Source organism: Halichoeres trimaculatus, unplaced genomic scaffold (assembly GCF_033239565.1).
Source record: "Halichoeres trimaculatus isolate MK-OKI-2021-1 unplaced genomic scaffold, fHalTri1.1 fHalTri1_scaffold_19, whole genome shotgun sequence".
Classification (NCBI taxonomy): domain Eukaryota; kingdom Metazoa; phylum Chordata; class Actinopteri; order Labriformes; family Labridae; genus Halichoeres; species Halichoeres trimaculatus.
Window position 1 is genome coordinate 16,446,218 of NW_027437197.1, and position 236,414 is coordinate 16,682,631.

General features: G+C 41.4%; 11 protein-coding genes and 1 long non-coding RNA gene across 25 annotated transcripts; 4 read left to right on the forward strand and 8 right to left on the reverse strand.

Moving 5' to 3' along the window:
• Window positions 1-4,776: 4,776 nt before the first annotated feature.
• Window positions 4,777-33,812, forward strand: LOC141808186 (guanine nucleotide exchange factor DBS-like). Of its 2 annotated transcripts, XM_074694612.1 has the most exons (32): window positions 4,779-5,262; window positions 16,682-16,765; window positions 18,557-18,671; window positions 20,913-21,003; window positions 23,753-23,872; window positions 23,982-24,098; window positions 24,307-24,456; window positions 24,543-24,667; window positions 25,299-25,413; window positions 25,498-25,617; window positions 25,715-25,906; window positions 25,997-26,188; window positions 26,395-26,554; window positions 26,712-26,773; window positions 26,866-26,951; window positions 27,054-27,120; window positions 27,204-27,319; window positions 27,412-27,481; window positions 27,565-27,657; window positions 27,746-27,838; window positions 27,930-28,055; window positions 28,301-28,522; window positions 28,612-28,704; window positions 29,491-29,569; window positions 29,697-29,766; window positions 29,882-29,988; window positions 30,155-30,247; window positions 31,088-31,153; window positions 31,954-32,063; window positions 32,406-32,518; window positions 32,618-32,721; window positions 32,839-33,810. In XM_074694612.1, the coding sequence occupies exons 1-32, from the start codon at window positions 5,106-5,108 to the stop codon at window positions 32,916-32,918; spliced, it is 3,588 nt and encodes a 1,195-aa protein (XP_074550713.1). In that variant the 5' UTR covers window positions 4,779-5,105; the 3' UTR covers window positions 32,919-33,810. The 2 variants fall into 2 exon arrangements, with proteins under 2 accessions (XP_074550714.1, XP_074550713.1); XM_074694613.1 differs by lacking the exon at window positions 30,155-30,247 and having other exon boundaries at window positions 4,777-5,262; window positions 32,839-33,812.
• Window positions 33,813-54,590: 20,778 nt separating this feature from the next.
• LOC141808867 (target of Nesh-SH3-like) lies at window positions 54,591-85,448 on the forward strand. Of its 7 annotated transcripts, XM_074695617.1 has the most exons (20): window positions 54,591-54,856; window positions 64,601-64,780; window positions 65,354-65,422; window positions 65,510-65,642; window positions 66,132-66,322; window positions 66,942-66,982; window positions 67,715-67,757; window positions 68,275-68,340; window positions 72,165-72,353; window positions 73,071-73,139; window positions 77,452-77,514; window positions 80,092-80,214; window positions 80,566-80,655; window positions 80,751-80,960; window positions 81,044-81,149; window positions 82,321-82,400; window positions 82,925-82,954; window positions 83,077-83,235; window positions 84,382-84,504; window positions 84,587-85,448. In XM_074695617.1, the coding sequence occupies exons 1-20, from the start codon at window positions 54,754-54,756 to the stop codon at window positions 84,700-84,702; spliced, it is 2,184 nt and encodes a 727-aa protein (XP_074551718.1). In that variant the 5' UTR covers window positions 54,591-54,753; the 3' UTR covers window positions 84,703-85,448. The 7 variants fall into 7 exon arrangements, with proteins under 7 accessions (XP_074551718.1, XP_074551719.1, XP_074551720.1 ...); XM_074695618.1 differs by lacking the exon at window positions 68,275-68,340; XM_074695619.1 differs by lacking the exons at window positions 68,275-68,340; window positions 72,165-72,353.
• A 2,518-nt stretch (window positions 85,449-87,966) lies between these two features.
• tfg (trafficking from ER to golgi regulator) lies at window positions 87,967-98,760 on the reverse strand. The gene is made up of 8 exons (XM_074694134.1): window positions 98,598-98,760; window positions 96,665-96,878; window positions 96,481-96,564; window positions 94,190-94,336; window positions 93,727-93,894; window positions 93,447-93,593; window positions 89,280-89,372; window positions 87,967-89,201 (listed from the first exon to the last, which is right to left on the reverse strand). The coding sequence occupies exons 2-8, from the start codon at window positions 96,846-96,848 to the stop codon at window positions 88,786-88,788; spliced, it is 1,239 nt and encodes a 412-aa protein (XP_074550235.1). The 5' UTR covers window positions 96,849-96,878; window positions 98,598-98,760; the 3' UTR covers window positions 87,967-88,785.
• Window positions 98,761-100,534: 1,774 nt separating this feature from the next.
• Window positions 100,535-131,284, reverse strand: gsk3ba (glycogen synthase kinase 3 beta, genome duplicate a). 4 transcript variants are annotated; one of them, XM_074694812.1, is made up of 11 exons: window positions 130,426-131,284; window positions 119,720-119,913; window positions 114,033-114,116; window positions 108,032-108,142; window positions 107,384-107,514; window positions 105,651-105,757; window positions 105,447-105,544; window positions 105,239-105,346; window positions 104,152-104,338; window positions 103,793-103,891; window positions 100,535-103,534 (listed from the first exon to the last, which is right to left on the reverse strand). In XM_074694812.1, exons 1-11 carry the CDS (start codon window positions 130,511-130,513, stop codon window positions 103,464-103,466), a joined length of 1,278 nt encoding a protein of 425 aa, XP_074550913.1. In that variant the 5' UTR covers window positions 130,514-131,284; the 3' UTR covers window positions 100,535-103,463. The 4 variants fall into 4 exon arrangements, with proteins under 4 accessions (XP_074550913.1, XP_074550914.1, XP_074550916.1 ...); XM_074694813.1 differs by having other exon boundaries at window positions 105,251-105,346; window positions 130,426-131,283; XM_074694815.1 differs by lacking the exon at window positions 103,793-103,891 and having other exon boundaries at window positions 105,251-105,346.
• A 2,179-nt stretch (window positions 131,285-133,463) lies between these two features.
• On the reverse strand, window positions 133,464-147,050 carry gpr156 (G protein-coupled receptor 156). Its single transcript, XM_074695085.1, has 10 exons — window positions 146,831-147,050; window positions 144,472-144,624; window positions 138,566-138,693; window positions 138,254-138,374; window positions 138,059-138,169; window positions 137,617-137,742; window positions 137,412-137,507; window positions 136,841-137,077; window positions 135,160-135,318; window positions 133,464-135,070 (listed from the first exon to the last, which is right to left on the reverse strand). The coding sequence occupies exons 2-10, from the start codon at window positions 144,613-144,615 to the stop codon at window positions 133,748-133,750; spliced, it is 2,445 nt and encodes an 814-aa protein (XP_074551186.1). The 5' UTR covers window positions 144,616-144,624; window positions 146,831-147,050; the 3' UTR covers window positions 133,464-133,747.
• LOC141808591 (zinc-binding protein A33-like) lies at window positions 139,990-141,615 on the reverse strand. The gene has a single exon (XM_074695259.1). The coding sequence runs from the start codon at window positions 141,613-141,615 to the stop codon at window positions 139,990-139,992; it is 1,626 nt and encodes a 541-aa protein (XP_074551360.1).
• Window positions 147,051-153,756: 6,706 nt separating the features above from the next.
• LOC141808912 (leucine-rich repeat-containing protein 58-like) lies at window positions 153,757-159,091 on the reverse strand. The gene is made up of 4 exons (XM_074695690.1): window positions 158,340-159,091; window positions 155,777-155,905; window positions 155,368-155,645; window positions 153,757-155,251 (listed from the first exon to the last, which is right to left on the reverse strand). Exons 1-4 carry the CDS (start codon window positions 158,798-158,800, stop codon window positions 155,058-155,060), a joined length of 1,062 nt encoding a protein of 353 aa, XP_074551791.1. The 5' UTR covers window positions 158,801-159,091; the 3' UTR covers window positions 153,757-155,057.
• Window positions 159,092-160,102: 1,011 nt separating this feature from the next.
• On the reverse strand, window positions 160,103-183,083 carry LOC141807907 (follistatin-related protein 1-like). Its single transcript, XM_074694096.1, has 11 exons — window positions 182,858-183,083; window positions 182,668-182,724; window positions 166,035-166,136; window positions 165,766-165,895; window positions 164,875-164,907; window positions 164,586-164,716; window positions 164,049-164,167; window positions 163,554-163,666; window positions 162,948-163,058; window positions 162,708-162,802; window positions 160,103-161,403 (listed from the first exon to the last, which is right to left on the reverse strand). Exons 1-11 carry the CDS (start codon window positions 182,858-182,860, stop codon window positions 161,362-161,364), a joined length of 936 nt encoding a protein of 311 aa, XP_074550197.1. The 5' UTR covers window positions 182,861-183,083; the 3' UTR covers window positions 160,103-161,361.
• A 9,969-nt stretch (window positions 183,084-193,052) lies between these two features.
• LOC141807986 (uncharacterized) lies at window positions 193,053-193,917 on the forward strand. The gene is made up of 3 exons (XR_012599882.1): window positions 193,053-193,154; window positions 193,244-193,337; window positions 193,685-193,917. It is a non-coding gene; the product is annotated as an uncharacterized LOC141807986 (long non-coding RNA).
• Window positions 193,918-197,667: 3,750 nt separating this feature from the next.
• On the forward strand, window positions 197,668-222,600 carry LOC141807996 (nectin-1-like). 4 transcript variants are annotated; one of them, XM_074694263.1, is made up of 8 exons: window positions 197,668-197,989; window positions 199,150-199,488; window positions 199,578-199,880; window positions 202,273-202,366; window positions 205,936-206,090; window positions 207,201-207,303; window positions 207,407-207,526; window positions 222,109-222,600. In XM_074694263.1, the coding sequence occupies exons 1-7, from the start codon at window positions 197,899-197,901 to the stop codon at window positions 207,507-207,509; spliced, it is 1,188 nt and encodes a 395-aa protein (XP_074550364.1). In that variant the 5' UTR covers window positions 197,668-197,898; the 3' UTR covers window positions 207,510-207,526; window positions 222,109-222,600. The 4 variants fall into 4 exon arrangements, with proteins under 4 accessions (XP_074550364.1, XP_074550363.1, XP_074550365.1 ...); XM_074694262.1 differs by lacking the exon at window positions 222,109-222,600 and adding an exon at window positions 207,787-207,921; XM_074694264.1 differs by lacking the exon at window positions 207,201-207,303.
• Window positions 211,860-215,433, reverse strand: LOC141807998 (uncharacterized). Its single transcript, XM_074694267.1, has 6 exons — window positions 215,271-215,433; window positions 214,798-214,884; window positions 214,068-214,373; window positions 212,368-212,494; window positions 212,243-212,273; window positions 211,860-212,151 (listed from the first exon to the last, which is right to left on the reverse strand). Exons 2-6 carry the CDS (start codon window positions 214,877-214,879, stop codon window positions 212,065-212,067), a joined length of 633 nt encoding a protein of 210 aa, XP_074550368.1. The 5' UTR covers window positions 214,880-214,884; window positions 215,271-215,433; the 3' UTR covers window positions 211,860-212,064.
• Window positions 222,111-223,394, reverse strand: LOC141807997 (gap junction alpha-8 protein-like). The gene has a single exon (XM_074694265.1). It carries the CDS (start codon window positions 223,386-223,388, stop codon window positions 222,111-222,113), a length of 1,278 nt encoding a protein of 425 aa, XP_074550366.1. The 5' UTR covers window positions 223,389-223,394.
• Window positions 223,395-236,414: the final 13,020 nt, after the last annotated feature.

The window sequence follows — 236,414 nt, forward strand, 5'->3', positions numbered from 1 at the left end:
GAATCTGTGGATTTTTATAAACTGCACTACTGACCTTCACGTCCCCTCCCCCTCTGTGTCTGACAGGTCTGCATAGGTTTGCACCATCATGTGTGATGCTGATGCTGAAGCATGCATGTGTGAATGAGTCTGCATCCTCCTCCTCCTCCTCCTCCTCTTCATCTCATCTGCCAGCATCCTGCGCGCTGCATCCCTCCGAGACTGGAGGACTCGTCACTGCAGCCCGAGCAGCTTCAGCATCCCTCCATCATCCATCCCTCACAAGCTCCGAGCTGCACACACCCCCTTTCTCTCCCTCATTCCTCTCCTCCAGCATCCGTGTGTGTGACAGAGAGCCGCGGCCAAACAGCCTCATCCAGGGTTAGCTCACCATCCTGCATCCTTCTTCCCTCCCGCTCTGCTCGGCTGATCCTCTCTCATCATCACCTCTCCGAAGCTCTGGTTGTGAAAAATCAGGCAAGCTGTCTCTTCTTCCCGCTGAAGCGTCTCTTTGCTGGACAGCTGGTCTCCCACTGTCCCTGTGGAAGATGATCCTGTGGATGAAGACGGAGGAGATGGCGCTGGGGGAGCTGCTGGAGAGGCTGAGGACAGTCACCAGAAGCATAGGTGGGAGACATCGACACACTCTGACATTTATTATAAGAATCAGGAATATAGGAAAGGGTTAAAGAAAGATAAAAGAAGCTAGATTAAAAAAATGATCATCAAAGCGATAAGAAGGGCTGGTTTATTATTATTATCATCTTTTGTTTTGGCCCTGAGCGAGGCAGACGTTTACCAGTAATGACTGTTTTTATTACAGCTCCACCTTCTTACAGTTACCACTATATGATCCTGTGGGGAAGGCAGATTATAATTTTGTGACAAGAGGTTGAAAACACAACATTTTATGTGACTGTATGTTATTTTGCATGAATCTTTCGTGTGTGCAGACACAGACGTTTGCAGACATTTTGATTTGAGGTACAGTATTTGTATCTCATTGGCCTATTTCCTCAGTGCTCCACCCTTGAATGCTTACAGTATTTGCAAAGTGTTTGTTCTGAGACACTGACCTACATTTCAATCATATAGTTACAGGATTCTGATTTGACACATCACCTTTAACCCGAGCTTTTTGAGGTTTTTTGCACATCCCAAAATCTGCTGCAGGGAAGAATTTCAGACTTTGACTAATGATGCAGAATAAAATCCAAGTCATGCAACAGAAAGCTGTTGTGGAGCTGCTTTCAGCTCAGATATGAACCTTTCTCTGTCATGATGTCCATGCAGACACAATATATCAACAGCAAGCACAAGGATGATGTTTTTTTTTCTCTTTGAGTGATATTTTTGATGCTTTCTCTTGGGATCTGTTTATAGAGATCACCACTGAGCTAGTCTCTGCTATCTCAGAGCCAATTTCTCAAGCATGAATGCAGACACAGCACACACCTTTCATTTCATGCTGTGTTAATAACATTTCTTGAAGGTCAGTGATTCTGGCATCATTTAGAGATGCTCATTCAGCAGTAGAATATATGCAGAAAAAAGAGGGAGTGCTTTTATTTCCATGCTTTTATTTCTGGCCTGATTTATCTGATGCTGAGGCGTTTGCTGCAGTCGTTATTAACACAGCACACCGGGCTCTGCTTGCTTCCTCTTCTCCTCAGCACCAGAGCTGCTAAAGTAGTGAGTGGGTGGACTTCAGTGAGGAGTGGGGCTTAGCAACAACCAAGCCAGGGGAGTAAAACTGAACAGGTCAGGTGATGTTTTTCCAGATCAAACAGAGAATATCTCAGCAGAACTGGGTCATATTATTTTTATGGCTGTGAGTTTGTGACATTACACCAAAAACTTGGGACTGTCGGCAGCGCTATTTGACGGAAATGTGCTGCGGCAGGAGGATGAGAGCAGTAATCGGCTCAGAGAGAGACTCTAACGCTGATCGCTGAAGACAGCAGAGACGAGGAGAGAGTGAGGAAGAGAGGTTCAAGGAAACAAAGTCAACTGAGGATGAAAAAGGATTTAGCATTGTCTAATCTCGCTGCTCACTTCTCCTGTGATGAGAGGAAGGTGTGCTTAATGGTTTCCTCAGAAAACAACACACAGTCACACTATTAGTGTCTTTATTAGCTCCTTACTGTCCTGTTTCACACGCAACATCCTGAGAGACGATCAGGAACATCAATCTGCACCACACAGTCCAAGATCCAGTCCAGCCTCATATCAGTGAGGTCATTGGGTCAGTGTGTGGGCTGAGCTTTGTGCACAGTGGATACGTTTCTTTCTTGCGTCAGAACAAATGATGTTGATTTTTTGTGCACTGTATCTTATATTCAGAGGAAGAAGAGGTTAGATAATTATTCAGTTTTTCAGAGAGGAACTGAATAGTCTTATATATATCTTTATATATCTGCCTGTTTATAACCCAAGTTTTCAAATGAGATTATCAGCGCCAAAATTGGTTATTTCTGCATGTTGTTTCTCAGTGTCTGGTCAGGTTGGGTTTTCCAGGAAACACAAATCCACGTAGACTGAAAGTCACTTACCGTAAATGTAACTGCACCAGCCTGCAAAGGTTAGCAGTGAGTAGCCAGATCTTTCCGTTTTCTTAAAGAAAAGGATTTCTGTGATTTATTTTGTGGTAATGGTCGTCACTGGAGCTGGACTGTGAGACAGAAAAAGGAGGTCAGAGCAGAAGAAGAAAGCTAAACAGGAGAGTGACAGATACGTTACCTTATCGTTGTCATGCAAAACAAATACACGCCTTGGCTATTAAGTAGAAGGTGCTCATGGGAAATAGAGTCCTTATCCTGGAAAAGCACTACCAATTCTGGCCAAAGGTGTCACTTCAATCAGTGCCTCTTTTACGTTAGCATTGCTTCTAGCATACTGTATAAATCATGGACATAGTTTCCCTGACGTCACCCATCTATTTCTGAAACGTAAAAAAAAATGAAGCAAATCAGGAATCGCGGCCGTATTGGTGGTAGCAAGGGCTTTGCGTACAGCTATGTGGCGCCCATCTGTCATGTAACCAGAGCTGTGCCTCTGATTGGGCGAGCTCACAAACGTAATTTCTTTTGAACCGCTGAGTTAGAAAAAAATTCAGCCCATGTACAGTGTGTGCTGATCATAAAATTAGCTCTTCAAATGGGAGATGTTTTTTGAATCAGCCTGTAAATAGGTTAATTTCTGTTTGAAAAAAACAGCTGTTTTTTTGGCTTGGTGTCTATGTGACCTCTGGCACTTCCAGAGCCAGCCTCAAGCGGACACTCGAGAAACAGCAGATTTTAGCACTTCTGCATTGTCTCATATTCTTAGACCGGAGGTTGGCTAACAGCAACACTGCCCCCATGGTTTACCTTGGTACTACTCCGTTTGGCCCATGTCTGTAAGCTTTATGGAAACGCACAGAAATGCAGATGAAATGAGCACAGGGCACAGGCTGAAGGCTCGGTCCGTATCCATATCTGTAGTTAACGCTGAGTACAGATGAGTCTTGAGAGCTTTATCTCAACAAATTCCTGACCTTATATTCTGTGAGAATCAGGATAATCTTGACATTATTAACAGTCAATGAGTGACTGAGGCATTGTTTGACTCTCTACTTGTGCTTAGTGACGGGTATTGATAATCTGTTCCTGTTATCCAATCTATTGACATCATTAGCCTTTATGCTTAACGATTCCCTTATCGATTCTTTACTGTACACCAGAGCTGGACTCCCCCCCAAAAATACTTTTTTCTGCCTTAAAAGGAAAACAGTTATTAAAGCTCTGATTACCTGAGAGAAACCTGCAGAGCAGATGATAAACACTGACTTGCAGACAGTATCACAGGCAGCTTGTCCAGTCTCTAACTGGATGTTTGACCTACTTCTGGTTGATTTGAAGGGACACTTCCAGTTCAGAGAGTCACAAGTCTCAGATTCTCTTGCAGGAATGGTTTATCTGCTGCCCATACGGCTCTGGGGGATGTTTATCTGGCAGTGGAGATGACACATTACACATCTTTCTTTCTCTCTGCCTGTGTGAACATGAGTGAGACTGTCTTTTACAGTAGCGTGAAGCATTTGCCGTTGATCTTAAAATGGTCTCTTGAAGGTCACTGCAGCAGGAAGATAGTTCAGTGGTTAATGTTGATGCAGGGTTCTGATGCTGGCGGGGGTCACAGGGGGCCACAAAGGAGGGATCAGACCTGATTAACCAAAGAGGGGGGAGAAGAAGAGTCGGAGTTAGGAGTGGATCTGTGATTTTGTGTTTTTCTGCTTTCCTGCCTCATCAGTATGTGTGAGAGAGCGCGTCCCTCTCTCATCTTTATTCTGAGCTCATAAACTCAAAGCTGTTTTGGGCTTGCCAGCTTTAGCTGCACAAACAAAACCACACATACACACACACACACACACAGTCAAAAGACAGTCATTAACATGCTTCTTCTCTTTAAAGTGCACGCTTTGTGTTTGCTCTTCTTCCTCACTTACTGACCACTACGTCCACTCTGAAGTTTGAGAGTTATTAGGTGTTTGCGTTCTTTCCCAGGTCACCCAATGATTCATGCATGAGGGAATCCTGGGAGATAGAAAGAAGGGAAAGAAAAGGCAGATTAGTTAAGGAGTGGAGGAATATAATTAGCCCAAGCAGCAGAAGGGGATTTGTGCTCGACCGGCTGCCCTCCACTTCTCCCCCTGTTCACCCTTCCCCTCTCTCACCCTTCGCTGAGCTAGGACGAGGTTTGCATGACCATCAGTATGAGTTTGTGTTTGTGCAGGGCAGAGTTGGACTCATTCTCACCTCCAGCGTGAACACTTTTTGTCACAGAGGTTGTGCAGACAGTGACTCAGCTCTTTCTGCTCCTGTCGGCTTTGCACCAGAGCTGTTTCCTCGAGTTCCCAATGTGGCTCTGCAGAGGTGCGGACACCAGGCTGGACTGTTTTGCAGCCCGGGCAGACGTCTCCATGTGAAAGGCTTGATTCTGAGTGACCCAGAACATTTTAACAAAGAAGCTGCTTCCCATGCCTGCTTCTGGCTCCTGTGGTTTGGAGTCTATCAGAGCCTGCAGTGGGGCTTTGCAGGTGCAGCGAGGGGGGTCTTTGAGTGTGTGAAACCAGCAGCCAGCTCCTCATGTCTCTTCATGAGTTTCTACGTGAGGGTGGGGAGGCATCGTGCCGGATCATGAACCGGTTAAGTCATCTGATGCAGAACCTGGACATCTCTGGACTGGGTTCTACTTTTCCCTTCAGCCCTGCAAGCCGCAAGAGCTCCTGGAGAGACTGGGACGGTAAGAGAGAGGAAAGGAAGGAGACACTGAGCATGCCTGCAACTTTGCAGTGCTTGTAAAAACCACATACCTCTGAGAATATGTGCGTGTGTGTGTGTTTCATAAATTTCCAGTTGGATCTCTGGCCAGAGTTCTGCAGGGCATCATGCCCAGAGCCTCACAAGCTTCCATAGCTCCCTACTGAGCTGTTCCTGTGTATGTGTATAACAGTTTGTGTTTGTTTCTGTGTGTGTGTGTGTGTGTGTAGCTTCAGTTTCCAGCACACAGATCTCTGCAGCTGCACTGTTTTTTTCTTTTTTCCGTAGCAGTAAGAGATTCTTCAGCAGATGCAGAAACTGCAGCACACAGCGTCTCTCCAGCAGAGCAGCTGCTTTAAAGGAGAGAAGTGCTGATTAAAGCTGCTGAGTTTTCACGTTAGTGACACGTTGAGACCTCTGTTCCTGACTCTGCGTAGAAAAGGACTTTCCCCGGTGCCGCAGACACACAGAGGGGGAAAGGATGGTGAGGAAAGCCAGGAGAGGTGCTTCTCAGTGTGATAGTGGGATGCCGATGGTTCAGCTGAAGCCACGTGAGTCAGGAGGTGTGTTTGATGTTTCTGTGCGTCTGTGTCAGGGTTGGCTGCTCAGATTTGTCGAGTTGTATGTTAAAATATATGATCTGTGTTGCAGAGGTGACCTTGTCTCTGTGAGGCAGCCTCATTTCTCAGCTCGTCCCATGATATTTATGTTTGCTCTGCTCCTGCACCAATGTCACTGCATGCTATGGCTGTGTAGTATCTGTCTGCTTACATGAACGGGAGAAAAGCTACCTGCATTTTGCTCTTGTTTGCTTTATTCCTCCTGCTGTGAGGTTTCATGGAAAGTTTTCTGCTCAGTTAAAGTCGTTCTTTGAACAGAAAATTCATGCGGCAGAAACAGTTGTTGGTTTCTCTTGCTGAGCTCTGGGTTGGTGTAAAAGTCAGAAGAGATATCTTTGAAGTTTTTTTGGAGAAACAGAAGTGAAACATGCATTTATCATAAAGTTTTACAGAGAATCTAACCCTTTGCAGCCTATTAAACTCATGATTTATTAAAAGAAATGTCTGAAACAGATGGAAGTGAAACTAGAAGTGGTAACATTTTCCATCTAATGGACTGTTAATGGTTCTAAAATTAATGGAGCAAAACCAAAATATCATCAGCGTATTAATGGAATGAATTCTATTTCCTTTTTAAAACTCAGCACTTAAAACTGCCCATAACTCATATAAAGACTAATGACTGTCAGCTCTTACAGCTGATGTGTTTAAATGAATGTTTTTAGCCTGATGTGAATAAATGCCTCAGAAAAAAAGAATAATTTTGATGATAAAAATGTTTGTAGCTTAAAATACTCTCAATGTGAAAAACAACGCAGATCCTGAACCTGCGATAAATTCATCCTGATATATTTCCCCCACATCGCCCAGAGTGGAAAACATTTTTCTCGGACAGAATTAGAGTTTGCTGCAGAAAACTAACCACTTGTTTATTATTAAGGGACTATTGAGGAACAGGTGAGGTTTGATTTCATGAGTCTGTAATGATGGAACAAGGATGTCTGAGCTAGGGATAGACCGATTATCGGTCCGGGCCAATTATCGGGGCCGATATTTGGCATTTTAGGGCATATCGGCCTCTGCCATTTTCTTTAATCTGACAGCCGATATGAAACCCATTCAAAACTGTTTTGTTTTGGCTCTGCTGCTTCTCTGGACAGAATTCCTCCCTGTCTCCACTATGGAAGCCCTAGATGGTCATTAAAAATCAGTCATGTAAAACCAAACAAAAAATTAATTTAACTGCATTACACCTGTGTAAAAAGCAGCACAAACTCAATTTTGTCCAGTTTTATGGCAGTTACATTGAAATTTTGGAAAACTTTATTTACTGTAGAAAACTATTTATTTATTTATTTTTTTTTCATTTAACTTTATAAAACATGCTGCTGAGCCTGGGAGCTGTTTAATAAACAAATGCTTGAAGGCATTTGATTGCAGTTAAGTGTTGGAGTTTGTATTGTTCAAATTATTTTACGCCAATATTTTCACTTTGACTGCAAATTAATATCGGCTTTAAGTATCGGTTATTGGCCTCTTGCCTACTAATAATCAGTATCGGTATCGGCCCCAAAAAATCCATATCGGTCTATCTCTAGTCTGAGCACATGCAGTGACTGATTTTTACTGACATTGTTGAAAGAAATGGTTTCTACACGCCTTTTTTCTTTCATGGTTAATGAATGTAACAGAAAGAGCCTTGTTAGAGCCCAATATGTAACAACAACCTACAATGCAACAAACAAAAAAAAACAACCCAAAAATGTACAGAAAAAAAGTAATAAAACCAAAATGTGACTAGATGCTGAGCTGAAAATTAAAATAACGTTAAGCCCCAGCAACAGCTTGTTTCATTTTGATTCAGTTATTACATTTCAGGTTTTCTTGCTCACTTCCTCTCTGACGTTATGTTTGAACACAATAAATCAGCGTCTCCAAACAGGACTGTGACTTTGAAGCTCAGCAGTCCGTCCCTTTTGTTTGACCCTCTGACTCACTTTGAACTGTCCACATTTCCAACCCAACGACTCTTCTGTTAATCTCTCAAGGTTTATGACACTGATAACCCTGTCAGTGCCCTCAGTCATGGAGCAAACATGTTATATACAACCCCCATGTCCCTGAACATACAGGTTCACACACACACGCACGCCACTTCTTACCAAATCTGTTGCTTCAGCTCTTTTCGCGCTCTAAGCGAACAGGAGGGTGTCTGTGAAATGTAATCTAAATATCCATTCATTTCAGAAACAGGGTCGTTCTTTGAGAGGTCTTATTAGAATTAAGTCTTTCACTAACATTCAGAGAGAATGGGCTCTTTTGAGTGCTGTAAACAAGAACTTTGAATGCTTACAGTCTGTGAACAGTTAAATGGAGACGTAGGCCGTGTTTGGTAAGAATGGAGGCTTTGTGTTTTTGGTCCACATGTCATAAGATAAGGGCAAAGAAGAGCCAGAGATGTGTTAGTCTATGGAAATGAGAGCTGCTGGTGCTAGAGAACCGCTGTGACACAACACATGACATAACTAAACATGTTACAGAGAGAGAAAGACAGTCAAATCAGATGTGTTTCAGAGGTCAGACATACATTAGTGAAGCTGGAGGTATTGTTATTCAGGAGGGAGGGGTAACAGGCAGGTAATTGTCCTTTCAGGGGAGGGTTGCGGGAGCTACACTGTAGCTTTTGTCCACAGGGAAGGTAACCTGAGGTTGCAATAGGAAGTCCTCACAGTTACTGAGTGATAGGCTGTGGAGCACCTGCAGCCGGACAAGAGGAGAATGAGAGGCTGAGTGAAAGGTGGAGTCAGAATGAGAGCCGGGCTTTTAGACTGACACCTGCATGGAGGAAGAGCTGGAAAAGAGAAGGAGTGAAGAAGACTGGCAGAGGAGGATGGGAGGAGAGGAGACAGAAGACTCAGGCTTCATGTTTGAGGAGGATGAGATGGACTGGTTTGAGATTAAAGAACAGACTGAGTTTAGGTTGAGTGAGCAGAATAAAGGAGGAATAAGTCCAGAAGGGAGTCAAGCTGGAGAGGACGACGACTCTGAGCCTGATTCAGGGTCAACAGAGGATGAGGAATCAGAAAGAGGAGCAGAGATGAATGTGTGTTTGTGGCCTGTGGAGGAGAGTGGGGGTCATGTTCGGATCCCTCTGGATGAGGTGGAGAGATACTACAGATTCTCTCGCTGCTGCCACTGGCTGTGTGGTACGTAGAGGTTCTCCTGCAACTCTTTCTGCCTTTGGTCTTTCCTTCTTTGCCAATTGTTTCAACAATTTCATGGATCTATTGAAACTATTTGATTAGGCTGATTTACATGATTGTTGTTCCTTTAAAAAAATAATGTGGTAATTAGTACCTTGATGTGAATGGGAGGTTTAGTGATAACTGGAGAACTTGTGAAATATATCCTTTGATTTTGAGAGGACATCCAAGTTCTCAAACTTAATCCTAGATTTGGCAGTTTCCATGTTCATGAAAAAGATGCTTGTTTTGATTAATGGAAAGGACACATTTCAGCCTTCAAACAACTTTTACTTCAAGTATTTTTAAATACCGCCTCTAAACGGAGTGGTATACAGCGAAAAATAGGAAACTGAGCAAGAATTTTTTTTGTCCTTTAATATCTTTAAATGTAACATTTTTATGGACTTGTCAGGGGTGAATTTTGCTAAAATTAAGTCAAGCTGTTTTAGCTTGAAATAAAACAAGCATTTGCTTAGATTTCAGTTCTGACGTGTAGAAAACAGTCCCAGGATGCTTTGTTATGTGGGAAGTGCAGCATGGACAGAAAAAGCTCATACAGATGCAAATAAGCATGCAAACAGAAAAACTGTTTATGTTCACTGCAATGATGCATGAAGGAATGATTATCAATGTCAACAGAACTTTATGCATTTGATTATTTTTGCAAGATGGTCCAAACATTTGTTCTTATGATGCATATATAACACTGAGAAATGTAACCTCACAGTTGTCTGCAAAGATTCTAACATGGTTCAGCTCAGAAGGGCCACAAACATCGAGCACTGCTCTTTCTAACCCTTGTCTGAACCCTTCGACCCCTCGTCCCCTCCTGTATGATGTTGCATCCACTCATCTGTTAATGCCTGGCCTCATTAGTGCTTTGTTTTGTTTCTGTCACTCCTCCTCCTCCTCCTGCGGCTTTAAGCCCCTTACTCCCACTTGTTGCCCTCCCCCATGACTCAGTTTGTGGGTCTGTTTCCTTCTCATTTTTCCCTCATTTCCTTAAAATTCTGACCCAAAAACATAAGGAGGGAAATTTTCTCAGAAGCATTTCATATGAAAATGCAGGGTGAAGGTGTGGCAATTCAAACTGTTTAGATTAACAATAATCTTAAATCTTGCTTCTAGACGAGTCCAAACTTAGTTTTCCCCTTGCGTTGTTCTTGCCCTTAAGGAGCCTTCTTTGCGTGTCCTGCTCTGGTCCAGTGTAATCTGTGTCAGTAGTGGCAGGCTGGCACTCCAGGTGTGTGACTGTGACCCACTAACGTTTGACTTGTCACCCATAAACGTGAGCGTGAGTGGATGGTAATCTCCGTCGTTAAGCCTTTTAAAGAACATTAGCTCGTGAGCCTGTACACACCAGCTGTAGTGTGTGTGAGTGTGTGTGTGCGTGTGTTTACATTGAAACAGTATTTGTTCATGGTTTGAAAACAGGGTAAGATCAAATCTGTTTTTTATGACAGAGTTAGACCCACAAATGCTTTGCTATCTTTTAATTATCAGCTTTGTCGTGTAATCTAATCAAATGTTGGTAAAATAATCACTGAAACTCACTCAAAATACACAACTGAGCTCTTGTCTCCCTGCTGAGAGGTTCTGGCCCTGCTGTGACAATATACAATCTTTTGTATTCATTTTTTTGGCCATCTCTCCCAGCTGCTTGTGAAATGATCAACAGTTTCTGGCGTTTGAAATCACAAAGAAGATCTGTGCAGTTTCGCTGTTTGTCCATCCTCTCCTGTAAGAAATACAGCACTACCTGAAACTGGTTCATTCTCCTTTAAATGTCCAGGGGGGATTTCTAATATTGGATAACACGACATGAACCTACAGTGGACATTTTGAAGTAACACTAGTGAAAGAGGTGAGGAAAAAGGACCGGAAGAGGAAATAGTGAGGGAAAAAGGGAGTGAAACTCAAATCTGCCATCCTGGAGGAGGGGGTTTCTGTAATAGAATAGCTTCTTTTTTGGTGGTGGTGGCAGGGTTTGATCTGATATGTGTGGGAGCCACTGGGGGCAAGGTGTGGCAGGGTCACAAAGAGGAAACTGGTGCAGGTCTCTGTGTGAACTTGAAGCTTTGTGCAGATGACTGGACAGCTGCTGCGCTGCGTCCTCAGGGCTGTGAGCGTCCAGCTCAGCTTCCCAAACATCACAGTGAGGTGATTTATTAGGTCTCATTTCTACTGGACTGACTCCTAACAGGGAGACATTTGGTGTGTACACCTTTGCTTGAGGTTAATTGAAAAGAACAGAAGAAAAGGAAGCTGCATCTCAAATAACATGAAGCAGCTGGAGACTCTGATTAATATAGGTCAAGTGAAAGTTGACGCAACAGCCCTTTAATGTACTGTCGATATAAAAAGTTTGGCCGATATTATTATTGCTGTTGTGGCCAACAACCAATATTTCCCAATACCAATATTGGTGAAAAAAGAATCAATAAATCAATCTTGACACAAATGATGTATCGAAGTAGTCCAGAGAGAAAAAGTGGCGCAATCATGAGAAAAGACGATTGTAGAAAGGACCATAGGATGTAACGCCCAAGATAAACGCGATCAAAAAAGTATGTTTTGTCTGTTTTTCAGATCAAAAGCAGGAAGAGAGACATGAAAAAAGAGAGTCCACTCTTCTTAGGTAGTTTTGGTGTTTACATAGTCATAGAAAACAATATTATTTGCGTCTTGAAAGATCCTTCAAGATGCTCTGAAAATGGCAGCTAATGAGTAAATATCGACCCACTTTTACGTATTGGCCGATACCTTCATGTAAAAAAATAGGGATGCACGATATTGGATTTTTGCCGATATCCGATATGCCAATATATCGAAACCCCTTTTGGCCGATACCGATGATCACAAGTTTGTTTGTTTTTTTCACTGTAAAGAAAGTTAAGTCTATCCTGTACTGGAATTTATATGTTACTCTTATTGTGATGGTCTTATTTGTTTAAGAAACACACATAAAACAAGACAAAAAAACATTTGATTTTACCATAAATAAAAAATGTATTATTTTTTCAAACTCAACACATTCAGTATTGAAATACAGAAAAATAATTTCTTTAGATCACATGAACTTTAAATGTACAATGCATTTTTAAACATAACCAAGTCGCATTTGATTATTTTAGAGCTACTGTAACAACCTGGTGACAGACACAGAGCTCTGCAGTGCAAATAAATGAAGTGCTACATTTTATTTAAGGAGCTTATTTTTCAGATGGAAAATAATAATAATCCTAATTTAACAGCACCTTATCGGCTGTGCCTATCAGCAGAAATTTTCATATCTGCTGATATAGATAAACGTGTTTTTGAGCTTTTATCAGCCGATACAAATATTGTGCCGATAATATCGTGCATCCCTAGTAAAAAAAAAAACAACCAACATGGGCCAATACTATACCGATACTAATACCGATACTGATACCGATATATTGTGCATCCCTATTATAAAGCTATGTTTGCAGCCTCAGTAAACAGAGCAGTAACAATAACAAAGGGTTTGGCTGTCCACTTAATCAGCAGCTTGTATTTATCGTGTCCACTTTGTAAAGCAGCGTACGTGTGTGTCTATCTCTGTGCGTCCCTGTAGAGTTGTAGTCTGATCTTTGTCCTGCTGTCGTCTGAGATTTAAAACTACCTGTTTCAGCGAGCAGAAGCTCAACAGAAGCACCTGTGATGTTTGAAATGTGGTTAAGATGTGGTGATGTCACTGAGCTGCTTTGTATCAGGGTCGTCTGTTCTTCACAGATTTGTTTAACTAAAGTTAAAGGATCAGTAAACCTCTTGTAGGTCAGCTGGGGTGTATATCTGAGGTTTTAGGTGGTTTTGATTGTCTCAAAGCACATGACAAGTGTTAAAAGCCTACAGTAGGAAAAATACTTGTAATTTGATTGACCTATTTAAAGACTTATGTCATTTAATCTTTTACTTAACTAAATGAACTTATCCCTTGTTGATAATGGTTGATAGTTTCCACCTACATTCAGTTTCTTTGTTCATGTGGAAAAAAAGTTTTATGGAGTCACGAGGCTGAAAACAGCAGACAGAGAAGACACACTCAGTGGGTGAATCTTGTCCTCTCACAGTTTGTGTCTGAGCGAGAGAGAAAGAGCAGTGAAGGTCTGTGTGCTGATATCCTCGGGCTAAGTCACCTGATAGGCCTCATTGTCAAACAAAGAGTTACAGCAGGACTCTGTGGTTTGTTTAAACTGTAGTCAGAGGAGGAGGGCTGAGCCTGTAAAGAGATCAGCAGTCGGGATAAAGAAGAAAGCCAACATCCTCGTAAATGTGAGGTATTTTGTGATACTGTGAGAGAGACAGAGCCCCGCTGATGGTGCTGCTTTTCCAGATGTGAAAGCACAGGTAGGGTGGTGTGCTCTTCTCTGTAATCTCTGTTCTGGATATCTTCTTGTCTTTGGAGTGGTTTGTGTTTTTTTAAAGGTTGAGGAGGCAAATTCAAACCTTGTTCTGTATGTTTTCAATCCAGGAAGTGAAGTTTGCTGCTGAGTTATTAAGTAACCGCAAACCTCTCTGTGATTGGTGTTAACTTCATGGGAGGCTAAGATGCTAACTAGCTCTGCAACCAGCAGCCAATTCCCCACTGAGCAGTCTTTATTTATGCTTCTTTATGACCTACTTATCAAACCAGACCATCAGCAAGAAAATGCAGGTGATGATCTCGACATGTTCATGTACAACCTGTAGATTCTTTCACTTGTTTCAATGTGAAATGAGGAAAATTACACTGGAAGGAATGAGTATTCATAGTCTTAATATGAATGTGTGAAAAGAAACGATTCTGTTGCTCTATGGAGAAAAACTGGACAAAGTTCAATTTGAAAACTGAGAGCATCCACAAAAGACAAAACAGATCAATATGATTCTGTGCCACAGGGTGATAACGTTCCTGTTCGTTTCAGTCTGGTGCACACTGTCAACTCTTACATAGATTAAATGTTTCGTAGCATCAAAGTAGAATTTTGATTTAAAGCTGTAGTTGAAGTGATAAAGAAATCTGTAGATTAATTCAATTTTTGGATTCAAATGGGCAAATATAATAACCACTTGTTTATCGCCCACTTGATCTTATGAACTTAGCACAAAGACAGTTGTGATTTGTTCAGCATCATCAGAGAAAATTTGGCAAATTTTTCACAGACACTAATGTAACCATGATCTGTTGCCCTTCACAAGTGTTTGGTTTGATAAACCTCTCGACTGTGTGTTGTGTTTTTATAAAGATGAGCAGAAAGCCAGTGTCTGTATCTACTGCAGTTTACTTTCTGAGCAGGGACAGAGATAAGCTCTGGTCAGCCATGCAGTTGGCTTGAACAGAAACGCGCCCAGGCACCACGCTACAGAGGGTAGAGGCTAGTTGGCTAGCTCGTTCATTTTAAAGTGTTGTAATGTGTTGAAATGTTAGCTAATATAAATGACACACAAAATCATATATGAGTCAACATACATATCACAGTGTATTCATGAGACCAGAGGTGTAAATACCAACATTGGTACATCGTTATTGTACACAGTGTTGAGCACATCAACACTGCAAAAAAACTGAAATCTTATCCAGTGTTTGTGTCTTATTTTCAGTAAAAATGTCTTTTTAGATGAAATATGAGCCACATTAACCTGACCAGTCCAGAAAATGTCTCATTTCAAGATATTTAAAGACAAGAAGAGGTCTAAACTGCCTGTAACAAGTAAAAAGAATCTGCCAGTGGGGTTTAAAGAAATGTGCTTGTATTAGAGACATTTTTCTAATCTTGACAAGCACATTTCTCTTACCCCACTGGCAGATTTTTTTACTTGTTACAGGCAGTTTTGACCTTATTTTGTCTTTAAATAACTTGAAATAAGACATTTTTTGGACTGGTCAGGTGAAAGGAGCTCATATCAAGTCTAAAAGAACATTTTTTACTAAAAACGAGGGTAAAACACTTGATAAGATTTTAGATTTCTGCAGTGAACTCACCACAGGCACATCTCTCGTAGAGTGGTAAAGTAATTGAACATTCTACCTGGAGAGTGTGGGGCATTGAGCTGACAATACATAAACAAATCCTACATCATGCAAGTGGAACAACAGACCATATAAACCCTGTTACACTAACATACAAACTCCGCTTTGCTGCTCATTCCACACACAAAAAAACATCTTCCTTACACAAGTGACTCCATTTAAAAGTGTAATAATAAACAGGCTTTACAGAGGGACAAGATTTATAACCAAGACAACAAAGAAATGATCCACCCAACACAAACACGGTTATTTAATCAGCATCTTGTGTTTTCACTTTGAAAAAAGCATCATGGAAAGAATCCTGAAGGAAAACAGTTTTATTTGCCTCATCACGGTTGGATTATTTAGGTTAAGTAAATTTTAGTACCAGTCCTTGGAGCAAACATTAATGTTAAGTTGCATCAATGAGGGGAAGTTAGCAGCAGTGGTTTAACATCAGGACATGAGAAATAAAGAGCTGTAATTGGATTCATTTGCCAGGAGGATAGTCATAAGACCATCCGTATTATAAAGGGCTTTGTTAGCATTAATGTCATAATAGCTGAGAGATCATATCTCAAGACAAAATGAATAAAGTGAAGTCAGGAGCTTCTGCTTCTTTTGCCTTGTGAAGATGCCCAGAGCTGTGTGGTACTCTTTTTTTTAATTATTTAAAAATACATGAGAGCCTCTGCAGCTTCCATAAAACTGAATAATGAAAGTGAACTTAAAATAAGCTTATGGGAACAGAGCATGCAGGGGATTATGGGAAAGGAGTGTCTGGCAGTAACAGAAAGTCTCCTGTAAACATAGTTTCTACTCTGACAGAGTCGTAACTGTAAGGAGAAATGTTGACTTTTCATTTCAGTCTGACGTTGTTTGCTCTGTTTCCCTAAAGCAAATCAAGCCTGGGAAGTGTGTTCAGCAGCTCATACAGAGTCGCTCGCGGTTGGAGCATTTGACTGTGTAATGTGATATTTGGAAACCTAAAGCTAATGATACCTCTCAACAAATATAAAGTCTGTAAAAGCTGCTGGCTTCTTATCCTTTTTAACTCCATCAGAAATAGACAGAGAAATCATCAGAGAAGCACTTGAACACATTTTCATCTGTGCTATAGCAAACAAGATGTTATCCTTCATTCATAAATTGTCCAAACATCCAGAATTGTTTATATTTCAATACCGCTGTTCATGTCAAATCTTTCCTTCCCTATTGGATTATTGAAAGAAGAATAATGTCTTAATTTAAGAAACTTTTGTGTGTCACATGTATCCTGTAGCCCTGATGTAACTGGAATCTCTGTCTCTACTTGGGTTATCAGCCTTAAATCTGATTATTCTAATCCTTATGTAGGAGTCTACAGGGTTAGAGAACTGGTTAAGCTGGACGCCTGTTTATTTGTCAATGGACAAAACAGCAAGTCTGTACTAAAAATGTTACTGCTACAGACATAAGATGCTTCTACATACGTTGCATTATTCAGCTGCTCCTCTAGTCCCAAAAAGGAAACACAAGGCTCTCTTTGTGCTTTAGTATGAGGTCGTGATGTGGCTGATGTTTTTCTTTTCTTCTCTTCTCCAGATGAAATCATGCAGTTGGACAGCAGTCCCCTCCGTGCGGCTGACATCACACCTGACCTTAAGAAGCAGTTTGCCTTCCTGTCAGGTGAGATTTCTCAATCTTTCTACATACGCTGCTGTGGTGTACAGGATTTTAAACCACTAAACAATCATAAACTGTGGAAATCCCTGAATCTGTCTGTAATCTGCTCAGAACAGACCTCTCTAGAAATAGATCCTCACGAGGTCTTCATGAGACTTACTGAAATGATGATGTCATCTCATAAGGTCCTAACTGGTGAATGACATGTTTAAGGTGCAGGCTTCAAACACCAAGGTTCGCCCACAGATCTGCCCTTGAGGGCCTGCCAATCAGAGTGAAGGGGGCAGCCTTAAAGAGACAGTAGCCAAAACTAGACAAATAGACAGGGGCTGGAAAAAGAATTTTCTAAAACACACACACACAAAAAGAACAAAATGGATTTTTTTTTCTAGAGCTACTGAGGGCTCAGGTTGCCACTTTTCAGGGCCTGACCACATCATATCAAAGATTTTAACAAGAAAAACCCTTTTTGATGAAGTTAAAGATTATTTAGTTCAACCAGACAAAAAATGATGTAGCACAAATATTGCAGAATGAAGATGTTGGGAATGTGAACCAGAGCATTCCAGTTACTAAAAATCTCAACTTGAGACTGACGGTCACAAAAGAAAGTCTAGAGCTGAAAACCCTGAATTTAAAGTCTTACACTTCTGTGCCCACTTCAACCTTAAAAATAATAAAAATGGGATTTTAAAATGTTAGAAATATCTTTTTAATGATGAGTTGTAGACTGATTCCCCTTCTCATCACATCACATGTTCACACTAACTTTAATTTGCATAGCAAATGTGAACAGTTTCTTCTGTTAGACACAATTTGATACTCAAATATCAGCCACCTTTTCCTCTTCCCTGTTTCCTCTTCACTGTTTGCTCTCCGTCTCGTTGTTTAACCGTCTGTTATTAAACATCCTCTCTCAGTCTGTATTATATCAACCCTCTTCTTCCTGAAAGCTCCTTTAAATCATATCTGAGGCCTTCTCCTCTGAGCTTTTTATATGTTTTGTTATGTTTGGCTGTTAGGCCGTCTGCTTCTTTGTGTGGTGACCTCGTGTCTGGAAACCATTTTGCAGACGTTGAAACCATGACCATGCACTTTTTGTTGCCATGGCAACATGAGATGAATAAAAGGGAGAAAGATTGATATTCAGGTCACATGTGCTGACAGAGCAGCTGTTCCACACACACAGGGAGAGTGTGTGTGTTTGTGTCAACAACTCATGGTGTCATACATACACACAACAGACAGTGTGTTGTTTCACTGTTTCTTGTATTGAGACATTATTCTTATCTCATGAACATTTTTCTTACCCAACTGGCATTTGTAAAACTTTTTACAAGCAATTCAGGCAAAAATTATATCTTAATATAAAAAATAAAATGTTTTTTGGACTTATCAGCTGAATGTGGCTCATACTCGGTCTAATAAGAAATTTGTTATCAAAATAAAACTTTGAAATTTGCTTGGATCGCAGCTTTTCTGTGCAGATTAGTTACAAATAATTTGAACAGAAAAATATTTTTAAGTCTTCTTTTTTTTTGTTTGTTTATTTTTTAAGATTTGGGAACATTTGTCTGAGGTTTGATTCAACAGCAGACAAGGTGATCACCACCACATCAGCGCCCCCATGTGGCTTAAGTTTCCCTCTTCAGCCCTGTCTTATTCAACCAGTTTATTTTTATCCTTTTCTTTAAATATTGATGGCAGGACTGTCAAACATTTTCAGGGAGGTGCACTCAAAGCATTCTTATGTAATTTTTCTATATTTGGCTCTAACAGTAACTTCTTTTTTAGGAGGCAGAGGGGATAACGGCAGCCCCATCATCGTGTTCCCAGAGTTCCCTGCGTTTGGAGAGATCACGGACCGGGAGTTTCACAATGTGCTGACGTACCTGACCAGTGTTCCCAGGTAAAGATTGTTGCTGACAGTCAGCTTGGAAACTTTTCGTGTTGAACTATCCCAGACTCGAGATGAGAAGCTGATTTCTATCCTGACTTGCTCCTCTGTGTAGAGATGCTTTCTGCACAGAAAGAGATGCGTAAGGGAGGAAATGCTGCTGAAGATTTTTAGTTGTGGAAAAAGTCTGCCAGCAGGAGGCAGTGAATTCTTTTCTTGGCAGCTTACAGAGGATTTATTCAGACAGTGTTGTTTCCATATCTGTCCAGTTGATCTGTGGTTCTGCTTTAATTAATAAGATGACTGAGTAATGATGCAGGCCTTATCAGTCCTCTGCAGACCCTCTTTATGTAAACAAATGAACTGGATCAAACAAGGAAAATGTACAAAATCATCCCTTTCTCCTTCTATCCCCATGAGAATCATCCTCAGACACATTCAGTTGTACGCATTTTTTATTTTTGCTCTACTCTGCACGTGTTTCTCTCTCCCTCTGTCCCTCTCTCTTGCGTCACAGTGTCTGGACGGGCATAAAAATAGAAACTGTCGAGGATCTGGATGTCTGGATCTGAATAATGCAGACAAACATGAGCAGAGCAGTGTTTTATGAAATCCTTGTCAAATAGACATCTGAGCTGTCTAAAGACATGCCTTTATGGTGAACTGCAGAAATGTGAACACTTAAATGAGGGTCAGCAACAGAGGCGTGATGGTGTTGAGCCTCAAGCTGTTGTGATCAGAGAGACAGATGGTTGAAGCTACCTGAGGGACTGACCCCCACCTCTCCCCTCACAGGGCAAACAGTCCACAGCCAGGAGCCGATGTCCAACGGCTGTATTATGACCTTCAGCAGCTGCTGCTGCAGTCAAACACACAGCTTTGGATCAGTATTAATGACAGAACCAATTAAGTTTAGTCTTTAAGGTAGGATTTGCTTCATAAACAGATCGTAGTGACGATGTTTTAGTCTCTACATCCCCTCTTTGATCTCTTTCTGGCTTTGCAATAAATGCGCTTTGATTGTTCTTATGGTGAAGCAACACATCAACCACCGACATCTTCTTAATCTCTTTTTAATTTGATATCCTGAAATTCAGCCACTCCCACTACAGTGTGACAGAGGATGTGTGTGGGATGTGAAGTCTGTCTACTCATGCATCAAATTCCCCTCATTTCTGCAACCCCATTAGGATGAGATTTTCACAGCTTACACTTTGTCCTGAAAAATCCAATTATCGTTGAGACACTCATGCATGTGCAGCAGCACCAGGATTCTGTTTGCATCTAATGCTCACATTAAACACATCCAGAATAGTGGGTTTCTTAGTTTTTCATATAGATATATGTATATATTATCAAAAAGGTGATATTTATTTATTTTTTTTGCCTCAGGGATGAGACAAAAGACGCTCTTGTACCTCTCTCCTCCTTCTCCTGCTGTGAGGATGTAAAGCAGTTAGTACACTAAAAGCCTAACTAGCAGTGCAGATGATTAGAGGTAATAAAAGAGGGACATGCTGAAAGATGACAGAGTGCAGATAAAAGGTCAAAAAGAGACGTAACAGATGCAAATGTGGGGAGTTAAAGTAGAGAAGCAGACCTCACAAATGAAACCCTCATGCTCAAGTGGCCTCCTGATAAAGCGCCTCTTATTGGCTAATGGAGCTGCTCGTCACCCTGCACACAGCCTCTGATTGGCTCTTTTCTCAGCTGCTTCTCATATATCATTGGATGGCTGAAGGATGCTGTGAATGTGGGTGTGCTGTGATGCTCTGAAGCATTTTGGCAGTCTCCCATTCAAGCACTCTGGGATCTACCTCTGAGGCACATCCTCAATTGCTCGGTTTTTATTCGTATTGTCCTCGAAGCTCCTTTCTTTCTTTTCACCTGCTTACACCCTGTTTGTGCTGCTGCAGAGTGAGACACACGAGGATCACCTGGATATTTCTGCATGAAAGCTTCTCTCGGAGGGAGATGCTCATGTGCACCTTAACTGCAGGTGCGTCATGTTTGCAAACTGTTGTGTGGAGATGCAGAGGAGAGGGGGAGAAACCTGTCCAAAAAATCCGAAAGTGCTCCCCAGATTTGGGAACAATCCAGTGATGTGGATTCTGCACTGAAAGGAAACTTTGTGCATGTTGAATTGTTGCTCTTTTAGGGTTTACAGGCTTTGCTGCAGTGTTTTACATCACTCCAGACTCCAACCACAAAGCTTTGTGTATCTGATGTGCTTTTTATGTTTTTGTGTTCCAGTCTGTCTTCAACCGGCGTGGGTTTCATCCTGGTTATTGACCGCAGGCAAGACCGATGGGCTGCTGTCAAGGGGACCCTGCTTCGAATCGCAGTAAGTTCATCTTTCCTTTTTTTCTGCCCTCGTTGTTTTTGCTTTGGTGTCTTGTGTGGGAGAAAATACCTTTCATCCTTTCAAAAATGTAACCTAGATTTGACAAACCCAGGCCTTTGCACCTTCATCTAGAGAAAAAGAGGAGAGTGTGGGGCCCTGTTCTCACTCTCTTTCAGCTCCCCCTCTCATGTCACAGCAACCTGGGGGAGGGCATCTCTAAACTCATCCCCAGCCCATCATAGCCTGCCATTTGTTTCCATGGTTACAAGAGAAAATAAACAGACACGTGCCAAAAAAAAAAAGGATGAGGAGATTAGGTTTCCTTTCTGTATTCACTCTTCCTTTTATCATTTCAGCATCACAACATTTAGAGCTTGAAAACCTGCTGTTTGAGTCAGTTGCTGCATGCTCCTGCAGCAAAGAAGCTGTTATATAAACTGCCCACCTGCGTTTTTGCACATCATTTATCTTTTTTTTATCACTTGCTAAAAATATTGAGAACAGAGCATCAAGAGAATTTAAGGCACTGCTGTTTTTCCACTCACTGTTTCCTCATTTTCATGTGCTTCCTGTAGGGATCTGGTGGTTCAAATGTGTAGGAGAGAATCACTTCCATCAGATCATTTTTTAATGGGTGTAGAAAAGTTATAAAAGGGAAATTTATAATGGTTCAGATGAGAAAGTGCAAGATCTATATCATCATCCATGACCTCAGGAGACACGTGAAACCACATCCCTCATTTCAAATTAAATCAACCTTTATTAATCCCACAAGGGGGAACGTTTACGGATGGACAGCTTGGTAATAGGAGGCAGTTACTCATCCAATCATCAGCTCGGAGTGATTCAGAGAGGCTGTTTAACACATGCTGGTGAAAGCTGCTGCTGTGTGTTTGCAGATTATATGACTGTGAAGTGATGCCGTTACGCAGCAAACCAGTGTTCACGTTCTGAAGACGTGTGAAGGAAAGAAGAAATGAGGCTGTTGAATGTTTACGCTGTGAAGTGGCTCCTTTGTCTGTCTGTTTGTATATGCATATGAGCTCACGTGTGTGTGTGTAAATGAGCCTCTGTGAATGTGGGTCAGTGTGTTTCAGGAGGAAGATCCCCGTCGTCTCACACGGCTGAATTCGATCCGATGACAGAAAGTGTGTTTATGGACTGAGGATAATTAAGTCTGCTGAGTTACTGTCAGTCCCTGAAGCGTCCCTTCCTCTTTGTCATTTATCAGCCTTCTCTTTGAGGCTTTATCTGTGTGAATGTGTGTGTGCGTGTGTGTGAGTGTGTGTGCCATTGACAGAGAACAAAGAACATGTAGACCATGACCATGACTGCCAGAAACCCCAGATCCAGGATGTATGGCTGGATGGTTAGAAGCTGTGTTTAAAGGTTAAATCTGGAAATGTTTTCTTAAAATCTTTAGCAGTCAGAGCTTTTTTAAATTCAAATCCAACAATTTCCACATGACATATTTTGCAGCCTCTGAATTTAGAGCAAGTGTTTATTTTAATAATTTAATTTTAGAAAAAAGAAGTCTTTTAAAGGTTAATATGATTAAGATATATTTTATATTTTTCTTACCCCATTGGAAGATTTTTTTTCCTTCTTTAAAGCAACTCATACATTATTTTGGTCTTCTTATATCTTGAGAAAAGAGATTTTTCTAGACTCGTCAGGTGAATTTTGCTCATATTGAATCAATGATCTAAAAATGAGACAAACATTTGCTTAGACTTTACTTTTCCAGTAAATGGTATTTCATTCTATCTTATCCTGTTGAAACACATGTTATGGTATTACATAGTATCACATACATCATATGGTTTGTACACAACAGTTTTCAGTCCTGCACACGCTGCAGGCGGCCATGTTTCCCAGTGCAACAAGACCAAACAATGAGTTGATTTATTAATCCCATTAACAGCTCCTGTCCCTGGAGGCTTTTATTAACGTCATATTCATCATCATTTCTGCTTAGACCAACATTCCTCAACTCACCTGGGGATGAGCGACCAATCAGGCGCAGGAGCTGTTAAGGTCATTAGCTAACTAAAGATGAATTATCAATCCCATTCGTCTGACGAGAGGGAGCTTGGTGTCCGACCACGGGCATCCTCCAAATGCTTTCCCCGGCTGTACTTATCCTGTCAGATGATGTCAGTCAGGATGTTTTGATTGATTCTTTATGAGACTGTCAGATGATGAGGATGCATGGAGGATACTGAGAGTGAGGCAAGTTTATCTAGACGAGGAAATATAAAGTGCTTCACATTAGTATTGATATCCTGAAGAGAAGAGGGAAGGTGCTTCAGCGTTTTATCAATATAGAACCATAAATATTAGTCTTAATATCAGGATTATGACATTTGTTTATCTGTGATATGCCTTATTAAGTTTCAGCCATACCAATTCCATCTAACGCATGCGGGATATATTGAGCCACACACATGTATGAGTCAGGGGAATCCTCTCTGTCCTCATTACTCATGTACAGACATCTCCAGACGTGAAGATAAATGTCCCTGCCACAGCCACTGATCCGCATCCCCCACATCTCCCCCAGCTCCAGAGCTCCACACACTCAAATGAGCCTGAATGTGTTTGAGTTTTTACATGAAAACAGACAAAGAGAAGGAGAAACATGTAGGCTGTCAGCACAGAGCTGTGTTGTATAATTGGCTCAGGGTGGAGGAGGTTTCTGTCTGCTCTGCTCTGTTGTGTAAGACTCCACCTACTCTCTCTGTGTCAGGGCTCCTTCCCAGGAAACCTCCAGCTGGTTCTGGTTCTGAGGCCCACCACGCTCCTCCAACGCACACTCTCTGACATACTCTTCAAGTTTAACAAGGATGAGTTCAAGATGAAAGTGCCGGTGAGTGAAGTCCCACTCAACAATCCAAGGAGGACTCTGTGCTTAAAATGAGAGGTTGGGGGACATCAGAGTGATGAGTGTGTGACATTTTGGGATGTTTTTGTTCCAGGTGATCATGCTGAGCTCTGTAACCGAGCTGCACACCTACATCGACCGCACTCAGCTGACCAATGAGCTCGGGGGGACTCAGGAGTACTGTCATGAGAAGTGGATCTCTCACCGTACCGTATGTACACTCTTTACTCACCCTCATGTTGCACCAGGAACTTTTATAATGACACAAAACAATGCACTTTACATAAGAAAAGAACAATTGCAATAAAGTTTGCAGCACATCTAAGAAATTAAGCCTTTCTGCAGGAGATAAATGTTCCTGTTCATGCTCCTCCTGAGGATGCACGATGACAGTCTATGTTTTGTCTTGCATGCATCAGGCAATTGAAGGCTTTGCGTTGATGGTGAAGAAAACAGCACAGACTCTGCAGTGTTTTGGGACTGAACTGGCTGAAACCGAACTCCCAAATGAAATCCAGGCCACAACCGTCCTGCTAAGCACTCACAAGAGCAAGAAAGACAAAATGAAGGTAACACCATCGACTTAAAAGCACAGTATAAGATGGATTAAATCATTTTACAACTTATGTGTATGAAATGTGGCTGTCTCTCTCAGGAGGATATGCTGGTGGCTCTGGGTCAGGGGAGCAGATTGTTAGAGAGCATCAACGAGCCTGTAGTCAGAGACCCAGACCATAATATGAACCAGGACGAGCTGGAGAACCTGGCAACAGTGCAAAGGTAAAAAAAAAAAAAAAAAGTAAAGAAGAAAACTAGAAAATCACTCCGAGAGCGCAGACCTCTGCCAAACATATTGTGATTGTCACCAACACTTTAGTCCTACTTTAATGTTATACTCCCTTTCAGCAGACTGTCTGCTACAATTTGGTGTTAGTTGCAGGTTTGTATAATAATTTTTTTTAGCTGACAGTGTTGAAAATGATGATGACCCAGTACATATTTCATATTCCAGATCTTAGTATCCAGAATATTGCCAAAATCTAGATCATACTTTTACATCAGTCAGAAATTATGGTGACCTTGTCTTTTTTTTTTTTGCAAAGCAATCCGACCATTTATGGTCGAGTTATATACACATATGGTGAAAATGGCCCTATCTCACAATGATAGAGAATCCTTCAAAAAAATCCTGGATCCAGACGGTGATCCAGATCACCTCCAAAATTATATCACTTCTTCCTTATCTCATTTTGAACATTTCCTGACAATTTCATCAAGATTCATTTGTTACTTTTTGAGTTACGTTGTTCACAGACAAATAGACAAACTCCCAAAACCGTAACCTCCTTGATGGAGGTAAAGAAGCTCAGGGGTGAGGTCTGTCTTTGACAATCTGGTCTCTGTTTCTCAGGCTGCTCTCTCAGCTGGACGAGACAGAACGAGCCTTCGATGAGTTCTGGGTGAGACATCAGACCAAGCTGGAGCAGTGTCTCCAGCTGCGCCACTTCGAGCACAACTACAGAGAGGTGAGTGTGTCAGAAAACGGGTTTGAATCATGATCCCTCCTTGAAGACTAAAAAGCAACTGATGGAGGTTTTCTGCTGTTGCAGGTACGAGCTCTGCTGGATCAGGTGTCTGAGAAACTCAAGACCTTCTCTGAGGTGGGAATCAGCCCGGCTCACGCTGACCACATCTTTAGTGAACTCACCGGCTACGAGGAGAGAGTATGTGTAAGTAATACTCAGCCCTTCACGATAAATGAAACAGATAACAGTCAGAGGGGAGACATGTGAAGGAACTTACAGTGTGTTCATGCTCCTCCTCCAGGAGGTGCTGGACAGAGCCATGTCTTTAGCCAACGAGGGGGAAGAACTGATCCAGAACTCACATTACGCTGAAGACTCCATCCAGCCCAAATGCAGCGAGCTCAGAGCTGTCAGTGAGACCGTGAGCTGCAGCCTCAAGGCCAAAAAGGAGCACCTCCTCAAAGCCATGGAGCTGCATCATCGTCTGGAGAGGGTAAGGAGAGGACTGCAGATGTACGCTCCTCCAATTTGATTTCTTGTTTGAGTCTTTTACTGAATCCCCTTCCTCCTTTTTCCTCCTTAGGCCTCTAAATGGGTGGATGATGGTATTTACCTGCTGGCGTCTCAGCCTGTTGACAAGTGTCAGTCACATGAGGGGGCGGAGCTAGCTCTGCAGGAGCTGGAGCGGTATCTGGACAACGCGGGTCAGAACCAACTGACGGAACTCAGCTGCATCTGGAGTGAATATGAGGCGGTCATCAACCAGCAGTTCAAGGTGAAAACAATATTTTTACAAATAGTTTACTATTTAGTTTATACAAAATTTACAAAACGGTCTTTGCTCTCAACCTTGGCGTTATTTACATTGAATTCAAAGCAACACATGTATTTTTGTAGCCTCCCATGCAGCTAGACAACAATCTGAAAACCTGTCAGGTGTAGGAGCTGCAGATGTAAAACATTTATGTTCATATGCTTCAGGATCAAGTGGAGAAGGTGTTTCAGAAGCAGACGTCCATGCAGGAGATGTTTGACAAAAGGAGAATCAGCCTAAAGAAACTCGCCGCCAAACAGACCAGGCCGGTTCAGCCTGTAGCCCCCAGACCTGAAGCCTTCATCAAATCCCCGCTCAGCTCACCTGGTCAGTCTCCACACACCTGAACTAGAAACATATCTCACATACTACACAACACTGACAATTTAACTGAAGGAATACTTCCAATTTAAAGACCCACATGATGGAAACTTGCCTAGAGAGTTTTTGATGCTCATATCGTCTCTCCTCGTTTGTCCCTCAGCACACAGAGCTCAGCAGGAGAAAAACAGCTCAGAGATAAACTCAGTAGACAACTGTGAAAAAGTGAGTAAAGTCTTGTCACCACCTTTTATTTTTCTACAAGTGTCCTGTCCTGTTTTTCTTTAATAACCTGATATTTGATCTTTTATCCTCAGGGAAATGGTCCTCTGCAGAACGGAGACAGTAACAGCCGACACGCCTCTCTGTCAGAGGAGGAGGAGAACCTGGCCGTGCTCAGGAGGTGAGCTTTGGATCTTTCATCTGTAATCAGATTACACAGCAGATGGACTCAGAGTCGATTTATCTCTTTGATTTGACGTCTCTTTTCATCCTTTGTCTGCAGACACGTAATGAACGAGCTGCTGGAAACAGAGCGGGCCTACGTGGAGGAGCTGCTTTGTGTTTTACAGGTGCTTACTCTTATAAAAAAGACTCTTCATTCATATTGTTAGTTTTGCACACATCTGATGTTTCCTCCTATGTTTTTTTGAAGGGATATGCCTCTGAGATGGACAACCCAGCGATGGTTAATCTCATCCCTGCTCCTCTGCAGAACAAAAAGGAGGTCCTGTTTGGAAACATGCCAGAAATCTACCACTTCCACAAGAGGTACATGAGCGCCCTCTGGCTTTCACTCATGATATCAATGCACAGGGCTTATTTCCTCTCATCTCATCTCATCTTGATCTTTCATGTTGTAGGACTTTCCTGAGAGAGCTGGAGCAGTACACAGACTGCCCCGAGCTGGTTGGACAGTGTTTCCTTGCAAGGGTGAGCGATTAGTAAGATTTCCAACACAGAAATGTCAACTCAGATGTTTTTCTCTTTGATAACTTTTCACCTCCTCCTTGTAGATGACAGACCTGCAGATCTACGAGAAGTACTGCCACAACAAGCCTCGCTCTGAAAGCCTCTGGAGGCAGTGCTCGGACTGCGCCTTCTTCCAGGTAAACACACAAACATCACCTTCAAGTGTCTCAGAAAATTTTAACCCTGCTTTTATCTGACTCTACGTTTTCTTTTGATGTGCATCAGGAGTGTCAGAAAAAGCTGGAGCATAAACTTGGCTTGGACTCCTATTTGCTGAAGCCTGTGCAGAGGATTACCAAATATCAGCTGCTGTTGAAGGTGGGATGTTTATGGAAGCTCAAGTGTTTTCCAGATAGCAAGCTCTAAAAACGTCAGGTGCATAAATCTGTTGTGTTTTGCATGATTTCAGGAGATGCTGAAGTACAGTAAGGGCTGCGAAGGGACTGATGACCTGCAGGAGGCACTCACCTCCATCCTCGGCATCCTGAAGGCTGTGAATGATTCCATGCATCTTATCGCCATCACAGGATACGAGGTGAGACTCCAAACATAGTGCTTAATGTTGACCTTTGATGCAAGCAGGAGAGTGTAGACAGGCTTAACAAGAGACTCGCTTTCATAAGGAGCAGATGTTCCTCCAAACAAACCAACCAGACAGAAAACAGACACATTAAATTGAACAGATATTAAGTTAAACATAAATCCATTTGTGCTCTCTCTGCAGCTTTATTCAATCATGTCTAATACGTTCTTGTTTGGCTCCTCTCTTTCCTTCCTCAGGGGAATCTGAGCGAGCTGGGAAAGCTGCTCATGCAGGGGTCGTTCAGCGTGTGGACGGAGCACAAGAAAGGTCACGCCAAAGTGAAGGATCTGGCCCGTTTCAAGCCCATGCAGAGACACATCTTCCTGCACGAGAAAGCTCTGCTCTTCTGCAAGAGGAGGGAGGAGAACGGGGAGGGATACGAGAAAGCTCCATCGTACAGTTTCAAGCAATCTCTGAGTGTGAGCATCCTCACGTTCTTCATGTCTGTGTCTCATGCTACATTTGGAAACCTTTGACACTGAATCTTTGCTGTGGGGTTTTCTCACAGATGAGTGCTGTTGGCATCACTGAGAACGCAAAGGGAGACAACAAGAAGTTTGAAATCTGGTGCAACTCCAGAGAGGAGGTTTACATTGTTCAGGTAAGAGAAACAGTCAACACAAGAAAAACAAACACAAAATGATTCAGATTGAAGGATTCTGTTGATGTCTATCTATCTATCTATCTATCTATCTATCTATCTATCTATCTATCTATCTATCTATCTATCTATCTATATATCTATCTATATATCTATCTATCTATCTATCTATCTATCTATCTATCTATCTATCTATCTATCTATCTATCTATCTATCTATCTATCTATCTATCTATCTACATATATACATAAAAGTGCACACACTTTTCAACAGGCTTTATATATTTTAATACAGATTTTTCAATTTACAAAAATCAACATCCTGGAAATAGAATACCCAAGAACCCATTTTGCTCAAATACACAAATATACAGTACAAAAGTACAAATAAAAATATATATCAACTTGGCTGCCAGTTCATAGTTTTGTACATAGAGTTTCAAAGTTGTTTACACAAGAGTTACCATTCAGGAATGATGTAAGGGACATGAAAATAGAGTAAAAGAGATACAACTCTGGGATCACCAAAACCATCTCACGAAAGCAAGCTGATATCACAATATGCCAAGAAGGGTCTCCAAACTCTCTGATCATTTTCCTGTGTTGGGTTTTAGCAGATGTAATTTTTCTATTTGAATAACACAAAGCATGTCCTTAAACCAAAGCAAGAAGCAGGGTGGTGAGGTGGATTTCCAAGTGAGAATATGACATTTTTTAGCAACCACCATTCCTAAAAGTAACCTTGTACTTAAGGATTCTGTTTTTCATTTTGCTGTCTTCTTTCAGGCGCCATCAGCTGATGTGAAAACCACCTGGGTGAATGAAATCAGGAAGGTTTTGACAACGCAGTTAGAAGCGTGCAGAGGTACAAAAAGATGTACTCTTCCTCCCATTTACAGAAGCCATCTTCATGCTCAGTCTCTCTTTATTGGGGGGGAGAAATACAAAACAACATGTTTTCATGGTTTTTCTCCTTCTCTGTGCTACATAAGCCAACCAGCAGAGGGTGCCAGACCAAGTTTTCCAGTTCCCCCCTGTGCCCAGTGGAACCGTCAGCCTCAGGTGAGACTGTGCTCCCCTCCTGCTCCACTTCATCTCTCACTTTACATCCACAGTTTTTTTTTCAGTGCACACAGGACTCTTCTTATGTTCCACTTTTACACATTTACATTTACAGCCCCTTTAAGTCCGGTCAGAGGAGCTTTAAAAGAGGAGAGGAGAAGAAGGCTGAGCCCTGCAGCCCTGACGCTAACTCCTCTTCATCACCAAAGCCCGCAGGAAAAGGTGAGAGGGTTTCTGACCTGTATCGCTGACCCTCCTCTTGTGGTCGTAGCGCATGCTCAGCATCGAGTACTCGTGTCGTATCATACCTTCCTGTCCCTCCTGTATATTTCTTAAACTTACCTCCTCTGTTCCTTCCTCTTGTGTTTCCCTTCTTCTTTGGGGTCAGACGAGGCTGTGACAAGCCCTACCTCAGACAGAGCTGCTGCGGCTAAAAAGCGCTTTACTTTACAGGGCTTCAGTAACCTCAAAGCTCAGAAAGGTAACAGCGTGCTGCCATCAGTTTCTGTAAAATTTCTCCATCCCATCGATTCATCCTTTATTTTTCTGTGATCCATCTAAGCCGGAGAATTGTTGGTTATTATTTTTTATACACTTTGGCAGTAAGCTGTAGTTTTGAGATTGTTTTTAGCAGCTGTTTCCCTTTTAAACCTCAAACTAACTTGTTGATTGCAGCAGCTTCTCCTTAACTCTCTAAACATCATATTCACCTTCACATCAAAAAGAGGGCCCAAAGGTTTATCTATATTAAGTAGACAATTCATACATTTTAAAGCTGAACGATCAGCTGATCAAATGCTGTGTGCTTCCCTCAAAGAGCCTGAAGCTACTGAGGAAAAAAAACATTTGCTACCTTGAATAAATAACTGTTGCAACCTTGTGTCAAATGTTTTCTTCCCCCATTCTGATCCAGCTGTCTGTCATTTAGTCCACAGCAAAAACTGAAATCTAAGCATGTGATTAAGTCTTAATTTGAGTGAAATTGTCTATTAGGCTGAATACAAGCCACACTCACCCAAAAAATGTCTCAATTCAGAATATTTAAAGACAAAATGCCGCCTCAGTGCTGCCAGTTCAGATGTCATTTTTGTCTTATAATATCTTGAATTGAGACATTTTTCTGATAGAAATACTCAGACTAAGTCAAATCAGACAGTTTTTACTAAAATGAGACACAAACACTCGCTTCGATTTCAGTTTTTGTGTTTTAAAAAACCCCTTGTTTTCCATCTAAGCCCTGTCCTCGTTCATCAGATTTGACGTTTTCATTACTTATATGTTGCTAAAACCAGCACAAACAACTTTTTCTCTCCTTTTCCAGGATCTCCAACAAGCCCTGATCACAAGACAAAACGCCAGAGTGACCCCACGCCATTCGGCTTCAAAGGTATGCCGCATTTGTGAATATTTCCTGCACAAGCTCTCTATCTGCTCGGTTGTTTGATCTGGATGTGGGAGCGCAGCTTCTCTCTCTGATTGTGATGAGTTTCATTGGCTGCTGCAGGGAAAGTGACTAGCTGTGTTTTTATCGCCTCCTCCTGTCCCTCAGATCCAGGTCCTACCCCGCTCCCCCTGAGCAGGGCCAGGTGGTTCAGCACCTCTAGTCTCTTACAGACAAAGTGGAGAGGTACACTGACACAGAGCTGACTCACGCTGATGTGTGTCAGGCCCACTCTTTCACTTCTACCAGCTCTTCTCTGTTTAGATTTTGCTTTGCAGTCCCACATCTCCCTCCTAGCTCCTCACAGGTATAGAAAGCTAGAAACACTCACTGATCTGAACACCGGGAGGAACTTTTGCCTGCCACTTTTCCTTTATTTGGGTCAGGGTTCTGAAAACACAGAGATGCATGCCTGTCTCCTTTTCCTGGATATAAAGATGGATGATGAACCCTCACCTCTTCCTGTTGTACAAAAGTACACCCAAAAGTCCAGGAGAGCTCTAAATATTTTGGCTCTCCTTTTTGTCATCCATCTTATATACAGACTCTGCTGTCTCCTTGGTCTCTGTGGTAGTTGTTTCACGCTGGGATTATTTCTTCTCTGGTCCAATCACCTTTCTGGGATCCTTCGCCTCACTCTTCACCTCATATTCTCTCTCACAGCAGGTCACGCACATTAGACAGGAGCAGAAGCTAAACGATGCCTTAAACTCAACACCCTGATGTGTTTATCTTTTTCCCTTTAGGCTGGAACAAAACCTCCTTGTCTCTGGATGCTTCTGAGGAGCACGACGGCTACTCCAGTGCTGAGGATCCCCTGAACTCTGACCCTGAGGAAGACACTGGAAAGAAGCTGGTGAGTATTTCTGTTTTTTTGTTTTTGTTTGTTTTTGTTTGTTTTTGTTTTATGTCTTGCATGAATAATGTTACCCCTGTTGGGTATTGTTCTATATCTGTATTCTCAGGTTTCTATACAGTCAGGTCCTTTTTTACTGTTACAAAACATTTGAAAACAGTAAAAAAATGTTAGTCATGAATTAAGAAGGAAAATCTACAGAATACCCCTAAGGGTTGACTCTTAGTTTTTTTTTTTTTTCTAAAATGTGCGTGTAAGAAGCTGCATGCTTTCCTGCACCACTGGGCCCCTTTGATGGAACAGCTGTTGACGATCTCTGTTGTTTTCTCCGACTTCTTGCAGGCTGCTGGCAAATACACAGTGATGGCTGACTACGAGAAGGACGGCGCTCAGGATTTATCAGTGAAGAGTGGAGACGTGGTCCAGCTGGTGAAAGAGGGAGAAGACCAACAGTGGTGAGAATACATCATTTCTAATTATTATCAGAATAAAGATGAATGCTACATGAGCAACAGTTCTAAAATAAAATTGTGTGTGTGTATGTATTCCTGTAGGCTTGTACGTAACCTGAGCACGTCGAAGGAGGGCTGGATCGCAGCTGCTAATCTTATCACTCTTATTGGAAAGTCAAAGTCTTGCCAGTCTCTCACCAGCTCAGGTATGAAAAAAACAAACGTCTTGACAAACACACTCTCTTTGTTCCCTGGTACCGTGTGGACTGACTGACTCTTTCTGATGAAGTGTGTTGAAATCTGTATGTGTGTATTTCCAACAGAAGGCAGCGGCTCGGGAAACCTTAGCACATCATCCAGCTGCAGCGAGACGTACACCAGCTTCTCTGACATCAAACCCTGAACTCCACAGCACTTTATCCATCACCTAACTGTTCATACAGGAGCTAGCATCACGTGGCTATCTGTGCTGAGCTGCCAACATGGTCTTATAGGAATTTCACCAGGACGTCACAGAAAAGCTGTTTTTATTTGTTTTTTAGAATTAAACACATGCACCAGTTACAGAAGGAATGCATTGAATCTGTGCTCGCTGGATAGAAAAATAGAAACCACAGATAACAACTGAACAGTATAGTACAGTGTTTTTCTTTAGTCACACACTTGTCTGTATATTTTTTTATTAAAATCAGAGAATCCCTGTAACTATATTGGAATAGATGTATGAATGGGCCAGCAGGACTGATCTTAATGCATCTGTTTGTGGTAACTTTTAGAATTGGAAAAACTGTGGTGACCATTTTTTTTCTGCACTATACCCGGAGTTTATAATTCCACTGTTACTGTACTCAATTAAAAAAAGGGACATGACAAATACGCACAGCTCAATTAGCTTAAACGAATGTTTTGAAGAGTCTGTTCACCTCCTGTATTCTGTCCTTTCACATGTGTTTATTTATTTATAAGGAACTTTTTCATTCATTTGTCCATGTTGTTCTGTTTCTGTCTGTTTTCTCTTTCCTGGTCTGGCATTCATCCATCTGTTGTCATCCAGACTTTGCAACCTGTTCTGTAACCAGCTGCTCAGATCTGTGGGCATGCTTCTGTGAGTCTCTATGTTCAGATGTTTCTTCATGTGAATACTCACTGTATAGCTCTAACTTATTCCCCATTTAGGGATCATGTTCTGAATGTAGATATTGTTCAGTACCTGTCATTAAATGTTTGTTGATTGAGATGCTATATTGTACATCAGGTATTGTAATGTCACTAATTTGTGACTTGTCTAATTTTTTTTACATAAAGGACTTGTGATAAATCAGTCACTGACTCTTCTTTCTTCTAGTGTGTCATCAAATAAAAGTGGAACATGTTTAGGAATATTTGTTGCTCATTATAGTAAAAAACAAAGTTTTTTTTTTCACATGTTTTTTTTTTCTTTTTTAAATAATTGGGAAAAAAGGGTTCACTCTTTGTTTTTTTGCACAATTTGGGTTAAAAACGATGTACCCTGAGGTTTCATTTACTCCTAGAGTACACTAAAGCGTCCCTTTGAGTGTCTCCATTGTGAAAGGTGTTTTTCATACTTTCAGAAATATGTTAATAGACATGGGCTATCTACACTGGGGACACTCTATAAAAGCACCCTATGGGTATATAAGCCCTTAGTGTAAAAGATCTGATGTGGTCTTACTTATGAAAAAAAAACAAGGGCTAACCCCTTACTTATTTTTCCCCAAAATTTTGACTAAAAATAAATTGCTGAAAAAACACACAGGGGATACTCTTAGGGCTCTTATAAAGGCACCCTAGGTCTTTTTAAAATTCCAGTAATTTATTAAAAAAAGAAAGAAAGAAAGAAAGAATCTAGCAGAACATAAAGCAGTGTCAGGACTGTCATTAACAGCATCCTCATGGATATCAAAGACACCTACACAGCTCCTAAAACAATGTGTCTACTCGTACTGTAGAAAGAAATTGGACCCAGCTGTTTTGGTGTGAGCATTGTTCCAGGGAACTGGATTGTATTTGGTGTGGTTTGGTGAGCTCAGTGGGTGTACTGGTTGGCCAGTGATGGCGTCATTTAGTCAAATGTAATGTTAGGACAGCAGAATGACATGTGACAGAGCTGCAGGGCGTGTCATGTCAAAGTTCAGTGACCAGTGAACAGAAACAGCTGCAGCATCAGGTCTTTCTGTCATTGCTCAGTCTGGGTCCTGCATCTGCATGCAAAAGTTGGCACAAAATGCATCTTGGGAGGAAGTCATTACTGTATTGCTCACAGACTGACGTGTAATGTTTTTCATGAGGAGCACATTTAATGTCCCAGGGGAGAGAGATTGACCTCACTAGTTGAGAAATGAGAAAAGCTTACTGCATCGGATTCCCACTCAAGTTGCAGGGTGTGTCACTCATGACTCCATAATTATGTGCTAGCGGTCTGTTTAACAAAGTGAAAACTAATTTATCTCTCGTGTGTACTGACTGCTATTGTTTGGTGCCTGACTTTTATTACTGAAGAAAGGACACATACTGCTAAACATGAATAATCACTTTATTTTTTATATTCAAGCTCAGGTCACACAGAGAAAACAGAAACCTAAACTGGAGTTTATGTCTTATTTGTAGAAAAATGGTCACATTTGACTCAATATGAGACATTTTTTCTTTTTTTTGACACTGACTTTATTTTTTTTACCTGCACTTCAAAAATTCCAGTGATCTTTATGTTGTTGTAGCAAATTCTGGTTTATGGTGATGTTAATGTTTCAGCCACAAGAGGGCGACAAGGTTTGTTTCTTCCACTTTGGAATAAAGTTGACTGTGGATTATTTATAAAACATAAGGCCACTGAGTGTTTGCATATTTTTGTAGAACTCAGTTTAAAACGGTAGGGTAAGACACTAAACAAAATATGATGGACACATAAAGTCCTCCCCAGCCCCTTCGTTGGTTTTACATCAGTCTGTCACATCTTTTTCCTTTCCTTGTCTCTTCCTCGACAACAGCAGGTAATTAATCTGATAAACCTGCTCGAGTGTAATCTGATCTCTCAATCTGGCTGCAGCTCATTCCCTCACGTCCGAGCCGGCTCTTGTTAAGTGTCTTATAAATGTCTGCTGATTTATGGCAGATAAATGTGTCAGCGGAAAGAGCAACCCTGGACTCCCTCCGGTTGGCTGTGAAATACTGCAGTAACTCCTGGCCTTATCACCTCTACCCGTGCATGAAAAAGAGTCCTCAATGAGTGCAGTTTGTTTGCTGGACATGATCCTGTTTTGAAATAACTTTGACGATGACTAAATTCGTTTTCCATTAGCTGTCATCTCTTCCTGTGATCAGTAACAGCACCCTCTTTAATCTGTACCACAGTGTCTCCTGCACCGGTCTGTCGGATCAACACTTCTTTTTATATCTACAACTATGTGTTTTCCTTCTCATCCCAATGTGAGCCCATTAATGCCTTCAGTATGTTTTCTGTGGGAGAAGGAAGAATCTGAAGAGGCACGTGCCTGGATTTTTGCCCTCTTTTCGACCCACGTGTCTCACCCAGCAGTGAGGTGCATGTTATGGGTGACCAAGAGTTCAGAAAAGGATGGAAGTGTGCGAGACATCATTGGCTTTTTACAAGTCCTACTGGCCTGGCCGTTTCACAGGTCCAATCTGCACTCAATTAAACACCCAGACTTGGCCACTTATCAGTCTGCTGTTTGTGAATTAGCATTTATTTAGGCTGAGCAGATGTGTGGGATTGGCTGGAGTTGTCCCAAATTGTCCAGGCCTGGGTTCAAATAGGTGACCTGAGTCCTGAAAAATACCCGTAACTCTTCTTTCTTACATTCACTCTGGAGGGTTTTTATGGAAGTGTTGTTCACATTAATCCCTTACAGCACCTGAGGAAAGTAAGTCTTATCATTGCAGCAACAAGTGTGTCTTCGTACGCTGTGTTACACCAAAAAAGCTGCTTTAGTGGCTTGTATTGTGTGCAAAATGTGCTCAAGAAGTGTTCTATGGCTGAAATAGTTCCCAATACCGTCAAAAACACTCTAAAGTTACTAACGCTACAATCATTTGCACAATTTTCTGGTTTACAGTTAAAACTTTTTGCCTTGGTTTCTACCATCATGCACATTATTTGGCAAATATTCTTAGTCTTAAGATTATGTCAGTGATTCTGTTTCTGCAACTTATAACATTACATATGATGTTCCTCAAGGTAGTAGTCTGGGCCCTTTTCTTTTTTTCTGCACATGCTGCCTTTAAGTGGATGAAATAACTGCCTTTATATTATCATGTCATCACAGATCCACTTTGATATTTAAAGTCACAGTGTACTGAAGTGCTTGAGAAAAACAAAGTGTTTATCATTTAATTCTCTGTAGTCAAGAAGCATTTGCACAGCCGTGCAGACCCCTGGTGACAGATGTGACATAACGAGGTGTCGATTTCAGTTTGCAGTCTCACCACCCAAGTGTTTAGCCTGCCTCTTGTTCTCATCCCCAAATCTCATATTTTCAGCTTTTTGGCAATTAAAAAATGATGTATTGCTGTTTGTGGACACTATATTCCTTTCCCTTGCTTGGCAGTTGCTGCGAAGGCTTCTTGTGGTTTGTGAAGTAACCTCGCCAGGGGTGATTTATTCTACACAGATGTTCTGGGACAAGCAGTTATCCTGTTGGGAAGTAGGCTAGTATGTGCGTGTCTTTGTGATGAGTGTAATGCAACTGGCTGTGATACAAAGCAGTCAAATAGAGTCTGAAGGGAAACTCTCAGAGTCCGGCTTTACCGCTGCGGTTCAGGGACTTCACTTCCTTTTTACTGATTATCTCAGATTGATTATGCAATATTAGAGTGGTCTCCCATCTCGATAGATAAATATATATTTTTTATGGGTGTGTATGTGGTTTCTGGTGAGCTGCAGCCATTCTCTAGTGGACACTCCGTGAACTGCAGTTTTTATCACTTCTGCATAGGCTTGATATTTAAAGACCAGAGGTTGCAGGTTGACTGCCACATGTTGCATTCATGCTAACAGCCCCAGAGTTTGAAGTTATTTAAAATACACTATCAGTGCATTATCTCTCCAGCACATATGCCAACTCCAGGTTTGGAATCACTGGTAAATTAAACTGATACTCCTCGACTTAATGATTATTTATCAGCTAAATTTGTTCCTCCTGCATTGGTTTGATGATATTAAGCATCCTTCCATCCTCTTAGGAGGACATAACATTGAGATTAGACCTGATGAGCTTTAATACTTGAATAAAGCTTAGAGTCAAGAACAGCTCCTTCCATCATTTATCTTTAATCAGGGACAGATTCAGACCAGGTTCTCTGGCAGCTAACGCACCTGCTGGCTATTCATCAGCAAGTATCAGTTGTAAGTTTGGCAGTGGATGTTACTCCGTTTAGGTGACTGTTGTTGTGTTTTGCAAACACTCACAGCACAGTAATAGGCTGGGTCAGAAAACCCTCTGGAGCAATGAGGCTTTTTCCCAACTGACATGAAAAAATGGAAATTGAATATTAGCTTTCTTCTTTTTCCCCTCACTGTTATGTAACAGGGCATTCACTCCGTGACATTATTTATATCTGCCTGCACTAGAACCGTTAAATCAAGAGTGTGAAAAACATGATCAGAGCTGGTTCGTTCCAAACCCACATCAGCAGGGACTTTGGGTTGGGTCGGTATGAGAGGTTCCTCTGAGGGGAAAAGATGGGAAACCTCTCCTGGCCCATCAATATTTCAGTTTATGGTGACATGTTTACTTCTTCTGGAACGAGAAGAAGAGCCTCACTTATCCAGAAAGCTCAAAGCTGATGTCATTCACATTCATTTCAGCAGCCAGAGTGATAAATGTTCAAAAATAATGATAGAGTAATGTTCTCTGTTTATGAGATTAAGATTTTACTGTATTAGTTTTGAAGACCTAATGAATATTTTTGCTGTTTTGGTTGCATAACTGCTTCGTGGCGTTTAAAAGGGAAAACCTGATGTGTCAGGGCGAGCTTCAGCAAAAAAAAAAAAGGGGGAAAAAAGGAAAAGATCATGGATAGAAGCATTCCTTCTTTTTTATTCCCCTCAGCGAGCTTTTTGTGTTCGATACCAGGTTTCAATCATCTCAAGGTGTTCTTTTGCAGTGATGCAACAGGGTCATAAAAAAGTCTGGGCTAGCTTTTGTTCAAGTAGCTTCTGCAAATCGAAGCAATCCTTTACTCACGTAGGCTCCTCAGCAAAAGATACTCTGTAAAAAAACACAAAACTGTAAGCTCTGTGAAGTCATGATTTCTACCTGGCAGCGTGCAAATGGCGCTTCTCCAAATTTTATTCAAGTCAACTCAAACCCACTCAAAGAACAGGTTTTAAAGACCATAAGATACAAACTAGCTCTTTATTGAGCCAGTTGCATTGTAGTAAGTAAAGTGATATGAAATGTGAGTAAATTTTATTTCCCACAAGCTAAATGTTACGGGTCCCAGAAACAGGACCTCAAATAACAAAATGAATCCTGCGAAACACAGGTAAAACTCAGGTAGGAGGAAGACACAGGAAGCTCCATTGGTTGTCAAGATGAGTCTCTTATTAAAACTTTGTTACACCACATATAAAACAACAAAATTGTGATTTGGTTCATCTTTAAAAGTGTATAAACTTGGTTTCCCACAGTGGACATTTTCTATTCTCTAAACTAAGGACTACTTATGTGTAACAAAAACACTGTACATCCAACTTTAACACTCCACAACATTACCTGTGGGCAAAATCCACAAACAACCTGCACATCTGAAGCCATTCTCACAATTACAACACTTTCAAAATAGACAGCATTTACATTTATGTCAACATTAACATTCTTTTGCAAATAAACAGTTTAAACATAGACATTACAACATAGCTTACAATATTTTCTTCAACTTGTAAAGCGTGTATGGGAGCCTTATCTAACAACACTAAGGGATTTAGCGACATGCCTGACAGACAACACTCGGGGGTACAAAACTCTTTTTTTTTTTTTTACCATGCGAGGCAGACAGGCAGCCAAGCTAGCATAGCCTGAGGCGGGGAAATACCGTTACTTTGTGACTTTCAAAAACTCCGTAAATATTCGAAACAACTTCCGAAATTGGACAGACAACAATTTAAATTTCATCTCAGTGTTCCAAGGATTAACATTTGTGAAGTTTAAACAACATACAAACCTGCAAAACACAGGTAAATCCCAGGTAGGAGGAAGACACAGAAAGCTCCGTTGGTTGTCAAGATGAGTCGGACCTGTGGCCAGAAGCGCTCCCCACAAACGACCCCCCGGCACAACCGTTCCAGTGCCAAAAGTTCCACCTGAGGTTACACTCTAATTAACAGTCTTTTACAAAATCAAAACTGCACAATTACATCAATACTGTCTTCAGCATAGGCGTTTCTTCAGTCGCTAAAAAAAATGTTATATACATAAAAAGTTGGATTCAAACACAGAAGTGGTGACATTTTTGAGTTTACCACATAAAGCATAAAATTAGCAGCAATTCATCGGCCTCCAGTGAAAACTTAAGAAAGGAAAAAAAGAGAATCGCTCATGACTGGATGAAAAAAAGATTTGTCAAACAATTTTGTCCAACATTTTCAGCTTTGCTGTGTTTTAAACCCGTGGTTTGTTTTGCTTGGCGCTTCCATTGAGGTTTTTCTACATCAAATCTGTGGTCAAAAGTGATAATGTTTTAGAAACACAATGTCACAAAAAAGGAAACCATGGTTAACCATCCAGTCTGAGCAGAAATAACAATCCAGTCTCAACCAAGGGAAACTGTAGTAATCATCTTGGATAGTGATATTTCTTATTAAAGACTCTCTGGATTTCTTTTAACTGTCAACTTCTTCTTCAAACTTTTATTTTTGTCTCAACCTCTCCTTCAACTTGAAGCCCAAATGGCTTTGTGACATATCTCCAATCTTGTGGGCTGTGTGACAACTCTGAGGACAGATCTGGCTTCACCTCAAGGGATCGGGGGAACCCCTTGTATCATCTAAAACATGTGCCTGAACTTAGAGTAACCTCTGTCAGATTTCTGAGTAGATATTGCTTGAGTTTGATCTATCTGTGTCTAAGAGTCATGTAAAAACAAAAACAACTAACAACGTACTAATAACCCTTAAAAATAGGAATATATTCCCATAACAAAGCACAGATTTTAAATATTTAAGACAAAAAAAAGTAGAATTCTTGGATCTATTTCAGGGGGAACAAGGTCATGAACTCCACATATGGAGGAGAAGAAATCAAACAATGTGAGATTTACTAGGAATTATGTGTCAGACTTTCTTGGCGGGGTGAAGTTACTTCCTGGTTTGCCAGGAAAGTAGCTGAGACTCCAGAACAGAACACATGACCACACACAATCCCCAATAAAACCCGTTTGGCTTTTGACACTTGGGTTTATGTCAAGAATAAACAAACAGTATATTCTGTTTACGGCCTGGTTACAAACGTGCTGTTTCTCCACACTCTGAGTCCATATGCTAAGCTACGCTAAGTTGCTGTTTGTGTAGCCATACTAAGCAAAGACAAGAGCTTAAACCTTCCTCATATCCCCGCCTTAGTGTCAATAAAGAATAACCTCATGTATGTAAGATGTGCTTTGGGACTCAGCGGTATGAAAGACATAATTTAGTCGTGCTCAGCTGCAGTTGTTGTGAATTAAAAGTTGGGCGTGAAATGGTCCTCATGAAGCATCCATCTACGTGTTTGGTTTTTTTAATAGATCAGGGAGCCTTCTGTTCCCTTCAGGAAGCTGTGAGCGCCTCAGCCAACTGCTGATCTGAGCGTTGCTGATATTTTTTGGTTTCCAGCCAATAGTAAGAGTTGTTCCTGAAAGACATATGGAAACCAGATGGTGCTTTACCCAAACAAATCTTCAGAAACTTTAACTAGTGTGTGTAATCAAGGGATGGTGGCTTACACACCAACCTGTCAAACTGAAGATAAACAACCCAGTCTTGTATGTATTATAATACTGAGTGTAACACAATGCATCTATGTGTGTGTGAGAGGAACCTGGGGCCTCTTACGTCCAGGTTGTCCTTCACGCTCTAATTGTTGTCCATCATGTCCATTGTTTGTTGACACTTGCTGAGGTTTGTTTGTGTCATGCTTCAGTGAAAGCTGCCCACACACATCCAGCTGGTGGTATAATGAAGGACTGAGGCTAAATGTGAAACTATGTGTGAGTGTATGTTTGCATGCGTCTGAGCACGGTGTGTGCGGAGTTGTCCAGGTGGATTACGGAATGTTATGGAAAATTAAAAAGGCCTGTGAGGAAGCACGGCCAGTCAGGGTGACTATGGCATTTGGAAGCAGGGGCAGTTTTTCCAGTCAGTCTGTTACTCGCCTGAAAGTCACCTGCTCACAATTAGACCTGGATATCTTTCCTCCTCTCTCCTTCTGTGTCCTCAGCAATCATTGTCCAGACAGGGCCTCCATAACACAGGTCACAGACTGGATTCAAAACAGTAAATCACAGCCAAGAAATACACTTTCATGTCAATGAATTGGGCTTTATGGTTTCAGTGTCCAACATGTAGCTTTCAGAGGTTTTGGGAGCTTGTGCTGCTTTGACAGGTAAATGAAGAACAAGATTAGTCAAAGCCCCAGGTGCAAAGAGGATTAAACCAAAAGCAGAACTTTCTTTGACTAAATATTTCACAACGCTAAAGGGATAAACATCATTCTTTTTACCAAATAAGAACAAACACACACAGTCTTTAATTCATGTAATTTATTTATAAAGCAATGCCAACTTTACTCTCCATGCTGTTTTTGCTTTGATCTTTGATTGTACAAATCAAACTCGTATTAGTTTACGCTCTATAAAGTTTAAACCAAATGAGAGGGAAGCAAAATGAACCCAACTATTTATATTAAAGCTGGCCATTCAGATTTTGTATTCTCTGATGATCTCTTCAATAAGAGGATGTAAGGATAAGGGTTGGTTTGGAGGGTACCCTAAGGGTAAGACTTAGGGTACAGATAAGGGCTAATAAAGTGCTAAGGTTAAAGGGGGGCAGGGTGAAAGTTAAGGTTAAAGGGTTGGAAGATCGGATGGTGGAGGTTAGAGGGTTACAGGGTTGAGGTGAGAGGCTAAGATGGTTAAGGTTAGAGGGTAAGGACTAAAGGCAATTGCACACCAACAGCGACGCAAATAAACGGCATGAAATTGCGACAAATCTTGAGGCGTCATATTCAATCTCCACTGCTATTTTCCTCCAAACGATGTCTTTGTAATCGTTGCCTTTGTAGTTTTTATGTCTTTTGTCATAAAAACTGGGTGCTGGGGCGCAAACACAATCAATGTTGAATGTTTTGGTATGTGACTTGTCAACAACAAGCGTTTTGATTGGTCGGATGAGTACTTGTCGCAAGCAAAATTTTGGAAAAATCAGCCTCAGTCTGAAAAATTAAAAGCAGCAATTTCACTCAGGAAAAGAACATTGCTGGTGTGAAAGCTTGCATTAAAAACAGTAGGTTTGAAAAAAATTGAGTGCAAAATATTCGCGTGAAAAATACACGTCTGGTGTGCAAAGGGTTTAAGGTTGGGGGTTAGAGGGTTGAGGTAAGAGGGTTTGGGCTAAGGCTGGATGGTTTGAGGGTTAAGGTTGCACGGTTAGAGTAAGAACTGGGGTAGGTGTTAGGTCTTATTAAAGGGTTAAGGCTGGAGTATTAGGAATAAGGTTGAGGTTAGAATTAGGATTAGAGTTAAATTACGTTAGGGTTAAAACTAGAAAAGAGGGTGTGGTCAGACGTGGTGAAGGGCTGTAGGTTAGAACTGATTCTTAGTTGTTTTCTGCAATTTTACCCAAAGCTCAAACTGTTACCTTTGCTACAACATGTTTCTTCAGAAAATCATCTTGAATTAGTATAAATACTATTTGCACATGTTTGATTCTTCCTGAGTGGTTTTGGTGAGACCTTTGCCAAAGCTTTTTGGACTTGATGATGACGGTCCTCTGGGATGAAGGTTTAACTCTGTAATCAGACACTGAACCTTAAACTACTGTGCAAATAAATATGAGTGAGATTTTATAATACTAATGGTTCCAAACTATGAAATCCTCTGCTGTGTCCTTGAAGCGGGCAGCATGGGTTGAAGTCTGGCCCCTGGTCCTTTACCACATGTCAGTCCCCACCCCCTCCTCCCACTCTATCCTCTGTCCTATCCGCTCAATAAAAGCAAGAAAAAAAGCCAAAAATAATCTTAAAAAAGACTGAATATGGTCCTTTAAGAATAGCTCTGCTCAGTCAGACAGAAGTTTTCCAGCTGGATAGAAATCATGTGCCCCTACAGATGGAACCATTTTGGTGTACATTTCTTCCTCTGTCAAATGTCTCATTTAACACACACCACATTGTCCATATGGCTATTTGAAACAGTAATACCTCAGTCAGAAATAGGTTTGTTTGAGTCTGTAAATGTTATATCAGAGCAAACAAACAACTCCCACCTAACACTGCAGTAGATTAATGTTATTCAAATGTTTTCGTTCTGATTTAGACAGAAATCAAACGTACTCTAAAACGTTGTGCTGTAGAGGGATAAAGTATTATAAATATTATGGCCTCAGTTTAAGAGTTAAAGAGCAACAACTGGAGATGGTCCAGCACCAAATTCAGGGTCTAGAGTTCATCTCGACAGTCTGGCAATCGCGTCAGCAGGTATTACCTGAGGCTGGCTGTTTCAAATCCTCTACCCGGGGGCTGGAAACTATTTTAATGGGAAACACAGGGATGGATTATAAAAAAAAAGAGGCAAGAGTTAGAACTTCCCCCTGCTCCAGGCTCAATTAGATGTTGGCCTGTTTTTGTCGGGAAACTTTCAGCAGTTTTTCGGGGAATCACAGTTCATAACACCAGCAGCACATCTCTGAGGATTTTAAACAACCACAGCTCAGCGCTGACACCTGTGTGAGATGTGATGTGAGACAAATGTCATGATACCAAGTTTACTTATACAGTGTGAGGCATTATGTAGTAGTTGCTCCCTTGATTTGCTGGATGATATGGTCGTATATTGTCAGAGATTGCCTCTGACTTCTGCCGGGGAGAATATTTCCTACATGCTGCGTTATGATATCAGGTTATCTCTGAGTTTTTGGTGCATAACTTCTCTTCACTCAGTCTCAGTGAGGGTCTCAGCACAGGGATTTTTTTAGCAAATCAAAACAAATAATTCTGAAATTAAAAACCCCTCACAGTGAGCTGGATAATGAGAAGTAAAAGAGAAGTTAACAGGCTTAGACGTGCAAAAACATCAGCATGTAGCTGGTATTTATGGACCAAGGATCAATCATAGCTTCAGTAACATTGACAGCTCTGCATTTACCCGGGATGGCTTCTGTATTTCCACTTGAATGGTAAACTTTTCACCCTGAATGTCTGCTGTGACACCCTCTCATCACACACTTTCAGTCTTAATCAGTCAAAGCATTTGTTGCTGCTCTCACCACTGCAGGATGGATAAATTTTCATTACATGTTAAATATTTTCCAAATTAACGAAGTCACAGTCTCCGTGCCTTCGTGTGTGAAACGACTCGAGAGTAATCGTCCCCCGCAGAGCAGAAAATCTGCTCTCCATGTGGGCGAGAATGGAGTGTTTTTGTCACTAGGGGAGATTTAGAAGAAACAAAGTTAACGACCACAAACCGATTACAAACATATTTTTTCCTTAAATCATCTAAAAGAGGAATCTTCTCTGAACTGTTTGAAAACATTGTGTCCTGTTTTCACCTCAGATACTCTGTCAGGTTCCCCAGCCTGACCTCAAACAGCTTTTCCTCACAGTGTGGTGTCGGCTTTACTTCTCTGCTCTGTTTGCTTCTCTTTCTGATTGCTGTATTGTAAGTTGATGCCACAATTACAAGTTAAAAACCTCAGACTTCAGACCCAATTTTTAATGACCCGTGTGCGGTGAAGTTTTACAAAGCCTTATTAGCTCTGCCACATGAAGACTTTTACTAATCTGAATGAGGAGTTTTCTTTTTTAGAAGCAGGACATCTGGAGTTCTTTGGGCAACATCCACGGCTTTTCATAACTCATTCTTTGATGCTGCGTATTACCAAACCTTTCTTCACTTGTTCTTGTTCTCACTGGGCACAGACTCTTTTTTTTTTTTTTTTTTACAACTATTTTCTGTGGCTGAAACCATCCCACCCTGACGGCCTCTTCTTCTTCTTTCGCTCCTTCAATCAATCATTTCAGGAACATCGTGCCAGCGCAGGATGCTCTGAAGAGTTCTGCCTCAGCACAAACCCTGCACTATGTCAAATGAAGACGAATAGATGAAACCCTGCACACACACACACACACCTGTGGAGAGTTAGATGTAACTGCGGTGAGGTTAAACAAGGACTGTACTGTATCTATACCCTCACTTCATCACCTGTCACATGTTGGTTTTCCAGAGACAGTCTCCAGACACTTTGTAGGATAAATGACGGGATAGAAAAATGGAAAGACAGAACAGTTATTTTCTTTACAGAAGTGTCTTATGGGGGATTTTTAGACCTTTGCATCATTAACGGTAAAGCGTGGAGACTGAACTCAGTCTGGTAGTTGTGAAACGACGTGTCGAGGTGATGTGAAGTGGGTGATTATTTCCAGCGGTTTAACACTCTGCTGCTTTCACCAGATCTCTCCTGTACTGAAGGAGGAGTTAACACAATCAAACCACCAAGCCAGGAAACCAACGCACTTCCATCAGAGGTTGTTTCTGCTTCTTTTCTCTAAGCCTGTCCATCCACCTCTTGACGAGTCTCTCTGATAATTAATCAAACCATCGAGAAAACAAAGAAATTTTCATCACTGACTCAGAACTGACGAAGAGCAGCTTTGGGATGAAGTGTGCTGTGATCAAAGAGTTTATCTGTGGGCTCCTGAGGGCCTCCTCCTGTGTTTGCGCTCTGAGTTGTTCTGCAGAGACTCGTGTACAGTACAAGCCTGCCTTCTCATAGCCGGCCAATGTTCCACCATAAAATATTATTACTGAAATGTGTCCTAACCTTAAAACTCAGTGTGATGCTGGAGTTTTGCTTGATAGGAGGCAGGAGTAAAGTGATTCTCAGCGTGTCAGGCCCTGGAAACGACTCGAACAGAGAGTCCATCTGCAAAGTGATTTGAATCGTAAATGTGTTCGTGTTTTAAATATTGTCGAGGATGCAGCCTCTTCCCTGTTTGACTGGTCTGTTTTTTGCATTTGGATGCTTTAATGGACTAGTGGAATCTTCTGAACCTCAGTCCATATTGTAATATTTTAAGGTTGGGTGGTTAATAACACACCTCATTTGATTCGCTGAGCAGAAATATGGCTCCCTCTGAAGCCTGGGTGTGCTGTAGGTCCTGTAAAAAGTGGATGATGCACTTATATTCTTCCTTTCCAATTTCATATGTGCATCTTACCAAGATAAAAGTAGCTCTACTATGAAGCCAAAAAACAACCTCAATGTTTGGTATTAAAAAATAAATTTTGGCATTAAAAAACATATCCTGAATCTAAGAAAACTGGCATAAAAAAACACGTATTTTGAAAAAATATATAAAGCAACAGGTAATAGCATCGATGATGTTTTACTGATGGTTAAAATACGGACATTAAATCATGCATTATTTCATTTTTATAAATTTTTGCATTGTAATGTTTTTGAATTATTTGATGTCACTGTTTTATCAATGACAGTTTAAAAATTCAATGCTGTTTTTTTTTTTGATCACACTTTTTTTTGCTTTGTCTTTAAGTTTCAACTTTTTGCCACTCTTTTTGCGTGCAGCGGAGGGTTTAGAAGGGAGGGCTAGGCACCAACTGCCTCTGACACCTACTACATGAACACACTCACTGGCTTAGCAACTAAAGGCAGGCAATAGTGGGAATTTTGGTATCGATCCAATACCAAGTAAATACTGGGCCAGTATCGCTGATACCAATACTGATACCAATACTGATACTTTTTAATTTCTAAGGTTGATGTATCATCAAACTGCTGACCTAAAGGTATTTTGTGATATATTTTTTTTTATTATGTTGTGAAAACATAGGACAGAATTTGGGCAAAGTTTAAAGGTGACTGCAAAATACTTTAGTGTCATAATAATTGTGTTCAGAAACAATACAACAGTAACAAAACAAATTTTCCCCATAACTAAGTTGTATAGAATTCTTTTCTTCAGAAAATAAAGTGCAAAAATTATCACCTTGAGGAAAAATTTAAACAAAATCTTTTTTGAGGTGCAGAGTTGAAGACTACAATAAAAAAACTTCATTAATAAAAGTTCTCCCATTATTGGACTCATTTTTTGAAATAGTAAAGTATGAAGAATTATCACACCAGAAAAAATGTTACACAAAGTTTTAAACCAACTTTTTTTTTGGTGTCTGCTTGCTTGTTTTCCAGGTGCTGCTGAACCATGTGACAGTGCATCATCAAAACTCAGGAGGGGGAGGTCTATGACACAGCAGCACGTACACATACAAAGAAACAGTCAGGTCGCCACTTTTGTACAACCACAGCAGTCAGTGCATGCAGGAGAAAAAAATAAACTGAAGTATCGAACTTTTTACACTGGTATCATTTGATATCAATACCAATGTTGGTATTGATGTTATTGATATTTGGATCGATCCGCCCACCTCTATCGTCACCACCTGCACCATTGTCTTTCTGTGTGGGAGAGACCCAGGAACCGGACACCTGACTTGGCACGTCCACACAAGCAAATTACAGGTATTTGATGCATACCTAGTTCATAGAAAGTCCTCCAGGTGCCAGAAAGTGAGTAAGAGTCTAGCCAAGCTTCACCCTCATTGAGGAAAAAGCTTTATCTATTTAGCGTTTAGTTTCACTTTGGTCATGTTTTTCTTGCTCCATGCTACATATGGAGCTGCTCTGAATAGCTTCTTCAACTGGCTATCAACACTTAAGCTGCGTTTCCACCAAGCAGTCCGGGTCGATTCAGTACGGTTTGGTACAGTTCAGCCTGATCCCGTTTGCGTTTCCACAGCAAACTGTGCCCTCTTGTGGTGGGCGGTGTGTAAGCCGGATGCCGGAAGCCGCAGCTGTTAAACAATAGCGTGACGCCATAGCAGCTTGCCCCGCTAATAAATCCAACAAAGAAGAAAAACGCGACACAGTAAACAAAGAGCATAGATGGAAGACATGCAGCATTTCGTCCTCTCTGTGATTGGCATGTAGCTCTTTGATACAAAGTGCAATCAAGCTTTGTTTCAGAGAAGTCTGTGTGCCACCAGAAGAAATGCAGCCGCTGTCGGGGTAAGTGGTGATTCTTTTGACCAATCAACAGTCTGCAGTGTGTTGCTCCACCTTCCGAGAGCGGATCGGTTCAGTCTGGCACCCATACAAAAAGTAGGTCGGCTCGTCTCGGTTTTTAGGGATCTGTCCCGGGATGAGTCAGTAGAAACGCCGCAAAAAGCGCGCCGCACCGAGACAAACCGAACTGGTCTGCTTGGTGGAAACGTGGCTTTAAAGTCTCTTGCACACTGGAAGCACTGTAATTGGCCGATGTAACTATGTCTACTCCCTGCCCCGAAACAAAACAATACAACTAAAACATCAACATACAGGCAGAGGAGGGGGTTGAGGCAGACACAGACACTGACACATACATATGGAGGCCCAGAAGTGACGATCAGGCGGAATTATTTAAGTTGACATTTTATTTTTTAGGAAAATCCTGCAGACTCTACCTTTAGCAGGTCACTTCTTTTAAAAGGATTTTTTTAAGGATTTTATACCTTTAATTAGAGAGGATAGGACAGTGGATAGAGTAGGAAACCAGGTGAGAATGGGAAATGACGTGCGGGAAACAGGCCACAGGATCAAAGATAAACCACATAACCACCAGGACATCTGGGGCCCCAAAGAAGTCACATTAAAATAGAAACACACAGGTCAAAGATGAATTTGCAGAACATGTCCTTAGTGATTGAGGCTGAGTGCTCTCAAGAGCTGAAAATACACAGATGCCATTAGAAAGAAAGGAGTGTTGCAAGTTTTCTGCCCACCTCAGAGACAACTTTCCAATGATAAGTTGTCAGAGCTTCCTTTTTAACCATAACACAGCGCATGTAGTCTTGACTGTGTTTTTAAGAGTTGTTGAAACTGGTTAAGTTGACAGAGTGGTGCAGTAGCAGATGAAACGTTTCTTAAAGAAGTCAGACTTCATCGTGTGTTTTTCTGCCACCGTATCAGAACCGGATTCTGACTTAAAGCCTCTGGATTTGTCCGGTATCCTATCTGCTGTCAGCTCTAAGCTGCGGGCCTGATCCTCCCTTGTAATGTGGTTATTTATCTTGGAGGATCCATTCTGACATGCACGCTCACATACTTAGAGCATGCACAGCCAGTGTGTGCACAAAGGCACACCAAATTAGAACCACATTGAGCTTTTGGTCGCCGTCTTCTGCGCTCTGAGACAAATTTAGAGTGGATGAATTATCTCTTTTTTTTCTGTCCTCTAGTCTCCTTAAATCCGCCTGCTTCATCATGCAGAACCCGACTGTCCCTTATGACTTTCCAGAAAGAGAGATTTGCTGATTGCCACATGGCAGCTGGCAGCCAGCAGTGGCCTGTCGCGGTGCTGTGGTCGTGGGTCTTGAATGCACAGAGAAAATGTGATATTTGGAGCATCCAAACAAAGGATGATCTGTTTTGTCGATTTTTAACTTTTAAAATCTTTCAGCAGATGCTGGAGGATGCACACGTGTTATTCACCTGTTCTGTGAAAGTGTACGTGTGGGAGGATGTGCAACAACCCAAACAGTTGTTATAGTATTTAGCTTTGAAACCTCGATGGATCCAGGAGTTGCTGCAGCGTTGCCATTCATGTTTAATTGAATAATGAGTGGCCCGATAGCGTTGATCTGGTATTATCTAAGCTGTGTGTTCACATGGTGGATGCATAAAACTGAGAGAGGCTGTGACCTCTGAGGAGCTGTGAATATCTGAAGCAATATTCCATACATCATATTTTCCACTTTCTGCAGAATGTAGAGCAGAGCCCGGTTGTCTGGCAAGAAAAGCAGACTTTCTGCAGTACCACAGATCCTGACAGGCACGTAATAAATCTCCAAAGATGGAGCCGGGTCAGAAGTCATGGGCTTTGTAATATAGAGGTAATAATAAAGAAACGTGAGCGTGTATTGATGACAGAGCAGCCTGACTTCTGAAAGATGGCAGAGGTCACGAGTGGTATGTACGAGTCTTTTTCTGTCTTTCTTAAACTGCTCTGACCTGGTATGGAAGCTGCTGTAACTTAATAAGCCATTTATGGCATCGTCAGATTGGAAAAAGAGGGTGGAAAAAAATCTAAATTATTGTCTTTTTCCATTCTCAAAATCACAACCAGTCCAAGTGAGGAAACTTGCACACACTCGGCTGGGCTGTGAAAGACCTTCTGCTCTTGGCTGTGGCAGCAAACGTTTTCCGATTGTATGCACCTCGAAGAAAATAAAGGAAAACCTCCCGATCCTTAAACTTTGACATTTATTCAGAAAAGAGTTTTTTTCCACCTGGCTGAAGGTGATCATACTGCAGTGAGTAGAAGAGTAAAAAGCAGCTCACATCCTGTTCGTCTATCAGGTGTGTAAACTCACTTATCTACATGGTGGTATCTAAGGTCAGTCCATTCTTTTTGGCGCCATTCTTTGACACAGTTTCTCTCCGTGTGCGTGTTGGCAGGTAGCTCTGATGAGGTGAAGAAAAGCTACAAAATGAAGCAGAGGAAGGACAAAAGTTTGATGACAAAAGCAGAGCAAGTGTCCCTGACCTATACTCCTTTAGCAGATCGAGGGAAACAAAGGAACCAGAGCAGAAAGTGAAAGCAAACTGATTTCAGACTAGAAAAGACGCGTTTGATTCCATGTGTATTTTGGGGATTCAGTCTTTAAATCATAGTACAAATTAGTAAAAACCTAAAAATGAGACGTTCTTAGAAAGTGTTGGAGCATTTTGGAGTGTTTCATAAATGTCAATGTGCTCGTTTTATACAGTGTGTGTGACACACGCCTGGTGCAAAGTGGTATTTTGAGGATTCTAGTGAGTTGGAATAAAGAAGACACACATTCCTTCACATCTGTATTTGGTTCAACCTCTCAGCCTCCCACTCACTACTTTATTTCTTATAAAATTTTAGATTATTTTACAGTTTTAGACTTTAAACAAAAAACATGTGAGAAGTTTGAAAGGACACTTTGATCTGACTGAACTTTTATAGACATCTGGAGGTGTCACAAACCAAAAAGTGGTGTATTTTTAAACCTTGTGTTGACTTTTGTGAGAGTACATGCAAATATTAATCCAAAAGAAGTGCAGAGCAAAGCTGCAACATAATCCTGTAAAATGATGGGTATGAAAATGTTTCCTCCGGAGTTGTATCGGAGTGTTGAAATTAGGATGTAGGAATATTCAAAAAGTACTTCTTTCGTTTTCACCAGAGGGCAGTTCTGTCTCATCTGTGTTTTATGGATTCTGGCGCGATCGAAGCCGGGGTTCCACAGAAAAACTCTGTTGAGGGACTTCCTCAGGAGACACACCTCCTCTGGCATCATTTCCTGTCTCGTGTAATGACATGTGCGATATAATCAACTGCAAAGGTGGGTGTGGATATTGGAGTACACACACGCACGTGAAAGCAGACATGTGTGCGCCTTGCACAAATACACACACGCTCCTTGTCCTTGAGGCCCAGTTCTGGCTGAGAGTTTTGGCTGACCGGGACCGAAACTGACATGAGCGAACACACTTACACTCAGGTTTTCACCCAAACAGATGCAGAAAATGGAACCAATTTGCTGTAAACAATGATATATTTCACTTCAAAGACAGCCCGTCAACATGTGTTTGTGATGCAGCAGAAAGTCGAGTCAGAAAGCGCGACACATGCTGCAAAGTGCACGTTCCTGTCAGCTGGTCTGGGACGCACGTGATGTGTTTTTTGTCACTGGCAGAGAGATTATTTATAGCTGGGATAATGAGGGACATGGTTTCCTTGGAGTAAAATGACAGACATTCACTTCACACTCACTCAACCTGTTGGAAACACACAACTTTATGACTCTTTCAATTACCCATCAAATCCTGTTCAGTGTGTTCCTGTTTATGGAGCAGTGTGGGGACCTGAAGTTGGAGACACACCTTCACTCTGGGTACTACACATTTGTTCCTCCTGAGTTTATGTTGTAGCTCAGACTTTATAGTTGGATAAAAAAATAAAAAGCCAGATATAAATGTTCTTAACAACTATTTCTGTTTTGATAAAAAAGTGAGTTTAAGTTTGCACATGGATTACAAAGCCTTAGAAAACGTGTTCAACCATTCATCAAGTCTTTAAAACATTATCTAAACTGACTGGTTTTACAAATAGAAACTGTTTGTCTATTGTATATTTAATTTTTCACTCTCCATTTTCAAGAAATTATCCTTTCAACACCAGAGCTGTTTGGGAATTTTTTTCTGTCGACACATCTCAGAAACAATCAAAAACGCCTGCATAAGCACGCCAAGCCAGCAGGTGGTGAGAACTTGTTTTCAGTCCATCACATCGAACTCCATATGAGTATATTTTGCACATGTGTGATGAGGGTCTTCTTGTGCAGGAAGTGATTTTAAACAGCCTCTCGCTGTGCACAGATCAGCAAATTAAAAAGCACTAAGTGTATGACATTTATTTAGATTCATTTGCCCTTACACTGTGGTATCATGATAAAGACCAGCAAGGTTTCTTTCTGATCTTGGGCATAAACAAACAGGTAGCTCGCTATCCGCACATGCAAAACATATGAACGACAACTGCAATGCACAAAAATTTTCAAAGTTACTGCTGCCCACATGACAACAAAAAGACAGTTTGGAAAGGTCTCTGCAAGGGACGCTGATATGACAGTGGGCTAGATCCCGCCTGTCACGAGGTTGGCTGGAGCACCAACCCCTGGCTTGTGACTCTGGCTCACTTGATCTGCCTTGAAAGGTGATAAAGTTTTTTAGGAGGTTTTAACCCTTTGCGCAAGATTGGGTGATGTCTATATGTCTTTTTGGCTTATTTGCACAAGTTCTGCAGGCGCAAAAGACATGCAACCCTGAATTTTTCCAGCCAGCTGCAGCTGAAACTTTCGCTTCCTTCTGCTCTCATACTCCTGGTCCCTCCCCCCTTAAACTCTCCTGCGGCCTTTGACTGTTAACTTTTGCACAATGGCGGTGAAGCTATGGATGGCAGCTCCTTCCAACCATGATGAGCACGTATGTGCTTTGAAAAAAATTAATAGTATCTTTAATGAAAAGAAATGAGACCCCTTGAAAAGAGATGCTACATCTCAAAGGGATATAGTAAATAAAATAAAATTAAATGGCAAAAACCACTGACAAAACCCCAGCTGCAGTGAAACAATGACAAGATCCTTTAATTCAGTATCATAACAGGCTTGAGTGGGTCAGTCAGACGTGCAATTAGCAGGCCTGCAGTCTGTCAATCAAACCTCTAGGGTAGCAGGTCAGTTATTACGTCCTGCAGGGTATAAAGTGAGAAACCCTGCAGGGAAGGTCAAAGTTATGCACACACATGCTTATGCATTAGCAAAATGACACTACTGTTAGTGCACACTCAGTTATAAACATGAATAGTGTTAGATGCATGCCTGTGGAGAACCAGATTTGCAAACGTTCACGTGAGTGTCACATCTAGAATAATAAAACTGAGATCCCTGGAGAGCATGAAATCATTCTCAGTGTGAGACTAGCAAAGGGAGAACAATGAAAAGTGTCAAAAGGCTCCTGCAGATGGAAAATAGGATCACTTGGACCTCTTGGAGAAAAAATGAAGTGAAAAAAATGAGGGAGATGGGGTGGAGGTTGCAGAAAACTGACTACTTGAGAGAGCCAGAGTGAGGTGGAGAGAAAGAGAAATGGGAGAACAGGGAGGGTACTGGGAGTGGGTGTGTCCAGCTGTGCCTGTCCCCTCCCTCCATAATAGAGGTATAGATGGTGCAGGAGCATCCAGAAGTCCAGTCCAGTGAGCTGCACTAGTCCTGAGAGCCAACAGCTCAGAGAAGTAGTCCAGCCACTCCAGAAACAGATCCTCAATCCTGCAGCTGCAAACCAAACAGAGCTCCATCATTCCTGAGAGACAGCTTCGTTCATCTGCACTAGAGCACCACTACACCTACGACTCAGCACAGGCTTCATGATGGGGAGGCAGCAACACCCTCACTGCTTTCTGGTGCTTCTCCTGGTTGTCTTCAGTGGGATGGCTCTTACCGGGTCCCCTGCTCCACGCAGGAGCAGAGGTGAGTGATGCTGTATCTTTGCATGATGTGATGTTTGGTCATGTGGTGTCCTCTGCAGTCTGAGACTCGTGCAAGTGAAAATAGAAATATATGAGGTTACTTTTCTTTTTTAGCTTTTAGATGCAGTTTTGGCAAACTGATGCTAGGGTATTGCTGAGAGGATGGTATGTGAAAGCTACAGGGGTGGATGTTTGTACCAAAGTTTGAAGACAATATGCAATTTTTTTTTTTTTTAGCTTTTTTAAAAACAATTACTGGTAGTATGTCCACTGATGGATGGGATTTAATAAGCTCTAATATGGGAGGAAAACTGTCTTATGGGAGCTTCAGATGTGAAATCATTAAAAGAGCATATATATAAAGGAAAAATTTCACTTCCTTGGCATTTGCCTTGCACCAACTGTTTCTCTGAGGTGTTTTCTGTTTCAAACAAGCCAAACATTCTGTGCTGCTTTGCTGTAGTCCTCCTGAGGACTGCAACTGTCCCATGTTTGCATCACATGTTGCACACTAACTATCACTTTTCAGCACTTAAAATGTCAAAGCTTAAGTTGTCGCAATAAAAACTACACATTGTTTGTATCAATGCTTTCCAAGAGACCCTTAAGTGTATTGAAAATAATGATAGGGAAATTAATCCACCAATTCTGAAAATTGTGATGAACCCAGAGAGGATGGTTCTTGAGTTACTTGACGGAGCTCAAGTGACGAAGAAACGTTTAATAAGCTGGAACGAGATGAGCAGACTCAAAGACGGGGTCAGTTACCGCTCGCAGGTTTTACTCAAAGTGTTCCCAGGTCTGGGGTCAGAGGTCACACTTGTAGACATCATGATGTTCCTGGAAGTGTTCCCACCAAGCTGACGATCTGATGAGGTTACAAATTAGATCAGTGTTTTCATTCCTTCAGGTGAAGGATTGTTTTTATGGTGTCTTTAATTCCAAGCAGATTTCAGCCCTCATTAAAGGATTTTACTGATCTGTCCAAACAGCATTTTTAAAATCCAACACAGGATTCGAATGTTGTTGCAGTTTTTAAACTTTAACAAACCACATCACCTCTTAGAGGCTGGTGTCACTTGTTTGAAGATAACCAGTGTCACAGCTCCCTCTCCTCTCATCCCCTACATGGACTGTTTTCTTTTCCAACACGCCTTCAAGGAAAGTCATCATGAAACTTTCCACAAACTCTTTCCACTTATTATCTCACTGCCGGTCAGTGCACGCTCTCACACACCCGCACTCACACACACTGACCTCATGTTAAACCCCAGTGCCCTTTGCAGACTTGAAGAAGTGGCGGTAGACTAACAGACTGAGGTTGTTATGAAGAGATTAGCTGTGTCTCGACGGCGTAGGGTTCTGGTGAGCTTGGCTTGCAGACAGTTTTTAATGTGAAGTTTTGGAAGCTGGATGAAAGGAGCTGTGTGTGTTCCTGCTTTGGGTGGAGAGTGTGTATCTGTGTTCGTCTTGGACCAAGTCTTTGGTTTGGGGATAAAAGATGTAACACAATACAAGCGAGGTGTTTTTGTTTTTCTGTTTTTGACGTATTGTAGAAGAAGTTTCACTGTAAAATGGTCCATGTTTGTGAAGCTTTGCCTTCTTTTTAGATTCAGTCATACCCATTTTCCAAGGTTTGGCAGCGTTTTTAGATTTAGCCTCAAGATGAAAGTGCTAATCATGCAACACTTTCAGTGGATGGCAACACATTTTAGTAAAGTTTAAACTAACTCTTATTAGAAAATGGTCTCAAGGTTGCACCAAGTGTTTTAATCTACAAAGTGCTCTTTTTTTTTTTTTGCATGTAATTTCTGAATTCACTTCCTTGGTTGGTGATTCTGGTCAAGACTCTCCCACCAATGCAAAGCTGTCTCTGTAGATCTGAGGTGAAGAAAGTATGCAACAAATAGATAGAAATGGTAATACAGAGGCGTGTTTCTTACTAGAGTTGAACAAACAAAGTTTTGTGGTACTTGACCTGTTTTATCAGACTCTAAATAAAAGTGTGATGTCCAAATCAGAGCAGTGAATGATGGATACCAAAGAATGATACTTGAGTTGACCCTGGTCGGCTGTTGCAAGAGTAAGAAGAACTATATTGCACTGTTGAGTTTCCCAACTGTGTCTGAGGTCATCGTGCGTCATGATCTTTGATGATTCAGAGTCAACATGAACTGCAAGAAGTTCACAGTGGTTAGTGATGAAGCCTCAAAGCAACATGGGTCTTGGTACAGGCAGGTTTTTTGTGTGCTCTCTCCAGTACCCCAGCTTCCTCCCACAGTCTAAAGCATGCTCATCGAGTTGATTGGTCACCCTAAATTTGCACATGGGTTGTTTGTCTAAACATGCTAACGCTGTGATTGGCTGGTGACCTCAGAACGTACCTCCCTTGCAACCAGCGACAGCAACAACAAATGTCAAATGCCAAAAATCGAACTAACACCCATGAGCTGATTGTGCATCAACATACATCAAGAGCTGAAGGCATCAGGAGTCAACTAGTTTAAAGGATGCATTGCTTGAGCTCGACAGATGGATGCACAGTTGGTGAAAATACAATAGATTTCAATCTCTGATAGCCAAGTGCTAACATTTCAGTCTTCTATTGTCTATTCACCAGAAAGAAGACACAAATCTTGTTAAAGATAGGGATGGGTACCAAATTAGGTACTTTTATTGGTACCAACCGAATTCTGTCAGAAGTACCGGGTACCGATTCACATGAAATCAAAAGGTACCATGTTTAGGTACCTAAATGCATCCTTGTGACTGTAAGAAGGTGAAAGGGCAGGTGATCAACTGTGCTGGACATGAACACAACATTACAAGTTTATATATTGAAGAATAAATATGTTAAATGGAAAATAATTTACATTTTATTACTAAATATACTGATATTTTTTACCACATCAACACACAAAAGTACCGAAAATTGGTACCGTCAAGTACCAATACCGATTGCCAGGTACCGGGAATTGGTACTGTATCGTTTCAAATGTGAAAAGGTACCCATCCCTAGTTAAAGATGTTATCAGAAATGTATTCTTAGCCTAGTAATTTTGTCATTAACAATGACGATTCACCAATATTTGTCATTATCTTCATCGAGCAAGTCAACACAGCTCATTGGATAGGCAGAGTCAGTGAAATTAAGAGCTTGGGAATGACTGTTGGAAAACTATACGGCTGCAAAACTTCTGAACAAACGTGAACACATCGTACATACAGATGCTCATGGAGACTCCCCTGATGTTGAGAGAGTCTCAGGTTGATGCTGACACATATAGGACAACAGTGATGGAGTAAAGGAGGAGAAGGATGGGATGGAGCAGCGCCACAGGGGAAGAGGAAACAGCTGTTGCTCTGTTAAACCTGACAAGGGAGATATATAGTTCGAGAGCAGAGGGACCAGCAAGGCCAGAAGTATGATCCCAGGCCCAGCTTGGCCATGCTGGACCAAAAGAACCTAAAAGATATTCAGAGGGCTGACTTTCAACAATCTGCAGGGTTGAAATATTCCCATTAGAGCTAATATAGGTCAGTTTAGTCCTTTCCTTGCCAGCTAAATTATTTCAAACCCTCAGTGCTGAAGCTGGCGCGAGGCTTGGAGACTTTTTCACACTTCATTGCCTTAAATGAAGGTGACTGTTTCACAAAGGAGCCATAAAACATCTGTCTGTGTCTCCAGTGTGCAGGGAGCCAAATCTCCTCCGCCTCTCCTCTTCCAGAGCAGAAACCTGAGAGGCTGAAGACAGTGAGCCAGAGCCGCATGAAATCACACACCATGCACGCGCAGGGGGGTATTAGATGCGTGTGTGTGTGTGGTATGACGGGTGTCATCTACAGTCAGTTTGACTGATGGTGCAGGCATGACATAGCAAGAGTTTATACCCACATTTAGTCAGGGGGATTTACAGTCAGCAGAGCTCAGCTGTGACGTCCAGCTAGTCAAGAAAAGACAAACAGTCACGGCTTCTTTACTCTCCTCTCCTGTGAGGAGTGTTAGAGCTGGTTTTCACTTAATTCGGACACAAAATCAACCCTGGGATCCTGCTCTTTGAGGGTTTATCATCAGATATTTATAGTTTAGAAGTCGACACATAAGAATGAGGCTGATTCAGTCCTCGTCTGATCTGAGAACATTTGAGCTCAAAGCAGCTGCCAAAGCTGGGAACGTGTGGTTTTGATCACATCAGGCTCTAAATCACCATGTCCTCATGCCAGCACGACTCATACTGTACAGATGCACATTTTATTGTTTGTTTTAAAACACATAAACATATCATGTTGCTCGGCAGCTGAAAGTAAAAAGAGTTTGTCAAACTGACAAATCCATTAACCCACTCCCACACCCAGTGGATCATCTGATTCTGGAGATTTCTGGAGATTGAGCTTCCATCTGATGTTGTTTGTACTTGTCAGGCCTGTGGGTTTACATCTCCCTCTTACAAGTACCAGGAAAGATTTGTAAACCTGGTAAAATGTTTATTGAATGATGTGGCATTGTTTATTGCATAATCTATTCTGTTTATTGGCTGACGTCGAGCGCTGTGATGGATTCGCCCGCTCGGTAATTGTTCCTAAATTCTCTGCAGGAGGGAGAGCGCTCACTTATGTCATGATGTTTTAATTGAAGGGATTAGTCTCTGCTCTAAAATCAGCTGTCACCATTTCCTCGACGAACACTCGCAACAAGAGCGGGAATGATACTTATGAAACTATCTCTGATGTGTAACCAGCTTTGCTTAACATACAGCAGATGTTTGTTCAAACCACGGCTCTGTTGTTGGTTAATTTGAGGCATCATAACACGTCTTTGTCTTAAAAGTGATGCTTTGATTTAAACCAAGGCCCCCTGGGTAAAGACATATGAAGGGCTTTTAAAGTATTTCTGGGCTGGAGCAGGAAAACGTGACAACGAATAGTGCCACAGTTGTCTTTTCTGTCTCCCTGCGATGCATCACTCTTGAGGCTTTTTCTGATAATGACTTTTTAGCATCTTTTTGCATCAAGTCAGCACTTTGGGTACCAATACAGACACCTTTGCACACAGCTTAAAGGTCCCATATTCTCCTTTCTCCTTTTCTGCAGTATAATATGGATCATTGATGTCTTCATGAAATGGTAGTTACATGTTTTGGTCCAAAAAGCCAATAAATCAAGCACAGCAGCATTGTTTCCAGGCTCTCATAGCCCCTCTGTTCAGAACGGTCCGATTTAGTGGGCGCGGCCATCATATGTAAATGAGCCACCGCTGATACCATCCCGCTCTTCTGCGTCACTGAGAGCGGCGCCATGTAACCATGACTACCGAGCTCCGAATGCACAATGTTTAGAAAACAACAAAGCTCGTTTACCGTAACATTACAGGCTAAAACAACAGGCTAACCGCAGCTACAGTTAGTATCCTGAAGCTAACACAGAGACAGGAGAGACACTGAGGAAAAGCTCTTACGTCTGCTCCACAGCACACAGCCTTTAAAATACTCACATTTCCAGGGTCCGAGGTTTGTTAGCAGATGGTTGGTAATGCGCCTGGATTCAGGACCAGTCTATTCGCTAGCCCTCTGTTGTACTGTCCAAAGTTGAAAAAGCAGTCGGCCGTGACACACATGCACAGTTGTACTGAGTGTAGCTGGCACATTTACTTGATAAATGAACTCTAGCCACTTAGTCTTGTCTTCTTCCGAGGTGGAAAGCTGTGCATGGAGCTATGTGGCTGTTTACAGCCAAAAACAAAGCAGTGATGGCTCTTCAACTCCAGCATTCCCCTCCCCACTGCTGGAGAGATTTCTCTCCAGTAGCGGGGAGGTGAGTGGGCAGGGAGGAGGTTGGGAGGTATCTGCTCCAGCGGACCAATCAGGTCAGAGTCAGACTTGCTCCTGATTGGTCAAAAAAGGGAATCGCTGACATCGGCAAATTCCCAAAATCCAAACAGCTCGTTTCAGGTCAGGATTTTACATTTACAAGAACTACTAAGTGCAGGTTTTGTCATTAAATATCACATTTTGTGGGCTGGGAGGAAAGCCAAAGACCCACAAATTTCACTAAAAGACTTAATAAAAGTGATTTTTGCATAATATAGGACCTTTAATGAGCAACACCTTGAACATGTAATTATCAGTTCTCACCAGAGCCATCGATCTGATGGCTAAGCTACAGCTTAATTTGTTTGGAAAATACAGTTTAAAGTCCTCAAGTTTCCTGTGCACAAACAAAGACAGAATGTAGTGGGATCAGTAACACAAGCACACTAGCCTTTATGCAAAGTACAATATGTAGTACTCACAACGGCATTAACCACCATGGCATGGAGTCAGAGCAGACGGATAAACCAAGCTTTAGGTTTGACTCAGATCTGAGGTTTTTCTACAGATTAACACCAGAGTCACCTGAACAGGCTGCTAGAAAAGAGCTGTAGTTCAGGCCCAAAGCTGAAGTCACAAAAATGTCTAAAAGTTCAGCTCAGACCGAATGGAAAAGTGAAGATTTTTTTATATCTATAGACAAGAGATGCCTCCTTTGGCATGTGGTCATATGGATAATGTCTGACAGTGAGTAAAGCACTATTAACTTGATTTCTTCTATGTTTATTATCATTATTTGGCCAATACTAGGGGTGTCAAACTTGTGGTTTTGGTCCTAATGTGCTTAAGTTTTAAGCTAGTTGAGATTTTCAGTTTAACTTCTACTGTCTGAAACATACTCAGTGGTTATTTCGAAATTATTTTTTGAGCAAATGTTAAATGACTGCTCTCAAATAGAGCTTTTATACCTCCAATTTTATGTAGAATGGCAATGAACCAGTAAACAGCTCCATTACAGAGATATAGAAGCTTTACATCAAGTATGGTGTCCCAAAATCACCTCAAAATATGAGCCACAGTTAGTGTCTTCATGGTTGTTTGAGTTCAATCAGAATGTATCTAAATGCAAACTGAAAAATGTATCTTTCTGCTTGGTCTGAGCATCAATCCATCAATGATTACCAAAGACAGGATTATGGGTTTCATTATCCTTTAGCTTCATGTCTTTTAGTGAGGTTGTACATCTTCAGTGCTCCCATGTGTTCCGATAATAACTCACTATTTTTCTCTCTGTGTACCAAAACAACCCCACACAACATGACTGCATGGCTCAGTGGTTTTCTTTCTACCACAGTTGATTAATCCTGTGACTGGATCCATTCCTGTAGTTTATTCATTCTTCTCTGGAAACACTGATAAGTCTTTTACAGTCCCACTAAGGGCCAAATGGCTGGGCTCACGTCGAGGTGTCACGGAGCCGAGCCAATGTTTGCTTGTACTGGAGTTGCCATAAGTTTCCTAATGTTTCATCCTCCCAGTCTGCGCCAATTCACTTGTGTTTTATCAGAAATATTGATGAGAGAATCAAAACAAATGCCGTTTTGATAGAAAACACATCGCTGGAAGAGCAGGAGGGTATTTTTCTAATCCAGGGCTTCCCCCTCTTGCTCTCTGTGTCTGTTTTGGCGTCTCACAGCTGTTGGCTTTTTTCCTCGAGCAAAGTTCCATTAAATCATTTAATGCTGAAATATTAACCAAGGACATGTGCTGCTCAGAGTATGGAGCAGGACAAAGAGAAATCCAGGCAGCCTTGTGACAGTGAGGGGTGGAAGTTAACGAAGATTTAGTTGATTTTCTTTATGCTTTAAAAACTCAATGAACCATTAAAATTGCAGTGTGCTGTAATTAATTGCATTTAGCTGAACAGACAGAGTAGAAGTGGACTCACATATATTTCTCTCTGTTACCACTGCTCACCATGTATCATCCAAGCCTGCGCTGGTGTGGTTATTTATCGTTCCAACAGCGGCCAACTGTCAGTCATAAGTCAGGCTCCTGGCCGAACAACACTCGACTTCATATCCCAATGTTTATTAGCAAAACGGCTTATTGTTAGCGTGCACATTTTTTGGCCACATGGAAGAGCCACATGTTCAAAGCGAGTGACTGACTGATAAATAAGCAAAATCAATTCTTTGTTTGCACATGTAGAGTTGATTAGTTTCCTGTCTGATTATTATCTGACATACTCCATTCACAAGCTAATGTAGCAAGGTTCAAACCTGTGATTTATTTTGAAGTGTTTGTTTGAGGATGACAACTAAAGTGCAACAACTGGCACTGACATACGGGGTGCTAAAAAGGTTATACAGTTTATAAAAAAGAGTGCTACATGTTCAACAATTTGGATTTTGATGTTACTGTCTTTTATTTAATGTAAAACCCTTTAGTCCACCTTAATATGACTCCAGTTTTCTATTTTTAAGGTATGTTTTATGTTTCAGATTGTCCATTCTGTTTATGCTGAAGATGTTTGGTTAAGTAAATGGCTAAATATCGTCCTCCTCTCTTGTCAGCACCAGAGCTATTAGTCTGTTAATCAAATGATTAATATTTCTGTCACTGTAAGCCTGAAATGATGTTTAAATGTTGTTAAAGTGCAGCCGACTACCACTGAAGGGGGCTGTAGCTTCGGTTTAAGGCCACACTATAATGCTCAACTACCTGGATGGAAACAATCACAGATCACAAATGATATAAAGCATGGCATGGTATGACAGGATTGTAATCTACACATGAAAGATAAAGTTATTTAGGCTGGTTAAACTATTGAAGAAGAGAAGAGAAATGATGGATGGGGGTGCTAGCTCTGCTAACTCTAGCTATACTCTGGTGAACCAATATGCCATTATTTACCTGACTGATCTGTGTTGGATAAATTTTGCTCAATTCTGTTTTCTAAGAGTTTTCTTACTTTGGAGCTAGTTGGACCTTAGATTTCAGTGACTGGGAAACTAGTTGTTTTGGATCATCCCTTGTTGATTATCGTAGTATTTTCCAAAGAGGCCTTCTCTGTGCAATCTCAGCCCTCCAGGCCAAGTCATGGCTGCTTTGACTAGCAATAAACAAGCTGTCTTGGCTTCGCGTTTACCCTGACCCACCCTCTGCTGCCTGCTCTTTCTGGTGCCTGTCCCACAGCTCTGCTGATTAGGACTGTTTTCTGTAGAAGTCAGCCCTGGCAGGGAATGTGAGGTTTCTTGTAAAGTGATGTCAATGTGATGAAATATAATCTCTGAGTGCCAGCATGATTTCATACCCTTTTCTAGTCTGCTCAACAAAAGCTGGAGGCTGGAGTTTTAATAAACTATGTTAACAGGTTTTATTTTACAGGACGAGTGTTTACATTTCAGGAGCTCCTTCTGAACCAAGACCACATATAAAACCTTCAATCAGTGATATTTATTAACTCTGTTAATGTCTGGATGCTTTATAAAACTTGTGTCCAGTGCCTCTCTTTGTATTGAGCTCCTTTACAACTCAGCAGGTTTTGAAAGACCAGAAACAGGTTTTCTTGAACTACATGAACCCTGTGTGCCTGTTAAGTGTCCATTAGCAGGACTCTAAAAGTGGGGTAACAAGGCTTGTAAAAAGAAGTACATTTATGCAACTTTATGATATTTACCTAACAAGTTTGCAATGCTTTTTACAATAACACTAAAACTGAAGTCAAGAAAGTCAAAAAGTTTTAGGAATATAAAATTTATTTTTTCAGGTTTCCTTCTGTAAGGCATGAATTGTATCTCCTGGATGCATTTGAATGAATAGCACATCATTAAAAGCCAGGAGCCTCTGTTATTCCAACAAAGTAGATCTCTAAAAAACTGAAGACTAGTTTTCCTTTCCTTACAAACCACCTTTGTCCTCTCCTTCCTCCCTAGTGAGACGTCAGAACATGAAAGTCCGCATCAACGCCACCGGAGACACCATCATCATGAAGTTCCTACGACCTAACTCTGACACCAAGCTCGAGGGCTACATCCTGGGCTACGGCAGCAGCATGTTCTCCAAACAGTTCATCCAGCTGCCTGAGAACGGACAGCCATATGAGACGGAGTTTGGTAAGGCTGTTGACATGAGAAGAGATGTTAAACATCTGCTATAACTCTCATAATGCACATGTGAGATGGATTTCAACCGTTTTAGTCACGGCTTAAAGGAAAGATGTATAAGCTCTCGGGATCTATAAATTCTGTTTGGTCTTCCCAAGCAGCAACCCCCAGGGCTGGAAGTGGAGCCAGTATTCAGATACTTAAGTTTTAGTCCACATTCATGACAGCTGTTTAAAAGGAGACCATTTGGGTTTTTTTGTGCACCGCTTTTAAAAGCTTTTATGGCTTGGGCTTATGGATTATTAAATGACTGGTCCATGTGATTCCAAGTGTCTTGAGGCACTCCGATCATGGCTCATGTCAAGACCAGCCAATTGTAGCCACTGGATTCTTTGCTGCTGGCAGGTGGTGAACATTGCTGAACTTTACCTTCTTGGTTTCAACCATCTAATCCAAATATGGACGACTACGGTGCCAAAATAAACAAGAAGAAAATGAATAAAAATCAAAAGCTGGCTTTTAATAGGATGCTAAACAAGAGGTGTTGCCCTTATACCCTGTCTGTTTCCTCTTTGATTCCAGATGCTGAGCCCAAGTATCTTATAGCTGTTCAGCCCATCCCTGTCAACGATGTGAAAAAGCAATGCAAAGGTTGGGCATTACATGAAAAAATGAAAATAAGGCATGAAACAAGCGAATAAGGTTCAAAGTTAAGTCAACACATTGATTTGTTTTCAGGTAAAGTGCAGCTGGAGAAGCCTCTGCACTTAGTGATTGGTTCAGTTACGCCCACCTCAGTCCTCCTGTCCTGGGGCACCCTACTGAAAACGCCTTATGAGAGCAACGTCATGAATGACTGTCTCGAGGATGGGTGAGTTTCTGTACCACTACACTGCTGCACTGAGATCTCATTTTCAGCCTCATTTCATGAGCGCTGGTTGTATTGTAGTTGTGCTGAGCGTAAAACAGATGGTAGAAGAGCACAGTGTTTGCACGTACTCTGGTCTAACTACCTTACCAGTAAATGCTTCCCCGAAGTCTCTCAGGTTACAGAGCAGAGAATCCAGAAAGGCCAAACAGGTGTTATGAGAAACGTCCACCCACACAACATCTGCAGCAGAATTTCCCTTCAGCAGAGAAGTCTGAAAAGTCATTTTGGATATTTTAGACGAGAAATCTGATCCTTATGCTCTGCAACAAACGTAGTTCTGTTTTTATCTAGAGTCAGCATCAGAAGGTTGATGCAGAAATAAAAAGTGCATAGAAGCGGGCGGACACTCTTGCAAATACTGACACAGGAGACACTAGCACTGACTTTCAGAATAGAGCTAACTTTTCTGTTTTCCTGTCTTTGAATCAGACACTACACAGTGCGCTATCGTGAAAGGAACAGGAAGTGGAATTACCAAACCTGCCCTACCAGTGACACCGTCATTGACCACCTGAAGCCCAACACCGTCTATGAATTTGGTGTTCAACCCAGCTCCAAGGATGGCACCGGAGTGTGGAGCAAACCAGTCGTCCACAACATAAGCTCAGGGGGCATAGAGGGTATGTGTGATGGTTTCCATCTCACTTTAGTCTTTTTACCTTAACTAAGATTTAGCTCCTGCTGTGAGTGTTGAAAGAAATCATGGAGACCTTTTCCTACAGATGTAAAATCATGTTTATAAGACTCACCTTTAAAACCGTTTTAGTAATCTAGAAAGAGGCATTGCATTGTGTTATTAAATTCTACCAAAAAGCAGGTGACCACAGCAAGGTGGATAAAAATGTGCCAGACAAGGCTCCCAGTGCTGGAATGCTGGATGATTCTTCTAAATTTGAGTGACACAAGGATGTGGACTGTATGAGTCTCTACAAACTGGTCACATGCAGTGGATTTGTGTGTAATGCACAGTCAGCTAGCCGGAAGGTGAAAAGATATGATACTAGAAAGAGCAACACAGCTGCATAGAAACTGCACATTACTGAATACAAAGTGCCCTTTTTTACCCCCAAAATAAACATTGTCCTTCATTAAGGTATTTCTTATGTTACAGATTTTACAGTACAGATTTGCCTGATCCAAACCCTGGAAGCTTGAGCCTCTGAACTTTTCATATATGTAATGGAGTTTGTTATTCCACACTGATTAATTTCTGTTTTTCACCTTGTGTCACGTTTACAGAAAAGGTGGTCAGGAAAATCTTTAAACCCGTCTCCTCTGGGGTATGTACTGGACACACTTTGAAATTCCTATCAAAGCATACACAGCTCATTATAACTGTTATACTGGTTTTTCCCTTGAAGGGTCTATATTTGACACCAGTTGAAATGCTAAATGAGATGACTGTCATAAATGAGTAAGACTGGAAGTACAGGTACACCCTCACCCCTTTAAATAAATACTTTAGGGAACAGGGTGTGTGTGTTTGGAAGAGGCAGTAAGCTTTGGAGGCCATCTTGTGTACTTTGTGAGCTTATGCTTTTCCTAGGCTTGTTTGCCTCATTAATTTTCCATCCAACTGCAGAATGGAAACAGCACCAGAGCAGCCAGGACCAGCTGAGCCAAGAGATCAGTCTGTAGCTAACTTAGCTCTAACTTTTGGAGTGGAACAAAGTTGGGGGACAAAAAAGGAGATGAGAAGAATGGCTACAGAGGCAAAAATGATGATGAGTTTAGAGGAGCAAGGTGGCACTGATTTACCGACAGTGCAGGGGTCACGTTTTACGCATTTCCAGCTCTGTTCTCGTAAAACATCACAGCTGCTGAGAATCTGCCACAGCACAAGGATTTGTTGAATAACAAGCTTCTCACCAGGGATTTGAACAATTAGACATGGAGCTTTATGAAACGAAGAGAGCAGCAGAGAGATGGGGTTGAGTTTAATTCAAACTTACTGTCAAGGCCCATCACAAACACTTCTTTTTGATTGTTTTTTTTCTTTCTCTGGTCCTCAGAAACCTGCAGGTCCACTCTCCTTCCCCTATGGTCCTCGTCATGGTAAGAGACTTGCTGCACTTGGTCAAACCCATTGAACTTTTTTAATACAGTAGAGGAATTTTTATAACATACTCTGATTTATGCTGCACTGAAATGTCTGTTGGAGCTTTACTCAGTGACCCCCGCTTTAAGACTCAAAACTGGAAGATTTTCAACTGGAACTCTGATTTATTCTTTTGCAGACAGGACGCAATAATAACAGCTCATTGTTTTAATCTTTGATGGTTTATTGCAGGAGCTGAGCAGTTCAACAGTCTCCAAACTTAATATCATAATCTGAACTTTTTTTATATTGACAATATCTCAAATTACATGAATGTGAAACTTTGAATGCCAGTTTTTAGAGCTCAACTCACCTCCAGCTTTCGACCCCCTCAGTTACCGCTCTGGTTTTAGGATCCTTATGTAATTGATAAAGGAACAGCATATCCCAGAATCTCTTCTCTTTTTTTGCAGTTCTTTTAAAATGTCTTATTTCTGACGTTGACTCAAATCTTTCCTCTGATGTTCTTGTCAGATCCCCATCACAGGACCCAGGGCAGACTGCCCCTCCCCAGGAACATATCCCCAAATACGACTCTTGGTAATTCATTTTCTGACCTAAAACTGGGAGTCCATTCAATCTGACTTATCCGTTACTATCCTGATAGTCTTAGCTCCATATTACTGTGGATAAGGCAGTTTTTAAGCTTCGTCTCCCACAACTGCTAATGTGAACTGTATTTCTCAGCTCCAACCACAACTACTACACAGGCCTCTCGGTCAACCACTGGACCTTCTCTACCTGTGGTCACCAAACAGCCAATTGGTAAAGAAACAGGTGTGATAAGATGCTTCATGGCTCTCAGTGTGGCTGAATGCAGTCATAATTTGCAGCTAAGATGCTGTTGCTACTTCAGAGCTGCATGAGCGAGAGCGGCATGCTCTGAGTCATTACAGAAAACAGAGCCTTCATGAGAAAACCTTTGGTGTCAGCTGATTGTAATGACAGTCAGGTAGGTGGCCTAAGCTGCATGGCATTCCAGCAAAGACACAAATCTAGGAGGGATTCGATATGGACACTGTCTTCCTGTGTCATTTATGAGCCATTTATTACGCCTCAATGGGGAAACAGTCTATAACACTGTCTGTAAACATACTGTAACGTTTATTGAAATGTTTACAGTATGGTTTATCATCTCCATTTCAGCTTAGAGCCAAGCTGAGGCTTTTGCTTTGATTGCAAGCAAAGGTGTAAAGTCTGCATGACAAAACAGCATGAACCATAAACATGTTTCTCTCCAGCAGGAACCAACTGACCTCTGTTGAGCATTTACAATTCATTTGATTTGCAGGTAGCCCTAAGTCCTAAAAGTCTACCCTTCTTTTTCACTCTCTGTTGCTGGCTTTGATTTCCCTTTCTCTCTTCTTCTCTTTCATGAAGGAAAACTTTCAATCATATTAAGGAACCAGTTTAGCACGGTACATCAAACTGCCACAGTAAGGATCAGTCAGGGGCACAGCCAATGGATTTCAATGGCCTTTACTCACAGGCATCCAAGACCTGGTATCTGTGTCTGTCTGTAGTAACACGGCTGTTACTGTGAAAATAGCTCCATATAGTCTGTCTGCCTTTGAAATTGGAGATAAGCGCCAGGTAGAAGTGATTGTGTAACATTTGCTTTGGTCCAAGTTTAGCTCTGTGAGATCTGGAGCCAAAAGCTGCTGGCACTTCATTTGATCTCAATTTCAGCTGTTCCCTGGCTGCCTTTACGTCTTATTTTCATCATTTTCTAGACGATGAAGGATTAATTTTGTTTAATTTCTTGTGAAAAATATTCTTTCCTCCTCAAAAAGTCAAACTACAATTATTTTCAGGGCACAGGTTGAAGCTTCAACTGCCATATTTTCTCTCTCCCACACAACCCAGGAGGAGGAGGCCAACCCAGATCTATCCTACCACCCTCCCTGGACATCCCGTTAGTTCCCATACTGCCTTCTCCTTTACATGTTACCCCCACCAGGAGGCCTGTCCCAGTCCCCCATAGAAATGTGGAAAAGCATGGGTATCCCCCAAATCAACAACAAGCACTACCCCGGTCCCAACAGAATCCAGAACCTCCACCAAACCCCCAAAGTCAGCCAGAGTATCCACATTCACCACAGTCAAAGCCCAGAACTCCAAAACCTCATCAAAAAGAGTTGGTCAAGGTTCAGCCTCAGCCAACATCCCAGGCAATACCCCATTCCTATCTACACATACAACCTAAACCAGGGCCCCAGTCTGGACGTCCAACTAAACCTGAGCCACCAACCAAGAGGGTATCAGACACCCAACCCAGAGCACAAGTCCAACCAAAGTCCAAACCAACATCAGAGATGCAACCTCAAGAACATTCAACACCCAAGCCCGTTTCCCGGATCCAACCTAAACGAAAACCAGATTCAGAGCCCATACCTAAGGCCAAACCCCAACAAGAATCAGAGCTTACACCCAAGATCAAACCCCAACAAGAATCTCAGCCAATACCTACAACCAAAACCCATCCAAAATCTGAGCCCATACACAAGACCAAACCCCAACAAGAATCAGAGCTTACACCCAAGATCAAACCCCAACAAGAATCTGAGCCCATACCCAAGACCAAACCCCAACCAGAATCTGAGCCCAAACTCAATATCAAACCCCAACCAGAATCTGAGCCCAAAACCAAACCTCAACCCAAAGCAACATCCCAACCAACTTCTAAAATCCAACCACGCCCACAACCCAAACCAGCACCCAAACCCATACTCCAGACTGAACTTAAGCCCAAGCCAACATCCCAATCCATTTCACAGATCTTACCACAAACACAACCAACAACCCAGCTTTGGTCCCAGACCCAACCAGAACCACGAGAAGGACCAGCTTACCATCCTATACTGCAGAAAAAAACAAAACCCCTTCCAACACCACAAACCAATCTCCAGACACTTTCTCAGACAAAACCAGGTCTCCAACCAAAGCCCCAAACCACAACCCAGCTCCCAGCTGAACCCAAACTTCAACCAACACAACAGCTCAACATTCAGGCCCATCCTCAAACACAATCACATCCTAAGACCCAGACACAGCCTAAGGTTCAAACAACTCAGCCCACAATTATGGCACACCCCCGAAGAACTGAACCAATACCTCAAACTAGACCTAAAGCCCCCAAAAAGGTTAACACCAAACCTCAGCCTCAACCAGTATCAAAATCAACAACTAAGACACAAATCCAAACAGAGCCACAACCAAAGAATGACTCACTGTCTCGACCAAAAACTAACCCAAAGACTAAACTAACAAACCGACAGAGGCCTAAGATCCCATTGACACCAAAACCAAAGATTAATACCTCACATCCCAAACCCAAAAAAGATACCGAGATCAAGGGCCAACCCAAGCCTCAACCACAAACCCCACTCAAAAAGCCTCAAACAAAAGCCCAACAACCCCAGACCAAGAATCAGCAGAAGCCCCAACCCTCATATCCATTAAAAACCCAAACCCAGCCTGCTCCTCATTTTCAACCTATGCTTCAACCACAACGTCCAACAAAAGCCCAGTCTGAGTCCAAACCTGATCCTCTACCAAAGCCACACCCTGCATCTAGACCCCTACAACAGCCTCAGCCTGGGCATCATTCTGAGTCTGAGTCCAGGAGCTACTCTGATACCACCGAGGTCACCCCAAGGAAAGCTGTTACAACGGGTAAAGACCCATCAGCAACCCACATGTCAAGTATCAAGACCTTGTTGAGAATATATTTTAAAAGGGGCATTAGACAGATGTGTTGGTTGTTCCCTGTTTGGTATTCTCAAGAAAACCTAACAGGTTGATCCTTAAGTTAGACAACATCTCTATCAAATATATGCCCCCTTTAAAAGTCTAAAGTATAATCATACACATACATTTATACCTGATCATCACAACAAATAGATAAATAGTGAGTTTTCTTTCAAACAGCTTCTAGTCCACCAGAAGAGGGCAAGCCTCTACCAAGACCTGCCCTGGCCACAGAGGAGTCTGGTAGTTACACTCCGGGTAAACACCATGACAAGTTTGTCCCATCACCATCTCTGTTTCTGTAACCTCACATGAAACCCAGTGTTTCCAGTCGTCCCGCAAACCATCAGACGATTCACTGCTTCCCCATCACCATCTCCATCTCACCACCCCACACAACCCACCTCATTGTTACCCTCTCCTCCACGTGTGCCTCCATTTTCAGCCCAGCACACTCACACCGCAGAGCACCTGCTGTCTCTCTGTCATCTCATTCATCGTCCTAATCTTTTTCATCCTTTTGTGTTTTGTCATTTATTCCACTCAGGTAAAGCTGTCATGCCTCGAAAAATCGACCACCCCTTAACTCCTCAACTGCCTTTCTTCTGATCTAGGTTCTGGTGCCATGAAATCATCCGTTGCTGAAGTTCCTAAATCTCCTGTTAGCTCATCAGTTTCTCAAGCAGGAGGGAACAACTCTGTGCCTCGCAGCCGGGCTCCTCTGAATTCCAATCGCAAAATGTCTCGACCACTTTCTCCATCCAAGACACTCACCTCTTCTCAAAGCTCCAGCTCAACTGGTGGTAAAAGATTACTCATTCCCCTTTCTCTAAGTCTCTCTTCTCAGGTAGCTACCCTCTTTCATGTGTTCCTGCTGCAGCTGTGCAAACACTGAAGAAGACAAACAGTCTTCATTTCAATGCATACAGTAGATGTTTGGACACTTCATAATTTCACTGAGTCTTACTTAATCTTTTGCTTCTCAGCATCCATATGTTCTCCACGTTCTGCCACATGTGCTCGGTGTGTATTTCACAGTTTTACCACAAGCAGCAGTGGTGTCTCTGGGGTCGGGATCGTTAACATGATTTACAGGCCCTCTTGCTGGCCGTGTGGGAAGTCTGGCCGCAGCATCGGCCAGAACACACCACATTTTACACCATCTATGCCAAGCCAAGCACTGTGCAGACAGAATGGCCACCACAGCCTGCCTCTCTCTTTCTTTCTTGCTCTGTATCTCCATCTCACGTAGTACAGACTCTCCAAAGAGCATCAAAAGTGCAGAGAATTGAAAGGGCAAATAATATAATTTGTGAACTAAAACTGTAGAAATTTCTTTTGTAATGTCCAGAACGTCCATTGAACAAAGACAAACAAATTCAAACATCTGTAGCCCAATTGACAGTAACAAAAGACAAGAAGGCAAAGAAAGAAAGACAAGGAGTTCTCCTTTCTGGCTGTCTTCAAGTGTTGGTCAGATGGTGCAGAACATTTCATAACAGACCTTTTTCTCCCCCCAGCACTCGGAGGAGCACATCATAGAGGAAATGCTCTTTCTAAACCTCCGTCGTGGCCAAGAGAGAAACCTGGTAATGACAAACCGAGCCTTTCAGTGTTCCTCACTCACTAACCAAAGAGGCACTGTTTGTCCCGTCCCACGTGGCCCCACTCGTCTCTCCATCTGCTGCAGTCCTGTAACGCTTTGTGATTGTTTAGTTGTCGGTGTAATGTTTTGTGTCTGGTCTGTGTTGTGGAATGCATCGCAGCAACTTCTACCTGACTGAGACTGAAGCTGTACATAATTGTAAATCTGGCTGATAGCTGTCTTTTCCATGTTGTGTAGTCTACTGCACATATGGAGCCGTAATCAGGAGCTGCTCTGAATTAGTTTGAGAACTCTTTTAGCCTCTTGGATAAGCTAAATATGTCCTCCCCGATTATTTGGTTGGTCACATTTTTTCCATACCGTCAAGCAGGCTCAGTTAATTAGAGTGATTAAAGCCATCTTTAATAGTTATGCAAACCACGTCTGGACCACATGTATTAATGTTGATGCTCTGCTTGCTCTTTGTTGCTTGGAGTTGTAAAGAGAGGGTTGTGCTTCAGTCCCATGTCACAGCTGGTGTGTGTTATTTCTGGAAACTTGGACAGTTTCAGAGGTCTTCAAGGAGTCACAAGGCTCTCTGGAAGCAACTCTAAGGCAAAGAATAGCTGTTTTTGTCTGCCGCTCTGAACGTGCATCCAAGCACAAAGCTGTTAATGATTGTTTGTGCCTCAGGTACTTTACCGTCATGCCTTCCTGCATCAAAATATTGCATCTCATACTGCATAATACACCACATTTTTATGCCTTTAGTGTTAGTCCACCAGGTTTAAGGCTCCTTGTAATGGTCTTTGGTTCATTTTAGGCTCTTAAGAGTTTTTAACCAATTTTGAAGTAGCATCACTCTCAAAGCTGGCACACATTACAGGATTCTTCAGATCTTCACAGATCTTCACAGATTTAGAGCACACACCCTCGATGATAACTAAAGACAGATTACACAAGATCTCTCCTCTTCTGCACTACAGAGCACACTACACACTGGCCAATTCTTGAGTATCAGGCTCTTCACGCTCACCCCGCACAGTAAAGCGAGACTTCAGTGTAAACAAACATGGCGGACAAACAGGAAGAAGCTTTATGGTTGTTTACAGTTATTTTACTTTAAAAAAAAAACAAAGAAAAACCTCAAAAAAGAAAAACAGTTACGGAAAAACTCATGGAGACACTGGGAATGTGGGCTGTTTGCATTTAAGTGCAAGTTGGAGGCAACAAGTAACAAGTACTATAGATGGCTTGGAGAGCAGGGCTTCCTTCCTTTCTTTCTTCCTCTTTCGTTGGTCAGCTCGAGTCATCTCGCATCTTGAACGGCTTTGTTACGGTACACATGACATTACACATTGTGTGTGCTCGGCTTTTCTCAAAAAGATGGACACTACAGGAATTGTAGTTGCAAAAATCAAACAAGTTTATTATTAACGATCTCTCGATCTCAGGCCTTCTGAGTGGATCGGACCAGACAAAACCACTCTTAACACATTCCACACCACAGGAAATCAGACACAATGTTCTTTGCAAACTTCAAACAATCTGGCCATTGCTGGCTTTGATAAAACAGGAGAGGTCGGGACAAAAATCAGTCGATTATCCCAAAGAGCAGGGGTACGACAAAGAGCCACATCACACACGTGGTCTCACAAATACACCTCCTCTCACACGTAAACAAAATGATATAAAATGAAAATTAATACATTTCCAATTTCAAAACTAGATTTATTGTGTTTGTGTGTTTAAATTCATACTTTGAGCTGTGTCAAAGACAAAATTCTGTTTTGACTGCAGAAGACACAAAGTTCCATCTTTATCTGTCTCTCTATCTATCTATTTATCTATCTAGATAGAAAGCTATGAGCACATGACGATTGAGAGGGACACATGTAGAGAAGAGAAACTGAAACTGAAGTATCAATCTGATCACCCAAGTATTTGTCAATACTGATCCTTACGTTGCATCAATATATCAATATATTAATATTTTAGACTGATTGGCACACCTCTACTCATAACAGGATATATATATATATATATATATATGTATGTATGTATGTATGAATTATTATTAATTAATTATTATTAATACTCATTCATTTATATGTATATATTTATGAATGGATCAAAGAGCCACCCACCAAAAGGCAAAGAGCCACATGCGGCTCGTGAGCTGCAGGTTGGCCACTCCTGCCGTAGTGTGTACCTGTCATTTTATCTTCCAGAATAATCCATGCAAGTACTGAGCACTTATCCGGCAGCGGCAATGTGTAGGAGTCTGCTGGTCAAGTTTGGCGGAGAGGCACAAGATTGCAAGCACAAGGAGTTTGTTTCGATGATGGTTTTCTTTAACACGTTTTGCACTCATATTGATACTGGGGCAAGATCAGCAAATTATTGTTTTGCACAGAGAAATTCCAAAACCAAAGCTTTGCCCGGTCAAAGAGCATTCAGCAGGACACCAGGGATGTGGTGAGTAAAAGATCAAGTTTTGTTGTTGATTCATTTCAACATTCTGATGTAACTACATCACCTCATCCCTCAGCATCCAACAAAAAGTTGTCTTGAATTTCAGAAAAGTTGAACACTGAGTGATAGTGCTCATGGGAAATGCAGTAGTCGTTGTGAAACCAAAAGCCAGCACTGCATAAAAGCTTCTTATTGTGCCTTTAGTGACAAAGTTTACCCCTGAAATCTGAGCATGCGTTGCAAAACAAGAACCTCAGTGAGGTTAGCCTTTGTTTTGTGTTTCAGTGGGGATATTTTCCCCGAAAGAAAAGTAAATCTTTCTCTTTCTTTTGCATCTGTTTTCACGTTTTCATCCCCAAGAGGACGTTTTCGATAGAAACCAGCGCTCACATCCCTGCTGCTGTTTTACATCACAGATGAGCGTCTGGAGCCTTTCGCACTTCAGAGACCCGACCTGGTGTTTGAAGGGTTTATAGCACGACAGTAAACCAAAAACACCCGTAGCTGAAAGAAAGGAACCCCAGAGCAGTTCATATCAAAAACACATCATGGAGACGTAGCTGACGTGTATACTGCTGACATCAGATTTTATCACAGAACAACACAACAGCTGCACATTAAGCATGAGGTAACCCTGCAGGCTGTCAGCTCACACACCCCAGGCTGTGCTGTTTGTGTGTGTCACAGCACACATTCTTCATATAGTGTGACTTAATATGAGAGCACGTGTTTGCCATTAGCTGTCACTCAAACCACGTGTGAGTCCAGAAGGCGTTTTCGGAGTTCATCAGCGACTTGTTGGTAGATTGTTTTACTTTGTCTTAAAAGCCTGCACTCCTCTCTCCTGGGAGCTGATGCCAGACGTCCCTGATTTATGCTGACCGGCGAGAGGAATCAAAGCCAAGAGAAATGTTTCTGGTGTGTTTTGGCCCTAACAAATTAACAATCTCAGAATCTTGTCAACGAAAGGAGATTTGATGGATCTCTGCGATAAGAAATGACAGATGGTGAAAGGAGTGGATGCTCTAGAAGTGAATCACGACAGTTAAACGGATGATCTCAAAGCAATGTGAAATGTGCAACGGAAACTGCCCGTGTCAAGCTTCCCCAACAGTATCACAACAAAGATTTGGTGTGTTGCCTCCCAACAAAGTGAAACGAAACGCTCAAGTTAAGAAATCATTTTCACAGCATGAGCTGAATCCATCATCACTCCTCCAGTTCGCTAAATCCACTTAACTCCTCGAGTTTATTAAAGAGGTCCACACTGAAACTGATCAGGTTTCTTCTGATGATTTGACTTGTTCTTCATTTTATCTGTAAGGAAAGAATTCTGTGAAACATTTGGTGTTTGGACTCAGAGCTGCGTTGTTGGTTTTAAATCTGCTTTCTTCCTGTTTGAGATTCAAAAAGGATTCCTGAATTCCAGAGTTGTTGTTGTATGGGGAATTCTGGACGAGTGGTTAAAAACCACTTTATGGTTTCTGGGGAAGAAAACACCGACATGTTTTTCATTACTCATAGATGCGGTGGTGCTCTGTGGCAGCACTTCACAAAAAACTTAATCTGCTTGGCTTTTATGTGCTTATTGTTGTTTGTTTTGAGTCTTTGTTTGTATTTTTCCTTTTTTCAGCACACAGCGTAACTGCAGTCCTCTCCCTGCTTCATGTCTCCTGATCTCTGAGTCTATGAACCTGACATTCCTTCATTATTATTGCATTATTGAATAACCAGAAACATTTGTTTTCAGTTTTGATCCCCTCTTCCCTGCAGACCACCTGCTCTGTTTTAATGTGGTTTTTCATCTACTAATAACTCTCTCTTCCCACAATCTCCTGCAGTGTTGCTCCCCTCTACTCCCGTCAACAAGAGACCCAATCTGGTGGGGAAACCCAGTGATCATGGTGAGAAACAGTGAGCAGCGATGGCTGTGCTGACCACTGAGCACAGCTGCACTTTATCCTCTAAGAAGGCTGCACATGCTTCTCTTTTCCCTCGTCCTTTCTCCTGAAACTTAATGCACTTTACGGGAATAGATGCACTCCAACAAAAATCTTAGTTTGGAGTTTTGCTGAAGGTTAGATGAGAAGATTAGCTTCACGCCGGCTCTGTCCCGAGGAAACCAGAGCTGCCAAACAAAAGTGAAGATCTGAGGAATTCACTGTCAGGCCAAGAAACAGCTCTGCTGTCCTCTCACTGTTTTCTTGTTCTGATGAAATAAACCAGAGGTGTTCTGATAGTGTTTTGGTGCCGGTAGGAAGGTTTGGTTACCTTGTGATAGAGCCATGCTAATCGTCTCCCTGTTTGTCGAGTCACCTGGCATAGCTTGTGGAAGCTGCTAGGTCACTTTCTGTTTTCTTTATCTAGTAGTTGTTGATATTCCATCCTTTTCATACAGAGAGAACAGTAGCACATACCTGTCTTATTTGTAGCTTGGCACAAAGAAGTTAAAGTCATTTAGTTTGGTTTGGTTGGTTGAGGATGTCCCAGACTTTGAGCATCAGCTTAAAAACTGAGAAAACTCACTGTTTTCATCTCTGAAGCCACACCGTTTTGCCTACTGTGTATCTGGAAAATGTTTTACACTGTTATGGTGCGCTCGCTTGCTGTATGTTAAGAAGAGAAGGAACAAAAACAAATGCTTGAGGGTTCTATGACACACACTAATGCAAGTGTTGTGAAATGCCTTCCAAAGTCAGAAACTGTTTACAATTGCATTTTTTCTTTTCTTGTTTTTTTTTTTTTACTTTTTGTTTTCATTGAAAGTCAACATAAAAAAAAAAAAAACATTTTATCAAAGACAGATGTTTGTTTCTCCTTTAGACCACAAATAAGGTTCTTACAATTGTAATTAAAAAAGTAGAAAAGGTGAAAAAAATAGATGTGTGTACAGAGAACTAGGGATGGGAATTGATAAGATTTTATCAATGCCAATGCTGTAAACAATCCTGCTAATCCATTCAATTCTTTAACTATTCCCATATCCATTCCAGCAAATTTTGCATGTGGGCAAATGGTCTGATTAACATTCATCCCAGTCTAAATAACTGCTTCTGCAAGTTGCTGGTGTTTCCACTCACTTAAGGTTGTGCAGTAGGTGTAATTAAAATTTAGCCACAATTCTGATGCTTCTGAACCCTGTCAGTTGAATAGAATTGATAAGGGAATTGATTCGCAAAAATACTAATGATATCGATTCTTTGATGGAACTGTTAACGATTCTCAACTGGAATTGGTTTTCGAATCCAATCCCTGCAGAGAACCAGGGGTGCTACAACCTAGGAGCAACTAATCTCTTAGGTCTAGACTTGTTAGAATTATATTTTGTTAACAGAGACCAAACATCAAGACAAGATAAGAAGTCTTATCTAATCTCATCCCCCATGAGTACAGCACTGAGCAGCATTTGGCAGGTTTGGCAACCCCAAAATGTATAGTAGTGGATTGTCTCACATTTTCTCCAGCACAGCAGACTGTGTCTCTACCCCTGAAGTGTGTAAGTGGCTTATATTATAAATACTGCATATTTCATCTTTCATCTATCTATTAAATCTTTGGCCTATTTTGTGTTTGTTTTGTCTGTCGACAGGCTGAGGAGTTTGGGAACCTGTAGATCAGTGAGTGCCTTTAAACAGACCTGAGTGATACACCAAAGAGGGTGCTGGATAGTTATTTCATGCTGTGGGATGCTACAGCCAGCAATGAGATAAAATTTGCACAATAAGTGTGTTTTTTTGACATGTTCTCAAAAGTGCCAGTGATTGATAACTCTGACTACACATGGATTATTTACAATGTTGGACGCTTGTTTTCATTTTCTTCTCTGTGATGAAATCGTCCATCTGGTAGCTCACAGTTGTTGTGTTGCCTGAATGAAGCTCACTCAGCCTTTTGCAAGAAGTCCTGTTTGTTTATTTGTTAATTAGTCCCATTTGAAGCTTTTCAACTTGGCTCTACACATGTTCTCACATCTTCCAGTCTGTGCTGCAGTCAAACCAGAACTGCAGCTCAAGAAGCGCTTCCTTCAGCTATCTTTTCAACTTACAACTGTAAAATTACTTTCAAATTATTAATCCTGAACTCATTAACAAGTCTGCTTTACAGCTCAGCCCTGGTCCTTCCAGCCTTCTATCTCTTTGTTCACTCTGTCACCTGTTTCTAACATTCTCCTTCCTCTTCATCGCAAAAATAATGAACTTATGCACAAACACTGGCTTCAGGAACATGTGTTAATTCAAGATCCTGATCATCTGGGCACCTTAGTCCCAGAACAAGTATTCAGGCAGATTTTTTCCTCTTTATAGACCAAAAGAGATTACTCAAAAAGCAAATTCTGATCCTTCAGCAGCGAGGAAAAGGCCACTGAGTTGCTCCGTGAGGATGGCCAGAGCAGATGGATCACAACTGTGTATGACTGTGAGTCAGATGATGAGGGTGAGGAGCTGATCTCTCATTCTCCTCCTCCTCTGCTCTGTCCTTAGATAAACCCATGGACCTCAAACAAGGGGAGAAGGAGTCCATCTTGAAGCCATTCGCTGTGGTCACAGCCAAACCGAAGCAAGAGCGCAGACAACAGACAACCACCTCCGCCCCGGCACTAAACAGTACAAGCACACAGCAACTTTAATGCATCTTTAGAGGAAACTTAGTGTGCATCATCCGGAACATTCAAACTCTATGATTTAAAGAGACGGCACCTGACTAATGCATGCACACACTAATGATCTGTAGATATCAGTGACGCAGCTTGCAGGTGTGTCTCGTTGTCAGAGGAATGAAGGAAATATGAAATATGAAGAGGCAGACAAAGAGCCGAGTCAAAGCCAGAGCAGGTGCTGGGTGCTGGCTGGCTGTTGACCTCGGCCAGAGCTGTAAAAAATGAGGACAGGGAGAGCTTCCAGAGACTGTTGGCGCATAAACCGAAACCCATCTACTCACTTCTGCTTCCTTTTCAGACAGCCGCTTTGACATCAATGAGAATTCTTCCATATTCAGGCCTCTGCCTGCGTCTGAAGTAGACATCATGGGCAAGAAGCGCTATGTAGGTAAGGTGTCACAGCTCAGGTGCAGAACTACCCACAAGTGCTAAACCCAGGAAACCCAAAGTGATGTAAAATAACTGCTGTCTTTTCATTTCCAGCTCCTCATGTGATCTACAAGACGGATAAGAAACCAGACGAGCCGTGCTCCATCACTTCCTCTCTTGCTTACTTCCCTGATGAAGAGGGAGGTGATCAGAACGTGACCGGTCCTCCTCGTGTCCCCCCCTCCAACCTCACCGTGGTGACCGTGGAGGGCTGCCCGTCTTTTGTCATCCTGGACTGGCAGAAATCTGACAATGAGACCAGAGGTACAGTAAACATGAACCTAAAGCTGATAGTAGTCAAATCTTCAATTTCAAGCCTTTGAGTCCAACTTTTGCTCCTTCACCAGAGTATGAAGTTGTATCAACGACTAAAGGTCCAAACGGGGAAGAGGTGTCCATACTGACGACCAATCAGACGCACACAGCTGTGGAGAACCTAAAACCAGAGAGCAGGTGTGTGTCACAAAAAAATAATACACTAACACTTCTTTCCTCCTCCTCTTTTCCAACCTGTCAGTTCCTCTTTTAATGTTTAGTTTGGGACCAATTAAGTCACTGAGATTGTACAGATTAAAAAACACTCAAAGGTCCCTGTTGAAGGGTTGGTATTTCTAGGAGTAGTCAGAGGTAGAAACGTCTGGGCCTAAAAAGTGAAGCCAACGCCAGATGCCAGGAAAACAGCACTTCCTTAAATGGCTCATTCAGCCTCACTCCAATCACAAGCAATTCTTCAGACACAGTCAGAGAGTACGAGGTAAATAAACAGGCTACAGCATGGGAAAGAATAAGTTGGGATATATATATTTTTTTATATATCAACCTCATTTCGAAAGAAAGCCACTTTTGAGACCTAGCGTCAGTTAACACCAATGAGGAGTGGTCTGACATTGAGGTTATGGGCGCTGCCACCTCATAAAACAACGATATGCCCTCATCCTGTTGAGTGAAACAACCTCTGTTAACTTTTATGAAACCATTCACTGGATCATCAGGCAGTGACACTGGCAGTAAAAGACACCAATGCTCCAAAAAGATGCAGAGAAGAAGAGACATTTTAAACAAAAAAAAGGCCCTTCTGTATTTGGCTCTGCAAATGTTTTGTGAGGAAGCAATCTGTGTGTTTTAGATCTAAAAGAGTCACACACGTGTTAGACACTCTGCTTTGTTTCAGTGAAACTCTGCAGGGCGTCTCTCAGACATGCTGTCTTCCTACTACATCGGCGAGCCTCGCTGTAGGTCTCATCAGGGCCGGGAGTATAAAATGCCATCACATCCTGTTTCAGTCCTGAGTCACGTTTGGTTTTCATTTATCCTGAACAGAAAAAGCGACACAAAAAGCTGATGAAACCTGGGCGGAGCGGGTCACTGAGTTTTTAATTAGATCCCAGCATCTGGAGTCTCAGAATCCACCAGAACCCTCCTCTGGGCTCGGTTTTCTGGCCCAAATATCAGCCAAACTGTTGCCAGGACATCTGAATGCAGCACGTGGAATAACCATCAGCTCTCTGAGTGTGTGCGAGTGTGTGTGACCAACTCTCTGCTGTCAAAGGCATGAAAATATAATATGTCCCAGTTCTGGGTTTTTCAGGAATTTAGATTGAATCTGTCTTGTTTTTCATTTCAGTTATGAATTCACGGTAACACCGAAGAATGAGCTGGGGCCGGGACCCTCCAGTGATCCTGTGTCCTTTAACACAGAGTCAGGTACGAGTCAAAGCAGGTTTCTTGATGTGTTCACCGACAAAGAAACACCAATTAGTCGTGTTTTGATGCCACTGTGAACCAGCCCGCTCTGAGACTCAGAGGGTGGCCTGTTGAGCAGTTATTAGTCTAATGGCTCCAACATGGCACTGTGGTCTGACTGATTAAGACTCTGGGGACTTTTTAGCCCCCCAGATGTCCTCCGAGGATTACCTCAAACATATCATCCCCTTTCTGATCAGAGCTAACGTTGAATCAGTAATAAAGGAGATAAAGTTCAGCCTTCAGTCGATCAGATGTTGTTTCATTAAACTCAAAATGACAACACTTAGAGAAAAGTGCTTTGCTTATTTGGCCTCCTGCCCCAGTGCAATCAAAGCGCAGCCTGTTGGGACTAAACATGGTAAAAACTTTGCCAAATGGGCTTCGGGACAAGCCTGGGTTTGTCTTGCAGAATAATTCAAGATGTCTTGACTGTGTGTTAATTTTACGATGTTTGATGACGTTATTTTCTCTCGTGTTTGCAGCCGATCCTCGAGTGAGCGAGAATGTTTCAGGTAAATTTTGTTTTTCATCCTTGGGGTCCCAATGTTCTGACTTTTTAAATTTCACTTGGAGTTTAGTTTGCAGGCGTATCATTGTGTTTACGAATTCTTTGCTTGCAATGGTTTTCTTGTAGGAAAAGATGCCATCTGGACTCAGTTCCCGTTTAAATCTGATTCCTACTCCGAATGCAACGGGAAGCAGTATGTGAAGAGGACGTGGTATCGTAAATTTGTTGGTATCCAGCTCTGCAATTCTCTGAGATACAAGATCTACCTGAGCGACTCTCTTAACGGTAAATATAGCGGAAACAGCAGCTTAGTATGAGTCAAAGGACACAAGTGCTAAATGATACACAAACCTGCAGATACAAACAGACATTTGAGGGGAAATGGCAAAGACCAGGAGGGCAGTTCAGCTCATGTTTTTGCCATCACAGAGAACAATTTATCATATTTCAACCAACTAAGAGGCCGCTTAGTGTGTATTGGCACCAAAGAGTGCACTGTAGCATGGGTATTGGCTCTTAAGTGGGCACTTAAGCAGGTGTTTGGCTCCAAAGAGAGCACTTTAGGGTGCATTTTTGCTCGCGTGTGGGCACTAGAGATGCACTGATCCGATCCTGAAATCGGGTATCTACCTGATCCAGCCCCTAAAAGCTGGAGCGGGTATCAGCGGGAAAGGATCAGTCCAAACTTGACACCAAGGCTAAACTATGATTTAGTATACAGGGTATAAAAATTTACAATTAAATGGTCATTTCTGTAATTGCGAAGCACTACTTAAACCAAATTGCTGTTTAACATTTAAACACTTATAGTTTAAATAAATATCAACTTCAGTAGTTCCATACGTACATATTTTTTGTCTTTTATACATAGAGTCCCCTGTCTTTTCCCACAGTAGGGCATGCAGGCTATGATTTAACAATGGCATCGGGTTGGGATCATTATCGGTCAATACCCAAAACCCAGGTATCAGTATTGGTATCGGGATGAAAAGTTGGATCGGTGCATCACTAATGGGCATCTTAGCACACACTTTTGCCACCCAAGGAGGCAGTTTGTCATATTTTAACCAGAGAAGGGGCAGTTTAGTGTGTTTCGTCCAAAGAGGGCTTTTTAGCATGTGTTTTGGCTTCCAGGGGGCACTTAGGTGCTTGTTTTTCAATATTTCGGCCATGAAGTTAAGCTGCTCTGCTCCCCTCTGTGTACACCACTGGGTACAACCAGGATGCCCAAATACTTAGTACATAAATCACAATCTAGTTTAGATCCAGTCCAATTTAAATTGCTAAAACAGAAATAAAGCTGACTTTTTTCAGAAATTAAAAAGAGAGGTCAGTGTCCTGAAAATTTGCCATTCAGTCTCATAATTTGATATCAATGCTGCCAACAAATAAGTATCTAACATAAAACCTGTTTCCTCTGATGCTCTGCAGGAAAATTCTACAATATAGGAGACCAAACAGGGCACGGTGAGGACCACTGTCAGTTTGTGGACTCTTTCCTGGATGGACGGACAGGCACCCAGATGCTTGCCGACCAGCTCCCCAGCAGGCCAGGTAATTTTTTTAACCTTTGAATTAAATCACCATCCTGTCTGATTGTTTAAAATCTAATTTCAAATCTTCGTCTTTGCCGCAGGGTTTTACAGAGCACTGAGACAGGAGCCCGTGCACTTCGGAGAGATCGGAGGAAAGTCACATGTTACTTATGTTGGCTGGTACGAGTGCGGTACACCCATACCTGGGAAGTGGTAAGACCCACAGAGCTGAGGAGGGATTACTTTCTGCAGGAGGAGAAGACAAAGAGGAGGAAGAGGGAGAAGACAAAAAAGCCTCACCAGGCTTAAAGGGAGGATGTGCTTTCTTTAACACCACCACGGACACTGTAAAAGAGTTTGTCTGTTTGAACTCAGCCCTCTCTCCAGGTTTGACCAGGTCCAAGACAATTAGGTCTCACAAAACTCTTAATTTCTGTATTTATCAAAAAATTGTCACGGTGGACAAAAGAACGCAGACTTTGAGAGAAGCAAAATGCTGAAAATATCACAGAGAAGTTGTTGGGAAGCTGGCTCCCAAAGTGTAATAACTTGTATGATGTTATTTATCAAAGGGATTGTTACTGATCTGTCTCTGTGTGCTTTAGTAATGCATGTCAGTGAACACACATTTTACACACATTTGTATACAGAAATCATACTTCCATTGTACATTTTGGCGATGTAAAATAAAGGTCTACACAGACATGCAGAAATGACCTTCTGCTGGCCCTAAGGGATTATTAGCAGTTGCAGTTTGCACAGTATTAAACTCTTGTTCATATATGTATATGATGTGAAATAGAATTTGTATACCAGGGGTTATATAGTTTGATGTATTTCAGGTAAAAGATTAAACAGTTCAAGCCAATTTTGTGATTTATTGGAAGCCAAAGCTTGAATTTACAGTTCATGTGGTGTGACTTGAAAAGAAAGGTTGGTGTATTTTTAAATGCTGACGCAGTCTTGGCCGACAATTTGTGAAATTACATGCAAATGACTTCATTTGTGTTTGTATTCAACTTCAAATTGTGTATAAAGCTGCAGATTAGTGAGATTTTTCTTCACTTCTGTCATGACTGCGATTGATTTCAAAGCACCATGTTGTTTCCAGAAATAAATCCTGTTTTTATATTTACTGATGTTCACTTTTATTGGAGTTGAAAGCATTGTTTCATAAGGGAATAGGTTTTTCAAGAGACCTTTTTGCAGATTTGCCATCTAACCAATTCATTGCTAAGACAACTGATACACTTAAATATTTGGAATATAAAAAGCTGTCAAGAAGTTTAAAAAAAAAAAGTGATATGTCAAATCAAACTTAGGATAACACAAGGACAGAGAAGCAAGCTGCAATCTACCTGGATAAAAGTGAAACAAGGATACCTTAAGCATCACTTCTGTGCAGCCCTAAGCAAAACCATGCGTTGTGCAAAATATTGATGTGTCTCAAACAAAAGCAACACAAAAGTATTTCCATCTGCAAAACATCTGAGAAATGCATGAAACATGATAGCAGAAGGTTGCTGTAGCCCAAGCAGCGCAGCACATGTCAAAAGCAGCTTACCTATGGCTGATGCTGTCACCTGTCAGTCTGCTGTTACAGCCCTCTGCTTTGTTTTCATCATCCTTCATATAATTTCCTTCAGCTGGATTAAAAGGTGAACACAACTGCTCCAAAAACTTAAGAAAAATATTAACACCCCCCCGCCCCAACTGACTCCAAAGGTTGTGTTTGCGCGGAGGACCCGCGTCCACGTGGCCCGCGTTAACCGCAAAGGCCGAAGTGAATCGAGACGGTCTGGTCTGCGGAGCATTTCCTGTTTGTCACTCTCGACGTCACGCAGCAACGCCCTCACCTGTCAGGCTAACGTTACTTTTCAAACACACGTAAAACAAAACCTTTCGTTAAAAACAGCACCATTTTTTCTTCGAACTATTACTATTTTTAATATCTTACTTTATTGTTCATATTTTCTTCATTGAAAAGAAGTATAATCTAATCTGCAATAATAATATGATGCAAGCTGTTATACTTTCAACTGCTTTTTAGAGTACTAAATTAATTGAATGCATTGTTTAAATTCCCTGTCAATTTATGAAAAAAAAAACATATTTTTTTTCTTCAGAGAATTTACATTTATTGACATAAGATGTGTCCATAATGAGAAGATTTATGAGGAAAAACTGTTTTTTTTTCTCAGTTTATTATTTAAAAGCAGCCCATACACATTTTCCCACAGTAAAACAAACTCTTCTTTTAGAAATAAAATCGCATAGGGCCACTTGTTCAGTTGACAGTCAGTTCAGACAAGCTCTCACAGAGAGATGAGCCATTCAGACCAACACTGCATTTTGCACCAGGCTGTGAATGTGTTTGTTTATGCTGGAATTTTTAGCTTTTTGAATGTGTGTGAGTGTGTGTGTGGTTCCTGATGTTTCTGCAGCTATCCCCAAGTGAACACTAAAGAAACTGCATTTTTTTTACACCCAGTTCCTGTCCGTGCAGATCAACCTCATCACACTGATTTATATCCAAACGTTTATTATTGTTGATGAATTCAGGAGCTGAAAAGTCATGATTGGCATCCCTAGTGACTGATTCAGCTCCTGCAGACATCTTTACAGGAGGAATTGCAAAGAGGAAATTTCCCAAACCTTAACAGGAGAGTCATTGAATTTTCCATAAACATGAACGTCCTCTTCAATTGACACAAGAATCTGTTTTGCTGGTGTTTGTGCCTGAAGTCTCTTTTCAGTAATTTAATTTGGTTTGCAAAGGGGCCATTATGTCAATTCCAGATTGCTTCTGCGCATGTCCTGGCTCCAAAATGGATAATCAGAGCTGTGTGTCAGCACCATTGCCTCTGTTGTCTGGCTTATAGTTTTATTGGGGGTTGCATTTTGTACATAAGGCAGCCTTTAGTAGCAGCATTTTTATTTTCTGTGTATTTTTGCAAAATTTAGTCATCAAACTTTAAGCCTTATATTTATCAAATTGATAGAAGATTGATATCAGTTCTTTACCATATAGCTTAGAGATGGTGCGTTTGGCTTGGTTTAAAGAGGTTGTAATTGTGTGCAGACTTCTCATCCAGATTTAATCCATTAAGAAAACTGTGTCAACTTTGCACATCGTTCACAGTACACCAACCCACCGAAAGAGTAATTTCAGCTTTGCACGAGCTAGAAGAGCAACCCAACACAGTTCCCTTAATTGTCTCCATTAAATCCTGTGCACTCAGTTCTTCTCACTCGCTGAGACAGTTTGACACAAGCGTCCAACCGCACACTCTCCTGCCACATGTCCCAGCCAACCTCAACCCACAGGCAGGAAAGCGAAATAGAAATACCAGCATTACCACAGTTTTCCATATCAGGGTGGAGGAGCAGAGGACGAGAGAAGCCAAACTTAACAGAGACATGAACTCAGAAACCACAAAGAGAGCGCGAGTGTTGAGGGACAGACAAAACACAGTCCAACTGGGTCTCAATCATTTATTAGGTTCAAGAAAAAAATGTTACAGTTTGTACATAAACGACTAATCTCACTTCAAGGTGGAATTTGATTTATTAGTAAAAACCAGTGATAAGATAAAGAAAAAGAGAGAAGAGAGAGACAGAGAGAGGAATAGCAGGCTTTACTGGAGGTGATAAAACAAGCTAAACAAAAGAAGCCTTCTTCACAACAGAGGGAACTACACTTCCCATCAGCCTTCACTCAGCTAGTGTTCCCAACATGGGGCAGTTCAGTTTTATTGATGCATCATTAATACAGACATGGTGGTGAAGTTGATCAAACAATGAAAAAAAAACAACAAACAAACAAAGACGTCACACGGTAATGCTTCATTTAGTGTTTTGCATGTTTCCACAGAGCGTCTCTCATCAATGTGTGAAACTGCAGACTGGTTTCTGGTCTGACTCCTAAATGAAGTGTTACCATTAAGACACGCAAAAAAAAAAGAAAGAAAAAAAACATGGAGGACAACTTGTGCAACAGCCTGTTTTGGTCGTCCAGGTGTGTGCGTACAGACGTGTTACAGTGACAGACACGAGAGGGCAGAGCTGACAGTGGCAGAGAAAATAACACCAAGAACAAACAGTGGGGTCAGATCAGAGTGGGGTGTTGGACAGACAAACACTAACCATCAGACTGGGGGAGTTTCTTGTTTCATAATTGGATTTGATATTTTTACGAGGGGGGATACCGAGCAGTAGTTTCCTGCACTCACTCCAAACAGCTGGAGCAACATAACAGGGAAGGGGTTTAGAGTGTGTGAGGATCAGTAACATCCCTCTTTTACCGGTATCCAGGCCCTGGCTGCGTGTAGCCCTGACCATAAGGGGGGCGATTGCGGGCATATGGGTTAGCAGCTCCAGGTGGAGGGGTGCTGCCTGGAGGTGGGGTGAACCCAGGGCGGGGCTGGTACCCTGAGCCGGGTTGGGAGCTTGGCGGCATGCTGTAGTTGGCAGGCTGTGAGGCCTGGGTGGTATAGTTTTGGGGAGGGAAGGCTCCTGGTGGGTACTGCTGGGCTGCCTGAGATGGATGAGGCTGCTGCTGGCCACCCTGGAAGCCTGGAGCTGGAGCCGGAGCAGGGGCTGGAGCAGGTGCAGGAGCCTGGGAGGAGGGGGGTGGGTAGTTCTGAAACTGTTGCTGCTGTTGCTGTGGCGGCTGTGGGGGGCCGGGCTGAGGGGCTCCTGGTTGAGCACTGTATCCTGTAAAGAGAGGGGAAAAGTGACGAAAGAGCCATCTAAGATTTTATCAATCAGCTCCAAGACTGTCCCTGGTCTTACCAGAGTACTGCATGCCATACTGCTGCTGTGGTGGGGCACCTGGCTGCTGGGGCGGGTAACCACCTGGAGCCTGGTATTGCTGGTACACCTGACCTGAAGACACAGAGGTAAGACTCATCAGTGCACAAGAAACAAGAACTCAAAAACCAAAAAGAAGTTTTAGAGCAGGTTTCAGGGAAGTTTCTACCCACGAAATCAAAGAAACTGGGGCACAGCTGGGACAATGTCTGAGCTAAGTTTTGTCACTTTAGATAAAATTTTTGGTCAATTCTGAAAGGGGGATGTCTCCAATCAATAAACTAAATTTTCTGAATCATTTCTACATGTTGGAACTTTTAGACATCAGATGTCATATTCATTTAATATTCTCCTTTGTTGTATTTACACTCAGCTTTCACTGATTTCTTCTCCAACATGAGTTTGTAAATAAGCATAAATGAGCTCTCTGTACTCGCACGAGAAGCACCTGTGCATCTGCTCAGAACTGCACACAACTGCTCCACTGAAAACATCTGCAACCACTTTGATGCAACTATTTGCTGAAAAAGGTCCAGTACCCACAAATATCTCTCTCTGCTACATTACAGTGAGAATTGGCTCAGAGAGAGAGAACAGCATGCAGGTGCCTGGGTGGATATAAACACATGAGGAGACAAAAGATTTAATACTTGGATACTAAAGCTTAGAGGATAATAAGGAGACAGAAAGAACTGATTAGGGTTCAGATCTGTTCTCTGCTGTGTTTGCAGACAATTACTCTCTGTTACATGGATCCACACTGCCAACATGCAGGAAGCTGTCAGCACCATCTCTACAACTTAAATAATCTTAATGAGAAACTATAAATTGCAACTTTTACTTCCATTAAAACCTGGAGCATGAGGTTACCCGTATAAGAGCAGCTTTGTGATCAATCATCGATATAAAACTTGACAGTGATACCATTGCAAGTCTTTTTTATGTTTCCAAAACATGGAAACTTTTATCCCTTGTTATTTAAAACTCCTCAAATTTTCCAAAATTCCTCTGAATGTTCAGCAAACACGCAAACCCATGTTCTCCAGAAACCAGGCATGAGCTGTTCTCCCAAATGTCCCGCCTGGCATGAAAGTTAGGTGATGAAACTTAGAAAGCAAAGCGAGACAAAGCATAATGAGGTAAGGCGTGTGTGGGTTTGCATGTATTTAGAGTGCTGGTTAAAAACTCTGCTCTATGGGAGGACTGATACTGATATTGTGACAATTCTGAGAGGTTTTAAACAAAAAGAGGATGAGAAGTTGAAGTCTTACATCCCATTTTTAATCCAATACATTTTTTAGTTAATGAATCAGATGGTGAAAATAGATCCTCAGATTGCAGGCCCAAGTGTTAGGAGGGAGACTCTAGAATTGAAATGAAATGATATGGGGTTAAACTATGAACTAGCAAAAAGTTGAGTATGTATTTCAGAGACAGCATAAAGTTTTGTAGTTTGTCTGCATTACATCAAGTTTCACGATTCCTACTTTTTAAATTTTCTGCTCTGAAACCACAGTAATGCCAACCAACAGGAGTGTTGTCCTTATTTTACCACCCTGCCTTTGTGAACTTCATAAATCCTGGTCTGATGATTCAAACTTTCTGGATGCGTGGAGGAAGCATGCAGAGATCCAATGTATAGGTCATACGTCAAGCATTTCTTTTTGCAGTGTTCCTTTTCTGAATGTTCACATTGAAATGGCCATAAAACACAATCTACTGCACAGCTCTAAAACCTTTCATGATCTGGAACAGCTAAATATTTAGATGGGAACATCCACCCTCAATGGGTCTTTTTAAGGGCTATGAAGCGATGTGGCAACCATCTGTTAGGTCACTGACAGCACCTTCAAACTGAACACCACGGTCTTTATTGACCGAGGAGGCATGTGTGTTAAATTGGCGTCTCCACTCTGTTATCCATTATGTCTGTTGCGTAAGGCTGATGGAGTGATTCACGGCAGCTCTCTGACCTGAGGATTTTACTCCAGTGTAACGAAGAGGTCAGCTCGGGGCGCGCTGGGCGCTCACGGGACAAAGACATGACCGAGGGGGGTGGTGGAGACAGAGCTGCTTTGCTTCAGGAGGAAAAGATGTTGGAACAAAGAGACACTTGGCTGAAGCTCTGCTGACCTCTGCACATGCCTTAAGAGGGAGTCATGAGAATGAAGTTCCATTTATAAATAAATATTTCTTAACGATCACACACGTCTGCCCATCTGATAACGAGCAATGAGCTGTTGCTGCTGTATTCACGTTTCTATGTTTTCTTCGTGCACAGAAACTGACACACAGGTTGAAATCTTTAGCATCTTCTGGAAGTTGTTAGCAGCATAACTAAGTTTGCATTATGAAGGAGCTTAAGGCTTCTCTTTAAAAGGCCACACACAATGTGATGACATCAATATTAAACAATATTTCTTCTAAGTCAGACTGGAGGCTCTGAGCTGCCTTGAGACTGCTGACAAACAGGAGAGGAACATGACAACAGCTTGCATTGAGCTTCCTCCTGGACAAACAGGGCTCTTATTGAGCCCTATGGAAAGGCCCTGCAGCACTAACAAGGCCAAACCACAAACCACCAGTTAAACATAGGAAGTCATACCACATGTGAGCTAATCTTCAGGACTGCAGGTGCAGCTAGGACTTGACTATGTTACAGCTCTCACGGTGCAACAAGATGAACCTCCTCAGTTTCAACTCAGCCAAACCACAAGCTGAAAACAATCCACTCCACTTACTTCACTGTGATTAACAGTATGATAAACTTCACCTCTAAGGCTCTACCTGTCTGGATCTTTTCACAACAAAAGGAGAAATAAACCAGACACATCCATCAATAAGATACTCAGTTAAGGGCCCAGCAGACTATTTCCTCCCTCCTGAAATAGATCCCTAAGTGGTACTATGTTTAGGAAATTGAGTAAAATGAGCTTTCTTTTTTTTTGCCAACACACAACCATATCCTTTTTCCCCGTTTATCTTCATTCTTGCTTTTGGTTGGAGTCCAAAATGTCTGTGTTTGAGATCCGACAGGGGAGAGCTGTGATAATGTCTGCCAAGTGAGATAAACTCCATGGATACTCTTATTTACACTGTGTTGACTCAGATTGCAAAGCGGTAAAACTTTAGTTTCATCAGCGAGACTTGCTGCTTCTATCGAAGAGTCAAATCAGTGCACTACAGAGAATGTTAATGCTAAGCATCCGTCCTACTGTCCTGCTTGGTATCTAAAATACAGGAGGACTACACCCAGTGTGATGAAAAGAGGTCGTCATCTTGCAAAGTCACGCTTTCTCTATGAACTGTACTGTGAGTGCCTGACCACAGTTCACACAAGCCTTAACTCAAAAACAACATAGTAAAAAGCATAAAAACTACACATAAATTTCAATATGTTTTATGGTTTTTAAATATAGTCTTTTGGTTATGTGGGGGTGTTTTTTTTTCCTGGCAGCCAGGAGGAAAAAGAGGCTTTCCCTGGTTATACAGATGGAAATTAGCTTGTGGCTAAACGTGGTCACTTTTTTTTTTTTGTCTTTGTATTTTTGAAGACTCAGAACTCGTGAGACGATTGTGTTACTTTTCCTTCAATGCGTCATCTTTGTCTTTGTGATATTTTGATCTCATCTTTTGGGTTCTTAAATTCCATGTGAATTAATTTAATCCACACAGATCTTCTCATTAAAAAAGTATTATTGCAATGACTGACTTTGAAATGATGACAAAAACATGGAGTGGAGGGATATATTTCTCTCCACAACAAGAACAACTACAACAGTAACAACCAAACATTTCTGTTGACAGCTACCTGACAAAACTCAACAGGGGAAGAGTATTTAGACTGGATTTATTGGACCTGATGCTGAACTTCTCCAGACAATAAAAGGGCTTGGATTGGGTGCTTAAAACAACACATTACACTCACTCCACAGGGGGTGACAATTTTATGAGGCTCTGGTGGAGGTAATGCTGGAAAAGTATCCAATATAACAGCACCATCACCACATGAGGTGTGATTGTTTAACCACCTACAATGAATGGTCTCAAACTGGTCTTTGAGTATCATGCAGTGAGTGTGTTCACTCTCAGATTTGTGTGTATTTGTCATTTCCTTGGCATACACACTTGTATGGGGATATAACTCACCATCCATGCTTGTTGGAGGTCCCTGCTGTACTCCAGGATAGGGGGCCTGAGGTTGTGGGGGCACTCCTGGCTGAGGGGCTGCAGACGAGGAGGAGTTGATGCTGTCAGGGGTTCCTGAGCGCTCCTCTGGAGCCACAGCTGGGGGAGCTGCTCAGATAGCACAAAGGGAGACACAGGGGGAAGTTTTTTTTCTTCAGATGACAGCCAACAAACTGACGCACAATGAATAATAGACTTAATCCCTGCTGCTGTTTGGTGTGTGTTTTATGATGAGCTGTACCTGGGGCCTGGTCTTCACTCAGGCCGAAAGCAGAGATGACATTCTTGCTGACCTCATCCTGGTTTTTTAACGGGTCGAAGGCTGACATACTGGCTGCACTGACTGGAGTGACCTGTTTTGCTGCGGGGTCTGCGGCCACCACTTTGCCTTCACGTCCATCCACTGATTCTAGAAACACAGACACAGGAACAGTTTGAGAGCCAGCAGAGACAAAGACAGAATGAGGAGAGATGTTGAAGTGAAAATAACACCTGTTTAGCGATGTATGAGGTCAGTTAGCAAACTAAAGACACATGCAGCAGCTTTGATTACAGTTATGATGGGTGTTTAGTCAGACTGAAAAAAATTGTGTGGGTGTGCACATCCACATCAACCAGAAAATCCAGTGTGTTTCATAAAAGAAGTTTTTTTTTGTGAGTGCAATAATATAAATCAGAAATAAATTGTGGGTGGGATTGCTTACCACTGTCGGGTGCTGTTGCAGCCACACCAGGCTCCGTGGGGGGCTCCAGGCTGTCCAGGAGGTTGTTGACTTTATTCCTGAGCTCAATGAGCTCCCTGCGCAGGTACTTCACCTGACTGGACTCCAAAGGCCGCGGCTGACCATTAACTGTAGATAATAGAGATGAAGATAGATGACACAAGAATAATTTAGTTCGTTGATTGTTGATGTTCTTGCTTCATCTCTGCACAGCTGACTCTACTTCAGCGTTTGACCTCAAGGAGGTTGATGGATAGAGCTCGGCTCGAGATGGCTTTTACAGAAGAAAACAATCTGTACCATTATTAATGGGGTATTTTCCTGCATTACTGAATCTGGATCTCATTAGTTGCACTCATTTCCCACTTGAGGCAATGTTTTCTTGAACTTGAACTTCTTGTTCACGTAGATCTTGGACTGGATCTGGGTTATGGTCGTGAGTTTTTAGGAATATCTAGGTCAGGCGGCAAAGAAATGTGTCAGCAACGCGGCAGATAACCAAACCACAAGCAGGAAAATCTAAACAGGACGGTAGAGGAATGACAGCATGTGAGCTTTACACTGAAGCATAGAGATTTTAGTGAAAAACACACTCTGTTTTTTATACATTAGAAACACTTTACAAGTAAACTACTAACAAGCAAATTAAACAGCATATTCCAAAAGAAGAACACTGATCTGAATTTTGCACTCCATTGATCTGGAAAATCTCTTGATTCTGCAATGAGTATGTGTGTGTTATGAATAATGATCTGCCTCAATTGTTTTGGCTCCACACTGTAAATACCTGGGATTATAGGGATCATCTATCACATGGTTGCCTCCGCAGAGCTTTTCATAATAGCAGAAAAAGTGAGAGCTTCATCCTCACACCCTGCCAGCCGGGTATTGAACAAATGATAGAGCCCAGTAATGCTGGGCAGGCAGGAAACTGGTTTGTCCTTGGGCAAAGATACTTAACCCCAGAGCTGTTCCCGCTGGCTGTGCCAGCAGAGTGTGAATGGGACTGTTAATACTGATGAGCGTTCCACATAGCAGCCTCTGTGTAAGAATGTGGTGTGAGTGGGTGGATCTGACATGTAATATAACGTGTTGAGGAATGAAGTTTCTATCACGACAGAGTAGACTTGAAACCTTGGACTGCTTCATGTGTATTTATCTACAGGTTTCCTCTGTTTGAGAGGATAACACTAAACAGAGCTGCAGGGGTCATGAGGCTCTGTGCTTAGACACAAGATTCCAGCTACTCTAACTCGCTGTGGATCTTCACATGTGTTTCGAAAGTATCATTTCCACGTGAGGTCGTGGCACGTAACGATGAGCCAGGGCTCAGGTTTTTTTGGAAGGATATCCAATTTCTTTTTATTTTCAAGAAGAACAATCTTGCAGCCTTTTCAGCTAATAATAGCAGCAACAAGATGACAGCCTGACTGGAAGCAGAGCACAGGGAACAACATCATGTTGTCATTATGGACTCAAGAGTGAGCATGTGTTGCTGTTATTTTAACTTTGTGTGAGCTGTTTGGAGATTTCAGATCCTGTTTAGATTATTGAATTTGTAAGGGAGGAGGCCTTGGTGTGCGATGGTTTGAAGAATACTGTTTTTCCAGCTGATAGTTTTGATATTATTTCAGATCTGAGACTCAATATCTTCAAGTTTGATTTGACTTGACTTCAGTGCATCACAAAGCAAAACAAAATGTCATAACTGAATGCCAGAAACTTGTTAAATTAATCAAATATTTAATAATCACTGTATGACTTTCTTCTCATCTTGCCTTTCTGCTTAAAGTCCCTGAATTCTGGTACAAAAGCCTTTTTTTCAGTGTTGCAGCACATAAAAAAGGCCACCACCAAAAGTGTAAGGGTAAGGCTAACTGCTCCGGAAAATGGATAAACCTTGTGTGGCCTACACCCAAAGTCACATAGCTCCAGGACTCCTGAATGGAGGAACAGAGGACCATGCTGGACCAGAGAGTGCTTTTGTGAAAGTATCCCTGTACCAGCTGTCACTTCCTTTCTTTACTAAACCAGTGCATAGGAACACAAAAGTTTCAGCCTGAGCTAGTCCAAAGTTGGAGCAGAGAATTTTTATTTTTCCAAAGATGAGCTGTGGTAGGATGCGCTACACTTAAGCTGGGCTGCCCTCCAGTGACCATTTGCTGTAACAGCGGTGGGAATTATCTCGGACTGTGACTTATAATGATGTCATCATCACATGATTTGGGCATATTCTGCATGTCTATGTATGTGTAAGTCAGGGAAAATCTTACCAAACAAAGTGAGTTTGAGTATTCTACTGCACTGAATGGCGAAGGAGAGGTCAGAGCTATCAAAGATAGTGATGAGGTCGTCATCTACAAAAAGGGGGAGAGAAACCACAAGATTCACTATCAATAACATTCATCAAAGATAATAAAGATAATTTCTGGCAAAAGAGCCTGATTCTTGACTTGCCTTCATCCTTGTACTTAATAGTAACCTCGTCACTACTCTGCAGCTTCCCCCTGAAGACACGCTGCATCATCAGCACCAGCTCATCGTAGGTGATGTCTTCATTGTGGATAGGGATGCGTCTGATGTCATCGCCCAACTGGGCTTTAATGATCAGCTTCCCGCTCAGATCCAGCTGGCCGTTCATGGTGGCGTCCGACTTCTTCTGCTCCCACCACTGAACAGGAACAAAGAAGAAGTTTCGAAAACAACCAGTTTATTAGCAAGCCTTGTCACTAAAGGCTATTCTGAACCTATTTCAAATTTGGTCATGTAACCACTCTGTTAAATACATCCATCTTTGTGGTAGAGCACTATTGCTCATGTATGAAGAACTGCATCAATACATATTCATTACAACTGTCATATTTAGACCTCAGGAACCTACTTTCATATTAGTAGGTCAGAGGGTCAGGGAGGCATTTATGGTTAAAATAAGCTTGCTACATTAACAGGAACAACATGAAAATATTTGATTTGAAACATCACTGGTGAATCTTTTACTGCCTCCCTGCAAGACACTAAAATTTCAGCGAGTCACTTAATTCTTTATACAAATCAGGACTTTTCCTGTGGAGTCAAAAGTCAGTCAGTTTTACCTGAACCACAGAGTCTAAGGGTCAAACATAACTCAGTGAGGTGGCACAGACTGTTCCCTTGTCAGACTTTGACCCAAAATATCAATCAACTTGATAAGATGATAAAAGCTTTCAAGGTTCAGTGAATCTCTGGTGATGATGATTATTATATGCTTTTAAGTAATGATTTATGCTGCTATGTTATCCCAAATGTACAATGTGCAATCCATATGTAAACAACTTTAACAATCCAATATTTCCCATTTGTACTGTCTGCAAAATGAGTATGGGACCTTTTATGAACCTTTTAATTGTTTTATGTATTGTGTTTATATCCAACTCATGGGTGTGATTAGATACATATTTTCAAGGCATGCCACCTTCTTTATATGTTTTAAAAGTAGTAGAAACTCAAATATTTTAAATGTATTGTATGTCAAAGGATACCTAGTAGTCTGTAGCACTTTAACGTATCTCTATGATCGTGTCAGCCCACCAGCAGTTGGATTAACTATGACGTTACAGCTGATGTTTTAGGCCTGACCATCTACAACAGAGTGGATTTAATTCCAGAGATGCTCCGGCTTTGGCTCTGCCAGATGAATAATTGGCTGGATGCTAGGGATTGTGTGGTAGCTAGCCTTTAGCATGCACTTATAGTTAATGGAGACAACAACGAGCTGATTTACACCAAACTGGCCCTACTATATTAACAATTAGGGCAACTGATTTACACGAGTAATACGACATTGTGTAAAGGCGAGTGTAGTGAATAATAGTAAAACACGCTCAAACGCAGAGTCATCTGTCAGCGGCCCAAAACGAGCAAACTAATGCCTTAAAACGTTTACTGGGCAATTTAATGTACAAACAACAGTGTGCTTCCATGCTGAAGAAATCAACAAAAGTATGTGTTCTCCTGTTAAATTATACGAATCCGCCAGCTTTCATTTCACTTATCAGCATTCAGACGTCTAAAGCAGTTTTCTGCGTTACCGGTAACGTAAACATCATCTGGATCTGCACTCCTGAGTGACACATAAGTTTCTTAGGGTAAAAAACACTCTACTGTGTGTTTTTTGATCCAGAGCAGATTGGATAATTGCACATTTAATAGCTAACTTCCTTTGAAACGATAAGTACCGACTCCTGTACAGGCGAGCTAGCCTAGCGTTAGCTCACTACGTAGTGAACCCAGCATAAATGGCGAGCTAACAAGCTAAACACTTAGCAACAGATTACTAAACAAGGAGGGAGCAGACGTTAAGCATGAATCACACTGTCATTGGAGCACAAAGAAAGTTAAGGTCTATTTTTACCTAAATCAGACGACTTGACCCCGCTGTAATTCACAGTTTCTCCCAAACCGTGAGAGTAACTCTGTTAGCTAGCCTAGCTTCACCAGCATCAGGAAGTGTCTTCCAAACTGTCAACGTCAAACAGTACGTGGCACTCATTGTGCGCAGGCGCGGATTAGCCGGGACAAAGTGCGAGGTGATTGACTCACCTCAGAGTAAAGACAATTAAATCAAATGTAAAGTTTAAGAGTAGTCCTTAGACTGACCTTGTGACTATCACAAGAATGTGCTGCAGACCAAAATTGCAAGAATAAGACGTTTCAAAATAAGCACCTCATAACGGTGGAATTTCAAAATAAAAGCGCAGTCACTTGAAAAATTAAAAAGAAGAAGAAGAAAAGAAAAACCACTATTGCAAGTAAAATAAAACACAAATTAAACTTGAATTTATCGGATGTTATGTGTAGTATTATTGACCAAGTAAGCAAATATTTTGTACAAAGGCAAGACTGTTGTGTTTCATCTGACATTTTTTCAATAAAATGAATTTAAAGAAAAAACCCAAATATAAGGAAGTCTTATAACTGCAACAAACATAAAGAGTATTAATCTTACATTATTTTAACCAATCGAATTTCTGCAAAATGTATGTATTTCTTTTCTATGTCCTCGTTTCCACCTGGTGGTGAGCGAATGTAAGGTGCTTTGCCTTTAAAATTGAGTGTACATCAAAAAGTGTGTCTGCTCACGAGTCCACTTTCTGCTTCACTTTCTTCACACTTATGAGTTCGTGTTATCTACTTTTATATTTTTCAGCGGCACAAAGCCGGATACAAACCATGAGGCAAACGAAACACTGGTCAGACCTCAGGACCTAAGGTTCAAATATATCATCATCTTGCATCATAATCAAACAGCAACTTTTTTATTCATTCTTTAGATACTTTACTTTCCAGATTGTCTTTGCTGACTATGTAACTGTTACCAGCAGACCACTGAAGCATCCAGTCCTGATGTCCGTCAGCTTTAGCCCCTGTTATGCTTGAAGCAAATCTCAAGGCCAGGCTGAAACTTGAGAAGCTAAAGTGCCTTGGTGTTTCCACTGACTCCTTCTCTTGCTTACATGGTGGATTTGCTCAGAGTGCTCTTAATAGAATCAAAAGTAGACTCAACGTTGGCTTACAGACACCCTTCAAAGATCCTGCGTAATCTCTACAAAATTGATGACGACCTAGCATGAAGTATAAGGAAATTAAAATAAATATAAAGTAAAGCAGTGTGAGGAGTGAGAGATAAGCAGGGATGTGCTGATACATTAAGCAATACAACTGTAAGATTCAAATCTGTTTGTAAGGGACAGTCAGCTGTTAGGTGTGGAGGTAGCTGCTTTGACAGAGAGTAGAAAAAACAAATGTTTCCATGTTCATGTCTATGGAGGAACAAAAAGCGAAATCAACACAATGCTGTTGTTTGAGTCACAGAGATTTGCTTGCTGTTACAGGGCACATATGTTAAATTGTTTGTGACTCTCTGCTATGTAGAGAGAAGAAATATGTATTATAGGTAGTTTAATCAGTTTGTAAAACATTCAAGGCTGTCCTGCAACAGTGCAGCCATTGGAATGACTGCCAAGTAACAGAAAGGCTCCAGGACAAATAACTCCTATGTCACACAGAAACCAAAATAACTTTAACATTAACCTACAAGTGTAAGTGGATGTACTGCAGTATGTTGAATCATACCAACACTCAAATCACTTTCTGAACGAGCAAGGCCTCAGACATCACTCGCCCTAAATGAAACAGGTGTTGAGTCACGCTTCATTAACTCATCTGGGGTTTCTCCACACTCTCTCGGAAGTGTTGGCACAGTATGATCCATCACAAATATACACTTACTTCCACATCACACTTATTTAAAGAAAAGGCATCACAGACAAAGAGCATGATCATTTCCAGGCTATCCTACTCTTTATTTAATGCAAATTACAGTACCAGGGAACTATTCCTCAGAGCACGCAGAGGGATTATTTACAGAGGTGCACATTTAGCATACCTTCACAGAACAAAAGAAAAACAAAACAAAAAAAATAGAAAAGAAAAAAAAGTTCAGTCACAAACAGAGGCATTCAAGTAGTAGTACTGTTATACAGGATGTTTTTGTAGTATTTTATATGATTTTTCTTTTACTGAACCCCAGTTAGCATATATATGCTAGTACTTTAAGCCATACTAGCATACATACTTGTTTGCCTTCTTTTTTGGTAACTTTGTGGTGTCGTTATTGACCTGGAGCTGGGGGTGGGGTGAGGTGAGGTGGTCGAACTGTCTGGTGGTAACAACACGTTCATGAATGCAAAAATTACAGCAAGCAGGAGACAGGAGAGAAGCTACATGACTCGACTCCCTTAGGTGCTACTGAAGTCGCCCCCTGGATTTCCAAACAGGGAGGAGGACAAGCAAGAGGACAGAGAGGCGAGATAAAAGGAGAGGCACTGAGCTGCCTCTGAAGATGGCTCAACACAACTACATCTTGGTTTGGCTTTGGTAACACAAGCAACACGGTGAGTACTACAGGAAACGTACTGTATTGTTTATGTACAGTATGTGAGGCCTTTTTGAGCCCCCTGCTGTCATCCAGAACACCTCCTCTCCCCTTCCCTATCCCACTTCAAGCCTGGGAGTCGGTGCCTGGACTGTGGTGTTGACATGTTTGTGCGTGTATGTGTGCCCAAGATAAAACATCTTAAATAAACACTTCATTCAAGGAGAAGATCCTTAGGATTAACAACGTATCTTACATTAAGTGTGCAATGACGAAGGGAAAGAGGGACTGATGGTCAGGTGGAAGTGTGTAGCAGGACAGCAGGACATTCAACAGCACCAAAGGGAGAGTCACAATTTACATGTGGGGAGAGGTTTGATGGTGAGGGAGGGAAACAAGGCGAAGGTGTATGAAAGCAAAGGCACTCCAAACTATAGTTACACTATACATGACTAGTTCTTGTTACAATAATACAGCTGTCATCTACTGTACTGTACAGGTAAGATTGAACATATGGCTGGATAAAGCTCATCATCATCATCATCATCATCATCTACAATATCCATGAACAACATCAGTTTTGCCCTGATTCTTTTTAAAATTTTCTTCCCCTACCCTTTGTCCTCTTTGTTTTTGCTCATAAACAGTACATGGGTCTGCATATATACATACCTTGAACACAACATGGGAAAAAATAAACATAACAACATAAAAAAAACAACAACGAACGAGTCATACAAGTCAGACTTTTGGTGAGGAGCATTTATACTGTATATACAAATTCTGCTTTTTTCTTTTCTTTTCTGAAACGTAGTGAGTATTCTCTGTAAATAAGACGCTGTGACAGCCTGTACCGAGTGGCTCTATGTGCGGCAGGTGGAGAGAGAAGGATGCTAGGCTAACACTTCAGTCAGTGGTCACAAAAACATGAGCGAGTCAGCGGCCAGCGGGAGAGCACTGCCAAAACGTCTCAAGGAGGTCGAGGAAAGAATTAAGTGTAAGAAAAGTCTTCACAGAGACAGAAAGAGAGGAAAGAAAGAGAGAGAGCGAGATGGGGGGGATGTTTGTCTAGACGCTGCACTGTCACAGAAACGCTGCTACAGACAGAGTCGGTACAAAGACACGGAATAGAGCAATGCTCTAAATCCATCTACAGCCTTAACACAGACGACACAGGAGAGCAGAGAAGTGAGCGCTGGAATCTTAACACACTCCAGCGAAAAGAAACAGAACACCACCTTCTCTAAATCTATTGTCTTTAGGCAGCAGCAAATATTGCCGCTGCTCTGCCAGATATGAGCTCACCATAAATGATTTCTGAACCATTGTAGTTAATATACATATATCTATATATACTTTTTATACATAAGGAAAAGTAATATATAAACTGTGTATGAATGCATGTTTGTTTTGTATTGTATGTATATATTATACAAGCACACAGGACCAGATACATGTCACATCCATCGCAATCCAAAAAAATTAAAGAAATAAAGAACGTGATCTGCCCGGGAGTACAAAACTAAACTTTAAAACTGAGTCAAAGAGCTGCTTACCACTTAAAAACAACCCCAGGCAAAGAAAAAAAACATCTGTCAAAAGTTTACCCCCAATCACAGGTGGGACGCTTCTTCTTTCCACAAACATCAGGGTCATCATGCATCCAGAGGTGTGTGTGTGTGTGTGTTCATGAGTCTGTATGTGTGTATACCCGTGCGTGAGCCTCATGCCTTGTCTGCAGAAGTGGAGGTGAGAGAAAGGGGAGACCCCCAGGTGATCCTAACCATACTCAGGCCATGCACTACAGGAAGAACTGAAGGAGGGAGGGGAAGTGGGGGGACAGGGTTGGCCAGGGGATGCAGGGGTCAGAGGTCGATCGGTAAGGTGGCAGAAAAATGGAGGAAACAGAGGAAGAGAGGGTGGAGGGGAACAGCTTAGGACGTTTTCTACAGATTGTCCTCTTACAAACATTAGCAGGCTAGCATTGTGTACAGTGTACTTTGATCAATAGTACAGTCGACGACACCTCTGGCCCTGCGCTTTGCTTCCCCGTTGAGAAGGCGCGGAGAGATGGAGTAGAGTTCAAACAGCTGGGTGAAAGAGGGGCCAGTTGAGGGGGGTAAAAGAGACAGATCAGAGGCGCTTTGTTTGTGGTCGTGTCGTGGCGTGGGGCTGTTGGCTAGCTGTTGAACCCGTACTGTGTCAGCATCGCTCCGCTGCTGTCGGGGAGGAGAGCGGGGCAGAGCAGAGCAGCGCTGAGCGGAGCTCGACCCCTGGCCGGGGCAATGGAGAGGCCATGGGCTGGGGCTGAGACCGGGGCGGGCTTGTGGGTGTTCTGCGGGCTCAAGAGGTGGAGTTGGAGGCTGAGGCAGAGGCGGTGGTGGTGCTGGGACCTCGCTCTGTACTGCTGCCATCTACAGGACAGGAAAAAGACATTGTTCAAAAATTGCTCTCAATCCAGAGTTTTAGAAGAGATGAGTCGATAAAATCAAAAGAAAACGATGCAGAAAGAGATGCAAAGATGAACTCTGCCCACAACCCCACAAACCAACAGGGTTTGAAAACAGCAGCTTTGGTGCTTTACAGAGTGAAGTTCAAAGACTTTCAGCGTGAATTATATCCTGCAGAGCTGTGAGATGACACACATAGACCATTACAAGCATGGGTCTAACCTGTGGTGGCAGAGGCATTAGTTGGGGTGGAGGCAGCGGCCTGGCTGCGGGCGTGGGCAGGGATGAGTATGGAGGCCAGAGAGGGATTACTGGACAACTCTGAAAAAAAAAATGAAATAAAAGAATAAAAGTGTATTCTTTTTATTGTGTTAAATGAAATGAAGCTGAAATCAAATGTCAGCCACCACTGAAAATTTCCTTTGATTGTAGTGCAACAGTAAGAAATATAAGCTTGTTTCTATGCTCAGAAAGCTTCCTTAATAAATACAGAAAACAAAAGATGACAAAGGCGTGTGTTGTTTATTTAAAGGCATTAAACAAAACGGGGCATGTTGCTCTTAGAGCTAATATTTCTATACCCTGGGTGGTGAAATTGAAAAGCGAGGGCTTCTCCCTCCCGTTGGGCAGTTTGACGTTGGGGTCACGCAGCTCATCGAAGAAGGAGTGTGCGCAGGCTTCGAGAGGGGTGAGACGGGCCGTCGGTGTGTACTCCAGCAGGCGGGAGCACAGGGCAATGGCCTCCGGAGGCGTGCGCGGCCGGAACACCTGCACACAGATCAGAGAGATAAACTATTAGAGGCCATGGAAACTTCAAAGGAGGGGATATATTTATTCTTGTTAATGAACAAACACAGGATGAGTTTTTGACTTCCAAAGTATGCATATGGAATAGGTTTGAGAGTAGGGATATGAGTTAGACTGTCTTGGATTGGCTGCACATTGAAGTGCAGTTACAGAAAGTGACCACAGCAGGGCGCCTGAGAGGCTGAAAGAGGACCTGCTGCTGCCTGCCGATGAGATGATTCTGTTATCCAATCAGAGAGAGAAAGACAGAGCTGCTGAGGAGGTCAGGAAGAGAGCAAGTCCCTGCTCCTCTTTTTAAACAGTTTCAATTCAACAAACTGATAAAATAGCAGGAAGTGTTAGAGTATTTATTAAAGACAGGCTCACAGATAAGGCTTGTTTGTTCAGTTTGTAGTTCAAACTCCAACTCTTCCACAAATTAATTTCATAACAAGCTGTTTCTGCCTCTGGGGAGTCGTTTGTGTTTCTGTAATTGAAATTAAAAATTGTAAATTCAAATTGAAGAGCTGTGACTGAGATAAAACAGGTTTAACATGCTTCTTCAGATTTTTGAACAGACGCTAATGAGTGATCTTCTGAAAAGCTAGAGATTAAGGGATAATAATTGACAAATCATCAAGAAATAAAAGAGAGAGCCTCTTAGATGTGAAGGCTATAGACTGCACAGATTTTGAAGCTTCTTTGCTCATAAACTAACTTTCAAAAGGCTGATGTAAGCTAACAAGCTGCTGCTATTGCCTTTCTGGGGTATAGATTGTAGCGTTAATTTGGGGCACGTTGATGAAGTATGATACAGACACAAGCATGGAGACAAGAGATGCTGCAATGGTGGGTCTTAGAAAAGTAAAAGGGCTCTTGTACCTGTTGACTCACCTTAGTCCAAGGATGTGCCTTGATCTGGGGGAACTTGAACTCGGTATAGTTGGGGTTCATCTCCCGGATCTGCTCTCGGGTCGGGGTGCCAAGAACCTGGAGACAGACAAGAACAGAGAGGACACCATGTTAGATCATCCACCTCTGATTGTTTAAAAGTGACATCAAGACTTTTTTTTAAATCCCTGGTGATCACCTTGATTATTTCAACCAACTGATCCACGCCACTGTCGCCGGGGAAGATCGGTTGTCCGAGCAATAGCTCAGCCAGCACGCAGCCAGCTGACCACACGTCTAAAAGAGAAAAGCAGATCACCACAAGTCATCATTTAAAACACTGACCATTTTCCAACTCTTAGATACATCATAATAAACCTGGTGACAGCTGGAGTCAGCCTACCTATGCTGGAGGTGTAGTCAGTCGCACCAAAGATGAGCTCAGGAGCTCGGTAGTAGCGAGAGCAGATGTACGACACATTAGGCTCTCCGCGGACCAGCTGCTTAGCACTGCACACAAAATCAAAGCACAAAACCATCATCATTAAAAAACTCTGGCAGGTTAAGACCAAAGGAAAAAATGCAAATGTGGGAAAAGTATTTACTTTTTAAGATTTTAACCATGAACTGATGCAGCCGCTTCACTGTCTGCAGTCACTACTCAGTCCTCAGCACTGTCCCACCCATAGTTCCATCTGATTGGTTACAAGCAGAGCCATGGCTTGGGAAACAGCCAATCAGCAGTGCAGTTATTACAGTTATCGCAGTTACAATAAATTTTCAAACTTCAGCTATTTATTTTTTTATGTTTTCATTTAACTTTATAAAACATGCTGCTTAGTCTGGGAGCTCTTTAATAAACTCATGCTTGAAGGAATTTGAATGAAGTTAAGTGTTGGAGTTTGTATTGTTCAAAATTTTGACACCAAAATCTTTACTTTGACTGCAAATTAATATCGGCTTCAAATATCGGATAAGGGCCTCCTTTACTACAAAAAATCAGTATTGGCCCTGAAAAATTCATATCGGTCTATCTCTAGGAAATACTTTAGGTCTTAAACAGAAATGGGTTAAAGCATTAAATATGGAGACAAAAGATGAGATCTGGAACGAATGTCTAAAGAGTATGCATGACTGTTTAGTTAATGTACCACATAATCTTATACACTTTAAAAAACTTCACAGAGTTTATTACTCCAATGAAAAACTGCACAGTTTTTTCCCTAATGTGTCTCCTCTCTGTAATAGATGTCAATCTTAAATAGGCAGTTTAACACACTCATTCTGGTCATGTAGTGAGTTATCAGTGAAGAACATCTTTTTAGTTTTCTGTCTAAATCTTTTCTAAAATGTTGGAAACCTGACCCACTGCTCCTTTGAGCTGTCAGCTCCTTAACTAGTGTTGTTTTATTTGGAATGGTGGTCACAAAAATCTCATACTTAGAGTGTGGAAGATGGACTCTGTGTCCACCTTTGATCTGTGGCTGGGAGGAATGGTGAACATTGTGCATCTTGAGACACTGAGATTCCACAAATATGACCGGGGAAGTGTGTTCAATAAGATTTGGGACCTTTTGCTAATCATTCTTTGTAGCAAAGAATAATGTCATGTGTCTTAGTCACGCCATCTTGCTGTGAGTATGTGTTATTTTTGTTATTTCTCAAATTTTTTATTGTTGTTTTTTCCCCAATAAGAACTGCTTTACTTAAGATTTCAATGTGATTCCATGTCCATAGACATGCTTTCTTTGTTACTTTGTTTTTTCTTTCCCTTTTGGGTGGGGGTGAGGGGATAGGCTCCTTCTTTTTTTAGTTTTGCTGCATTTTTTTTAACTTAGTTTGTATTTTCTGTCTATAAAAAAATTAAATAAAAAAAGATGTCACTTCTTGAGCTTCTGAGATTTCATGTCTCCGAATCCATCAGCTCAAAAGTTTAGCATGTGGTGATCTAGTGTGTGTGATCCAAGGATTGTCATGTTGGAAATCAGTCTGAATTGTCCTCTGACACCAGCTGCTGGTGCAAGGTCCTCATCCTCAGCGAGAGAGCTAAGCCTGTTTCACAAACTGCCCTCGCCACGCTGAGAAAACCAGACCTCTGCTGTCAGAATGTGTCAGAACACGCTGACTGTGTCTCACCTGCCAAAGTCGCAGAGCTTCAGCACAGCGGTCTCCGGATCCAGCAGCAGATTCTGGGGCTTTATGTCCCGATGACAGATCCCAAACGAATGGATGTACGCCAGGCTCCTGAACAGCTGGTACATGTACAACTACACACAGAAACACATAAAGGTCACAGAGTTGAAGTTCAAAACAGCTAGATTATTCTTTTTGCAGAACAAATGAACATTTTGAGGCATTGTTTAATCCAGGATAAGAGAAATATATCCCTCTGATGTGGACAAGAAAAAAAGTGTTTGTCTTTACAAAGCTAATATTTAAATTCATCTTAAAGTCAACACAGCCTGGGGAACCTCGAGGTGGTGACAACGAGCGCTCTGCCCTGGAGAAGTTGAGTTGTGTCAACAGAAGCTGATCAGGGAGAAATATTTTGTCAACTGTGGAATTATCTATGCGTTATAGCTGAGAGCAAGTTGAAGTGGATGTGCTGAGTGAGTTTGAAAGGTGTGAGAGACGCGTTAATGTGTGGGAGATTATATAATAACATACACAGGAGCGGTAGCTGTTATGAATATTGTCTTAAGCTTGTGTTTTGTATCTTCACCTGGTATCCTTTAGAAGATCAGGGTTAAAAACACACACTCACTCACACACATGCTTATATACCTTAACATAAACCATGGGCAGAGTCTGTTTGGCTCGGCTGTAGTGTCTGGCCACTCTGTAGACGGTCTCAGGAACATAATCCAGAACCAGATTCAGATACACTTCATCTTTCTGTAGAAGACAGACAGAAAAAAGAGGTTAAAGATGCGCACACCAGCACAGTGGAAGTGGAAAGCAAAAAAAGTCATAGGGTGTGAAAAAAGAGAGTCTCGAATCATTTAGCTGGAAGTCACATTCATGGCCTGCAAGCTCAGACTTTCCAGCTGCCATGTAGGTCACTCATTCTGGAGAACATTTCCTGTCACTACTCCTCTTCTCTCTCTGAAGCTGTGATACATCAGCCCCTGATGAAAGAAACTGTTTGTAAGCGACGTTTTTTTTTCTGAGACTAACTGGTGCTCCATTGTGCTTGACTCCCTCCCCCAAGGAAAGGAAGCTCACAGGAGCATGCGTCACGGCAGCCCTGTGCTCCTGAAGAGGCCGCAGACAGTGATATCATTTCCTCATTTCCTGGTTGGACCAGGCCCACGCTGAAGGGCGGGATGCTGCACGTTTTCAACTGGAGCAGGCTGACCCCTGAGAGGATGCTGTGTCCAGGCTTCTGCACCCGATTATTCCAGGACTTCCTCTTCCCTTTGATTCAGTGCGGGGTTGGCCTGCCCTGAGTCACGGGGGTGTTTCTCATGAAGCTATTGTTCGGGGGGCTTTAAGTCAGTCTGCAGAGCTCCCACAGAGATGAGCGTAGATCTTTGTAGCTAAAAATATTCACAAACAAGATCCTGCATTCACATCCAGTCTGAGCAGCCCTGAGGGTTTGTGAGGAGGAGGAGGAGCCGGGCCTTGATGACACACTTGTGCCTAGAAAGAAAGTGTAAAGGCTTTTAATGTGTCCTGAAGACATCTGGTGTTGGGATGATAGAATAAGGTCTTTTGGATCCAGAAGTAGTGAAACAAACACTCGCTGAACAGAACAGCTGATCAGTGTCCAAGTGTTAAACACACATACAGCCTTGGGGGGGGGAATGGCAGGGCCTTCAACTTTAATTAATTAAATTATTCTCTTCCTCTCCCTGAGTGCCGATATCCCTTTGCCTCCTCTACCCTATCTGTTTGCAGAATTAACAGTCCAGCTCATGAAACGCTCCTGGACGGACATTTTTTGGTACATTTCCTTCAGCTCAGCGCCTTCTTTTCCCTCTCCACACACTCACAAGCAGCGTCACACACATGTAAGAACAGGTGAGTGAATCATGCATGGTTTGACACATTTGCCAACCAGCTGGATCACCACACACACACACACACACACACACACATATATCGGTCACCAGCCTACTAACACCCTTCTCCATGTAAGCGTGCTTATTCTGTCTCCAATCACAGGACTCTCATTGATAACATTTGTGACGACTAGAGAGCCCTGCTCCACCTCCTGCTAGTGCCACCAAAGCTATATTTAGCCTAGCAACAGTGATGACTCACTTCCTGCCTCACTACAAAGCCACTTCCTTGGCTCTCTCCCAGATGGTTAGAGAAGCTGGGCCGTGATTGGCTCCTGGCTCGCTCTTGGCTAAATAATTCAGCCTCCAATTTGCTGAGAAAACTGCTTGCACCTGAACAACTGGTTCAGCAATCTATCAGCTACAACACCAGTGCTACGTCATGCAAGAGGAGAGGGTGGATGGGAGAAATACACTGTCTGCAGGAGCTTACATGAGCATGAATGTAAGAGAAATCTGCACAACAGTTCCTGAAAATCAATCGATGGTAATCAGAAAGGTAGAAAGACAAACATAAAGTAATTTTCCTTATTTTGTTAAACATTACTGGTGAAAAAAGCTCAAAGCTGTGTTGTGCAGGAGCAGCATGAAGATAAACAGCAGGTAAACCCATCATGACCGTCTCACTGTTTCATGGTGAATCCTGTGAATTCAACAACCACACAAGGCAGACCGAACTCATTAACCAGAGGCAGAACTGTTCAGCCACAGATGGTCTATTAACATCAGAATACGAACACGTACACTGGAGGGCTTTGAATGGCAGCCATGGTGGAGCTACATGAGGATGGTGAGGGGCGGATTCATCTACTTCCAGTGGATTCTGTGCGAGTGAGCATCACAGAAAGTATAACAAGACGACCAAACATGGCAGCCACTGATAATACAAACAGATCCTGAACAGAGTTTTTAAGCCCTTATGATTTTATAAATACTTGTGTATATTATTGTTACTGCAGTACGGACATCTTTGTCAATACTGGATCAAATTTTAGGATAGGAAATGTGTCATATGTGCCATAATTTTGGCACCAGGTTCAAATCCAACCTATGCTTGGACTGCTTGTCGGCCCCCTCATCTTACCCTGTTTCCTTGTCTTGTCCTCTCTGATTATTGGCAACAGAGCCTGAAGAATAACGTCAAAAACACAGACGGGAGCTTAGATGGCCTCGTGGTTTAGGTTGCACTCCATGAGCCTTCACGTGGGGGGCCTGGGTTAGGAATCCAGTCTGTGGCCTTTTTGCTGCATGTCACTTCCCACTCTCGCCCTGTTTCTTGCTGTATCCACTGTCATCTTCTATCCCATTAAAAGCATAAAAAGTCAAAAAACAATTTGAGCCACATTCTCCTGACAAGCTCAGAGAAAAGTCTATCACAAAAATATAAGACACCTGATATGCTTGTAAGAGTAAAAAATTCCTCCAATGGGGCAAGAAACATGTAATTTTTGGTTTCCTAGATTGAGATATTGTTCTTTGACAAGCAAATTTTCCCTAACCCACTGGCAGATGTTTATTTGTTTGTCCTTTAGTTTCTCAAAACTAGACATTTTTCTGGACTTATCAGGTAAACGTGGCTCATTTTAAGTCTAATAAGACTTTATTTTTTACTATAAAAAGACAAACACTTGTTTACATTACAGTTTTTGTGGTGCATAGACTGACTGTGATCAGGCAGTAGGACTGGTTTGGTTTGTGTAACCCAGCGTTTCAAGCTAGATGGTAAGATATTGGACTCTATATCATGAAAACCTTCAAATTCCTGCAGCGCTGGTCTGCAAAAATCTAGATGCATTTATAGACACAGTAAAAACTCCTTGGAATAGAATTAAAGAACATAAATTAACAAAATATAAATAATGCAATGGTGTGCTCATGGTCTTGATTTCAAATCCAATAAATTGGACCATGGATTCAAACTATGGACCATGAAGGGCATAACAACGTAAGCTCAATAACAGAAAAGGGTCAACTAAAAGACTTTAAATACCTAAAAAGAAAATATGGTCTTGAAAGTCAGAGTTTTACTGATATCTTTAAGTATGTAGTTATTTTGAACATAACACAAGAAACAAAACAGACCCTGATGATCCAATTTTACCAGGCTTACCAGGGTGATTCAAATAGAAGTATTATTTCTAACATTTTAAGGAATTCATGTATAAGAAACCACAAACCACAGAGTATGTTAAAGAGAAATGGTAGAAAGAGTGTCATTTATTGATACCAAATGACAATGTAAACTTCACTGGAAGTGTAAAAATTCCCAAATGTGGTGTAAATATCAATGGAAGTGTTTGATTTGTTTCTTTCTGTTTCCACTGCCTTGAAATATTTTACTTTTTTTAATGTTTCTTAATCTTGAAATTGTTGTGTGATTTCTTTTTCCAATGTTTTTCCTGTAAAGTGCTGCGTTTTTTCAGTGGAGCCATGGCTCCACTACAAGCATGAATTAATAAAATCAAATCAAATCTTTGTCACTCCAAAATAGGGAGCTTATTGTATAGGAAGCATTTAATGTGTAGGAGGCTGCATGGATTTCAGGAAGCAAACCATTGGCATATCTTCTGGAAGTTTTCAGTGTTAAAATCCTTCTGGACAGAGTTTCATAAAACGTTAAAAATTATACATTTATCTTTAGGCTAGGTCTACTGATCAGTTGGATTGGATTGATATAGTAAATAATATTTATGTCATGGTAAGAACTACTTTCTGTTTAAGATTGCAAAAAGATGTGTTTATTGAACTCTGGACCAAATGGATTAACTTCATAAAATCCCTACAGGGAGACTTAGTGGATGACGCCACTTGGAAGCCCCTGTGACACGGTCCTGTCTCAGCAAATCATTTGGTTGTTTTTGTTTTTGTTTTGTTTTGTTTTTTCTAATTTTTGTAATTTTCATTCTATGTTACGTATCTCTCTCTCTGAATTGCTTCTTACTCACTCTAATAAACACATAGTGTTCCCACCCAGGCTGTATATAGTATCAAAATCTGTAAAAACTGAGGACTGCAAAGAATATGAACACAACTCTTTTAAATCATATTACTCTATGTTAAAAAAAAGTGCTCTCCAACTGAAAAATAAAAACTGTCAATGAAAGAGTTTTCTTGCGTGTGCATATGTGATCCTGAGAAGTAGACGAGAGCTCTCAGTCTCGCACAGGCCATCTCTGCGACTTCACATTTTAAAGAGGCAAAAGTCAACCTGCTGTTTGCAGACTTGCCCACGCAGTTTGGACCTGTGGCCTTCTGTTTGAAGAGTATTATACAAGTGGTTAAAGGGTAAAAAGAAAAGAGCACGCTGTGTGTGTCCAGAGCGCCACATGCCAGTGGTTACATAAGTCTACCTGTGCACATGTTGCCGGCTGCACCAACAGCTGTGGTCCTCACCTGCTCACAGCTGCACCCAGCGTGAACCCTCCCATCAGGATACCGATGGCGGATCTAACTTGACCTCATGTTATCTGCCTCCTCCTGAGTATTTTTACACATCCCTCAGCCGTCCGTCAACCTGTCTGCAGCTGTGCATCCAAGCAATACACTCCCTGATGTTACCTTTTGCCTTATTCACAAGCCTTCCCTCTGAGCTGTGTCAGGGGGTAAATCCCCATACCAACAACACGGTGCCAGTCTCCATAATTAGCCTGCAGTGATACAGGGAGGAGGAGGGGAGGAGAAACGGATATATGATAGGGAATAGAGGAAGGGGAGGGGGAATTTAAGTGGTACAATGTACAAGAAGTAGTAGATCGAATCCAAACATCAGAGCCCAGTGATTCGATCAAATCAAGTCAGAGTGGAGCGTGGTATCCTCTCTGCCAAGTCAGTGTGTCAGTGTACCAAGAACCAGCTTCAGTTCCCAGAGATCACCAAGCACATGGCGTGAGGCGAGGGGTGGGGAAGTGGGCGGGGTTTACAGTGGAGCTGGGGAGGGTGAGTCTAAAATTAACCCAACAGACAGAAGCCCCCTTTTTCCTGACTCTCATTTGTCTCTCCTTCCTCACCATCACCTCCCCCTGATAATCCCCCCCCCTCCCCCTGAGCCCTCCTTTGGCCTCAGCCGGTGTTCAGCACGGAGCATTCCTGACTGCAGAGTCATGGTTAAAGTCCCCTGCTGCATGTGAGCTTGTGCCAGCTTCATGTGTGTCTATATTTGACGCATGCTGCTGGTTTGTCAGATAGTTAAATGACAGATCGCCCGCCTTGTAGTCTCCGGGGGGACTCCAGACAGACAGCGAGGCTGGGCTGCATCCAGGGACAGAGTGGGACATCCCTGACATGATGCGATGTGCGCTTGGATGAATGTATAAACTGGACAGGCAGAGAGGTTAGAGAAAGAGGCAGGGATGTTTAGATAATGTGTGTATTTATAGTGATTACACACAGTCTTTGGAGGGAGAGCGGTGTTATGTTACCTCTCTGATCAAAGCAACCACTCAGTCCTTTGAACACTGTGACCTAGGGAAGAAACGGGCCTAAAATACATGTTTCAGACTGTCTAATGTACACAAATCCACGGAAAGGGAAGCAATACTGATGTGATTAGCTAGTCTGACTGATGATAATTTGAGAGGGTCCTGCAATTACACGGTTGGCGACCTCCCTGTTGACAGGCAGAAAGAAGTATCACATGTGGGATTGTTCCTCGTGGTTCGTGAGAACAATGAATGAACGTGTGAAACCTGAGCTGAGAAGGTGACAGATCTCTGGTTACCAACCTTGTCTCCACTGGAGTAGAAGAAGTAGCGAAGGCGCACAATGTTGCAGTGGTCCAACTTCCTCATGATCTGCAGCTCGCGGTTCTGGAGAACAAAAAAAAAACAAGGACAGGATGAGAAACTTCCTACATTCACAGAAATATAGCTCAACATACAGGTCATGATACAAAACCTAAATCACAAAAACTTTGAAGCTTTTTAAACACGTTCACAAACAGCACGTCCAGAGAATGGTTCTGTGAACATACTCTAATGTTCCACAAGCAGGGAGGCGTCCAAGCATTGCATAAAGCTCTTGAGCTCTCTCAGCTCCATTATAGTCCATACTTTTTCATTTCTTTTCCCTCCCTCTTCTTTCCTCGTCTTCATCACGGCACTGAGAGCTGATCTTAAGTGCTTGTGTGACATTCACAGAGCGTGGAACAGAAAACACAGAAATAAAAGAAAGCAGAAAGAGAGTCTCTGTAATGACAACCTCACAATACAGGCTTCTAGTGATTGGATAACGCTCCAAAGTTCAGGCTAACTTTCTTGGTATTCTGTATAATCCAATTCTAAAAATAGAAAGGTATTTGCTTGTAGAAACTCAAAGGAGTGCAGGACAAAAATAATGAATTAAAACCAGTTTGTAATCGGCTTTCAGGCTAAATTTATGGAGAAATGGGAGTTGTGTTTTTCAGCTGATCAGAAGATGTACCAACAAGTGACTAAACCACAGACCATGAGAAACTGAACACCAACCTAACCTGGGGCAGTGTTGGGTTTCTCACTGGAAAAAAATTAAATCTTATCAAGTGTTTTTTTTTCTTTTTTTCAGCAGAAAATGTTTTATTAGACTTAATATGAGCCACTTTCACCTGACCAGTCCAGAAAAAAATGTCTTATTCTCAGTTATTTAAAGACAAAAAATGAGGACTGAATTGCTGAAACAAGTAAAATTAAACCTGCCAATGAAACAAGAGAAAAGTTTCTTGTATTGAGACATTATTCTAGTTCTAAGCAAATTTTCAAGCAAATTTTTCTTGCTCCATCAGCAATTTTTTTTACATGTTACAAGCAATTCAGACCTCATCTTTGTCCTTAAATAACTCAAGACATTTTTCTGGACTAGTCAGTTGAATGTGGCTCTTATAGAGTATAATTTTTTTTACTTAAAATAAAACAAAAACCCTTGATAAGATTTAAGTTTTTTGCAATGCTCAAAGGAAAAAGGGTTGATGGGACATGTAGTTCACTCATTCTGGTCATTTCTCTGATACCTTCAACAGGGATGTGAGCGGCACTGGACAAAAACGCAAAGTCTTCAGATTAACTTTCCTCTTCTCTGTTTTGTTTGACAGTGAAAAACGCAGCTAGCAGACCGACTGATGAGCTGACTGATGAGCTCTCCTCCTATGTGGGTCAGGACCACGCTGCCATCCCTCAACACTCCTCTCTTCTACTTTATGTGGATCTAATCCTCCCTCATTCATCTTTTAAAGGAGCAGAGTGAGACGTCTGTCCACTGAATGAGACGACAACGTCTGGGCAGCAGCAGCAGAGGCCGCCTGGTGAGGACAATTTTCCTGTCCTAATTCACTTAGAGGCAGACACAAAAGATTCCCACAGCCCTCTTGCTGTTTTTTTAACCCCATACACAATCACACACGTAAAACCCCCACAACATAAAGTGACATCATAGCGTGTGGGTCACCGACCAGCCAACGAACCATCATGCACTGCAGACAACGCCCTCGTCCTCTTGCAGTGGCTAAGTGGGAGTGTTTGAGGTTGAGTGTGTGTGTGTGTGTGTGTGTTGTAATGTGTGAGAAAGATGGTACCATATGGAGGAGGAGCAGACAGGCTGTTCAGTGAAGCCCTGCCCAGATTCAGCTGTACTGCAGTCATTCCTGCTGACCTGTCATCCTTCAGTGTGTCAGCAGCTCAGCTGGCCAGAGACACAGACGGAGGAAACACCTCGATAGCATCCTGAGATGTGCCACACTCGCCTTTTTCCTCCCTAAACTCAAAATTCTCTCAACAATTTTACAAAATAGACGTGGAATGTAATACCCAACCAAAGCCTTGGTGTCAAATTAGAAGCTTTAATTGCTGGTGAATTACTGTGACTACACAAAAACTAAACGATTCCTAGAAGGAACACGCTTACAGTGTTGTATGAGAGGGAGCTTCCTTAGCGAGCTAGCTTTCTTACTATTGCTTAGCTTGTTTGTATTCTCACATACGAGCAGAGAAAGGGTTAGACCAGTTGTCTAAATGTACATACTTGTCTCATTATAACAAAAAAAAAACAGGTTTTTCTGTTCACAAAACATAAAACACATACACACCGATTCAAAAAAGCAGATTTTTACAACAATAATAAAAATGTTAACCACCTTGGGTACCTTTCACAATTGAAACGATATGGTATAGATGCCCAGTACCTGGCAATTGGTATCGGTATCAATGGGGGTACTTAAGTTAACTACAAGGTACTCAATGGTACCAATTTTCTGTAGTTTTTTGTGTTTATGTGGTAAAAAATATCAAAACATCAGTCTTTAATCTTGCGATGCTGTGTTCATGTCCAGCATGGAAAATCTCCCACTCTTCCTCCCCCTCACAGTCACAAAGATGCGTTTAGGTGCCTAAACATGGTACCTTTTGATTTTACATGAATTGGTACCAGGTACTTTTGACAGAATTCAGTACCCATCCCTATACCACCTGGTTTAAAAAAAATGGGGCTGACAATATGCCATTCCTACAATTCAATTCTATTAGGATTTTTGGGGAGATGGTTCGATTTAAGCTACGATTCTTAGAAATTCTGGATTTTTGCAATTTTTAGTTTGCTTTTTTAACACTAGACCATGTGAAAAAGTTAAATAATGATGATAATGTCTACAGACTATATCAGGAGCCATATTTTCCCATAAAATGAACATTGCGTGAGTCAGAGAGAAACATTTCACCCTTTGCTGGAGAAAAGTGGTAACTTTTTTTCCAATCCAGTTTAGAAAGAAAAACTGAGATGAAGAATTTAAATTTGATTTGGGAAAAAAAAATGATTTTTTGACAGAGAATCCCAATTTTGATGTTGTCAAACAAAAAATCCCAATACATCGATTTTCGATTTTTTCTCCCACCCCTAAAAAAAAAGAGTCTGATAAACTTTTTTTCACCATCTGTACACACTTTTCTGGGTTTTTGTTTATGGGTTATTAAACACACACGCAGACATATTATCATATTCTATATTAATATTCTATTTAACACTTTTAATCCAAAGAAATAAGCTGTTCTAGCCTTGACAGAGCACAGACAGCACTTGTTATTCAGATAAATAAATAGCTTGTCTCATTTGCCTGTTAGAAATAAAACAGAGTCAGGCCGAGGATATTCACTAACAGTGTTGTGTAAAGCCATTACCAGCAGACATGCTCTCACCCTCTGTCTGTTTGAGTGATTGTTGGTTCTAACGTGAGCATCCATTTTCCAATCGGCTGACATGTGATCCCTTCGATGGGAGCGGTGGAGAACCATATCCCATAATGCACCAGGAGTGGAGTGTAAACCCACCACAGCAAGGTTTTTCCCAATACATTCATCAGCAACTCCTTAACGCAGGGCCTATTCACGTGATTTTCCTGTTTTGACTTGTGTGCGTGTGTGTGTGTGCGTGTGTGTGTGTGTGTGTGTGGGTGTGTGTGTGTTATAGAACACTCACACATGTATGACTTGCGTGGTTCTGCTCACTCCACAAATGAACACCAAATGAGACAGAAAAGCAAAATGTGGAGAAAAAAAGCTTCAGAGGAGAAAGATCAGAAGGAAATAGAAAGCAGGTGTTTGGTTTGGGTATGTGTGTGTTTGTGTGTGTGTGTGTGTGTGTGTGTGTGTGTGTGTGTGTGTGTGTGTGTGTGTGTGTGTGTGTGTGTGTGTGTGTGTGTGTGTGTGTGTGTGTGGAGGGGGCTGAGGTACACAAACCAGCTTGGCTGTCATGTGAGGAGTCTTAGCGCTCATTTGCTTCAGTTTTAGTAACAAGCTGTTGGAGAGGAAGGAGCAGAGGCAGGTGGGCATAAAGAGAGACAGATGTGTGTGATCGTCAGCTGACTTGTGTTTTCAAAAAATGCAACCTGCTCCTAGTGTGTCATGCTAACCACAGGCTAACCATGAACACGCCAACAGGAAGAGGAGGAAATGACCTCACCGTGAGCAGTATGTGGAGTCACAAATAGTGCATGCATCTCCAACAAACATTCTGTATATTGTGACAATGTGACGCTGTTATTTTCCGTGTTTTTGGACGAGAGAAGTGAAAACACCTGCTGGAAAGCGTCAAAAAGGTGAAATGTGGGTCAAGGGGCGAGCTGTTGTTCTGGTTCGCTTACGACAAAAAATGCTACACATGTGCGTGAGGTTAAAGCCAATTCAGGGACTTTCGTGGAAAACAGCTGGTGCGCAGTTCACAACATGATATGGGACACCTTCGGCTTGTCCTGCTTTCACTACTTTCTCTGTTTCTAACACTCTGACTCTCCTAAAAGGATGAAAGTAGATGAGTAATGAGAGATAGTCCAGGAAAGCCCTCAGAGTCATTCAAACACAACATACCTCAGCACATCCATATTAGCTATATGTGATGATTAAACTTTTTTAGGTTTTACTGCTGCTCTCACTCATGTATGGCGAGTTTAAAGCTACAACAAGCAGCTGGTTAGCTCATCTTTCCACTCCCAAAGGAACCGTGTGTCTGTCAACACAACATTTTCACCCTCCGCCACTGAAAGCGTAATATACGATATGCAATGATAGGCTAAAGTTTGATCATTTCTGTTTAGACATGAGTGGTGTTGAACTAGAATCCTGCTCAGACCAGAGCATAGTGGGTAGTTGTGAGCCCACATGTGGAAACCGTTATATTGCATCATCTGAAGTGTGCCCCTTGGCTGCCAGAGCCAGAGCTGGTGTAACTAAATAATGAAAACAACACACTAAAGTGCAGCATGTTTTGTTTTTTTGATATTTTTTTCAAAGTTGATAACATGTTGACGCTTACGCTGGATCCTAGTTCCACTGTAACCCCCTCCACCCCTACCTCCAACCCCTGAAGACTATAAACTTAATGAGAACCTAAACAGCTGTCCTCCAGGCTTGGCATCCGTCGCTCTTTAATGTGAGCTGGCACTCAAAGCTGTTTTTAACCCCTCCCCACAAACCAAAGTGCAGCGCAGCGAGCGCAGACAGTCCCGGCCCGGCCAAGAATCAACATCAGTCAAATCTATTCAAAGCCCAGGACGAGGTCTCCAGCAGAGCTTTGCCTGGAAGTCAATACGACGCTCACACGTTGGTGACTGAAGTGGAGTTGACAGATGACTGGGTATTAATGGGTTCAAGTCTGTTTGTGCAAGAGTTGAGCTCCCCACCAACATACACCAACACACTTACACACACACACACACTTCCTGTGAGGAAATGCACAGATTAAAGCGAGGATGTTTTCTTTTGATGTGTCAGGAGCAAAACATGATGCAGATCTGTCTTTGTTTTTTCCTCTCTCAGTTTCACTCAGCTCATTGTTCGTGTGAACCATCGCTGCATGCATGTCTCGTTCTCAGTCACATTCAGTTTCTACTTCGGTCACACTGTGAGAAAAAAAGAAAAAGGATGAAGCTTGTATTTGTGCTTTCCTTTTACTTTACCTTAAACCTCTTGTCTTGCAGGACTTTCTTGATAGCCACCAGTTCTCCAGAGTCACACAGTTTGGCTTGGTAGACGACGCCAAAAGAGCCGTTTCCGATGACCTTTGTGTCTGTGTAGCTCACCTCCTGTGGCCGGTCAGGGCCTTGACCTGGAGTGGCCACTACTGTTGTTACCTTGCTGCCATCTTTATCCCCTGAAGAGGAAGAAACAAAGGATCAGAGAAATGTGTGGAGCCAGGTTTAATGGAGCACAAACTTAAAAGGTGGTTAAAGAAGAGAAACTTCCTAAAGAACACGCTTAGAAGCCAAAAGCAGGAGAAGAAGAGTTACAGCCTCAGTGAATAAATATTCATCATTAAGGAGAAAATTTCATTTCTACAGAGACTTAAAGGTAAGAAAATACTCTGAAAACACAACTTAACAATAGATCAAAGAGTTTGCAGGTTTACAGGTTTATCGGGATGGCCAACATTCCTTCCTAATGGTCCTTTCCTGCGGGTTAAGCATGCCTGTACTCAGACATTGCACCAGATATTTTACTTGTACGTCATTTTGATGGACAGGGTCGTAAAAATTATATCATAATGAACAACGATCTCTCAATTTAAAAAAAAATGATGATGAGACCTTTTAGGTATAATATATTTATATTAGCAGGTCACCACAAAAGCGAATCAAATACAACTTGTAGAATCAATTATGCAGGCAATTATATTGCTTATTGGGAAGAAAGAGAAAATAAAAGACAAATAATAGGAGATAAATATAATCAGAATACCGACCCTGCTGTCTAAAGCTTTGTAAAGTAAAAAAAATTGCAGCAGGCGGGGCACGTTTTGTTTAAATTAAACTGAAAACAACTCAGAACTGTTTTCACGATAAATTTCAAGTCAAGTTTTTTTGCCTTTTTTTTGTATTCTAGTTTGCCTGAGCTTTAACTTTTCAAGGTCATCAATTGAGAGAGCCTCAGATAGCCGACTTCTAGCATCTGTTTTAGCATCTGTCATCTGTGCGTCTTTACATCCTGGTGGTAGAGCATCATGTATTATATTACAACACTAGCCACTAACCAGAGAAACAGCCACAGCTAGTGGTGGTATCCTGCACAACTAGGACAGGACATATAAACATCATGCTGTGAAAATATTTATAACTACTTTAACTGACAGGTGCTCCTGTGCTGAGGTCAGGCAGCTTCAGGTTTTGTGATCCTACACCAGAATCCAAACCTGAGGTTTAGTTCTTTTTTAATGCATCATCTTCAGTAAGCCCAGTAGAGAAAATATTGCACATTTTTTGCATCATAGAAGAAGTTTGACCTAGATATTCTGTGAATGACCAAAGAAAAATGTCTGGACTCATGTACTACACTGTATTTATCTATACTAAAAATACGGGGTGACTGTGGCTCAGTGGTAGAGCGTGTCATCTCTCAATCGGCAAGTCAGGGGTTCAATCCTAGATCCTGCTGACCCACAATGAGGGGTGCGAAACTGAACCCCAAATTACTGCAACAGCCTTCTCCATCAGTGATAATGTAACTATCAGAGTAAAGTCCATAATTTATTTATTTTTTTAGTCCAGGTTTTGGGTAAATCTTTGATTAAACAGACACAAAGATTTGGTTTGTGTTACATAAATGCTGACACGGATCTGGGCCAGTCAAATGTTGGGGCTACAGCGCCACACCTCTTGCCTGCATTTTTAAAAAAAATATGGGTTAAAAAGAGACATGAAAACAAAAAAATGTGAACTTTTTTTTCCTTTTTCCCTGTCTCTAGGACTGTTTTTGTATCCTTCTATCAGCCTTTATTTTGGTGCCGATGGGCCTTCTCCACATCTTTTCATGTGAAACTAATCCTTTGACAATGCCTCTGTTCCATCTAAGAAAAACTAATGTCACTGAAGAGCTTGATTTTTGATTGGCAGGTTGCAGGTTTCAATATCAGCCGAGAGATGCACAACAATCAGACTTCCTCCGGCCATTTTAACCCCCATTTGTTCCAGCACGGCTCTCTGCTGGTCAACAGCTGTGGTCGAGCTGATCGGCTCCCAGCTGACGAGTGAGTGTGAATCATGAGCTGAGCATCAAAATGCTCCTGAAAAACTAAAAAAAGAGGGTTTATGGTTTTTGTGTTGGGATCTAAAGACACAATTGTGCAGAATAAGGAGCTGAAATACATCATAAGTCTCTTTAAATGATATTGATCTTTCTAGGTGCTTCCAACGTGATAGATCAATCCATCAAACATGGATTATAAGAGAGTGCTTCTCTGAGACAATCCACCAGACGACTGCAACACACAAGATTATGATCAGTGAAAAGTCAGAAGCTAATAAGACTTTATGTGATGCTAATGTACAATAGATCAGTATCTGCCCCTCCCTCCTCTCCAGTCAGTGAGGAGCTGCTCCAGCTCCCCTGAGACCCAAACATGGAGGCTCTTTCCTGTTTAAGTGGGTTCTCTCCCTCCGCCTCTCTGCGGTGTCAAGGGGCAAAACTTGCATTAGCCGCCTTTTAAAGGACATCCAGGGGGGGAGTGTGTGTGGGTGTCATGTGTCACTATTGTGTAGCATGCTCTGTGAGTTCTATGCAGTTAAATACTTATTAGTGCAGGAAAAAAAAACAAAAAGACACACATTTGCAAAATTATAACACATCTTTCTATTGGTCCAACTCTGGACGTCTTTATAAAACCAACAGCAAGCACATTCGTCACCAGCTCTCTCGGTCTCTCAGTGGGTACAAATCATGTTGATGCGTGGATTAATGCTGCTTAATAACCACGACTGTTCCAGATTACGTCCCCATTTAATAGAAACGTCCTGCAGCACGCTGGGAGCAGACCACCTCCACGAGGAGAGACGGATCCATACACAGATGGAGCTTTGCTCTTATCAGGCCAACTAGCAGCATGTGACGGGCCTGTTCGTGAGTTTTTCTACTAAATGATTTGCTCATTAACCCTCAGCAGAGAGAGGCTATTCTGACTCAGACAGAAACACAGGGAGCAAAGGTTCACTGCTGTTATCCACTTTCACCGCCTCGCTGTTTTCCGGCAGCGGTATTGATTTTGACGCAAATAGTGCCGACGTAGACGCGCATGCTCACACATGAGGAGCAAGAAACGGTTCAGCTTAGGTATAAAATAATCATATGTGTGTTTGCAGGGCTCCTTGATGTCAGTGTGTGACCGGTGAGTGGTCCAATTACTGGAGATGTGATTAAGATCAAAGGGGTGAGGGAGAGGACGGGGGGTGGGGGGGAGCAGCAGGATGTCACTGCAGGACGGAGGCTAGAAAGAGAAACTGAACGCAGAGCAGAAATAGACCCTCAGAGAGTGAGAAGGAGACAGAGAAGGAGAGGAATACGCCTCTGCCTACATATTCCAACAGGGCCACTTCTACGACGCCTCTGCACTTCCTCAAAACCGTGAGAAAAGTCTACACACACACACATACACACTCACACACACTGTAGGATCACTGTAAGGTCTCACACTAGGAGAAAGAATGACCAATCATGCTGCAATTACATGTTTTTTTCTTTGCATTTTGATGGAAATCTGCTGCTGACATCAGCCTCTCTCTCTCTCTCATGCAGCAGCTTCAGGGAAATTACCGGAAACTGTCTCGAAACAACTTCGAGGTGAAGGGTTCCTCTGTTCGCGATGCAATTTGATGTAAAGAAGTAGAAAGAACCTCTTTATTAGAATAAATAGTTCTAATAGAGCAGCGGCGCCAAATTCTTTTCAGTGAAGGGCTAAAAACGAATCAGGGTGGAGGGTCAGGGACCAAAACTGAACATTCATGTTGCAGTGCATGATATTAAATACGCCTATAGCATAACTATGCAAAATAAATACTCATACATGTAACTTTGAAAGTGAAAGCACTTTTCTTTACTATATTTCACAGCATGAAATTACTGGGCATCTTTACGGCACAAATACTAGGCCTATGTCTTTAAAGACATCTAGTGCAATATAACCTAAACAACATCACACACAACATGCTTCTACGAAACCAAAATAGTTCATTTTCCACCCTCTCAAAATGAGGAAAAGTAATAAAACTGGACACCTGCGTTCGATTTTTTTTCCCTTTAAATTAGGGATTCACCGTTCCAACTTTTGTGGTTATGATACCGATAACTGGGCTTTCGTATCGACCAATAGATAATAATAAGAGAAATGTTTTGGGTAAAAGGCAAAAAATGAGTGTATGGAATTACTAAGGTTAATTTTTATTTAAACTATGAAATATTTAAATGTTTAGCATTGAAATAATTTTTCAAAATGTACAAGTTCTTTCAAATGTAAACTTTTATACCTTGTTTCCTGGTAATGCAGCGAAAAACATAGCAAGTGCATCAAAGGCAACATTTCAAACCAAGTAGCAAAGAGAGCTGGCAAAAAAATAAATAACAAAAAAAGACATAGAGCCTGGATAGGCAACATGGATCTCTCTCTACTGATACCGATCCGGCTTTGAGGGGCACCAGTATGCCGATAACTGATACCACCAATCAGTGCGTCCCTACTATACATTACTACTGCATTAATTTACGAAGATTTTCCTCTTTGAAATCAGCAACTTTCTGCCTACATATTAGGCATACTGCTGTGGAATCAATTAGGGCTGCAGCTATCGAATATTTTAGTATTCGAGTATTCTACTGAAAATCCCGATTAATCGAGTAATCGGATAAAATACAATTTTAGTTAAAGAGCAGTTATTTTTCAAATGAAAATTTTTCTCTTTAAGAAATAGAATTTTCTGATACAGCATGTCAATAAGAGCACTTGCTTTGGTAGCTCCAAAATTTGTAAACACACTTTGACACATTTTTTGTGCCTTGTACATCTCATCAAATGTTGCGGACCCATATGACACCCGTTTCGTAGGATGACCCATTCGTCTCCAAACTCCAGAAAAGAATCTAGATTTGTTGCTAGTTGCTATTTTGTATAAGAGGTAGCTTGAGGGGTCTGAAAACTCTCTTAATATGGCCTCAGCTCTATTTGAAATACCACTCTTTGATCTTTTTTAAAATTAAACGATTCCTCGAGGCGGAGAAAATTACTCGAGTAATTTTTGTAATCGAGTACCTCGAATCATTCGAGGAATCGTTTCAGCTCTAGAATCAATTTCTTTAAAAAAGTTCTCATGTTCTCAACTATTTTTAAACTTTCTCTTGTCAGAGTGCCACTGCCTCATACGCTCCATCCCAGCCATGACCCTGCATCCTCTCACTCTCTGGTCATGGACTTCTAGATTTGAGCTGACGTGACTAGCGCCACCCTACTCTAAATCAGTGACTAACTAAATCAGATCTAACTTGTGGTCAGGAGAGGAAGTGCAACAATAATTAAAAAATGAATGATAAATTCAGGATGCTGGCAGTGGAAAAATAATGATGATAATCTACATATAATAAGAATTTAAACAGGCAGGCCCCTCATTGGACAGCCCTGAATTAGAGGAAACTTTTCGACAGGTGCCTGCAGCTTTAGTGTCTTTGTGAATTGTACAAAAGTATATAAGGTGTGACAAATCACAGCTACAGCTCCATGTGTATCAAAATGACAGAGTGGAAACAGCTGCTGCAACTTTTAGCCACAAGCATCAATACTCAATTCAGACAATTCAGGTCAGCAGACTAGTTCAGGTCACAGCAGAGTACGGTGAACAGCGTGTGTAATAATGGGGCCGGATCGACACCACGGCTGAGCTGAGCACGTACGAGGCACATGCACAGCTGGACACGAAGAAATTAAAAACACAGAGCAGCTCACCTAAATGATAATCACACAGAGTTGGTGTTTTTTTTCTGACTGTGACATCAACACACGTCTGTGAGACTCCAAAACAACAGGTGCAGCTCTTTATGGAGCTTTAATGAGCCTAATTAGAGGACTCGTAAAATTTTAAGCTTCTTTACATAAAGTTTGGAAAAACTCATTTTGAGGTTGTAAACGGAGCCTGCAGTTCAGTCCTTTCAATGGAGTCCTCAAGACTCAACTATCTTCTGACTTTTCTCACCAAAAAAGCCAAAAAAATGGCTGCACAGAACATAATTTTAGGAAAATGTCTTAAGGTAATTTTCTGATACTTTTCAATCCAATTAGAAAAAATAAGAGAAAATTAGAAAAACAGATGAATTCACAATGTGAAAAGGTTTTACTCTTTGTATATTTTCCTTCAGGTTAGAGAAGTTAACAATCCCAGGCTTTAAACAGCGAGTGAACATCTTAGTTGCAAAGTTTTTAACCTCAACTGACCTGAAGCTGGAGCAGCAACATTGTTGGTGAGTTGAGCAATATGAGGGAAAATCTTCCCAATCACGAGGAGAGACTCTCTCAGAGCGTTGTCCTGCACACTGTCCATGTTTATACCTAAAGCTCAGTAAACACATGCAGTCATGTGCACACACACACAGCTTGCTCATACTATTTGGGTGTTGATTATAAGCTCACTCTTTGACTTAAAGCAGAATCTGATTTCAGTGAGATTAACTTCAACAGTGACTCAAATGCTCAGTATGGACTGCGGGGCAAAGGGACATTAGTCAGGAATGTGTGTAGAGATTTCTTGAATGGCTGATCAGCTGCTGCAGGGACGTACTGTTTCAGTAAACTCAGAGCAAAGTGTTCAGCCACTGAAGTAATCACTATGAGATAATTCCCTACAGTGCTGGGAGATCTTGTCGCACACACAGAGACATTATACTAAGAAATGCTTAAGACATCAAGGTATCAGTGAACAGACACAATGCTGGTGCAAGATTGAAGATAGCAGAGGGGTGTGTAGCCATGTTAGCTGTGTTAGCTGTGTTAGCCAGCCAAATAGCTTAATATGTAAGAGAGACAAAGTTAATTCAGCACTCAAAGTATCAGAGAATACTGGCCACCATGTGAATATGGTCAATGACCCCTCCCAGGAATCCACCTGATGGAGCGCTCATAAATCTGTCACCTTCTAGGGACTCTGAACTCAACTCTCTTTTAAAATCCTCGACAGGATGATAAGAGTTCTTCTCTCCTGATCGTTTTATTTGGAGCCGAGGAGTATAATTAGATCATTTTGTTCCTATCATCATCTGCAAAATGTGGCAGCTACAGTGAGTGGGAGAGGGGGGGCCAGACAGGAGATGGGGAGAAAGTAGGGAAAGAGAAAGCTGCAGCTTTGAAATGCTAAACAGGCTGCTCGTTGTTCTTGGCCAGCTGCCTCACCCCAAAAAAACAGACCCGAAGAGTGCTCATGTGGGTGCTGAGACACATGTATGTATATGTATGTGCGTGCATGTGTGTGCGTGTACGTGCGTGCGTGTGTGTTCCTGTCTGCCCGTGTGGGAGGGGTAAGTGCATTCTCTCCAGGATCATGCACACTGACTACAGCTGCTTGAGATAATCAGCCAAATTATTCACACACATATAAGGGTGTGTGTGTGTGTGTGTGTGTGTGTGTGTGTGTGTGTGTGTGTGTGTGTGTGTGTGTGTGTGTGTGTGTGTGTGTGTGTGTGTGTTTTACTATGATGGTGTCAGCTCATACTGCTAGATGAAATCCTTGAGAATCAGATAAAACAAGTGTAGGCGGGCACTAACATGGTGAGTAAGAGGAGATGTGGGAATTGAGTCCAAAGTACAACTATGACGTTGCATTTTGAGCATGTTTGGATAATGAATCTGGTTTTTAAAGAGGGTTACTGTGGTTATTATTTAGTAGAATAACTATTATTTTAATATGAATAATCTTAAAAGTTCACTTGAGTGGATCTTAAGTAGTAATTTGAAAACACAACCTTTTAAGTGCCTTAAAGATATGACTTCCTACAGAGAAAAGGCAGTCACTGATTGGGCACAAAAAACTACAAACATGGCTACAATATTGCTCCTGTTTGGAGCATCAGTGTTAGGGCTGAACGATTTTAAGAAAAGATTGAATTGCGATTTTTCTGGCAGATATTGTGATTTCAATTCGATTCACGATTTTCTTCAAATCAAGCTTTGGGATATTCACATGTAGGGCTGAACGATTTTAGGAAAAGATCTAATTTTTCTGGCAGATATTGCAATTCACAATTTTTTAATCATCAATAGTGATGATATATAATCTGTTTTCATCAACTTCTACTCCTAAACAGAGGCTTTGTGTTGTTGACCTGCTTACCAGCACTTTTAACGTATAGATTGTGTACAAATTTGTAAAACAGAATGTATATAATACTTGACACAACAGATCCTGAGTTAGTCAGGAGCGCTGCAAAAAATTGCTGTTTTCGCGATCTCAAAATTGCATTGTCTAAAATTGCAATTTCAATCTAAAAACAACTAATTGTTCAGCCCTAATCAGTGTATCCTCAAATCAAATGACAAGTGGCAAAAGAATAGTGGACCTTTATCATGTTACATCTGACTTTTCACTCCATATTTGTAATGAAAAAAAAAAGTCTAAATCTGCTGGGGACATTTTCAATCTCATGCCAGGCTATCTTACTCCAACTGTTCGTCTTCTGCGGATGTGAAAGACACTCATGGTTCCTCAGTCTACCTCTGGAAGACCTTCCTACTTCCAGTCCAATTTAAGACGCTGGGTACACTTTAGCTGTTGTAACATTAAAAACCAGGGACTCAAACTGTGGTCTTCTCAACTTTGCTGTAAGGTTTGCTGAAGCATTTCTGCACAAAATGTTGAATGTTCACTTCAAAATAGCTCAAAAGACATAAATAGATAAAAAGCTTTATACTGACATTTTCTGGTTTCCCTGCTGAAATTAATCTCTGATTTTATCAATCCATCCATTATTCTGACCGCTTTCCCTCTCCTGGGGTAGCTGGTAGGCTGGAGCCTACTCCAGCTGGTATTGGGCACAAGACGGGGTACGTCCTGGGCAGGTTGTAAGTCTATCCCAGGGCTAACATGTTACAGATGACCATCATGTACACTCTTACACCTACATGCAATTCAGAGTGACCAATCAACCTAAAAAGGTTGTTTTTGAACTGCAGGAGGAATTCAGAATACTCAGACGCATCATAAGACTTTAGTATCAACTTTTTGGATAAATTCAACTTCTCAAGCCAAAAGCTGCTCAGCCGGATATCATCAGACTCTTCTCTTCAGCTTTTCCCACCCTTCGCAAAAACCTCTCAATAAATGGTTCATGCATTTTCTGCTTCTCACCTTCCTCTGTGAGGCCGAAACACCACCTGCTAAAAGAAATCCAATTACCCAACACCCTGTTAATTGGAAGACTCCCAACACTGCAGCTTTTAATGGCTGATAATGATTTACGGACTTACCAGATGAGCCTCTTGTAGTAAAATATTCTTCTAGAGTAAAAGTCACAAAATGTTAAGTCCACGCAGTCAGTCTGGCATTTTGCTGCTAATTCAGAAGCTTAAGTCTGAACAACAACACAGACAAAGACTTCATTTTCCTCACTTACTTACTAGCACAAGATTTCTTCCCTGGATAGCTGTTTAACAGCCACTATAACACACTGACAGGAGCGGAGCAGTGCTTCAACACCCATATCTGGGGCAAGAGGACTTTTACATTAAGGAGGGGGCTGTGTCTCCATGTATGTGTGTGTGTGTGCCACAATCCACTGGGTGGTTTCCTGTGCCAGAGCCCAGAGGAGCACCTCGGGCCTCACCCCATTTACACACATCATGACCACATCACAGCCTTAAAGCAGCACCAGGACATTCCTTGAGAGCGTCATTCTTTCCTCACACACACCCAAATGTGGGCCTGTATGCTAGATAGGTCAGGGTAGTAAGGTGAAGTAGCTCCAGATAGAGAGGTTCTTAACACTTGACTGTTCAAAAATACAATTTCTGAAAACTACACATGGTGAAAAAAATCCTCTGATTGGCTTTTTTTTCAATCTGATACATGCAGTGTGGTAATGCTTGATTTGGGGTTCACGCACATTTACTTCAAAGCAGAAACAGTGGGATACATGTGCATGGAGATCATTCCCAGCCTCCCTTATTCTGCAGGTACCTCGGGGCCTACTCAGTCGCATGGCTCTGTCTCTCTGCAGCCAGTCTATTACCAGCCTTGGGCACGGTGCCACTGTGGCTTCATGAACAGGATCCTGTGTGTCACACTCCCTGCAGTCGTCGCGACGTCTGCCTTCGAAACGGCCTGTAGCACATGAAATCAGTGAACCAGCCTCTCCGGGAGCACGTCAGTCAGCTGGGCGCACCTTCCGCTTTGACAGTTGCGTAATAGACCGGCCCTATCGCTTTAACTCTATTACGCATACGCTTGGAGCTATGTAGCAATACAAGCTAAAAGATCTAATCTGCATTCAGATGGAAAATAATCAGAGGGGATCTGCAGTAGAATGAGAGGGCTAGATTTCAGAGCTGGGCCGGAGCCAGCCCTACCTTCCCCTGGCCCGGCCCTGCCCGGCGAGGCCTGCTAACACCGGTCAAGCGAACCGGCCCCGGAGCTGCGCGTCAGAGCGCAGCGCTATGTGGTGCCTCCACCGAGGAGAGCAGCGTGTGTGCCAATCTCAGTCAATGACACACATACATGACAGGGCTAAGCTAACGTAGGCTAACGTCATATCTGACACATTTCTCCTGGTTAGTGAGGAGACATCTTAGGAGGATATGGAGCCCACACCGGGCCTGGTGCATGCAGAGAAGGTGGGCTAGTCCAGAAAAACATGAGGAGCTAATACTCACTGCTGACTTTCATGCTGCCGAAAGCTGAGGGCTGCGGCACTGGTTTGCAGCTCTCCGCGAAGGATGTGGTCCTGGGCCGACCCGACATGATCCAATCCCTTTGACTCTCTCTGGACTCGGAGACTGAGGACTCGCTAAACGGCAGGGCTGATCGATCCGCCGGACGTTCTCATCCAAAAAGGATGACAGTAAATGAATAAGAGCAATAATCAAAAGGGAGACAGGCAGAGAGCGATCCCAAAGACCCTTCAGTCTTGTCTTTAATAAACACCCGTTCTGTCCCAGCAGCGTTGAATCAGAGCATCATTTATTCCTTATGTTCCAGGTTTTCTCTCAGCGGGCCTTTGAAGACACGTCTCCGACTAAAATAGTCATGAATCTGGCCTCTCCCTGTGCCCCCCGATTAAAACCAACTGCGATTTCTTTCTGGGTTCAGTTTCACAAAATGAAAAAGGGTGAAAACAGCTGCTCAGATCGCTGATCCGGTGTGGATCACTGCAGAATGCGGCGTTTTCTTGGCGATTCAGGACGCATGCAGTTCCTCTTCATATCCCGATGTGGAGGCTCAATGATCCGACTGCCATGGCGGCTCCCTCGCTTTACGCTAGCCTACAGTTTAACGGGAAAATCTGCCCGTCGCCTCAGTCTTCAGTGACGATTTCAGCGGCTAAGCGTAGAGTCAAATCCCGCTCTCGTCGCCCCCAAATCTTCGGAGCCTTAACCGAAACCCCGGGGCAGCGACCTCTTCATAAAATGATGGTCTGTAAGCACAGAGTGCGACGAATTTCTTTTTTTATTCCTTCCCCATAGGTTTCAGGCTCGCTGTCTTTGTCGCTACGCATATTAGCTACGCCGTATCCGTAACAGCATGCGCTGTCAGGTAAGGACTTTACACTTCTGACGTAACCCTAAACCGAGAATGGGAAAACTGTGCACGCGCACACGGCGAATCTGGGGTGGCGGAATGATCCAATCAGAGAGCGTATACTTCAAGAATGGGCGTTTACTGCTTTCGTGTCAGCCAATCAGAACGTCGCTCTCGAGCACCACATGGCACAATTTGCTTGGCGCCGCCCTCCCCGCTTCAAAGGCTTTTTCCTATGCCGCGGCGGGGACAAGGGGCGGATCCTCACCCAAGATTGATGATTCTGTCAGCCAATGTGGATCCAGAACCGGGCTGCCAGCGCAAAAGGGCCCAGCTGTCACAGAGCACCGGTGGCCATGCAGCACTGTTGCTATGTTAGATACAAAAGCCCATCCTACCTCCTGTTTTAATACACGCAGCCCCCTGGCGTATTCATTTTATTAGTGTCATAAGGCTTCATAAAAGTTAAAAATGAGTGTGTGCATTTGTGGAGGTATGTTTTGTCACTCCAAAACGTATCAGGTCTTGACAGGTTAATTGAAATAAAAAATACCAAAAATATATAATGATACATTTATATATATATATATATATATATATATATATATATAACCCTTAAAATGCAGAGTTGAAGGTGCTTTGACAAAATATACAGGTATATAACAGTTTAACTTTGGGCTGAAAATGTCATACCTTTCACATTGTTTAAGCTTCCTTCTGTGTAACTATTTTTGACCAGAGCCTTAGGTATTTCATGTGCTGCATATGTGTAACACTGACAGACTTCAGTATCAAACCCTCTCTTATGTATTGAAGAACAGTATGAAGACATTAGTAAGACTAATCTCACCTGCCGTCCAATAAGAAAAACACAATTATTGTGTTTTTTTTTTCTTGTTTTTTTTTCAGCAATGATGCCATTGCTAACATTGTGAGCTAAATCTGAACAGTGGTTTGAAGAAAATTGACCATTAACTTTGAAATTTATGGCTCTTTTTTGTGAGTTGAGTAGTCCAACAAAACAATTATAGAGAGATTTGACATAATCTGGCATCCTGAAATGTAATTATATGTTTTGGCTTAATAAGCGTCATTAGTAACATCTTATAAATCGGTCATAAAAGGTAAACAATTAGAAAACTCTGCCCCATACTCCTCCAGATAAGCTCCACAAGATTTCTACCATTTATGTTGATATTTAAAATGGTTAATAAATGCATGATTGAGTAACACGTATCTTATTTCTATAAAAGCCATTTTTTTATCCTGAAGCACAAGCTGAGCACTCTCCTCAGCTTACAGAAAAGTCTTTCCTCCTGCACACTGACGCTGGCAGCCACTCTTTTGTGCGGTTTATTTCCACCCAGTTATGCTCTGTATCAAAGGGAATTTCTCCCAGGCTGCTCTTCAATGGCTTGTATGCAGAATAGAGAGCATGTAGAGACTCAAAAACAGGCAACAGAGCAGAATTAATGTGAGACACTTTTTTCCCTTCTTATAGAAACACCTCCCCTGGCAAACACTCATATCCCCATCAGCTGAAGAAAAATTACAGAAAGAGAGAGTGGAGATAGTGGGTGGGAGTGAAAGACTCTGGAGAGAGATAAACAAAAATGAGGGGGAGAGTTAATGCTCTATTTTTGTCTATATTGCAGGAATATCATGAAAAGCCTGAATCTACACGACTGTCTGAACTATTTTAGTCATGTTGAAACAGAGATGAGGATTCACAGTATTTTCAATAAAGCTAGCGCACCAGGATGGGCTGATGTGTGAAAATCTGAGAGAAAGGTGGAGTGTGGGGGATGTATAGACTCTTTTAGCCTTGCTGAGGTTAATATAGGCCTGAATGAGTTATGTTTTAAGAAAAGAGTCCTGGAGTCACAGAGCATTGAAGCCCTCTGTGTTTCTCACACATGTGACATACATGTCAGATAATGCTGACCTTTGCATGTTGAATGATGTCTAAGCCTGAGTGATTAAGTCATGTAAAGTGATAGCTGAAAAAAAAAGCCAAGTATGAAAAATGCAAAATAACTTTAAGAAATGTTTTTGACAATGCAGAACAAACATACAGAGACAAAAAGACATTCTGTAAACCAAAAAAATCTACTAATAAATATTAAAATAAATACAGAATTTGCACAATTGCTAATACAGTGCACACCTCAATCTGCTTACATTAAAACTTTCACTCTACACAACATGTGAATGTTATTTGGAATGTGAGGACTCTTCTTTTAACAAATAATGCCATATGTGAGATCAAAAAAGAGCTACACAATAACTTACAGATCTAAAAGTCTTGTAAATAAAGTAGAAATTGTATCCCAAGATTCTTAATTTAAGAATAACAATTCAAATTATGCTCACAAGCTCGGGGCTTGCTCTGTCCTCAAAGCTCAGAATGTCTCAGAGATGAAAAAGTGTGACGCGTAAGGTGCAGGATGCCCATGCTCACACAAAAGTGGGTTTGAGGTCTTCTTTGAACACCACAGGATGGGGGGAGTGGTACAGCCCAGCGTAGTCGTCATACTCGCTGTCCGAGTCCGAGGAGGTGTCAGAGGACAGGAGAGAGCCTCGCTGCAGGCAGGAGTCACAGTATGGACGGTGGTAGTAACAGTAGTCTGTTGAGCTGCTGGAATCGGAGTCCCAGAACCCACAAGAGTCTCGAAGCCGTCTGTTGTGACCATTTTCACCCCCTGCTTCCACATCTGGTGGAGCTGTGTGAAATCTGTGAGACCTTAAAACACACCGCCGACACTTTCTCATTGCTTCATTTCCCTCAGCATCCTCCTCTTCCTCCTCCCCCTCCAGGTCAGAGTCTTCAACCTGGATAAGAGTGCTTCCCCCGGTGGCCCCATCAGAGTGCTGTCCTCGATCTTGAAGGCCACATTTGTCCCGTATCCCCTCACAGCCAGCCGCTTCCGCCCCCGTGTAGAAACAGGAAGGGGCGAAACCTCTTCTGGAGGAGCGGAAAGGTGGCCTGCGTTTCCTCATCGTATACGGGGAAATGCTGGGGAAACGGAAGAGGAGAGGTGGATGAGGGGAGCGTGGAGTCCGCAATGAGAGGGGGGAAAGTGCAGAGGCGCTGGGGAACTTCAGCTGGGAGGACGCACTGGACGCCTGTCCTGGAGAGCGAAGTGTAGTTTCCATGATGGCGTCCACGCTTAGCTCTCGAAGGATCTCCTGTAACTGCTCACTGCTGACAAAACCAGCTGGTCTGACGTTTGGTCCCAGATTAAGTGTTAGACCACTCTGGTTGTTGAAAGGTTCCACCTGAGTGGGGTTAAATCCTCTGTGGGTCTGAAGAGAAGTGACAAAATGAACTGTTTCTTCTGGTGTCCTGAGTAACCCATGAGGTTTGAGGGACACAAGCTCTTTGTTGACTGTTTTGGGCCCAGCTGTGTCTACGTCTATGTCTAGAGTTGCAGTGACACTTTTAATGTTTCCACTCTCACTAATTTCCTCAGAAAGAGGAGAGGACACAGGGACAGGTTCTGGAAGTTTGGACTCAGAGGGAGGTGTAATCACAGAAGATGGAGCAGCAGAAGCAACAGGGGGTGGTGCAGGTCGGGGTTTAGTGTCCCTCTGAGGTGGAGAGGAAGTCAAGATCCCGTCAGAGTGAAGCTCTGTGGTCTGGGTGGAGGATGAGTTGAGGTTGGTGTTGGAGGACTCCCCATCCTGATCTTCAGATGTCTGGCTGGCAGACATGAGTCGTAGGAGTTTATCTTTGGCGTTGTTCACCTGCTCCTGCAGACTGTCGATCACAGCGTTCTTCTGGCAACGGAAACAGAAGATTAAACGTTAAGACAAAAACAAGACATGAACACTTGTTCAGATTTTGCAGTGTGAAAACAGTGCAGTACCTCATTCAGCAGCTTTTTCATGGAGTTGTTCTCCCCCAGCAGGTAGTAGATCTCATCCTGACTGTACACCGATGCCTGGCTCTTACTGGGGCTGCTGAAATATTTCGCCATCTGACTGGGGTTGTTTTGATCCTCTTCAAACTGCCTCCACTGCATCAGCTAGCAGAGAGAGCTTTAGATTAGTATGTTATTAAACAAAAGATTCACACATTAGGAGGATAAATGTTTCCAGGATCTGTCAACAACCTTTTTTTTGGCCAGGTGTGTTCAAGCGTGTTGCTCACTGTTCAAATATTTCCGGCCTTTTCCGCTTGGAGAGGCATTCCTTTATCGTAACACAAACCCGCTGCCAGACACTTAAAGAGTCATAAACCTGTTTGCAGTGGCCTACGTAGCTTTGACTCATACACACCTCCTGTGTGAGTCACTCTGCTCTGATAGACACGCACTCTGGCACGCACACGGAAAAGATGATGTGGTATGGGAACCAGAGTCAATCAGAGGATTTACAACTTCATGGAGATTAAAAGAGAAAGTCAGACAAGTCTACCTTGTCTGTCATGAGTCTGCATATCACGCGGTACTCTGTGTCAGAAGTCTTAATAATAAGGCCCTGTGTCATTACTAAATGCATTTAAAGACTCTGTGAGGAGGATCTGTTCTGATTGCACTCCCTCGCCACCTTGTGGTCCGGAGTCTCCGCACACTGTCGTAAATTGATTTTAGCGAGGCGTGTGTCTGTTTTGCAATGACATGGAAATCGGATCAAAACAAATTTTCTTTGTTCAAGACAACTTTTTACTGGATATGATGCGTGGAGGTAAGGGACTTATCAGCACAGTTACATAGCTTTACGGTTTGAAACATGACATCAAGCAAACGTAGCAGTCGGCTATATGTTAGTCCGGTGCTCTGACGTATCTGTAGGCTGACGTGACAATAAGTAAACACAGTCAGTCTGTAAGTAGTTTAGTAGCCGTTTATATTTAGCACAGCTAGCAGCCCGGTGCTCTAAAACATGTCTGTAATGTGTAACGTTAGTGAATCCTGGTTAGCTTTGTCCTGCCAGTCATCTACCAATCAGAGCTAACGTAACCTCACTCTTCATTTTATTTATAGACTCTCAAGTTTGAACAGACCACTGCAGAATAACTGCTGACTGTGGGTTGGAATGAACATTATCACAAACAGGTTAGCCCCTGTGTTATAGAGTACTACAGCCCAAGCTAAAGGCTAATTAACCTTTAGCTAGAGCTGTACCACTCTCCCCTTTATCTTTCTTCTGCTTTTCTGTCCCTTCTCTGTCTGACAGTTAGGCTCCTGTGTCCACCATCACTACAAAATTAATCACAGAAATCATTTTCAGCAGAGAAAAACACAGATCTCTGTGTTTTATCTGTTCTCACAACTAAACTTTGTCAGCCGGCGTGGTGTTATCATAGAGAGCTAGACGTGCCTGAAATTCATCTGGTTCTGGTACGACCCAAACTGGAAGCTAAGAAGTAGCAATTTGAAATAACCTGTAACCAGCAACATTGGTGCTGATAATCTCATTTTAAAGTGTGAATTACAATCAGGCACATATCTAGAAGGGAGATTTTTTAAAGATCACTTTCAAACTCCTCACGGCCCTTTAAGATAGGTTTCCATAATGTATCTACATCCTGGGTTTTGTCATTACCTGAGGAACAAACAGCATACAGTTAGTAGCCAGCGTGCTGATGAAAATGGCTCCAGCCACAGTGCTGTAGACCAGATTAGGATAACCCTGCAGGAACATGGAGACAGGAACAGCCACAGCAGAGGAGAGGGTGACCAGGGTGACGGCTGTTATGATGGTGGGAGACTGGTTGACTGGAGGGTGGCTCACAGTGCTGGTTAGGCCAGCGAGATACGTCCCGTAGAGGAGGAGACATCCCTAAAGAGAAATGGAGGGATGAGGATAAGACTGTTCATATCTGACTCCTTTTGGCAGCAGATTTCCAGAAAAAAGGAGATCAAAGGCTTTAAGGAAGACAGGTCAGGTCAAAACCGAATAAAGGTTTTATGATAGAAAACTTGATATAACAGATTTGGGAATTACAGTCAGCATAGTTTATTCTATTGAGTGTTTTGCATGCAAAGAACATGTTAAAATGTGGGTCAGTAACTTTATGCATGTTTTCAATTACATTTTCAACGGGGATCAATCAAAGCATCTTCACAATGAATATGCTGAAAGAAGTAATTTCTCTTATCAGAGGCTTTCTCACCTTTTGAACTGCTATAAGGATCACCCAAAGACCTGAGTGAAGAGAGGAGCAGGAGTCCAGCTGAGACAAAGAGTAAGAAACGTCTCTCTCCACCACCTACACCAGGAAACACAACATCATAGAGGTGAAAACTCAGTCAGTAGGAGAATGTAAAAAGCTTCTTATCTAAATCTGAAGAGATTAAAAAACCCAAACAAGATTCTACCTTAACTGCAGCGCTGATAGATTGGGAACACCTGATGGGGTCTGTGAGGTTCCATGCACTGAGAACCAGAAAGTCCACAAGGATCAGGAGAGCTACCATCCCCATCAGCTGGATGTCTCTGATGATCTGAGACAGAAAGTTGAGTCAGTTTATAATTTAAAATTATATATTCTCTCTCCTCCTCCTCTTAAGGTTAGAATAAACAAAGCCCTCAACTTATTTTGCATCACAACAGGCTGGAATATAAGAAATCTAAGGAAGTCTGTAATACGGCATAATGCATTTCTAAACTCTTGGATAAAAAAATCACTAAAACTCTGAAGTTCAAAGAAATCTGATGCCAAAACTGGTCTCCAAAACAAATAGTTGATATTAAAAAACTCTGGTGTAACTTGTTCAGAAAATCTTTGACATGTCCACCAGGGGGCCAGAGCAGACCTACCACTCTCTTGTCAGGCACTCTCTGAGTGAACACTCTGTACAGCCTCCACGTCTTCCCCAAAATAGGACCAAACACCAGAGTACTGCCAACACAAAGGGTCCACATCCGAGCCTGTGAGAGAACACACTGTGTTATTATCGGATCCTAGTTTATCTAAAAATATGACAGAGGAGTGACGGAGGCCGGAGGGCTGACCTGTAACACTGCTGTAGCTGCTACACCTTCATCCACAGCGAACAAGAAGCCGCTGATGTAAGTGAGGACGCTTCCGAAGAGGGTGAGGACATTCAGGTTGGGGCTGGACATCTTCACTATCCTGATAACATCACACACACACACACACACACACACACACACACACACACACACACACACACACACACACACACACACACACACACACACACACACACACACACACACACACAAGCACACACACACTTAGGTTGATCTTGTGTATTTGTCTTTGTTACATGACTCACACAAAGCTCTCACTGCTCTCTCTACCTGTTGTTTTTGAAGCGCAGGGTGAAGAAGAGGAAGCAAAAAGCCAGCAGAATGCCACAGGAGAGCAGCGTCCACATCACAGCGCATAACACCGGGGAGAGAAACCGGCGTGGGAGCTCCACCGCCACCTGCAAACACAGACATGCACATGCAAGCGACTTAAAATCACACCTTACATATCACAGATTCATGGGTACTTAATGTAATTACCAGTTTTTGTTCATTTAGAGCTATTCACTTAGAAGTACAAAACAAATGAGGAAACACAGGATTTGGAGAGGTAACCAAACTTTATTCAGGAAACACAGCAAGACACATCACACTGGATAAAAGACGCTAAAAACAGAAAAGAAAAAAACAAATTTTAGTATAACAACAACAAAAAAAAAACAACTGCCAAAGAATCTGGTTAAAAAAGAAAAAAAAAACTTGAAAATTGTGTGAAAATTGTTACGCTATCTACAGTATACCACAGTAAAAAGCTGGAAAACACATGTAGCTTTATTTCAATGCCCTTATTCGTTCTTAAAGATACAATGGTGAGTAACAACTTTGTACTTTAAGTTGGGTCTAAACGATTACAGCACCAAACTCGACACATCAACCCAAACTAATCTCTAACTTTACGAAACTACAGTGATAATCACCCACAGATGATCTACCTGCTCGCTGTAAACAGGCTACAGAATGTCCTGTCCGTATTAAATACTTGATTCTGATTGGTCGAAACCTCATAATAACAGGGATCATTTCTAGAATTCAAATGTGACACAAGATAAATCAAGTTAGGCACATTTCATCTCTGTCCTGTTGACACTGTGGCCAAACTTTAGTAACCAATAGTATTCGAAATTGGTCAACAATGTTGTGACAACCATATCACACTGGTCTTGCGGGTGTGCAGTGACAGTTATTGGGCTCAGATGTGAAAGCAGCTTGAGGAGCTACTGGATCCCAGCCTTCTCTGATAGTAAAATGTGGAACAAGATACTGTCCTGCAATCCGGGCAGAGCATCTCTGGTCCTGTCAATGTTCAAAGTTGTGCCATTAATGTAATATGTTATAAGGTGTGTCCACCGCAAAACCCCATGGAGGGTTATTTGTTGCAGTTGTATTTGCTAAAAATATAAACATCTTTATATCACTGATTGAGTCAACATGTTAATTTCTTGTTCGCCAAGTGATAAGCTACACATTATATAGTAAGTAGGTGGTTATGCAAAACAGAATCCTGACATGGTGAGTGAGACTCTGGAACACTGAAGTGGAAGGGTCCTGTTCCAGGACTAGGATCCTAGTTCGCCTAACCACTTGCTCAGTATACATTGATAGTTGCATGAATATCCCATTTCACAGCTTAAAATTGCTATATGTTTTGTACTTAAGACTTGTGGATTTCAGCATCTGGTGGCTTTAAATGATGTTCAACATTTAACATCAACAGGTGAGATGATGAGAGGAGCAGAGTTGACTCCGTCATGGTTGCGTCGAGGATTAAAGTACGGCACAAGTCTGTCACTGAATGAGTATCCAGTGAATGAGTAAATGTGAGACGCAGTGTCCACATTGTAGAAAGAAACCTGTCCATCCTCGACATCCACATAGACCCCGACTCTCTGAGGTTTCTCTATCAGGGGCACACGGATCGGAGTGCTGCTGAGCGCCCAGTAGCTCTCGCCTTGTCTCATCCCCATTGCCCAGTAGCCACTTTCAGGATACAGCATGTTTCCTCCTTTTCTGTTCACAGACTCCAGGGCGACTCCAATATCCCACTCTGTCTTCCCTTTCACCTGGACCTCGAAGTAGAAGCTGCCAGAAGTGAAACCCTCCCTCCCTAGAACGCTGACACCCGGGTAAAACCTCTTTGGGTCATCTGGGGGCGTAAGTGCTTCGTCCCCGTGATGAACCTGCTTCCTGTTTTCATTCAGTACCAATTTTGGATGAGCGCTATCAGGATCCAGAGTCACATCCACAGCACTCTGCTGAGCCCTGTGGAATTCGGCCTCGCTTAGCCTTGTCACCTCATCTCTCACTGTCGCCTCAAGCTGGCACGCCACTCTCCTTACTGCTCTCCTCAGCATGCCCACATAAACAGCGCTCTCTAGGCGCAGGTCGGACCAGTCTTTGGAGAAAGCTTGAAAGCTGTGGAGGAAGTAGAGGTCATCTTGGGTGTGTGAGAGTTGCTCCAGCTCAGAGATCTCCTGCTTCAGCTCGGCAATGAGTCGACCAGCTTTGCTTTCAACGAGCTTCTGCTTTGAACCGATTACCTCTGCCACCTCTGCTTGGCCTCTCTGGACAAGCTGCAGCAGTTTGTTAAAGATTTTCAGACTCTCTTTGAGCTCTGTCTCTGTGTTTCTTCTGCTGTGCTCAACAACTTGATTTATGTCTCTAATTTTCTGCACTCTATCCTGTATCTTTTTCCCCATCACTTTGTTTATCCCCAAAACTTGAGCTCTCCTGTCCTTGCTCTCCTCCTCAATGGGCACAGTGTGGTGAGTGTGATGGTCGTCTTTCACGCAGTCGTCACACACGTACGTCTGGTCGTTGTGACAGAACAGAGTTATGAGCTTCTCATGCTTTCTGCACACTCTATCCTGCATTTTCAGGGTTGGGTCTATCAGGCGATGCATCCTGAAAGTACCCAGAACGTGATGTGGCTCAAGATGAGTCTCGCAGAAGGAGGCCAAACAGTCCAGACAGGATTTATGAGCTTTGACTGGACTCATAAGACACACATCACATGAAACCCCCCATTTATAGCTGGGATATGGGTCAACAGCTCCTGTTTCATTTTCATCCTTCTGCTCCAATGACTTGTTGAACTGGGACACCACCTCAGATATGAAGGTGTTTACTTTGAGCTCGGGTCTTTTTCGGAACTTGTACTTGCACACGGGACACTGCGTCAGATTAGCGCTCTGCCAGTATCCATGAATGCAATCTTTGCAGAAATTATGCCCACAAGGAGTGGAGACAGGTTGATTCAACAGTTCCAGGCAGATGGGGCAAAGAAGCTGCTCTTCAGTCAGCATACTTCCAGTCGTTGCCATACCTGGGAACACATCCAGAAAGAAAAGCAGATGGGATTTTATGGGATAAGTTGGCAATGGTCCATTTTGTTTATCCCTGCACGACACTGTTAGGTTTGGAAACAATTGTGTGCCATCTACAAATAGCAGCTTATGGCTGGTGTGACATTTCATCAAAGGTTATTCCAGTTTCTCTGGACATTCTTTAAAGCCCCCGAGTTTACCAAACAACATTAAAAAATCAAATCTGACAGATTCTAAATGTTCTCACAGCCACAGCTTCAGTAAGAAAACAGTTCGTTCATGGTCAAGCTTTTCACAGATTTTTACAATCGTAACAATAAACAACACAGTGATGCCTCACCTACTGCTTCTTTCTAAGAGTAAAACTAACATCCACTCCTAAGCCGATAAATGCTAACTGTACAAGTATCACAAACTTGAAAGAAACTGGAGTTAACTTACCTTTTTTCAGTGCCATGTGTCCGTGTTGTGACATCGTGAGGACTGGAGTCTGATAGAGATTGTTTGCTTCTCCTGACACAGTTTCTCTACTACTGTAGTTTCTATTTTCAAAGTCACATTAGACTTCCCTGTGCCCGCCTCATGTGCCGAGCTATGCTCACACTCCTCTTAAAGGACCAGCTGCTGAGACTTACTTGGTCACTGGTCCATCAGCATTTCTGCTCCTAATATACACTCACCGGCCACTTTATTAGGCACACCTGTCCAACTGTTCCTCAACGCAAATTTCTAATCAGCCAATCACATGGCAGCAACTCAATGCATTTAGGCATGTAGACATGGTCAAGACGATCTGCTGCAGCTCAAACCGAGCATCAGAATGAGGAAGAAAGATGATTTCAGTGACTTTGAATGTGGCATATTGTTGTTGGTGCCAGACAGGCTGGTCTGAGTATTTCAGGAACTGCTGATCTACTGGGATTTTAACCAACAACCATCTCTAGGGTTTACAGTGAATGGTCCCAAAAAGAGAAAATATCCAGTGAGCGGCAGTTCTGTGGGACAAAATGCCTTGTTGATGCCAGAGGTCAGAGTAGAATGGACAGACTGGTTGGAGCTGATAGAAAGGCAACAGTAACTCAAATAACCACTGGTTACAACCGAGGTCTGCAGAAGAGCATCTCTGAACACACAACACATCCAACCTCGAGGCAGATGGGCTACAGCAGCAGAAGACCACACCGGGTGACCCTCCTGTCAGCTAAGAACAGGAAACTGAGGCTACAATTCACACAGCAACACCAAAACTGGACAATAGAAGATTGAAAAAACGTTGCCTGGTCTGATGAGTCTGGATTTCTGCTCCACATTCAGATGGTAGGGTCAGAATTTGGCGTCAACAACATGAAAGCATGGATCCATCCTGCCTTGTATCAACGGTTCAGGCTGCTGCTGGTGGTGTAATGGTGTGGGGGATATTTTCTTGGCTCACTTTGGGCCCCTTAGTACCAACTGAGCATGGTTTAAAGTCCACAGTCTACCTGAGTATTGTTGCTGACCATGTCCATCCCTTTATGAGCACAGTGTACCCATCTTCTGATGGCTACTTCCAGCAGGATAACGCTCCATGTCATAAAGCTGGAATCATCTCAGACTGGTTTCTTCAACATGACAATGAGTTCCCTGTACTCAAACAGCCTCCACAGTCCCCAGATCTCAATCCAATAGAGCACCTTTGGGATGTGGTGGAACAGGAGATTCTCATCATGGATGTTCAGCCGACAAATCTGCAGCAACTGTGTGATGCTATCATGTCAATGTGGAGCAAACTCTCTGAGGAATGTTTCCAGTACCTTGTTGAATCTATGCCACGAAGGATTAAGGCAGTTCTGAAGGCAAAAAGGGGTACTAGCAAAGTGGCCGTTGAGTGTATAGTATCTGAATTATGTAGTGTTCATTCACTAAATTCAATACTTTCCAACCATGAGGCTACTGTATAAACAGGTACTCAGACCAAAAACTTTTGTAGTACACAACAGTACAAGTGTTTATTTTTGCTGTAACAATTCTACTTTTTTGAATGGGTGTGTATGTGGATGTGTGCCTCTACAGACAGCCTCAAGTGGACACTTGGGGAACTGCAAAAGCATTTCACAATTTAAGACCTGAAGTTGTTACTTGAAAAAATACTTGGCAAACTTGATAAATCTTTCTCTGCTTTAAGAGAGCAGCTGTCTTTTAACTCTGTATGACCTGCCATACCAAGTCTGCCGGAGCATAGCTTCACATTTTTACAGTGTTATATTTTTTGCATAAAACTTTTACTACACGAGTATAATCCTTATTCCAAATTTTGATCAAATGTTTAAACTCATGTCCAAATAGCTAAAAAAAAAAAGTAGAATAAACTGAGAAAACAGATAATCCAATACATTTTTTAAATACATAAATGCCATGGCTTTATTTCTCGAAAATGTAAATGTAAAAAAATCTAATTATGTGTATTCAATGTTGGAAGCGATGAAAACAACCGCAGTCTTGATAGTGATAACTTTGATGTTAATGCTTTAAACTATATTTCTGCAAACACATTAATGGAAGGAAACAGCGCTCTGGGACGTGCTGAGAACATAATATTTAAGTGTAACTCCCCAGATTTAAAATAAAAAAGAATGAGTAAAAAGCCATGACCTCAAGTTTACCAATCAAAGTCCATTAGCTGACTTTTGTAGAGATGATATTAAAATGAGATTTGAATTGTTTCTGACCTCCTGGAGTTCACCCATTAAGATTGTGTATCTGTGTGTGTGTGTGTGTGTGTGTGTGTGTGTGTGTGTGTGTGTGTGTGTGTGTGTGTGTGTGTGTGTGTGTGTGTGTGTGTGTGTGTGTGTATGTGTGTGTGTGTATCTGTACCGTGCTGAGGCCACATAGTCTCTGCAGGACGTCAAGGCCCTCCTGTCTGTCGACTCCTGAGTGGATGAAGCACAGCGGGGAATCACACTGGGAGCTGCAGTTCAGCTCAGGCTCCATTACTGGACCCAGTCTGTCCACTTTCATACACTCATCCTGAGGAACAAAGATGAAACGTCAAATATGGTGACACTGCTGGTGAAAACATTTTTGCTTTCCCTTTTTACAGTTTTAGAAATGTGAGCATACACTGGGCACTGGAAAGCAGAGTTTTTGGGGAGTTTCGCTCCTATTTTCAGGTCTGTAATTAACCAAATACTTGAGGTCACCACAGTGTGGTGCTCTGATGGAAACCTCTGAGAGGAGGAGTAATGGGAGCATGGATGATTACACTGTCTTCACATCACTCCAGAAACTCTTCCTACATTCAAAGCAGCAAATAAACACTTCAACAAGGATTAAACTGAGGTTTTAAAAACAAATCCTCCAGAGAAAGTGTGAATTATTTACTGCTTCGAAGCAAAATGAGAGGCAGGGCTCTGCCTGTGTGACAGGAAGTCTGTGTGTTTCTGCTTATCCTTAATTTCCACTATCACTGCGTCATCACTGATGTGAACCAGCCAGTACAGGATCAACACATCTGACCGCAACACATCTGTGAACAAGACGAGAAAGATGCAGCACACAAAGCCATAATTTACAGTTTGACTGAGGGTCACATGACCTGATTATATAAAACATCTAAGACTGAGGACGTAAACTTTGTCAAGAATCAACAAACAACTGTTTGTCGCTCTCCCCACAGGCATTTTTACGAGGCTACCTGCGCTGCTCTGACATGTTGCAGGTTTAATTATGCAGCACGGTATCACCTGATACTCTGAGCTGTAGACTGACAGTCTGATCTCTGCTGCAGTGACTCAGCTACATGTGGTCGGGACGCTGTCAGACCACTTGTATCGATACAAATTGGCAGACAGGTGAGTGTTTACATGAGTGTTGAGTTATTAGTCAACACGTGTCTCATCATCGTCTGCACAATGGCTTCGAGACCTAAAGAAAGCAGGGATGTTTGGGGATGTCAGAAATCAGCTGGATTTGAATCCCAAAGGGAGATTTAAGTGGTAGAGCCCTAAAAGAAAACTCTCTGAAACACTCGTCAGGTGTTGAAAGAAGTCTTCAGTGACCCAGTTCCAGAAATGACTGCTGTCAACAGAACAATGAAGCCCACCAGGCAGCATATCTGGGAAGTGTCTGGAGTTCCTGTTCATGTTGTTTCGTCACTTTCCAAGTTTAGATCACAGTTCTCCTGTTTCCCGCAGGAAACCCCGACAGAGAGAGGCATTTCCGCCAGCTTTTCAAAATCCTGCTTCTGTAAGGATTCAGTACAGGAGAAAAAAATCCACCACCCTGCAGGGGTCAGCAAAGGTCAACCAACATCCAGGAAGCCAGTGGAGGTCAGTGTGAAAGCAGCTGGAGTTTGGCTCCTCTTCAAGATGAGTTTTATGGACATGTTTTGACAGTTCAGAATAGTCATGAGGAGTGTCTTTAGAAGGCTAAACCGCAAGTAATACCTGAGCTACCTGTGGCCGTGGATGTCTTCCTTAAACTCAGGGCGGGCATAGCCTGCGTCAGCTTAGCCTATACTGCTTCACATGCCCCAGAGCTTGTCTTTTGACCACTTCTCCAGTTTATAAATCCAGCAGAGATATTCAAACCAAGTCTGACTCTCGTCTGAGGCCAGAGAGACAGATCTGAGTCCTGCTCCTTAAATATTTTAATAAAACACAGAGTAGCCTAAAGAAAAGCCCATTCATTTCGCTGTCAGTCTTTCTGCTGCACTTTAAAGATTAGGGCTGTGAAACCACAGGCGCTGCCACATGTAAAGCCCGGTTCAGGGGCCAATATTGAAACATTCCTTCACAGGAAATAATCCGGTTAGAAGTTTATTCTTTAAACTGAGTCAGAATTTCACTACTAGAGATTAAATTCTGTTTCAAGCTCTGCAAGACGAGCCTTGGCACAAGGTGCATTTACAGCATGGCTTTAGGATTAAATTGGTCACCGAAATCTTTCAATTAAATTGATCGATTCAAACAGAGAAGAGGACAGTGAATGCACCACGTGATGGGAGGAAAGTTTGGGTTGGGTTTGAGAAAAGCGTGAACAAAGTTTTAATGTTTAGAGTTTAGGAAAATCTAAAAGGATCACTGTTTTAAAAATAGCCTGTTATTACGCATTGAACTAAAAACAAGGCGTGCGCAAAGCGCTCGACAGAGTTGCACAACAAATTATCGAGTTACCTTCAGACTGAAAGACTTTGAAAAAGAAACTTAAAATGATAAGTTTAAAAGGTGCAAACCTTGGTCTCCAAAGCGCACGGAGGATCCCATCGCCTCCTCCCGCTCCGTACTCCATCGCGCAAAACTCAAGAAGAGTTAGCGTAAGAGCTGAAAACAAAAACCTACATCTAACATCGCTTCGGAGATCCCATGATTGTGGATATGTAATAAATCCCGCGGGATGATCTGCCTTTCAAATTGTCAGTCCACAGCCGGAGAGGAGAGGATCCTGTCACTCAGGAAAAGTTCAGCAGACTGCAGGAGTTTTCAATTTGGCACGAAAGGGAGGCGCATGTGCGTAAGTGAGCTCTCTCTCTCTCTCCCTCTGTCTCTCAGAGTACCCCCTCCCCTCCTCCCACCACCTCCTGCAGTGTGATGTGACCCATGTGATGCTGGAGGGATGTGACAGTGTGGGTGCAGCCTGCTCCATCGGGACCCAGGGGACTGGGTGGCCATCTCTGTGCCCTAAATGTAAATAAATACACTGAAAAACAGCACTTGTTTAAAACGGAAAGAGACACACACACACACACACACACACACACACACACACACACACACACACACACACACACACACACACACACACACACACACACACACACTGAAATAGCAGCCCTATATGAGGATGAGGATGGCACACAGTTTGGAAAAAATCTCTCTGCCTCTGTGTGAGCGCAGTGAGGCAGCAGAAATATTTCTGCATTTGTTCCGCCAGCCATGAGAGGCATAGAGGTGTTATTAAGGCGTCACAGAGATTTATAGTGCGAGCTTACACTCAGGGTCATTCCTGATGAGGGAGTGTCACCACTACTGACAGCTTCAAGAGGGGAGCAGAGACACAAAGGGAGAGCTTTAAAGACCAGGTGAAGATGTTATGTCATACACATTCATCCTGGAGACAAAGACTCAGTTCACTCACACACACTTCTTACTTTAGACTTTCCAGGAATCTTTTTGAACTTAAATTTGTTAGGCTTAGAGCCTTAAAAACCTTCTCTGGAAACCTTCCCTTGCTCTTTAGATTTTTTCTCCCCTGAAGTGGTTTTTGTATTAAAAATCCTGAAAAGCCAGTCTAGTGTGCTTCTTTGAATATATGGGGAGAAAAAAAAGCGTCTGACATCTCGGTGAGCTTCTTAAATGATTTATAATGTTTGAAAGAGCACACCCTCACACCCTGCTGCAGTTTGTTTCTGGCACTGTTGAAGGTCGAGAGGGTCGAGAAAAGGCAAAGAATCATGGTTGTTTCAAAGTTTCAAAAGGCATTAATTCGTATGACTTGAAAAAATAAAATTTGGATGTAGAAAACATATGAAAGAGAGGAAAGTCCATTTCAAGTCCATTTTCTCATTTCAACGGTTTTATGCACTTAGAGGGAACAGGCAGAATCTTTTAGAGTGTTTTTGATATCAACAGAGTTGTGCAACCTGCCACTTTGGTAAAATTCAGATCAGTTACTGAAAAATAACCAGAGTTTCTCTGAAGCTATTAAAGCAAAGTAGGATTATTATTTTGTACCAGGATAAAAACTGAAATATGCGCAGAAATGAGCTTAGGTGCAGAGTTTTGGGTATTAAATTCTTCAAGCAAAATTTGAAGGATGCAGCTTTTTTAGTTCTTGAGATTTCTTCTTTTGCATAAACCTATTTTTTAATCACTTCCAAATGGGTGTAGTCAGTATTTTGGGTGGAATTCCTCAGGAATTGAAAGTATTCGACTATAATTACAAATTTGAAAACTTCACAGAGTATGAAAAATAAATTTTGTGCAGCAAAGCACTTATTGAGTGTTGTACAATCCAAAAATTATGTAGTCAAAATGACCTGTTTTTGCCTATTGTGCCACCTTAAATTGTTTTTAACATGTTTTTATTAAGATTTCAGAGAGTTAACGAAGCAAAAAGACTAAAGTCAATATGAAAAAGAAAGGCTCACATTGGAGGATCTTATGCTGCATTGCATCACTGGCTCAATATTTTTGAGACAAATGTTTCAAAAGATGAGCAATTAGCATTAAAATCAGTTACTGTCCAGAAACTCTATCCAGTCATGTAGAATAATCAACATGAGGCCGCCAAATGCTGAAAAATCTGGTAAGATTGCCCATCATATCATAATATACTGGACTTTCTCCATGTGCAGTACAGAGGTGAGATCAGTCAGCCAGGTCTGGAACAAGCCACCGTAAGTGGTCACTTCTAGTGGTAAAGAAGCTAACCCAGAAGTGCATAAAACTGCAGTTCCTCCAGCATCCACTAGAGGCAGCTCCAACAGCTCAGGAATCTCATTACTGTGCATCTGCAGAATTAAAGTCTGTTTTATTATGTCATATTTCATCCAATCATATCATACTTCATAGAGCATTGTTTTGTTATGTCAGCTACGCTTGCAGGGCTACATTAATCACAGCATATAGTTACGATACACACTAAAAATGCAGTAACAGATTAAAAATGTGCTTCTCCTCCTCAAGGTCTGTGAATACCTTCATAATTAACCATGCTTGCAAACTGCTTCAATCAAAAAAGTTCAACAGCTTTTCTGTTTTGAAGATATAAAGATTCAAGGTTAAGCATATCTTTGGGGGTGTGGCCCCTTTGGTTGACAGGAGAGCATGTAGCTGTTTTACCAGGTGGCTCAAGGCCCGCCCTTACTCCATCTCTTCATCTTTTCTAAGGCTGATCCAGTTAGCTTGAGCCAGCATTTCAAATATGGCACCCATCCTTATTTAGATTAGAATTTTTAATCAGTGAAAAAATGAATGGTATAGATGTTTAATGATTGCAGAAGAAACCGCTTTTGCAGACATGTTTCCTTGGGTGAACATTTCAGAAATACATGAACTGAAAAATTCACTCTGTTTCCAAGATTCTGTCACTCACTGGTGGACTCTCACTTCTGTTATGAGGTTAAAAAAAAGAGCAAACAGCAGACAAACCCCTCAAAATGTCCCTTTTCCATACATGAGCTCAGATCCTATGTCTCCACATCATCGCTCAATTCAGGGACTGGAACAGTTGCCAGCTCTGTTACACCCAAAGCGTGGCGATCACTCTCGGGTTTCCGTCAAGATCAGGTTCAAGACGGACTGCAGCGGCAGCAGGTGTATGCTCAGGTTACACAGAGCTTTAATATTTCATCTGTGGACATGAGGCTGCTGCTCAGAAAGCAGGAGTCAAAGGGGAGGAGCAGGCAGGTGGAGTGAGCTTCATGAAACAGGACACACGCCGCACGACTGAGGTTACCAGGGATCAAGTGTAACACTGAACACTTCTAATTAAACAACACAGGTGTCACAAAGAGGATCCATGTTTTTTGGACTGTCATCTCAGCTGGAAGTCCACCAACCACAATAAATAACAAGCAGAGCTTTAAGTTAGCACACAACACTTCCTGACAGGCAGCATCAGCGTTTCCTGACATGGAAGCAGCTGTGATTCAACATGGACCAGAGAGCCCCACTCTTCAGCTCAAACAGAGTGGGTGGATCTGCATTGTTCTCTTTGTGAGACATCACCAAACCCTTTGCCAGGCCTAAGCTGCACGGCCCTGCCAGAGCCTGGACGCTCCTCAGATACATGCCCAGGTTTGCCCACTAACAAACCCAGAGACAAATCCCTCTCTGGAACACTGCAGCTCCTCCTGCAGGGTTGCTAAGGCTGTGGATTAGGAGCGCTGGATCAAAGCTTCGCAGCAGGATCCGCTCATGGAGTTTCTACTGAGATTATGATAAATGTAGGGAGAAGTATCGGTCTGCTCACTCTGGTTTCTGATCTCATTTTGAAACTTAGCAGCTCAGCAACTGATATTGCAATGACTGCAGAGTGAAATGTCACCTTTGAATGTGTAGAAACTGATTTAGGTTGTTTTCAATGTAGAAATAAAATCATAAACAATCTAATTTATGATAGAAACATTTTGCGCATTTGATTCAAACAGCTTTGCCATCTCCTCCTTGACATTTTTCACTGTCAGTCCAGCCCTCTAAAGACCACATCTCATTGTACTGCAGTCGTCTGCAGACTGTGCCAGTCGTGTGTAAAGGCTTAGCTGAATGCACACGTTAAACATGTGTGGGGTCTGCATGCAGGTTACCACACACTGACTATACTGTGAGCTGCACTGATTTGGACTGAAGGGGATAAGAGGCTTAGAGTATCACACATGCAGCATGTCAGAAGACTTTCTTTGATCTGTAATGTGTGAATTAAGTCTGAAAGGGTTAAGGGACTGATGTCCATATATGACTTAGAAACTGAAATACTGAATTCAGAGAGTACACACACACACACACACACACACACACACACACACACACACACACACACACACACACACACACACACACACACACACACACACACACACACACACACACTTACGTCTTTGAGATGACTTCTCAAATCTTTAGTATCCAGGTTCATGTCTTACTGAATGTACTTTGACTTGAAGCTGATTCCTCTTCTGGTACATGTTGACAGCTCATCCTCTCATCTGACTGTCACATCTCATCTCTTCCAAAGGAACATCTCAGGTTTCACTAAGAACAGTAACCTGCTGTCCAACACATCAAGAAGGCAACGTGTAAACACACAAGGACACAAGCACATACTGTATCTAAAATCGGTTTGTGTATCTGTGTTTGTTTACGCACTCACAGAGTTGTCTTTTGAGGGTTAGTTTGTGTCTATTTATAGTTATTTTGTTTCTCTATAAAGTTATTTGGTATCTTTTTTTGTTTAACAGCGGCCTTTGGTCATTTTGATGTCTCTTTGTGTTTTTTTTTTATGATTAAGCCATATTTTCTTATTCTAAAGACATATTCTGTGTCTTTTTAAAGCTACTTTTTCATTTTGTAGTTTATTTTTGGTTATTTTGTGTCTCTTTTTCCCATTTTGTACCCTTTATGATTGTTTGAATACATATGAAGGTTTTTTTTGTCATGTTGTGGTTATTCTCTGTCTCTTTGTCTCTTTTTTGAATGGATTTATGACGATTTTGTTTCTCTAAGTGGTTACTTTGTGTCTCTTTGGTGTTATTTTGTTTCTCTGTGTAAGTATTAGATTTTTAATAGTTATTTTGTTTGTTTTTGTAGTTATTTTGTTTCTCTTAGTGGTTATTTTGTTTGTTTTTATAGTTCTTTTTGATATCTAGATTATTTGTTTTTCATTTGGAGTTATTCTCATTCATCTTTGAAATAATTTTGTTAGTTCTAGATTGTTAATTTGCGTCTTCTTGATTATTTTGTGTATATTTGTGGATTTATTGTATCCCTTTGGTTGTTTGGATGTCTTTGAAGTTTCTTTGTCTGTATTTTGTGTGGTTTTTAGGTAAATTTGTTTTTCTGTGACTCTGTAGTTAATTGTTGTCTCTAATGGGAAGTTTGTTTATGGTGTTTTTGTTTCTCTTTGTGGTTATTTTGTCTCTCTTTAGATATTAGTAATTAGTTCATTTTTTAATTTAAATATTTTGTATCTTTTTGCAGTTGTTTTTAATGTCTTGGGATAATTTTTGGTTCTTTGTAGTTGTCTTGTTTGTCTATATTGTTTATTTGTATTTTCTTTTTTTGTCATTTTGTTTCTTTGTGGTTATACTGTATCTTTAGGAGTTGTTTGAATGCCTATGCAGTTATTTTTGTTTTTGTTTTTTTTAGTTAATTTGTTATTTGTTGTGTACCTCTTTTTGGTAGGTTTGTGTCTTTTTGTTGTCATTTTGCATTATCTGACAGTGATTTTTGTTTTCCTTACAGCTCCCTTGTTCCACCTTTGTCGTTATGAGTTTATTGACATGATTTCCACCAGTGATTCATGTCTCCAAGCAATTTATTTTTGTCAGTAGTAATTTTCTCCTTGTTTTTTTGCACCTCTTTGTTGTTGTTGTTTGCATCTCTCTGGGTTGCTACACTGACTTCCCAATAAGAAAAGATTAGTTGTTGCCGTAGCAGACACTCTGCTCTAAGAGCCTCATGATTCCATGGGCCCCTCCACACGTGACCGGGGGACGAGTGGAGTTATCCGTCCGTGGTGCTATGGGGAACATGTGTTTGAAAGACATGAAAAGAAAAGGAAGCAAAAAGAAGCTCTGTGATAAAACTGGACTCTAGCTGTGACCTGATCAGACGCATTCAAACAGAGTATGTGAGGCTTGAAGTATTGTTTTCAAAAGAAACAGTGAGGTGAAAAGAGGCTGAATGAGACGTTGGTGTAGAGGCAGAAAGTGTAAAAAGAGACTGAAGAGGAGAGATCGCTGAGGCTGAGGGATTAGCACATTGTGTGAAGCAGAATTCACTCGCCTTGGCTTCCCCTGCTTCTGGATGACAATAATGGTTTCTCCATAATCAGCTGACAGGATGAACACAAATGCAAATGTAACCTGGAGAAAAGCAAAAACAGAGCTCGGACTGGGCCATGTGCACAAAGTCACAGATTTAAAACCTATTTCAGGGGGTTTTTGTTTGGAAAAGTTGAAGTGTTCCAGAGTAAATTTACATGATGGGTGAATTTTCTCATATTGAGTCAAATAAGACATTTTTTTAAATAAGTATGAGACAAAACACTTCATTTTTGCAGCACTGAAAACAACAGATACAAGTAAATAAATCATGACTAACCACTAGGTGGTGCAAAAGATAACTTTTGAATGTGGGAAGCATTTTAACATGAATTTTATCAAAGTTTGAAAACCTCACTTCATTTGTAGCTGAAGAGATTCTTAACTTTCGACCACTGACATATTTAAAATATAAGATACTTTAACATTAAAAAAGGAGATAAAAAATGAAATATGTAAGAAATAGGAATAAAAAATCTATTTCCAGCTCTTACACTTAAAAACTGATCACAAACTGATCTTAGAGATATTATAATCAGTCTTTATTATTATTATTATTATTATACACAGTACAGTTAACTTTCATCATTGGTATGAAGTACAGACCATACAATTAATATAATTGATAAAATTCCAGCTAACATGCCATCTATTCTGCAGCTTATTAGAGTATGAAGTGTTTTTAACATTAGAAATAAAGTTACTTTAAAAGCAGCTGATGGTGTTATAAAATGCTGTTTTCTCTCTATAGTTATCTAAGGAGAACAAATCACTCAAAAACAGGTTTAATCCTTTGTTATTATCCTCACATTACAGGGTGCATAAATCACATTTTGATTATCTGCCTCACAGCAGAGGTCTATGTTAGTAAGGCACTTAGTTATTAATGTAACAATGAGAGGGGAAGCCTCCCCCCCTCTTCTTTATGATGAACTCTGGCTGTCGGGGAGACTAAAAGGTCTCGCAAGCAGAGACGTAAACAAAGACAGTCGTTTTGATGTTTGAAATGTAGATTCTGTCTGGGAAAAAAAAAGAAAATGTCTCCGTCTGTTGGCTCCAATCACACATTTCACTCCTTTTCCCTAGAAAAAAAAACACCAACAGCCCCACAAAGGGACATGAACACTGTTTTGTTCAATAGCTATTGTTTGTGTGTGAGCATTGTGAATAGTTTCCCCCGGTTCAACCCACGACCACTTCCTGTGTGTGAGCCTGCACAGGCTCTACTCCACACACTCCCCAATTAAAACAACATTTCTCAAAGTTGGCGTGCTACTAGCATGTGCTAAGAAAAAGAAACTTTCATATCATGTGTGCAGGAAACCTTAACCAGTGAGGAAAAAAACACCACCTCACACGTCGTACTCAGTTTAAAGTCAGTCATGGTGTTGTCAAAGCTGCTGAGACACTTCATTAACCTCAGGCTTTGCTTTAAGTTGCTCATCAAGCTGGAGAAATTCAAAAGCAGACCTCGTGTCTGGTCAGCAGCTACACAAAAACCAAGTTGTATTCATCCATAAAATCCTGACCAATCGTCTGCAGCCGTTAAGAAGCACCAAATGTTTTCTAAAGATAAAGTCAGCAGCCCTGAAAAGTGAAAGAAACCACTGGCTCCCTCAGAGTTTAAGTGTCCTCCTTCTCTCAACCGTGAAAACTGCCTCTGGGGCCACGACTCAGAGAGTGTTCATTTGCATAGCTGTGTGGAAAAAAGCTTCTCCTTGACTCCTGATGTGAAGATGATTTGGAATGAGACAAGGAAGAATCGTCGTCTCACATTTTGTGCATTACATAAAGCCACTGGGAACGTCTGTGAAACAGTTTAAGCTCATGCGTTTGTGTGTGTTTTTGAGCAGTTCAGTCTTGCAGCAAAGTTCATCTGTGTGTGAATGTGACAGTGTGACAAGGCATTCGTTCTGCGCTACCCTAAAAGCACCCTCTGCAGGCGATAAGCTGGCACGCTGCTCTCGTCCTCCGAGTCAGCGTCGCTCTGTGGGTTGGAGCTGCAAGGTGAGGTGCATTCTGGGGAGCACAGGTAGTGCATGAGGGGCAGCCGGTACTTTCCACAGAAGTCCACAAATTTGATCTGACGCACGCAGGAATCAAAGTAGACGCCTGGAGAAACAAATACAGGATGAGGTGACGTTTCTCTGACATGTTAACACATTTTTAATTTCTGCTACAAAACCATAAAAGTGATCAAAATAAATAAAGACATTCTTTTTTCTTACCTGCACACTTAGGATTAGGACACTTGCTGGCCAGGTCCAGGTAGTGCAGCAGGTTGGAGGGCATGTCGCAGGGGTAGTACGGGATATTTCGGCTCTTTATAGTACGACCCGCCAACTCAAGCAGTGACGGGGGATCGTACGTCATCTCCTTCACAAAGCGGACCACCAGCGGGTTACCGCGCAGACTGAGCTCCTGCAGATGCACCAGACTGAGGATCTCCCTTGGTAGGTAAGTAAGCAAGTTGTTGTGGAGGCTCAAAGATCTCAGTGAGTGGAGCCTTAAGTGAGACAGAGAGTGTTTTAAATCACGGTCATCCATGAAAGACTGCTACAGGAATCAGGGATTGAAAAACCACACACACACGTGAAGCTTTGTATGAGCTTTAACCATAGCCTACTATGCACTTACTTTGTGAGCTGTGGAGGAACACTTTGGATGCGGTTGTCACACAAAACTAAGTAGCTGAGGTAAGGCAGGTTCGCCACTTCAGGAGGAATGGCTGTGATGAGGTTTCCACCCAGGTACAACAGCTCCAAACTAAAAGAGAAACAGTGAAGAAGAATTTGCAAAGTCAACAGAAGCACTTATATACCAACTTTCAAGAATATAAAAAGACAAACTAAAAGCTAAACATGCCACAAGAGGGAGCTAAAGATGTTTGGTTTCATGTTGTGACCTGTGTCCCTGGGTCCTGTGGCCCCACCTGCATGTGACCTCATGCATCACTCAGGTACAGACAAAGTGTAAGAATACAAATGATCAATGACACCTGCTGCAGATTTCAACATATTTCATGTATATATATCAGAGATATTAAGTTAGAAAAAGGGGAAATTTCCCACAAGTTGGGGAAATTTATTGTTTTTCATTCATGTGCCTTTACATGTATGATGCACTCAATTGTGAATTTATTGTTTTTTTGTTTTTTTTAAATTAAAAGTATTTTCATCATTATCAGGCCTAAAAGTTTTAAGTGACGGCAGTGGATAGAGCAGTAAACCAGGAGATCGATGGAAGAAGAAAGCTGGAAAAACGCTGCAGGTTGCAACCAATACTGCCCAAACCAAGGACGATGGTCTCCATACATGGGGTACACAACTTAAAGAGGGGGGTATTCTGCTTTCCCAGATTTTAAACATGGGTACAAAGTAACAAAACTAGGTTTTCGTACTAACTGAGTTCAGATTTCCAAACCTCTGTGGTACCAGACCAAACTGTATAAAGCCAATAATAAAAGCGCAATACCCCCTCTTTAACCACTTTGGGTGAGGCGTTCCAGAAGCACCCTGGCAATATTTTATGAAGTAGGTTTTAGGTCAAAGATACTGCACCAGAGGAGGTCTGTATTACCTTTTATTTCCTTTATCATGCCACTAGCTTTATAAATTATCATTTTTTGTAGAGCAGTTGTACTTACAGTAGCATGAATTTAGTGTCCATGCTGAAGCCTAGAAGACCAAAAGTATGAAACTTCTCGTATAAAAACCATGATAATCAAACAACTTAGAACTGAATATAAAGAAAGGCTATGTGCTTTCACAAAAATAGCATCTTTTGTGGTTTTATGAAGTAACCGTATTGTCTATTTTCCTGTTTGAATCCTACAGGAAAGAAACCGACTGTGATTTTTAGTCTAGTTAAGGAAGTGGGGCAGTGACAGTAGACTTGGATAGTCACCACACAACTGGCCAGTTCCAGTAAGTAAAAACAGACTTTGGGCAGGGAAGGAATCCAAACACAAATGAGAGCTGCCTACACGTGTTTATAACCACACTGCCCCAATTTATCCTCTTCCAGTTAGTTCACGTCACTGAATGAGCCACACAAGCACAGTTCATGAGTCTGACAAAAGTGGGTCACTGTGACGGTTTGAAAACTTGTAAAATGATAAGACATGACCTTGCACGTCTTTTTTTTGTGTCACTTACAGACACAAAGATGATTTTAGACCAACTTAAACTTAATGAACAGTCAGTTGTCTTTGTGCCAGATTTATCTTCCGTTTACTTCTTCAAAACACAGGGGACGTGCAGAGGTCTGATCCATTTTTTTCTTTAGTGTTTCTTTTGTACTATTTGTTTATTACAGAATGAGATAAGCTGACTGAAAATGAGCATAACAACACTGATAATAGTAGCGCTAAGGTGAAAACTGTGAAACCAAACAGATAAATAGAGAAAGAACAACTCACATGTTTGACTATCATTAATAGAAACCCGACAGGCCGCCTCAGTATGATGGTGCAATGGTCAACAGTCAGTGTTGCCAGGTTGTATAGGCGGGTCATCTCTGACTCACGAGACAGGAGGTCAAGATACACCTGATAAACTGAGGAGCTTTCCAAACGGAAAAGTTCATATTTGGCTTGGGTTGGGCATTGTTTTAATACATATTATAAAGACATGAGTCATTTATAACAGACTACACATTTCTACACAAATCTCACAGAAATCTATGTTTTCTGTCACAAATTTGTCTGGTGCCATACATTTATTCATTTTAAAGCAGCTAGCCCTTCTTAACAGCTTACTTATCAAATAATAGCCAACTATTTGAACCTTAATTTTTCACTTTCTAATATGTTTCTTGTGAAAAAAAAATACAGGTGAGCACAGCAGCTGCATGTTGGTTCAGCATGTCATGTACCAGTTAACCCAAATAATCCTGTTTGAGGTAGAGACAATTTACAGGGGCAGTAAAAATAAAATAAACTAGCCTTAACTTAATATTATAGCTTACGCTTAGGAAAATAATAGAACTGCAAATAAGGTTGATTTTATACTAAATAACTTTATTTAAATTCCACTTTATAATTCTTTTCCTCTTTGGTTTTATTATTTAAATGAAGAAGGCTTCAGTCAGATACACAGAGGGTGTGAAATAGTTCAAATCTGGCCTTGCTTTATGTTCACAAATGACACTTTTGTGCGAAGTGAGTTAAGCATGTTTCTTTTCCTAAACAATGACCTACCTGGTGAGGTTTTCTATCTCTGCAGGTATACTCCTCAGCCTGTTTCCGCCCACTGACAGAGACTGCAGACGCAGCAGTTTCATACACTGCAGAGGGATCTCCTCAAACCTGTTCCCACTTAAGTTCAACACCTCCAGCTGCAGGGAGCCGAAGTCTTTGGGCAGGGAGAGCTCATCCAGTCGGTTGTTCTTCGCCACCAGTGTTTTCAGCCTGGTGAGCTTGGTGATCCCCTCACAGATGGCCGTCAGCCCGTTGTTGCTGATGTCCAGAAACTCCAGGCTGCAGAAAAGGCTGACGGATGAGGGGAGTGAGTTCAGCCTGTTGTAGTTCAGGTAGAGCTGTTTAGTGTCTCTCTTTCTCTCGTCACTGATTGTGTCCACGCTTAAAGTGCTCAGGTTCAAGCGAGAAAAGTCGAGCACGCTGTCGCCCGCTGCTGCTGCTGCCCCTTCGTGGATCTCCATTTTGGCAGTTCCAGCGTGGATTTAAACTCTGAACGAAGTCTGTGCAGAAGTTTGTAGTCGGCTGAACGCCCCCGGACACCGCGAGTTAGATCCGTGTATCTCCCACTGTGACTGACATGGAGGGTGGAAATGTTTCGAAACACTTACCCGAAACATTTAACAACATCTCCGGGAAAGAAAAAAAAATCTAGGTCAGTAATTAAGTCCTCATTATGAGCTACAACGGCGGACACAATGTAACCACACTGATTACAATACGGCTGAGCTACACGGAGCCTTTTTACAGGGGAACGCTTCCAGCGGAGGCTCGTGATTGGCTGGATTTTCCACACGAGCTCCGCCTACTCAAGTGCTAATTGGTTCCTCTCCTACTCTGTCATTTCACACAAGTATGCAGATTTCTAACAAGCTGATTTTACACTAAAAGTGGACAACACTAACGATTGAGTATATAGTTACGTTATTATTTTGTAAAAGTAGTTTCAGCTGCACCCACGACATACACCCAGCCGATGGTCCATCCAGCCATGAGCCCAGTCCTCACCCCCATTATGCAACACCCCTCTTCTGTTACATTATGCAATGCTCTACTGACTGAAATGTGCACAGAATAAGAAGCAGGTATCAGATAATTGAGTTCCCTTCATTGTATCCAGACCTGTCAGAGCTCTGTTTCTCAATGAGGAGAATTTTAGCAACTTCTACAGCTAGAATATGAAATTTACCAAAATGCTGCAAGTGTATAGCACAGAACCAGGCTGCTCTGTCTGCTAGTTAATGTTTAGACTGAGATTTTAGAATAAAACACGACATGAACTCAGGAGATAAGATGCACTTCAACTGTTCAAACAACTCAACAGACTGTGGAAGTGTTTGTCTGCAGGAGCAAGCCTCAGAGTTGAGAAAAAGTTGAATTAAAAGGTATTTACTTTATAGCATAGAGGCAGATAAACTTGTTTTAAAGCAGTGATTGGAATAGCAAAACCAGGATCTTACAGAACATTAAATAGGAAGTGTATACTTTTACTAAACATACAGAATAACCTGTTAAAATTCCAACTATATAATACACTCATTTTACGGACTGTTTAAGGAAAAGCTTAAAAGTTGATTCATGTGCATAGCAAATGCTAAACATGCACTCATCAGAGCCTTCTGACCCCTGATTATAATTAAGTTTTACTTTTTTAATAAAAAAATAAAAAAATAGATTTTGAAACAGGCTAAAGCCAAAACCGATGATCTCTCAGGCCTGCAGATATAAGAAGACACACACATGCACAGACACAAAGCAGTGTTGTGGTTTATGGGCTTTATTGGCATACATACGTAGTCCTTACAGTCTCTGCACGTTTAGTGGAATAGAAAGATTTTGCCTAATCCTACAAAAGCAGCTTTCACACAGACATTTATCAGGGATAGAGTCACAAAGCACTAGTTTGCTGCTTAACTGCAGCAAAAGCTCACTCATTCTTGCTCCGGCATGTGGCGTGAGCGCCGACGTGCAGGCAAAGGTGGAGACTGATACGGCTTGCAGGTCTAAGGCACTGATTTTTATTTATTGTCAAACCTCCCAATTTAAGTACAGGATTTAACAAATAACGACATTTAACAAATCAAACTATTCTCAGCATCAATAGTGCACACTTCCACACACACAGACACACACAGACCCACACAGACCCACACACACAACTTAAATGCACCCAATTATTGATGCGTCTAAGCTACTATAGCTGACAGTGAGGCTAGTCCTTCTGTTAGAGTGATTCTGAAAGCACAGGTATAGTGTTGTTGCTGGGTCCAGAGTAAATGTTTCACCTGGAGGAATTTGTACAACATTCAAACACTTCATTAAGACTTTGGTTTCAGTTTTTTCACCATGCTATATTCAGAGCAGGTCTCACTCGGCTGAAAGCTGGACCACTACATCTCTCTGAGAAACGTCAGATAGAAACAGGAGAAATGTTAGAAAGCACCACAGAGACTGGCCTGAGCATAACACGGGGAACAAGGTGAGTCAAGCCAAAAACATACCGTACATAGAAGCAAAGTTATTACGTAAAAAAATCCGGCTTGTGATTCAGGAAAAGAAAGTGAGAGAAAGACAGAAGTGCATCAGTCAAGTAGTGGCCTACTGTGGCAGGGAAATCAAAATGCTAGTAGCTTTGTCCTCTTCATCCAGCTTCTTTAACCAACACTAACCAACCCCACTAACCTCCTTTGATCTATGACTTTCTTATTCCTAAACAAAATGTCCTATTTACTGTAAAAAATACAAGGATTGTAGTAAAAATAGCCCCAAGGCTAGTGTAGGGGCGCAGTAACACAATCAAATATGACAGTACTGAACACGAGGGAATCCTATAATACTCTGATTGCCCCTGAATCTAACCAACATCAACACAAAAACACAAACATCGTAAAAAATAAAAAGTGTAATAATTAACATAGCAGAGAAAACATGAAAAAGTCAGTTTCAAAACAACACATGGCCACAAGGTAAATCAAGTATGGAGAACTGGTGATGATGTGCATCCTCTCCTTCATTGCATCCTTGTTTAGGCCTCTTTTGTGCTGCTCTTCATCTTCTCCACAGTTTCCTGTTTGAAAAACAAAAACAACTGTGAACTTTTCTCAAAAAGAAATAAAAGTTAAATTTTAGTTTGATGTTTAAATATAACTCTGTTTTTTTCTGGAGTTAACGCCAACTGTTTTGCAATTTTGCATACAGCTGATGGCACCAAATGTGTTCCCACAGAGCCACGTGTTTACAGCAGCATCATGAGCCTCCATTCTGGGGTACAGAGTACATGGTCATGCTGACTCAGCCATGGCCTCAAGCCAGAGATCTGCTCCTCATTCTCTCGTTTGCATTTCAAAGTCAGCAGGACGTTATGTTGTAAAAATATCAAACTAGTGTATGACAATAAGAAGGAGCGTCTTCTTGTTATGTCATCGACCCAGCGACTGTCTCAGGTGTGCTCGCAGCACAGCAGATGACTGGTGCACGAGAATCTTATGTAATAACCTTTTTTCCAAATCAGAATGGTTGAATCAGTCTTCTTTCAGGTCTCTCTGAATCACAAAATGTTTAAAGCATCACGCTCCAAGATCTGTAAGCAGACTGGTTTGTGTGAAATTAAATAAATAAGTATAAACCTGATTCATCACACAAACTTGAGCACATCATACAATCGCTTCCAAAAAGGAAACTGCCGGTAATCATTTGGCTCTTTTAATCTGCCATCTGCCCTCTCTTTTCTCAGTTTTATCGATCTAATTTAGAAAAACACTCCTTCATTTCACGCTCTCTGATTTATCATTTCACTTTTCAGGCCAGCACTCATAAAGCGGATGATGCCCTGGCTCGCCGAGCTGTGTTGGGTCCGGTACACAGACACATAAAAATTTACACTCCCCCGATTCCTCTGTGAATTGTTTTGTGCTGGCTGAGCGGGTTTGATTTCGAATGCTCTTTGTCCAGAGACACAAAGTCATATCCAGGAGGAATCTCAGAGCAGGCTTTTGCTTTATGGGTGACGTCAAAGATATTTCACAGACCCTGTAGCCAAGTGGGGTCCTATGAGCTGTTGGCTTTAACTGGACCCTGATATACACTTCAGAATTTGTGACTCTGAGTTGTTATTCTGTGGAGGAATTCAAGGATAAACCAGTGACCCTTTTTAAGATGATATAATTAAAATGAGCACAGTGTTAGATCAGAGAGGCCATGAAGTCAAGCTTGGCCCCAGGGTTTTTGCTGTGCTCTCACATGGGAACATGGAAGGACAGGGGGCTCCCAGTACAGAGCCATGCCTTCAAATCTAACTTAGCATGAAAACAATTCAAACTTTTCTCCGCAGTGATCCTGAGTGAAGAAGTTGGTTTTATTGCAAACACAGACCTGGTGCTTGTTGAGCTCAGCCACACGGAGGTTCCACTCTTCCTCGGTCATCTCTGCCCCAGCATCTGCTGTGTCATCCAAAGCTGCTGTTTTGTCTATGAAAATGATGGAGGAGTCAAAAATGTGCTGACGCATATTCTGTAGCAAAGTGTTCGATGTAAATCTGATTAATTTGGTTGTAAAAGGTGATGTTAAATTATCTAAGCAGCAGTAAAATTACTTTCCAAGGTTGTATCTTACCAGTGCAGGTCATCGCAGTGCAGACCCAGTTGCCACAAGCACAAACACAGCGGTTACACTCAACCTGTGTCTCTGCCCCGTCCTCGTATGTCTCATCTTCCAGCGCACATTCTGCAGAACACAGGAATAAAATTTAAACGAGTCCACATTGATTGGACTGTGTAATCAGTCAACCTGTTGGAAAAAAAACTTCAAACCCAAGTTAAGTTTAAACTCTCTAAAGCTTGATTTGACTACTGCACAATTAACACATCTGCAAAAAAAAAGTCCAGAGCAGGAAAAAGATTTGTCTCAGAAAAGTTATTCAAGACATTTAGGAAGTTTTCCAGCCCTGGGAGTCTGAGATACACTCTGACCAAGTTTGTGTGCAAAACATGGAATTTATAAATACACAAAACCAGCCAAATGTTTGTGTCCTTGAGTTTCCTGAGGCTCTAGGGCTCAGGGCTGTTGTCTCTGCTTCCTGTGAACTTTATCCTAAATATTTCAACATCTGATGACTTGGCAAGCTGCATCCTTCACTAAAAAAACTCTTTCTCAAACTTGCAGGATTTTAGCCAAACTTCTGCTGCGTGCTGGGCATCAGGACTTTAACTGTAAACTCACTCTTCTCTGGTGGGTTGAAGCCTGGTTTCAGGCAGTTGAGGAACTCATCGAAGCTCAACTTCCAATCGGCGTTCTCATCAGAGAGCTCGATGAGAGCATCAACACACAGGCTCCTGGAAAACACAATCACACACGCAAACATGGGATTAATACAAGAGTCTTCTCACAGCTCTGGAAAAGTACATCGTAGAAATGAAGACTGGTTGGAAGAGTTTAATTGTTCAGGTGTTTATCCCAGAGTGTGTTGCCACAGCAGGCCTTCAGTGATGTTTGCACAGGCGAGATAGGGTTCATTTAATGTACCTCGCGTCTGGAAATAGCTCTGCAGCACACAGATATAGATCTGTACGTGCGAGCGCTGCCACAGAGGAAAATGTTCCCAGAGTTTGAAGGGAAAAGTGGCAGAAAAACATGCGGGACTGAAGCCATTTTCAACCTCCACCCTGCCCTCAAATAAACTCATCTAGGGTTGAAAACCAACAAACAAAAACTGACCTGAGGAGCTTGTTGCTCTCTTGGTCGGCATACGACTGCAGCTCCACGACGGAGTCGTTCTGCTGGATGAACTTGAGGAGCTCCGAGGAGTCCAGCTGGGCATCACCATTATCATATGACTGCCGGGACAAGGTTAGAAGATTACACACAGAAAGACATGACACGACAATCCTTGATTCACATACTTAGTAGTTAGTTTAAGACTGCTGCGATGTGTTCATGTTTCTCTGGTGGGAACCAGCAGATAAATAAACCCTGCTGTTTGAACAAACTGTTCCCAGAACCATCTGCTCTTCTGCTCTAATTCCATTCTTGTCAGCACAGAGAGGCAGGGGTCCTCCTCTGCAGAGACCCTCATTAAACTGAATTACAGCCATCAGCTGACAGGCTTGAAAGGTCCGTCACATGAATAATTAGACACAGTCTGAGGCGGCTTTGGAGCCAGCGTGGTCAGAGAAGACCTACATCAATTATCTGGGCCACTCTGTAACAAGAGCAGTGAAAAGTTGTGTGCACATTTTTCTTTCCGGAGAATACCTTGAAGTATTTCAGGAGGATGTCAGAGAAGTTGGATCCCTTGACAAACCAGCCGTCTGGGACGACCTCGGTCTGCAGCCACTGGATCACACGGCTCCTCAGCTCATTTCGGTCAGCAGCGTAGCAAACCACTGGGACGCAAAGGGAACATTTCCACACATTAAAACTTCATTATTATCATTTACAATTAAATCCATCTTTAAACAATGACCTAAATACTAAAATGTGGCTAATCCAGAATATAAACAAATAAACAAGCAAGCAAACTCATCATCCCACACTGACTCACCTGGACTGGCAGCTGCCTGCTCGGTTTTCCTCTCTAAGGTGTGAAAAACAGAATAAAAAACATGAAATCTGGAGTGTAATAATGCTTTTATTCATCAGCATTGATTCAAAACAATGGAGATAAACTTTGCTGTCACTGCGCTTGTGGCCAAAGGTCTTTAAAAGTGACTGCCACAGCTCGGATCAATGTTCACCCCAGCGGGGACACGACTGTGACATCTGACTGCAAGCAGTGAAAAGACTCACCTACCATAAGACACAACGATGAGACGCATTAAAAGAATAAAGTCAAGGCTGGGCGTGTGTGTGTGTAGTGTGCCTGTGTGTGTGTGTGTGTGTGTGTGTGTGTGTGTGTGTGTGTGTGTGTGGCACATTGTTTTTGTGCAGGAACACGTGGTTGGCCTTATATGGTCGTCTACCAACCCGTTGACCTCATGTATCAGTTATATGAATATGAGCAGCAGATAATAGATGGAGAGGCTTCAATTTACCACACACACTCTTATCAGGACTCACAATACGTCAGGTGAGCCATATGTAATCACACTCCAGGTGAAAAACAGATTTATGTCCTTTCTATCTGACACTGTGAACATCTTTTGTTGAGTAACTCCGATAAATACTTTATAGATTGTGATCTAAAGCAAAAAGGCCAACTCAACACATTTCTCTTTCTATGTAGTGTTTGTTTTTGAGTTTGTTGAGCTGGTGTCGAGATTAATTTCCAGACCACAGGCCCGTGCATAGACAACAGCAGCAGCAGTTTCTCTTTTTAAACTTTCTCTTCCTCGCCTCACCGCAGCTGGTTTCAGTGGTTTCTAAACTCTAGGTTCACTTGAGGTTTTTATTTTTTGATTCTCATTTTTCATGCTGTGTCCTGTGCTTCTCCTACCCTGGCAGTGTCCATCATGAGCCACCTGGATCTTCAAACCAGTCAGACAAGCGTCCCTGTGGAGCTCACAGTGGTTCCTGTACGTCTTCCCGTTGCTGCCGCACACTGACCTCTTGTGGGGCTTACAGCTCTGGGAACGAGGAAGGGAGAGTGCTCATGAATTAAAACATCACAAGTGGTTGTTTTCTTCTCCCTGACTTCCTCACATTCCTGACATATTCCTGTACTGAAGTAGCATTAGCCCGACTCCCAGCGACCCCGACTCTCACCTCTATACACAGACAGCTGGGCTCCCCCTTCTCGTTGACGGCGCACTCCCTGCCGGCCCCACAGAAGACGTTGGCGCACACTTTGCTCTTGCTCTGCAGCTCCTGGGGAAAAAAAAGGAAACTTTAGAAGCGCTTTATGCAAGTTTTACACTGAAGGCGGCGCTGTTGTGTCATGCCAGGAAGCACTGAGAAGATGTCCATCACACTCTGTTGGCATCAAGTAATACTGTTGACACTTGTGTCTTTTTGACTCACGTGCAGATGCAAAAGCTGCACTATGCTTTGGTAAATCAAACCCTGAGACTAGAATTAAAATGTTACGGACAGTTTTTGATGCTATCCTTAAAGAACTCAAATTTTTTTTCTATAACTCAAAAAGTCTGAGACATGAGATTGTTGTTGTTGTTAAAATTTGTCCTTCATATTCTCTGATTTCTGAAGTTGATCATTTATCTAAGTTTTTGTGCACAAACAGTATCTTGTGCATGTGTCCTCTTTGTTATAGTTAGGTCATATCAAAATAACAATAATGTGCACACAATCCTGCAAAGTCAGTTTTCACCCCTTTAGATGGCGCTACTCCCCCTACATGATCCCTTAAAACTGCTTTAATTTGTCCCCCTGACTCTGACTCACTCCAAATTGTGCACAGTCTGTCCCCAACCGTGTGAAGAATCCCAGAGGATGATTCAGATAATCTTCATAATTTATGTACTGAGGATAATTAAAACCATACATCTGTCTTTACCGTCCTCATTAATACACCTCCTAGTATTTGCCTTTTCTGTGAGTTCACATTTTAGTTGAGATTTGAGAAGAGACACTCGTGTGTTTGCTGGTAGTTGCCATGTCAACGATACCAGACTTTGCTCAAGTAGTGGCAGCTGACCGTACTCCACTTAGGCAGGAATGAAATCATGAAACTGGCTCTGAGAGAAGAACAGGGCTAAGGCTGCAGATTGAAACCTTCTGCAATCCAAGCAACACAGTTTTTCTGGGTTTCGACCACTTACAGAGCAGAAAAACAAGGACAGAGTGAAAAACATGGATCAAATGTTTGGTGTTTGTGTATAACTTTTTCTCCCCTCGTTGTTCGCTTGAGGCCTGCTTTCTTCATCTTTTGTTTATCGAAGAAGATTACCAGCCGACTTGCCAAAAAACATGATCTCACTGCAGCCACAAATCGACCAATCACAGGACGCCAAGTGGAGCAGCTTTATGACCCTCATTACCTCCTTCTCTCTCTATCTGTGTGTTTATGTATACATGTGTGTGTGTGCAGGGTGTTTCCACATCTGGAGTCTGAGCTGTGTTTTCCTTTGGGCCCATTCCCATGCTCTGTGAAATCTTTTCTCCTCCTCCTTCTCCGTCTGTAAGCCCCCGTTTCCTGTAAGAGCGAGACACAAAGTTGGCCCTGTGTGTGTGAGTGCACGTGAGCTGGCTCTGAAGCTGTGAGCGTGTGTGTTTGTGAGTCCAGGGTTCTGGTATGTAGGTTAAAATGAGGGTGGATTCTTGTGACCACACTTATGATCGAATGAAACAAGATGGAAGCAGAGCGGAGGGAGTTGTTAGCGAGTGAAGAAGATTTAACCCCGAGGAGAGGGATTGTAGAGTTGAGCTTCATTTCTATGCATAATTCTGACACACACACACACACACACACTCACACACACTTGCACTCCCAAGTTGAGGTCATAGAAAAATCTTCAAAGTGATCCCTGTGGCTTTGAGAGTGTTGGACAATTCAGTTTGTTGGACACAGATGTGCTGGAGCCTGTGGAAACCTGTAGAAACCTTCGATGAGAGGATGAATAATGGATGTGCTCCTCAGATGAATCCCGTTTAAACAAACACACACACTCTCACACACACACTCTCCGTCCATCTCTCTGCGAGCAGAATCAGCACAGGATCCCTGACATTTAGCTAATGAATACACGAGCACCAGGCGCGTGTTTTTTTTTTTTTTTCTCCTCCAGCTGATTCAAGTGGATTGTTGCCATGGTGAGCACATGTACAGGCTTCTGTTATGACAAGATCACAGAGGTGTCAATCAAAAGAGGCAGATTAAGCTGCGCACCATAATAGGATCAGAGCAGAGCATGGGGTGCAGATTTTATGATTGACACAGAAGCTGAGGCTGCCTTTTGTGGTCATAAATCCAGCCTGGATGAGCACTGCTACGTCCTCGAGACGGATCTGGGTTGAAACCGTGTTTTGATCTTGATTTGGGACGTGGTCTAGTTATGCAATCAGCTTTAAATGTATGAAATCTTCTTCATCATATCTACAAATTGACCACTCTTTGGAGTCACAGACCGAGGAGATCCCGTTTCCCACTCCATTGATGAGCCTCTCCATATTAATGTTGGGCTGTAAAACCTGTTGACTCCTGGTCTGGCTCCACTCATTATGTCTGTGTGTTGTTGACACAGTTTGTTTAATTTGAAAGTCCCTGATTGAGGGTTTCCATGCACAGCTTCCCGTCCTGTTTGATCTGTATTTTGTACATTGATACATCACAGATCAGGCTCCATCAGATCAGGCATCTGGCAAATTCAGGAGGCTTGCTCATCTGCTGTGACCTGCCGGAGCAGGGAAGCAGCCAGACCGGATTAGATCCAGTGTGATTTGACACATTGACTTGAAAAGAAACCTATGTGAACCGTTGATGCGAGAGAGAAGATCCAGAGTAGGGATAGGCACCGAAATGAGATACTTTTATAGGTACCAACCAACTTCTGTCAAAAGTCGAGGAGCGCGTGCCCGAGCAAGGTTGCGTGAGCAGTGACATTTGTGCAAGTTTTCGTGCTTATTGCTGTTATCATGTGCTCATATCCTGAGGTGATTTTTTTTTTCTCGATCTCAAACTACGCCCCCTGTTGGAAATAGTCTGGAATTGACCTTTCTTCTCCCAGGGTTGTTTTTTTTTCATATCTTTTGCAAAGGGGGCGCTGGGTAGCTACCGAGCTCCTAGGTTCATCTCATTTCTGTGCTTCCCTATGTTTGTTTGTCGCATATGTCTTAAAAAAGGGATGTAACTGAAATGAAATTGCTCCTCGGGGATCAATAAAGTATTCTGATGTCTGATGTTCTGATGAAAGTACCGGGTACTGATTCACGTAAATCAAAAGGTACCATGTTTAGGCACCTAAATGCATCACTGTGACTGTGAGGGACTTAAAGGGCAGGTGATTTTCCATGCTGGACATAAACACAGCAATGCAAGATTATATATAGAAGAATAAATATGTTGAACTGTAAAATATAGATATATATCATCATACACAAATTGATATTTTTTTGGAAAATTGGTACCCTTGAGTACCAATACCCATTGCAAGGTACCAGGTATCATTTATGTGTGTGTGTGTGTGTGTGTGTGTGTGTGTGTGTGTGTGTGTGTGTGTGTGTGTGTGTGTGTGTGTGTGTGTGTGTGAGAGTGAGGCTGTTCAATGGAAGAGTGTACATTCGCTGCGTGTGAGTAAAACCTGATGTCCAGTTAGCTTAGGTTAGCTTAGCTTTGTTTTGTTTAGAAACTGGAAGCAGGAGGACAACTAGACCCTGTTAGGATGGTAAAAAAAAACGGTGCTTGTGGAATGCAAAACTTAAAAATAAAAACATTACTCCAACCTATTTTCTTGGTAGGATCAGTGACTTCCTGTCTTGTTGTTGCAAGATGACCACAAAGATGTAAAGCAGTGTTTTGAAGTTTTAGAGGAGCTGGAGGGCAAGTTTTGTCGTCTTTATAAAGCTCTCAGCTCAAGTTGAAAGGACTGTTTTCATCCAGAAACCTCAAAAAGACTCCAACAAGAGGTTGTTACATACTTGAATTTCACAAAACAGGAACAGTTATTCGTGTTTCAAGTTTATATAATCAAATAAATAATAAGTGTTCCCAAAACTCCCCCTTGTATGAATACATGACTGTTATGAACATGATTATATATCCAACAACCATCAGCACAGACGTTCGGGATCGATGTACAAAGTCAGCCCAAACAAAAGCAAACACACCCACAGTGGGTGTCCTACTTAAACGGCATCAATTTTTCAAAACAATAAACAAAAGCTCCTTATTTTCTTTCTCTCCAATTCAAAACCAATCACTGGAGCTGCAGCTCTAATAAGTGACTAGTGAATCATTACAGATTAAGCAGCGCCCTTCATTCAGAGAGCTGCCTCCAGCAAAGAAATGATTGTTTTATGCACATTTCACAGCTCATTTTCCTGCCTCGATCTCTCCATCAGAGGGTTCAAAAAGATTAGAAGAGAAGTGATTTCTCTACAAACCCTCAGTGCATACTTTCGCCTTCAGTTCTGAAGTACAGTGCAGCTTAATTCTCCCTGTCTTGTCTTATTCCCCGTGCCGTGGCCTTTTATGGCTGCGAGAGATGTGCCAGTGAGCTGAGACGAGCTTTTCAGAGTGAGAAAAACATAAGTGGGGGATAAGAGGAGAGGAGGAGGAGGAGGAAGAGGGGATCTGAGAAACAGGTAGTGGAAAAAAAGAGAGGCAGGTGGTTAAAACTTGAAAGTGGATTTCTCCCCTGCCACATGTTGAGCCGCTCCATACTGAGGCTAACTGGAATTTAAGAGAAATGTAATCTGAAACTCAAAAGCTTCTTTCATTTTTCAGCGCTGATAATAAGCATGCAGTGTAACAGCAGGACGGCTCAATCCGAAACGCACTTACACATTAAAATCCCATTAGAGCATCCATCTCCACGTCTTTCTGCACCCCTCCGTACGCACAACAGTCGAACTAATGGAGCGAATCTGTGCATGTGCGTTTGCGCGTGGGTGTCTCAGTGATGCTCCATTGATCCAGGGAGCCAATCAATGCTTCTCCCCTCCGGGTGTCATTTTACAGCCACTGTGGATCCATACCCACAATGCACCCAGCCCTTCATTAGCATAAACAACATTGACTTACAGATTGTAAACACCCTGCCATGTTCAGGGTGATAAACTCATGAAGGAATTTGCTCGTCTTTCAAACTCAGGAGTTTATTTCTATGAATGAATAATGTAACAACATGCCTCTCTGTAGCATTCAGCATCAATTTAATCAGCTTAATGCATTTATTAGGCACACAGGGTTTGATTTATACATACTAGCTTTGAATCCTTTAAAATTCATCCTCTCGAGATGTTGATTCAGCGCTACGCTCATCCAGACGTCCCTCTTACCAAGATATTGAGCTGTTCTGCATTACAGAGGTGAAAGGTGATCCAGCTTGAGTTTCATCAGCGTGTCAGTGAGACAGGTTCAACCATCAGTGAATACCAAAAAGCTTCATAAATATTTTTTTTTAAGCTGGCCCCTCCTCATGAAAGATTTAACGTAACAAACAACCTGACATTTCTCCGCTCTCCACTCAGGCACAGTAAGTCTGCCGAGAGTTTTTATAAATAAAACATTATGCTAAATGACAGCTTGAATTATTAAATTCAAGTTTTCCCAGACAGGTGTGCGACGAGGAACAAGTTTTGGTGTTTGTGTTCATTTTGGAGACTACATTATACATTTGCAGGCTGTGTGACACCAGAACAGATGATTAAAAAAAATCTGAATGGAGCAGTTAGTTAAATTTCATATTAGTATCTGCAAATTTATACAGAGAATAAAAGCAGAAATTATTATATAAACTAAACCCAAACTCAGTTATTCATCAAAGAAATTACATTTCAGAGCTCATTATAAAGTTATAACAATGGTGCCGAAGCTGTGAAGTCAAAGCAGGCTTCCAACTGTGTCCTGAAGGCATCGTCTGTCTCCAGAGCGAGATTATTTTTGCCAAAATTTATCATCAGCAATTCCAAAACTTGAAACAGAATTTGAGTTCAGAACTTTTTACTCACATGTTTGACATTTTGTGGAACGAGGCTGCATTTTTTAAGAGTGAAGAGAGGACGTTTCATCACTTTTTTACCATGTCTCTGAAGTTAATGTGAGTCATAGCAAGCTGGGGGTTAGCATAGCTTAGCATAAATAAAGGAAAAAATGGGGGGAAAGAGTTGGCCTGGTTACGTAAAAATGTTTATGCAAGGTTGAAAGAGTAGAGGAAAGAGAATACAAATGGAAGACTGATGGGACTTCACTACTTTTGAAGAAATAACTCAGTTAACAAAACCCCTACAAGGCTCCATTCACAACATGTTGAACATAGAACTACAGTAAACATTACAGTTTGATGTATCTTAACACAAAAATGTTTTGGGAGGCTGCAAACACAATTGTTTGAAGCCAGGTTTTGAAAATGACAACTTTTCTGTTGGTTACACTACATCTCATTTAAACGAAGTGCTAAAACCCACAGTTCATAGAGTTTCCACTTGACCCCATACACACCAAAAAGGTCAGAAATAGAAACAGAAATATAGATATTTACAGCCTGGTTTCAAAAACACATTTAGCCAAAACAGAGTTTTCTTACAAGTCAGTGGTTAAGAGAATAACAAAATTACAAGTTTTGCATAAATTGAGGAACAGCTGACTTTACTGATAGGCAAACACATTGAAACTGCGTGTGATGAGGCTCAAACCCTGCCCCTTTACTTACACAAGCTCGACCAAAGCTAAGTTTAATATTTCTGCTAACAACAAAAGGCTTCAAAACTATTCTGCAGAAACAGATGGGTGATGTCATCAAACAACATCCATGTATTATACACTTTACAGTCTATAGGTTTCACTGCCAACTACTGGCCTGGTATGTATACTACATGTGCATCACAATGTTTCAATCATAAAATAAACCCTGTGGGTTTTTTTTTTAACACAAACTCAATATTTTGTTGTTTTTTTACAAATGGGGATGTTCTCATCTCAACAAGTCCTCAGTGATTTTGTCTTCACTCTACAAAAAACAGGGTGTTAACAGACCGTATGTTCAGCCCTAACCCACATGACCTCATTCCCTAAACTATGTGCTTCACCACCAGAACACAGCATTGTTAACTGACAGATGGACTGACAAATGTGTGCACAGCAAGGAAACTCACAATCCCGTAAATGCATCCCTGTTTTTTTATGGGCATGTTTCTAATCACACTGCAATAGAATAATGAAGCAGGGGGAAAGAAGAATCAGGAGGTGGGGTGGGTGCATTCCTGAGCTATGTTGTGCCTCAGCTGGGGTCTGACAGAGTTCGCCTTGAGCCCAATCTCCTCCAGTATCTAGGTCAGAGAGGTGCCCAGTGGTTTCTCTCCCCCTATCCTGCACTTTTTCCTCAAGAGTTGTCCCTCCAGCTCCGGACTGTCCAACAATCATCAGCCTCACGAGTGCTGTGCTAATGCCAGATAATAAAAAAAAGAAGGACACGAAAAAGAGCTCCAAATGAACAGCTTGTCTCCTTTAAGCCATGACGACCTCCCTCGCTTCTCTCCAGCTCTGAGTAGGCCTTACAAGAAGACGAGTGGAGCGCTGCCAGTGAGGAATTAGAGACACTCTTATTCGACTGTACGCTGACGATGAACCAGTTTCCGTCTTTAAGGAACTTTCTCACATGGGAGCAACATTACAGACTTTTTGAATCATTACAGAGGCTGTAGCGTTTGCCCTCAATTATTAACGCCTTTCCTGCTTCAGAATGTGTTCAACTCTATTTCCATACATAACAAATCAGGTTCAGGCTCATTTCTTCTCGACTTGACAGCCTCCTGAGATCAGACATACAAAGAGCCTCCTCTGCGAAACACACATCCAGCCTCAGAATGACATTCTGCTGACATGCTTCCTGCTGAGACGCCTGATTGGTGTTTCATGGATTTCTTTGGGAAGGAGCTGATAGTGGATAGCCGGCAGGAAGTGTCCTTGGAATAATGAGGCCAAAGTAAGACTAATTTGAGCAGGCTCTAAAGATATGAGCTCTATGTAAAGGCTCTACGGGTGGTCTCAAACACTCTCATGGGGGAGCTTGTTGAGATTAAACCTGCAGAAACAAAGGAGCTCTAACAGGCTGTTATTCTTCTCCCTCTTTCTTATTCAGTGCTGAAGGAATGTACCAACGGACAGGGTGATGTCACCTCCGTCTGCTGCTTCTTCTTTTAAAACTACCAGCCCTGTTGTTGGAGGAAAAGTTGGGCAGGGAGAGAAACAGAGAAAGTTAAAGAGAAAGAAGGAGAGTGTGAAGAAAGCAGGAAATAAGTCACAGTCTGGGCAGGGACACATCTGCTAGCAGTTAAAACGTCACCGGAGAGCATAAAATGCTACAAACACAGTCTCTCCTCCCCTTTGTGGACACACTGCTGGGACAAAAGTGTCCCTGGTCCCCTCCATCTGACCCACGGCAGTCCTAAAAAGAACTACCAGCTGAAAGTGAAGCTTCTGCTGCTTCGTATTCTCTAATCGATTCAAAAATGACCCTTAATTCACCGAACCTTTCACTTTCTTTCCTCCCTGTCTACTTCACCACTTTTCTCTCTCCTCCAACCCTCCCCTGCTATGTTCTGGGCATTTTTCCACAGCCAGGAGAGGAGGGGGAGAGGGAGAATAAGAGAGGAAGGGAGGGAGGGTCCATGCTCGTCTCAGTCCAGGAGAATGAGGAGCTTCCCTGGCCTCCTCCCTGCTCGCTCTTTGAGGCCAGTATCGGGGCAAATGGCTGGGATGTGTTTATGGAGGGAAAGGGCCTTTTTTTTAACAAAGGAAACAGTTAACATATAAATAATAACTTCCTGTAGTTTTTAATTAAAAAGACAAAGAACTGTGAAATTTTACTGACCTCCATTTGTTGGTAAGAGAAAAAAACTATTTAGACTAAAGTGAATAAGGGATTTGGCATTTTTACTTTTTTCTGGTTTCAAGGAAGAATGAGTTCATGTTACTGGATTCTCTCCAGGTCTGTGTACATGAAACTTTTTTTCTGTAATGCAGCCTTTGCAATTTGAAAATTGCATTGTGTTTAGGGATGCACCGATCCAGCTTCTCTGGTCCCGATACCGATACCGATACCTGGGCTTTGGGTATCAATCGATACTGATCCTGATCTGATACCAGTGTGAAATAACAACCTGCTGCATGCTCTACCCTGGGATAAGACTGGAAATGTTTTGAGTAAAACACAAAAAGTAGTACATGTGGAATTACTGAACTTTATTTTTATTTAAACTATAAGTGTTTAAATGTTAAACAGCAGTGTAATCTAAAAATGCTTCAGAATTCAGAAATGACTATTTGATTGTAAAATTTTATACCTGATCCAGCTCTGAGGGGCTGGATCAGCGCCGGTACCAGGATCGAAACGGTGCATCCCAAATTGTGCTATACTGCAATGTTGGTTTCAATTCGATTGATTGTTAAGCCCTAGCTATGATCCATGTATTATACAAAACAGGTCTCAAAAACTACAAAAAGGCCTTTTTTTCTCTATAGTTCTTTGCAAACATATTTATTTCAAGCATGTCTGGCTTGGCTTTGACAAATAACAGATAAAAGAAAGTGATCAGACAGAAACCACAATTCTATTAAATTAGAGCTAGACAGAGATGAGCTTCTTAAGAATTAAGGCTTGTTGTTTTTCATAAAATAAGATGCACAAAGTGTCAGACTGGTCTTAGACAGCAGTGAATAATTCATCTTGTTTATATTTAAGAGAAAACATTTTGAAAATGAAGAAAATAGAAGATTTATCTCTAAAGTCAAAGCTCCAAACACTTGGAATGACTCTGTTAAACATACGGCCAACTCATAATAGTTTTTAGTCTTTTGTACTTTGAATCTTCAGCTTCATATCTTTGTTGATTACTCTGATACTTCATAACACTGAAGCAACAACATAACACAAACACCCTCGGCTGCGATTCACGCATCTGAAAACGACTCCAGTCACTGAATAAATAAGATGTGTGGTTGAAATCTCAGCAACTGTGCTGAGATTTGAGAAAAGATTACTGCGACTGTTTCAGATTTGATAACAAAGCAGACGGAGTCGAAGTGTTCTGGATTTAAATCCTGTGAGGTCTGTGTCCTCACTCGAGTCTGAACTCTGTTCAATGTCTTTACACCAGATCTGCTGACCCAGAGAGTCACTGGGTCGGGCCGAGACAAAAGTACGGGACACAGATCCAACAGTGATCTGTTTCATTCATTAGGGATCCAGAACTGAGTGTCAGATGACCTCGAGGTTTTAGCCTCATGTACAGAGGGTATAGAGTCCACGCCACAGCGGTCACTGCTTTGGCTTGCTGGATGTCATCTCTTCACTCTCTCCTCCCCACATTCCTAATATCTGAGCTAGGCTATGAAATCAAGACAGAATGAATATAAATAACCCAAAAAACTGTAACAAGAAATAAAATATCCCTTTTTCTAAAACTAAAAGTTGTGTTAGCCAGCATCTTTTGAGCTTCTGAAGCTGGTTGAACACAGACATAAGTAAAAAGCTTCAGGCAAATTAAAAAATCTATCATAATAATCAAATACTAGGTTAAACTTTTTTGTCTAAGACTGAGAGTTGAAATTTTTCCTCATAACTTAAGTTCTATCGCATATTCTTAATGGTTAGGGTTTTGCATTAAAGCTGGTGTACTTTTATTTCTAATACTTGCTTTGGATGTTCATATCAGCATTTCTGGCCCTTGCTGATACTGATTCCTAGTCTGATATATGAGTTTGCAGAGATAATAGCGGCACACTTCTCCTGTTCTGTGTTGTAACAATAATCAATAGTAAAAAACAATAAATAAAATACATCTTGAGATTATCGCGTTCAACTTATTCCAGCAGTTTTGCTGTAAAAGTCATCAATTTTGCAAATTTGTGTGCAAGCAATACAGCACGTTTAAATCTGAGGCTGCTCTGCACACAACTCTGAGACGCTGTATGATTTATGGCAGCGAAGCTCAGTTGCAGGAATACGAGTGTAAATGTTAGACATTAATGAGATGAACTCATGTTCTTTTTAGACCTAATGCCCTACTGAAGATAACGCCCAGATCTGCTCTCATCCAAGAGTTGAGATCAGAATGAGAGCATCCCTATCATCTCAAGAATCAATGATTCATCTGTTTAAGTAAATGATCTTTACAGAAGAGAAAGTAAACGACCAATCCAATAAAAGCCGGCAAATGTTTGAGATTTTCCACTCCGGAAAAGCAAGACTGAATTTGGTCTCAGCAGAAGAGACTAAAGTGCAAACCAGGCTGTTTCTCCATCACAACCCCTCTGTGACACAAACCCCTCATGGGTACCACTTTGTAAACGTGCCATTTTTTTCTCGGGCTGCAGTCGTCGAGGCTTTCTGGGTAAAGGTGGAGGAATTCAAACAATGACAACAGGCCAGAACAATGGCAGCTAGTTAATCACTCATCCCGCAGTGACCTCCTGACTGCCAAGTAAACTGCATTACAGATGCGGGGCCTGATCTCAGGGTGCGTCCTCTGCACAGGCTGCTGAATGCAAGATGATCTCTAGAGGAGGTTAATGGGTTGTGTGAGGTTTCTGCCTGACTAATAATACAAAAAATGTCAGTGCAATATTAAAACAAGGTGGAGTGCAGCATTGAAGGGAACTCAAACTACCACAATAGAATATTAAACTCTTCAAACAATGATCCAGTATAACCTGACATCAGAGAGTCTGCCTTTATATCATTTTAACTGGATCCACTTCGGGGGCCTGCAATTGATTTGTGATGCTTTCACTGGCCGATACGTCGAGTTACATTTATATCAACTCACAACAAAACAACTGTCCATGCATCGTTGAGACGGATTGATTCTCCACTCTGTGTCTACACTAACAAGTCTTTAATCCATGTTACTCAGCATCTATGAATCCTCACATCTGCAGACAGGAAGCATCACCGGGAACTAATTCAGACCTCTTCACCTCGATGCATGCTCCACGCTCAGCATGCATGAGTAAGTTAAACCCTTTGATGCTCCTCTTTGTCATCTGTGTGTGTGTTAATTTATGTGTGCTGGGCCTTCAGAGCAGAGTGCCAGTAATGATAAGACACCGGCACAGCTGGTACACTAAATGAAGACTCCTTTCAAGCCAAGCCAAGAGTGAAGAGTACACACTGCAGGGACATGAAACGCAACACACACCTCATCTCTGTGTCCTTCTGCCCCCCCTACCCTACAGCCAAGTCTTACCTCACTCTCCGTCTCCCCCGCTGTAATTGCACGACTGTGGCTCCATCCTCTCTCTGGTTTACATCACTTTAACTCTCTGGCCTGAGCAGGATCCCTAACTGGATGCTGAGCTACAGTAATTAGAGCAAGCTGAAACAGACTGAGGACATAGTGTCCCCTCCTGCTCATGTTCCCTACACCTGGGCTGATATTTTTAGCCCACCTTGAATTGAAAGGAGCAGGCATCAACATGGCAACATAGTGGGTTTGCTTGACTTGATGGGAGTCTGCAGAATTGGGCCTTAACAAGCGCCTTCACCTTCCTCCTGCTCGTGGACGCTGTGGAACGGGAGGTGAAACTGTCTGGTTTTCTTGTTGACATCTGTGTTTTTTCCAAGATCCAGAGCCAGTGTGGATAACTTAATTAACCCTTGTGTCATTCCACCCAGTCACAGCGGATGATGGAGGATAACAAGATAACGCAAAAACAGAAACACAAACACTCCTCTCCTCTTTCTCTGTGAGCACAGGCATGTTTCCCCTGAGGCTGCAAACTCCTGTGACTTTCACTATGCCTGCATCTCGACCTCCTTTGCATATCAAGCTCGCTGTGTGTTTGACATCAACATTATTTTTTTTCCTCCCCACACAAGATGCATATCTCTTTCCTATCCTGCAAACACACCAGCACACAAAGTCCTGACCCAGGCCACCCTGCAGCACTTCATCTCTGAGCTGCTTGTCTTCAAACGCTGCAATTTCTCACCTCAGAAAGCACACAGGCTCTGTCCTTCATAATAAATCACGAGTTGGTGTCCAGATTTTAATAACCTGCGCTCACGCCAGCTAGTAAACACATCAATTCGCACACAGAGAGTCTTATTTTCATCAGTTTCCAGCTTTTTAAACACATGTGTCATTGCTAAACACACATGCTAGAGGCTCATTAGATCACCTCCGGTGATTGCTTCGCACAAACTTGTAGCATCATTGGAATGCCACTTCAGGCTCTTCCCACAGCAGAACAACAGGCCGTATATTATCAGGGTAATTACCTTTGGAGGATAGATGCCTCTCCAATGCTTCCCCATTAACTTGGAGCGTATACTCAACAGACCCTTCTGTGTGCTCTGTCCTCACCACGCCATACCTCACAGATCACCGCCAAGCGCTTTTTGCTGCCAGCAGACGGATGTAGGGACAGCAGCGGAAGGTCAGCCTACACGTCAGGCTGTTGTGGCAGTAGGGACACTAATGGCCATCTGCGTGCAGCTATAAAGATGGATCGGGCAGCAGACAATTGGTTTATCTTGTGGAGCACATTTGGTGTCGCTGCAAGTGTTTGAAAAATTCATCCTGTAATTAGGCCGCAGCTATTTCCCAGTTTTAGTCCCCCAGACTGCAACTGTTGTTCAGGTCAACAGAGGAGTCAACACAAAGCCAGGTGTTCAACAGCTGTGACAGACAATCAATCACCACCTGGTGTCTCTCTGAGGTCTCTGGAAGTTTAGCTTAAAGTAGAAAAGTAGGTCTAAGAAACAAAGTTAAGAGTTCCTTTGAACATCTTGTGAAGTCAAAGTCACATTAACGCTCAGCAATAGCTCAAGCGAACTGCAGCCCTTAAATTTATGTTCAAAATCATGAGTCTCAATCAGAGGAGGAACAAAAAGCCAAGACATCTGAGAGTTATTTATTTCAACCAGTCACTGCATGGTGAGTCACAAAATGCTCTGCTCACCATGCCAGAGTCAGCAATTAGCATAGTCATGCAATGTTTGCTAAGATGTCCCTGTCTTTCCTAAAATGTAATGCTGATTGGAAGCTCTGTGGTATAATCTGAGTGCTTCATAGACTTTCATATGATGTGACCAAAAAGTTCATTGTGAAATCAACAGCCGGGTTTAACAAGATTTAATTTAGACACAGTTTTCAGCACGTTTACAGAAACTCTAAGGACAACTGAGTCCAGGGGAAAACAATTATCCCACTGAATCAGCTCACAGTGTAACAAAACCTCGACCATACTGTATCACGTTGTATTGTTTCTTGTTGTATCGTAGGATATCCTTTTGTATGGTATTCTGACACATCCTGATGCCATGTAGTGTACGGGATTTTACTGTGTTTAATCATTTACTGCATTCTTGTGTTATAGACATCCTGTCTGCTATATTAATCTGATTCTTTATCAATTTCCTTATCAATTCCTGTTGTGAATTTTCTTGCTACAGGTTTTCTGTGTCAACAACATTTAATTTAGTTTATGCTGTAAGTGAATAAAATGTAATTGGTCCATGAGTCTGGGTATTTCTGAGCATAATAATAAAGAAACATGTAAAAACTGCACACAATGTGACGTTTACTGTGTTGTATTATATTAATGATTCAAGTAGACCATCTAGTGTCTCAAAGTGTTACAGCAATGGTTTAAGTTGTTTGGAAGCTTTCCGTAGTTATGAAGTCAGCCATGAGCCTTTCAATTACCTGTTAGCTTTTGACATTTGAAATTCTCAGTATTTTTTTACGAAGAGTTGATGTGATATGTTTCTGTGATGAAAGTTAAAATGACATTCTGAAGCTTAAGTTATACTGATGAATGCTAACTGCTAGCATATCAATGCAGTTTGCCATATGTGTGAGCATCAAGCTTGCGCTATTTTGTTATATTGGTAAATAAGGTGATTTATACCATTTCAAATGTACCAAATATGAATCTCCTGAGAGAGAGTAATGTACATTTCTTTATGAAGTCAGTTCTTCAGTAAAACTTCAAGGTGAAAATCCTGAATCAGAGTTTTCTTAGGAAACGTTATCTAACTGCTAAGCTAAGATAGCTGCAGCAGACTAGTCGACATAAGGCCCGGCGGCTCCGGCACAATGTAAAGAACTGATAAGGGAATTGTTAAGCACATAGGATAACGATATCGATGGATTAAACATTCCTCATCGATTCTCAACAGGAACCAGTTTTTGATTCCCATCCCTATGCTGTGTCAAATCATAACAAATCATATCATGTCATATGGTAATGTACCATGTAGCATGTTGAATCTGAAAGTATCATGTCATATTGTTTCATGTTGTATGTTATGTTATGATGTCACATCATGCCTGTATCACAACCTACTGGATCATGTTGTACCACGTCATATTGTATCATATTGAACCCTATCGTGTGTATCATGTTGTATCCTAAAGCATCATCATCTATCATATTATGCCGGTCATATCATTTTGTACTGTTTAATGTGGTGTCATATCCTATTGTACCATAGCATGTCATATGGTCACGCATCACGTTGTCACATCTATTTTATGTTATCATGGTTGATTTTATTACATGATGACATGTTGTATCTTTTTGTATCATATATCAATGGTAACGCATCGTGTCGTATGGTCATGTATCATATTGCATCATGATTCATTGTATCATATCGTATCTTTACGCATCACACCATATCAATCATAACGTATCATGGCATGTCATGTCACACTGCATTATGTAGTGTCAAATAATGGCATATCATGGGTTATCGTATAGTATCACGACATATTGTATCATAACCTTTCCTTTTGTATCATACCGTATCTTGTCTCATTGTTGATACTGAATATTTTTATCGTATCATAGGTATCCTGTGTTATCGTATCAAATCTTATCGTATCATTTTATATGTACTGCTCATCTGATGTTTTTCACCATATCACACAGCTAGGTGGTCCTCCTTCAGCGCGCTCACTCAGTACATTATCTCCATGTTTACTCGGAGGCTGGACTACTTAGAGCTGCAGTGTGACACCCATAAGGTGAGCATTCTCACACCCCCTGAGTACACCAACAAACACACACAAGCTCTCAGGCTGTCTGACCACCCAAACAAGGTGTTTGTGTGCCATTAGAGCAGCTGCCACCAAACCCTTCAATACTGATGATGAGGGCCATCAAACCCCCCCTGGAGCAGCAAACACAAGCACTGCTTTCTTTTCTTTTCACAGCTGTCTGTCACTTTAGTGTCACTGTGGCATCTATCTTAGACTTCAAACCTCATAACGACGAACTTCTGCAGCATTTGAATAAAGTCCAGAATAGAATTATACTGAAGGAAGAAAATCAGTCTCAGATTTTAATGCCATGAAATCTTGTTGGAGATTAAGAATGATGTCCCATCTGAAATCTGTCCCAGTGGTAATTAAGTGAATCAGTGAGCCTGATTTTCTTAACAATGAAGCTCATAATTGGTAAGAGTGACAGCAATAAATGTATAATTGGTTCTTCTTGAGAAGATAAACACTATGCCAAGCTATAGGGTAAGTATAGGCTTTAAAACCCAGCTGAGGATGTCTCTTTTTCACCACAGCACCATGTTGTTTGGGATAATAGACGCTTTACAGATGTTTCTCTGCTCGGATGTGAACAAAACTGTTCTGTAAATGTTGCAGAAAAGCCTAGGGAGCGTTGTGTGCACATTTGGGGATACATCAAACCATGTTGTTTAACCGCACAAAGGCTTTTAGTTTTAAGTTTGTGAGTCAGAAATAAAGCTGAACTTACCTCAGCATTACAGACAGCCAGGGCTACCAGAGCCAGCACGGTGATACCTCTCGACATCTGGACGGAAAAAAAGGAGAAAAAGTCAGGTTTGGTTTCAGCAAGAGTTAAATATTTACACCGTTTCTGAAGCGGATACTTCACAGATGCTGTAAACTTAAAGAAAAACGCGGTTTCTACTATTCAGTGTTACCATTTTGGAAAAAGCTGCTCCGCTCGGAGTAGGAGGAAGAGGAGGAGGAGGAGGAAGCCGGAGCTGGAGCTGGAGCTGGAGCTGGTCTGGTGAATGTTTGTCAGGTCGCAAGAAAGCAGGAGCGAGCAGGAGGTCCGTGATTTGAAGAAATGTGAGGAGCGCGGAGGAATTCGAGCCAGTCTGTCGGTCTCTCCTCCTTCTCCCTCTCCGCCACGGCCAATGAAAACGTCTGGAGTCCTTTGAGGACGTTTACAGAGGAGCAGAGGAGGGGGGAGGGACCCGGAGAAGAGTGTGTAGGCCTGTGTCTACCCTTTCATGTGTGCAAAACGCAGTCTCCTGAAAAATTACTCCACAAAATGGCTTTTTCCTTATGTTAGGTAGAAGGAAACACCATTTCTGCTGCGTGGATCAGGTTTACAGGGTTTACACGCACATTTTCACAAACAACGGTGCTTTGCAGAAAGAAAACATCATGTTTCTGTTTCATTTATCGTTTCTGCACCAAAGAATATGGCAGGCATCATTACAATAAAAAATATTAAACATAAAAGCATGAAAGTTGGTTGCAGTTAGGCGACTTAAAACTGGATACGTTGGGTTTTTGGCCACTAGTGGGCAGCAGATCTCCAAACCAAGATTCTACATGAGCTGAATGTAAAAGACTACCTCAGCCTGCTAAAAAAATGATTTCATCTCAACAAATTTTCATTTAAATATGAAGCCAAACAATGAAATAGAGGAAATATATATATTTACACAAAAGTGTCCTTGTGGATACTTAAACATGCTCTAAAATCCAACAGTTACATTATACACATTAAAGATGGAAAACACATTAATAAACTTTAGTAAAATGACAAATGCTTTATCAAAAAGCAGCATTCATTTTAATATTTTATAGTCAGAGAGTATCATTGACTAAATGAGGGGTTCCCATGCTTGTTTTTTTTTTTTTAGCTCCTAATATAGCAGTTCCAAAGATTGGCAACCCCATAGCCCACAGTGCAAATACATTAAAAAGCCAATCCAAAAACACTGGGGTCACTCAGAGGTCTTGAGGTAAAAAAGAAAAGCAGAAAACAGATTAAAGAAATGTCCCGTTTGCATGATTTTTAAAATAAAATGTAACGAATATTCTTGTTTATAATTTATAAAGACTGGTAAAATATGCTACTGTTAAAAGTTTTTGGTGTTGAAAATGTTTTAAAACCTTCACTTTGGGAACAACTTGACAAAGAACAAGTGGCTTATTTTACTAAACTCAAAATTCACACTTTGTATCAACAGATATCTCACTTCCAGCTGTTTAAAAAGAAAAGTTTTGACATTTTCAAGCCTCTAAATTTCCCTCAAAGTTGACTTTTAGTATTTCAAATGTCTGTGTAGGAAAAAAAATGCTTGAACAAGTGAATCCAATCCTGGATAAAAATGAATCCTGCTGAGACATGATTTCAACATCTGTTTCATGTGTGTTAAAGGGATGTCTTGATATTTCAACACAGCAGAAGAAACCAATAGAAGCATAAAATCCTGCCCTCTATATGTCTTATATTATGTATAATACCTGACAACACGTACACTCAGATAAAAAAAATAGTATTTGGGAGGCATTGAACACAGCAGTGCACTGACTCCAGCACAGAAAGGAGAGGATGAATGAATTCTCCACGCTGCAAGACATCAATTATATATAACTCCATCCCCTCTGAGCAAGGCTACCTGTTTAAATAGATGCTGTGATTATTTGACACCTCAGGGCTTTTTTCTTCGAGCGTGTGTGTTTTTGAGTGTGTACATGTGTGAGCACGTGTTCTGGTGTTTCATTTTCTGGTGCTGAATACAAAGAAGGGAAACATGCTGACTTGTAGTGCTATGTTCTGAAAATAATCTCATGCATGTTATTTTCCCAGCATGTTTAATTCAAACACAGATATAATTTCATATTGTTTTACGTATTCAGAGACCTTTGTTTGCCTGCTGGTTTTGCTGCCATGCAGGAAGCTTTGTGAAAGGAACAGGGGGAAAAGATTGTTTCTCTTTTGTGTGTGTACTTCCCAAGGGGGGTTCTAAAAAAACATGCATCAAGTCAACAATACAACAGGGGCAAATTCATTTTTACATGTTGAAAAGAAGACTAAACTTTGCTGCTTGTTTTCCAAGTTACATCCTGAGGTACCAGGAAAGATGTTTCAAGTACAACCCCAGAAGCTTGATATCAATACTCCTGAGTTTTAAACATTTACTTCTCAAAATGTGTTTAAAATACATCTGCATATTTCTCAGGTCATAAAGGAGCTTTACTGTTGATTTCAGACTGAAAGAAAGCCCTTATAGTGGCTTTAAGGTTACATCAGCCTCTACAAGTTAACACCCCAAATCTTTGACACTTAATGTTGGGCATCATAGGAGCTCTAGTTTGAGAAGATAGAAATTACAGAAAACAGATAAGATCTCAGATCCTGATTGATTGATTATAATGATTTGAAACAAACAGCAGGGTGCCACTGTAGCAGATGCATACTCACTCTTGTGTTGTGTGACTGATCATGCACAAACAATCACTTTTGGAAACAGCTTGACAAAGATTGGTACAAAGGACTCCAAAAGCTCGACTTGAGTCAAAAAGAAAAAGAGAAAAGGCTTAGAAATTAGAAAATAAACATTACATCTCAGCCACGCTGGAGGAACTAGAGAAAAGGGTCAACTAAAGCTCACAGCAAAACTGGGAGGAAAAAATGATTGACAAAGAAGAAACTAAAATTTATAGTATCTACTGGAGCCTGAGAACAAACAGAAAAGAGACAAACTGAGAAAAACAGGACACGTGGATCAAAGGACTGGCACAATGATCCATCACAAGACAAAGAGGGACAGGTTGGATCTCAGTGTCCCCCCTGAACCCTGAACTCTGAGCCTTATGGACTTAAGTGACACCACTTGGAAAGCAGTTGAGTCTGCAAGGGCTCAAAACAGTACAAGCAAAAGGGACAACACTTTGCCATTTCTCACATAGTCTGCATGTCAACATGTAGCAGCATCAAGGATTATTGTTTCATTTAAAATTACTGAAATTTTTTAGCAATATATTCCTATTGGTCAAAACAGTTTGAGACCAGGGACTGCACAGTGGCGCAACGACTTACGCTGCAGCCTCACAGCAAGAAGGTCACCGGTTAGGTTCCCAGCTTGGCCAGTGGGCCTTTCCGTGTGGAGTTGGCATGTTCTCTCCATGCATGCATGAGTTCTCTCCTAGTACACCGGCTTCCTCCCACAGTCCCAAAACATGCTCATCAGGTTAAATGAGCATTCTAAATTATCCCTAGGTGTGAGTGGGTGCGTGAATGGTTGTCTCTCTGTCTCTGTCAGCCCTGCGATTGACTGGCGACCAGTCCCGGGTGTACCCTGCCCAATGACAGCTGGGATAGGCTGCAGCCACCTGCAAACCTGAACAAGATAAGTGGTTGAGATTCATCGATGGATGGGTTTGTGACCACAAAAAGAAAAAAGAAAAAGGCTATATTGAAAGTCTTAATATAATAATTAAACTGCACATACATGAGTAAAGTTGTATGAGTTTAAGAAGATTAAGGTTGTTTTAAATATTTATTCTTGAAGGAAGGCAGACTTATATCTGAAGCATTAACATTGGTTGCATTTTCCCTGATTCTTGTTTGTGGTCCTGTTGAAATTTCCCAGTTCCCAGGGCACCCAGAGGTTCACATCACATTGCTCTAAATTCGAGACTGCAGACACTTATAGAAAGGGTGCACAGAGGGCTCAAACAGTCAGCGCAAGAGCCCTCATGGACTTTGCAGGGAAGGGCCACAAAGTCAACAAATATGGACAGTGATACTGGGCTGCAGACTTTCACACAACCACAATGTTGGGAAAACATGAAGGTGGGATGAGAAGTTTCCTAAAACGAGATGAGGGATGTGACACTACAAAACAAAAGTGGGCAAGACTGAAGCAAAAAGTGCAAACTAACCATGACTGAAGAGACATAACACAGCGAGCCTTTGACCCTTCATCACCCAAGTCTCACCCATTGCCTGTGATTAAAACGCTGCATATTCCTTAGCAGTGAGAAAATACCATAGATATTCCTGTAAAACGTGTCTTTTCTTCTATGAGAAGCTGATGGAGTTTTTTTTTTTATTTTGCTTGCCTAATTAGAGAAATTATAGTATTTTAGAAATCAGAAGTAAAATTGGAGCACCAGCGCTCCGAGGGGTTTTACAGATAAGCTTTGGGTCTCTCAATGCCACTTCTGAGGTAAACAATAATCTAACTGTCACGGAGGAGACTACATAACAAAGATTATGAAGCTTCAGCTGGCAAAACATAATATTGCATTGCAGAAATTACTCCACAGCGAAGCACCACATCTTAGAAGTATTTCCCATCAAATTTACTTAGTGGTCACGTGGGCTTAAACCATAAAAAACTTGCTTCAACATGTTTTGATACATCTTTTTGCAACACTGCTGCAGACAAGATGCAGCAGTGTTGCATCAATGCACAGGTTGCACTGCTTGGGTCTGCAGGGACTCCAGCTGAGGAGGCTCTTCTCAGGGGGGAGCTAACGGCTGACCTCTTAGCCAGGTCACTCTTGCAAAAGAGATCTAGAGGGTTTTTAAATAGGTTAAATAAAATAGGATTGCTGACAAAACAAGGAAAACTAATGTGAAATACAGACAAATAATAGCAAAGGAGCACTTGTGATGGAAAAAGGAATCAGAGTTATGGTAAAATTGGTAGTGCCATAAAAACTGTGGTTTTGGTTAACACTTTGCAGAAGCAGCAGCCATGCCCAACCATACATGCATCACAGCTTGCAAAGCCCCCTCTGTGGTGCGATGTTTCTACAACACAGTTCATTCTGTGAAACAGGGTTACCACAAAACACTTTTTATTGTAAAGCTTTGATCCAACGAACAATAGATCAACCTGTTTCTGAACACCTGACTCAAATTCTGACCGCTTTTTTCCTGTTACAAATGTGTGAACGATTAGAAAAAAAAACAAACCACTTCTCGACTTAGAAATCAGAACCTCATGGACCAGTTATGCTTTCATCTACTTCCTCCTTTTTGCCACCAGTTCATCTCTCATCCTTCCTTTGCCTGCACACAGCCACATAAACACAGACATGTGTGGGATATTAAAGATCTTCTCTGAGAAGGACACAGCAGATTTACTTTCACCGTGCAGCCGGGGGACGATGAATACCTAATCAGACAATCTCTTTTGTTGGTGCAGCATCCAACAATGCACCGTCCGAGTCATCAGCCTTGGAGATGGCTCTCTGCTACAGCTGATTTAAATTCACAGTCTGTTCGCATACATGTGGACCAATCATACAGTATTCAGGATGGAGAACAGAGGTATTAGCTCTTCTCATGTCCCTCTGTGTTCTGCCGGAGGCTCTCTGAGAGGCATCTCAAATATTCACCAACATCCATCAGTGCCTAAAGGGTCAAAGATGAACCCAGTCACACTGAATCCCACTCACACTCACACAGGGGCAATAAAATACACTCCTATGCACCGCACACACTCAATTAGTTTCTCTTTGTTGCTGGACTTTTCTTTAATCATGATTTTTCTATTATCTCTTTCTCTGAGGCATGCTGAAGCTGTGTGTTTCAAGCACAGCCGTAGTGTGTGAGAGTGTGTTTCTGCACCTCGAGGGCTCTGAATAGAAATGCACTCTGTGTGAGTGTTAGAGAGCGGTTAAGGTCTGAGGCTTCCTGTCGCATGTGTTTGTGCGCGGGAGGGCCTCGCAGGCTCTCATAACATGATCAAAGTAAGGTTTCACTCCAATGTCCACAATATCGCTCAAGCTTTACAACAATCCTGCTGTAAACACTGAGTGGAGGATAAGAAAGATGCTGCATGCAAACAAAACAGCTAATTACCCCTACTTAAAGCAGAGTTTAGATGTGTTTGGAGATTTCTCGCCTTAATGGAAACAAACCAGCTAATACTACAGGGCTTTACTCATTATTGTTGAAAACCACAGTTTTTTTTCTAGCTTGTTAGTTGGTGTTTTCTCACTTGGTCTCAAGTGAATCTGGCCAAGGGCGCCTGCTGGCTGCTATCACTGAACGCCTCACTCGTTACCCCGGCTCCAGGTCAAAAGAAGAAACCCTTTTAGAGCATGCAAGGATACATAAACACATAATCTGATTGCAAACTAACACCTCTAACAGGTTTTTTATGCAAAAACAGAAAGGTGTTGCATCACATATATCTGACGTTCACACTTAACATAAAGAGCAACCACAGATACGTGACAGATTGGAAGTATGGTTGCTGTTTTCACCTAAATAAATTAACAGAGCTGTTTGTGGCAGACTTCTTGTTAATCTTCAGAAAGATCAACGCTTGAACTCTGTTTGTGGCCCCCAGCTTCCGTCTTATAATGTATCAATAATGTCACTGACATGAATCCTGGTCTAAATTACGTGAACATTTTCATTTCTGTCATGTGCACAAAGAAAACAAGTGTATCTATCTGGGCTGTGTGGGTTATTTGTATAAAGCTGCAGCTCTGTACATTCTGTAGAAACTCAACAACTCCTATAGCTGATGATGGTGAATGTATTTTTTATGATGTGAAAATGTAAGAGTTTAACACCAGAGGACACAGGACTAGATTAAAGTTTTGAAATTTTGCAGAAATATAATTCAGAATGCAGGATAAGAAATACTTAGGTCTCAAATGTTGTTTGCAGGTCAAAATTGTCTTAAAAAACAATCCTGATAAAATCCAGATTCTGATCCTGCCATAACAACAACCATGATCCTCTCCCCCACATTGCCCCCTAATGAAGAACATTGTCCTTGGTCTGAAGCAGAGTTTACTGATGTTCACGCAGCATGTAACACTGCGGAAAACTGACCATTCATCATCTGGTATCAGGACACAGTTTAAGGACAGGTGAGAAATAGGGTTGCAAAATTCAGGGAAGTCAGAAACTTTTCACTGGAACTTATGGGAGTCAACTGGGAACTTATGATTAGGGAACATACAGTAAATATACCTTGGATACATATATTTTTGCATAGGTTTGGCCTTAAGAATTTCATTTAATGCAAGTTCACTAAGGACTCGTATACATGTAGCTGGGTATATTCAAAAACGTAAAAAATGTCCCCCCTAAAGCATTTTTAATAATACTTATGTCCACACGTAACCCAGAAAATCTGCCAATAAGTGCAGCTTGAGGTTTGTGTTTTTCAGATGTGAAACCTGTACCAGCCAATCAGAATTAGTCTGCTGTGACGTTTGAAAACCAAAAACTCTTTCCCTCAGCGTATACATGAAATCATAGTTTTTCCAAAATCTTCACTTTGGCCCGAGTTTATCAGAAAAAGTAATTTTTAGTGACACTAAACTGCGATTTGGTGTAGGAGACAGGCATAAAATGTTTTTGCTTGTCCTTGGCCATATAGCAGCACTTTGCTGACTGCAGGGCTATTGAGACCTTACTCCCCTCATGCGTGATGCCCACAGCACAGGATCATTAAAGGCCCCACCAGGGCTACATAAAGTGTTTGAGGGGGGGTTTTGTAAAGATTTAGAATGGTTTCAAATTTACCAAGCTAAACTTCCCATGGGAAGTCTCTGGAAATTTACCTGAAATGTTCCACTCTTTTGCAGAAACTACTTAGAGCCATCAAACAGAGAATTCATATGTTATCTTCATGTTCATTGAATATGTCAGTAAGATCTGCTGGACTTTGGTCCAGCAGATCTGGACCAAAGGTCCAGATCATTTTCACAAAATGTTTATATATAATTGTTTAAACTAAAAAAAAAAGAAAGAAAAGAAAGAAAAGTCCATAGCACTTACAAAGAACATCAAAGAAAGGCATAAAGATTGGACAAAGTTAGCAGTAAACACAGAAACTACAAACGCACAGATTTAGGTGGACTGACACAGGTGAAACTCACAAGGCTTCAGTCAAACTGGAGGGAACCACAAAGAGCAGGAAGTTAAAGTTAACCGCAAACAATAACTACAAAATACAACAGGAAACACTAAAGATTCAACCAGAAGCAGGAACGAAAACACAAGAGAGTGATAACTGTCAAATGTATAAGACAGGAATGAAGCAAAACAATTTCAAAATAAGACAGGAAGTCAAAGCAACACAAAGAAAGCACAGAACTGAACAGAAGTAACAAATAACTCTGTTTGTCTTTCAACCTTTGAATTGATACACAAGTATCCTACAGGTCCTTTAAGTTGAATCACCCTGAAAATGAAGCACAAATTCAGCAAACATCCTCAAAGTTTCAGGCTCTCTCTGCTTCTTCAGGGATGTGAAGGGTGATTCCTGCTCCCCAATTTGTGGTTTTGGGAAAACAGGAGACTGCAGCATCCTCTGCTGGTGAGCTGTAGGATTAAAACACTCCTTTCTTTGAAGTCTTCACAGCTATTCATCATTATTCAACACAATTACTGCTTCCTTCTCCTCATACATAACAAGGCTTATGGATGTACCACCTGCCCTTATACTTTCCTTCAGACTCACATCTCTGCAGAGCATGATAATGGATTCTGAGCTCAGGAATAATAAAAAAAAAAGAAAGTCCGAGAGTGACATGTCTGAGGTGTACTTAAGCTTCATACAGAGACAGGAAAAATCTTCAGGTTCACACTCCCCCCAACCTGTCTGCCAGTTTGTCACCTTTAAAAGTGTGAATTTCCTGTTTCTGTTTTTTTCTCCACACTTTCAGGGAAATTTAGCAAGTGTGAGTAGAAATAAAGGAAATGCGATGCATCAATGTGTGTCAAAGTTTTTCTGTGTAGACAGGTCATATTGTGAGCTAAATCATATTTTAGAATCAATGTTTTATATGCAAATCTAACGCTATGAAACTTTGAGTTATATTCCTTGATTGTTTAAATATTAAGCTGTTTGAATCACTTTGTCTTTTAACATTTCTGCACAAGAACTTTACTTGTAAAACAAAGCAGAAGCAGGTTTTCTTCTACTTTTCTTTTTTTCTTTCTTTTTTTTTTTTTTTTGAAGCATAAACAGGAAATTTGATGTGTCTTTTGTCTTTTACAAAATGAATCTGGTATCAGTAACCAGAGATTTCTGCAGGCATCAACTTGAGGTCTCTGCCCCTACAGTTAAAGCGTGTTGTCACTTCCCTTCATGAGAACACTCAACATCCACATGTGAAGAAATAGAGGAGAAGGTTCTTCATTTTGGAGAGTGTCTCTGCATTTAACTCTTTTATAATCTAAATAAACAAGGTGTAAACAATTATTAAGACAAATAAAAACTTTAAAAAATGTTAATTTATTAGAATATAACCTTACTTTATAACAGATGGCCTCTGAAAAAAATGTAAAAACATGTATATTATGTCTTTGAAGTGGGGAATCTTATTATTTCCATGCAGAATGTTTGTGTATTTGTTTGCAAGGTACATAAAAAAAGATTAACCACAGTCAGGGCAGTGTGATTTAAGTTCCTCTTTAATGTCTAAATGTAAGAAACTGTTGTTCAGAATCTGAAGTCACACCATGTGTAGCAACAGACACATTTCCCTGAAGTGGAGGTTGCACAAATGCATGCATGGGGCCTTCATACTTCAGCATGATAAAGTAAAATTAGATATTAGAATTATAACTTGTGTGACTATTTTATCTTTTCTCCATTCATCGTGTTAAGACGATGTCACACCGAGCTCAAGCAGCTAAAAGGCAACAAACCACTTCCTCTTCTCTGCGCCTCCCTTTACGATGACATTCAAAGGCTGATGGTACCAACAGACAGACAGTCTGTCTCTGTCAACTGGTCATCATGTTGCTCCTAAACCAAGCGGCTCTGCTCATGTTTGTATGGAGGTGTGGAGTCTTTGCAGGTAGAGTAAAGATCTGTGCTTGTTTTGCATGATTCTTTCCAGGAATTAACTTGAGAAATGTGTAGAATTGACTGACTTTTCATTCATTTTAAGTACATCATCCAGATGTCTTCAAGAACAAGCTGGTCTACAGGGGAGAGTCTGTCACGCTTGAGTGCAACAAATCTGAGGCTGATATAACTGTAATTCACTGGACCAAAGACAGAATTATTCTTACTCCAAATGGACTAAATCAGACTCCTTCAAACTTTTTTGGCAGGCTGAAACTGGACACTAACTCACCTATAAAGTTAATCATTTCTAATGCTCAGGATGACGATGCAGGACTCTACACGTGTGAAGTAACTGGACTTGGTGGCATTGTCAGTATAGAGTGGAATCTAACTGTATCTGAGAAACCCAAAGGTACGAAGAGCACAAAGCTGAGCTAATCACTTTTTCAGAGCTCTGGTTCACTTCAACCAAAGGTCATTTATTCATCTGTTTCTCTGCAGAAGAGACTTCACTTCGGTATTTTTTACCACTTGTAGTCTCATCGGTGACTGGAGTGTTTCTGTGTTGCATCATTGCAGCTATTTGTTTCTGCAGGTGAGTGATTCTCTTTGAGACCTAAGCCTTTTATGTAAATTCATTTTTCTTTCCCTTTATTTTGTTTAGTGTAGTTTTCAGTTCCAGGAGCCAAAGAGTATTTAAGTATAGAGCTACTCATATCTAGTTGTCTGCTTTTAAAACTCTGGTGCTCAATAAAAGAGGTTTCTAATCATGAAATTCATCTCTGTCTTATATGCAAAGTTAAAATGAGCAACTTTACAGTGAGTGCAGTTAAAAATAAGCTAAACAGTAGAATGATGAAAATACCTAACTAACCTGGAAATGTCTTCTGCAGCACATTTTAGTAATCCAGAGTAATCACTGTAACTGCTTCATTTCTGCAGGAAACGGAGGACCAAGACACAAAACCCAAACCTGGTCCTTTCTTCCTCAGACATGCAGGACTCTCAAGAGCAGAACAGCTCAGAAAGGAGGGCGAATAGAAATCGGAGGAGTCAGTACATGGAGAGGCTCAATTCGATCTATGACGCCTACTGAGCGGAGAGGACTTTTACATGAAGGATTAACAGGTGACGTGGACACAGCGAATGATACAGAGATCAATAATGATGGACATCAGCTCACACGCACACAGTCAGTCAGAGGAAGAGTAAGCTGGAAGGGAATTCTCTGTTTTATTTATTTTCTTGTATTTTCTTGTATATTTTTTATTGGTATGCTGTGTTGAAAACTTCCTTTTTGTCCTGCATTAAAAAAAAACCCATCAACACCAGCTGCTCCTGATTCTAACTTCACTGCATCTCATCTTTAGACAAACTCCAACTCAAACTGAACTCTAACTCAACTTTGACTCAAAACAGACTCAACATCTGAACACAGACTTCACTTCAAGTCAACTCAGACAAATTCTGACTTTATTCATATCCAGCTCCAGCTTAAACCCTGTTTAACTGAATGTAGTACGGCTGTTCTTCTCTATCTGTTTTGTGATTCACTTCAGCTTCAGTTTAGGCCACTGTCAACTTACAGTTTGAAAAAAAAACACACGTGTTCTGTATAGACTTACATTGTTTATATAGAAATGAACAGTAGCCTAACCTGTGAGAAAGGTTTCACCCCTGTTATGACTAAGTTTTTGTTGTTATGGTACCTCATTGCAGTAGTAGTGGTATTGCATCTAAAACGGAGTGCCAACCACCATAAACAGAAAAAGATCAACACAAGAATTTTCCCAGAATTATCTGGACATCCGGGTATTTTTGGCAGACTGCAGCTTGTGCTCCTTTTCACTAACTGCATAGTATGTACTGCCAGTAACACTGGTATTTTGAAAACAGACTTTTAACTAACCCAAACTCTTTGTAACTTTAAAAAAACTCACTTTCTCTCACTTTCTTACATTTAGACTCTAACCTAACTCAACCTGGACTCAAGTCCATCTTCAGTCTGGATCAGGCTCCATCATCACTGTAAAACACTTTGACTCGACTCCAGCTCAACATGAAACCCGACTCCCACTCACAAAAACTATATTCAAACTCAAATGGGGCTCATTGCAAAAAGCAAACTCTAACTTGACTTGAAATCCTCATCACACCACAACAAAAACATTCCTTTCAATTCAACTAAAATTAGACGCTCAGAGAGAAGCAAAACTTCAACTTGAGCCTAAACAGCTAAAACTGCTTCTCTTACTGCTGTGACTACATTTCACTTCTCAGAACTTTGAGAAGTTTTCACATCCTCTGGTCACACTCTGTGGTCAAGTGCTGCAGAAGTGCCTTCCCAAGGTCCAACATCGCCCATGTAGGTTGATTTTTATTACAGTCCAAAATAATAAGTTAAATAATATTTACCATTTACAGCTACAAAGCTTGAAACCCTCAATGCTAATTAGAATTAATTTTTAGATTTAGGTTTTACTTAAACTTTTGTTTGACTAAAGTAACACTTATTACTGCACCTCGAACAAAAACTAAACCACTCCCTCTTCTTATGTCTCGTTCATTGCAGATTTAAAAGGCTGATGGTTAACCATCACTCTCTTCTTCTCTGTTCGATGGTCGCCATGTTTTGCTGAGCCGCTGCACCGTTCAAAGTCTTTGCAGGTAGAGTGAGGATTTTAATTGTTGATGAATCATATTCTGACTGGTAAGACATACACATTTCCAGGTAAACTGGAAATGTGTATTTGTACTCATTGCTTTCTTTAATACTAAGGACATCACCCAGTTGTCTTTAAGAATGAGCTGGTCTACAGGGGAGAGTCTACCTCGCTTGAGTGCAACAAATCTGAGGCTTATACACCTCTAATTCATTGGACCAAAGAAAGAATTACTCTTGCTTCAGTCTTACCAGAACAAACTCCCTCAAACTTTACCTCTGGCACACTGAGACTGGACACTAACTCGCCTGTTAAGCTGATCATTTCTAATGTTCAAGGTGACGATGAAGGACTCTACACATGCAATGTAACTGGATGTGGTGTTGCCAGTTCAAAGTGGAATCTAACTGTATCTGAGAAACCCAAAGGTAGGAAGAGCATAAAGCTCAGCTTATCACTTTTTCAGGACTCTATTTCACTTCAACAAAAGGTCATTTATTCATCTGTTTCTCCGCAGAAGAGATGTTACTTTTGTATCTTTTACCACTTGTAGTCATAGTGGTGAGTGGAGTGTTTCTGTGTTGCATCATTGCAGCTGTTTGTTTCTGCAGGTGAGTAATTCTCTTTGAGACCTAAGCCTTTTATGTAAATTTATTTTTCTTTCCCTTTATTTTGTTCAGTGTAGTTTTCAGTTCCAGATGCCAAAGAATATTTAAGTACAGAGTTACTCATATCTCGTTGTCTGCTTTTAAAACCGTGGTGCTCAACAAAAAGGGTACAGAAGAGGGGTATTCACAACTTATCAGAATCAGAAATACTTTATTGATCCCCGAAGGGAAATGAGAAAATCTGTGACTGGATTCCCCCTTTTTAGTATTGCTCCAACCACCTGCTTATGCATGTTAGTCACTAATTTTATTTTTGCTCTGTATGTGAAAGATGCTGTAAAATTCACATTCCTTGGTCTGTTTTACTCTTGTTCAGTGAGAACTTGCTTTGTTCTGAGACAAGGGTTAAAATGCTTTCTCTAGGTTTTTAATGTGGAAGTGGAGCAAAGTGAGAGGCAGAGGGCGACAAAGCACTGGGTGAGAGCTAGTGTAGGAGGATAAGGGGACAGAAAATGAAAAAACTGCTTATAAACGTTATTAAACTCAAAGGGTGATCAAGGCATACTGTACTGTACACCCAAAGTATACAGATATTTTTAATTTATGTGAGGAACAAATTCAACATTGTTATTTTCATCTTACCCCTGCAGAAAAAGCAACATCAGGACTCAAACCGAGGACTTCACCTGTGACAGCACCCTGACTTTTGTCCAGTATCAAGTTCAGTCAGAAGGAGAGGTCAGAAAAATTCATCTTCATTCAAATTAATTTGCTTTGAAATCCTAAATCCCACTTCATTTCATTCATGGATTATTTCCAATCTCTGTCTCTTTAGGTGTGTCCTTCTCATCCCCAGAGCTGTGCAGTATTCAGGATAAAGGACCAAAACTTGGCAGGTCATCGTTCAGTAATTGACAGGCATGGAGCTCAGATTAAAACCGAATGAGAAACAAGAAAGATGATGCAGCTTGATACTATAAAGCCCTGTGAATTTAAACAGTTTTGCATTCGTAAAAAAAATTAAGACTTTTCTGCTTGCCTTTTTCATAGATATAATGTGATGCAATTTTCCCTCCATCAAAATCATCCCTTTCTATTTTCATCACTTTAGTGTAGTATTGTTTCATTTTCCTTTATTTTATTTTTGTGACCCAGTGTTTGCCTTGTGTTTTGTTCTTCTCATTGTGTTCCAAAGTTTTATTTTTGGCATTTCAGCTTGTCAGGGTGTATAAAGGTACAGTGTATCAGTAAATGTATCAAAATTATCGTTCAAAATAAATAATTTTCATTATTTTCATATTTCTGTGGAAAGTGTTGGTTCATTAAAGCAAAAAAAAAAAAAAAAAAAAAAAAAAAAAAAGTGGCACCAGCTGTCAGGTATCTATGACTTCTAAATTATAGTAGTATCGCATTACAATGGCCATAATTATAAGATGCTATCTCATAATCTCATAATTATGGCTATATTTTATACGGACTTTCTTTTCTCTTCTTTCTTTTTTCTTTCTTTCTTTCTTTCTTTTCTCTTTTCTCTTTTTCTTCTTCTTCTTTTTCTTCTTCTTTTTTTTTTTGCAGTAACGGGCTTCCATACCTACCGCGTATCGTCAACTGTTGAAAATGGAAACGTCCGCAGTCACCATTTTAGGGCTATTTCTCGATAGATGATTGTGGTTTGAGTTTGGATAATTTATAGTTTCTACGATTGTATTTTATTCTATTCTTTTTTATTCCCAGCCTGATCTCATCCTGTCCTCCAGTTCAGTTGATGGCGGTAACTGGTTTGCCAGCTCTCTTTTAACAGACGAAGAAGAAGAAGAAGTAGAAGATGACGAGCGGAGCGGTCATCAGCATGGATGGATGTATTTCGGGATTTCCATCTTAAACTATGGAGCCTGCGCATCTCGGGAAGCATGGGAAGGCTTCCCGAGATGCTATTATTGTAGGTTTAACGTTGGTCCTTGTCGCAGTTTCAGACGGTATGTTGTCTTTGTTCTCTTACAAAAAAGAATCTGCTACGGCATCACATTTCACATTTCAACGCAAACCTCCTCGAAAAAAAACATGAAAATCCTTCTTCCTAAGCTAAAGAACCGTTATTCGCGTTATATTTCTCATACTAACTAGGGCCTATACTTTTCCTCATCTACTTATGATGGGCGTGTATGTAAACAACTCAGCCGTTTGTCTGTACATTTCATTCCCTTTTTCCCTTCTTTCTTTTCTGATCCCAACGCAGTGTATTTCTGCCACCACTCGGGATAGGTTTTGCCGTAGAAAGTTAATGAAAAAAAAAAAAAAGAATTACACCAAAGTTTCGAAAACAATTACACCTCTTACGTCATTTTTGTAACGGAATGGATCATTTTTCAATAATAAATTTAAAAAAAACCTCATTTTAAAGGAAGAAACCTGGTAATTAAAAAAAAAAAGAAATCAAAAATTACATTAAAAAAAGAATGCCTTTTATCATGATATGTTTAATGTCTTTAAATTAGAGTTACAGGTAGATAAATGAAGGAAAATTCAATTAAGTGAGTGGGAGTTGGTTTTTAAACCTGTATGAACATGTATCTGAGGGCATAGGAAGGGGTTGTGGATTGGGGCCGGGGGGCACATATCAGAAACCTGATAGATCCGCAACCCCCCCTACGCCTGTGCATATATCTACAGATATTTAAGACAAGAAAAGATCACATAATCCTTTTACTCATCCCCCAAAAGACAATATAGGTGGATGTATATCTGTGAGGGGGGTAATGGGCATATCTCTAATCTGCTGTGCACACAGTTTAAATAATCTTCATGCACTCCTTATCATTACTATGTTTCACACATTGCTCTTGGCCGTTTGACCGCTGGGCCACACCTCAGTCTTTGCTGCTGTTAGTCTTCAAAAAGCATCATGACTGCCTCAGTTGTAGATTTACTTGGTTTATCCTCCTTGCACTGTAGTAGTGTGTGACTGATATCTAGGATACAGAGCATCTTCTACTGTGTGGGCCTGTGTTAACTCACACTTAAACAAACTACTATTTCATACCAAAATACTTAAATAAAAATAATAATAATAATAATAATAATAATGATAATAATGATGATGATAATAATAATGACATGGTTTAATGCATCTTTCCAGCTATTCAGATCATTGGAGGAAGTGTAACTGCAGTACAAGGACACACTGCTGTGTTCCCCTGCAAAGCCATCGATACCTCGGATGACCTCAGACAAATTACTTGGCAGAGGCTCACCAGAGAGAAAGTTCAGAAGGACTTCTTTTTCACCATCACAGAGAAAGGGCCAACATTTGTCAACGGACATGATTACCGTTTTGAGTTTGTTGGAGATTTTTCCAGAAAAAATGGAACCCTCAGATTGTCCAATGTCACCATATTGGATGAAGGTACCTACACGTGTATCTTCACCTTATCTCTCAGTGGGAATCATCAGACAGTCATACCTCTTAAAGTGCTTGGTAAGATGATTTCTCTTAAAATGCTTCAGATCTTTAAAAATGGAGTCTTGCTTGACATTTCGCTCTCATGATGTCCGTCACTCTCACAGTGCCTCCAAACACGAGCCTGAAGGGATCTAATCTTACCTTGGGAGATAAGGAGGTGGTCCTGGCAACCTGCACTGCGACTCGTTCAAAACCTCCAACTGAAGTGACGTGGCTCACTGGTACTTTGAAAAACAAAGTAAGAACAACAATCAATTCTACCCTTGAAGCTTACGATACAACGACCACAATCAATGAGCTGATTGGAGTGCCAACAAGAGAAATCAGCGATCAGTCAGTCCAGTGTGTTATCAACAATACAGATCTGTTGCTGGAAGAGACCCTGTCCGTCACCCTAAAGGTCTTCTGTGAGTATGAATAAGTAAAATTGTTCTCTAACATGAAGATACAGTTTGTGAGCGAAATGAAGTGAAACCTGTACTTTGTTTACTTTGTTCTTTTTTTAAATCAATGTAATAAATAGAGTTGATTTTTTTTTTAAAGTTGTTCCTCTCTGATTTTATCTGTTGTTTTGCAGAAAATGTTGAGGTTGCATTTCAGAGTCCTATATTTGCTTTCAGCTATGTGAGAGGACGGAAAAAGACTTTGATAAAATAAAGATCAGTGTGCTTTTATATATTATCAGCCTAGCTCCATCAGACCACAGAGTTTTAGAGAAGATGTGGAGATGCTATCATTATATTCCCCTTAGCCTCATATTTGCTGTAATAAGATTATGTTTCTGAAAAGCCCTGTAAGGACTTAATAAGTCGTTTTAAAAAAGTCTCACTTTATACATTTGCCTGTTCATACTCCATGATTTAAAATGAGATTATCAGCATCATAATTAGTTATTTCTACATACTAGTTCCCCGTATCTATGGTTGAGCCCAACAGGAATCCATTTACGACATGTAGACCGAAAGTCCCTTTGGTGACATGACACAACGAATAGGGATGCACGATATTATCCGCACAATATCGGTATCAGCTGATAAAAGCTTAAAAACATGTTTATCAGTATCGGCAGATATGAAAATTTCTGCCGATAGGCACAGACGATAAGGTGCTATTCAGTTAGGATTATTATTATTTTCCCTCTGAAAAATAAGCTCCTTAAATAAAATGTAGCACTTCATTTATTTGTACTGCAGAGCTCTGTGTCTGTCACCAGGTTGTTACAGTAGCTCTAAAATAATCAAATGCAACTTGGTTATGTTTAAAAATGCATTGTACATTTAAAGTTCATGTGATCTAAAGAAATTATTTTTCTGTATTTCAATACTGAATGTCTTGAGTTTGAAAAAATAATACATTTCTTATTTATGGTCAAATCAAATGTTTTTTGTCTTGTTTTATGTGTGTTTCTTAAACAAATAAGACAGTCACAATGAGAGTAACGTATAAATTCCAGTACAGGATAGACTTAGCTTTCTTTACAGTGAAAAAAACAAACAAACTTGTGATTATCGGTGTCAGCCAAAAGGGGTTTTGATATATTGGCTTATCGGATAACAGCAAAGATCCAAAATCATGCATCCCTAACGACGAAGTGTAGTTGTGAGAAGCAAGATCTAGACAATTTCTTGGGTTTATTTTGCAGTAATGAGGGACACTGGACACATGCAAGAGGCATGTCCTTAAGTCAGAGGCTGATGGTGCTCGGTACAATACCAATGCCGACCACAGGTGTCACTGTAATCAGCACCAAATGGATATTCCTCACGGCACCTTTAGGTTTTGTGAGATGAAGTAAAATTAATAAAATGAATTAGATTTGCCAAGAACATATGTCTGTTTTTTTAGTCCTCATGGTTCTTGACAGTTGTGGATGGTCCTCTGCAGATGGGACTGAGAAATGATCCCTGTTGATGTGTCCTTCACCCTAGTCTCCTTAGTTCTCCATCAGGGTTTCTACATGTTACCACAAACAGGCCTTTGATGCACTTTTGTTATTGAGAGCTGCAACGTCACGCCAGGAAGTGACAGTGCAGGCAGCATCAGCATGATATGGCTGTTTCCCTTGAAACCAGCCAGCAACACAACACAGTTTTTTCTACCACTAAAGACAAGCTTTGTTAAATGTGGATAAGGATTATATCATGCATTTTTTTTTACAGGAGGCAACCTTTATAATGAAGCATAAGAGTTTGAGTGACAGCAGGAACTTAAAGACTATTTTGAGTTGTTTCCATTTTCAACATTGAAGTTCCCTATTTGTCTGATGGAACACAGAGAGTAGCAAGTAGAGCTTGCTCACTTACAGTAGCTGTTTGAGGTTCATAACTGTATCACATGACCCCCATGACTGAGCCCTAGGGACTTTTTCTTGTCTTAGGTTTTCTTTATCCCACCATGAAACTGTGACAGATACAATAGTTTGTGTTATTATGACATTGGCAGAATCCCCCAGCAATTTCCTTTCAGTGCTCCACCCAACTCAACACTCATTACATTGCTTTCATATCTTTATGTCTGGATACAGTTTCAATGTTTTGTGGTTGAAAAGTTTTTCACATTCCTGTGGGGTGGCCTCATTTTTTTCTCACGGCACAGACAAACAGCAGCTCTTTTTTAAACCTTTTCATACCCTGATCAGATGACCTGTATCCAGTTTCTGCTGCAATGATTAAAGGACTGCTGATATTTCTCTGCCCAAGTTGATTATCAGCTGGTTTAGGAACAAGCAATACAAATATTTTCAAGGTGTTCTTTGACTGAGCATTAACACAACTGGTTTCATCTCCCTGTTTGTTTCAGCACCTCCCAAGGAAGTAAACATCTCTGAAAGTGCTGCAAACATATTCAAATGTCAAACAGAAGGATATCCGACTCCAGTCGTGACTTGGTCCAGGTACAGCTAAACACATTTCACTGTAAACACACTCAGAACAGTACTTTATCTTTTGGAGAGATGTTAGTTCAACTCCCATTCATACGGCCTCTGGTTTAATATAATAAACATGTTTGGTGAGATATAACTTTGTAAACGCTGAGTGCTAACTACCGTTCAATTTTCATATTAAAAAAACAATTGACAGCCATGACCTACTAAAAGATTGTGGAGCCTTTGCACTTGCTAAACCTGCTCAGATGAGTCAATAAGACTGTGGTGACTGTTGCTTCTAAAAGTCACTGAGCGTGTTGTTGACTGGGTAATGACGTTGAGACACGTGAACTCAAGCAGAAGCCTTCTTCGCATTTCTGCCATTTATTCTATTAATAATTTTTAACAAAAACTGAGAAACTCTTTAGGGTGAATTCAAAAAAATGTTTTAATTGGACCACAAAAACTCAATTAAGCACTTACTGCCACCTGCTGGTCAAATGGTGAATCACATCAATCCACTGTAAAGAATCTTGGTGTCTACTTTGAGAGCACTTATGTATCTGCTGGGGCTTTACACTAACTTTTCCACTGATAACACTGGTGCTACCAGCTTTCTCAGTTGGCCGTACCAGCACATGATTTGGTTGCACCCTTTTTTGAGGGAGTGCAGCATGAGCATGCGTGCTCATGAATCATTGTCCTAATTGGCATAGCCCAGTTTCCCATCAAGTAAAAATTGACAGTAACTTTAGTTGTGATGTTTGTTAAATATTTCACTGTGAACAGACATCCATGTGTTAAACATGTCAGGGTTATTATAGTAAACAAAAAACATGTTCATCATCTGAGTTTAAAAAATGGGGCTTTACAAAAAGAATAACTATCTAAAACTGTACTGTGAGTTTACAGAACTAACTAAAATACTTTTAAAGAATGATAGAAAAACATCTTGAGTTTTTATCTTTGTCAACATATTTCACACAGAAACTCATTATTTTTAACAGACCGACCAATCAGGGGTGCTGGCAGGCTGCCAACACTCCTGATTTGGGAGGGAGTCTCCAACTTTTTAATCTTTTCTCCTGCTGTTCTACTGACTTGTAATTTCTTCCTGTTATTCCCGGATTTTAAGTATGGTCCCATGATTTCTAATATATTTTTGAAGTCAAATCAAGTCCTGCACTCGTGTCTTATATCAAAAACTCAAAAAGCATCCACCCCCCGTCCTGCAGTTGGTTTGATCCAAAGACCCTGCACAGGAGCTTTTCTGACTTGTTCACAGAGACAGGTGACTGTGTGACTATAGCTGATTAGGAGTTTATCAGCATCAGAAAAAAATGTGCACATGATATGTCACGAGTTAAACTCAGTTAAAAAGTTTTTTCATCCTGTGGTTGCCCTGATTTCTTTATCTGGCACAAACTCCTCTTTAATAAGGAGAGTTTAGAGCTGCGTGAATCTTATAGTAAAGAGGCAAATAGTGAAATGCTTGTTGCCATCAAGTTTTGTCTGTCAGGGTGTGATATCCCCTGGTGCGCGATAAGGGTCGCCCCCGTGCACGCTCAGCACATATGTCCTGCATGTGTATCAAGGGGCAACCTCCGGTCTAAGAATATGAGACAATGCTTAAGTGTGAAAATCTGCTTTTTATCCAGCGTCCACTTGAGGCTGGCTCCGGGAGTACCGGAAGTCACATACACACTAAGCCAAAAAAAGCAGTTTTCACAGCAGAAATTAAACTATTTACAGCCTGGTTCAAAAAACATCTCTTGTCTGATTCACTAGTTTTACTATCGGCACACACTGAACAGGTTATATTTTTTCTAACTCAGCAGTTCAGAGGATATTAAGATTGTAAGCTCGCCCAATCAGAGGCACAGCTCAGGTCACGTGACTGACAGGCGCCCTATAGCTGTACACAAAGCCTTTGCCACGTCCAATATGGACACAATTCCTGATTTGCTTCATTTTCTGTTTTGGAAACAGATGGGTAACAGTGGGGAGACTTGGTCCATGTTATTTACAGTCTATGGTGTGTTCGCGGCGGCACTCACTCCTCAGAACAGGAGAGAGTGCAGGTGGGGGAGACTGACTGAGCCAGTCAGTGGGCGAATTCAAACCCCAATGTCTTATCCAGTGCCTGTGATACAGGAAGCATCGAAACATATGCACTTGCACAAACGCTGAAATTCTTACTCGCACAGTCTGCGTCCTGTCTGAGCATCATACAACCTCAGATGTATTTATTGAATAAGATCTGTTTTTGTTTGTTTTGTTTTTTTTTAGTTATCATTTTTCTAGAGTGGGGAGTGACATGCAGGAAAGAGGCCTCAGGCTGGATTCAAGCCTGGTTCACCCACTCAAGGTGCGTGGTGAACCTCATGGGGCAAGGCCTTAATCACTGGACCATCTGCATGTCCCAGATGTGGTGTCATTTCAACTTTTTAAGACACGGAGGAAGTTTAACATCTTTTTATCTCATTAAGCCTTTATATAAAATTATTTTTCCCTTCCTGCAACAAAAATTAACTGATCGTCTCCAGACTCTCCAGAACTCAGCTGCCGGGGTTTTAACCAGAACTAGAAAAAGAAGCTCCCCGTTTTGGCGGCTTTACACTGGCTCCCTGTCACAGTCAGCTAAACTAATGGTAAAATATTAACTAAAGCTCAAGCGCTGCATTTTGCATAGATTAAGTCTTGAACAGCCTGTTAGAAAACAGTTAAAATAGTTTCAATCATTAACTATGACTCAGGTTTTACGTGGGGGGCATGGCTAGCCCTTGGTCACCTCTTGGCCCTGCCCCTGCAGTCCTCGCCTTGAACCAGTTCTGTATCAAAAAACTGTTCTGCTCATTCAGGTTTAATTAAAATCTCTTACGGGGGAGGGGAGATTCATCCACTCGAACAGGTCAAATGAGCTCACACACTTGTCTCGTTGCCAGGCACCAGCAACCCATAAACAGATATTATTCCTGCTTTTATGATGTTGTATTTAAACAGATGTTGCTCACAAAACAGTGGATGTAAAATCACACGGACTACAACCCTTGGTTCATCGTATAGGAGTCTAGGTTTTAAAATGTGTGTAGTTTAGAGCCATGAACAGCAGACAGAGAATGTGTTAAAGTCTGATGAAGGCTACTTCAGAGTCTAGTTCTAAATTTTCTTCATACAGTAGTGTGCTATGATAATTCAACAAGAGCACCAATCCCTTTTCATAATAATTCTTGTTTTTGCTGGTGAAACCGTCAGAATAAAAGCCTCTGGCTGTTTAAAGTGATGTCACCAAAGTAGAAGCAGTGGCTTGTGGGTTTTTCCAGCACTTGAGATTTTCAAGTCTTCAATCTCAGAGGGATGGGTTATTGACTGTAGGTCAGTGGGCGGGCTGAAGACTGAGGCAGAGTGCTAACACCAGCCTCTAAAAAAAGATACTCATTAAAAGCTTAGCTTAAGTAAAGGGAGGTGAAACCAGAATGAATGCAGACCTGTTTTTTAATGTGTCTTTGAAATGATTAAACCTCTTAACACAACCTTTATATGAGCTCAGCATTCATTTTTTATCAAGCTGTGTGCTTCTCTCTCTGTCTTGTCAGACCTAACAAGCCGTGGCCTCTGCCAGGTGTGAGAGCAGAAGGTGCAACTCTTCATTTTTCCAGCCCGACCTCTGACCTTAACGGGCTTTATGTGTGCGAAGCAACTAACGCTCATGGGAGGCAACGTGGACAACTGACTTTCCATTACACTTCAGGTAAGGCCCCTGTTGGTTTGTCTGCTTCTTTTCTGCACTCTGCGTTTTTAATTCAACAGAAAAGGAAAAGCAAAAGCAGCTTGACTTTCCGTGGAATCCTTAAGGTCATGTTAGTTTGGCGATCCAGGCCTGGAGGAGAAACAATGAATGTTTTCTTTTTCTGGATTCCTTTGAAACTTGAACTCGTTTGAAGTTATCCCAGTCCTGCCAAGCTGACAGACTGGGGAGGACTGACAAACTGAAGAAAAATACCACCTATTAAGCAAAGCAATGCCTCAGTAGCTGTAAAGAAATAGCCTCAGCTGCTCCCTGTTTCCATGCATACCTAGACAAGCGGAGAAAATTAAAGGTCTCACTGATGTACAAGGATTAGTCAAGTCTCCTCACATGGGAACAGTTTCTTGTTTGCCGGGGAAGCAAAAAATATTTAACAAGAGCTCAGTTGAACACCTGTATGTGTTTACATATTTTACATGTTGGAATTTGAACAGAAAACTCAAATGCTGAGCCCTGCTGGAGACAGAGTAATGGCCGCTCATGTGGCTGAGAAAAAAACAAGTCACCGGCGTATCACATGGTTTAAGGTTTTATCATCAGCATTTCCTGTGTACTTGTCAAAGCACTCTGTATCAAGACTCTGAAACCAGTGTTTGTAGGCAGATGCCTCTGTTTGCAAGTGGATGTCTTTTTCAAACCCACATTTCAGTCTGTCTGACTGTAATCAGTTTAACATTATCAAACTGTTAAACGTTTTTTGCCTGTTTGCTAATGTCACGATTCACACACACTGCTTTTAGCCACCACTAGTGGAAAATGTTTCTATTATCTTACATTCACAAGCACAGGAAGCTTTTTTCCTGTTTGGTTTATGGCGTTTGATGAAAGACTTGGAGACCAGCATGGCTCCACTGTCAGACTCTGACTCTTGTCTGTTCTGCAGCTGTTGACACACTGCGGTCAGCAGTTATGCTGGGTATTTCTTTCCTCCCTAGTTTCCAAAATAATCTGAACTCATAGCTCCCAGTCTGACGTGACCTGATCTGACCCCAGACATCAGCTCTTTCATCATCATTTGTTATTTCCTCTGTCTTCCACGCTTTCCGCCAACAGGATCGTGCCCTGCATGTTGGACCCTATTTACTCTGTTATTGATCCTCATTGCTGCTGCTTCTGCTGTGGGAGCATACTTATACAGATCTGGAAAACTTCTATGGTAATATTTAATTAAATTCAAGTCTAATATTCATCCCCAAAGCTTAATAAAGATGTTGGCCTGGAGTTGTGAACTGACTGTTGTGTTTTGTTTTGTTTTTCAGGAAAAAAGAGAGTCCCACCAGTGAGATGGGGAAAATGCGAGATACTCCTGGCCCAAGTGAAGAGAATCCGAGAGTGGAAGAAGATGAACATGAAGAAGAATAAGAGAAAAACACACACAGGTATATTTATCCTCTTATATTTCCGGTGGGGGGGCCCTTGTGATGTAACAGTAAGAGTACCTCTCACACTGTTACCAGATGCTTACCCTGTTGGTAACAGTACATTAAGTCTGTGGATTTTTTTTTTTTTGCACTGTGAATTATTGCTTTTTTCCATGCACAGCCTTTTTTATGTTCCAGAGAACGTTAAGTGCTCTTTGCATACTCGCATGCAGAAACATGCTCTGATAAAAAAACGTTTTGCATTATCTGCTTCCAAGGTACAATCTGGATCACAGTTGGACTCCATGTGCTTCACACCCATACATACCATTCTTACTGGTTTGTTTTGCCTTCTTTTATGCTGCATTTTAGCCAAACACTTAAAAAACATTCAAATGTTACTGAAAATATATTTCTTATCACTTCTCAAAGTATCTTATTGCATTTAATATATAATGTGACCTAATATTTCCAGATATACTTTAGCTACTTATTTAATTCACTTTAACCTAACAAAGTGAAAGTCTCTTAATTATTCAAAACATGGCAAAATAGAGTAAAATAGCAAAGGTATTTCCAAAATAACCACATCATCCTGATGTATCTGCCTCCAAATCTCAAAAAATTAAGAAGAAAAAGTTGCTACATGGTGAAATAACTTTTATATCTGGACCTGTCAGGTTGGCATACTATATATTCAGTGCAGTGAAATATTTAGAGCAGATATGAGACATGTTCACTCTGTAAGATTTGACCTTTATGTAATAGGGGAGACTGGGTATGGTTGTGACATGGGGAAAGTTGTAACACCACTAATTCCACTAATCAGGGATAATGTAGGAGTCAATAAACCTCTTTTTGAGGGGCATGATCTCTTTTTTTGCTTGTTTTGTCTAATTGTTACAACTTACCCCGGATAGGGGTGGGTTGTAACAAAGGACCACCAAGTATTTGACATCACCTGGTGAGGTCTGTGATATTGATGCAGAGGTCTGAATTGGTGTCATTTGTAGTTAACAAATGTGGGAACTTGGCTTTAAAGTTTGAGAACTCCGACTCAAAAATTCAGTGAGTTGGACATGCTGAAGCAAAATGTGTTACAACCATACCCAGTCTCCCCTAATGGTGTCAAACATCTCACAAGTGCTACAGAAGAATTATCAAAATGTGGTTTTCAGTGTGAAACTACAGAGCGAGCTCACTGAAAGAGGGAAGGAAAAGACTGTTTGACAGACTTCACAACCATCTGGCAGTTAGGATGTGGCTTTAACGGATCGTGTCTTATCTAGAATAATTCCCTATGCCAGTGGCTCCAGTGCTCATGTTTTTCCACCAAACAGTATTAACAGCTTATGATAGCAGAAAGTTTTGGAGCAGGTTTACATATAAACACAACAAGCTGTTAAAAACACACTTTTACACACACTGTGGTCATTTTGTTGTTGTCATACCTGTTAAGAAATCATCTCCTGCTCACCACAGTCTACTTATTTTTTTAAGCTATTTCTGCTTATTAATAGTTATTGATAAACTAGTAGTGTCTCTTCAATAACCAGCAATCGTTAATGTATTCGTTTTTGTCAGCATTTTTTTGTTGTTAATGTGTAAGTTGTGCTTTTAAAGGACTATCTATTCCTTCTCTACTTTCACTTTTAAACATACTTTACTGTTTTTTAACTGTTTGACAGTGTAGTCTGCTTTTTAGGTTTGATGCGGGTTTTAAAACACTCATATTTCCTTGTTTTAGGTTTAGTTAACCTGTGTGGGAACATTTTCTGAAACTGATATACATCTGACAAAAACAAGAAAACCAGGAAAAAGGGGAAAAAAAACAGCTTTTGTTCTGGGAGATGATGTTTTAGTTTTAGTGAGTCATATTATCCAGGCTTTAGAGGCAGCAGTGTTATTTTGCAGTGTAAATACTTTAAGGACAAATTGAAGTCAAAATCTGCATTTAAGGTCAATACTTATTTTTTTGCAGATTCTGCATTTAATTTATTGGAGGTTAAAATTTGTGCACTATTGTCGTTTGAGAACTGCACTGCAGACACCTGTTGTTAATTTTGAGCTGAAGAGTGTAAACCAAAGGAATGTTTAGCAAAGGCTTGGGACCAGCCTTGAGACCGAAAACTCCCTTCTTCACTCCAAATTTCAGAGCGAACTGTGGGCAAGAAACCCCTTAGTACCTGTTTGCTTTCCAACTCTCTTTTTCTGTCTGCCAATTGCTGCATTTTCGTTTTATGGTCAGGTCATTTCAGGTTTCACTACTTTAAAAATACTTTTGAAAACCATGTTTAATTTCTACTAAATCTGTTCTACCAGAAGCTTGGAAATATTACACACTGATTCTTTGCAAACACTCTTCTGACTGATCTTGGAAAGAAACACCCATTCACTTTGGGACCATAACTCACTTCTAGGTGGGAACAGTACAGCCTTTGTGTGCTGGAGTCATTGTGTGGTTATCTCGGCAACCCTGTCACAGAGAGCTTTAATCTACATACTGTACTACTGAACCTTGATATACTTGGTACATGTAACCTCATAAACAGCATTAATATTCTAAGTTTTAATCTTACACAAGCTGGCCTTGTCCTCTTGCTGCTGTACAGTCCCTAAAGCTATAGCATTGAAGTATTACTGTGGTTACACAAAATCTATTTACATTCACTACCAACTTAAAGTACGCTGCTGACACTACCAGGGTGCATCTCTGGACAACTAAAGTTAGCGGGATACATCATCTTGGGACCATGAGTGTCAACTAAGTTATAATTTTGAGTTTTTATGTAATGGATCTGATAAAATGCTGCTGCACAGATGAAAATTTGTTGTGTTTATGAAAAGTTGTGAGGGTTCATCCTCTGGTAAACTTGAACATTTGGCAAATTTGGGTAGACAATGAGAACAACCTGTATTGTTTCTGGGTGGATTAGTCAGCACCAAAAATGTGTAACAGCCTCATACTACTAAAAGGTGGACCAATCTTTCAAAACTTAGCAGACCTGCTTTGTTAATCTGAAATCCAAAGACGATAGATCTTCTGAAGCACATTAGTCGTACTTAGTAGCTGCACATGCACAAAGGTGTTAATTGAAATAGTTGAGTTCTGTTCTCTGTGGTTCTTTTTTCATTTCTGATGTTTTTATTAATGACTGAACCAAAAGTAGCCAACACAAACCTCACAGTCCAAATCTTCAACTCTTACTAGCAAACCACTAAACCTCCAGACTGTCAGCTGCAGAGTTTCTTGTTGTTGCAGCTTATGAGACTGAAACTATTACGGTTGCTTTGGGGAAAATGGGTGGAGCGTTCTTTCCAGCTCACAGAAATCTAAATCTGTTACTTCAGCCCAAAGTTTAGCACTGTTTGTAGGTTTTTGCTACAGAATGGCAGCTGTTTCGAAATCCTCCGACGCCTTCGATGGTACTTTTTACAGTGTGCCCTCTGTTTTATTTTATGCAATCATTATTTCATGGAATTTGCCTGAAGTTACTAAAATGTTACAACTGTTTTGTAACTTTTTGGGGTTTTTTGCCTTTTGTATGTTCTCTTCTAGACGCCTTTTTTATTGTTAAATCATTTTGTACAAGCCTGTCCTGCTGACTTTCTTAGTGCCTTTTCTTTGGATTGTACTTTTCCCCTTTAAGTTTGAAGTAACAATAAAGCTAATCACTGAAACTCAGGTCACTTTTTGTTTGTGCTTTTCACATACCAACACTGATACGTAATCTTATGTTTGTGAGGTGAACCTGGGATTGTTGCCTGTCTCAAAAAGCATTCACTTATGTCAGTTCAACGGTGACATCAGTAACCACCTAGCAACAATAAACATACTGTGAACAGAGAAACAGAACAGACTAAAGCTTGTTTCCTCCACTTTACAAATCAATGACAGCAGATGGAAACAGAAACACTGTGTGTTCCAGACAGGAATGATATGTATCTCTGCACAGAGAGCAGCCTTGTTTTGTTGTTGCACTGTTTTTGCCACAGTGATCTTTCTTTAGCAGCTGTAAACATTGTGTGAAACTGGGGGAGGGATTTCTGAATTCAGAATTGAAACTGGACTGAGTTTAAGTCCTTTAAATCTGAAAAGCATCCCTTTTCTTGATCAAATTTTGTTTTGTTTTTTTTTAATCCTGTTTTCAGGTCCTGCACCCTCCTCTGATTATCCTTATTGGGGAAAATGGTAAGGCAAAAAGCAACAGAACTCTGAAAATCATCTGCTGACACCCATACTCTTAACAGTTTGTAAGTCGTAAACACAAAAGGAGTTACATATTTTAATAAGAGACGGCAAAGTGTCAGAAAGACAGAGGTATGATATGTTATTCTGCCTCAAGTGGCAACAAAATGTAAATAAGCAGCTTTAATTTAAAAGAAAAAAAGTCCCTCGATATACAGAATACATTCGTTGAGACAGCGTTTTACAGTTGTGTGAAGTCATGTAAGAAAAATGGCAAAAATATTTCTCATAGTTCAAGTTGTGTGCAAAGAAAGCGCTTAGATACTTTTCTGGTTTTGTCCTTTAAATGTCTGGACCATGCTTTGTCTTAGTGAGGTCTGGGTTTACTCTGAGGAGGCCTGATGTAGTGACGGTTATCAAAACAGTTTTCGTAGATGTCCTCGGTCTGCTCATGCTGGAGAGAGAAAAGGAGAGGAGAAAAAACTGTTGCTCAGATTTGGATTAAGTTTGATCTAACTGTTCTGAAATCTTTTAGGATCTCTTACCCCATCCTCAGGCTGGGAACAAGTGCAGTTTCTGGAAAAGAAAGAAGAGGGCATTTTTTTTTTTTTTTAGATTTTTGATGTGAAATTATTACCCAATCATCAGGAGACAGGCTGAGGCAGCTTACTTTGCACGGTGTCTGCAGAGAATCAAGGTCAGAGTGATGATGAAAATCAGGACGGTCACACAGGGAACAGTGATTATCACAACCATTGTGGGCAGACTCAACTTCCCAGCATCCTTTGGGTTTTCAGCTGAGTATAGGGGGAAAAAACAGCAAAACATTCACCACAAAGAAAAACAAACGAAGCAGGAGCCTCTGGGGCAAAAGGCCTCTGATGGCCACTAGAAGCCCGTTACAGTCACCTCTCCATGAAGCCATTTCATGGAGAGTTGTGTGCTACCCTGTTATGACTCATCTGGGATGTTTTGTGCCTGATGGTGTAATGAGAGAGGACAGGGTTGAATAAGTGGAGGAGGTTGTGGTGCTGTGGGCGAAGACTTGTGGGAATAGTTGAGCTATGTGTTCATGTCCTCAGCACGGGTTCACTGGATATGACTCCCAAGCTTCGGGAACTCTGTAATGTGATATTTGCACTTGCTGTAACACCAATACTACACAGTTTGGAGTCCAGTGCTCTTTCAGCCACTTGACTGTTGCAGCTGTTTGACATCATACACCTTTTGTTTACTAGAAAACATGCTAATAAAACATCAAGGATCCCTCAGGCAGATTCAGTCCTCAATGAAACAGGTTCTTGTGTTATTTCAAAGCAGACATCATGGCTAGTGAATGGAAAGCTTGAAGAGGGAGGTGTTTGTTTTTCTTTTATTCTGCTGATTCAGTGGAAACAGCTGCGGAAGCCCGCATTTTTAACAAAGCTATCAAACGTCTTTTTGAAATCAAATGGCTGAGGAATTGAACTTCTCAGACAAGTGAACACTGGGACTGAAAGTAGCATAACGCAGCAACCATGTTTGAAAATGGTGATATCTAGTTTTTAAGTTTGGTCTATGTTCCATCTGTTAACATGGAGGATGGTCAGCTAGGAAGGGCAGCTCTGGATCTAACATAATTCTGTCACAGCTTTGAGTAGCAGGTGCTAGCTTAGCCTAAAAAATGCTCAATACCAGGCCTTAGGTGTTAGCTTTTAGGATGATACCCTGCTAACTAGCCAGTGAAGAGGCCCTGCCCAAACATTAAACCGAAATGAGATAAAGGCAGTTACCAACGACTCACCAGGGGGTGTATGGGCATTAGATTTAGCCTGTGGCTCAGTTTTTTTTTTTAGCTATAGTGAGATGATGTTTCATAAAGGAAGTCTTGCGGTCTCAAAGACAAAAATAACACTATGCCGAGCTCTGAGTTCCAAGGTATTTGTTACAGTAGCTTGTAACAAATTCACCATTTTAGTTTCACTTCACAGACGCTTTTGTCCAAAACAACATACAACCTGAGCAGCTGAGGGGAATGGTGCCTTGCTCAAGAGCACCTTGACAGTGCTCAGGAAATTATGCTTACAGTTCTCGAGCTATCAGCCCAATTCCAGTATTTGTCTTGAAAAAACTTCTGTTTAAATACACTCACAGGTTTGGATTAAGAGTCAGTGCCTGTGGCGTCATGGTAGCACCACTCTTTTGTGTGCGTGTCTTATCAGGTAAATTAATAAGTGTGTTTGAGTTACACCTGTGTTTATTCTACATTGCCTCAGCAGGCAGCAACCAGAGAAAAGGGACTATTACTCCTGTTCTCAGTAACCCCGGCTTTTGATCTCCCTGCAAACACGCTTTATACCCAATTTTTTAATGATCGCTTGGCTGGCACACCTGTGATTAGAAGTTCCCACTCCTGCTTCCAGACTCCTGTAAGCGCAGTGGTCTCACATGTGTAGTTTCCTGTGTGAGACTCCCGGGCATTCTCTACAATCAGGGCGTACAGCTGGCTTGCTGAGTGGGACATACTGAGACTCAGGTTAGCAGCTGCAGGAAAGACTGTGACGGATGGTGGGTTAAGAATGAAGAGGATTTGATTCCCGTTGATTTTCCAAGTCAGCTGTGTGAGGGAGTGGATGTATGTTTCGTTGCATGGCAGAGTCACTGTACTGCCAACTCTGGCAATAATGGTTTTACCATCTGAGGAGAAAAAAAAACAGGAAATGAAGACTTTAAACAAAATGATACAGAGACTCAGTGAAGATTTAATAAGGTCAACTCCAACCTCAAACAGAGCTTTGAAACTTCAAGCTAAAATCTGTTAAGAAGCTATAAATGGCCCTTACTTTTATCTACCCCGGAAACAGGGGGAGAGAGCCAGTCTTGCTCTTGTGCAAGGTGAAATAAATCCTCCAATGATTTATGTCCTTCTTTTTTAATCCACATAAGTACAGGGTGTATACATAATTTCACAACGTAAATACGGCTTTACATGTTATTCACAGATTTCACATTAGTCCAGATCCTGTCATTTGACTGTCTACAAGAAAAGAATCCTTTTTAATTACATTTCCCTTTAACTAGAAATTATTGTGACAGTGAATTTTCTGTAAATGAGTTTTACCTGTTGGTAAAAGCAGCCAGTACATGTAGACAATCAGAGAAAAAGTCTTGTTTATGCTTGAATATCTATGGAAAATCTTCATCCCACCTTAAAAAAAAAAAACAGTTTAATTATTGTAAAATCTTTGCATTATTTAATAACAGGGTGTATCATTAGCTTAATCCAGAAAACAATAAGACATATGGCTCAAATTTTGAACATTGTGACTGATTCTGCTTTATGTGGAATAGTATTGACCACTTATCGAACCAAGGCAGTGTTGAGATCAACAAAGCGATGGTGACATGTCTTGTTTTTATTCTGTAACTTATTTTCTCATCATACTGTTAATACTATATGAATAGTCAAGTCCAAATACGACTAATGCTTTGTATTTTTTAAATATGTGGTTGTAGAATCAGAAATAAGATGGCTATGGTATCACTAAAAACCATCACATTCTAACCCAGATACATAGTTACACAGGAACTTACCGGCGCGAGTGTAAGCATCTGCTGACTCCTCTCCCTTCTCTGATCTAAGCAACAGGTTGTACTTAATGATCCTAAATGTGACAACGTCGAGTTTATTTAAATGTTTCTGAATATAAGAATGATAAGACTGATAAGAAATGTCTGCGTTTGGAAAGGCAGCCCACACACGTATAAAGACTTCAGAGGAAACCTGGCCAGGCAGCCCACACATACTCAAGAAACTGTTTCCTAACAGGAAGTAGATGCTGTGAGTGTCTGGTGGTCTGCTGCCATACTGGTAGCAAGTTTTGTATCTAGGTTGTCTTTAAGAGGCAGGGACATAAGATAGCTTTTACTCTGGATTTTAATGAAGCCTATGCAGAAACAGCTGTTTAAAACAGTTGAAGAGTACTGATCGAGTTTCATTATCAGTTAGGAAATGAAAAAGAAACTACAGCGTGCTATCAAATGACTTTATGGAAATGAATGAAAAGTAGAAGTTGTATTCTTCCATGACACCTGAGCCTTGTGCACGTGAAGTGGAAGTACCATTGTTTCAGCTCAGAGTCGCTGAAAAACAAAAGGCACCTTTCATTTTTATTTAAACAAGGACTGCATTGTCTGAAACTTGTCCTGTGAGGTTTGACGGCTGAATGGATCTATGAGCTGCAGTGCTACTATGTCAACAATCCAGGGCTGCTTTAGGAGTGGTCCTACTAGTAAGTTAAACAGACAGCTGCCCTTTTCTCAAAAACCTGTGGCAGACATACCTTATTCTTTTAGACAGCAGGAGGCTTTTTATTACCACCCTCTTGTGGAAACTTGAAGCTGCTCTTCACCATGAGTTACAGAAAGCTTTGAAACTACTGTTTTCTGCTCAAGAAGTCAGATATCCAAGTCGATTTATTACAACATCACAGCTCCAGGCAGCACTGAAATCACCACAGGCATCAGTGTCAGGAAGAAGGAGCTGCTTTGTCTTATTCCCCCTCCCGCTGAGTAGTATAGATAAAGCCTGTAATTTAAACATGAATATACATTCATATCTCCCATGATTTAGTTTGCTAAAAGTTTGTGAACCTATAAAGTCATGTTAACCTCTTGATACCTGACATACCCTGTCAGGTCTTAAACTTCTCATGTCTAAATATAAAATTTAGTAGTAACTGTTGTGTGTACTATACTCAAATTTACAATCTCCACTTAATGTAACACCTGTAAACAATCTAATTTTAATACAGGCAGTAAGGGGTTAATTTTATGTGTGGTAAATTTCTATCCAGTTTCATAACTTATAGTCACCGTCTGTCTTCATAAGTGACTGCTTGCCTTTACTGTTACAGTGAATGTTTGGTTTTGAGCACCCTTACCATTTGCTCCCTGAGCAGGTGAGAGCTTGTGACTCTTCAGAGTAGATATTGCATTTTCTAAATTAAGCGTAACTCAAGCTCTGAAAGCTGCCTAAGCTGCCTGGCTCAATCAGGCATCTGGAACGGGTAAAATGAGGATGGAGTGACTCAGTTCACTTAGTTATCTCAGGCAGCATCTGTCTGAAGCGTGTTTCAAGAAGGCGACTGTTCCGTTCGGTCTCTGTGTGGCTGTAATTGCTACATTCATGTGCAGTAACTTGTGGTGGGACCTTGTGGGTGTTTGTAGCTTCACTCTACATCTAGAGTGAGGTAAATCATCAAGAAAAGTCACAATACTACAAGCTGTTGAAAGTTTTATCTTTACATGGACCTCTGGCCAAAGCACAGAGAGAAGTTTTGGAAAACCCCTGTGGTAACTGAAGTGTTTGGTACGTCCTCTCTGGGCTGGGCCACTGGAGTAAAAAGTATAAATATCCATAGCAAAACAGACTGCACTCTGGGAGATTTTTTTGTTCAGTAGCTTCTGGGTTAAAGTTTGTCACATGGTCTGAAACCAGTCTCCAGAGAGGTTGCTGTTGCCATGACAGTAAAGGCAGTTAGTGAGGTGTTTAAAGTGAGGGCTGTTAAGGGGAGCTTTCTGTCCTTAAAAGGCAAAAAAAAAAAAAAAAAAAAAAAAAAACAGAAAGGAAGGCCTATCAGTGGGCCACACATCCTTCATGTGACGCAATTTGATGAGATACAAAAATGTTGCATCATGTGTCAGATTCAAATTTTCTTCCCTCTAATGTTTAAATAATCCCAATAAATATCTACATTCTTACTTCCTCTGTGTGATCAACATTTTTTTACCTCCCTAAAACGTCTCAGTTGTCATTAGTGGCTGTTTTCCAAACTGCCTACCACACTAACATTGCCTACTGGTTTGGCAAAAACTCAGTGTGTAGTATGCAAAAACCTGCAAAATCTGCAGTATTCCCAGATTTTCTACTGATGCAGGAAAATGTCACCAGTCCATCAATGGACAATACACAGCACCAACCCTGTTTGTGTATGCGGGTGGCACCCAGGTTTAGGGGAATTACCGCCATCTACTGGAATGAGTCAGCATTGCACTAGCACTACAATACGACACCAACATTAACGATATGAGGAGGACCTGTATTAATTGCACTCCCTCGCCGCCTTCTGGCCCGGAATCTCCGCACACTGTCGTAAATTACTTTTAGTGGGGTTTTTTTTAGAATTATTGGGAATCGATCAAAACAACTTTTTTTTGTTCAAGACAACTTTTTACTGGATACAACGAGGTAAGGTATTTATCAGTGCAGAAGCTACCGTCTGAAACGTGACACCAAGCAAACGTTGCAGCAGCCGGCTATATGTTAGCCCGGTGCGCTGAAGTGTAAGCTAACGTGGCAAGTAAACACTGTCAGTTTGTAAGAAGTTTAGTTGGCGTCTACATTTAGCGAAGCTGGCAGCCTGGTGCTCTGTTGCATGTGGGTTAAATGGACATAATGCCCGAGCTAAAGGCTAATTACCCTTTAGCTCGGGCTGCATCACTTTCTCGTTTAGCTTTCTTCTGCTCTTCTGTCCTTTTTCTGTCTGACTGACAGTTAGGCTCCAGTGTCCACCATCACTGCAAAATTAGTCATAGAAATCGTTTCTAGCAGCGAAAAACAGATCTCTCTTCTCACTACTAAACTTCGTCTGTGTTGCCATAGAGACATAGACTTGCCGTCAATAAATCTGGACCTGGACGACCCGAACTAGAAGCGAAGAAGTAGCAATTTCAAATAACCTGTAACCAGCAATGCTTGCGATAATCTCATTTTAAAGTGTGGATTACAATCAGGCGTATATCTAGGAGGGAGACTTTTTCAAGATCACTTTCAAACTCCTCACCACCCCTTTAAGTGGTCCATTAAATAGAAGTTAGGTGAATAATAATAATAAAAAAAAACCCTGCTAAATCTGTTCACTCCTAGTGTAAAAAAAGAAATGTTTACTTCTTAAAACACCAATTGTCTTTTTTAGAATATGGATTTTATGGGAGTGCTTTTTGCATCAACTGTTAAAAAAAGTCAGTTCCTTCCAGATTTATTTAAAATGAATTATTCAACTTGTGGTGCAAGATTAAAAATCAAATATGATGATTCTGCCGGGATATAACTCTATTGCTTTTTTAATTTTTTTATTTATAGAAGCATTACCCTGGAATCTCTCCCTAATTTTTTTAAAAGAATATAAATGTACTTTAATGTACTGAAAATAATCAAAGGATCAAAACCAAAAAAAAACCTATACAATTTCTTAAAAGAACTCTTCTCTGAAATCTAATAACAAATTTCTTCCTTGTTATTTCATTGATATTTTATTTTCTTTCAATTTAATATATCTGTTACTGTATTGTTCCTCTATCTTCAACACTGACTCATGTTAACTGTGTATTTTAAATACTCTATCTGGCAATGTCTTTGCATATTTTTTAGCAAAATTTTAAGGTCTACCTATGGTTTGTTTTGTACATTTATTGTAAAAGCAGGAGCAGCAGCCTTTGTATCCTGGATAGTCCAGAAGGAGTGAGAACTTTTACAATACTGCCCCCTTGTGGTCATTTGATTACATCACAAAACCTTGGGTCATTTTCCAGGAATCTAGGAAGCCTGGAATAATCTGCAGGAGAATTTGGTCTGGATATGCTGGTCTCTTTGGAGTTTATAAAGCAGATTGAAGGTGTTGGAGGGAGATGCTTTGACTGAAGACTTTCTGTCGAGTCATTCGGGATATGTTGATATATTTTTTTAAATTATGTGTTGTTTGTCTGTAGCTTTGAGTGGAACGTGCATTATAAACACAGTGGAGTGTGCATGATAAATGCAGTTGTGATTATTATAAGTTTTCACAAAGGTGTGCTTGTCGTGTGAAGTATAACCAATAAATCGGTGACAATGCAACATATCTCTTTTGGGAGTTAGAATCTGAAGGGGAGCTTTTCTGAGTACTATTATAAATGTCAGCGATGTGTTATCTTATCTTGGATATTTTGGTCTTTTTTTTGTTCATAATCTTTCCCTAATTTGGAATAAAACACCGGACTCATACTTCAATATGAATGCATAATTCTCCACCCTGCGTGTTAAGTAACACTAGTTGTACTCTTGTCCTGTCACATAGTTTAAATTTTGGTTGCTTGATGATTACTTCCAGTAGACTTTTTCTCCATGTTGTTTTTAAAGAAAAAATCTAAGGAAGTTTGCATCTTGACAGCGTCAGATTTGGAGGAGAAAACAGCAAAATGAATGACGTCAGACTCTTAAACATTTAATGTTTCCCTCAACCAGTGGAATTCTAGTTTCTAGGGAGTAGGTTTAAAATGTGTGTGTGGTTATAACCTTTGCAGAGAAACACTGACACCACCCTTCTTGACCACGTGTGACTTTTTATTGCGTTGTTTCACATTTCAAAAGAAGATACTGCCACACATCTATCATCAAAGAAGACTACAAGTTAGTAAAAAGAATTCTTCCTTCCCAAAAATTAATCAAGTCTTCTTACAAACATACAGGGAATGCAACAGTCTTAAAATACAAAAAGAAAATCATACACTTTCCATTTACACGAGGACCAGCTGTGAGTGTGGATTGTGACACCGTTTAAAAAAATGTTTCCTGGTTTGGATTCTTACTGAAGGCTCTCTTTGGTTCAGATTGAACTGCACTTGGGGGGCTGTGGGATGGCAGGGGGTCACAAAGGGGTCAAAGCTGCCTTCTCTTGCAGAGTTTTTCTACAGCCATTTGATCATACCCCCAAAACCAACACTGCGAGGTGTGTGTGTTTGTGTGTGTGTGTCTTCAGGCACATATATGAGCATTCACCCTGCACCACGTAACCTTGATTATGTCTGTCTTGAAATCTGATTAAAACAAGTTGAGTGTGTGTGTTTGCTGGGTGTGCACAGAATTGAAACTCAGATTTATTCTTGTGTTAAAGCTACTTAATAATCAAGTTCATGCAGGTCCCAGAGAAATATAAGCACTTGCTACAATCGTAAAACATCTGAGAGTTCACATTTACAGATAAGACACAAAAATCAGACAGGCATGTGAAGATTTTTGGTGAAGCCAGGAAGCACAAGTTATTCTTCTCCCATAGCTTTGTCGCTTTTTTATTTCTCTTTGGTGCATTTGTGAGCGAGACTGATGGTTAACCACAATGGTGATGTGTTTCATTCTTACATACAATGAAATAACTAAAAACTGCACATTATGTACACTATCAGACGTGATGCAGGGCATTCTGTACAGCGGAGGTCGCCCCTGTTTGTTTGTTTCACTCTGAATCTGCTCTCGTGAGCATTGTGTGTTTAGTTGCCGGTCGAGGTGCCACCACGCTCTGACAAATTCAAGTTAAAAGATTTTTTCACAGCCAGGTCAAGGATGCTTGTTTTCATTGATGAGTGCGGTTTCTTTTATTGTCTCGCCTCCAACAATACTTGTGCTGATGGTGCACGATCTTTATCGCCCGGACGCATGTTTGTACAGCACGAAAAGAGAGGATTTGGCCTGAGGTCGCCACTACAGCGCATTCTCCAGTAGGGCCAAAAAAAACCTGTCTTTCTTTCTTTCTTCCATGGAAAACTTATAGCTTGCACAAGTTTGACTGAAAGGCCACAAAACAAAAAGGAACTCTAAAATGAAGAGAAGCAGAATCACATTGAAAAAGACATTCAACATGTGGTCTTTTTTATGTTTTTCCTCACTGTCTCAGCTCATTCTGTGCTACATGGTGGAAACATGAACAGGAGAGAAATGCTCTAATACTTCTGCACGTCTCTCCTGGAGAATCTTTCCTAAATGGGTGCATAGGTGAGATGTTAGTGTGATTTCAGGCATTGCACAAGTCTAAACCTCTGAATGTGCAAAAAAGAAAAAAAAAGAAAGAAAATTAGAGATTTGCTTGTCTTATCTCGAAACCAGGCTCTTTACCTTTAAATGATGCTTCATCCTGTGGTTTATTGGGATTGAAAGCCGGTGCCTCGCTACAGTGAAATGACTGATGTGCAGACACACAAGTATCCTCTAACTCTCTCTCCCCTATCTACTCAAACCCTGTGTAAAAATCTCTAACCCTCCGCCGTGAATGATTAAAACTCTTTCAATAGAAAAAGATGTTTCTAAAAACTGAACATTGATTTTCATCAAGTAAAAACATTTCCTCCTGCATGTGTCCCTTCCACATTTTTTTGAATATAAGAACACGCTTGATAAAAAACCTACTCCTCTCGTCTTTAACCTCTACTTTTATATTTTGATCATAAACACAGATTTTTTTAATGTTTTGAGTTGTCGTCTCCGTTCTAAAGTTTCAAACTCTCCCTGTTTGCTTTTTTTCCTGACCTGCCTGTTTAAGAGTGTGCAATGTCTCGAGTAAGGTGTGTGCTCTTTCCTACATTTGATTGAATGCAGGTGTTTGTGTGCTTCCTCTCACAGGTTCATACGGTGAGATCGTCTGACCTGGCCCTGCTACTGGCTTTGCTCAGTCGGCTCAGCGGTCTGGTGTCTTCTATCGTATCCGTGGCCTCCATCCCTGCGTCTGCTGCAGTGTTGACCTCACCGATCGTCGCCTCCTCTACCTCCACATCCTCATCTGCGGCCTCCTCCACCCTCCCTGCTTGCACCTCCGCTGGCTGCTGCTGCTGCACCGGCTTGGCGTCTTCCTCATGTAATGTCACCCCTCCTGTCTCAGTGGTCTGGGCGTAGGAGGGCAGAGCCTCGTCATACACCTTAGTGATACTCTCCATGGGGAGCACCTCTTCCGCCTTCTCCTCCAGCCCCTGGAAAGGCGGGGTTCCTCTACCGGCCTCCATGCCCACTTCAGTCAGAGGGTAGAGGTGAGTTATCGGGGGAGCTTTCTCCTCCTCCAGCAGCCTGTAACCTTTCACTCTCTGCAGGGACGACACAGCCAGAGGGGGCAGACTTTTTCCTGACAGGGGCAGAGCAGCTGAGCCCTCGCCTTGGGCCGGGGCCGGCGCTGGCTTACGAAAGACAAAGCGGATCTTCTTCAGGCCTAAGTGGCTGATCTCCACAAAGTTGAGGAAGAGCGAGACGCAGGCCACGGCCAACATGAAGATGATGAAGACAGTCTTTTCCGTGGGGCGGGACACAAAACAGTCCACTGTGTTGGGGCAGGGCCAGCGGCTGCATTTGTACAGAGGCAGGATGCGGAAGCCGTACAGGAAGTACTGGCCCACCACAAAGCCCACCTCGAACAGCGTCTTGAAGATGATGTGGCAGATGTAGGTCCTCAGCAGGGTGCCCTCTAGCCTGAACTTCTTGCTGCCCTTTGTGCTTGTCTCCTTTGTGGTGCGGACACTGCCCTGGTCAGGTGCCAAAGGGAGACGCTCCTCGCTCAGCTCCTGCTGCCGGCTCAGTTCCGCCTCCTCACGCTCTTTCCGCTTCTCCTCCATGTGGACATGGTGCACAGCGTGGCCCACGTACACCAGAGATGGCGTGGACACAAAAATGATCTGCAGCACCCAGAGGCGAATGTGAGAGATAGGGAAGGCTTCGTCGTAGCACACGTTCTCACAACCAGGCTGCTGGGTGTTGCAGACATAGTCGGACTGCTCGTCGCCCCAAACGAACTCGGCTGCCGTGCCCAGGATGAGGATGCGGAAGATGAAGAGCACCGTGAGCCACACCCGGCCGATCACCGTAGAGTGCTCGTTAACTTCCTCTAAAATATTACCCAGAAAGCTCCAGTCACCCATGATCGGTCCGTAGCTCTGCAAAACGATGGGTGGGGTAGGAAGGACAGAGAGAGTGCAGAAGAAAAGGGTGGGGTAGGCAGGACGGACAAAGGGAGGGGTGCAGGGAGAAAAGTTAGAGCTGTAAAAAGGAAAAGTTGCAAACTAACAGAAATGAAACTTAAACTTTAACTTTAGGCAAACAGATTTCAGTTTTGGTGGAAAGATGTGAAACTTTAAAAGTGGTGTGTCGTTTACCGATACGATGAAATCTTAAATATGAACTAAAACTACAGATTAAAAAGTGCATTAAAGAATCAATTTGCCTTTTAACCGGCTGTGTCTCCTTAATGTGAGCACTTTTACCCATATTGAACATTTACAACTACACTCTCGCCCTCATGCTCTAAAAACTCAACTCAAAATCCTCTGCACACAAACTGATAAAAATAAAGATTGTCTTCTAAAATATTCTCTCATCTATGATAAATATGTTCAAGTATATGTTAAATATAATCAAATGGGCAACTTGCCACAGCCGCGGCTCCGGCGAAGTTGAGTCCTGTCCCGTTCTCTTGGCACCCGGTGGGGGAAAGTGAACTTTTTTCTGCCCTCTTTCCCACCTAAAGCCCCGTCCTTGTCGCCCCACTGAGCAGATGTGAATGAATCGGCTCTGATGGTTGGTTTTTAGTTTGCTGCAATATTTAAGCTTGGAGCCAGACGGCCTTTATTTGCCGGGCGACGTGTAGTGACGCAGGAGACAATAGGATCAACAGGGCCAGAGCGGGGATGTATGGGAGCAGGCCTCAGGCTCCCACACCAACATGGACACTCTACTGCCGGGGCACCGAGTCCACGGCAGAGCAGCATCCCACTTCCTCACACATACATACTGTATGTAGAAGCACTGATACAGTAGATGAAACAACAACAGCAGCAGCTGATGTGTCTCCAGCCTCCGGCCATGCCCAGCATTGGAGCGGAGAGGCAGGTCAGTGATGGAGGAGAGACGTGTCCTCGTGCTCTAACGCTGGACTTTAGAGTTTGTGTATCTTCCTACAAGCAGCAGCAGTCACTTAATATCACTTATAGGTCAAATTTAGGTGAGTTTTCAAGTTAGATTTATTCAAGTTAGTTTGATTATTGGTCCTACATTTCATTTAATGTCTTTAAAGTCTGATAATTGTGTCATACAAACACATTTTCTTCTTCTGAAGTGGCTCTTAATGGCAAAACACATCAGTATGTGGGCAAAACATGCATTTAAAGAATAAAATCTCAAAGTTTGATTTGATTTATAACTTTTAGATTTTCAGATTTTATCTCCAACACAGTTTATACATCACTGGCAAGCACTTGTTTTATTATAACTCTGTTAACTTTGCACATCAGCATTTTCAACAAGATTCTGTCATCTTCTCTCCCTTTAATGTTTTTATTTACAAATTGTCAGTAAGCAAATTAAAAGAAAAGCATGTCTCACTCATCTTTATAATGCAGTGACACACCTCTTTTCTGTGTCCTCTTAAATGTCTCCAAATCTGAAAACCTTAAAACACCAAAGAAAGAATCGACACGTTGTTTTCTCTAACTTTTCTCTAACTTTCAACTTGGTCAGTTTTATTAATTTAAGAAACCTCTTCACTGGGTTTAACTCTGCACATGTGTGTGTGTGAGTGTGTGTGTGTGTGTATCATCATATCCGTGTCACTAAGCTGGAATGTGAGGAATGTGAGCCATTGAGAGAAAGGACGAGCTGAAATGTCTCTGTTAGGTTGGTTCGTCAAACTTTCTCTGTCTCAAAGAAGAAAAACAATAAGCAGTGATCTTTGATGTGCAAGTCACGCCGACGTGTTTGAACCAATGAAAGCTGCTGCAGGGGTTCACAGAGCCTTGTTATGGTTGTCTTGATATCACAAAACGCTGTTATGAAATGGCCTCTAGATTTGCAGAAATACACTGATAACAACTTTTATCATTATCATTAGGTACAAGAGAAAGTTTAATCAAACTTTGATGTATGCACCTTAACAGCTTAATTTTAGTCACATTAGCCGGTTGACCTAAGAAAACTTACTTAACATCATCTGTGCAGACATGACTGCCAGCACTAAAAAGTGGTTTATTCCAACTTTTCTCACCTCATCCAGAACAAAACTACTGTCAAGATTCAATATCTAATGAATAATAAAAAAGTGCTTCAACTGAGAAGATTAGATCAAAATAAGAAAAAATGTGAGAAGAAAGTGAAACTTTCTTATGCCCATAGATGGCATTTGACTGATGTTATTTCTTAGACATTTCATCACGATAACTGATTTTGAAAAGTTTTTTTAATAAATAAAAGAAAATCAAGCAAGAGCTTACATTTGTGTCAAACAATGAGATTAATTGTGTAAAACATTTTTATTATCATCTGCATAAATATCAGTGACAGAAGAGCTTATATAGCCTAATAATGTCTATATTGCTTAAATACATATCCCTAACTTGATTCATTGATGTAGAAAAATGGTGCAGCTTCTGTGTCATCTCGTTTTTTGCTTTTCACATGAAAAATATTAACATCCAACAAAAGTGTTTTTCTACACTCTATCAGCGTACCAACAGAAGGGGGAACAGGATGTTGTTCTTCTATACATCACAACACTACACATTGTGCCGTAATCCACAACCTTACAATTCTGGAAAAACCAAGACGTGTGCGATGTATATCAGCCATACTTTTTCTTTGTGTCGATGTTTAATACATTTGTTTCACACCAGACTTGAACTTTTGGAGACGTTTATATGGAGGGAGCTTTTGTTTGTGTGTTATCTAAACTGTTGAAGGTTGTTCTGCCGGTAAATCACCGATGCACCAAATTAAAGGAAGGAATGAAATAAATACACGGCAGTCTGAAACAGATGGTTTGCTTACAATTATACAACTCATTTCCCTTTGAGCAATCTAATTTCCAGGTTCCACGATTGTTTAATATTCCTCTGAACAATAACCTTTTCGGTGAAGTCTGAAGCTCTAACACTAATCTGGGCTAAAGCCACCAGAATCATTTCTATTATGCAGTAAATCCTTAAAGATGTTGATTGAAAAATGGAAAACTGAAGACCATGAAGGGACATACTGTGCGCTTTCTTTTCTCCTAGCATGAAAACAAGCTTGTACTGCATTGTTTTTAGACATAAAGTGAAGAAATAGTGGCACTATGAGTTGACAGAGATCTCCTTTTGTGAGAGTATCTGCCCATCTCATGACAGCCAACCCCCACTCTCTCCCAGCCAGTAGCGTTGCCTATTTTCGGTGACATCACTGAGCGGGTGAACTCGAACGTCAACCTCCTGATGTCTGCTCTTTGACCTGCCGGTTTGTTGCAGGTTTGACCTCCACATGGAGCTTCGCTGATCCCACTTTTTGAGTGAACAGATGATGTAACCTGAGAGCAAAACACGGTCCTGTCCTGTCATGTCAAATTATTTCTCTCTTAACCGAGAAGATCTGAATGTTTGCTAGCCTGAAAACCCTGGAGCATAATGTCTCCAACATAACTCCTTCCCCTCTGGGCCCTGGACGGCACATGGGCTCATCCCATTTTGTGGGAGCCACATTCAGAGCTCTTTGGAGGCATCAGGGTGTATCCACTGAGCTGGGGGACCAGTGGACTCCCTTTAAAGACCCGTGTGTTGGTATAGTGGACGCTCGCACACTAAGCCCTACGGTGGGCCCGTGAATGGCACCGGGATTTCACACAAAGACATGATGTCATGATGCAGGGTGCGGACTCTATTGAGCACGTGCAGTGAGGCATGAGGCCAGATTAGACCTCCGAAGCAGGGCACCAACTGGCCGTTAATCAGAATGCTAACACGCTAACAAACATATCGTGCGTCGATCTGCCTCGGTGGGATGGTGCCACGCGTTTCCTGCACGCAGGGCCTTTGAAAGACAGGAAGTGACCGAAATCATACTTTGATGCAGGCCTTATCGATGTGATTTTATACATGAATTTCATCAAACAATGCGCTCTATGTGATTGTGACACATGCTGGCAAGGGGTTAGTTTGGTTTGGACTCCTACTTAAAACATCTTCCACCATTCTCCGGAGCACACGCTTTTCAGTGGTTGTTATTTTACCGATTTTGTCGCACAATAAGCAGAAATTCTCCTGTGACAGATGTTTGCTTTTGAAACGATTAAACATGGTTCGGTGTGGTTTCTGATGGTTTTAGATGAAGTTATCTGCAGCGGTCATTGTTTCACTCCACGGTGTGTCTTTTATCTTCAGTTCGGGGATGGTGTCAGTCACCGGGGGGACGGGCAGCTTCAAAGTAGAGGGTGGCAAAGGAACTCTGAGGCAGGAAGGAAAGATAGGAGACCAGACGTTCTTTGAAACAGTCAGCAAAAAAGCAGACTTAAGTCTTCATCCTGGATGTGGGATGACTGAAATAAGACATTTGAAATGTAAGGAATACACAATCAGAGAAAAAGTACTGAGCGGTGAAACAGCCACAAATAATTAGTAAGGTGTGTGCAATCTATTGCATCAGTGGTGTAAAAGTGTGTTTCTGAGTGTGTGTGAGCTGAGAGCACACACACTCTCATAGACTGATCCTGCAAAAGGATTGGACCCAGAGGGGAGAGTGGCCTTGAACAGGACTGCAGCAAGTCTTTTTATTCCCCCAGGGGTGCTGAGCCCAAGTAGCTCACATCCAGCCCCATGCCAACGCTGCATACCACACTGAGCTGGGAGTGTCACAGTTTTTGATCATAATGTGCTAAGACTTTAAGAAACATTCAAGAATGGCATCTCTGCAGAGGCTGATGCTGTATGAGGGGGTCCTTAGCACATACCAAAGTTTGGGAACCCCTGACTCCAAGCAACCAGAGAATACAGCATTTTCTCTTTTCATTACAGCTTTAATGAGGTTGGTATTTTGATTTAGATCTGTCTTGTCCTTCTAGATTCTGCATGCCGCTGCTTTTAGTTCTCAAGAAAACTCAATGTGGAATTAAACATAGAATGAACACAAGGTTGCAAGGCGCCGCCCTGTTGGCTATGGCTACTTTGTGCAGCAGCTCTCTCTTTTTTGTCCGTTTCTTGTAATTTTTTTTCGTCTCTTTTTCGTAATCTTTGTATTTGGAGTGGATCATTACTTTGTTTGGCTCATTTGTTGGTCGTGGACACCAAACTTTTTGTGGCTTCAGCGATATTTCCACTACTTTTTCTCCAGTTTGTCTGGAGATCCTACAAGTAACCATGGCTGCATTGTTTACATGTGAACTCAGCTGTTAGCAGCCTGTAGCATGTAATTGCTAACTGGTGCAAGGCCTGATGTTTTCCCACAAGGTGAGGGGAAGGAGGTGAGGACAACATGCTGGTTCTCAGGTGTGAGCTAAGAAGTGATGACATGGACCTGTCCTTCCATCCATTGTTGTTGGGAATGTAAGATCTATCTCCAATAAGATGGACGAGCTAGCTGTGCTTACCCAACAACAGAGGGAATACCAGAGGGCAGAGTAGTATTATGCTATTCACAGACATGGCTAACGGAGCTAACACCAGACACCAACGCCACATTGGAAGAGCCTCACCTGCTGTGAGCAGACAGGATCCAGGAGACAGAGACTGAACAGACTGCTGAAGAAGCTCAGTCCTGAACCCTGTGGAGGTGGAGGCTGGCTGAACTGGAGAATGATGGACAAGCTGTCAGCATGTATTTTTTCTACTTTCTTACTTTTGTTTTCTTGATTGCTGCTGTGGCTCCAATTTCGTTGTACTTGTTAAAATGACAATTAAGTTATTTTCTATTCTATTTTATTCTATTCAATTTTAAGTGGAGGAGACCAAAATAGAGCCATAAAGTGGCCAAATGAGCTGAAATGTTAAGCTGTTTTCGAGCTTTTTGGGGATTTTATTCTGCAGAACAGTTCTGGGTTTCACATGCAACATGAAATACTGAGAGGTTTTCCTAAGTAATACTTGGTTTTGTCCCTTCAGAACATATTTGTTTCAATAAGAAAAATGAAGAGTGTGCCAGACCATCGCTTTAACATTAAGTACAGCCTCACCCGCAGTACACCCTTAGGATTTACAACTCAGCTCCACTTTTTAAGTGCCTGAAAGGCCTGAAAGGTTTTATTAAAACTGCTGAGGCTGTAAAAACAGGTCAGTCCTCCCACATTACACACCCTCAACTTGATTTGTATGATCTTAAAGCTGACAGGGGGCATCATTTAGTCAGGAGAGGATTTACAACCAGCAGATTTGAGCCTGTTCACTTGCACAAAGATGGACCAACACTTCAGTGAGAAGATGGAAACAGAAAAAAAATAAATGCTATGATAACTAAAGTCAGAGAAAATCCTCGTCTTTTGGACCCATTCCAGATTTTACAAACTTTTTTTAACGCCAAATAGGGTTTAGATAATTTTCCAGTTGTTACATTTTATATTTCACTGTATCAAATTATAATACTATGTTATAAAACATCATACACAAGCTTGTTTCATGATTACAAGTTAATGATTTTTTTGCCTTAAGCTAAGCAAGCAGCTTTAATTTTTGATCCTAGAAAATACTAAGGCAGACTGGGAAGAGATGATCTGATAGCTTCCCTGACACTGACTTTAAATGTGTGTTTGTGTGTGCGTGCACTCATGTGTGTGTCTGAAGAAAACCCTCATTATTCCACCTTTCTGTCAGCTCTCCGTCTTTCCCTCACTCTCCGTTTTAATCCCATGAACTTCACATGAATTGTCCGTGTCATACATCGGCTCACAGAGACAGACAGGAGGCATTCACAGCGGGTTTAAAGAGACGGTATCAGCGATGCCCCTCACAGATACCACATGACCTGGGGGCAGTGCCGAGTCCCATGACATAGCACATCACTAAGACCTCAATGGCACAAGGCTTATGCTCAAAGACAGAGGGACACTTGTTTCCAAACTCATGTTTGTTTAGCATGCAAACATAAGTCCATACATATTTGTGCTCATACGTGTGAGTCGCATCACTTTCTTTGTGTTCTGGTGACCTACTGCCTCAGTGACAAAGCGTCTTTTTCTCCTCTTTGTTTTTTTTCTTTCTTTTTCATGAGTCATCTGTTCAGAGACGCTTCTTTTGTTTTGAATGCAGCTATTAGACCTCAAGATACCAACAATTTACTGGCAGCTTTGTTTTATTCACCCTTTCGCTCTCATTCCTCTGCAGTGACTTCTCATTTCCTCTGAGAACCGACAAATCGTTTCTTTCCTGGAGTGGTGAGAAAGTTTAAAACCATTCACCACGGCATCCAAAAATCACTGAGTAAACATTTGTGACACCGTGGCCGCTCGCTTCTGTATCAGCAACGGAAACTGTGATGGAGACTGATAAAAGCTCTCGTCCTTGTGATCTGAGACAGAAATTGATGCCAGAAAGTCAGGATAAACTTAACGTGTGCTTTTATGTGCTCACATATGCACGGTTCTTACATCATGTGTCATATCTGGTCATAGGCCACAGCATTGTGTTTCTGAGGGCAGAGTTCTGGTCGCCCAGCTGGACTTTGGTTCCACCATTGTTTCCAGATTTGTTGAATTTGGACCAGCCTCCTGTCTCACAGACGATAGTCTCATGGTTCAGGGTCATTTGGAATTGGGCCGTCCATTACTGGGCCCATTAAGCACACTTTAGTAAGAAAACAGCCGCAGACATACGGTTCTGACAGTAATCTGCGTCATTATGGGTGAAAGTGGTGCTCGAAATTTAAAGTTTGTCTCTTTGTAAATATTTTCACCGGCTATTGTAGAAAGTATGATGAAGAGTTGAAAACAGATTGATGGTTGGTTAGATAACAGAAAGGAGCAGTTTGTTTAGATGGTGAGAAGTTTAAACTGTTTGGAATCACTACCTGCATTTGTGATTTAGGTTCCTCTTCATGTCCTGTTACAGCCCCAGCACACACAAACCTCCTGTTTCAGAGACAAGCTGCTTTTAAAGACCAACACCAAGAACCTGCACAAATGTACTGTCAAGTGCAGGTTCTTGGTGTTTTCTGTCACTATGCAGAATAATCCTTAACTTCAATCAATGAAAAAAACATTGACATCAAACATCATCAATGCAACTTTTCTGTCAAGACGTTCTTGTGTCAGGATGGGCAAAACAAAAGAGGAGGAGCAAATGTTCAGAATAGTGAGGGTACTTATTGAAAAAACGCTGAAAAGCAAAACAAAGACAATTTAGGATTAGTTAGTCTGTATGAGACACAGGAAACTAAAGTCAGAAGGAAATAATCATGTGTTTGCAGGAAGTGATCATGTGAACGCTCTCCTCTTATCATATTCAAGACATAAGTTGAATTCTACTAAGAGCTTCATGTTAACAAGTTGTGACATGTCTGACAACGTTCTCAGTAATAGTGAAGCTGATGGCATCCAGTTTCCCATAAATAAGTAACCCCGTTAAGTAACTGTCAGGGTCTGTAGTTACAGGGACATTGGTGCGAGCCCAGCTTGTTAAACTGCTTAGTAAATTATTCCCATGTACCTGCCTGTAAAGATGCTCCTCTGCGCAGAATGTCAGTACAAAAAACATAAAACTTCTGAGCATTTCCACGCAGAAGGCAAAAAGACAAAGGTTGAACTTTTAGCTTCTCCATTTGTGTTCCCGCTCAGTTACCACTTCAACAACAAGACATTCATTCAAAGGAGTTTATCACAATTATAACCTACAACCCCAAATCACTTCTTCCTAATCCCATTTTCAACATTTCCTGAAAATTTCATCAAGATTCCTTTGTTACTTTTTAAGTTATGATGTTCACAGACAAACAAACAGACAAACTCTCTCAAAACTATAACCTCCTTAGCAGAGGTAAACATAAGACATGAACCATCTATAAAGACCTCAAAGAAACATAAAGATATTTGTAACTAATACAGAGAGGGAAACAAGTAAGACACAAGACATCTTTAAATTTAATTATTTATAAACTTTTTTTGGTGAATAAAGTCTCTTTGATAGTCTCTGATACATTATGTTTTAGGTCTGAAACTGTTCCCCTTTTAAACCTCTCCTTTTTACTCAAATGCTCTAATTCTTTTATTGAAAACATTTTTAAGAGCAGTAAACTTGATAACCTGACAGCTGCATGTGTCTGGGCTGAGAAGAAAGAGAAAGACATGGGGTGAGAGACGAGGCATGAATTGTTCTCACCAGAGTAAGGAAGTGGAAGGGCAGCTTCCTCTCTGTGTAACGCCTGGCACGGTGGGAGGGGGTGGAGAAACAGCGTGCACACAATGGAGAAGGGGTGGTTGGAGGGCAGACGGGAGACGTTAATGGAGAGAGGATGTATGATGTGTGTGTGTGTGTGTGTGTGTGTGTAGGCGGGTGGGTGCGCCTGGATAAGAGAAAGCAAGGTTCAGGATGGCTGTGAAGGTGTTGAGATGATGGTTGGAGACAGGCAGGAAGTTAGAAGTCTACCCCTCATGGACTTCTGTGACTCAGCGTAGTATTGTGTTTGCTGTGGATGTTTTTTCCACTTTTTCACCTTTGTATCAACTCGTATATTTTCCCAAAACTACCAGAAACCTTTCCTCAAATACTGCTAAACTCCCTGACTAACAGGCCTCCTGATTTTCTGACCAATAGGCCTTCTGAGAGTGGTACAGGTGGGTGTGTAGTTTCGCTATCACATTTTTTTCTCCTACTTCCACTAAGCCTCCCCTGATCTGGAATCATAAATATTACACAAGATTGATGTTTAGGGTTGGCTGCCTCAAACAGCAGATCTTATAGCTCTGGACTAGGCAGAAAATGTTGAAAACTCTACCCAGAGCCACGTTAAATGTTAAAAAATAGGAGTAGTTTTTGGCGTTATTAACAAGATTTTTTTCCTAGATTTTTGTTGCTTCATGATAAAGTTTAAAAGTGAGAGCCGATGAAGTTGATGGTCTTCACTGGAACAGAGAAATTATAAAAGTGCATTTAATCTGGCTGAAGTCCCTGGGAAGTACACTTTAAGACGGCGCACCAGAGGGGGGGTTGTTATGCTCAGAGCAGGAAGAGCTGCCTGAAGGTCTGGAGGTAGATTTCATAGTTACACCCTCCCTGTCTCTATCAGGCTAACGCATGGCCTGACACAGGATGATTTCATGCACTCTGTGAGCCAGCTGCTCAACACAATGTTATCTACGGATAGGTGGGCCTCCACACACGGTCAACCATCCACCGGCAAACACCCGCAAGAGTTTCTCACACATTTACTGCGGCAAAGAGAAATGAGTTATAATTTAATGTTTCCTCAAATGGAATAAAGTTGCTTGAACAATGACCAGGACAAACAGGAAGTAATAAAACTTCGCCAACGTAAACACAGAAAAACTCTACACTCACACAAAATGTAAATCCACCGTTCAGGATCACATTTCAGTCTTCAAAGTTTTGAAGCGAGGCTTGATTTTTATTTGTTTGATTAATTGATTTGAAAACAACCAGTCAAAGTTCAGCCGGGAGGAAAAGAGCGTATTACAGTCTGAATGGCTTTTTCGTTGCCTTTGGCAGGCGACTGCAGGTCGTACGTCTCCTGGACCTGATGAACAATACCGACCTTTCATACACTGTTTGTTTTCTGGGATGTATAGTGGGCCCATAAACCCACATACACCCCTTGTCTGTCTTCAACCATCATACACACAGAGAACCTATACACTGGACAAAGTCGATCTGTTCACACACAGCTCCCGTCTGTCCTCGTGTCTCGGTTAGTTGGTTGTCTTGGGTGAGGGCTCCTGTAGATATCCCTCTTCCTGTATTTGTTAGAAAGCTCCCTACGTTTGGCGGCACACTGGGATGCTGTAACTGCAGCCTGGTGACGAAGGCAAGAAATATGGTATTAGAAGTCTGTTTCCCCTGGCTCTCTCTGCATCTTGATAACCTTGTACTTTGGGTGTGGAGGAGTCGACAAGGCCTCAGAGTCAACACTCTGAGATATGTTTGCTTTCATTCTGTTGGAACATCAACACCTGACTTTTCTCCAAAAAATACAGTAAAAAAAAATTGAAATAGTCTTTATAAAAGGTTAATGGTTATTATCCTCTGACACTAAGTCTTTGGTTGCGAAATGATATCATAATCTTAAGTTATGAAGAGAAGAGAAATCTGATGTTTATTTTTACTGTTGACCAGTCATACACATTTGGCTTATGGAAAAAATAGAAACTACCACCCTTGACGCATAGAGTAACACATGCATGACCCATTTATGGATCCATAACACATTCATCACCTGTGGCTCCAATATGGGGCAGCATTTCAGAGCATAGCAGGGTCAGAGATCAAGTGCTAATGATAGTATCAGTAAATGTCTCAGCTCAAACAGAACTGAGTGACTGAAGTCTAAAATAATAAAAACTGAGCGTCCTATGGGTGTTTGGAATCTCTCACCTGTTGCTGAAAGCTTTGATGCTCTATAATGAGCCAACAACATGATTTATCATTTACTACTCATGGGCTTCTCCTGTCTGGGTCGCCGTGGCAACAGAGCAGCGTGGGTTTAATAATAGCTTACTGTCAACAGCAAAGATGAACACTTGGGTGAAAGATCATTTAAAAATCAATAAATAACATTATTATTATTATTATTATTATTATTATTATTATTATTATTATTATTATTAATAATAATAATAATAATAATAATAATAATAATAATAATAATAATAATAATAATAATAGTAATAATAATAATAATAATAATAATAATAATAATAATAATAATTGTAATAATAATAATAATAATAATAATGATAATTGTAATAATAATGATAATAATAATAATAGTATTAAACTGTATTTAAACAGCACTTTTTAAAACAGGGTCACAAAGTGTTTTACAAAATAAAAGAGAAATGTAAGAAGTACACAACATGAACTGCAACTCAGGCCTACAACAGAAAAATTTCAGTAACTTGTTTAACTGATGAGTAGTTCTCAAGTTCAGCTTTTTAATACGCATATCACAAATGTGTGCCGAAAGTAGAGCGCACATTTCAGGTCATACAAATTAATGCATTTACTCATTTACTCAGCCTTTAACTGCATCTAATAATCCAAACCAACAGATTAATAGTTGAATTTATAAAAATTGAAGTGTATTCATACACTTGAGAATTTCATCACTTCAGCAGATTATTTTCAGGAGAAAGTTTCGGGAAGCTGCATGTGAAACACGTCACCAGTAAATGCAGTGAGCAGTAAACGTGTCTGACTGACAGGAAGTCTGCCACAACAACATGCCGGTGCTGTGGATCACTCACACCAGAGATTTATACATAGCTCTGCTGACATATTACAGTAAATGACAGTTTGAGCTGCAAATAAAGTTTCTCTTTGGAGGCTACACTTATAACTACATTTTGTTTATGGGTCTTTTAAGCATTCTAGGCTGCCACTTGTTGGTTTCAGAGGGGTTGGAGGGTGTATAGAAGGTTCTGCTGGCTGCTCAGGATCACGTCCATCAAGGCCTGAAACGAGTCGGTGTCACGAGCAGAGAAGCCTGCAGGGGTCGGGCTGCTGGGCGGGCAGAGTGGGTTACACTAATGCATCCTGGCAGTGTGAGCTTTTTCTGTCAGACACTGAAGAACACAAACACACACAGTCAGAGAATCTCTCCTCTCTCGATCCCTGAGTGCTGAGGTTAAAGTCGGAGAACATCACTCCTTTGTTAGGGATCACTTCGTGCTGTTATTTTGCACGCATGCTGTTCCACAGTTAATCCAGCCTGATGAGCTGCACAAAGGAAACGACAGAGTCGGCTTTAAACCGAGGAGGGCTGCCTAATTAAGAATTAGCCACATCTTTTCCATCCTTCAAACGCTCCCTTTAACAGTGTCACTGTCTGAGGCCTGGGGAAACGTTGGGAACTCCACAGGCTCTGGTGGAATGAAATTTGGAAACCACAGGCGGCCTTTTCAGACTGCTGTTTCAGACTGTTTCTGGCAAACCAGCTATTTATTTCCTCTGATATTAAGGACACCCTGATACTCCTTAGCTAACTCGTTCTTT

Excerpts from the sequence above, each read along its gene's own strand:
- LOC141808186 (XM_074694612.1), top strand. The coding sequence starts at position 5,106 with ATGTCTCTTCATGAGTTTCTACGTGAGGGTGGGGAGGCATCGTGCCGG. Across the intron at positions 5,263-16,681 it reads CTCCTGGAGAGACTGGGACG|ATGAAATCATGCAGTTGGAC; the intron begins GTAAGAGAGAGG and ends TCTCTTCTCCAG. Across the intron at positions 25,414-25,497 it reads TCGAGCACAACTACAGAGAG|GTACGAGCTCTGCTGGATCA; the intron begins GTGAGTGTGTCA and ends CTGCTGTTGCAG.
- LOC141808867 (XM_074695617.1), top strand. The coding sequence starts at position 54,754 with ATGATGGGGAGGCAGCAACACCCTCACTGCTTTCTGGTGCTTCTCCTG. Across the intron at positions 64,781-65,353 it reads GCCATATGAGACGGAGTTTG|ATGCTGAGCCCAAGTATCTT; the intron begins GTAAGGCTGTTG and ends CTTTGATTCCAG. Across the intron at positions 68,341-72,164 it reads ATCCCCAAATACGACTCTTG|GTTCTGGTGCCATGAAATCA; the intron begins GTAATTCATTTT and ends CTTCTGATCTAG.
- tfg (XM_074694134.1), bottom strand. The coding sequence starts at position 96,848 with ATGAACGGCCAGCTGGATCTGAGCGGGAAGCTGATCATTAAAGCCCAG. Across the intron at positions 96,565-96,664 it reads TATTAAGTACAAGGATGAAG|ATGACGACCTCATCACTATC; the intron begins GCAAGTCAAGAA and ends CCCTTTTTGTAG. Across the intron at positions 89,373-93,446 it reads ACCTCCAACAAGCATGGATG|GTCAGGTGTACCAGCAATAC; the intron begins GTGAGTTATATC and ends CTGTGTCTTCAG.
- gsk3ba (XM_074694812.1), bottom strand. The coding sequence starts at position 130,513 with ATGTCGGGTCGGCCCAGGACCACATCCTTCGCGGAGAGCTGCAAACCA. Across the intron at positions 114,117-119,719 it reads TGCAAGACAAGAGGTTTAAG|AACCGCGAGCTGCAGATCAT; the intron begins GTAAAGTAAAAG and ends TTTGTTCTCCAG. Across the intron at positions 105,758-107,383 it reads AAGCTCTGCGACTTTGGCAG|TGCTAAGCAGCTGGTCCGCG; the intron begins GTGAGACACAGT and ends TTTTGTGTGCAG.
- LOC141808591 (XM_074695259.1), bottom strand. The coding sequence starts at position 141,615 with ATGGCAACGACTGGAAGTATGCTGACTGAAGAGCAGCTTCTTTGCCCC.
- gpr156 (XM_074695085.1), bottom strand. The coding sequence starts at position 144,615 with ATGAAAGTGGACAGACTGGGTCCAGTAATGGAGCCTGAGCTGAACTGC. Across the intron at positions 138,375-138,565 it reads CTGCGCTTCAAAAACAACAG|GATAGTGAAGATGTCCAGCC; the intron begins GTAGAGAGAGCA and ends TGATGTTATCAG. Across the intron at positions 135,071-135,159 it reads TGAAAAAGCTGCTGAATGAG|AAGAACGCTGTGATCGACAG; the intron begins GTACTGCACTGT and ends TTCCGTTGCCAG.
- LOC141808912 (XM_074695690.1), bottom strand. The coding sequence starts at position 158,800 with ATGGAGATCCACGAAGGGGCAGCAGCAGCAGCGGGCGACAGCGTGCTC. Across the intron at positions 155,906-158,339 it reads GAGATAGAAAACCTCACCAG|TTTGGAGCTGTTGTACCTGG; the intron begins GTAGGTCATTGT and ends TTTCTCTTTTAG. Across the intron at positions 155,646-155,776 it reads GTTCCTCCACAGCTCACAAA|GCTCCACTCACTGAGATCTT; the intron begins GTAAGTGCATAG and ends GTCTCACTTAAG.
- LOC141807907 (XM_074694096.1), bottom strand. Across the intron at positions 166,137-182,667 it reads TGGCTGTCTGTAATGCTGAG|GAGCTGCAGAGCAAGAGCAA; the intron begins GTAAGTTCAGCT and ends TTTTTTCCCCAG. Across the intron at positions 164,908-165,765 it reads TCATGATGGACACTGCCAGG|AGAGGAAAACCGAGCAGGCA; the intron begins GTAGGAGAAGCA and ends TTCACACCTTAG.
- LOC141807996 (XM_074694261.1), top strand. The coding sequence starts at position 197,899 with ATGGAGCCTGCGCATCTCGGGAAGCATGGGAAGGCTTCCCGAGATGCT. Across the intron at positions 199,881-202,272 it reads CGTCACCCTAAAGGTCTTCT|CACCTCCCAAGGAAGTAAAC; the intron begins GTGAGTATGAAT and ends TGTTTGTTTCAG. Across the intron at positions 207,527-207,786 it reads TAAGAGAAAAACACACACAG|GTACAATCTGGATCACAGTT; the intron begins GTATATTTATCC and ends TCTGCTTCCAAG.
- LOC141807998 (XM_074694267.1), bottom strand. The coding sequence starts at position 214,879 with ATGAAGATTTTCCATAGATATTCAAGCATAAACAAGACTTTTTCTCTG. Across the intron at positions 212,495-214,067 it reads GTGGGAACTTCTAATCACAG|CTGAAAACCCAAAGGATGCT; the intron begins GTGTGCCAGCCA and ends CCCTATACTCAG. Across the intron at positions 212,152-212,242 it reads GTTCCCAGCCTGAGGATGGG|CATGAGCAGACCGAGGACAT; the intron begins GTAAGAGATCCT and ends TTCTCTCTCCAG.
- LOC141807997 (XM_074694265.1), bottom strand. The coding sequence starts at position 223,388 with ATGGGTGACTGGAGCTTTCTGGGTAATATTTTAGAGGAAGTTAACGAG.